Source organism: Erinaceus europaeus, chromosome 5, assembly GCF_950295315.1.
Source record: "Erinaceus europaeus chromosome 5, mEriEur2.1, whole genome shotgun sequence".
NCBI classification, from domain to species: Eukaryota; Metazoa; Chordata; class Mammalia; order Eulipotyphla; family Erinaceidae; genus Erinaceus; species Erinaceus europaeus.
Window position 1 is genome coordinate 8,124,797 of NC_080166.1, and position 288,358 is coordinate 8,413,154.

Here is a 288,358-nt window from a genome sequence, read left to right on the forward strand (position 1 = left end):
GATGCTTTTACTTAAACTCGGGCAACAAATTATGCGTCTGCAGTTTGCATCGCTTCACAGGCGGTGAAGCAGGTCTGCAGGTGTCTATCTTTCTCTCCCCTTCTCTGTCTTCCCCTCCTCTCTCTATTTCTCTCTGTCCTATCCAACAACAAATTGCGTCAACAAGGGCAATAATAATAACCACAACGAAGCTACAACAAGGGCAACAAAAGGGGGAAAATAAATGGCCTCCAGGAGCGGTGGATTCATGGTGCAGGCACCGAGCCCAGCAATAACCCTGGAGGAGGAAAAAAAAAAAAAAAAAAAGAATAAAAAAAAAAACTGACAAGAAAAAAAACAACCATTGACATCTGAAGAGAAAACTTGGAAGAAAAAATTTTAAAGAAAATACTTGACAGGAACACGGGAATCTTTCCACTTTCCACATGGAATTTTTACACCTCATTATAAAAATGACTCTTCAAATTGTAACCAACATCAAAAAGGACATTAGCGTTAGAATCAAAAGGCATACTCGGATTTTTGTGTCAACAGTATGTGCTTTTTCTAGCCTAAAATGATACCGTCATGATAATAGACTAGTAATAAACCTTTAAGATGGACAGTACTTTTGTTCCCTAAGTTCAGTTCATTTCCCCTTCAGCATTATGATCCAAAGACACTCTGTCTGTGAATATATATATTTGAAAAGTAAGATTATAAGGAGGTTGAAATAAAATTGACAGTGTTAGGAGATCTAGGATAAATGTTTTTAATGTAGAATCCATATTTTTCTATGTAGAAAAGAGATTAAGCATATTGTTAAGTGGGGAACACAGCTGACAATAACTGAATGTCACAAGAGTTCTTGTAGGTGTTAATCAATATTTACGTCTAATAATTTTCCAGCTTGCTATTCAAATTTCGAAAGATGGGCTGCAGGGCAGAGTGCCCCTCTGGGTGATTCTGTTGAGTGCTTTTGCTGGACTATTGCTGTTAATGTTGCTTATATTAGCACTGTGGAAGGTAAGCAACAATGTTCCTTTGCCTTTTGACTTGTTATTCAAAGAATTTGGTGAAATGAATAATGGAATACAGTATCTTGCTGCAATGAACAACACTGAAACGATTACCAAGACAAAAGCTATTTTAACGCACACTTTGTGTTCAGCCTGCTTCCATTTTTGTAAGAGAAAAGAAAGGAGACAAGTTGAAAAGTTATCAGGGATAACTCCCTAATAATCTCCCTAGTGGTCAGGATGCTAGGAGGCCTTTACGTGCTTTTAACAGAACTCTTCACTATGTCAAGCCTCCATCTCTTTCGGCTATTTTATAGGGTTATGGGTCCTCTCTTTAATTCCTGGCTTGGCCACACTGTGGTACCCAGACCCTGGCTGAATGGCATAAGGTTGTGCTTGAAATCTAGAAACTGGTTCCTTAACACCTGTAACTGAGAGGTGAATCCCTCTTGCTTTATGTCAGTGTGCTCTTCTGTTGTAAACACTTAACTTACTATCAGGTTTTAGGATATCGTTGACAAGAGAAGAAAGCCAGAGCAAATATTGGTATATGTTCTCTTGGCTGCAAAGTTCTGTTTAGAACAAAGTTTTATCCACCTGGTTTTGTTTTGTTTTGTTTGTTTTTGCTCTCCAATCTAAAAAACATAAGTGCAAAAATTAGTACACTTCTTAATTCTGCAAATGCTTAATGTATGCATAATGATAGCTTATTTTTATTAGTGATTTAATATTGATTTACAAACGTATAAGATAACAGGGGTATAATTCCACACCTTTCCCACCACCAGAGTTCTGTGCCCCCATTCCCTTCACTGGAAACTGGTAGTTCTCCCAGGATCACAGATCTGGGTTGACTATTATTTATATAACTGTCTACCTACATGTATATATAGTTTTCCTTTTTGTCTATGATCCTGCCTTCTCTTTTTTTCTAAGTGACACCTACTACCTCTGAGTCTCCCTCCCCCCCTTCTCTCTCTGGGTCCTAATGGAATTGGAGTTCAGAGCCCCTCTTATACAACTTTTAAAAAAAATAATTATTATTTTATTTTTTAATATTTTACTTATTCATTTATTGGATAGAGACAGAGAGAAACTGAGGTGGAAATATAGAGGGAGAGAGAAAGACACCCAAAGCACTGCTCTACCATTTGTGAAGCTTCTTCTCTGCAGGGAGAGGTGAGGGGCTTGAATCCCAGTCCTTGTGCATGGTGACATCAGCACTCAACCAGGTACACCATCACCTGGCCCCACATCATAAGAGCTTCTAAGATTTTTTTCCCCCTATATATCCAAATAAATGTCATTTAACAAAACAACTTTTGGCATGTCCTGGCTAACAGTTATGTGTGGCTGAGTGGGAGATCTGACAACTAGAACTGGATTCCATGCTGGGAAGGAAGGGAGCTAGCATTTACTGAAATATCTACTATATGCCAGGAACTATTTTTAGCCTTTTTTAAAACTTGAATATTGTCATCAGTTCTATGAGGTAGACACTATAATGAGTTGCATTTTGTAAATGAAGCACTAGACCATAGGCCAAGTTGGTATGTTTCCCAAGGTCACGTGGTTTGTCAGGTTCAGAAAAATGATCTGAACTTTGCCATTTCATTTCAATGCTGTTAGCTCCTCACCCTGTGTTCTCCCTTGCTCTCATGCAGTCTGTCATGATAGCCTTTTCAACTATATGTATTTCATACCGGAAGACACTGAAGCATAGATGAGTTAAATAACTCCCGCAAATGTTGGCTAGTAATCCAACTGACTCCAAACAATGCCTATCCCTTCCCAAAAGATCTAGCCCACTGGGGTTATGGGCCGGGCTCTTCACTCTGAAACTTTGGAAATTCTATATGATTCAAGAACTCTGAAGTAAATAAAAATATTAGGTTTTGTATTAAAAGTGACTGATTGGATTTAAACTTGTAGCAGTTTCACTAAATTGAAAAGATTATTTGCAGGGCCAGGTAGTAGCGCAGCGGGTTAAGTGTACATGTCGAGAATGCAAGGACCTGCTTAAGGATCCCAGTTCAAGCCCCCTGGCTCCCTACCTGCAGGGGCATTGCTTCACAAGCGGTGAAGCAGGTCTACAGGTATCTGTCTTTCTCTCCCCCTCTCTGTCTTCCCCTCCTCTCTCAATTTCTCTCTGTCCTATCCAACAACAACAACAACAATAACAACAAGGGCAACAAAATGGGAAAAAAAAAAATGGCCTTCAAGAGCAGTGGATTCTAGTGCTGACACCAAACCCCAGCAATAACCCTGGAGGCAAAAAAGAAAGAAAAGATGATTTGCTCCCGGTTTAAAGGCACCGTGGAACGTTCCTGAAGCTTGAGCTCAGTCTGCAGTATGTTTGCAAACAATATGCATAACCCCAAGCATTTTTATTTTAAATAATTAGATCTGGAACAGAGCTTCTGGGACAAGTTCTTTGTCCTCTTTATCCCAAGTCCCATGACTCTGGAATTCCATTGGAATTTCTAATCTGACATTTCATAGAGCACAAGTCAGTCTTCTCCTTGTGTGTAATATGTGTGCTCTACTGTGTGTGTCAGTCCAAATGGTACAGGGTATTTTCTAGTGGTTCTTTGTGTCACTCATAAGCAGGTGTACTGTTATTAATTTAAAATTAATCCAAGCAGGCAGATCAGAAATCCCCCACCCTGCATCCACAGTGTACCTACCAGCTTTTCCTTCAGCTCTTGTCACTTTAACTTGTGATCATCGGTTACTTGATGGAACTATTTCTGATACAGAGAACTGGGCGGCAGTGCACCCGCTTAAGCTCACATAATATGAAACACAAGGACCTGCTCAAGGATGTGGGTTTGAGCCCCCACTTCCCGCCTGTGGGGGGTGGGGGGATGACATTTCACAAGTAATGAAGCAGGTCTGCAAATGTCTATCTCCATCCCTCTCTCTCTCCCTTCCCTCTTGGTTTCTCTCTGTTCTACCGAATAAAATGGAAAAAAAAAATGGCCGCCAGGAGCAATGGATTTGGAGTGTAGTCACCAAGCTCCAGTGATAACCCTAGAGAAATATCTATATTTTGATACCTCCCCCAAGAAGAAAATGACAAAGTAGAAACAATGACAAGTAATTGCAGTGCACATGTTGCCTCAAATATTTTCCCAGATTCCTTTCAGATAATCCAACACATGCACTTGTTTTTACTGATAGAAATGATAGATTTAACAATGAAAAGGTTAAAAATGGGACTGGCAAAATAACTCACGGGGTAGAGTGCTTCCTGGGCCATGTTCACAGTGCGTGTTCAAGCTTTGCTCCTGTTGTATTAGAAGCAGCTTCTGTGCTGTGGTGCCTTTCCGTCCCACCGCCTTTCTTCAAAAATGAAATGGCAGGGCTGAGAGCATTAATATACACTGTACAGCGCACATGTCACCATGCCTAAGGACCCAGATTCAGAGCACTGGGCCCTTCCTACAAAGGTATAGCTTCACAAGAGGTGGAGCAATCCTGCCGATACCTCTCCCCTTTCACCTTTTTGCTTTCCCTCTCCCTCCTCTCTTTCTCTCTTCCATATTCCCCCAATCTCTCTCCCTGTCCCCCTCTCCCTCTCCTCCCTTCTCCCCCTCTCTCTTTCTTCCTCTTTCTCGCACACACACATACATACACTCTTTATCAAAGAAAAAAGAGGGAAAAGGCCACTGGGAACAGTGCAGTGGTTAAGCAGTAATCAAGCCCCAGTAATAAAGTTGGTAGCAAGAAAAATAATAATAAAAGAAAATAACTTTTCAATGACATATCAGTTTAATTTCATTATTGATATTCATTATTACCTAGCAAGTCAGTGAAAAATGTCTCAAGTGGGTTAATTATTTGTATTCTCAGAACTGCTAACATTATTTAAATTTTACAGAAGGAGAATAATAGTTGTTACCTATATTTACAAAATTAACTTTAATCTTTGATGTTTTCTCAACAGATTGGATTCTTCAAAAGACCATTAAAAAAGAAAATGGAGAAATGAAATAATTTGCAAGGGAAAAATAACAATCATTCAATAATCTATCCTCAGGTTTGCCTCAAATATGTGACGAAAAGTGTACAAATATAATTCATGACATAGTCACATAGGTCTATGCAATCCAGCAGGGATTAACTACTTGGAAAATTACTGACTGATCAAGCAAGATGCAAAAATAATGCCATAAATATATATTTTATAAAATGATGAAAATGATTTAAATAATTACTCACTTTTGTTGAGTAAGCAAAATTACAAAGTATTTTAAATATAAAAAGCCTATAAAATATGTCTATTGTTAAATCACCATCTAAGTATTTAAGAAATTCATAATCTATTTTATGGTTATCAAAGCATTTACTTTCAAAATGATATGTTAAGTTTTTTTCTGTTTTGATTCCTGATGGATATCCATAGTTAACATAAAAGTCAACATTTATAAATGCCAATAAAAAAAAAATCACTTCTCCCAATTCAAATGAGAAAAAAAAGTTCTTGATAGAGTTTATATTCAATGTGGACTGAAAGTATCATTAAATAACATTCAGAATCTTTGTCTTGGGTTTTGTACTTGGAAAATCTCTCTTTCCAAGGTGTTTGGAAAATGGGCCAAAATTGAGGTGACATTCTATTTCAGATTGAAAATCAAGATAGACTTCTGAGTGCAATGGAAAGATTAATTTAGACTGTTACAGAGTGTGTTTAGTTTTGGTAGGGGCTTCAAGGCTCCAAATGCTTTTGTATTGAAGACATAGTCGTTTTGTGTGGCATAACAGTGGTTTGTGGTAAGGGAGTTTGTTAAAGTGGCTTCTGACTGGAATGTAGCAGTATAAGTGTCACTGACAAGCTGGGAACATCTTTTCTGAAGAGACCTGGAACATTAGGAGGCCCCAGGATATGTCACTCAAAGGCGGTTTCTCAACTCCTTGGTACGTGAGTTATTCAGATCTTCAAGCTGTGAGAGTATGTTTATTTGTACTTTTTAAAAAGTATTTAACTTTCCAAACACAGTTTTTATTTTTATAAAATGACAGTATTCCATTATAGTATTGCATTTATTATGGAGTTACTACATCTTGAGTGTGGCATGTCAGTATTTAAATCAAATTCCAGAATTGTATTTTAAGGATATCCAGGTTTGAAGCCTTGCACCAACAAAAGGATGTCACATCTTTACGTGTGCCTCGTAGTTCCTGAAATAATCATTATGGTGCCCAGAACTCTACTGTAGCATTAACTCCTAGGTTGCTCCACTTCTTAGGAAAATAACGATGAATGAATGTGTCGTAGCTGCGTGTGTGAACTACAGCTGTAAACTTTGCCGATAGTTCCACAACAACTGTTTCTCTCCACTTGATTTCCTGACCATCACAAGACCAAAACCTTGGAATTTTCTGGAAAGTCCCAAGCTCTGATTTGTCTCAATAAACAAAGAATCATTGGAGAAACCAAATACCATGGAGTTAAATTTGGAAATTAATTCCTGAGAAATTATCAGAAGACTCACTTGGCTTACCTCCTGACTTTCCACACCTGTCTTTAAGTCTTGGTGACCATCAGTCAGTCACCAAATACTACTGAGTCTCTGCAAAGACTTGGCCTCTCTGAGGTCACCAGTAGAAGACAGATCAAATCTTTCAAGCAATTCCATAATCCTTTGGGTGACTTGTCATTGCTTGGAAATGTCTGATGTCTTTTCCTTTATTCTCACTGTCTCCCTCCAAAACTCAGAAGTTATTCTTCCCACGTGTATTTTCTCTGCCCAACAATACACAGGTATCTCCTACAGTTGCCACGTTGCGTAACTAGAACACCCTGCTGCTTCAACTGCTTTCCTCCAACACCAACTCAATCTCAGAAGCAAGTCTGACAAATAAAGTTAAATTCACACTTGGCCTCCATGACTATTAGTGAAAGCATTTGCCAGATCAGGAATGTGCAAGTTCAAACAAAATATATTTGTTTGAACCCACAGGGGAAACATAGAGATAATGGCCCTTGGAGAAGAGATGAAGAGATGCTTGGCTATTCCAATCGCTACTTGTAAATCTGCCACAATGTTAAACATAAATCATTCCAAGTTTTGAAGTAGATTATTTAACAAACCAGATGTGCTAGTTCCCTACTGTTACAGTTTGTTGAAATTTCCATGTTTGAATGTATACAGGTGTACATAAGCACATATGCACACAGAGACACAAATAGAATACAAGATAGCGCACTAACAGCAAATAACAGTTTACAAAAAAGCAACCACTCAAAGCTGCAATAGTAAAGTTTGATTCCTTTGCTTTTTACATGTTTTGTTTTTATTGATATTTAAGTTTAGCTTACAGCTTAATAATCATCTAAAAATACAGAGGCTTTCATTAAAAATGTAAGTCAATAAATGTTTAAAGGACAAATAAGGACAACTGATGATTAAGAAGTATGCACAATTCTATCACTTTAAGACACAAGACGTGAATGATACGTAGGGCTAAACTGAACTGCTACAAACTTTACGTTTGGTATTTTTTAATGGATTAATGTTTATGATAGGAGCTGTGTATATATGAAATTACTTTCTTAGCCAAACCTACAAAGATATATTGGTAAATTGTTTAACAACTGGTTCTCCTGGAAAAAAAAAAAATCAACCCCTGGTTTCTATCATTTGCCACTGTCTATGTTCTGAATAGTCTAACCAGTGTAACCTAATAAACTCGCAAAATTCCTTACAAATGTACAAATGTATCGGTCATCTTCCATCAACCAGTATGATCTGGACTTAGCATGTCTCTGAGATAGATGAGATGATAGTGATTCAGGGGGGCCAGGGGGTGGAGTATAATATATATGTGTATATACACAATCTAATAAAAAGTCCAAATCATGCATACGAGCCTTCTCTTGATCCCATGAAACTCAAACCTACATTGCTCTCTGTGTTCTTATTTCAGCTTCTAAAATGATGGCTTTCTTTAACTAGTGATCGAAACTTGGCAGAAGAAGCAGAAATGAGGAAATAAAAAGGGTGCATGATGAAAGTGTCACACTTTGATAAAACCAAACAAAACAAACAACAACAACAAAAAAACTAAACCTTTCTCTCGGAACCCATAGATCTGAACCAACTGAAAAGCCATAGTTTTCGTATACATTTGTAATTTGTATATTCCGATTTGAACTTCAATAATCTAGCTTGTTCATTATTTCCTCTGAACCCTGAATTTGTAGGCAATTTGATCTCTGAATACTCTCTGTCATTAATTGTGTTTGAAAATATTTGTGAGAATTTTTTTTCCCTCCAAGGTTATTGCTGGGGTTCAGTGCCTGCACTACCAATTTGCAGTTCCTGGTGGACATTTTTTCCATTTTATTTTTCTGTTTGGATAGGACAGAAAGAAATTGAGAGGGGGAGAGAAGATAAGGAGAGAGAAAGATAGACACCGGCAGACCTGCTTCACCTTGTGAAGCAATGCCCGCCCCAAACCCCGCCACAGGCGAGAAGCCAGGGTCTTAAACCAGGATCCTTGCACAAGTCCTCAATCTTAATACTATGTGCGCTTAAACTGGTGCACCACTGCCCTGCCCCCAGAAGAGAAGTTTTTATAAAATGTGATGTTTAACATGTATATATGAGCAAACACACACACACACACACACACACACACACACACACACACACCCCTGGGTTCAAGCCTTCAGTCCCCACCTACAGGGGAGAAGCATTACAAGCAGTGAAACATTGCTACAGGTGTCTCTGTCTCCCCTTCCCTTTCAAATTCTGTCTCTATTCAAAATCAATCAATCAATAAAAATATATTCAAAATTATGTAGAATAAAGTCCAGGTGTTTTCTTGAAAGTTCTCTGTTAACGACACCTGTCCCAGCTGCGTAAGTAGAGAGACTGGACAGGGAACGGTGAACGATGTAATATTCCCTTCCCCCAGAGAGTTGCCAAACAAAATGAGGCCACCACACAGGGATGGATCGTGACCATCCGTGAGTCCGTAGTATCATTGGGCTAATGCCAGGTGGCAGCCTTCTCATTAGGCCCTAAGGGCATCTTGCATATTAAGAAACAAAAAAATAATAAGACAATGAGGGAGGAGATAAAGCAATTTAAACATTCTTATTCTTTAGAATACTCTACTGCTCAGAAGTCCTACTGCCTATAATACTAAGACAAGCACTTTACATAGGCAAATTATTGATTGAGAGCAAAAGTATATTCTTAATGACCTGGTAAGACTAATCCTGGCATTTAATACATTTTGGGCTCAAGTGAAAACAATCATTTGAAGTGCACCAACAGTGTAGGACTTCATGGTAGAGCCATTCCACACAGGCCACCCCAATGCTTACTGAGTGATTTCTTTAGTTGGGATGCCTCATTTAGTTCATAACAACCTCCATCTGCATCCTTCACTTGCAAACAGTGTGACCTGTGAGAAGATGGCCTGCTGTGTATTAGAGCTCTGAAGTTGTCAAATTGTTCATTTGTATTTTTCTATATTTAAAAAAAGACAATGAACATAAGAAATACTGCCCTGGAACATGTGTCATTCTCACACCAGTAAACTTTTCTGCATGGTCTAGCATAAGTTATATTACATTATTTGAGTTTGCTAATTTCTCCCAGAATAGCATCACTGAAATGAATTGCTTAAGGGCAAGTGAATTTTTTACTTTTGTTGGACAAACTCATTAGAAGAAAATGTTTTGAGTGTATTCTAAGCCAAGAAAGCTCAACCTTTGTTGATTCTAATAATATAATTAGATGCCTTAATTAACGCTTACAACAAAAAAAAATTAGGTAGCCCTCATTAAACTGGCATAATTAGAAGGAGCTGAGCAAGTTGAAGAGTTTGCCTCAACGTCCTATGAATAGTGCATCCTGTAAAATATTGTGAGGTCAGAAATTTGGTATCTTTTTAATATAATTCAGTCTTATCTTTTTTATCAGCTGTGTGTTTACGTCAAAGTAAATGAGCATCCTGGCTCATCTCCAATTAAAAAATGCTTTTCAAAGAAGAATGTGACTGCTATGATTTTCAGTTTGCTAATTTTAGCCAACATTATTTTTTTTCAAAGCTCTGATATATTTTAGCTCTTCAGTGGGTTTCTATTCTGATACTCTAAAAGGAAAAAAAAAAAGCAAATTAAGCCTGTCTGTAGTGCTTCCTGTACACAATACTGGAATGTGATAAATCATTTGAGAACTTGAGACAGAAACCACAGAGTCCATATTACGACTCCTCTTCTACATAGGCATTTTAATAATGAAATGATCTCAATAGTACTAAATCGAGCTACATAATTTGAAAAAGTATGTCTATCATGAAGTGGAAAGGATAATTTTTTTTTTTATTCAAGCTAGGCCTTGAGGAAATAAAATCACACAATATATAAGAACTAGAAGACCATGAGAGAAGTTTCGGTAATAGTAACATTCTTCTGACAGATTTCATCTGTAAACTGTGCTTAGGATGAGTGCGGGAAATGTTTTTACAGAGAAGATGGAGTCACAAAGATCGGATTTATCAGTCCTGTACCAAATTGTGGTACTATGTATCTCCAGTCTCGTTTCTTTTCCTGTCCTATAAGACAAATAGTTGCAGGGGCTGGGTGGTGGCTCACCCGGTTAAGCACACACATTACAGTGTGCAAGGATCCGAGTTCAAGCCCCTGGTTCCCACCTGTAGGGGAAAAGCTTCACGAGTGGTGAAGCAGGGCTGCCGGTGTCTCTTTGTCTTTCTCCCTATCTCTCTTCTTGCAATTTCTGTCTCTATCCAATAATAAATAAATAAGAATATTTAAGATAAATAGTTCCTTCACTTTAGTCTTCAGCCAGCATGAGTATGCAGGGGAGGAGCTTGACAGAATCTGGATTCATTTGCTAGAAAGTCGGGCATACAGCAGGACTATGTGTTCTCTAGAGCAAAAGCACATTTACGTTTTTACCCTTAGAGATGTCTTCAATTTCTCTTGTTATGAAATTAATGTGGCCACTACAGGTATGTGATAGTCATATATCAGCAAGAATATCAGTGGTAGAAATTGGCCCACTCAGGGGCCAGATGGTGGTGTACCTGGTTAAGTGTGCATGCTACAATGCACAAGGACCTGGGTTCAAGCCCCTGGTCCCCACCTGCAGGTGGAAAGCTTCACAAATGGTGAAGCAGTGTTGCAGGTGTCTCTGTCTCTCTCTCCCTCTCTATCTCCCCCACCACTCTCGGTTTCTGGCTGTCTCCAATAAATAAATAAAGATTAGAAATTGCCCCACTGTCCAAAGGAAGGCTAGGTCAACATAATCTGCCTCTCAAGGAAGACTGGTCCTGAAATAAGTGCAGCCTAGAATGTTCCCAGGTATGACCACGGAATGTGAGCCCAGACTGACAGGAATGCAGAGGTTACACAGGCTCCTGTGCTGAATATGAATAGACACAGGCCCTAGGTCAGATGGATGGAATTTACAGTTGATGGAATTTATGTACTCTTCTCATACTTGGGAACTACTCTCTGCCCTGATCCAGCTTTTTTTTTTTTTTTTTTGACATTTTTTTATTTAATAATGACTGACAAGATTGTAGGATAGGAGGAGTACAATTCCACATAGTTTCCACCACCAGAGTTCCGTATCCCCTCCTCTCCATTGGAAATTTCCCTGTTCTTAATCCCTCTGGAAGTATGGACCCAGGATCATTATGGAGTGCAAAAGGTGAGAGGTCTGGCTTCTGTAATTGCTTCTCCTCTGGACATGGGCATTGACAGGTCAATCCATACTCCCAGCCTGTTTCTGTCTTTCCCTAGTGGGAAAAGGCTCTGAGGAGGTGGGGTTCCAGGACACATTGTTGAGGTTGTCTAGGGAAATCAGGTTGGTGTCATGAAAGCATCTGTAACTTGATGGCTGAAAAGCATTAAGGTATAAAGCAGAACAAATTGTCTAATAATCAGGAACTTAAAGGTAAGAATATAGCAGATGACATTTGGGAGTCTCCATTTTTGAAAAAGCTAAGAAGTCTATTTTAGGTATATTCCAAGGGCCCATGACTTTACTAATTTTTACCTTTACCCGATAGCTAACATACAGGTAGGCTAAAGGTATTTTCTGGGGGAGATGGTGTCAGAATTGGAAATAGGACTAGAAAGCTGTATTGGGCATAGAGTAGCTCCCAAATATGGGAAGCATATATATATATATATATATTCTTTTAATCGTAGACTCCATGGATCTATGGCCCAGGTCCCATATCTATTCATATTTAGCACAGGACCCTGTCTAACCTCTGCATTCCTGTCAGTCTGAGATCACATTCAATGGTCATGGCTAGGAACATTCTAGGCTGCAATAATTTCAGAACCAGTCTTCCTCAAATGGCAGAGTATGTTGACCCAAACTCCTTCAGAGAGTAAAGAAGTTCCTACCGTGTTTCACATTGAGGGCAGGGTCCTGTAGAGGCACACAAGGGGGTTTGTGATGTTGTTCCTGATGGAGATGATCAGTGATGGTGGAGAGAAGGATCTATGTTGAAACTTAACTTGAAAGTGGTTAGGGCTTCGGCGCTTAGGGATTCACAGCATGGATCTGGGAACAGGTTTAAACAATACGAGGTTTATTAGAGCATTGCAAAAGCATGGGACATATATTTAGATACACAAAATAAGCAATTATCTTCAGGGGTTAAGAGTACGCTAGGTCCATAAAGTCTGAGTAGTTATCAAAAGTTCCGTCCCATAAGATAAACAATTATCAGGTGAGGTAAAGATTGCTCATGGCAGGAGGAGTCTTTAAAGAGTTTACTGGCTAGCAGAGTCACATGTGTTCAGTTCTCAGAAGTAGCCATGGCAGATACCTGGAGCATCTCCAGCAACATGCTTCTGACCAGGAGAAGCAGCAGCAGCCAAAGAGAGAGATGTGTTCCAAGTCCATGTTTTTTTTTTTTTTATATTTACTTCCTTTTGTTGCCCTTGTTTTGCTGTTGTAGTTATTATTATTGTTGTTGATGTTTTTGTTGGATAGGACAGAGAGAAATGGAGAGGAGAGGAAGACAGAGAGGGAGAGAGAAAGATAGACACCTGCAGACCTGCTTCACCGCCTGTGAAGCGACTCCCCTGCAGGTGGCGAGCTGGGGGCTTGAACCCGGATACTTACTTCAGTGCTTCCGCTTTGTGCCATGTGAGCTTAACCCTCTGTGCTACCACCTGACTCCCCAAGTCCATGCTTTTATACATTCCCTTCTCTGTGTGTCCCTCCTCAGGGTGACGTCATTCATATGCTAATAGTCCCAAACTTCTGCTAGGGTCACAACAGATCTATTAGAGGTCGAGGCCCATCATATCTATGTGGGAATCCCAGGATTCCCTGACTAGGGCCTCAGATGATGGAATGGCCTGGTAGTGGCCAAAGGGCCATCATTAAAGTGTGCCAGTCTCAGGGGCTGGGCGGTGACACAGCAGGTTAAGCGCACAAGGCAGGAAACATTAGAATGGGTCTGGGTTTGAGTCCCAGCTCCCTACCTGTAGGGGGCTCACTTCACAAGCGGTGAAGCAGGTCAGCAAGTGTCTTTCTCTCCCTTTCTCTGTCTTCCCCTCCTCTCTCCATTTCTCTCTGTCCTATCCAACAACAACGACATCAATAACAACAACAAGAATAACTATAACAGTAAAACAAGGGCAACAAAAGGGAATAAATAAATATGAATGGGAGAAAGAAATGAAGGAAAAATAGAAAGAAAGAAAGGAAGGAAGGAAGGAAGGAAGGAAGAAAGAAAGAAAGAAAGAAAGAAAGAAAGAAAGAAAGAAAGAAAGAAAGAAAGAAAGAAAACAGGAGTCCGGTGATAGCACAGCATGTTAAAGTGTTAAGCGCACGTGGCGCAAAGAGCAAGGACCAGTGTAAGGAGCCAGTTCAAGCCCAGGCTCCCCACCTGCAGAGGAGTCACTTCACAAGTGGTGAAGCACAAGGACCAGTGTAAGGATCCCGGTTCAAACCTCCAGCTCCCCACCTGCAGGGGGGGTCACTTCACAAGAGGTGAAGCAAGTCTGCAGGTGTCTGTCTTTAGTCTCTCTCTTTCTCTGTCATCCCCTCTTCTCTCCATTTCTCTCTGTCCTATCTAACAATTATGACATCAATAACAACAACAATAATAACTATGACAACAAGGGCAACAAAAGGGAAAATAAATAAATAAAAATTTTAAAAAAAGAAAAAGAAAGAAACAGGCTGGGAGAATGGACCAACCTGCCAAAACCCATGTCCAGCAGAGAAGCAGTTATAGAAGCCAGACCTCCCACCTTCCACACCCCATAGAGATCTTTGGTCCATACTCCTAGAAGGATAAAAAAATAGGAAAACTTCTAATGGAAGTAGGGTATGGAATACAGAAGGGACTCTAGTAGTCAGAAACTTAGTGGAATTTTACCCCTCTTATCCCACAATCTTGTTGATCATTATAAAATATTGGTTAAAAAAAAATGGTTACTAGTGTTTACTCTGATACCCTGAAGAATTTCAAGGACTCCTTAGTGTTTGAAATGAAACGTTTATATGAAATAGCACAGAATCAATGGGTGTATCTTACTTTTGAGTCTTAAGTCTTCAGCCAGTGTGTACGATCTCTGACCTGTGCAGATTCCAGTAAAATGTTCTATTTTCTCCCTGGTATCAGAAGTAATAGGACAAGCACTATTGTTTATAGGCCCCCAGGCTGCCAGCCACTTCACAGATGACTGGAATTTGGTCAAATGCCAGGACTCTAGTTATTATTTGGCTGGCAAGAACTAACTTGGGTTAAGACAGGCAATCTACAAAAATGGTCTTTAGCTTGAATCTCTCTCTCTCTCTCTCTCTGTCTCTCTCTCTGCCTCTCTCTCTCTGTGTGTGTGTGTGTGTGTCTGTGTAGTATCTCAGTCCAGTATATGTGGCACAAGTTCATTCAGATACAATAATCCCAAAAAGAATTCCAAAGGCAAGAGTGGAAATTCCTTAGTCGGATAATTAAAGAATAGCACCCAGAATGAGCCGCCAGACTGTAATTAGTGGAGTTGGATATTAGCCATTCTAGGGAGTCTATCTGTCCTTGGTGAAGTGCCCAGGGCTCTTTAGTTTCATAATGGCATCTCTAGTTTTGTAGTTTCTTCCTTTCTTTAGTGTTAGTCTCTTTTCCCTGCACCCAAATACCATCTGTTTCTCTTTTTCCACCCTTCTTTCATTCCTACACATCTCACATACCTCATCATTTCAAAGAAGGGAATTGTGAAATATTCCAATTAGTGTATTGTTGACAGTGCATACGTTTTTCTTCTAGGACAAAGCACGTATTCATGAAATAAGATTAGATTTAAATGGAGAGACAGCACATTCTTCAAGAAGTTTGTTATATCATGATATGAAGCTATCAATAAAACACAGTAAAAGCGTGACTTTGCATGATCCTCATGAGGTTAAGTAAAGTCTAGATTTTCTACAGGTATGAAAATGAAAGGAGCGAGGCTAGCATTTATTGTCTACATCCCGCTTGCCTGGTACTGGGCTTGATGATTTTCTGATATGCTATTTTTATTGCATTAAGCATTTAATTTTATCGTACTTGTTTCATATTAAATAAAATGCTTCACCTGAGAGGGTGAAACAAGGAAACAAGAAGGAAAACAACCAGTCCACTGCATGAAGGATCAGGGATCAGAAGATGAGCCTCAGATATGCCCTTCTACACTCTACCAGCTCAGTTATTCCCGGGCTGGACTTTTTTTTTTTTTTTTTTTTTTTACACATTTTTCTTTTTTTCCTTTTTAGATTTTTAAAATATTTATTCCCTTTTTTTGTCCTTGTTGTTTTATTGTTGTTGTCGTTGGATAGGACAGAGAGAAATGAAGAGAGGAGGGGAAGACAGAGAGGGAGAGAGAAAGATAGACACCTGCAGACCTGCTTCACCATTTGTGAAGTGACTCACCTGCAGGTGGGGAACCAGGGGCTGGGTTGGAACCACGTTCCTTAAGCCGGTCCTTGTGCTTTGTGCCACGTACACTTAACCCGCTGTGCTACCGCCCGCCAGATTCCCTTTTTTTTTTTCTTATATAAATAGATATTCAGACCAGAAAGAATCTCTGAGAGCATTTTTACTTCCCAAACTCTGAAAATGCAAAGGAAAAAAAAATTTTTTTTTCTGGCACATGGCGCAAAGCACAAGGACCAACGTTAAGGATCCCGGTTCACTTCCCTGACTCCCCACCTGCAGGGGAGTTGCTTCACAGACGGTAAACAGGTCTGCAGGTGTCTGTCTTCTCTCCCCCTCCTCTCTCCATTTTTCTCTGTCCTATCCAACAACGATGACATCAATAACAATAACTACAACAATAAAAACAATAAGGGCAACAAAGGTGAATAAATAAATAAACATTAAAAAATTTTTTTCTGGGGCATGATGGTGGCCCCTCTGGTTGATCACACACATTACAGTGTGCATGGACCCAGGTTCAAGCCCCCAGTCCCCACCTGTAGGGGAAGCTTCATAAGTGGCGATGCAGTGTTGCAGGTGTCTCTCTGTCTATATCTCCCCTTCCCTCTCAATTTCTCTCTGTCTCTATCCAAAGTGAATAAAACAGTAACAAATATTTATTTTTTTTATTTTCTTCTGTCGATTCAGCACCTATTCCCTATAATTTATTATAAATATATAGACGATTTGGAAGATTCATTTAACATTTGTCTTTTAAATATTTAACACCATTCATTTATTACAATATTAATTTAACAGATATTTATTATCTACAATATGCAAATAATAACACCTCTGAAAACACAAGGAGAGTTCTCATTCTCTCAAAGTCATCAAAACATGCTTTAAAGAGGCAGGAAGCACTTTTTTTTCTTTATTGAGGGATTAATATTAAACATTCCACAGTGAATACAATAGTGTGCACATGCATAACATTTCTCAGTTTTCCACATAACAATACAGCCCCCACTAGGTCCTCTGTCATCCTGTTCCAGGACCTGTACTCTCCCCCGCTCACCCCAGAGTCTTTTACTTTGGTGCAATACACCAACTCCAGTCCAGGTTCGCAGGAAACATTTTTGACAATCCTTTGGAAAATGGCTTCTGGAGAGTTTTAAGTGTGTGGATTTTTCAGAACTGTCCTATCTCAAGGTTCTTCTTCTTCTAGCGTTTGCCCTTCTTCCGTAGCCAGTCAACAGCATCAGGCTGAGCCTGATGTAAAGTTTCGAGACCTCCTCAAGTGGTGATCCGACTACATGGCACCCAGGAATCGGTCCCTTCTCCAGATTCCTGTAGTAATCATCCTCTGCTCCACAGCATATGGCTGTCCGAGCTGGTTGAATTTCAGAGATATTCTGCCCCCCCAATCTGAGCAGTCTTTATTTTCTCTGTATTTTACCTGATATTTTTCTTTTTTTTATTTATAAAAAGGAAACATTGACTAAACCTTAGGATAAGAGGGGTACAACTCCACACAACTCCCACCACCAGAATTCTGTATCCCATCCCCTCCCCTGATACTCTTTTACCTTCAAGTACTTACTCCAGACCTACCTGAAAATAGAATGAGCGTAACTTAATGGTTATGACCATGCTTGAATGTACCTGCAGGGGTGCAAAGGAAAGTCCCTTACTCCTTTGGGATATTCCTGGGCTGGGCAAATAGCCCAGATAGCATCAAACAGGTCTGTAAAGGAAAAATCAACTTAACATACATGAAGTGTTGACATGACTGTGAATTCTACGGGAGAATAAGGTTACCCTGGGGTAACCTTATTCTTGAATACCCAGTATTCAAGAACCTGGGTGTCCAGGAGAGGGGAGGGAGATGTCACATAACAAGAAATGGTGTTACTGACACAGAAAAGAGACAGTGACAGCAGACAGGGAGAGGGGTCCCAGGCACAACACCAAGAACTCATTGGTCCTTGTGTCATCAGAAGACACCATGCTTGAGATGTTCCAGTGAGTCAAGCATGAAGCTGAGAAATTTGTCACACACCCAGTTGTGCAGAAGACTCCCATGCAGGGACTGCATCAGGAGCTGACTGAGTGAATATGCCCTGAGACAATGCAGCTCTCTATAAGGGTTCTGGCCTTTCCCCAGTGTGACTACCTCACTCGCGGAGCCCCTCAGATTTCTTTGTGGGAACCTCTCTTCTCCTTCCCTCTGATAGGGCTACTCTGCCTCTAATAAGATCCCAACACCTCATCTTGCTGTCTTTCCCTTCACTGACTTTGGTGGCTGCCACCCATTCTTGGGTGCACAGATCACACAAACTAAAGAAGTCGACAACAGCAGGTGGTGGCGCACCTGGTTAAGCGCTCAGCTCATGTTACAGTGCATGAGGTGGAAGGTTCAAGCCCCTGGTCCCTGCCTCCAGGGAGAAAGCTTCACGTGTGGTGAAGCAGGGCTGCAGGCGTCTTTCTGTCTCTTTCCTTCTCTATCTTCCGCCTCCCCTCTCAGTTTCTCTCTGTCTCTAGCTAGTGAATAAATAAATAAATAAAATACTAAAAAGAAAAAGAAGTCGACAACAGTACCTCAGTTTTTACCATAATAGCAAAACAGATTAGTTTCTCAGATTGAGAAGTTATGTTCACTGAGAAGTGTATCCCATTTACATGGTAACTCTCAGACTATACTCTCTCTAGGTTGTTAAGGAAGGCAGACTGATTACAAAGGACTAGGATGGAGAAAGCAGAGAGCTTTGCTCAGCCTCTAGGGATCTTATTGCTGTTACCTTAAAATAACTTTTAGGCCTAAGTAAAGGTAACAGTTTCTCCTGCGGTCCAGAGAGACTTAATTGACCCTCAGTTTCTCATACCATGGTGACATTTTTGGGGACAATATGTCCTGTGGATATACTGAGAAAAGTCTATCTGACCCCATCATGGAAATGGTCTGTGACTTGTGCTCTGCCTAATTCTGGTCACTAAAAATAATTCTCCTCCAACTCTCTTTGGAAATCTCCCAAAAAACTATCTCACAGACATGAATGCAATTCTTGGTTAACTAATGTATCCGCCATTTTCCTCCTTTTACACCTGACCTCCTCAATGCATGGGTATAAATGGCTTCCTCAGTGCTTTGCTAAATTCTGTTCATAAGTTAGGATAGAGACACCACTCCTCATGGCTCCACTTAATAGTAGCTCTTTGGGTCAATATCACACCACCTCATCATCTGGGGCCCTAATTAGGGAATCCTTGGACTCCCACACAACTATAATGGGCCCAGACCTCTAATGTACCCCTCTCTCAGCCACCATTGGTTACTTCCGTTAGGAATGGCATCATAAGCCATCTTGTGGGCCCTTCCAGGACCTTACCTTCACCATTGCCTGTGATGGTAAGGATAGCCCCAGTCTCTGAAGGGAGATTGGGGTATCCTACCCTGCCAGTTGAGGAAACTGGTCCTGGAATGAGTGAAGCCTACAATGTTCCCAACTGTGACCATGGGCTGTGAGCTCAGACCCATAGGGACTCAGCGGTTATATAGGCTCTGGTGCTCAGCATCTATGGGCCCTGGAGCAGGTGGATGGAGATAAACACTTAATTTTATCCATAGAATTTTTTTTAAGAATGGGAGCTCCTCCCTACCCTAATCCAACTTTTTAGCCCTTTTCTCTACTCTGACACCATTTTTGCAGACAACATCCTTATCCAACTTCAGGCTAGCTATCAAACTCAAGCAGAACTAACCGTAATTGTGTGCTCCAGGTATATGCCTAAGATGGACTCTCTAGCTTTCTTCTACCCGAAGATCCCTAATCACATCTGTTCTATTCCTGGATAATACTTTTTGGTTCCTCTTTGTTAACCACTTTGTCTCAATTTATGCCCTGCCACCTCCCAGACACTCAGTTGCAGATGCTACCATGATGCCATCCTGACTTCTCTGGGCAGACGACCTCACCAGTGTGTCCTAGAACCTCACCTCTCCAGAGCTCTGGCCCACTAGGAAGAGACTGAAATAGGCTGGGGGTATGGATCTACCTGCCAATGCCCATGTTCAGTGGAGAATCAATTACAGAAGCCAGAACTCCTACCTTCTGTACCCCCCCCAAAAAAAAAAAAACCTAGATTCATACTCCCAGTGGGGGAGAAGTGTTAGGAGGAAGAAGATAAGAGAGGTCTGAATTCCTGCTCCATCAGCACCTAGAGAGAGAGGAGCAAAAGGAGAGAGACATATGGAGGTAGTAATGTTGTCATGAATAGCCCAGAGGGGAAGAGAGGATTGGATCAGGAAGGAAAATGGGGCAACTATTTATAAATTTAGACAGATAGTTGGAGAGATGATAGTTGGCCCATGTCTACATCCTTAGGGGAACTGTGGTGGCTTGCAGTGGGGAGACTAAAGATTCAGAACCCTGGTAGTGGGAATAGAATGGATTTATAACCCTGTTGACATATAATTTTGTAAATAAATATTAAATCACTAATAAAATTTTAAAAACAATAAAAAAGAAATACTACTCTTCCATATTTATATTTCTTTAAAGTACTTTATTTATTTTTTTACTCGGAGAAAGAGAGAGAGAGAGGGAGGGAGAGGGAAAGGAAGAGGGAGAGGGAGAGGGAGAGGAAGAGGGAGAGGGAGAGGGAGAGGGAGAAGGAGAGGGAGAGGGAGAGGGAGAGTCAAAGAAAGAGTGAGGGAGAGACCAGAACATTAATCAGTTCTGGCTTATTGTGATGTTGGGAACAAAAATCTGAGACCTCCGAGCCTCAGGCATGAAACTCTTGTACAACCATTATGCTGTCTCCTCAGCCTTTTGTATCTAAATGACGCTCAGTTACATTGATAATTTCAGTTCTAAAAATAAATAAATAGAAAACAAAACAAACAAATGTTTTCTGTTTTGAACCAGCTATAGAAGCCACAGCTGAAACTTGTTTGTAAGAAAGTTGCCCTCTGGTCAGATGCTGGGTCATTGCTGTGTCTGTCTCCTCTAATGCAGCTTTAACTCCATTTCTGCACTTCCTGAGTGCTTGCTGCACTTCCTGAGTGCTTGCTGCAAATTGATTCTCAGTGAAATTTCCCACCAGACCTCGATATCAACATGGGCAACATCCAGGCAGGGCCCCTGAATGTCTGAGTCCTTTTTAACCTATAGACTCACTGCCAACTTTTTCTGTCCTTCCACTGCTTTCTGTGGAGTAGTTGGTCACCATAGTGACTCTCTTCTTTTCCCCAGCCCTCGCATGCATAGACTACATTGAATAAGACATGGCTCATTCAGCATGAAGAGAGGATCTTTCCCTCCTCCATAGAATCCTAAAGTTGACTGAAGGCAAACATAAGAATGATTACTAGATTTCCCCAGAAATGTTAAGTGAATTGCATTTGACGGCATTGAAATAGTTGCATCCTTCAACTGATAGAAATAACAAAAGATAGACAGCTCAGACGTCCCAGAGACACTTATCCCTCCAAGAGGCATTTGCTGTATGTTAAGCATTATTTCTGCTGATTATAAAAGGAAACATCCGTCCTTTTTCATCACAAGGAAGCCAAATGGACTTAGGTTGAAAATACTTTTTAAAGACATGATTAAATATGAAGAATTAGTCTCTCTTCTTTCCTTTCCTAGACATTGTGGTATCCATACAGGCATTTTGCTTCTGAAATTGAATACAAAGATGTACTTTCACCATTACTTACTTGTTTGTAACATTTCTTTAACCCAGTTTTTATCCGCACCAGTCTCCCTTCTCTATACCTTTCTATTCCCCTTAAAATTTGTCATATAATGACTGTGACAGTATGTTCTACATACAGCTGAGTTTATTCTTTTCAAATCAGTGGCTTTTGAAAAATATACAAGGGGCCAGGTGGTGTGGTGCACCTGGTTAAACACACATATTACAGTGCACAAGGACCCGAGTTCAAGCCCCTGGTCCCCATCTGCAGGGGAAAAGCTTCATGAGTGGTGAAACAGGGCTGCAGGTGTCTCTCTCTCTCTTTCCCTCTATTTCCCCCACCCCTCTAAATTTCTCTCTGCCGCTATCCAATAATAAATAAATAAATACATTAATTAATTAATTAAAAAAGAGAAATGTACATGGGTAAATAACCACAACCATCATCCAGTTATAAAAAATATAATATTTCTATCACCCGTAAAGTTTCTTCATGCTCCTAGTAGGTTCCTCTCCTCAACCTCAGCCTCTCCAACTGATATTATTTCTATCCCCTGAGGTTTTTTTCTTTACCAGAACATCAATATCAATAGATTATATTTAAAGTATGAAGCCACTTGCGTCTGCCTTTTCTCATTTGATGTAAGATGTTTGCAATACATCAACATCAACTATTCATTTCTTTTTATTGGTGAGTAACATTTCATGGTCTAGATGTATTTGGTGAATAGGTTCCATTCGTTTTTCTTGCCTTTTTTTTTTTTAATCTTCATTTACTTATTGGATAGAAACAGCCAGAAATCGAGAGGGAGTAGAGTGATGGAGAGGGAGACGGAGAAGCACACGCAGCCCTGCTTCACTACTCGCAAAGCTTTCTCCCTGCAGGTGGAGACTGGGGGGTGAACCTGCGTGCTGCGCACTGTGACATGCGCACTCAACCAACACCTGATACCCCCCCTTTGTTATTATCTTGTTTTCTTTGTCTTTGACAGGTGTGCGTGGTTGGTGGAATGAGGATCGTGCTTCTATTAAATTGAAGTTTTTGTTTTTGTTTCATGTCAAGCAATATGACACTGGGAAGAGTTCAGCTTAGGACTGAACGTATTTATTTTCTCTGATTCAAGTCCGATTTGGACTTGAATTTGGATACCTACTAAACCCATATCTGGATCTTTCCGCCTGATCTTTGGGTAGTTATTAGAATACATACATACACACACACACACACACACACACACACACACACACACACACACATATATATATATACAACCAAAGATAATAATTATCACAACACTGTCCTTATCTCACTCATCCTTTTTCTTTGCTCCTCTTACTACCATAATGGTTCCAATTTTCAACCCAGACTATAACTCAATGTGCCAAAGTCACATTTACTGAAGGTGCTATCAACAGACACCAAAGCACCAGTCATAATAAAGAAGCTCATGATGGGGGCTCGGGAGGCAGGAGGCAGCGCAACAGGTTAAGCCCACATGGCGCGAAGCCCAAGGACCAGCGTAAGGATACCAGTTCGATCCCCACTTGGAGGGGTGGGTCGCTTCCTAAGTGGTGAAGGAGGTCTGTAGGTGTCTATCTTTCTCTTCCACTCTCTGTCTCCCCTCCTCTCTCGATTTCACTCTGTCCTATCTGACAACAACAAGAGCAATGACAACAATAATAATAATGACAACAGTATTATTAATGTTATATATTAAGGGTAACAAGGGGAACAAAATGGGAAAAATGGCCTCCAGGAGCAGTGGATTCATAGTGCAGGCACTATACTATAGTCCTTTTACGATAGCAACAAAAACAATAAAATATCTAGGAATAAACCTAACCAAAGAAGTGAAAGACTTGTATACTGCAAATTATGAGTCACTACTCAAGGAAATTGAAAAAGACATAAAGAAATGGAAAGACATTCCATGTTCATGGGTTGCAAGAATTAACATCATCAAAATGAATATACTACCCAGAGCCATCTACAAATTTAATGCATCCCCATTGAGATCCCAACCACATTTTTTAGGAGAATAGAACAAATGCTACAAATGTTTATCTGGAACCAGAAAAGACCTAGAATTGCCAAAACAATCTTGAGAAGGAAGAACAGAACTGGAGGTATCACACTCCCAGATCTCAAATTGTATTATAGGGCCATTGTCATCAAAACTCCTTGGTCCTGGAACATGAATAGACACACTGACCAGTGGAACAGCATTGAGAGCCCACAAGTAAGGCCCCACACCTATGGACATCTAATCTTTGACAAAGGTGCCCAGACTATTAAATGGGGAAAGCAGAGTCTCTTCAACAAATGGTGTTGGAAACAATGGGTTGAAACATGCAGAAGAATGAAACTGAACCACTATATTTCACCAAATACAAAAATAAATTCCAAGTGGATCAAGAACTTGGATGTTAGACCACAAACTATCAGATACTTAGAAGAAAATATTGGCAGAACTCTTTTCCGCATACATTTTAAAGACATCTTCAATGAAACAAACCCAATTACAAAGAAGACTAAGGCAAGCATAAACCTATGAGACTACATCAAATTAAAAAGCTTCTTCACAGCAAAAGAAACCACTACCCAAACCAAGAGACCCCTCACAGAATGGGAGAAGATCTTTACATGCCATATATCAGACAAGTGACTAATAACCAAAATATATAAAGAACTTGCCAAACTCAACCACAAGAAAACAAATAACCCCATCAAAAAATGGGGAGAGGACATGGGCAGAATATTAACCACAGAAGAGATCCAAAAGGCCGAGAAATGCATGAAAAAATGCTCCAAGTCTTTGATTGTCAGAGAAATGCAAATAAAAACAGCAATGAGATACCACCTCACTCCTGTGAGAATGTCTTACATCAGAAAGGGTAGCAGCAGCAAATGCTGGAGAGGTTGTGGGGTCAAAGGAACCCTCCTGCACTGCTGGTGGGAATGTCAATGGGTCCAACCTCTGTGGAGAACAGTCTGGAGAACTCTCAGAAGGCTAGAAATGGACCTACCCTATGATCCTGCAATTCCTCTCCTGGGGATATATCCCAAGGAACCCAACACACCCATCAAAAAAAAATCTGAGTACACACATGTTCTTAGCAGCACAATTTGTAATAGCCAAAACCGGGAAGCAACCCAGGTGTCCAACAACAGATGAGTGGTTGGGCAAGTTGTGGTATATATACACAGTGGAATACTACTCAGCTGTAAAAAATGGTGACTTCACCGTTTTCAGCCGATCTTGAATGGAATTTTAAAAAATCATGTTAAGTGAAATAAGTCAGAAACAGAAGGATGAATATGGGATGATCTCATTCTCAGGCAGAAGTTGAAAAACAAGATCAGAAGAGAAAACACAAGTAGAGCCTGAAATGGAATTGGAGTATTGCACCAACGTAAAAGACTCTAAGGTGGGTGGGTGAGGAGAATACAGGTCCAAGAAGGATGACAAAGGACCTAGTGGGGGTTGTATTGTTATATGGAAAACTGGAAAATGTTATGCATGTACAAACTATTGTATTTACTATCGAATGTAAAGCATTAATTCCCCCAATAAAGAAATTTTAAAAAAAGAAATATAAAAAAGGGGGAGGGGAAATGGCCTCCAGGAACTGTGGATTCATAGTGCAGGCACTGAGCCCCATGGATAACTGTATGGGGAAAAAAAAAAAGTTCTCTGACTGGGGCTGTGGGAATTAGAGAAACAAAGGACAGATCATGCAGAGAAAGAAACAAACAGAAATTTATTAACATTTGCATCCAGGATACATATGGTAAGATTCAGCATAGAGTAACCCAAATGAGATAAAGCTTGGGACTTTATCTCCAGGAAGCGTGTCTACTTTGTTATGCAAGAAATGCAAGTTCCAGCTGGCCCCACCGCTCTGGGGAGACAGGTGTTATTTTATCCTCTATCTATCTATCTCTCTCTCTCTCTCTCTCTCTCTCTCTCTCGTACTCTGTGACTGAAAAAGTTACCTTGAGGGAGTCAGGTGGTAGTGCAGTGGGTTAAGCGCACATGGTGCAAAGCGCAAGGACCGACATAAGGATCCTGGTTCTAGCCCCTGGCTCCCCACCTACAGGGGAGTCACTTCACAGGCGGTGAAGCAGGTCTGCAGGTGTCTGTCTTTCTCTCCTCCTCTCTGTCTTCCCTTCCTCTCTCCATTTCTCTCTGCCCTATCCAACAACATTAACATCAACAATAATTACAACAATAAAACAACAAGGGCAACTAAAGGGAATAAATAAATATTAAAATGAAAGAAAGGAAGGAAGGAAGGAAGGAAGGAAGGAAGGAAGGAAGGAAGGAAGAAAAGTTAGCTTCGAACAGTGAAGCCCTGGCTATGACAAGAAGAAAAAAATAATAATAAAAAGGACTATACTTATGTAGAAAACCGACAAGGCTAAGGAAATGAGGTTTAAGATTTAGGAACAAGACTGGAAAAGTAGTTGTATGGGGAACTCCTGAGCAATGAGTGCTTGTTGATGTCAGCCGTTACTCAGATTTCTCTGCTGTTCTTTTCAGGCTGATAACGAAAGTATATGCTAGAGTTAGAGCTGAGGTTTAGTCACATAAGTCATGTGGAGTTAAGTAACTGGGGAAGGAGAAATCAGAGAATGGAAAAGAACAGAAGCCAACTTGCAAGGAAATATGGTGGAAAAAATTATGAGTCTGACTCAGAAACACAGCCAAGGGTCAGAAGAAAATTCTGAAAATACTGCAGTGACTTACTTGAGGGCTTAGTATCCATTTAGGAGACTGTATGTTACCTGGGGAAGGGGGAGAGGAGGAGATGGTTACAGGTAAATCTCGCTGGATTGTGTGGAACCCCTTGGGGCATAAACTATCCATCTGGAGAACCCCTCAAGAGAATATCCAGTCGAAAGGAAAAATCAGCCTGCTTGTTTTATTTTTTTCAAAGAGTTTGTATATTTACAAGGTAAAGAGAAAGGGAGGGGGGGCGGGAACCAGAATATCTCTCTGGCATGTGGAATGCAGGGATTAAACTTGGAACCTCATGTTTGAGAGTTCAATGCTTTATATGCTATGCCACTGCCTGCACCTTCAGTCTCCTCATTTTCAAGTAGATTCAAAGACAGACGTGGTCTCATGAAGTCTGAAGTTTCATCAATTGTGGATCTAGAAAGATATCTTCAATGGCAGAAGAGAACCTGGGACTCAAATAGCAGGCTGCAACACCTGCCGGGACTGACCTCCAAGCACTTACAAGTCAGACAGCCCACATGCTTAAGAAACAGTTCTGGGACTGAGGGCCCCCATGTGCGTGAACAACAATGATAGCAGCACCTTTGGTATTTGCTTGAATAGAATCTCATGTGAACAGAGACCAGCAAGGTTCACAAAGTATAAATATTACTTGGGCCACGACTTTAAGAACATGACCTGCATTACCAGAACATACCATGTGAAAACTGTGCACTATAAGGGTTTTTAAAAATGTTAGGTCCCCTGAAATTCAAGCCTTGAAACATGTTCATTTACCTTCAGATCTAATCTTAGCTGGCAGAAGTCACTGTCACCTTCTATGTAGCTGAATTTTCATAAACGTTTACACTAAGGAAAATGTGCTTAAATCATCTTTCATTTCACTGAATGATGAAACGAAAGCTGTGTGTCCTTATTTTCTGCTCAGCTAGAGTGAGGTTCTGAAGACAAAACTTGGTAATGAGATTTCAGGCTCATTCAGGCTACGTATTGTCTCACCACAGTGCCTACCTAGCTCAGTGCTTGGCACCATGCTCGGTGTGAAATAAACATGTATTCTGGGGGCCAGGCCATGGCGAACCTGGTTGAGTGTTCACATTACAGTGCACAAGGACCCAGGTTCAAACCCCTGGTCCCTACCTGCAGGGGGAAAGCTTCATGAGTGGTAGAGCAGGGCTGCAAGTATCTCTCTTTCCCTCTCTATCTTCCCTTCCCCTCTCAACTTCTCTGTCTCTATACAATAAAAATAAATTTAAAAAATATTAAAAAAAATAATAAATAAACATATAAGCCCATCAATCTGACCTAGAGCCATATATATTTTTTAAAAAGGGGGATCGGGCGGTAGCGCAGCGGGTTGAGCATGCATGGCACAAATCGCAAAGACCTGCGTAAGGATCCTGGTTCGAGCCTCTGGCTCCCTACCTGCAGGGGAGTCGCTTCCCAGGCGGTGAAGCAGGTCTGCAGGTGTCAATCTTTCTCTCCCCCTCTCTGTCTTCCCCTCCTCTCTCCATTTTTCTCTGTCCTATCCAACAATGACAGCAATAAAAACAATAATAATAACCACAACAATGATTTAAAAAAAAAACAAAGGCAACAAAAGGGGGAAAAATGGCCTCCAGGAACAGTGGATTTGTGGTACAGCACCCTCAGCAATCACCCTGGAGGCAAAACAAAAAAAAAGGTAATCAGTCATTATATTCAAACAGCTTTCCAGTCTTATTCTCAATTCTGATAGCATCTTCCCAGACAATATTTTTAGTCCAACCGCGTGCTACCTATCAGGTTCAGCTAAAATTTACTAAAGTCATAGGTTCCTTGGAACAAACCTAAAAATAGACTTTTTAGATTCTTCCCACACAAAGACCCCCAAGTTCCTCTGTTCTAATCTTACTTATGGGTTCCTGTTTATTGAACAATTTGTTCTGCTTTATATTTTTTTTTCTTTATTGGGAGATTAATGTTTTATATTTGACAGTAAATACAATAGTTTGTACATGCATAACATTTCTCAGTTTTCCATATAACAATACAACCTCCTCTAGGTCCTCTGTCATCCTTTTCCAGGACCTGTATTCTCCCTCACCTCCACCCCCACCCCAAAGTCTTTTACTTTGGTGCAATACACCAGGTTCTGCTTAGTGTTCTGTTCTTATTTTTCAACTTCTGTCTGTGAGTGAGATAACCCCATATTCTTCTTCTCTTTCTTTCTTTTTTTTATTTTTTTATTTAAGAAAGGATTAATTAACAAAACCATAGGGTAGGAGGGGTACAACTCCACACAATTCCCACCGCCCAATCTCCATATCCCACCCCCTCCCCCGATAGCTTGCCCATTCTCTATCCCTCTGGGAGTATGGACCCAGGGTCATTGTGGGTTGCAGAAGGTAGAAGGTCTGGCTTCTGTAATTGCTTCCCCACTGAACATGGGCGTTGACTGGTCGGTCCATACTCCCAGTCTGCCTCTCTCTTTCCCTAGTAGGGTGGGTCTCTGGGGAAGCTGAGCTCCAGGACATATTGGTGGGGTCTTCAATCCAGGGAAGCCTGGCCGGCATCCTGATGACACCTGGAACCTGGTGACTGAAAAGAGAGTTAACATACAAAGCCAAACAAATTGTTGAGCAATCATGGACCCAAAGCTTAGAAAAGTGGAGAGGAAGTATTAGGGAGGTATTCACTGCAAACTCTAGTGTACTTCTGCTTTCTTACTTTGGTGCCATACTCCAAACTCAGTCAATTTCTGCTTTGCGTTTCTACTTCTTTTTTTTTTTTTTTTACATGCATAACATTCCCCAGATTCCCATTTAACAATACAACCCCCACTATTTCATTCATCATTTTTCATGGACCTGTATTCTCCCCACCCACCCCAGAGTCTTTTACTTTGGTGTAATACTCCAATTCCATTTCAGGTTCGACTTGTGTTTTCTTTTCTAATCTTGTTTTTCAACTTCGGCCTGAGAGTGAGATCATCCCGTATTCATCCTTCTGTTTCTGACTTATTTCACTCAACATGATTTTTTCAAGGTCCATCCAAGATCAGCTGAAAACGGTGAAGTCATCATTTTTTACAGCTGAGTAGTATTCCATTGTGTATATATACCACAACTTGCTCAGCCACTCATCTGTTGTTGGACACCTGGGTTGCTTCCAGGTTTTGGCTATTACAAATTGTGCTGCCAAGAACATATGTGTACACAGATCTTTTTGGATGGATGTGTTGGGTTCCTTAGGATATATCCCCAGGAGGGGAATTACAGGGTCATAGGGTAGGTCCATTTCTAGCCTTCTGAGAGTTCTCCTGCTTTATATTTTACTGATTTTCAGTCACCAAATTATAAACACTACCATGACACCGTCCTGACTTCTTTGGGCAGACAGTCTCACCAGTGTGTCCCAGAACCCCAACTTCTCAGAGCCCTACCCGACTACACTAAGATAGAAACAGGCTGGGAGTATGGATCAACCTGCCACTGACCATGACCAGTGGAGAAGCAATTACAGAAGCCAGACCTTCCACTGCTTGCACCCCACAAAGAAATCTGGTCCAGACTCCCAGAGGAATAAAGAAATAGGGAAGCTTCCAATGAAGGGGATGGGGCATGGACTCCTGGTGGAGACTGTGTGGAATTGCACCCCTGTTATCTTAGAATCTTGTTAATCATTATTAAACCACTATTAACTTTTAAATAAATAAATATGTATTAAAGGAATGGATAAATGACAAAAATGAAGTTCATTCCAGGTGCTCAACTTAATCCCAATGGAGGGGTGTGAGAAAACAGTAAATATTTGTGAGGAAAGGGGGCAGAGGGAAAAAGTCATAATGATTCTGCAAGACTTCCATGCCTGGGGCTCAGAGCTCCCAGTTCAGCCCTGCTCACCATTACAAGGCAGAGCTGAGTAGTGCTCTGGTAAATGTAAATGAAAAATAAGTCAATAAAAACATTTTAAAAAATGTGTGTGTGTGTGTGTGTGTGTGTGTGTGTGTGTGTGTGTGAGAGAGAGAGAGAGGGAGAGAGAGAGAGAGGACACAGTCTTTTGGTGGTGGGAATGGTGTTTATGTACAAAAATTATAGATAAAAAACAAACAAAAATGTGAGAAAAAAGAGGAAGAAAAATCTAGAAGAGAATTATTTAGAAAGCTTAAAAGATAAATATCAGAAGAACATAAAGTGAGCCAATACTTGAGAGGCAGGAATGGTACCCCCACTACATTCTCTTATAAGAAGAAGGAATGTGGAAGCAGAAAAGATTGAGATTGTGATTAAAACTGAGACTCCTGGCAAAACATAACGACAACAATTCTTTGAAGTTCTCCCATCTCCACTAATTTCATTCTTTTGATTTGTAAACAAAGCCCACTGACCTGCCAGTCAATTAAATCCTAATGGCAGAATTGGCTCTGTTTGACTTTTTTGATGTTAAATATTTGAAATGTGTTTCCATCTAGAAGGAGGGACTCCAATCCAAATAGTAGGATCTAAACTTCTTCCTAAAAAAATAAGAACTAGCATCACTCGTAGAGTGCATTAACTGTTAAGTTTCAAATGGCTGAGAAATGAAAAAAGGGGCTCAACTTCAAAAGGGAGAATGAAAGTTCCCAGAGAATTGAAAATCGAATGTTCTTAGCAGTGGACTTTCAGGAAAAAAAAAAATATATTTTTTATATATATATATAATCTTATTTCAATTTGTGGTTGTGTGGAACTGAAAAAAAGACCCTATAAAACTAAAGTCACCTGGAAGTTGAAGTTACAGGGCAAATAGCATAATGAGTAATTACAGAGGAAGTTAACCTACAAAGAGAATAAAGCAGGTTCACTGTGGAGGCAAAGTCAGAAATTCACAGGAAGCCTCAAGGCTGCACTTGGTCAGCTGTATTCGGTCTTTCCAGTGTCTACTTTAGGTTCCTGAGACCAAGCCATCATTTAAGTCTTGAGTTTTTCTGAAATTTCCTAATCTCTCTTGAAATAACTGCTTTGACTTGGGTGCTTGAGCTTTTTTTTTTTTTTTTTTTCTAAGAGCACCACTCAGCTCTGGTTGATGGCAGTGCTGGTGACTGAGCCTGAGGCCAGAGAACCTCAGTCAAAGATTTTTGCATAACCATTATGCTATCTTCCCAGCCCTTGGGCGAGTTTAAACATGACTGAATTCTCCCTGTTGAAAAATAACTGATTCCAGGCCAGGTGGTAGGGTTGGGTGCACATGTTACAGTGAGTAAGGACCTGGGTTTGAGCCCTGGCACCCCCACCTGCAGGGGGAAAGCTTTGCGAGTGGAGAAGCAGTGTTGCGGGTGTCTCTCTGTCTCTCTCCCTCTCTATCACTCCCTTCCCTCTCAATTTCTGGCCATCTCTATCCAATACATAAATAAAGATAATTAAATTAAAAAAAATAACTGACTCTAAATTAAACATCCAAGTTGTCCAGAGAAGAAAAGAATACAGTAACAGGTAAGCATACTTAACCCATTAAATAACATGTTTCAAAAAAGGGAAGAAAACCAGGGAGGTGGGCAGTGCTGCACCAGGTTAAGCTCACATAGTAGGAATGCAGGACATGCACAAGAATCCAGGTTGGATGGAAGCAACCCAGGTGCCCAACAACAGATGAGTGGCTGAGAAAGCTGTGGTGTATATACATAATGGAATACTACGCAGCTATCAAGAACAATGAACCCACCTTCTCTGACCCATCTTGGATGGAGCTAGAAGGAATTATGTTAAGTGAGCTAAGTCAGAAAGATAAAGATGAGTATGGGATGATCCCACTCATCAACAGCAGTTGAGAAAGAAGAACAGAAAGGGAAACTAAAAGCAGGATCTGACTAAATCTGGAGTAGGACACCAAAGTAAAAACCCTGTGGTGAGGGAGTGGGTGGACATTTGGTTTCCTGGGGCTGCGGGAGTGGGGGTGGGTAGGTGGGATGGGACACAGTCTCTTGGTGGTGGGAATGGTGTCTATGTACACTCCTATTAAATTGTAGTCATATAAATTTCTATTTAATTAATATGATAGGGGAAAATTGATTTTATGTCTCAAACTTTTTAAAGCACAGACTGAGTCTTTTTAATACATAGGCTGAGTCTTTGATATGTTGACTCTTTCAAAACCCTAGACCAGGGAGAACAGAAGCAACTGGTGGCACAGCTATATACAAGATGTTGGTTACTATACAGCAAATCCTAACAAAGGGACTTCTCAATTAACCCAATTACCAAATAATGTAATAACAAATAATGATGATAACAATAACTATCCATTGTCTTCTTGAGCCCTAAGACAGCAGGAACCTCACATTTCCACTACAGAGCCTATACTTCCCCGAGTCCTGGAACCTTAGGGTGGGGCCCACTTTCCTGCATGCTTCTCTCAATTCATATGAAATAATATTGCATCCACTGATCACAACCTAATCAACGCAACGAGTGCCACCTCAGCATGCTTCACTTCAGACTGTGACCAGAGACTTCAGGTGTGGAATGACAACTCTTCAGCTTCATTACTCGGGTGAGACCTTTCCTTTCTTTTTTTTTTTTTAATTTATTTTATTTTATTTATTCCCTTTTGTTGCCCTTGTTGTTTTATTGTTGTAGTTATTATTGTTGTTGTCATCGTTGTTGGATAGGACAGAGAGAAATGGAGAGAGGAGGGGAAGACAGAGAGGAGGAAAGACAGACACCTGCAGACCTGCTTCACCGCCTGTGAAGCAACTCCCCTGCAGGTGGGGAGCCGGGGTTCGACACGGGATCCTTATGCCGGTCCTTGTGCTTTGCGCCACCTGCGCTTATAGACCTTTCCTTTCATAGTACACTCTAATTCCATCCCAGGTGGATCACTTTCTAACAAAGTCCCAAAACCTAGATATACACCAGGTCCCCTGAAATAGAGCATATGTTCACACGTATCCATAAACTAGGGCAAAATATATACCTAAAAGCAAAAGTACACAATAGTCTGCAGTGAGTACCCCCCAAAACTTCATCTGCACTATTCTAGCCTTCAGGTCCATAATTGTTCAACAATTTGTTTGGCTTTGTATGTTAACTCCCTTTTCAGCCACCAGGTTCCAGATGCCATCAGGATGCCGGCCAGGCTTCTTTGGACAGACAACCCCACCAATGTGTCCTGGAGTTGTGCTTCCCCAGAGACCCACCCCACTAGGGAAAGAGAGAGGCAGACTGGGAGTATGGATCGACCAGTCAACGCCCATGTTCAGCGGGGAAGCAATGACAGAAGCCAGACCTTCCACCTTCTGCAACCCACAATGACCCTGGGTCCATGCTCCCAGAAGGTAAAGAATGGGAAAGCTATCAGGGGAGGGGGTGGGATATAGAGATCTGGTGGTGGGAATTGTGTGGAGTTGTACCCCTCCTACCCTATGAGTTTGTTAATGTCTCACTTTTTTTTAATAAATAAATTTTTAAAAAGAATAATCCAAGTTTGAGCCCATGAAGCAGGTTTGCGGGTGTCTGTCTTTCTCTATCTTCCCCTTCCCCTCTCAATTGCTCTGTCCTGTCCAAAAATTAAAAAAAAAAAACAATCCAAAACATGGTCATAGTAGCAGTGGATTCTTAGTGCAGGCACAGAGTCCAAAGTAATAATAACCCTGGAGGCAAAAAAAAAAAAAAAGAAAAGAAAAGAAGAGAAAAAGAAAAGAGAAGATAAAGTACATGTATAATGTTCCTACTTTTTTGAGCATCCCAAAGTTCTAAGAAACTTTTTTTTTCTTGATTCATCCTAAATTATAAAGCTATTAGTTAGTCCCCTGAACCACCATAAGCCAGAGCTGAGCAGTACTCTGGTCAAAATTTTTTTTTAAAAAAAGGATATTAGTTATTTGGGGCTGGGGCTGGGGCCGGGTGGCAGCGCTCTTGGTTGAGCGCACCTGTTACAGTGCGCAAGGACCAGGGTTTGAGGCCCCAACCCCCACCTGCAGAGGAAAAGCTTTGCAAGTGGTGAGGTAGGATAAAGTAGGTGAAGTACAGATGTCTCTCTCCCTCTCTCCTTTTACCCTGTCAAGTACTGGCTGTCTCTAGCCAATACATAAATATCATGAAAAATTAAAATGAATAAGATGTTAGTTATTGGGCCAAAGTCCACTTGATTAGTGTGTCTTTATTTCAAGTTGTGTGCACTACTCACTACTCCTCTGTCTCCCAAATACTCCCAGTGTCTTTATTTCAAGTTGTGTGCACTACTCACTACTCTGCTTTGCCATGTGTTCAACTCAGCCCCCACTGCCCTGAAGGACAGATACTTAGATGCTGTGGTCTCTTTCATTCTCTCTGTCTCTTGGCCAATCTGTTTGAGAAAGAAAAAAAAAAACTAGTCACTGAACAGTTATGTTTCTCCATTACTAGAACACTTATTGACACTGTCAGTCAATGCTAATATTTCTGGAGGGTAAGTAAAAGAAATTTTTTGAGACCTCCTTACTGTCTTCAAGGACTAGTCGCTGGAGAAACGTGTCTTCCAGGTGGGCAGGTACAAGGAATGGAAACCCATTCTCAACCTATTGGAAGAAAACAGTGGCACCAGAATCAAGGACTCTGGGGTGGGTGGGTGTGGGGGAGTGTTCAGGTCCTGGAGCGTGATGGCAGAGGAGGACCTAGGTGGGGGGTTAGAGTGTTATGTGCAAGACTGGGAAATGTGTCACATGGACCAACTACTGGATTTGACTGTCGACTGTAAACCATTAATCCTCCCAATAAAGGGGGTGGGGGAAACGAGAAAATACTAGGAGGATACCAAAGGGAAATTAAATGTAGAAAAGGAGACCAGGGTCAGGAGGGCAGCATAATGATTGTGCAAACTGAATTTCATGCTGGAGGCATGAGAGGTTCCAGGTTCAATCTCCAGCACTACCATAAACCAGAGCCGAGCAGTGCTCTGAGGTAACAAACACACATCCAGAATTCACAAATAACTGGAAATAGAAAACAGAGATAGAAAACAACCCCTTCATTTGTGCTCTGCTTCAGTGATCTCATCTCTTCACCTCTGTTTTATTAATATATATATATATATATTTGATGTGAAGAGAGAAATTGAGGGGGAAGAATGAGATAGAAAGGGAGAGAGAGACTTGCAGCACTGCTTCCCCACTGATGAAACTCCCTCTGCAGGCAGACTCACTGTCTTCATTTCAGATTGTCCAGGATGAGGCCAGCAGATGGTTCACCGGGAGTGAACCTGCTTTGACAAGTGCAGGACCCAGATTCAAACCTGGTTTCTACCCTCACAGGAGGAAACTTTGGTACTGTTGAACTTTTTCCTCTCTCCTTTTGCCTCTGTCTCCCTTTTTCATATCTGAAAGAAAAAGTTGACTTGGAGTCATAAAGACCTTCCAATAACAAAATTTTCCAGGACTGACACAGGATTTCACATTCACTAGCTTTAACAAGTCTAGAAAGAAGAATATGGACCTCTTAGGAAATTCATTTTAATTTTGTACATTTTTAGGAATTTATTTTTTAGGTACAAGACTAGAGTTTTATGAGATAAAGATTAGACTTTAGATATCCAAAATTTAATTGAGAAAGTATAGGATACACATATAACTAATTCAAGTCATCCGTGTGTGTGTGTGTGTGTGTGTGTGTGTGTGTGTGTGCATTTAACTGAGACAAACAAGTGCCAAAAGAGAAGAGCTAGTGGCTTGGAATAAAAGAAACAGGAAAGACTGGAATGACAATATAAACTTCTATTGCAGCCTGAAATAGAATCTTAAGAACTGAAGGAAAGGGAGAATGTTACTCAGGGCAGAACAATACCTAAGGAATTAGCATACAAATGCAGTAGGTAGGCTAATGACTAGGTGGCATGGCCTGAGTGCATGTCAATGTGGAGCTCTGGGGGTGGTGAGGGGACTACAGAGACAGAGAGGTTCCATAGGAAGCTGAAACACTAAGGTGCTTGAAGGAGAACTGTAGTGGTGGCACAGATGATTCAACATAAGGGAGGAAATAGCACCAGGTCATCATGGAGGAAGATCACACAACGTGAAATAAGACACTGGGAGTATTTGGGAGACAGCAGAGTAGTAAGTAGTGCAAACAACTTGAAATAAAGACACCGGGAGTATTTGGGAGACAGTGGAGTAGTAAGTAGTGCACACAACTTGAAATAAAGACACTGGGAGTATTTGGGAGACAGCGGAGTAGTGAGTAGTGCACACAACTTGAAATAAAGACACTGGGAGTATTTGGGAGACAACGGAGTAGTGAGTAGTGCACACAACTTGAAATAAAGACACTGGGAGTATTTGGGAGACAGCAGAGTAGTGAGTAGTGCACACAACTTGAAATAAAGACACTGGGAGTATTTGGGAGACAGCAGAGTAGTGCACAGAACTTGAAATAAAGACACTGGGAGTATTTGGGAGACAGCAGGGTAGTGAGTAGTGCACACAACTTGAAATAAAGACACTGGGAGTATTTGGGAGACAGAGGAGTAGTGAGTAGTGCACAGAACTTGAAATAAAGACACTGGGAGTATTTGGGAGACAGCAGAGTAGTGCACACAACTTGAAATAAAGACACTGGGAGTATTTGGGAGACAGCAGAGTAGTGAGTAGTGCACAGAACTTGAAATAAAGACACTGGGAGTATTTGGGAGACAGAGGAGTAGTGAGTAGTGCACACAACTTGAAATAAAGACACTGGGAGTATTTGGGAGACAGCAGAGTAGTGAGTAGTGCACAGAACTTGAAATAAAGACACTGGGAGTATTTGGGAGACAGAGGAGTAGTGAGTAGTGCACACAACTTGAAATAAAGACACTGGGAGTATTTGGGAGACAGCAGAGTAGTGCACACAACTTGAAATAAAGACACTGGGAGTATTTGGGAGATAGCGGAGTAGTGAGTAGTGCACAGAACTTGAAATAAAGACACTGGGAGTATTTGGGAGACAGTGGAGTAGTGAGTAGTGCACAGAACTTGAAGGAGGTAGCAAGCAGTCCTTACCAAAAGCCAAAGCTGAGTAGTACTCTGAAAGATGATAGATAGATAGAGAGAGAGATAGACAGATAAATAAAGAAGCACCTGATACAGTAGAACTAAGATGTATAACCATGGCAGGGGCTAAGACCAAGCTTATATGGTATAGTACCTAGAGGTTTTCTAGCTTAGGGGATTATATATTATATATACCTGTGAAGGACACAAGCCAAAAAAGAAGACACAGTCATGTCAAGAGATCTGAATAGGAAGGACACTAAGTCAAACTCCTGTCCATAGATAGCAAAGAGGAGGAAGGTTGAGAAGAAGCACCACACCAACCCTTAGCCACTGTCAAGATGTGGTCTCTGAGTGACTCAACCTTTACATGGTCAGTAAGGCAAGACGATTTTCTTTTAAGATACTGAGATCTTAGGGTCTGGTGGCGGCACACTAGTTAGAGTGAACATATCACTATGTGGAAGGATCCAGGTTCAAGTTCCCTCCTAACCGCATCTGTAGGAGTCAAGTTTGACGAGTGGTGGAGCAATGCTGCAAGAGTCCCTATGGATCTCTCTTTGTCTCTATAAAAAGGGGAAAAAAAGCCATCAAGAAGGGTGGTTTTATCATGAAGGCATCAAGCCTCAGTAATAAATAAATAATAGGAACAAAGAAATAAGTGCTAAAAGACTTTATATTTTTCACTTTGGTCACATTTGTTGTGTGGTGAGGACCAATGATTAATAGAAGTAATAATTGTTTTCTTCATTGGATATTAATGAAGAACAATAAAAATAGTGGGATGGGGGAGAAGGAGAAGAAGGAAGAGAGGGAAAGGAAGACAGTGCAAAAAAGAAGGCAGGATATGAGAGGGATGGAAGTAGAAAGGAAAGGAGAGCTAGATCTGAGAGTGAGCCTAAAGAAATATTTTTAAATATTCACTATGCTGGGTGTTGGGCGGTAGCACAGTGGGTTAAACGTATGTGGTACAAAGCACAAGGACTGGTGTAAGGATCAGGGTTTGAGGCCCCGGCTCCCCACCTGCAGGGGAATCGTTTCACAAGTGGTGAAGCAGGTCTGCAGGTGTCTGTCTTTCTCTCCCCCTCTCTGTCTGCCCCTCCTCTCTCCATTTCTCTCTGTCCTATCCAACAACAAACCACATCAACCACAACAAGGCTACAACAAGGGCAACAAAAGGAAAAAAATAAGGCCTCCAGGAGCAGTGGATTTATGGGGCAGGCACTGAGCCCCAGCAACAACCCTGGAGGCAAAAAAAAAAAAATTCACTATGTTTTATTAACTCCCCCCCCCTTTTTTTTTTTTTTTTTTTACCAGAGTACTGCTCAGCTCTAGTTTATGGTGATGTGGGGGATTAAACCTGGGACTATGGAGCCTCAGCTCTGAGAGTCTGTTTGCATAACCATTGTGCCATATACCCCTGTCCAGATCTCAGCCCTTGAGTGCAAGTCTTAGTTTCCATGAGTACATCCAGGCACTGAAATAGGACTGTCATCTCGGGGTCTGTAAACTGCACTAGACACCATTTTTAGCAAGAACAATGGAGAGATCAACCAAGGCTAGGCAAAATTGGGTATTTGACAGGCATGTCTCCAAATGGAACAAAGTCAGCTTTCCACGTCAACCCAAACAATAGTCAGTATCTGTTAGCAATGATCACATTCTAACTTTCTAGAGAAAATCAGAATTTTGAGAAATGCAAAGTCCTCCAGGTTCATACATGCCATCACAAAGGTCAGAATTTCCTTTTTATGGCTGAATAATATCTAAATGCTATTTTTTTATTCATTTAAATTTTTTTTCTCTTTTGTTGCCCTTGGTGTTTTTTTATTGTTGTTGTAGTTATTATTATTGTTGTTGTTGTTGATGTCGTCATTGCTGGATAAGACAGAGAGAAATGGAGAGAGGAGGGGAAGACAGAGAAGAGAGAAAGACACCTGCAGACCTGCTTCACTGCCTGTGAAGTGACTTCCCTGCAGGTGGGGAGCCGGGGGCTCGAACCGGGATCCTTACGCTGGTCCTTGTGCTTTGCACCATATGCACTTAGCCCGCTGCACTACCACCGGACTCCCGGCTGAATAATACTCCATCATAGATACAGAGATTACTCTTTCAGTTCCCCCATCCCCTTATTTTTTGCCACCCAGGTTGTGTCTGTACAATGGTTCCACCATTCCTGGTGGTCATATTGATTTTTTTTCTTTTTTTTTCTTCTCTATCTTCCTCCCCACCCTCTTCCTCTACCTGCTAGAAGGCAAGAAAGAAAGACACCTGTGACACTGTTCCACCACTCATGAAGGGCCCCTGCCCACACATCCCCACCTCATCTTCCACAAGTTCAGAGGAGCGGTTGAACCTGAGTTCTTGTTCTTGGTAATATGTGCATTTTACCCGGTGCATCACCACCCAGCCCCTTCTCAAACTTCCTTATTCATTTATTTGAGGGCTGCTCAGTAATTTAAGAGTATAAAGGAACCCTGTTACCACAGAGTTTAAGAAGCTTTCCCTTATTCTTTTATCTTTCTACTTCAGAATGTGATATCTACCACAATTACATTTTGGTAGGAATTTGTTGTCTCAGAGACTTTTTTTTTTTTTGCCTCCAGGGTTATCACTGGGGCTTGGTGCCTACACTATAAATCCACTGCTCCTGGATTAAAAAAATTTTTTTTTCATTGAATTGGACAGAGAGAAATTGAGAAAAGAGGGAGACAGAGAGGGAATGAGACAGAGAGACACCTGCAGACTGCTTCACAGCTTGTGAATTAACCTCCCCCCCCACACACACACAGGTGGGGAGGTGGGGAGCTGGGGGCTGGAACCTAGATGCTTGTGCTTTGTACTAAGTGTGCTTAACCAGGTGAGCTATTGCCCAACCTCCCCCCTTCATATTTTTAAAAATTGTCAAAGGAAAAAAACTAAAAAAAAAAAGTATCATAGGACAGGCTCTGACTCCTTGTTTCTTGAAATGTTTGCCTGCTTTAGAGAATGCAGCTACCAAATGAATAACACTAGTTTATCCAAGTCTTAGCCACAACAGCAGACAAAGCTGCATTTCTCCCTCCAATACCTAAAGACAAAGCACAGATCCCTCTCTCAGAAGAGATCTCCGGCCTTCCAAACAAGTCTCTGTTCCAAACACTTACTCACTTCTCAGTGAGTCAGAAGGAAACAGACAGATATTCATCTCTATGAAACCTGGCTGACTTCCTCCAAATAAAAAAGTCTGTGAGGAAAGTCAAGGTTGAGTGTCTGGGTGAGTGAGCGGCCACCTAAGAGTTCTCTGGTGATAGCTGGAGTCTTAGTAAGAGGTGAGCACCACAGGTAGGTCAGGAAAAAACAAATGGCCCCAAGTGTTCATCAGGATGAGTAATCATGGTTTGTAAACCACAGATAAGACACAGGAAATACGTGGGGGCTATAGTTTTGGGTATAAAGCTGTTGAGTATATCTATACTCATGGTTGCAAGCAGTAGTAGCTGATGAAAGCCAATATAATGCTGAAAAAAAAAAACTGAGAGGTTGGGCAGTGACACACTCGGATAAGTGCAAAGTATAAGGATCTGAGTTCCAGGCCCCCCTCATTCCCACCTGCAAGGGGGAAGCTTTACAAGTAGCAAAGCAGGTCTGCAGGTGTCTATTTCTCTCTCTTTTTCTTTCTTTCTTTCTTTTTTTTTTTTTTTTTAAGATTTTATTTATTTATTAATGAGAAACATAGGAGGAGAGAGAAAGAACCAGGGATCACCCTGGTACATGTGCTGCCGGGGATTGTACTCAGGACCTCATGCTTGAGAGTCCAATGCGTTATCCACTGTGCCACCTTCCGGACTACTTCTCCCTCTTTTTCTATCTCCCCACCTCTCTCAATTTCTCTCTGTCCCATCCAATAAATGGAAAAAAAAAAAAAAAAAGGCTGCCAGGAGCAGTGGATTCATAGTGCAGGTGCTGAGCCCCAGTGATAATCCTGGAGGCAAAATCAAACCAAACCAAACCAACAACAAAAACTGAGATTCCAGCCTCAACTAGGGTTAAAAGTACATTAGATTTCTACCAGCCAAGAATTTCCAACCTGGAATGACCTTGTTCCTTAGTACTTACTAGTACTAGTACTTAGTATCCCAGCATCCCAGTCTACTCACAGAACCTGCTCTATAAAGATATGGACTAGTGACAGTAATAGTGATTAGACTAACAACTCCTTAGGTTTAATGTATTAAGACGCATAATTCCTTTACAGAAGTAGTCCAGGCGAAGAATTTTAGTTTGACCACATGTGGTAAAACTTACAAGATAACTTTTGAGGGAAAGCCTCATTTACAGAAATGCGAACACGCTCTTTCTTGGGTTTTCTAAATTCAAATCTCAGCAATGGGGGTGAGGTAGAGAATTTCTTCCTAAATCTAAAATCAAAGTAATGGAAGAAAATGGTCCCGACTTAAGGTAGTTTTAAAAAAAAAAAGAAAAAGAAAAAGAAAAAAAGGAAGTATCACCGAGTTTATGTATGGGCTCTCATTCTTCCCTGTTTTGAAGTAAGTCATTTAGGTTCAAGAATTAAATCATCTTGTTATCTTTTAAGAAAGGGAGTGAAAAGTTCTAACACACACACACACACACACACACACACACAACTCTTGCTGCAGGGTTTACTTAAATATCACCTGGATAATGATAACTTTTGAACACGTCTTCTTTCCTGTTGTTTGTGTTAGTTTCTAACTGGTCATTCTGTGCTTATTTTGGTCTGCTTCTCCGCCCCTGGGGAAAGACTGAGAAGGCACTGCCTTTGCAGCTCTTGCGATCTGGGAATTCAGACTTTTCTCTCTCTCTCTCTCCCCTCTCCCCTCCCCCTCCCCCTCCTCTCCTCTCTCCCCTCCCTCCTCTCTCTCTCCCCTCCCTCTCCTCTCCTCTCTCTCTCCCCTCCCTCTCCTCTCCCTCTCTCCCCTCTCCTCCCTCTCCTCTCTCTCCTCCCTCTCCTCTCTCCCCTCCCTCTCCTCTCTTCTCTCTCTCTCCTCTTCCCTCTCCCCTCCCTCTCCTCTCTTCTCTCTCTCTCCTCTTCCCTCTCTCCTCCCTCTCCTCTCTCTCCCCTCCCTCTCCTCTCTCTCTCTCCTCTCTCTCTCTCCTCTCCCCTCCCTCTCCTCTCCTCTCTCTTTCCTCTCTCTCCCCTCTCCCCTCTCCCCTCTCTCCTCTCCCCTCCCTCTCCTCTCCTCTCTCTTTCCTCTCTCTCTCTCCTCTCTCCCCTTTCCCCTCTCTCCCCTCCCCTCTCCCCTCTCTCCTCTCCCCTCTCTCCTCTCTCCCCAGGCCCTCTCCCCCCTGCAAGGAGCCCTGAGCCACCGGTGAGGTGTTGCAGGTGGGGCGAGGAGCCTGAAGTCTTGTGCGGACAAGCGCCGGGGTGGTGGGTGGTGACACCAGTTCGCTCCGAGGCAGGAAAAGTCCCCAGGCTTTCCCGGATCCCCGTAGGGGCCGGGGCATGTCAGCAGTTAGGGTGAGGCTTCTGAGGCGCGAAGGTGTAGCCTTGGGCTGCAGGATCGGGGCTGGGCCGGGCCGGGCCAGGCGGGGCGGGGCGGGGCCGATCCCCGGTTTGTTTTAGCGGGAGGGGCAGGCCCGGCCGGGGCGGGTCTCGGCCCCTCCTCGGTCCCAGGAGCTGCCCGGTAACTTTTCCTGCTCTCACTCTCACTCTCACTCACCCTGGCCGGGGAGAGAAGCCACGGGACGGCGGAGCCAGCCCAGTCTCCGGGGCGGGTTCAGGATGTGGCTGGGGGCGGCTGGGGGCGCGCTGCTGCGGGGGCTCCTGCTGCTCGGCCCAGGTAAGCGAGCCGGCTGTGCACGACGTGCTGGGCTCCCGGGGGCTGCAGGCAGGGCGAGTCCCCCGGCCAGGCTGCCAGGCTGCCAGGCTGCCAGCAGTTGGCAGCCTGTTGGGGGGAGACTGTCCCCTGCTCAGCTGTCTCCTGGCGCAGCTTCTCAGGCTGATTCCTGAGCACCCTTCACAGGGAGCCCAGGGCGCGCTGGGCTTGGGGGCAGGCTTGCAGGCTCACACACCCTTAGAGGAAGAGAGAGCCGTGTGTCCGCAGAGTCGGACTGACTGAGTCGCAGGTACCACTCTGGACCCAGATCAGCGACTTCGATGGGTGCGGGTTCTAGACAGCAAGCCCTCTTTGCGTGTTGCGGGTGAGAATAAAGGAGCCTGGAGGTGGCGGTGGCGGCGGTGGTGGTGGTGGTGGTGGTACAAACACGCTTAGTTTCCAACCCCAGGTTATGAATTATGCCCCTGTTACTTAGGGACGCTGCACTGATATTTCTTGCTATAGCGGACATAGAAAAACTCAGGGCCTCTTAAATTCTTGGCAGATGGGAAAACTCCCCTTCCTTCTGCCTTCCTCTCATTGTTGTCCAGTCCTCTGTACAGCAGCGGCGAGTGTAAACCCAGGCCAGGAAGAGGGCTTTCCACCTTCTTAATCTCTGCTTCTGCAACAGGGGAGCGAGTTGCACCTGCAAGGTAGTGAGAACTGGGCCTGCCCACAGGCTCACTTAAGTTCTCTAAGTGGTAGGAGTAGGGGTGAGGGTGGCGGTGGGGGTGGGGGAGGGAGTGGGGGGTGGAGGAGAGCAGACCCCCGGGAAGCAGAGTCACTGTATCATCTGTTCAGACCTCACCCAGAGCCTAGAGTGTGCTTCCATTTAAATGTAGTGTATTGGGGGTGGGCAGGTTGAAAGAGTCAAGGTTGTCTTGACTTTTGTTTGTGCCAGGGTTCAGGCAGTTGCTGTTCTTTATAATGGAAGAAGCCTGGTCTAGAATGATCCTGTAGCATTTTATCCAGTTCAAAAGGAGCAGAGAAAGAAATCGTTCTGCCGTTCCCACCCACCAGCAGGAAATGGTTATCATTAGACTTTATGTCTTTTTGTGTCTGGTCCTTCACAGATAGTCTTTCTACTTGGTGGGTGGTGGTGGGGGAGAGATAGCAACCAGTGTCTAGGTAGGCCATTTAGATAAAATTGAGTTCCCCTGGAACACCACAAACTTGTGAGGAGTTGCCACACATTTAGGTCCAAGTTTTTCATCTTTCTTAATTACCCATTCTTAACAGGAACTGTGGAAACATAACATCATTTTCTTATCTTTGAAATGTTGAGGCTTGTTTTTTAAAGAACATTGACAATCTTTTTAGCAGAATGGGTTGAGTTAAGGCTGGAAATCAGTCATGAGATAGTTCAACATGGAGTTAATGAGGTCAACTCATGTGCAGGCAAACATATATAATTTTTTTTTTTTTTTTTTTTTTTTTTTACCTCCAGGGTTATCTCAGGGGCTCGGTGCCTGCACTATGAATCCACTGCTCCTGGCGGCCACTTTTCCCCATTTTGTTGTTGTTGTTATTGTTGTTGGATAGGACAGAGAGAAATTGGAGAGAGGAGGGGAAGACGGAGAGAGAAAAATAGACACCTGCAGACCTGCTTCACCGCTTGTGTAGCGACCCCACTGCAGGTAGGGAGCTGGGGCTCAAACCCAGATTGTTGCCCTGGTCGTTGCGCTTGGTCCTTGCTTAACCTGGTGCACCACTGCCGCGCCCTCAGAGATGATTTTTAATGACACTTGTACAAATACTTTGAAGATTTGTTCTTTTCTCTCTCTTTTTTTTACATTTATTTATTTATTTATTTATTTTCCCTTTTGTTGCCCTTGTTGTTTATCGTTGTTGTTGTTATTGCTGTCATTGTTGTTGGATAGGACAGAGAGAAATGGAGAGAGGAGGGGAAGACAGAGAGGGGAGAGAAAGATAGACACCTGCAGACCTGCTTCACCGCCTGTGAAGCGACTCCCCTGCAGGTGGGGAGCCGGGGGCTCGAACCGGGATCCTTATGCCATCTTTGTGCTTTGCACCACCTGTGCTTAATCCGCTGAGCTACGTCCAACTCCCTGTTCTTTTTTTCTTCTTAATGACTTACATCCTCAAGTTAAAGGACTTCTCTTAACTCAAGATGACAGACTAAAATTTTATCATTTGTAATATTAAACTTAGGGTAGCAGCATAATTTTTGACATCATGGATATTTAAGACTAGCATGCACAGGTAGAAATCTCTAGATTAGTGGCAATCAAGATTTTATTTTTCTATTTTTTTTGCCTCCAGGGTTATCCCTGGGGCTCGGTTCCAGCAATAGGAATCCACCACTCCTGGAGGCCATATTTTCCTCATTTCCATTTTATTCAATAGCACAGAGAGAAATTGAAAGGGGAGAGGGAAATAAATAGAGAGGGGACAAGACAGAGAGACAACTGCAGACCAACTTGTTATGCTTTCCGCCTGCAGGTGGGGGCAGGGGGCTTGAACCTGGGTCCTAGTGCACTGTAACTGTGCGCGCTTACCCAGGTGCGCCACTCCTTGGGCCCCAGTCTGCATTCTCTAGTGTGTGACCTTGCACGGAGTAATGCTACTTCCTGACTTCAAGACTTCATCTTCTCTCACTATCCAGTACCTTAGCCCAGAGTTTGATCTTGAATAAATATCCTCTCCCTGAACCCTGTTTATAGACTAGACATATTTGAATTTATTTCATAGCAACATGTTAATATTTGATTTGGAGGTACTTTCCTCCTGAAACACCCTCCATGGCTGCCTTCAACCTGTTTTTTCCTACTTTCCTGGCTGTTCTTTCTTAGTCTCTTTCCAGGTTCCTTTGCTTGGCCCAGTCTTCACTCGTATTTAAAGAGTTCCATGGTATGCCTTTCCCTTTATTCTACCATTTCTCTTTGGGCCATTTTCGCCACTCCATCTCTTCAGTCAAATCCCTGATCAGTATTTCCATCTGCTACCAAATGGACCCACCTGGATCATGAACGTTAAGCTTGACATGTTCTCAGCTACAGTCAACACCTGCCTTCCAAAGCTTTCCCCTCTGGTGTCAGCTATTTTTTGTGGACACTAAAACCAGGAACTGTTTGCCTTGCTTTCAGTCTCCAAGCTCTTCTTTCTTTCTTTCTTTCTTTCTTTCTTTCTTTCTTTCTTTCTTTCTTTCTTTCTTTCTTTCTTTTCTCCTCCCCAACTTGTACTAACCCATCTACTTCAGGCCCTCGCTTCTTTTTATGAGTGCTGCTATCTTTTTAAAACTGGCTTTCCTGTTTCTGTCTTACTCTTCCAGTCCATTCTATTCACTGTCACCAAGGTTATCTTTCTAATTATGCATACGCTTCCGATCATTCTCTTATTTTAAACAGTGGATGGTTCTCTGTCTCATGCAGAGCGAAGTCCAAATTTCTTTTTTTTTTCTTTTTTATTTATTTATTTATTTATTATTTTAATTTTTTTATTTAAGAAAGGATTAGTGAACAAAAGCATAAGGTAGGAGGGGTATAACTCCACACAATTCCCACCACCCAATCCCCATAACCCACCCCCTCCCATGGTAGCTTTCCCATTCTCTATCCCTCTGGGAGCATGGACCCAGGGTCATTGAGGGTTGCAGAAGGTAGAAGGTCTGGCTTCTGTAATTGCTTCCCCGCTGAACATGGGCGTTGACTGGTGGGTCCATACTCCCAGTCTGCCTCTCTCTTTCCCTAGTAGGGTGTGTCTCTGGGGAAGCTGAGCTCCAGGACATATTGGTGGGGTCTTCAATCCAGGGAAGCCTGGCCAGCATCCTGATGACATCTGGAACCTGGTGATTGAAAAGAGAGTTAACATATGAAGCCAAACAATTTGTTGAGCAATCATGGATCCCAAGCTTGGAATAGTGGAGAGGAAGTGTTAGGGAGGTACTTACTGCAAACTCTAGTGTAATCCTGCTTTCAGGTATATATTTTGCAGTAGTTTATGGATACGTGTGCACATAAGCTCTCTCTCACAGAAACTGGTGTATATCTAGGTTATGGGACTTTGTTAGAAAGTGAACTACCTGAGATGAAATTAGAGTGTACTATTAAAGGAAAGGTCTCACCCGAGTAATGAAGCTGAAGGGTTGTCATTCCACACGTGAAGTCACTGGATACAGTCTGAGGTGAAGCATGTTGAGGTGGCAATCGTTGCGTTGGTTAGGTTGTGATCGGCGGATGCAATATTATTTGGTTTGGATTGGGAGATGCATACGGGAAAGTGGGCCCTATCCAAGGGTTCCAGGACTGGGGGAAGTAGGGGCTCTATAGTGAAGATGTGAGGTTCCTGCTGTCTTAGGGTAAGTCCAAATTTCTTATCTGTTTGTAAAAAAAAAAGCCCTGGGCTACCTGGCCTTAACTGCTTGTCCAGTCTTTTCTCTATCATGTCCACTCCTAGCGCACTCACATACAAGCAAACACACTACAAGTGCATGCAGACACTGATCCTATTACACATATGTTTTATGGGTATGTGTACGATCCGTCGGTGTACCCTGTGTCCTGAATACACTGAACGTTGCCATGTGTTGTTAGAGTACTTCACAAACTACCCCCTTTGCTTTTACTACCTTGATGTTCTTTCCCTCGTTCCTTTACAGTTAACCATTCATTGTACAATGTTAGAAGAGACAAGCTATGCAAAGGACTTTTCACTCTTATCACAAAAAGGAAAGCTTGAGGTGATGCCTTATTTCTGGGACCCAACCTGAAGTGTCTCTGATCTTTCATTCTTAGTCCCTCGACTGCTTAGACACTCTCTCTGTGGCTTTATAACTAGGCCTGAAAAACCACAACTAGGCTTTGTTCTCTTAAGTACTGATCTACCAGCTACTGTTTGATTTAAATGTAGGGCATTGTGGCTCAAGATCCATTATTTAAAAACAATTACTCAAGGAGCCAGGCCGTGGTGCATCTGGTTAAGTGCAGACATTGCAGTGCACAAGGACCCAGGTTTAAGCCCCTCGTCCCTACTTGCAGGAGGAAAGTTTCACAAGTGATGAAGCAGGGCTGTGGGTGTTTCTCTCTCTGTCTCCCTAGCTATCTCCCTGTCCCTTCTTAATTTCTCTCTGTGTCTATCCAATAATAAGTAAATAAAAATACAGTGATAATTTTTTGATATTTAGCCAGGCTTGGGACATGATTAGTTAAATAGTAGGACTGCACCTCATCTTTTCTGACAAATTAAAATTGCAGTGTTGCCTGTGCTGCCTTGTTGTGAGATGGCCATGAGACAGACAGGCAGATCTCCACACAGAGATGTCAGTCTGGATGAATTCCCTTTCAAGTGCATGATGACTGTTGTTGCCTGCTGAATGTGCTGACAGCCCTGGGCATCTAAAAGAGAGAAGCCGGCTAATGTAAAGAAATGAGTTGGGGAGAATACAGGTCCATGAAGGATGATGAATGACATAGTGGGGGTTGTATTGTTAAATGGGAATCTGGGGAATGTTATGCATGTACAAACTATTGTATTTACTGTTGAATGTAAAACATTAATTCCCCAATAAAGAAATAAATTAAAAATAAAAAAAGAAGCAAAAAAAAAAAAAAAGAAATGAGTGTCTGATGATAGAATTGAGATATTCAGCACAATAAGAAAGAGTCCGTTAGCATGCCATAAAGAAAGAATTTCAGATAGGTGGTGGGAGGAATATTTGGGAGTATTGGTGTCATCCTAATGATACATAAATGTTATCACCAAAGTCACAAGCCATTAGCACTGTTTAGCTTGGGATGTTCCTGAAATGTTCAACAGAGCATAAAAGATAAGGAACCATGGATTGTTCTCACTCCTACCAGCAGGTCAAATATGTGGAGGGGTTTTGTTAATGTGATTATGCTGACTGATTATTTACTGGGAAGAATACACAAAAGAATGACTCTCTAGGGAGTCGGGCAGTAGTGCAGTGGGTTAAACACATGCAAAGCGTGAGGATCAGCATAAGGATCCCGGTTCGAACCCCGACTCCCCACCTGCAGGAGAGTCACTTCACAAGCAGTGAAGCAGGTGCAGGTGTCTGTCTTTCTCTCCTCCTCTGTCTTCCCCTGCTCTCTCCATTTCTCTCTGTCCTATCCAACAGCAGCAATGGCAGTAATAATGACAACCATAGGGCAACAAAATGGGGAAAAAAGCCTCCAGAAGCAGTGGATTTGTAGTGCAGGCACCCAGCCCCAGCAATAACCCCTGGAGGAAAAAAAAAAAAAGTCTGTCATGCTTTGATTATCTGGCCAGAAAATGGGTATTTGGTGTTATCTTCATCAAGTACCTGATTAGTGGCAGCCAGCTAAACCCAGTGTGCAGCCAGAGGAACCCAAAGAGCACAGATGCATATGAAAAATCTGTGAAACAAATGGTTCTCAGAGATCACTGCCAATTTGAAAACAGGTCCAAAGGGGAAGGCCATTCGCTCAGTCTCTAGAGGATGCTGAAGCAATTTCCATTTTTGCCATCCTCCTTTCCACAAGGGAACTGAATAGGACCCGTGTTTCATGGGCATGGCCTAGGGGAAAGATGAAAAGAAGACTTCTGGACCTCTGAGTTTCTGAATTATTGAAATTTAGAGTCAGGGGCTGGAGGCTGGTAGAGCACACACACATTGCCCTGCATGAGGTTCAAATTCCTGGTCCCCACCTACAAGGGAGAAGCTTCAAGAGCAGTAGAGGACTTTCTCTTTCCCTTTAATTAAAATAGTCATGATGATAATTAAAAACAAAAACAAACAAACAAAAACCAGCTGCTGCCGGAGTGGTGGTGTCATCGTTGTGCAAACACCAAGTCCCAGTGATGACTGGCGGCAAATAATAGAGAAATGCAGTCGGCATACATTTTGGAGTCCCAGACTTTTCTTTCCTTCTTCCTTCCTTCCTTCCTTTCTTTCTTTTTATTTATTTCTTTATTAAATTTCTTTTTATTTTTTATATTTATTTTTATTTATTCCCTTTTGTTGCCCTTGTTTTATTGTTGTAGTTATTATTCTTGATATCCTCGTTGTTGGATAGAACAGAGAGAAATGGAGAGAGGAAGGGAAGACAGAGAAGGGGAGAGAAAGACAGACACCTGCAGATCTGCTTCACGGCCTGTGAAGCGACTCCACTGCAGGTGTGGAGCCAGGGGCTCAAACTGGGATTCTTACTCTGGTCCTTGCGCTTTGCACCACGTGTGCTTAACCCACTGGGCTACCGCCAGACTCCCTCTTTTTATTTTTTATTGCTACCAGGGGCTGGGGCTCATTGCTTTGCTCCTGGTAGCCTCCTCCCCGCTCATTTTTACTAGAGAAATTGATAGAGGATTGATTGGGAGATAGAGAAGGCAAGATAGAAATCTGCAGACCTGCCTCACTGCTCGTGAAGCGGACTTCCTACAGGTGGGGAGTGGGGGTTGGGACTCAAACCCGGGTTCCTCATGTTTGGTAATATGTGTGTTTAACAGGGTACGTGCCACCACCCACCCCCAGATCTCCTCGTATATGATAAAACATAAGTTGCATTTTTATATTGCTGTCATCTGTTATGACAGAGATATAACAAGTTTCTCTGACATCATTGACTGTGGTCAAACAAAATATTAAAACCTTTCATTTTGGGAAAACTATAGAGGTTTCAAAGCTTCTTTAAGCATTTTTCTTGGGTGGGGGTGGATAGCATAATGGTTATGCAAAGAAACTCTCATGCCTGAGGCTCTGAAGTGGAAGGTTCAATTCCCTGCACCACTATAAGCCAGAGCTGAGCAGTGCTCTTGTAAAAATAAAACAATAATATTAACAACTATTTCTTTAATCATATAAAGTAGAAGAAATGAGTACTCATTCTTAATTTTGGTAGTTATAAATAGTTAAAGTGTTTATATTCAAGTGTTCTTTCCAATCTATGTGTGCTGATTCTTACATCCCCAATTACATTTATTAATTAATATAAATCCAGAGAGCATATTTTGATAATATTTCCAAGTTCATATGTTATTAGGACTGTGGATCCTTTTCAAGTGTATTTCTCCCTTTGAAACAGTTTTATCTTCTGGTCTCTAAGCAGTTCAGAGAAACTATATAGTTTTTTTGTCAGTGAAAATGTCTACATTATGACTCTGGGTCCTTAAAAGGTAACTGAAATTCTTTGATTAGTTTCAAGTGACTGACACAGTTTTTACTTCATAAGCCACAGATACTCTTGAGCACTAAAAATTATCTGCATAAAAGTCAAGCTAGTGTGTAAAGAGGGCAGCAGAATAAGAGCCCTATGGACACTGTATTGTCTGTGTGAGAGATTATCCCATTGTCTTGTGAAAAGCATGAGCTAAGCTGTGTCCCCATGGATGTCTTGGACATTGGCAGTTACCATTCTTCTGGATTCATTTGGAGGTGGCCTTTGTCTGCGTGCAGGCCTGATTCCATCTCCATGGATACCATTAGACATGCAGGCAGAATACAAGTTGGCATCTAGTCAGTTCACTCAGATAACTCCATTCCAAATAGCTTGCCAGGTAGTTTACCTTCAGTCTCTAACCAAGTAACTTTTTGAACATTTGTTAGAATGTAGACACTGAACTATCTGGATTTCTACCACATTTTCTAAGCCACATTCTGAATCTTACTGCATAAAATAGATATTTAGTTAAAAAAAATTAAAAAATATATAATAGTCCCGTGGTATTCTCTTTCTGAAATACTGTCTGGCCTCCAGTTCCTGTTCTGTACGCCACTTAAGCCTAGGTGTCCGTGAGGCTCCTGCACCCTGGAGGTCCGTTCACCTCCCTAATCCAGTTCAGTTTTCTGCTCCAATGAAGCCACTCCCAGCAGCAGACATAATCTATTTTGATAATCTCTTTACTAGGCTATAACTCTGACAGGCTGTCAATGCTGAACAGACAGAGCCCAAGTAATCTTCATTTGTGCTAAGATGAATTTGTGGACTCAACAACGAAGGCCCATGAGCAGGGAATGTCGACATGCATGACAACTTCTGTGACTCAGTTTAAATACACTTTCTGAATTAATGCCAAGCTGGAAACTCTCTATTCTTTCTAATCTGTACACACAGCATTCTTCTGTTTGAAGGCTTTTCTGAATTTGTAAAAATAGTCCTTTAGTAGATAAAAATGATATTTATTGCCACCACGGTTGCTGCTGGGGCTTATTACCTGCAAGATGAATCCACTGCTTCCAGTGGCCATTTCTGCCTCTCCCCTCCCCTCCTTCCTCTTCCTCTCCCCTCCATTCTCCTCCCCTCACTTCCATTCTCCTCCCTTCGTCTCCACTCCCTTTCAATTCTCTCCCCTTCCCTTCTTTTCTTTGATAGAGAGAAATTGAGGAGGGTGGCTGAAGGCAGAGAGGGAGGGAGACTTAAAGACAGAAACCCCCAAAGCCTTTCTTCACCCCTTGTGAAACTTTCCCCTGGAGGTGGGGACTGGAAGATTGAAGCAGGTTCTTTAGCCTGGTAACATGTAATCTACCAGGTGCACCACCACCTGGCTCCTCAACTTAAAGCAAAAAACAAAAAACAAAACCAAAAAAAACGCTGACAGAGTGTGTTTGTGTGGTGACGCTCTATGCCCTGACACAGTGGTGACATCAGCTTTGGTGACAGAAGGCTGACAGAGTGCAGTGATCTGCGCAGGTGCATGGTGGACTGCAGGTGAATCCAGTCTTTGCTGGTGTGCAAAGCATTGTGGGTAGGCTGAATAGACTTAAAAGGACAGCAGCCAGAACTCTGGGGCTTTTGGCTGCGGCTTCTCCTGGTCAGATGCCTTTCGGCGGAGGTACTCCAGGCATCCATCTGCCATGTCTACTTCTCTTGGGAACTGAACACGTGTGACTCTGCTAGCTGGTTAACTTTTAGACCCCTCTACAGCCATGAGCAACCTTTACCAAAGCTGATAATTGTTTATCTTATGGGACTAAACTTTGATAACCATATTCAGACTTTATAGACCTAGCGTATGCTTAACCCTTGATGATAAGTGCTTATTTTGCCTTTTACCTGTTTCACCCTAATAAACCCTGTATTGATTAAACCAGTTCCCAGCTCCTGCAGTGAATCCTTCTATGCGCCGCAAGCAGCCCCAACCCCCATACCTCTTTTTAAGTTAATTTACAACAAATGGTGCCCAATGTGGGGCACAAACCCACGACCCTGAGATTAAGATTCTCATGCTCTACCTACTGATACTCTTAATCTCTCTCTCTCCTCCTCCTTCTCTCTCTCTCTCTCTCTCTCTCTCTCTCTTTCTCTCTCTCCACATGAAAAGCTGGAGCTGCAGAGAGCAAATGAAAGGGCCTACAGCACCAAAGCTTCCTTCAGCATGGCAGGATCCAGACTTGAACCCAGATCATGCTCATGCCAGTGCAAGACACTATCCACATGAGTTAATTCACCTGTCCTAGAAGTTTGTATTTATACCACAGAAGGTTTAGATGTCCTTACAGAAAAATAACACTCACGTAGCCTAGTCCACAGAAAAATATTTCCCTCTTTTGATGTAATAGCTCTCACCATTTGTTTGAAAATGAGCAGTCTACTTTTCCCCTTGCTATCTTCTGTATAAATGCATTTCTAACTTTACATCAAGCATCCTGCCATGCCACAGCTAATTACTGTCCCATTGTTGGATAGTTAGGTTGCTTCCTGTGGGTTTGCCTTCCTCCTGTAAATACTGTGGTTATAAATATCATTGTAAAAGACACTTACCTTTTTCTTCTCCCCTTTGGACTGTTTCCAGAAGGGACATTGCTGGGTCAAAGGTTATATGTACTTTTTAGCTTTTATTTTATATTGTGCAATGTGGTTATCTGCAATGTGTACACTTACCCATTTTACTAACATTAGATTTTAATTTTACTTTAATATAACTTTATAGTTTGATAGATGTACTGTGGTGCTTTATATTTATTTTAATTCTCTTTATACTCATCAGCTGTATACTTTATGTGGTTTTTTTTTTTCAACCAGAGCACTGATTATCCCTGGCTTATGGTGGTTTCAGGGACTGACCTGGGGCTTTGGAGCCTCAGGCATGAGAGTCTCTTTGCATAAACATTATGCTATCTACCCCCTCCCCCTAGTGCGTATGCTATAATGTTACAATGTTTATCTTTTGAAAAATAAGTGTGAGTTACAATATTCTTAAATCTAGCCCTCAAAAGGCCATCCAATTAATCTTTCTCTCTCTTTCTCTCCCTCTCTCTTTTTCTCTCCATATCCCTCTCTCTCTCTTTCTGTCTCACCTACTTTTGAAATGGTTAAAGCCTAGAACTAGCTGACATGTGAGAACAAAGCTGTCATGCTCCCTAATGAACTATCTTGCCTGCTTAATGTCTTGAAATAACAACCGCTGATTTTCAAGATAACTCACCCCATTTCCCATACACACAATGCAGAACTGAGCCCAGCCCCGACCATGCTGATAAAAAGTTTCAGTGGTGTGGTGTCTTTCTTTCTCTCTTCCTGTGGGACCAGCTAGTGGTCTTTTCTGCTTCCTTCTGGTTAGATTGACTCCTTGCAGGGCGACTGGAGCATCCAAACACGTGGAAACTCCAGGATGTTTTCTCACCTAGACTCAGAAAAAATGTAGCTGCATCTATTCATTTCATCAATCACAGAGACCCACCTAGGTCCTGGGAAAGGGATAGAAAAAGTTCCTAGACAGGTTTTGAAACTATCCCTGTCTCTTAGTCAACGTAATGATGAAAGAATATTTACTGCACTGGAACAATTAATCTGATTTTGAATCAACATGTGTATAGTCTGATCATTTTCAGAAGACCTGTAATTTCTAAGTCTGGTTGCTCTGATTTTTCCAAAGGGACAGACTTCTAAATTATTTCTGTATTCTTGTCCTTTTCATCGTTTGAACAATACCACTGAAAATCATTTCCTCTGATTTCACATGTGTTCCATTGGTCTAATGTGACCTATGACTTCTTTCTCTTGCCTTACATATTTTGGACAATGATTAGCTACACTTGAGTGAAAAAAAAAATTCTTAGTTTCAAAGTTAGGATCTGAGTAATCCCACTTCCTGCTTCTGTGGCTTCCTGGTGGGTCCATGTGGACTGATAATGTTTTCTTGGCTTCTGGGGTGGACTTTGAGCATGCCTCAGCAAAAAGCAACAGCCCTCCACTCTATTTCCGATTACGTAGCTTTGCTCAGAAGCTCACACAGAATTCCACTCAGGAGGAGCTGTGTTTGAGTGTACAAGTCACAATGCTCAAGAACCTGAGTGTGAGCCCCTGGTCCACACCTGTAGGGGGCAAGTTTATTTATTTTTTTCCCCTCCCCACTTGAAAGTTTTTCAAGTGGTGAAGCAGTGTTGCAGGTGTCTCTCTGTCTCTCTTCCTCTCTATCACCCCCTTCTCTCTTGATTTCTGGTTGTCTCTAACCAATAAATAAATCAAGATAATAAAAATAAAATTGAAAAAATCTTCAAAAATTTCACTCTGGATATGTTTTTATCATGTTAGAAGTGTAAATAGTGTTATAAATGCTTATACATTTCTAAATTACTAAAGAAGAATGCTCTCATCAATAATACATAGCAAGATTGTGATTAAAGACAGAAACCATCTCTAGGAAGTGCCTGTCATATGCAAGTCTCTCAATTGAAGGTCTTATAGGCACTGACTGATCCCAGCGTGTGATATTTCCAGTGGAGGAAATGGGACACAGAACTCTGGTGGTGGGAATGGGGTGGTACTCAACCTCTTACCACATAGTTTTGTAAATCAGTATTAAGTCATTCATAAAATTAAAAAAAAAACAAAAAGAAATAGGATGCAAATCAGACTATACATGATAGTTTAAATAATAGGTAAAAAAAAACAGGAAAGAAGTATATTCATAAAAACTGAATTTTCACTAGAGTTATATAACTGAATGATTTGTCTTCCTCTACATTCCAAAGCCTCAGTGAAGTATATATGATAACTAGTGAGTCATTGTTTCAACAATGATGCTGAGAAAATTAGGATAAAAAATGAAGACATAAGCTTTCAAGGAATCTAGATTTCAGTAGGCAGAGACAGGCACAAAACAATGCAGATACCTAGCATAATTTCATACCTAGCATAATAGCTGTCTTAGTGGTGTCGTGACCAAGTAGGGTGCTGGCAGTTGGTGGCTTGAGGGTGGGTGGGGTCTACAGTAACAGCAGAGAACAGATTGGTGAGCAAAGAACAGATTGGTGAGTAGCTCCCAAGAAGGCATAACCATCAGCTTGGGAAGGATATTGTAGGCACTTGGTTAAGATGCTAGAAAGGTCACCAGCAGAGCTGAATATGTTTGAGATACAGGGAGGCCCTTGTTACAGCCACACAGGCAGTGGGGAGGGTAGTGGAAAAAGAAGTCACCGGATACTCAAGGCTGTGGAGACTCTTGAGACCATAGTAAGACTCTCAAGACCTTACTTACTTAGTTCTCAGTGCATTGCACCAAATAACTGTGGGGGTATTTTATGTGAAGAGATGAAATGATCTAATTTACATTTTTGAATAAAATATTATGTATGCCTTATATATGAATATGTATATATATCCTGTGTCTATATGTATGAGAAAAATAATTTTAGATGACCACAGTGAGATTATTGCCTTATTTTTAAACTGGTATTAATATCCATATATAAATTTAGCTACTAGATAATAAAATCGGTTCCACCGTGATTTCATGTCATTTTGTGATCTTAGGTTAAGTAGGAGAAAAATGATGTGTGTATGTGTGTGTGTGTGTTTTCCAGCATTAGATATTGTTAAAAGTAGGAGCAAACTCCCTGGAGCCCTATCCCACTAGGGAAAGATAGAAACAGGCTGGAGGTATGGACTGACTTGCCAGTGCCTATATCTAGCAGAGAAGCAATTACGGAAGCCAGACCTCTGATCTTCTGTGTCCCTTAGAGATATTTGGTCCATACTCTCAGAGGGATAAAGAATAGGAACCTTGCAGTGGAGGGAATGGGATATGGCACGCTGGTGGTGGGAACTGTATGAATTGTATCCCTCTTGTCCCACAGTCTTGACTTCTTCTTCTAGCGTTTGCCCTTCTTCCGTAGCCAGTCAACAGTGTCAGGTTGAGCCTGATGTAAAGTTTCGAGACCTCCTTTGAATCTGGAGAAGTGGCAGTCGTTGACTATGTGGGTCATAGTCTGTCTGTAGCCGCAGGGGCAGTTCGGGTCGTCTCTGGCTCCCCAGCGATGGAACATAGCGGCGCACCGGCCATGGCCTGTTCGATAGCGATTGAGGAGGGCCCAATCATAACGTGCTAAGTCAAAGCCGGGTTGACGCTCGCAGGGGTCTGTGATGAGGTGTTTGTTCTTGACCTCAGCTGACTGCCAGCTCTGTTTCCAAGAGACTGGAACAGAGAAGTTCAGTGTAGGCGTAGGGGACCAGGTTGGGTGACGAGACGTCAAGCGTTGGACACGGTGGGCGAAGATATCCACGTATATTGGCAGGTCCGGTCGAGCGTAGACGTGGAAAATGAACTTAGATGATGCCGCATCCCGACGAATATCTGGCGGGGCAATGTTGCTAAGAATTGGCAGCCATGGAACTGGGGTGGAATGGACGGTTCCAGAAATGATCCTCATGGAGGAATATAATTTGGAATCGACCAAGTGGACATGGGGGCTACGGAACCATACTGGGGCACAGTATTCTGCAGTGGAATAGCATAATGCCAGAGATGATGATCGTAGTGTGGAAGTGCTCGTGCCCCATGAGGAGCTGGCCAGTCTTGCAATGATGTTATTCCTCACACCCACCTTTGCTGCAGTTTTTATGAGATGTTCGTGAAATGACAGGGTGCGATCGAGAGAAATGCCAAGATAGACTGGCTGGGCTTCATGCCGGATTCTTGTATCATCAAGCTGCACATTAAGCTCACGCAAGGCCGAGGCATGGTGTAGATGGAAAACAGATGATACCGTTTTTGCAGTGCTAGGGATTAGTCGCCATTTTTTACAGTAATCAGATCTCAGAGACATGTCTTTCGTGAGTGTTTCCTCGAGGATGTCAAACTTTGATGCCTGAGTTGCACAGCAGATGTCATCGGCGTAGATGAACTTCCTTGAAGAAGTTTCTGGAAGGTCATTGATGTAAATATTAAATAGCGTAGGAGCCAGAACAGAACCCTGGGGGAGGCCACTTGAGACTAGTCTCCATCTGCTAGACTTGTCACCCAGATGTACCCGGAATCTTCTGTTTTGGAGAAGAAACGATATAGTGTTGGCCACCCATGGAGGCAGGCATCTTGAGATCTTGACTAGGAGACCACGGTGCCAGACCGTGTCATAGGCTGCTGTGAGATCAACAAAGAAAGCACCCGTCTTTAAATTCTTCTGGAATCCATTTTCAATGTAAGTTGAGAGGGCCAGGACTTGTTTGCAGGTAGATCTTCCTGGGCGGAAACCAGCTTGGGCGGGTGATAGGAATTTCTCTGTAAGAGGAGAAATTCGTGACAGAAGCAGCCTCTCAAGGAGTTTGTAACACACGGAGAGGAGAGAAATTGGTCTATAGCTGGCGGCCAGTGTTGGGTCTTTCTTTGGTTTCAAAACTGCTATTATCTTCGCATGACGCCAAATTTTGGGCATAGATTCAGATTCCAAGATGTGGGACAGGAATGTAGTAAGCCGCTTCTTTGCCACGGGGCCCAAGTTAAGAATGAGTTCTGGGGTGATGTTATCATAGCCAGCAGCCATTCCCGGTTTAACCCTCTTCAAAGCGTCTTCCAGTTCAGACAGCGTAAAGGGAGAGAGTTTTGGAGATGGACAAGATAACCGGAAGTGGGATGACCACTCATGGGAAATTTCTCTTTTCCAGACTGGAAAACTTGAGTTAGGTGACTGGCCACTGAGTTTGGAGATACGGGAGGATGGGAGATGGGAGAGGGTTGGCTACCGGCACCCAGACTATGAAGAAGCTTCCAGGCCTTCCTACCTGAGCGGGTGAAGTTCAGAATTTCCGTGAGTTGTTGCCAGTGGGCTTGGCGTGCTGCATCCAGGGAGGAGATGAGATGGTCGGCCACATCTGGGTTGCCCGACTCATCATACTGCTTTAGTAGTTGCTCACATTCAGCATCAGCAGCCAGTTCTTAGCAACATCGCCCCGCCAGATATTCGTTGGGATGCAGCATCATCTAAGTTCATTTCCCACGTCTACGCTCGACCGGACCTGCCAATATACGCGGATATCTTCGCCCACCCTGTCCAATGCTTGACGTCTCGTCACCCAATCTGGTCCCCTACGCCTACACTGAACTTCTCTGTTCCAGACTCTTGGAAACAGAGTTGGCAGTCAGCTGAGGTCAAGAACAAACACCTCATCACAGACCCCTGCGAGCGTCAACCCGGCTTTGACCTAGCACGTTATGATTGGGCCCTCCTCAATCGCCATTGCACAGGCCATGGCCGGTGCGCCGCTATGTTCCATCGTTGGGGAGCCAGAGACGACCCGAACTGCCCCTGTGGCTACAGACAGACTATGACCCACATAGTCAACGACTGCCACTTCTCCAGATTCAAAGGTCTCGAAACTTTACATCAGGCTCAACCTGACGCTGTTGACTGGCTACGGAAGAAGGGCAAACGCTAGAAGAAGAAGAAGCATCAAGACAAGGCGTATAGTTAGCACGTCTCCCATGAGGAATAGCTTGGGAAGCTGCTTTGAAGATGGCTTGGCGGAAGCGCCTGTAGGAATCTTCAGAGGGGATAGAGTTAATTGGAATTGCAGATCACTGAACAGACACCAGTTGCTTTCCGAAAGTTCCATCTTAGTTTCTCCGAGCACAGAATCAGTGGGAGCTGGAGACCAATGTGGATGATAGCTGGGCGGTGATGACTGTGCGGGAAGTCCTTGAGAACTTCTCTCATAGCGGGAAAGGCTTGGCCGTTGACTGTGCTAATCCAGCACAGGTCGGGTGACGAGTCTTTATTCCATCTAGCACTGTGAAAAGAGCCTGGCTGTTTGGGATCTTATAATAGGGAGAGGTCATTCGCTGAAGCCCAGTCGGCTAAGATAGAGCCGTCAGCACGAGTGGAGGAATATCCCCAGTCTTGGTGATGACTATTAAAGTCTCCAGCGTAAACGGCTGGGTGATTCAGGGTAGGCAGGACCTCATTATCCCATGAGGCACTGGGAGGCTTATACACGTTGACGAGCTGAATAGTTCCAATAGTAATGGAGTCGTAGAAGGTCGAAGAGGCCATGTGGTAAACAGTCTTGTCAATCATTATTAAATCACCAATAATAAAAAAAGAACAAGTTGATTAATAAAGAAAACACTAAGCAGAACTTGGACTGAGTTTGGTGTACTGCACCAAAGTAAAAGACTCTGGGCTTGGAGGGAGGGTTCATGTCCTAGAACATGATGTCAGAAGACCTGAATTGTTATGTGGAAAACTGAGAAATGTTATGCATGTGCAAAGCACTGTATTTTTTATTTTTGTTACTGTATTTTGTTGTTGACTGAAGCCATTAATCCCCCTAGTTAAAAAAAAAATAGGAGCAACTTGGAGTTATCTGCTGAATCTTTCACTGATCTGTTAGATAATTGGCAATATATTTAAATATATTTAAGTATTTAAATATTTAAATAGGACTCATTGCAATTCACACAGTAAGGCAAAGATAAACTGTTGATTGGAACCCCCATTTTTGAGTGTCAGTTTGGCTCTCTGCTCACTTAGCCACATCATTTTCTTTTGCATTTTTATAGTCTCACAAAAGTGAGTGGTGGTACATATGAGACATCAATATATTTTTAAAATATTTATTTATTTATGTATTCCCTTTTGTTGCCCTTGTTGTGTTTTTTTATTGTTGTAGTTATTATTGTTATTGATGCTGTCATTGTTGGATAGGACAGGGAGAAATGGAGAGAAGAGGGGAAGACAGAGAGGGGGAGAGAAAGACAGACACCTGCAGACCTGCTTCACTGATTGTGAAGCGACTCCATTGCAGGTGGGGAGCCGGGACTGGAACTGGGATCCTTACACTGGTCCTTGCGCTTTGTGCCACGTGCGCTTAACCATGAAACATCAATATTATGGAGGAAATTTGCAGTTGCAGATCTTTGTAGATTTTGCCACAGAAGATTTCTAAATTATCCTTTGTCTTGCTCTTCCTGGCAGCATATATTTCTACGAAATAATAAGCTGAACTCTTTTGAGTGAACAGGTCTGTGGTAGAAAGATTTGGCACAAAGAGAGGGACGTTCATTGCTCTACGTTCCTGAAGCTTCTCCCCTGACTTCATTATTGCTTTACTGCACTGAATAGAATCTCCTCCCAGACGTCCACAGGCACAATAGAAGAGCCAACCCTTTTCTTTCATCCTTTCATTGCCTGAAACAACAGACTTGTGAAATAATGTGCACTTTCAATACTACTTAGAAAGTGGGATATTTCTTTGTGAAAGCATGGACTCACAGACCTTTGATGTCAGTTTTTAAGAGTCTACTCCGCCATCAGTGTCTGCAAAGGTAAATGCAGATCTCAAGTAGCCTGAAGCAGATCTCATCTCCCTAGAAAAGCATTATTAGCCTCAGAATTTTTCTCCAGAGTGAAAGATTGCCAGCAGTATCAGAGGGGAATATGTAATCAACGTTACTCTTTCCCCCTCATTCTCTTTCTATCAGAAACAAGGCTTTTCAAAAAGAGTCTGTGAAGGTTTTTTTTTTTTTTATCCGTCTTGGTCTTTGTTGTTTTTGAAAGTGATCATCATCTCTGAGCATTAAGGAAGGAGAATCAGAAAGCAAAGTCACTCTTGACAGTTTCCACTAGGATAAAAGAGATATGACACCTTTCCCTACATTTTCATCTTCTGGAAGAGAATGAGACAATTTTCTAGGAGCTAAGGTTTTTAAATGCCTTTGATACAATCAGCAGTTTTTTTAAATAGACATTTCATATAGACTTCATATCAAGATCTCCAAGGGGATTCAGAAAAAATAGCCGTTAGCCTTCAGACCCCATCCTTGGATGGCTTGGAGTTACTGTACTTTTATGGACAAATAGAATTAAGTTACTTGAGTCCTTAGAGGTAGTATCTGACTTAAAACTGAGCTCTTGAGTCGTTCCTTGCTTTTACCTCTTTCTGCCTGTGGAACATCTTTACCTCTTAGAACCTCAGAAATCTCTGTAAAACAAAGATGATTTTAACAGGGATCTCTTAGTACTACTTTGAGAGCTGGTGCTTGGCCTGGAACTGGGATCCCAAATAAATACTTACAAAAAAACCGGTTGCTGTCATTTCTTAGTAATGCTAATTAGGAGAATAATCCGCATGCAAACAGGACTGTTGGTGTTTGTTTTTAAGTGGAGAATCTAATTTTGGGAATTATATTACAAGTGTTAAATATACATTTTCTCAATTTTTTTTTCTTATAGGCATTTTGAATTGTTGTATGGCATACAATGTTGGACTCCCAAAAGCAAAGATATTTTCTGGTCTTTCCAGTGAACAGTTTGGTTATGCAGTACAGCAGCTCATAAATCCAACAGGCAACTGGTAAGAACGTTCTATGCTTTATGATTTCAATGACAGTACTAAGTGCAATTAATAATGTTCTTAAACTGTACAAATTAATGCATGACTATCCTCTAGTGTGGCCTTCAAACATCTTTGGATGAAAGGTCCTTCTGTAGGAGATGCTGACTTGACCTGGTGGTAGTGGACCTGGTTGAGGATAGACATCTCCATGCACAAGGACCCGGATTCAAGGTCTCCTTCTCCACCTGTAGAAGGGAAGCTTCATGAGCAGTGAAGCAGTGCTGCAGTTGTCTCTCCCTATTATTTATTTATTTATTATTTTTTATTTCCAAAAAGGAAGCATTGACAAAGTGTGGGACTATGTGAAAGTTTGGTAGAGCTTAGGGAAGCTCTCCCATCCTCAGATGGAGGTCTGGAAAGACACCCCACTTGTTAGCCTCTCTCCTCATGGAGATGAACCAAGGGGGAAAAGTCTTCCAGACTCAGTTTCTCCTTGTTAGTCTCTCAAGCTCACAGAAATCCTACAGGCCCCTTACACTTAGTTTCTCCCTGCTGGCAGGGCACATGGCTGCCTGCTTTAAGGTTCACTCAAAGTTTACATAGTCACTCAAAGTTGACACATCCACTTCACCTTTTGATCACAAAGGAGAACACACCTTATCATACACCCCAAACACCAAACAGAGAAAACCCCAAAATCATTTCCTTGTGTTATTTGATATCTATTATTTATATCAAGCCTTGTTTATCTTCTCTCTATCTTACCTTACTGGTTTAACCCCTATGCTTCTCTCAAATGCCTTTGGATAATTAACTTGCCTGCATCATGGAGAAAAGTTGTCTTGACCTTTATGTATCACATCAATTCTTGTCATACCAGCCCCCTACCATAGGGGCAAGCTGACCTTTAAGAAACCTGTAATTTCTGACGTATTTGAAAAATGTTCTTTATTTAAATCTCTATATATACCCAAGCCCACCCCTGAATAAAGCGGGTGTTTGTACCAAAATACTCTCCGGTGTCTCCTTTCTGATCTCTGGGCTCCTTAGAGCCAGAGAGGGAGAATCAGTAAGCTTACCTCCTGGCTGGAGCCATGAAACATGAGCCCCAGCAACAAAGCCATAGGATAAGAGGGGTACAACTCCACACAATTCCCACCACTCCGTAACCCATCCCCTCCCCTGATAGCTTTCCTATTCTTTATCCTCTGGGAGTTTAGACCCAGGGTCATTGTGGGATGCAGAAGGTAGAAGGTCTGGCTTCTGTAATTGCTTCCCCACTGAACATGGGCATTGACTGATTTATCCATACTCTCAGCCTGCCTCTCTCTTTCCATAGTAGCTCTGGGGAATTGGAGCTCCAGGGCACATTGGTGGGGTTGTCTGTCCAGGGAAGACTAGTTGGCATCATGCTAGCACCTGGAACCTGGTGGTTGAAAATAGAGTTAACATACAAAACCAAACAAATTGTTGGCTAATTATGAACCTAAAGGCTGGAATAGGACAGATGAAGAGTTGGGGGTCCTCCATTTTGTAGGTAGCTAGTAGGCATATTTTAGTTATATTCCAAAGGGCCTGTGGCTATATTAGTTGGTTTTTTTTTTCTTTTTTTTTCCCCCTGAGCCTGAAATCAGATATGCAGGTGGATCTAAGTTACTGTCTGGGGAGATGATGTCATGGCTGTAAAAAGGACCAGAAAGCTGGATCAGGGAAAAGAGTAGCTTCCTAATATGGGAACTCCCTCTCTATTCTAACCCTCTTTCTAAATTTCTCTCTGTCTGTATCCAATATAGACACTAAGCGACTTGGGTGGTAGCGCATTGGGTTAAGTGCAGGTGGCTCAAAGCGCAAAGACCACCATAAGGATCCTGGTTCGAGCCCCTGGCTCCCCATCTGCATGGGAGTCACTTAACAAACAGTGAAGCAGGTCTGTAGGTGTCTTTTTCTCCCCCTCTCTGCCTTCCCCTCCTCTCTCCATTTCTCTCTGTCCTATCCAACAATGACATCATCAACAACAATAAAACAACAAGGGCAACAAAAAGGAAATAAAAAATATAATAAAAAAATAAAATATATATATATTAAGGAAAAAAGAGTTGACAACTCTCAGACTGATAATTTAAAGGTTTGTACAATGGTACTTTTAAAACACTTGGATCAATTTTTTTCCCCCTTCAGTTTTGTAAAACAAATGCATGATGCCAGGTTTGACTGGTTTGTAGATTTATTTAAGTGGCTTAGATATAGAGACAGAATAATAAAGGTAGAAAGGGAGACAGGTTTTTTCCCCTGTTATTGGGTATCCTATGTTTATTAAATGTACAACTGCTTAATAGTGACTGCATTTCAATTCTAGATACTAGTATTTTCGCTTAACTTGTTCCCTAAACTTTCTCCTACAACAAAGCTTTGCCTACTCCTTTCATTCTAAGTGGCATGATGAAGGTGTCTTCATAAGTATTTCTACAACATTTACAAATATATCTTTCTTTTTTAAAAAAAATATTAGCTTTATTTAATGGATAGAGACAGAGAGAAATTGAGAGTGGAATGGGAGATAGAGAGGAAGAGAGACAAAGAGACACCTGAGACCCTTTGTCACCACTTGTGAAGCTTCCCCCCTGCAGGTGGGTTTAGGGGGCTTGAAGCTAGGTCTTTGCACACTGTGGTGTGTGCACTCAACCAGGTGCACCAGCACAAGGCCCCACAAATATATCTTTCTTTCATGCATTCAGTACCTTTTATTTTTGCCCCAAAGTGCCCTCATTCTTCTAATTCTTTCTTAGAGTTACATTTATGAATCATGATTGCATTTATATACAACCACATTCATGGATATGGGAATGTATGTCCCCCATTGTTTGTTTCCCATAATGCTAACAATGAAAACCAAGAGAAATCACAGGACTCCAACAATTGTTTTTAAGAAGAACTACAGTTTCCTTCTGCCAGAGTTGATGCCAACTGGTGATGAGGGGTCCTGCCACTGAAATCTCGTCTTCGTATTACAGCAGAAGTCTCCTGATGTGCCCCATTCTTCTGGACCTTCAGATCCTGGGCCTTCTAGATCTCTTTCAAATGATTAAACAGGCTGATGTTAGCTTACAAATAACTATCATTTAACTGGAGACAGAGAGGTGGGAGGGCACTCCATGACCAGAATTTGCTCTGTGGCTGAAACACCTCCCTAGTGGTGCGAGAATAGAAACTAGGGTTCTGACTTGACAATCTGGGCCCCCAACCCAGTGAACTTTTTCTCTGGCCCTATCACTATTATATATATATAGTATTTATTTATTCCCTTTTGGTGCTCTTGTTGTAGTTATTATTGTTGCTATTGATGTCGTTGTTATTGGATATGACAGAGAGAAATGGAGAGAGAAGGGGAAGACAGAGAAGGGGAGAGATAGACACCTGCAGACCTGCTTCACTGCTTGTGAAGCAACTCTCCTGCAGGTAGGGAGCTGGGGCTCGAACCGGGATCCTTATGCCGATCCTTGCACTTTGTGCCATGTGCGCTTAACCCACTGTGCTACTGCCCGACTTCCTCACTCTTTTTTTGTGTGTGAACTTCTATGGGATTCTCTAAACAATTGGATTCAAAGAACATTTAGAGCCGGAATTACTGACCTTTTGGAGCATGTCTGTCTATGGGATATGGAAATGAAATGAAGATGTGAGGATCATTTGTCTCAGAAGGCAGATTGGGGAAAGTGAATCATGAGCTGGGTCTCGTGTGGTGGAGAGAAATAGGCTGGAGATGAACAAGCGTGAGGAAACTTGGAAACCAGTGTTTGCTGTCAGTCAAAGATATGGAAAGATACGGATAACCTGTTTGAAAACCCAGAGAATAGCGAATACTGACATCATATGGAGTCCCAGAGGATGTGTCTTCCATGACTTCTCAGACTAAGTTTTGATGACCATAAACCTTGGTGGGGGGGAGGGTAGATTACTGAGTTGCTATGGTGGCCATATGTTGAGCTTGGAATCTAACTGCTGAAGTTGCTAATGATCCACAATTTAAATTTTCTTTTATTGTTTTTGTTTTTTTTAATTGGATAGAGACAGTCAGAATTTGAGAGGAAAGGAGGAGGTAGAGAGGGAGATAGATAGAGAGACAACTGCAACACTGCTTCACCACTCACAAAGCTTTCCTCCTTCAGATTGAGATTGGGTGTTCAAACACAGGTTATTGCTCATTTAAAAAAAAATTTCTTTATTGGGGGTTAGTGATTTATAGTCAACAGTAAAATGCAGTAGTTTGTACATGCATAACATCTCCACATAACAATACAACCCTCACCAGGTCCTCCTCTGCCATCATGATCTAGGATCTGAACCTTCCCCACCCCACCCCAGAATCTTTTACTTTGATGCAGTGCACCAACTCCAGTCCAAGTTCTGCTTAGAGTTTTCACTTTTGGCCTTGTTTTTCAACTTCTGCCTAACTAACTCCCTACCCAAGAGTCCTTTACTTTGGTGCAATATACCAGATATAGTCCAGGTTCTGCTTTGTGTTTATTGTTCAACTTTTTTTTTTTAAACTGGATTCATTTCATTGAGGGTGCCTTTAAAATTTAGATGGAAAAGAGTATTGCCAATATTTTCCTCTAAGTATTTGATAGTTTCTGGTCTAACATCCCAGGGGTGTTGAAATCCCCTATTAATACTGTGTTGCTGTTAATTTATTGCTGTAGCCCATTCAGTAGATGTTTGATGTATTTAGATGGCTTCTTATTGGGTGCATAGATGTTAATAATCATCAAGACCTCTTGATTGACTGATCCTTTGAGCATTAAATAATGTATCTTTTGAAATTTTACTTCTTTTAAGGTCTATCATGTCAGATTGAGAATAGCTGTTCTTCCCCTTTTTTTGTGGTCCATTGGCTTATATGGTAATTTTCCATCCTGTTACTTTGAGTCTGTGTTTCTCTTGTTGAGTTAGGTAGGATTCCTGCAGACAGTACATGGTTGCATTGTGTTTTCTGATCCATCTTCCTACTCTGTGCCTTTTAATAGGTGAATTCAGGCCATTGACATTTATTGATATTATAGAATGAAGATATTTTAATGCCATTATTCTAAGATTTTAGAGTGTTCTAATATATGGTGTGTTTCTGATGATGTGATTGTTTATAAGAGAACTTTCAGAACATCTTGCAGGGCAGGCTCGGTGATAGTTGATTCCTTCAACTGTTGCTTGTCTGAGAAGCTTTTTATGCCTCCATCTAGTTTGAATGACAGTCTAGAGGATACAGTAGTCTTGGTTGAAAGCCTTTCTCACTGAGCACTCATATATCTTGCCATTCTCTTCTGGCCTTTAGTGTTTATGTGGAGATATCTGCTGCTAATCTTCTGGTTTTTCCTCTGTAAGTGACTCTTTGTTTTTCTCTTGCAGCCTTCAGGATTTTTTCTTTATCCTTATTCCTTTTCAGTCTAAATATGATGTGTCTTGGTGTCTTTAAGTCTGGGTTAATTCTGTTTGGGACCCTCTGAGCTTCTTGAACCTTTATGTCTTTTATGTTGTTTAGAGTAGGGAAGTTCTCAGCTATTATGTCCCGTAGCATGCTTTCTTCTCCTCCCTCTCTTTCTTTCTCTGGCAAGCCAATAATGCATATATTCCTTCTTTTGAAAGCATATATCCCATAGGTCTTTGTTGTTGTCTTCAGTATCTCTTAATCTCTTTTTGAGATCTCTTCTTTCTTAGTTTTCTCTAATTCATCTTGCAAATTCTGTTTTCTGCCTCACTTACTCTAGTCTCTGTTGTGTTACTGTATTAGCTTGTTCAGTTAGCTGTGCTCTCAGCTCAGCTATTAACTATCCAATTACCTCCAGATAGTTAGTGTGTTCTTTCGAAGTCTCATTTGCTGTTTCCACATTTCTGATGATACCATTTTCAAACTCTTTCCTCACTTTTGTGACTAATAATTCAATTAGTGTTTGGACTTTGTCCTCAAAACCCTTTGGGGCATTTTATCTGGACTTTTGTCCTGGCTTATTTACTAATGTGTCTTCTTGGTTTAACCATTGTATATGATGTGTTATGAAGTCCTTCTCTCAGTACCATTCAATCCACTAATCGCACTTACCTGGATTGATTTGTGCCTGACCTGGGAGAAGGAGAGAGACACAGCTGTTGCTACTCTTTTCTGGTTATTGATGCTATTGTGATCTCTAGGTTTCTCTTGTTTGTATGATCTGCAGCTGGTGGGATGGGGTGGTGGTGGGTGGTTGCTTTGTGCTGTCTTGTGGTCACAAATGCTCTGTTTTATGTTGTGTCCTTGCACTAAATTCAGAAGGCTAAATACCCCCTGAGTCAGAGATTGGGAGGTTTTAAGCCCCTTTTTCTTTTCTTTGGACACTAAGAGTAACCTTCATTGCTTGCTGCACTTGAAGTGACATTGCCAGAATGGCGCAGCTCAGTGCTGAGCTGCCTGTAGCTATGATCTGACTTCGCGGTTCCTCAACTGGTGCCCCTTTTTGCCCCAACCATAAGCGGACACACACCTGAGGCTGCAGAACCCTCAGCTGTAGATTGTGACTTCACTTTGGTCTCTTGTTCTATTTATTGGATCATCCTTGCTCATTTTAACATGTGTGCTCAACCAGATGCACCCCCACCGGACCTTCATGACCCATGATTTTATGTATTCTATCCTGACTCTATCCTGAATCATAGACTCTGATTTAAGCAATATGTCAAATATCTCCAATTCAATGATTATAAGCACGCTACTCTAATTGGGAGAAAACAAATAAGTGATTTTTCTTTTTTGTAACAGTTGATGAGGGCAAAGTTCCTGGACATCTCATTCTCTTTTTTCTATTCAGAACTCATTTATCAGTCAGTCCATTTACACCACCACCGCCAAAATACACATTATAGTGGACAGTTTCTTGTCATCTTTCCTGCTGCCACTCGGATTGAACTGAACACTGACCCTTGCTGCTGTTATTATAACAGCTTATCAGTAGCTTATCTGCTACTTTTCTTCCTGTACCATCATTATTCTACTTTACTTCCTACAGCCAGTGTGAGTTTTTCAAATGTGACTCAATGATGGTAATTATAAGACTTGTGTGGCTTTTTACTTCACTGCAAGGAAATGTTAAAAAAAAAAAATTCCATACCTGTAACTGGCCTCTGCATTTGTTCTCAGACTGCCTCTTCTCTGTCACGTTTTTGCTTCCTGTCCGATTCATTAAGCTTGGTGGATTCTGTCATTTGTGTGCTATTGAAGACAACAAACTCACTGTGACTTCTGACTTTCTGCATGTACTTTCTTTCTGGAATGAATGATTTTCCCCAAGTTTTCACTCTGGCAAGTTGGTTCTTATTGTCCAGTCTCACCTCAAATTCCTCATCTTCAAAGACACCTTTCATAGTGAGCCCATCTAAGTTACTATTTTTCCCACACCATCAAGTCACACTCCAATCTTTCCAACTTGTTACCTGAATAGCAGTTACCCCTAGCTGAGACAATCATTGCATATATGCTAATTATCTGTAGTCTGTCCTTTCTCTGTGTATAGAGATATTGTTTTGTCCTCCAGTATGTGTATAGACCCCAGAAGAATACCTGACATTGAGTAGGACATTGTTGAATGACAGAATAAAAGTCCGATTTCCCAATGATTCACCAGAGGTTTTCCACAAAATGAACTGTCAGACTGTCTTGAATATGAGCTGAACAAAACTTTATGGAACATTCTGGTGGTTGACTTCATATTCTGATGTGGTCTTGGTATAGATATCTAGAGTTGAACTTGTAGTTAGATTTCTAATTCAGTTTTCCTTGAGTGGGGTCAGTTTAAGAGAAAGAACCACCATTAATAATAGATATTATTAGAGAAGATAGACAATGAAAGATTGTGAGGAAACTCCACTAGCGGACACACTTCAGACCATTAGTTAAGATCAGAAGGGACAAAAAGTGATGGGAATCTAACAGACACTGTCCTTGGAAAACAAAAGTATGCATATTTATTTTCTGTGATTCCAGATTCCCTTTAGGCATTGAAAATACTACTAAAATGTAAGAATATGGGGATCAGGCGGTAGTGCAGTGGGTTAAGCGCAGGTGGTGCAAAGTGCAAGGACCGGTGGAAGGATCCTGGTTCGAGCTCCCAGCTCCCCAACTGCAGGGGAGTCACTTCACAAGCAGTGAAGCAGGTCTGCAGGTGTCTATCTTTCTCTCCCCCTGTCTTCCTTCCTCTCTCCATTTCTCTCTGTCGTATCCAACAACAACGACATCAATAACAATGATAATAATAACCACAATAATGTAAAAACAACCAGGGAAACAAAAGGGAAAAAATGGCCTCCAGGAGCAGTGGATTCATGGTGCAGGCACCGAGTCCCGACAATAACCCTGGAGGCAAAAAAAAAAAATTAGGAATATTAGCAGTTTATTATGAGTGTCAGACTTTGTCAAACCAGGAACACCAGATACTTTGCAGTCATGTCTTGATCATCTCATGACATCCCTAAAAAATGTGTTAATCCAGGAGAATGGACAGTAGGAACAAGACACTGCCCTGTTGTTGGCAGGACTAATGGGCTTTATCTCCAGTGTAGAACTTCCTGGTAAGGGATAATACTGAATTTTCAAATCCTTCCTTCCTGCACATCTGTGTGTAACCACCAACTTTTCTAAGCAAGTCCTACCGTACACAAGCAAGATAACTGAGAGTAGCTTTCCAGCCTGAGGGGCCAGCCACCTGGAGGTATGAGGTTGGAGGGACAGAGACCAAAGCAGCCCTGATACCAGCCTGTGACCTTTCACTGATCTGGTTTTGAAAGGCAAGAAGCTGACACTGTACATGATCTGTTAGTGCACCCTGGGCTGGGCACTAGGACAGGTGCAGAAAGTACAGAGCACAGGCTTTAGGTTCTGGGAGGTGACTTAATGGCAAAGTGCCTGCAACTGACATATGAGTGTATGTTTCCTGCTATAACCACACAGTAAAAAAAGACAAAGAACAGAATAGAACTTTGTAAATGACAGAGAAGTGCTCCAGCCTCTCAATCTCCCTCCTGGACACACACACACACACACACACACACACACACACACAATTCAGAACATAGGCAGGACTATGGAGTAGAGTCGGTGAGGGAGGTCTACACACACAGAGTTGACAGCCCTGGATAATTCTGGAGACATGACTACATGCTAACCCCTTATGGTTGATACCTTTTCCTTTAGTGTCATGGACTATATTGACTTACTGACTTACTTTTTTTTTTTTTAACCAAGTCATAACCTTGTTCAGGTGCAATTTCACCATTCTGAGGCTGATGTTTTCATTCAGGCAGAGAGACAGAGAGAAGGAGAGACATCACAGCACCATGGCGACCTCTGATGCCACACCACCTCGCCTCCTCGCCTGGTAGCAGGGTTCTAGCCTGATGTGAGTGGGCTCTCCCACTCCATGCCTCATTTGGACCACAGTTAGGACAAGCAGCCTTCACAGCACTGACGTTCAAGGAAAATTGTATGAAGCTTGGAATCCAGAATTGCCTATTTGTTTTGACAATTGGCACTGCGCCCTTCTCCACTCCTGATTTATGACCATCACACAGACATTATGGAAGTAGCAGATGTGGGGAAAGGCTTGTTTAAACATTAACTTTCCTTCTGATACTAGTCAAGTTAACTCTGGGCACAGAAAATGGTATGATTATGCATTCCTTTAATAAACTGTAAACCTTTTTCCCCCTTAGATTTTAGGTGTCACACTCCTAATCGCTCTCTCTTTCTCTATTTCATTTACTCCATTACCGCTTGTTTTAAAACTGCCTTTTGATAGTTCGTCTTTCCTGACAATTTGTTTTACCAAGCCAACCCTTCTCCAACTTCCAGTCCTTTTTTCCTGACTTTTTCTTCTGATAACTCTCTTAAAGTTTTGTGTTTTCTTATACCACACTCTGTGATTTTTAATGAACAAATTGAACAGTTTTATACATCCCACATGTCTAAGAATTCATGGGGTCACTATTAGAATTATACATTACAATCTATAATTACATACTAGAACCAATAAGATTTTAGTAAAGTGGTCTTGAAACTTTTGCTGGTATTATTTATTAGGCCTTTGTTACACCGCGTTCCTTTGCCCTAGAGACAGGAGCAGTATATGCCTTTGGGAATTCCTGAGGCTTCTTAATCCTCACACATGAGCCAGTTAATATTAATTGCCAGGTCACCTCCTGAGCAGAGCACTAGCGCACACTCCTGTCTGTGAGTAAATCTGTGGTCTGTTCTCCCTTCACTGCCCCACTTCAGAACCCTAGTTTATAGACAGGATGTCCAAATGTAGATGATGCAACTCTTATCACAAACAACTATTGAGGATAGAGATGCATTTAAAGTCATTTCCTGAAAGCTGGTTCTGTTTGTCTCTGTGAGGGCCTGTCTCAAGAACAGTATGAGCTCACTGCATGACTCAAAAAACTCGGTAACACTGCAGTCACAATTGTGACTGGGACTGTCTGGGAATTGGGGGTATTTCCAAGTGCAGAAATGTACTTTCTCAGGCTGGGGGTATAGGTTGACCTGCCAATGCCCATGTCCAGAAAGAAGCAATTATAGAAGCTAGAACTCCTACCTTCTGCACCCCTAAAATAACCTGGATCCGTACTCCCAGTGGGGGAGAAGTGATAGGAAGAAGCGGGTAAGAAGGCTCTGAACTCCAGCTCCATTAGGACCCGCAGAAAGAAGAGGAAAAAGGGAGAGACTTTTGGATGCAGCAGTGTTGTCATGAGTGGCTTGGAGGGGAAGAGAGGACTGGACCTGGAAGAAAAAGGGGGAAATTATGTACAAATCTTGACAGATAGTTGTAGAGATTATAATTAACCTTATGTGTGGAGAACCGCAGTGGTTTGCAATGGAGGGATCAGTGATTGAGAACTCTGGTGGTGGAAATCATGTGGAATTAAACGTGTAATTTTGAAATTCAATATTAAATCACTATTAAACAAATATAAAGATGTATTTTCTTGTTCTAGCAGGACTAGTGTACACCTGTTCTCTAACAAAGAGGTAGAATAGGGGCTGGGTGGTGGAGCACCTGCTTAATTAAGCACACAAGCTGCCATGTGCCCGGACCCAGCTTCAAGCTCCCACTCCCCCATCCTGGAGCAAGTACTGTGAGTGCCTTTTTGTCTCTTTCTTTCTCTGTCTCCCCCTTTTCCTCTTAACCTCTCTCTGTCCTATCAGATAAAGGAGGGCGATGGGAAGAAAGGAAAAAAATGGCCACCAGTGATTGCCCTGGTGACAATAAGAAAAAAAAAATACAAAAGAAGAAAAAAGAAAAATGAGGGGGAAGATAATGAACATAGATAACTATCAAAGAATCAAAGTCTATCGATACATACATACAAGCTTGTAGTTTATCATTTTAAATAAAGCTTTATGTGTAGTATAAAAGATGAGTCTATTTAGGAATGCTTCTATAAGAACTTTAAGTGAGGTATAAAAGAGAAATATTTAATTCTATAGAAGACATCAAAGATAGTACCCTGGTAATAACAGCAAGTATTTACTGAGTTCTTTTCATCCCTCTCCCTCCCATCCCCTCTCGCTCGCTCCCTCCCTCCCTCCCTCCCTCCCTCCCTTCCTTTCTCTCTCTTTCTCTCTCTCTCTTTCTTTCTTTCTTTCTTTCTTTCTTTCTTTCTTTCTTTCTTTCTTCTTTTCTCCTTTTTTCTTCCTCTCTTCATGAATAGTGAAGCAGTGCTGCGGGTGTGTCTCTCTTTTCCTCTCTGTCTCCCATCTTAGGTTCCTTCTGTCTCTGTCCAATGAACGAATACATAAATAACGTATTTCTTAAAGCCCCTTAGATAAAAGTCTTGCCTGTGCAGGATGACAGCTACTTTCCATTCTGTCATAAACATGTCACGTAAGACCAGAAACAGAACAACAAAGGGCTTTTCCCCCTCAGCATCCCCACCATTAGCTTAGCTGGATGACTTTGGGGAAGTCACAGACTTCAGAAACACCGAGCAAACACCAGGAGTTCCTGCTCAGGTGATACAATGAAAGCTTGCAAAACCCCAACTATTGTGTCTCTGTGAGGCACTCTCGTTAGCAAGGCATAAGAATACATGGGAGAGAAAAACCAGCACAGAATCTTCAAGAACTAGTGTCTCCCTGTCCGCTTCCGCTCACCATTTCTCGTCTTTCATGGATTAATTTCCATGTCTGTTGGATTAGCTGCACTCCGTTCTTCTTCTTGGCCAAGAATACTAGCTAGCTAGTGCTTTCCCTAAAATGATCATGGTTTTGCCTTTTATCATGGGCTTTAAATGTTATCTTTCATGTCTCTTTTCAAAGATAAATATCTCTTGCCATTAAATGATCCTGGCCGTGTCAATTAATATGACCCCTTTGTTTATTCATGGGATCTGCTTTTACTTGAAATCCATAACATTTCTGTGCCTTTTCATCCTTCTGCTACATTTTATTTGTTTTTACTAGTTCAGTTTTTAAATTTTGTAGAGGCCTGAGACATCTGTATATAACATAGTCTTTATTTTTAAGCATGAAAACTTATTAATGTTTTTATAAATAATAATTATGCTGTTTTCAATTAGGTCATTGCTATTACAAGTGATCTGTGTCATATCAGCAATGGCTTTGTCTTGGCAGTCAGTAAGGGGAGGGTAAATAGGAAACCAAGTCCCTTTTAAAACCCCAGGGATCACCTTTCTACTGATTAAAGGGACACTGCTAGTATCTAGCACTGGAACTGCCATCAGTATTACGTAGGTGAGCACATTTGTTTGCTCCCAGTGCAAAAACTAATTTCCAAGGGTGTTTTTTGAAATAGAACAATAGGCTTAAGATGCTTTAGCGAGAATGAGGTTGGTGAAAGGCCACATTCGGGAACTGGAAGACCTTGAGGGGGGTGTAGCCATCACAGTTTTTGACGAGGTGACCTGACAGTCAAACTAATACAAGGCAGCACGTGAGGCCTCGAGACTAAAACTGCCTCTCAAGACGTGCCCCAAAGCTCAACTGTTATATTTACACGAACACTAGTTCCCGACCAAGAGTTAAAAATGAATTCTTCAGATCATAAAACTGTCAGTTGGGGCTGGGTGGTAGCGCATCGGGTTAAGCGCACATAGTGTGAGGCACAAGCATCACAGTTCAAGTCACCAGTTCCCACCTGCAGGCGCTGGCGTGGGGGTGCTGCTGCACAAGTGCTGAAGCAGGTCTGCAGATGTCTGCCTTTCTCTCCCCCTCTCTATCTTCCCTTCCTGTCTGTTTCTCCCTGTCTTATCCAGTTGAAAAAAAATAAATAAAAGAGGAAAAAAATGGCCTCCAAGAGCAGCGGATTCCTAGTGCAGACACCTAGCCCTAACAATAACCCTGGAGGCAAAATAAACAACCACCACCACCACCAACAACAACAACTGTCAGATCACATTACTACTCTGCTAGAAACCTTATATACCCTCACCCCCATTTTGCTCAGAGGAAAAAGCGAATTCTAAGAATTTTATACATCACCAGTTTGACCTTACCTACCACTACACCCTCATGCAACTTGGCCGCGACACAGACTTTTGCTTTTGTTGATCCCAAGCAAGGATTGTCCCACCCGTCTTAAATCATCTCCTTGAATCATGTCCCCCTTGAGTCCTTTGCCTCAGTGTCACCTTTTCGGTGAAGTTTTTCCTGATAATTCTCAAAGTTTACAGCACTTTTCATTCCACATTCCTTACCCCACTTCATTTAGTAACTGATCACTAGATGTTCCACGTATAGAATTTATTAGCTATCTTCCCCAACACAGTGTAAATTCTAGGGTGTCACAAGTTTTGACTGATTTACTCATGAATTTCTCCCCTGTGTAGAGAGTTGAATCTGGTTGGCATCATGGTAGCATCTGGAACCTGGTGGCTGAACAAGAGTTAAGATAGAAAGCAGAACAAATTGTTGACTAATCATGAACCTAAAGGCAAGAATATTGCAGATGAAGATTCAGGGTCTCTGTTTTGGAAAAAGCTAGTAGGTCTATTTTAGGTCTATTCCATTTTAGGTCAATGGGCCTATGGCTTTACCACTTTTTCCCTGAACCTGATAGCTAACATACAGGTGGACCCAGGTTATTATCTGGGGAGATGGTATCATAATTAGAAAAAGGGCTAGAAAGCTGGATCAGGGAAGAGAGTAGCTCTCAAATATGGGAAAATTGTATAAGTATTGTTGATTGTAAACCCCATCTATTTGATCTGGGGCCCATATTCAGCACAGGAGCCTGTGTGACCTCTGCATCCCTGTAGGTCTGAGCTCACATTCTGTGGTCATGAGTAGGAACATTACAGGTTGCACCAACTTCAGGATCCATCTTCCTCAGGTGGAAGTTAGAGTATGTTGTCCAACCTCTGTTCTTCCCTGGGCAGACGAACCCATGTGTCCTGGAGCCCCGCCTCCCCAAAGCCCTGCCCAACTAGGGAAAGAGAGAGACAGGAAGCGAATATGGATCCACTTGCCAGCACCCATGTTCAGCAGAGAAGCAATTACACAAGCCAGACCTTCCACCTTCTGCATCCCACAATGATCCTGGGCCCGTACTCTCAGAGAAATAAAGAATAGGAAAACTGGGAGTCAGGCGGTAGCGTAGTGGGTTAAAGGCCTGTGGTGCAAAGTGCAAGGACTGGCGTAAGGATCCTGGTTCGAGTCCCCTGGCTCCCCACCTGCAGGGGAGTCGTTTTACAATTGGTGAAGCAGGTCTTCAGATGTCTATTTTTCCTCCTTTCTGTCTTCCCCTCCTTTCTCCATTTCTCTCTGTCCTATCCACAACGATGAAATCAACAACAACTGTAATAACCACAATAATAAATAAATAAATAAATAAATAAATATGAATAAGAATAGGAAAGCTATCAATGGAGGGGATTGGATACAGAATCCTGGGGGTGGGAACTGTGTGCAATTGTACCCCTCTTATCCTATAGTCTTGTCAATATTTCCATTTTATAAATAAAACTATAAAAAAGAATTGAATCTGCCCCATAGCATGCTAGACCACCACGTTGAGTCTCACAAATTGTACACTGCACAAGGTCAGAGCTACTCTTCACATGTGGTACTCGTGTCCCCTGGAACTGTACATCTCAATCCCATCTGGGTCTCAATAAACATTTGTAGAATAAAAGGAAGCTTGCTTTGCCCTGGTTGCTGAAGCACACCTCTATCCATAATTTCTATAAAACAGTCCCTAATGTTGAAGAAACACTAGGGAAGTTTAGATACTCATAGAATAGAGGACGATATTTATAACAGCCTCTGAACTGCGGCTTTAACACTACATACACTACCATAAATACTGCTTACTAACCAAAGTATTTTCAGTTCCACTGGAGGTGGGCAAATTGACTATGTTGGGGACTCTGTGTAATCACTATTTTCTCCCAAGATAATTGAATAGTAAAGTGTTATTTTTAAATAGTCTTGGAAGAATTCCCAGTTTCACTTGTAGAAAGAGAAGTTTCTATCTTGAGGTTTTTGTTTTGTTTTGAGAGTAAGCACACATGACTGTTCACGCAGTTCTTTTAGTTGTTTGTCATCAAATGAAAGGCACTGCTTCAAAGAGATGTTGGCAGACCTCAGCAGGATTTGCCCACTAGCTTATTCTAGTCCCTACTTCTGGAGAACTCTTTCCTGACATGCTTCTTCTTGTTATAGCTGATGAAGTACACGTTTACAGATAAATATACCAGCCTTTTCACCTTCTTGACTCATTCATTTAAGAATGTCATAATTCTCTTGAAGTGGCTCTTGGTGATGTCATAGCATTTCCTTGTGCAGATTATCCATCAGCATTCAGAAATTCATATAAGTCTCTGGGTGTGAATGAAGACTAGAGTCAACTGGAAGCATTGCCAGGAAAGGAGATAGACAGTGGTAGACAATGGTTTTTGAAAAGTTCTTTGTGGTCACCAGCATGGATTGTGGGTGGAGTTTATTAATGTGGTCTACAGTGTTGAAAGAATGAGTCATACATAACAGGAGGACTATCCCCCATGAGTGGTGAAGCAAGTCTGCAGGTGTCTCTCTCTTCACTCTCTCCCTGTATCTCCCCTTCCACCTCTCAATTTCTCTCTTCTATCCAATAAAAAATGGGGGGAAAATGGTTTGCTGGGAACAGTAGATTTGTAGTGCTGATACCGAGCCAGTGATAAACCTGGAAGCAAAAAAAAAAAAAAAAAAAAAAATTGTCCCAAACAGGTCTGGTTTTCACTCTTTGCCATTTGTGAGGATTGTAAATAGTTTCGTATCCTGTCGGGCATTAAGCCAGCAACCCCTGCTCCACCCTGCATTGCTGATAGTATGGCCTATTTACATGATCACTGTTTTGCCTGAAAGATCCCCCCCCCACTCCATTCCTTTGATCTATCTTCTTCGAGACCCGCCCTGCCTGCAGGGTAACATTAATCCCACCAGTTAAAACCCTCGCAACAGTTGCTAAGGAAGTTTCTACCTTCCCAACGTGCTTTTGCCTTTCTCCACCCCCTTTCCGAGCCATTTCCATTTCCGACTTAGCACTTCCGGTTCTATCCTATAAAAGTGTTGTCTCTGATCAGTAAAGACATTGCATTGCCACTCAGCCACGAGTTTGAGTCATCAATCTCCTGCGTCGCTGAGTGAGTAGCAGCCCAGGCTGGCTCCGGTCGAGTTCTCTCCAACCCAGAGAGGACGCGCCTGGGAAGAAGCATCCCCATGCTAGCCCGGCAGTATCCTTCTTGTTAAGTGGTGTCATACTGTACAGCTTCCTGCTGGTCTCTTCATCCTAGCTGATCAGTGCAGGTGAATCAGAGCTGTCACTGTGGCAGTGAAATGGACATAATCCTTCCTGAGCCTCCAGGTGCTTCAAATTCTGAATTCCTAGATGAAATAAGAGAGGTGAGAGGAGTGTCTAAGGAACACAATTGGTAGGAAACACCCCAGAACCAGAAGATAGCTCTGGTACAGCTGTCTTGCTAGAAGTCCTCAGGAATAACTGAAAATCACTTAGTTTTCGTTTCTTGATAGGAACGAAATCACTTAGTTTTCGTGTCTCTCTGGGATATGGTGAGGATACTTCGGACATGTGTACAAGTCATCTCAATTTTGTCACTTAAAAAAATTCTGGATGTACCATTTCTGGACCGGACATATACTGTGTGTCCAGTGTTGTGAAGAGCACAACAGGGCCCTACATGTAGACGTGATCTTACAGATTAGCCCTCTGGTTTATAACACATATTCCCATCACACAGTTTCTAATTTCTATTTACTAATGCTTCTGGCACGAGACCATCTGTTAAGATGGATTTCCCAGCCCATGTCCTATGCTATAACCTTCTTATAAGTAAGGATGAAAAACAGAAGAAAAGGAAGAGCTTGTCCTTCAGGATCATTTACACATGGCTCTCACTGGATGTAGGACATGAGGAAGTTAGTTGTTCATCCATCTTCATCTCAGTGGATCCATCTGTAAAACAGAGATAAAATAATATCAAGGCCAGGAAGTGCAACAATGCACCAAGATTCCAGGTTTGAGTCCCTGCTTCCCTACCTGCAGGGGGGAAGCTTTGCAATTGGTAAAACAAGTCTACAGGTGTCTTTCTCCCTCTTTATCTCCCCATTCCTTCTCAAATTCTCTCTGTCCTATTAAATAAGATAGCGGAAAAAAAAAAAAGGCCAGCCAGGAGCTATTGAAAGAAAAAAAAGGAGATAAAATAATTGCTGGTCTACATCACAGCATATCAAATTAGATAATTTGGAAAGTTTCATATAAAATGTCAGCTGTTACAAGATTTATTCTACTTAACACAAGTTTCCACCATGCCAGCAAAGAGAGTCACACTTCCTGGAATGATTTCTTACTAGAAAACACTGTTCCACTCCTAAGAGATTCCATAGATAGATTTCTATGTTTGATATTTTTAAAATCATTTTTGATGAACCAGTGATCATGTGGAGTGGAGGCTGAATAAGGAACAGCTGACTGAACAAGGTCAGTATAATGTTATACTCTAAGCTTGGCTGAGTTTCCCCAACTCCCCCACCTTTTTTAAAAACTTTAACTTGGATACAAAAAAAAAATGCTCCACATTTAAAAAGGATTTAAAATTTTTTACTGAAGTTTTATTCAACCGGGGGAAACTCTTTTAAATAATAATGTAGAGGGCTGGGGGAGATAGCATAATAGTTATGCAAACAGACTCCCATGCCTGAGAAGCAATAATTAAATTACCTCTTTCTTTTTTTTAAATTGTATCCTATACGTGGAAAGCCAAGGTGGGGGACTAGGTTGAGCGCACAGGTTACAATGTGCAAGGACCCAGGTTCAAGTCCCTGGTCCTCACCTGCAGGGCAGAAGCTTCACTAGTGGTGAAGCAGTGCTGCAGGTGCCTCTCTGTCTCCCTTCCTTTCTACCCCCCCCCTTCCCTCTTGATTTCTGGCTGTCTCTAATAAATAAAGATAGTAAAAAAAAAAAAAAAACCTTTTAAAAACTGTTAAAAAAAAAAAAAGAGCCAAGGCATATTTCCACTAAACAACTAAGACCAGTGACTGTACAGAAAGATAAAATTGGGAGCCGGGCTGAAGCGCAGTGGGTTAAGCACACGTGGCACAAAGAGCAAGGACCGGCGTAAGGATACCAGTTCAAGCCCCCAGCTCCCCACCTGCAGGGGAGTCGCTTCACAGGCGGTGAAGCAGGTCTGCAGGTGTCTTGTCTTTCCCCCTCTCTGTCTTCCCTTCCTCTTTCCATGTTTCTCTGTTCTAACATGACAACATCAATAACAACAACAATAAAAAACAAGGGCAACAAAAGGGAAAATAAAGAAATAAAAATAATAAAAAATAGATAAAATTCAGTACCTGGAAGACAACTGGACAGTGTAAAATCTGGGCTTTCTTTGAGTTTTCATGAATATGAAATGTGTTCATTCTGAATCCTACTACTGGCTCCTTCCCTCTAGTAAGACAAGTATTCGTACTTAGAAATATAGAGCATTTACATTTCTAGCTTTTAAAAAAAGTTTAACTTTTGTGTCTGATGGTTTTGTAGTTCAGTTTATGGATAATGCAATAGGCATATTATGCTAAATTATCTGCTCATAAGAAGATACAATATTTCAAGTCTAGCCTTAATCAGAGTTAATTGAAGTACCCTATGTTACTCTATAAAATGTTCACTTGGAAATGATGATGTGGCATAAACATAAGAAACTTATTACTGGCCCATTAACTGCTGTTCAGCACAATCTCCTTTCTCCAGTTGTTTAAGCTGTTCCTTCTTTCTGCACTGACTGCTGATCGCCAGTTTTCTTGCTTTATTTAGTTGATGTAATGTTTCTCCCAGGAGGAACTCATTCATACCTTTCAGCTCACTTATATTAGTCATTATGCTTGATAGAGAGTGGACAAGACATGCCTTTGCCTTTATGAGTCCTGTGCCATTTAACATGAGGGCACACATATGTTTCCCTTAATGACATTAATACATCTATATGAAAGTTCAAGAAACAATTGAAAATCCAATGACCAGGGAAGTGGCTTAATGGTAAGGTGTAGTACTTGTGCAAGATTGCACCCTCTACAATGCAAATCACAGGCGAACGGTTCTCTTTCTCTCCCTCTCCCTCTCCCTCTCCCTCTCCCTCTCCCTCTCTCTCTCCCTCTCTCTCTCTCTAACTCTCTCTCTCTCTCTCTCTCTCTCTATCTCGGAGTAAATAAATACATTAAATATTTCAATTTCATAGATAGTTTAATCCTTTTCAGTTTTCACACAAGGAAAAAAAACACATAGACTCAAACATACTTCTCTAGTAACTGTATGTTTTTTGTGTCATCAAACTGTTATGGTTTCCAGGGAGGGGAAATAGCATAATAGTTATGCAATGAGACTCATGCCTGAGGCCAGCAAAGTCCCTGGATCAATCCTGCATACCACCATAAACCAGAGCTGAGCTGTGCTCTGGTAAAACAAACAAGCAAAAAAAACTTATAGCTTCAAAAACCCAGACTGTTCAGACTCTTTTTGTGCACTCTTCTGTGGCGAGAAATGTCGGGTGAGTGGTTCTACAGAGAAATGCATAGACTCCAGTTGGTGGTGCTTTGTTGTAAATGAAACTAATGGAAAGAAAGGTGTCTTTCATCTTGTATTCTTTCAATATCCTCGTTACAGAGCAGGAGATCACACAGTGTGCTTACCCTGTATCTTTGCTAAGAATCTCATCACACAGAGAGTAAACATAACGCAATTTAGAAAACTTACCTGTCTCCTACCCTAAATAATTTAGCATATGGAAATGTCTAGGAAATAGAAAGGATGAGTGTTATCTTTTGCTTTTGGCTTTAATAGTGTTTCCTTTTGTAGAGCTATGTTAACCCAAATGTTAACCACTAGCCACATATGGCTACTTGAATGATACTTTGTCCATATTACGTGTGTTGAGAGTATAAAGCCCACACTGAACTTCAAAGACTATATAGAGATAAAAAAGAATGTCAACTATCGCATGAATAATTTTACATTAATTATGTGCTTATTTGTAAATATTGAGTTAAATAGTATGTTAACTTCCTGGTGTTTTTTTTTAAATTAATATCTGTACTAAAATATTTAAGATTGCTTGTGTGATTCATATGCATGTTTGCCATTATGTTTCTACTTGATAGCATGGTTTAGAGGAGGATACCCAGGACATTGCATTGCAAACATTAATCATTGGGGGCCGGGTGGTGGCACACTTGGCTGAGCACACATGTGACAGTGCTCAAGGACCCAGGTTCTAGCCCCCTGTCCTCACCTGCATGGGGGACGCTTCATGTATGGTGAAGCAGGGCTGCGGGTGTCACTCTGTCTCTCTCCCTCCTTCTCTCCCCCTTCCTCTCAATATCTGGCTATCTCTATCTAATAAATAAATAAAGATAAACAAATTCAAAAAATAAGAATCTTGGTCATCTAAGAAGAAAGGAAAAATACAGAATTGTAGCTTAAGAAACATGAACTGTTCACTTAGTCACATTGAAATGAGATGTCTTTGCTATTTGTGGCCAGCTCTCTCTTTAGGAATCTATAGCTAACATTTCCTGTCTAATGAAAACTATGTCTAGGTTACTGGTTGGCTCACCCTGGAGTGGCTTTCCCAAGAACCGAATGGGAGATGTATATAAATGTCCTGTTGATCTATCTACTGCCACCTGTGAAAAATTGAATTTGCAAAGTAAGTTGTGATTAGCAGTGTGATATTTTACAAATAATACAATCTTACTTGCTATATACCCACATAAGACAACAACAAAACCAACCACAGCTTTATTTTATAGAAATATAGGCAACTTCCTCAGCCCCCCCCCCCCATTCGTTTTAGCTACATGGGAACAAATTGTTTTCAAATTTTTAACATTTTGAAGATGTGATTTAAGAAATATGTTTATTTATTTGTTTTAATAAGAGAGATACAGAAAGAAACAGAGAGAGATTAGAGCATGGCTCAGATCTGGCTTTTGATGGTTCATTGAGCCTCAGGTATGGAAGTCTTTTGTATAGCTGTTATGCTATCTTTCCAACTTGGCAGACTTGATTTAATGATGCAGATACTCAATGTGATCATCATCTTTATTCAGATAATCAGGATTGAGAAGTCAGAGTCCTCAATAATTAATGCATCAATTAGCAAAGTACAATGTGATAGAAATCAAGGGAAAAAAGTGACTTGGAAATAGTGATTCTGACTTAGAAACAAGGGCAGGAGCACGGACCACATGTCTCTGTATTCCAAGTTCTGACAAGTTTTGGAACCTATAAGGAGCTCGGTAAGCATTTTCTATGAGCTGGAAGGAGTGTCAGCAGTGTTAAATTTTATAAAGGCTGAAGGGCATGGGTTTGAGTACAGATTGTCACTGTATTTAAGGCTGATATGGACATAGGACAGTGGTCTCCAAAATTTTTGCTTACCATATATATGTATATGACATATACATATACATATAAGACATATATGTACATGAATATACAATTTAAAAAATAATAACATATATGTTTCTATTAATATTCAGAAATTTTATTATAGTCCAAGTGCTTTATTCTGTCATGCCCTAATGTATTAGATCAGCTCTAGCTTTTGAGTGTTTGCTTCCAATGTATTTATTTTTACTATTTTTAAAAAAAATTATCTGAAATGGGGCAGGGGTAGATAGCATAATGGTTATGCTAACAGACTGTCTTGCCTGAGGCTCCAAAGTTCCAGGATCAATCCCCTGCACCACTGTAAGCCAGAGCTGAGAAGCGCTCTGACAGGGGAAAAATCTGAATTTAGTGACTAAAATTCTGCAACATTACATTTAAATGAAAATGAATTTTTTTAAATGCATGCATAGAGGATCTGTAATTTTCTGTCTGCATGTCAGTAAACCCTATTTCTTTTGCGACACTTTTGTCCACTGTTCAGATCTAATAGTATTGAAGGGGAAAAACACAGCTTAAAATATTTCAGGTTGAGCAGTGGGGACAAACACAAAGAAGGAATGAAAGACATCCATTTCCAGAGGAAGTGAAAGCTGGATGGATAGTCCAGTGGGTTCATAATGTTAAGAGATTAAAAAAAAAACAATAAAATGATGATTGTATTTGTAATGAAAGTAGGAACTGATTTAAAGGAGGTAACTGTTAGTCACAGGCAGACCTGACTAGATGAAAGCAAAGCATCTGGTAAGTGGGAAAATGAGTCTTAGAAAAGAACACTCATTCCGTAAGACATAAAGGAAGAAAAGGGGGGCGCAGCTGGGTGCATGATTCCGTGGTAGAGTACAAGATAAACATGCCAGAGGTACTCTGGTTCTCTCATAAATAAATATCTAATAAAAAAAAAGAAAAATAGAAGTTGGAAGAATATGCTTTAGGGAAAGATGTGAGCTAGAAGGAGTGCTACCTTTCTTATGATATATAATATATAATTTAGCATACTATCATATAATATATAAGCATACTATTTGACTCAATATATACAAGTAAGCACATGTAATGTAAAATTATTCATGAGGTAGTTGGCATTCTTTTTATCTATAATAATAATATTGAGAAGTAATAATATTGAGGAGTAGTAATATTGAGAAGAACTGTAATAATGCTCAGAACTTCAAGAATAAACACAACAGATGATGTCCTCGTACCTCCTAAAAGAGATTGTATAGATTCATTCCTGTCACACTGGCTATTCTCATGTTTCTTTTTAAAATTCACTCACTGTTGGGTGAGTGAATTAGCTCACTTAGAACCCAGATTTGAGCCCAACCCCCACTGCATTGATAGTACCTTCAGTGCTGTGGTCTCTTTCATTCTCTCTCTCCCTCTCCCTCTCCCTCTCCCTCTCCCTCTCCCTCTCCCTCTCCCTCTCCCTCTCCCTCTCCCTCTCCCTCTCCCTCTCCCTCTCCCTCTCCCTCTCCCTCTCCCTCTCTCCTCTATGTATCTTTTTACAACAAATATTCTCTCACTGTTGCTTTCAGCTAGGTTCTACTATATAACATTTTTACGTTTCTTGAAGAATGTATGTATTGGGGGCTGGGTGGTGGCACACCTGTTTGTACTAATGTTTGTACACACACATTGTACTAAATGCAAGGACCTGGGTTCAGGCACCTGTTGTCCACCTGCTGTGAGGACCCTTCACAAGCTGTGAAGCAGATCTGCAGATGTCGTGTCTTTTTCTCTCCCTTTCTGTCTTCCTCTACCCTTTCAATTTCCTTCTGTCCTACCAAATAAAATGGAGAAAAAGAAAAAGGAAATGGCTGTCAGGAGCAATAGATTCGTATTGGAGCAGTGCTGACACTGAGCCCCAGTTACTGGAGGTGAGAGAGGGAAAAAAAAGAATGTATTTATAGATTCAGAATAAAGCCTTTATGTCTGGAAGAAGAGGAGCATAAAGAGCACTGGTTGTTTGCCCTGAAAGTGCTCTTAGAATTTGATGGCAGCAGAATTCTAGCTTTCTGTCTCTTTTGCTTTAGGAATATTCAAAATAGTAAGTAAACTTTAAAGTTAAAAAGCATTTTTGTTTTTAATCACTTCCTTGGAAAAAGGGGAGATGGTAAACTGGAGATCAAATTAAGTCCTCAGAGTTGTTTTCTCTTTCTTTCTTTCTTCCTTTTTAAATTAATTAATTAATTAATTAATTTTATTTTTTATAACTAATTTTTACCAGAGCACTGCTCAGTTTTGGCTTATGGTGGTGAGGGGGATTGAACCTGGGACTTTGAAGCCTCAGGCATCAAAGTCACTTTACATAACTATTATGCTATCTCCCCCCACTCTCAGGTGTGTTTTCTATATATTATCAGCACTTAGTTTTTAAAGAATTTAAACTTACATACCTATATGTCTTTACCCTCTCCAGACCTCACCGATGATATCTTACATTCTTCAGTTTCACACATAGAAATCAGTGGGTCATGGGATTTATATATTATTATATTGGATCACTGCAGACAGCAACTCTCTCTCTACTAGATTACAGAATATGAACGCTTAAACACATCAAAATAAATTCAACCTACCTATAAACATACATGTGTGTATTTAATGACTTTAAAATACATGTTGACAGTTTCTCACTTTACAAACTTCTCTCTCCCTTTGAAAGCATCCATCAGCATCCCTAACGTTACTGAAATCAAGACCAACATGAACCTTGGCCTGACACTCACAAGGAACGTGGCAACTGGAGGATTTCTTGTGAGTGTTTCCTTTTCAAGTCGTTCCACTCAAGAAAGTATGGAGTCAATGTCTTTTCACCATTCCCTTTGTCAAATCAGCTCTTGAGTTTGAATAATAGCATTTGCTTTTGGAGAAATCATGCTATGTGGATACCCAAAGTGCAATAAGACTCTACTGATGTGAAGAGCTCTAGTGTTTCATTTTTATAAATAAAAATAATAATAAAAAAGATATTCAGCAAAAACATCACCACAATCTGTTTGGGAAAAAAAAGAGGAGCATAAGGAGCACTGAGTCTTTGCCCTTGAAAAAGCACTTAGTTCGTTGACAGTGGCTGAATCCTAGGCTTCTGTTTCTTTTACTGTAGGAATATTTAAAGTAGTGATAATTCAAAATGTAGACTACAAAGCTAAACAGTGTTTCTTGTTTGTTTTTCATCACTTCCTAAAATGATTGAACAATCTGATATGTAAGGTGTGACTTCGTCACTTGGGTTTTCATCTAACTTTATATTTGTATTGAGTCTTATTTAACTCCTAGATTGAAGAAAGACAAAAATTGGTGAGATAGGCATGTTTGTTCAACAAGTAATCAGCGAGCAATTCAGTAGTTAATAACTTGCATAGCTAGGTATATCCTCAAGCCAGTTAAATGATTAACTGAGAAACTAAATGAAGTGAAAATTTTTGAAAAGAGGAATTTCTGATGCAAAACAGAATTTAACGTAAGAAATTATTGGTAATAATTGCTATATAAAAGTGAAAACTGTTGCATCTTAGAAAAAATTTTAAATCAAATCAAAACCCAATCTCATAGGACATTTCCACTAGTTCATATAGGTATGTAGTGTTTTCCTATTAAAACAGTATCAGAAAGCTTGCTCTAGCTTTGCAGTAATTTTCTCTCTACTACTGATACACTAACTTAATCTGTATACTGAATTATTTTTAAAATGTAGTAAATTTTGAATGCCTCCATTATGCTTTTTAAACATTTTTTATTTATAAAAAGGAAACATTGACAAAACCATAGAATAAAAGAAGTACAACTCCACACAGTTCCTACCATCAGAACTCCATATCCCATCCCCTCCCCTGATAGCTTTCCTAGTCTTTATCTCTTTGGGAGTATGGACCCAAGGTCATTGTGGAGTGCAGAAGGTGGGAGGTTTGGCTTCTGTAACTGCTTTCCTGCTGAACATGGGTGTTGACAGGTGGATCCATACTCCCAGCCTGCCTCTCTCTTTCCTTAGTGGGGCAGAGCTCTGGGGGAGTGGGGCTCCAGGACACACTGGTGGGGTTGTCTGCCCAGGGAGGTCCGGTTGGCATCATGGTAGCATCTGGAACCTGGTGGCTGAAAAGAGAGTTAACATATAAAGTCAAACAAGTTGTTGACTAATCATGAACCTGAAGGCTAGAATAGTGCAGATGAAGAGCTGCGGGGGGAGGGGGGGTCTCCATTTTGTAGATAGCTAGTAGGCTTATTTTAGTTATATTCCAAAGGGCCCATGACTATACTAGTTTTTTTTTTTTTTTTTCCTGAGCCTCAGTTCTGATTTGCAGGTGAATCAAGTTATTGTCTGGGGAAATGATGTCATGGCTAGAAAAAGAACCAGAAAGCTGGATCAGGGAAGAGAGTAGCTCCCTAATATGGGAAAGGTGTGTAAATATTATTGACTGTAAACCCCATCAATTTGATCTGATCTGGAGCCCATATTCACCTTAGGAGCCTATGTGATGTCTGCATCCCCGGAGATCTGAGCTCACATTCTGTGGTCATGAGTAGGAGCGTTCCAAGCTGCCCCAATTTCAGGACCCATCTTCCTCAGGTGGAAGAGAGGATAGAGCATGTTATACATCCTTCCTTTGGAGATAGAACATTCTCTACCATTGTTGATCCAAGTTGAGGGCAAGGTCCTATGGGGGCCCACAAAGGGGTCTATAGTGTTGTTCCTCATAGAGATGGCTGGTAACATTGGGGAGAGGGATTTATTTGAGGTCTAGGCCCATCATTTCTGTTTGGGAATCTCAGGACTCTCTGAATAGGGCCCCAGCTGATGGGGTGGCCTGATAGTGACTAAAGAGTCATCATTAAAGTATGCCAGTCTCTTGCCCTTATTTAGCTTTTGCAGTCCTTGCTTTGATAAGGTTAGCTTTGGAGTGAATGAGGGAAGTGTAATAGGAAGTAGGCGAGGAGGGTATCTAAGTCTAAGTAGACACTATTTCATTAGGAACTTTATACTGATTCACTGCAGACTATTGTATACTTTTGCTTTCAGGTATCTATTTTGCCCTAATTCATGAATACATGTGAACATATGCCTTATTTCATGGGACCTGGTCTATATCTAGGTTTTGGGACTTTGTTAGGAAGTGGACCACCTAAAATGGAATTAGAAAATCCTATGAAAGGAAAGTTCTCACCCGAGTAATGAGGTTGAAGGTTTGACATTCCACGCCTGACATCTCTGGACACAGTCTGAAGTGAAGCATGCTGAGGTGGTACACCTTGTGTTGATTAGGTTGGGATCAGCAGATGCAATATCATTTGGTATGAATTGAGAGAAGCATGCAGGAAAGTAAGCACTACCCTAGAGGTTCCAGGACTGGGGGAAATAGAGGCTCTATAGAGGAAGTGGAAGGTTCCTGCTGTCTTAGGGTCACATTATTTGGCAATTGGATTAACTTTGAAAAATCCCTTTGTTAAGATTTGCTGTATCATACACAGCATCACCATAGTTTATGTCCTTTGACATTATTTGTATATAGCTGTGCAACTCCATTATGCTTTTAACATAAATAGGAATATTCAGAGAATACTGAATATTTAGCATCACCAAATTAATCAGCTATTACTTATAAGGTGTCACCAAGTAAGTAAGAGCGTGTTGTCATGACTTTTTATTGTTTGTGATATTCCAGTGTCTCGTCTTCTTTGCTTGATTGTTGGATTTTAAGGTTGACTACATTCAGAAAGAGGAATATGTGAATATTTGGAAATTAAAAATATGCTTAAAGTTCTTTTAAAAAAATTTTCTTAGTGATTTAATAATGATTAACAAGATTGTAAGATAACAGGGGTATAATTTCAATACAGTTCCCACCACCAGAAATCCATGTCTCTTCTTCTCCATTGGAAACTTCCTTATTCTTTATGTCTCTGGGAGTATGGACCAAAATTATTTTTTGGGGTGCAGAAGGTGGAAGGTCTGGCTTCTGTAATTGCTTCTCTATTGAATGTGGAGCTAAAAGTTGTTAATTTGTACCTTCAGACAAAGTAAAATCAAATTACAAAACAATTTGAGAGATAAACTTCACAGTCAGTGCAACAAGACAGGGAAGCTATTTAGAGAAAGGAGGAGGAGGAGGTAGAGAGGGAAGAAGGGAAAGAGAGGGAGAAAGAAAAGAGAAAAGCTAAAGTTTCCTTTACATACCTAAACGATCAAAATATTGAGACACTGTCAGTGTTATGTAGGAAAAACTAGCAACCATCACATTTTTTAAACCTTCTTCGTTCTGGGCTTAGATCAGGAATGTAGTCCTGGCATTAACAATTGGCATATTCTCATTTCAGCGTCTTAATGCTCTTCCCATCCTTCTTAAAGCAAAATGTCTCCCCATTATAACTCATGAATTATTATTTTTCAAGGTGCTAAGGGGATTAATTTGGCAATAGGGATATAGGGGTCAAAACTGATATCCGTTACTTGGAAAGCCAGCCAAATACATCAATCATAATTATTTTTTTCTAATTAGCAAAATGAACAAGATCTATAGGAGGAAAAACTGTTTTTTTTTTTTTTTTAAGTAAGAAATGATCACATCAGATTCTCCTTTGTGTTACTAACAATTATAAACTGGGTCAAACAAATTCACTTTTATCCTCCCAATTATATTTTGCACGTCCACATTTTTTTCTGTTCGGTTTTGATGGTTGATACATAACTTTATGTAATGTAAAAATTTGTTGATATTTTTTAGATTTATATATTTATTCTTAAATATCAGGATTATTTCGTACGTCAGCAATGCTTGTGATTTTTTCTATTTGTTTTGTTTTTTAAGGTTTTTAAAAATATTTGCTTTTTTATTCCCTTTTGTTGGACTTGTTTTATTGTTGTAGTTATTGTTGTTGTTGTTATTGATGTTGTTGTTGGATAGGACAGAGAGAAATGGAGAGAGGAGAAGACAGAGAGGGGGAGAGAAAGACACCTGCAGACCTGCTTCACCACCTGTGAAGCGACTCCCCTGCAGGTGGGGAACCGGAGGCTCGAAGCGGGATCCTTCCGCCAGTCCTTGTGCTTCGTGCCACATGCGCTTAACCCGCTGCACTACTTTCCGACTCCCTGTTTGTTTTGTTTTTATTGAACCAGAAAGGAATTGAAAGGGAAGGTGGAGATAGAAAGGGAAAGAGACATCTGCAGCACTGCTTCACATCTTGTCCTTGCATATAGGGTCACATGTTAGCTCAGTGGGTTATGCCACTGCGCGGCCCCCTAGATTGATTGATTGATTCATTTATTTATTTTATTTGTCAGAACACAGCTCAGCTCTGGTTTATGGTGATGCAGGGGGTTGAGCTGGGGACTTCTGGTGCCTCAGACATGAGAATCTGTTTGCAAAACTATTATGCTATCTCTCCATCACATTTTTTTCCAAGTCTTGACTAGATTTCTCTTTCCATTTTTTCTCCTTTTTACACCTAACAATTTTGATCCTACTTAATCTCATCCTTACTGAGTGATTTAATCGGGGATTTTTTGCCCTTCAAGGAGAGGTTTGTGATTGGCTTATGGGAATACTAAGAGTTGGGCTATAAATGGTGGGAGAAAGAGAAAATGAAGTTCCAGCTCAGATGACTGAAAGTTTTGAGTGGAAATTGGGGTCTGAATTCCTCAAAGTTATAGTTTCTGGAAAACTATTTAGTATGACAGCGTGTGAACCTCATTTGGGTTTATTTAACATATAAAGTACTTTTTTCCCCCTTAAACTACAAAATTTCACACAAAACTACCTACTGAATCATGTCAAACACCATAAAAAAAAAAAAAATCCAAATGGTGCTAGTATAGTAAAAGCAGGAATGATATGCTATGAAAATTGGGAGGGAACTAGCTTGGCCATGACTTCTCATGTTCAAGGTGGCTCAAAGCAGACTTTCTTCACCTTTTTGTTGTAAAAACAAAAACAACTGGAGCCAGGTGATGGCACACCTGGTTAAGCATTCACAGTGCACAAGGATCTAGGTTCAAGTCCCTGGCCCCCACCTTCAGGGCTGCAGGTGTCTCTCTGTCTCTTTTCCTCTCTATCTCGCCCTTCCCTCTCAATTTGTTGCTATCTCTAACCAATAAGTAAATAAAGATTATAAATAATTAAATTTAAAAATCACCTTCACTTTAGTCCTTTTATTCAAGTGCGGAGTTGAATAATTTACAGTACAGTTGTTGACACATGGGTACAATTAATTTTTCATCTCCCTATGATAGGAGTCTGTGGGACAGTCCCAGCACTAACTTAAGTACATACATACCCCACTATTTTCATGCACCACCAGAGCCCCGCCCACCAAACTCCTTCCAGGACTGCCTCCCCTGAGTGCAAGGCACCAAAGAGCTGGCAGGAATCCTGTTAAGTGAGATAAGCCCTAAAGAGAAGGTTGAGTCCCAGGTGACCTCATTCATATGCAGAATTTAAGAAAGGACTGACAAAGAAAACATTTTGTTTTGTTTGTATTGTCTGTATTTTTCTGTATTAAATATTTATTTAGGCCTTTCATAAAACTGAGGTGGTATGCTACAAACTTGGAAAGGATGTGAGATGCTTGTAGCTTGTAAAAGAAGAGAAGCGATTTCTGAATTATGCGCAGGGACAGGTAGAGGGCTAATGTTCTCATGTTTTGTCTTTGTTCTCATTTCTTTGAAGACATGTGGCCCACTCTGGGCACACCAGTGCGGCAGTCAGTATTATACAACTGGCGTTTGCTCTGATGTCAGTGCCGATTTTCAGCTCTTGGCCAGCTTTTCACCTGCAGTTCAGGGTAAGTGATGACTTTGAGGAAGGTCGAAGCAGTGCCTTCAATCAATGGAGGGGAGACTTTTATCTACAAATTCTACCCAGTCCCTCTCAACTTTTCTTTAAGACTTCTTTTTAGATAGGTGTGAAGCTTAAAGTACCTGTGGAGATCTGTTTCTTTCTTTTCTTTTTTTCTCTTTGTAGCCTGCCCTTCCCGCATCGATGTTGTGGTTGTATGTGATGAATCAAATAGCATTTATCCTTGGGAGGCAGTCAAGAACTTCTTGGAAAAATTTGTGAGTGGCTTGGATATAGGTCCCGGAAAAACACAGGTACGGACATCAGTCATATTTAACAGCAGCCTATGATTTGCTTTCTTAAAAAATATTGTTACACTTGAATTCCTTCTTGCATTTTTTTCAAATCCTGGTACTGAATGTAGTTAATGGTAACCTCGGATGTTAGTTGAAACTGGACTACCCTATCATTTATTCTACTGCTAGATGTGGGCCCTTGGGTTTACTTTTTCCTGGTTTATGCGTTAGATATGGGACGTACCATTTTGCTCCTTTTTAGGTACCGTAATGACAGTCATTTAATAAACTCTTCCTCTTCTGAAGGTGGGGTTGATTCAGTATGGCAATAATCCAAGAGTTGTGTTTAACCTAAACACATTCAAAACCAAAGCCGAAATGATTAAAGCAACATCCCAGACATACCAACATGGTGGGGACCTCACAAATACATTCAAAGCAATCGAATATGCAAGGTAAGTCATGGTGGTAGGAGGTCAATAGTTTGATGAAATTGAGGGGCGGGGTGATGGTGCACTCAGTTGAGTTCAAATGTTATCATGCATAAGACCCAGGTTCAAGCCCTTGGCCCTCACCTACAGAGGGGAAGTTTGATGAGCAGTGAGGCAGGGCTGTGGGGGTCTCTCTTTCTCTTTCCCTGTCTCTCCTTTCCTTCTCAACTTCTCTCTATGTAAAAATAATTAATTGCTTGCTATCTGAAGAAAGTTGAGGAGATGTAGAGTGGGTAGGAAATTGGATTAAAATATTTCAACTGGAGGTAATGGATCAATAGGTAGAGTGTGCACTGTGCCTTGTGCTAGGAGCTGGGTTAGAGCTCAGTTGGTCACATCATAGGAGCAACTGCACAGGGAGAGTTTAGCCAACAGTGGGATAATTATATGGTGTCTCTCCTTCTAGCCGTATTTCCCGCCTCCTCTCTCTCTCTCTCTCTCCTATCTAAAATGAATTACAGAAGAAACAGGCAAAAGAAGAGAGAAGAGTAGTGGAAGAGGAGGAGGCAAGAAATGGTAGCCCAGAAAGAGTAGTGGAGGCATAAAAATAATAACAAGTGATTACTTTTTTGATAAAATTGTACTTTTAGAAGGAAAAAATCTTGAAGGCTTGGATAATGTCTTGCTATGCTATGTGCAAATTCCAGGTCTGAATCTTTCCTTCCATGTGCTGTGGTCTCTTTCATAATGTCTCTCCCCCTCTTTCAAAAGAAGGAAGGATAAGAGGAAATGAAAAACATAAATAGCTGAGCTGCTTGCTCCTTGTAATTTTATTTCTCACATTTCTTCCTTCTATTACGATAATTCCAAGAAAGAAGTCTCCAAAGCCCCCTCCTTTCTCTTCCTTGAAACTGGCTTTGCCACCAGTAAACAGGACCCTTTAAGTCTCTCAGGCACCCAGCAGTCCTGCCTTTAAACCTTGTCTTATTTATCTTTACTGACTATTTGGTAGTTATGGTACAGACTGCTAAACCTTCCACAGCTGTGGACCAGGGAAATAAAATCATATTCATTTACAATGCTTCTCTACCTGAAGATTCGAAGCCTCGGGTTCATGACACCTCTATAAACCTCAGCTGAGCAATGCCTTGGCAGGAAAAAAAAAGGGTGGAGGGTGGGGGGGGGGGTCATAATATAGCTCACACAGTACAATGCATGCATAACTTTTCCCAATTGCAACTTCTAGAATCCTTGTCAACTTTTTGTCAACAACTCTGCTTATTCACTGTCTCCTGTTCTATTTTCCTTTAATGTTACTAAGCTAGGTCCTTTTTTTCTTTAATAGAACCTTCTCTGTTGGGCACTGTATCTACTGCAGTGTCAGTACTATGTGGATTATGACGTCGTTTTATTGTCAGCCCTCAACTCTCTTCTAAAACTCATACAGACATCCAGTTGAAGCCTAAAAGTTTCATTCAGAGTTTTGGCTCACTTCCCAAATTCTTTTTTTTTTTTTTGCCTCCAGAGTTATTGCTGTGGATAAGTGCCTGCACTGGGAATCCACTCCTGGAGGCCCTTGTTGCCCTTGCTTTTATTACTGCTGTTGGATAGGACACAGAGAAATTGAGAGAGGAGGGGAAGACAGAGACAGGGAGAGAAAGACAGACACCTGTAGACCTGCTTCACTACTTGTGAAGCGACCCCCTGCAGGTGGGGAGCCAGGGACTCGAACCCAGTTGCATATGCTGGTCCTTGCACTTCACATCGTGTGCATTTAACCCGCTGTGTTACTGTCTGGCCCCCTCACTTCCCAAATTCAATACTTCTTACGCTGGACATCTCATGACATTCACATTTTAAAGAGATTTTTTAAAAATTATTTTTGTTTATTGGATAGAAACAGCCAGAAATTGAGAAGGTAGGAAGAGATAGAGAAGAAAGAAAGAGACAGAGAGACACCTGCAGCACTGCTACACCACTCACAAAGCTTTCCCTCTGCCGTTGGGGACTGGGGGTTCGAACCCCGGTCCTTGCACATGGTAACATTGTGTGTTCAACCAGGTGCACCACCACCGGCTCCTACATGGATATTTGGATTGAAACTACCTCCCGTTTCCTCTAGTCATGCGGACTAAGAACAAAACAGTCTTCTTTATTCCACCTGCACCTTTTTAGGTGACACACTGGGTCAGTCACCACAACCTGTCTTTCTATTTCTGAATTCCCCATTCTGTCTGTACTTCCCTTTCCGTGGTGCATATTTTAGCTGCTCCTTATATTAACAGATGGCTCTCCCTTCCATATAAGAGAAAACGTGACTGACTTTGTTCAACTTTATTTTCCCTACTATGATGATACTTAGGGATAAGCCATCTTCAGTTGTTGGCCAATGAATAGGTTAACTTCTGCATCTGGGTGGTGGCGCACCTGGTGGAGTGCATGTGTTATAATGCGCAAGGTCCCAGGGTTGAGCCCCCGGTCCCACCTGCAAGGGAAACAGCTTTGTGAGTGGTGAAGCAGGGCTGTAGGTGCCTCTCTGTCTCTCTTCCTCTCTGTCTCCCCCTTCCTTTGTGGTTTCTGGTTGTCTCTACCCAATTAATAAATAAAGATAATACAAAATTAAAAAAGAAATAGGTCAACTTCCTTTAATTGGCTTTCATTCATGGTCCAGTAAACTAAATGTAGTGGAAGGTTCAGTCAGATCAGAAAATGGTCTCCTAGGGGCTGGGGAGACAGCAGAATGGGCATACAACACTCTTTCATGCCTGAGGCTGTGAGGCCCAACATTCAGTCCCAGCGCCACCATAGGCCAGAGCTGATCAGTGCTCTGGTCCTTCTCTTTCTTTACCCTTCTCTCTGTGCTTCTCTCATTAAAAATAAATGAATAAAATTAAAATATATTTTAAAAACTAAAAATGGTATCCCAGGAGTTAAGAGACTCAATTGTCAACTCTTCTCACTTTTCAGTTGGGCATATAGGTGGCATTTAGGGTCGCAGAGATAGCTCACCTGGTTGGTGTGCCTGCTTTGCCATGTGGGCAGGTAACTCAGGCTCCAGCCTGGCCTCCTCTACACCAGAGGAAAAGTTGGTGTTACTCTGTCTTTACCTCATCTTCTCTGTTTCTCTCTTTCTACCTAAAAAAAAAAAAAAAAAAAAAAAAAAATCAGACCAGAGCAGTGAAAGCCCAGTGATGATAGATAAATAAATAAATAAATAAATGGTTCTCTGCTGGAAAAAGCATTGCAAGTATGGTAAGCTTCCCCCCCCCCCCCAGAAGAGTGGCACTATCTCTAAAAATGGCACTTCTGTGGCTTTCTTTCCCTCTCTTTTCCCTTTTTTATTATTGAGCAATTATTTCTTTACAGTAGCAAATAGAATTCTGACATTGAGTAAGTGCTGCCACTTTTTCATTGATATTATTTTATTTTGTGTTTATGATTATAGTTTATTATCCCAAGTCCTACAGGTGATCAAAATTAAATGAAGTATAGTTTCAACACTTAGCAATCTTATAGTTTGCATGAGAACTGTACTGTATCCTAAATAGTATCATTACTCAAAAGGCATATGATGTAAATACTATATTCAAGCAGCTGGCTGAAAATAATAAGACAGTCTTGTGAAAGTCAAATTGGCCTAAATACCCAAGAATGAGGAATTGATTAAATAAACCTTGGTGACTCCAAATACTGAAAAATCATGCAACCACAAAAAATGATAGCTTTGTATGTGCTGATATTACAAACTCACTGTCATAATGAATAACAACTGTATAAAGTATGTTCTTATCAATATAAACATTTCAGAAGCAGGCTATGTACGTACTTCTAGATCTAAGAGTTTCCAGTGTGACATATAAACAGATAGTCATGCTTACCTTGTACCTTTTAAGTTTCTTACCAGAAGATGATTCTAAGGATTCCTGATATAGATACAAACTATATGGAACACATAAAAGTGATATTTAATGCCAAGCAAGATTCAAATACGTTAGTTACAAAATATTTACAAAGTTACAAAAGGTTATGCTCAAAGGTGTTAGTTTCCCATTTATTTTTACAAGGAATTCACAGTTACTTCATTTAATCTACCACAGACAAAATGCTTTTTCAGCTGCTTCTGGTGGGAGAGCAGGTGCCACCAGAGTCATGGTAGTTGTGACGGATGGAGAGTCTCACGATGGTTCAAAGCTGAAAGCTGTGATTGAGCAATGCAACAATGACAACATACTGAGGTTCGGCATAGCAGTAAGTGATTCTTCTTTTGACTTGTTTTTCTTCTTTATAAAAATTATTTATTTGTTTATTCCCTTTTGTTGCCCTTGTTGTTTTATTATTATAGTTATTATTGTTGTCGTTATTGATGTTGTTGTTGTTGGATAGGTCAGAGAGAAATGGAGAGAGGAGGGGAAGACGGGGAGACAAAGACAGACACCTGCAGACCTGCTTCACGGCCTGTGAAGCGACTCCTCTGCAGGTGCAGAGCGGGGGGCTCAAACTGGGATCCTTAGGCCGGTCCTTGTGCTTTGTGCCATGTGTGCTTAACCCGCTGTGCTACCACCACCTGACTCCCAACTTGTTTTTCTTCTGATGGGTAAAATTTCCTTTATAACATCACTTCCCCTGAGACATACATTACTACTGATTACTTCTAACTTGATATGAAATGTCTTTATCTTGGCTTCTTGCTGATTTTACTTTTTTTTTTTTTTAAGTTAGTGATTTAATAATGATAGACAAGATTGTGGGGTACAGGAGCACAATTCCATATACTTCCTACCACCAGAGTTCTGTATCCCATTCCCTCCATTGGAAAGTTCCCTATTTGTTATCCATCTGGGAGCATGGATCAAAATTCTTTATGGGGTGCAAAAGGTGGGAGGTCTGGCTTATGTAATTGCTTCTCCTCTGGACATGGGTTTGGCAGGTCAATCCATACCCTCAGGCTGTTTCGATCTTTCCCTGGGGGGGGGGGGGGCAGGGCTCTGGGGAGGTGGGGTTCCAGGACACATTGTTGAGGTCTCTGCCCAGGGAAGTCAGGTTGGTATCACGGTAGCATCTGCAACTTGATGGCTGAAAAAGCAGTAAGATATAAAGCAGAATAAACTGTTTGATAATCAGGAACGTAAAGGTAAGAGTATAGCAGATGACATTTGGAGTTTACATGTTGGAAGAATCTAGGAAGTCGGGAGTCCCGGTGGTAGCACCACGGGTTAAGCGCACGTGGCACAAAGCAAGGACCAGCAGAACGATCCCGGTTTGAGCCCCCGGCTCCCCACCTGCAGGGGAGTGGCTTCACAGGCAGTGAAGCAGGTCTGCAGGTGTCTGTCTTTCTCTCCCTCTCTCTGTCTTCCCCTCCTCTCTCCATTTCTCTCTGTCCTATCCAACCACAACGACATCAAGAATAACTACAACAATAAACAAAACAACAAGGGCAACAAAAGGGAATAAATAAATAAATATTTAAAAAAAAGAATCTAGGAAGTCTATTTTAAATATATTCTGAGGGGCCCGTGACTTTACTAATTGTTGCCTAAGCCCAACAGCTAGCATGCAGGTGGGATAAAAGTATGTCTGGGAAGATGGTGTCAGAGTTGAGAAGAGGACTAGAAAGCTGGATCAGGGGAGAGAGTAGCTCCCAAATATGGGAAATGTATATAAATACCATTAACTGTAAATCCCATCAATTTGACCTACGCCCATTTTGCTAATTTTCTGTTTCTACGAGTAACGGGGGTTTGGGAGTATTGTTTGATTTACTTCTACAGAGGACCTATTGTGTTATGAAGTAGACCAGAAAACTTTAATACAAAAAATGGAGTACAAAAAACAGTAACCTTTTTTCTTCTTCCTCTATTTTCAAGGTCCTTGGGTATTTAAACAGAAACGCCCTTGATACTAAAAATCTAATAAAAGAAATCAAAGCAATTGCCAGCGTTCCGACAGAAAGGTACTTTTTCAATGTGTCTGATGAAGCAGCCCTGCTAGAAAAGGCTGGGACCATAGGAGAACACATTTTCAGCATTGAAGGTAAAAGAGCTTCCTTCAAGAATTTCCTTTTGGGGCCTAGAGGGATCGCAGCAGGTTAAGCGCACATGGCACCACGAGCAAGGACCGGTGTTAAGGATCCCGGTTCTAGCCCCTATTCCGCACCTGCAAGGGTTCTTTTTCTCCTCCTCTCTGTCTTCCCCATCTCTATCGATTACTCTCTCTTCTATCCAATAACAACAATAACAATAATAATAACAACAACAATAAACAAGAGCCACAAAAGGGAAAAAATGGCTGCCAGGAGCAGTGGATTCATAGCGCAGGCACCGAACTCCAGCAGTAACCCTGGAGACCAAAAAAAAAAAGAAGAAGAAGAAGAAGAAGAAGAAGAAGAAGAAGAAGAAGAAGAAGAAGAAGAAGAAGAATTTCCTTACAAAAATGTTTTCAGTAACTCTAATGTTATTGTCACTGTTCTACACTAGTAGAAAGATTTTATCCATGAGTAACAAAATGTATACAAAGCACATGACTAAGTAATTAAAATAAAATACAAATAACCAAGGACCAAAGGAGAATGCATTCATCTTTGTTATACACAAGACTTAAGCTCCTGAGAGGTGCATGACACCAAGGCAAGGTCTAGTGCTTGGTAATTCTCAATCTGTCTGTGTCTGTCTTTATCTGAGTTAAAATGAATGAAAAAAACCATCCTGTGCATGTGTAATATATAGTGACTATAAGAAAATAACTACAATTTCAATCTTTTAAAAATATAAATCAATGCTATTTTTTGCAACAAAACAAATAATGAATCAATTATGGAGAAACAAAAAAATTTCACACACTGCTGCTACAATTTCAAAAATGTGTGATCTTTATAGCCTTTATAACTGTGAGTGCCTCTTCAGAAATTGTTATAAGATTTCTGAAATGTTAAGTATGTGTCTATTGCAGAATTGTATATGTATTGAGAAATAATTTATGTACTTGTTAATGAGAGAGTAAGAGAAAGCAAAAACTTCATTCTGATATATGAAATTTTAATAATTCATATTTTCTATTATCTTTATTTATTGGATAGAGACAGCCAGAAATTGAGAGAGTAGGGGATATATATATGGAGAGAGAGAGAGAGATCTGCAGCACTGTTTCACCACTTGCAAAGCTTTCCCTCTGCAGATGGAAACCAGGGGCTCAAACCTGGGTCCTTTATCACTGTAACATGTGTGCTTAACCAGGTGTTGAGCACCAACAAGTCCCATAGTTCAGATTTTGTAGAAACATTTTACATATCAGTTCTGTAAGAATTTATATAGGGGCCCGGGTGGAGAGTTCTGACATCTGTGTGCAGTGGTGATGCTCTGGTTCTCACTTTCTCATGTTTATAAAACAAAATGTGTTTAAAAGTAATCTATGTCATCTAGGAAGATATAATCACCATAGAAACATTATATACTTAAGAGCTAATTGTATGGAGTGTATTTTCTAAGTGATCAAAAGTTCACGTGACGCTGGTTGTATTTCCTGATGGCTGTCTAAACTAACATTCAGAAATAAAAAGCATATTTTATTGAGCACCTACTATATATATGAAATATTGCTTTAGAAGCTGGACTCAAAAGGATTGCATGGATTAAATGTTCGTTCCTAGAATCTAATCTTCATCTGATTATCCACCGGAAGACACTACCCAAAAATGTTTTATTGTTTCTTAAGCTTCTTGCAGTGCTTCCAACTTGTTTAAATCACCATCAAATGTTCCCTGAGAGAAAATAAAACTATTAGGGGTCAGGCTGTAGTGCAGTGGGTTATGCGCACAAGGCGCGAAGCTCAAGGACCAGTGTAAGGATCCCAGTTCTAGCCCCAGCTCTGCACCTGTGGGGGCTGGGGGAGGGGTCCGCTTCACAAGCTGTGAAGCAGGTCTGCAGGTGTTTATCTTTCTCTCTCCATTTCTGTCTTCTTTTCCTCTCTCCATTTCTCTCTGTCCTATCCAACAACAATGACATCAATGACAACAGCGATTAAATAAAAACAAGAATAACCACAACAGCGATTAAAAAAAAAACAAGACAAGGATAACAAAAGGGGGAAAAAAAGCCTCCAGGAGCAGTGGATTCGAGATGTAGGCACTGAGCCCTAGAAATAACACTGGAGGCAAAAAGAAAAGAAAACTATTTGGATTCCTGAAGTAGTAACTTGATTTATGGTGACATAAGAGTAACCAGAATAGTCTCAAAGCTCGAAAGAAATGATTTCTATATTTTTTGCTGTTGTGGCCTGTGAGGAGTCTCACTCTGCCTGGTTAAGCGTATCTCGACTCATCTTTCTATATTTCCTAATCAAGTGACTATGTCCTGGTGTATTTATTTTTTCCTTTATTTTTAATTTATATTAAATTGACAGTCCTGGAATTTCGCTTCCTTCTTTGGTGAATATTAGTGAACTATAACCAGTGTCCCAGCCTGTGTGGAAAATAAGCATTCATCAGTTTTATGGTAATACTCTCAGAGGCAAACATGCATGGAATTAGGACAGACTTCCCAGTTGGTAAAATTCCTACACAGCTGTGAACCTTGGTTCCTGAAACCTAACCCAATACAGTCATCAGTACAGACCAGTCACCTAATTCCTCCAATTGCATCTAAGTGAAATGTGCATTTATCAGTATTAATATTCTAAAGCAGAAAATTGGCTAATTTAATAGTTATAGTGACAGAAAGAGAAAGAAAGAAAAAATGAAAGGAAGGAAGACAGAAGAAGGAAGAAACGAAGGAAGGAAGGAAGGAAGGAAGGAAGGAAGGAACCATCATCTCAATTTTCATCTGACTTCATCCTTTCGCTGGCTATTCCTGGACATCAGGAAATCCATAAATATACCAATAGGTGTATTTAACCAAGATTAAACCAAAGATCAGAGAGAGAGAGAGATCATCCTTTAGGGTGCCTTCCTTACTTGCCTTGTTCAAGGTCCAGATCTGAGCGCTGATCCTTTGGATTGGAATAGTACAGCCCTCTAGGGAAGCTCAATGTTATGTTGTTTCTACCTCTTTCAAAGCCTCGATCTGAAGAAGTCAGCCCAGAGTAGTAAAATCATAAATATATGACATCAGAGAAGGAAAAAGTCATATGCTAACTTCAAACACTATCTGAAAGTATTTTGGATTATTTTCCACCAATGATAATGCTTGGTCTCAGGGCCTACATGATGACTTTACCACTCAGGTCATTTAAAAAAACTTTTAAATTTTATTTTCCCTTTTGTTGCCCTTTTTTTAATTGTTGTAGTTATTGTTGTTGTTATTGATGCCATCGTTGTTGGATAGGACAGAGAGAAATGGAGAGAAGAGGGGAAGACCGAGAGGGGGAGAGAAAGACAGACACCTGCAGACCTGCTTCACCGCCTGTGAAGTGACTCCCCTGCAGGTGGGGAGCCCGGGGCTTGAACCGGGATCGTTATGCAGGTCCTTGAGCTTTGGACCATGTGCGCTTAACCCACTGTGCTACCGTCCAACTCCCTCATAGGTCATTTTTATTCTTGTTTTATATATATATATATATTAGAGGCTGAGAAACTTGGAGAGAGAAGGAGAGACAAAAAGTAACACCTGCTGCACTGCTCTACTGCTTGTGAAATTTTTCCCCTGCAGGCAGGGACTGTGGTCTTGAATCCAGGTCCTCAACCACGGTAACACATGCACTGTACTAGGTGACCTCCCTTCCCCAACCCCGCTATTAGGGATTTTTAGAATGCCTCCTTCAGGGAGTTCTACTTCCTGTTATCTGTCAGCTCAACACTTTTAAGTGAACATCAGAACTGTATATATGTATCTCTTTGAAAGTTTGATTCTACAGTTGAGAATGTTATATGTAACTTTTGAAATTACTGTTTCCCAGGCACTCGGCAAGGGGGAGAGAACTTCCAGCTGGAAATGTCACAAGTGGGATTCAGCGCAGATTTTGCTCCTCAAAATGTGTGTATATCAGATAACATCCAGCCATGCTGTCATTTGGCTTGACACTTCTGGGCATGGCAGGCTTGTGGGTAAAACAGCCGTCTAATGATCAACAGGGCTGCTTCCTAGTTCATAGTCACTGAGTTTCTTTGTGCTGCTGGCTTACTGTCTAAAGCTGAAGGTTAACACTGCCTTCCCTTCCCGATTTCACAGGGACTTTATATTGGAAAATAATGATAATATACAAGAAAGCCTTTGAGCACTCCATAGAATAGGCACTAAGTTACTTCACGGCATTATTATTGCAGGAGTTTCCTCTAACTCAGTTAATGAGTAGGAATTTGCTAAAACTGCAGACTCTTGTTATTGCTGTCATTGGTGACTTGTCATAGTACATCTTTTATGAAAGCAGAGGGAGAAAGTGTTGGAAAAAACCAAAAAAACAAAAAACAAGGATGTTAGGGAAAATGTGAACTAGAAAGACCTTTAGTTTGGGGCCGGGCAGTGGGGTACCTGCTTAAGTGCTTAAGTGCGAGGTCCTGAGTTTGAGCCCTTACTCCCCACCTGCAGTGGGGACACTTCACCAGCGGGGAAGCAGGTCTGCAGGTATCTTTCTTTCTCTCTCCCTCTCTGTCTCCCCATCTCTCTCAATTTCTGTCTGTCCTGTCGAATAAAATGGAAAAACTGACAGCCAAGAGCAGTGGATTTATAGTGATGGCACCCACCAAGCCCCAGTGATAATGCTGGAGGCAAAACAACAACAAAGACAGTTCAGAGAGGTGTGTTGTTTATCAGAAATCCCCCTCTCCCAGGCTTGATTCTAATTCTACTCAGAATGCAAAGGGAGTAATAAAAGGGATGAGGAGACGCATGACTCAGAAACATTTAGGAAACAGGAACTCAGAGCATAAGACCTCAGCAACATAAGACCAGGATCAGCTTACATTCTAGAAAAGCAATAACAGTGCTAACTTTTTCTGAATTATCAATCATTAGAGAGTAGTGTTCACTGAAGTTAAGTCTTTGTGCAAAAAAAAAAAAAATCTCCATACAACAAATTAAAAACATTTTTCCCCTTTTGTTGCCCTTGTTGTTTATTATCGTTGTTCTTCTTGTTATTGCTGTTGTTGTTGTCGTTGTTGGATAGGACAGAGAGAAATGGAGAGAGGAGGGGAAGACAGAGAGGGGGAGAGAAAGACAGACACCTGCAGACCTGCTTCACCGCCTGGGAAGCGACTCCCCTGCAGATGGGGAGCCGGGGGTTCGAACCGGGATCCTTACACTGGTTCCTGTGCTTTCTGCCATGTACGCTTAACCCGCTGCGCCACCGCCAGGCTCCCCACAAATTTTGTAACTAGTATCCTGGATTTTCTTTTCCTTTCTTCTTTCCTTCCTTCCTTCCTTCCTTCCTTCCTTCCTTCCTTCCTTCCATCCTTCCTTCCTTCCTTTCTTTTTCTGAAACCTTTTCCTGCAGCCCATACTCAGAGTCCCAGTTTTATAACAATCATTCACATGACTGATTTCATGGTCTCTCTCAGGCTCAAAATGAAATATGTCATCTCCCTATTTGCTGTGTTTTAGTGACTTCACCACTGCAATCCAGAGCTGTATCTTCGGTGTGGTTCCTTAAGAACAAAAACTTTAAAGATAATGAATCCCAACCTTTCCAACCCTACCTTCCTCAATAATTTGTAGCTTTTGTATATTCAGATTGGTTGGAATCCATCTAGCTTAGTTTATGTTCCCTTGTCCCAGGCAAAGGTTACTGACAGATGATTTCCTTCACATAAATTTAAAAAGTCAGACTCCAAATGCCTTTCTTAGCTGGGCTATTTTCAAACAGCTGGGGGGGGGGGGGGCGGTGTAGAGTCGAGATGGTAGGAGAACATTGCGAAGAAGAGGAAGCAAGTTGAAAATAGAATGAGTCCAAATGGCCTCCCAAGACATGCCTAAGATGGCAGAAGTTCCTGTTTTCTTCCTGCCCATGTGCTTCCTGTTGTCAAACGTGCCTCATACACCTCCGTGAGCTTTTCTTCTGAGTCTGTGGGACCGGAGTCTCTCTTCTGATTCTTCTCTAGCAGTTCATAGCTGCTCAGCATTTGCACATGCGTGCCGTTGAATGGGAAATTCAAAATGGCTTTGTTCTCTTTTATAGATAGCACTATAGATTTATCGGTATAAGCCATCACACCCCATAGAGCCTCAGGTAACAGTGCCCATGAAAAGGCTTGTCCTCCAGCAGAAATATGCACAGTGCTTCTGATATAGGTCTGCATATATTCACCTAATTTACTTCATTGTGCTTATGATTAGTTACTGAAATCCAGCTTATTTATCATAGTGTTTTGCCTACCTTGGAGTTGTATTAATTAAAGGCGATTTAATGATTATCATTTTTCAATCATTTCAGGACATTCTGATGCTGGGGGCCGTAGGAGCATATGACTGGAGTGGGACTATTGTCCAACACACATCTCGTGAGAACTTGATATTCCCTAAACAAGCCTTTGACCAGATTCTGCAAGATAGAAATCATAGTTCATACTTAGGTAAACTATGACAGCAAATCATGTAGCTAATTCAAGCTCCTTCCTTCCTTCCTTCCTTCCTTCCTTCCTTCCTTCCTTCCTTCCTTCCTTCCTTCCTTTTTCATCTGTATTTCCAGCCACTTTCTTGGGAGGTTAATAGTTCACAGTACAGTTGTTAACACCTTGGTGCCATTTCTCATTCCCTGTGAGATGTGTTTTCAGAACATTCTCGACCCCAACTGAGGTCATTTCCCACCATTTTGCACCAGGACCTCAAAGTCACTTCTGTCTCCTCCACACCTCTCCTTCCCCAGAGTCCTTTGTGGTGGTTCAATATACTATACACAGCCTGTTTCATTTTGTGTTTTCCCTTACTGTTTTCTCGTGTGCTTGCTTTTTAAGGTCCGCATATGAATAAGATGCTGCTTCTCTTTGTATCAACCTCTCCTTGAATCCCAGGGTCAGTTCAGCGAGCCCTTGAACTCCCACCAAATCACTATACTTACACATATGTATTTGCTTCTTCGCCAATCTAATCTTAGCCCATAACCACTTAATGAAATGCTTCATTATATTTGCTAATTTCTTCTTGCTGTATAAGTGGCTTTTATTCCTGGGATATAATTGTGTTTCTCCATAATGGAGATATTTTAAAATCCAATAGAGTGAGTCATATTATTCTAGTTCTCAGTCTTTTTCTCCCTAAAATAAGCACTTACTGAGTTTGAACACCTACAATGGAATAAGTTCCTGGAACGGCAATTCTAGGTGCATAATTTTTTTTTCCTTTCAAATAACCCTTTGAGGATAGAGTTATTGTCCTTATTGTCTTTTTATCTTACCTTCTGACAACCAGAAAAATGTATAACCTGCCTAATGTAAGTAACTTAGCAAACAGGACAGTTTGAGTTTTCACCTGGGACTGTCTTAATTTCATTGCCTGTCTGCTCTCCATTGAGCCATGATGTCTTTTAAATTCGTTTCAAGGTTGACTCAGAAAATACTGGATGAGTTCCAGGTTTGTAGGTGACTTGTAGGAACAACCCAGAATCTACTATATACCACCCAGCCGAGGCAGTGCTGCGGTGGAATGGCAGGAGCAGTTCATCTTAGTAACAAGAAGCTGTGTGCTCAGTCACAGAGCCAGGAACTGTGGGAAATGTGTATCAGCACTGACCAGTGAGGAACCTCCACTCACCTATAGTCTCTCTTTCACTGAGATATTCCGCAGTGCTTACGCTGTGACTTTTATTCCTAGGTTACTCTGTGGCTGCAATTTCTACTGGAAAAGGCATCCGTTTTGTTGCTGGTGCTCCCCGGGCTAATTACACGGGCCAGATAGTGCTGTACAGTGTAAATGAGAAGGGAAATGTCACAGTTATTCAGTCTCATAGAGGTGATCAGGTAACGTCCATGCTTGGCAGGTGAACTCATTTTAGGGACAACTGGGAGCAGGTGGGGAAAACAGTAGACGTAGAACTGAATGTCTGTCCTATGACTCCTTCTCTGATCTCCATACATTTAAACATTTCTTTTAAAAAGTGTTTTATTACTTTATGTTTAGAGGGAGAGATGCAATTCGAATAACACTTAAATATTCTCAACCTTCATGATTTTTTAGCACTCTTACCACATAGCATTTGGAACTTGCCTTTGTATAACTTAAAATCTATTTTACACACATTACCATGCACAGGGACCCAGGTTCAAGCCCCAGACCCTCACTTGCAGGGGAGAAGCTTTGCCAGTGGTGAAGCAGTGTTGCAGGTGTTTCTGTCTTCTTTCCTCCCTACCTTCCCCTTACCTCTTGATTTCTGGATGTCTCTAATGAATAAATTAAGATAATAAAAAGAATAAAAAAAAGAAAACAGAGGGAGTTGGGTGGTAGCGCAACAGGTTAAGCACATGTGGCACAAAGCAAAAGGACTGGTAAAGATCCCGGTTTGAGCCCCCGGCGCCCCACCTGCAGGGGAGTCGCTTCACCAGCGGTGAAGCAGGTCTGCAGGTGTCTCTTTCTCTCCCCCTCTCTGTCTTCCCTTCCTCTCTCCATTTCTCTGTCCTATCCAACAATGCCAACATCAATAACAACAATAATAACTACAACAACAATAAAAAGACAACAAGGGCAACAAAAGGGAAAATAAATAAATAAAATTAAAAAGATAAAAGGAAAGAAAATAGAAAGGAACATCACTATCCGAAGGCTGGTAATTGTGCACGGACAGTGGGATCGGAAAGGGAGGAAGAGAAGGACTCAAACACTAAACAGCACATGTTGCCAGGGAGCTTCAAACCCACACAGCAGACTTAAAGGGCCCTGGTGGCTTCAAAAGAGCTCGGAACTGCCATTTGAGCGGTAGAAGCCACAGGTCTGAAAAGATTCCAAGGAATCATCTAGAGGAACCGGAGGAGGGAACACAGTATCCTTGTGGCTTCAGTGAAGCCTATCAAATGTTAAGGGGTCCCAGCTGCCACAGAGACCCTCGTAATCAGGGGCAGACTGCCCTGCAGAAGAAAAGTGACTTTGACCTCAAAGCAGAGTTCCTACTTGCAGGAACAAAGGAGAAGCCAGCATCACCTGTGGGCAGGAACAGAAACCGGAACAGATGGGTCATACTAGGAAAACTCTGGTTTTGCAAAACCACCAGAAGCACAAAGACTTAATGATGTAAGCCCAGAGGCACTATCAGAGAAAGAATTTAAAGAATGCATTGCCAGGAAGCTTGAAGAAATGCGAAGCTCTCAATTTAATATGGACAAATGGATTCAGAAAGAAATCAATGACTTCAAAGATTTACTTGATAAGAAAATGAGTAACTTGAAAACAGAGTTACAAGGTGTGAAGGACTGACTCTGAATACATTCCAGCCTCCAATAGTAGTTCAGGCTTCCCCGTGTGGAAGAGGGAACATCAAATATAGAAGACAGTCTGGCCATAGGCTTTGAATTCAAAGTAGGAGAGAGATTTGGGGAAAATGAAGCATTTTTTTGAGAAATAGAAGACATCATCAGAAAAACAAATATCAGAATTATAGGGCTCTCAGAAAGATAAGATAGGAAGAAGGGAACAAAAGCCATATTCAAAGAGATAATAACAGAAATTTTTCCAAAACTAGGTTATAGTAAGGATATAGATGTTCAGGATGCAGGCAAACGTACCCGATTCTTAAATCCAAGTAGACCTACACCAAGACACATCATAGTGAAACTGAAAAGTCAAGGACAAAGAAAAAAAATGTGCAAGCTTCCAGGGAAAAGAAGACAGTGACTAATAAAGACAGCATAGTCAGATTTCCATCCGATTTTTCTACAGGAGCCATGGAGACCAGGAGAGTGTGAAGTGGTATGTTCATGATTTTAAAAGACGACAAATTATCAGCCATGCATAGTCTTGACCCTTCAAGACTATCATTCAAATAGGATGGAGCAATTAAAACAGTACTGGACATAAAAAAAAAACACACTAAATAAGTATGCCATTACAGACTTGTCTTTCAAGAGTTAGTGAAACACATGCCACAAAGAAACAAGGAACATTTCACTCTCAACATGATGACCCGGGAACACAAGCCATAAAAATATGACACAACATGGGAGTCGGGCAATAGTGCAGCAGGTTAAGCACAGGTGGCACAAAGCAAGGACCGGTGTAAGGATCCCGGTTCGAGCCCCCGGCTCCCCACCTGCAGGGGAGTCGCTTCACAGGTGGTGAAGCAGGTGTGCAGGTGTCTGTCTTTCTCTCCCCCCCGTCTGTCTTCACCTCCTCTCTCCATTTCTCTGTCCTACCCAACAACAGTGACATCAATAATAACTACAACAATAAAACAAGGGCAACAAAAAGGAATAAATAAATTAATTAAAAATATATATGACACAACTTGAGAGCATGAAAGGGGAAGAAGAAAGGAATAGAAGATGTTCAAGCAAAGAATTTGGTCATACAAGAACAGTTTAAGAAACTCTATCTTAGATATGTTATACCTAATATATAGATATGTTATCTATTATACTATGTTGCCTAATAGATGTTATCTATTAGATATGAATAATTATATATAATACATTGATATAATACATTCTATATATAATACATTTATATAGAAATTTTATGTAGAACACACTTTCGCGCATACAATCCTCTGTCTTGTTAAATGATGTCATTATTCTCTCTAGTACTTTTTAATATTTCATACAACTCTTCTTTTCATTCTTAAATATAATATCCTGAGGTTTTTTGATTTGGTGTTTGTGCTTAAGTGATATTGCTGCAGACTTTATCTGTTCCTTAATGACCTGCATTTCTCTGAAAGACAACCACATATGGTTTCCTATATGATCTAATTCATAGATACAGTATAAAGAATGGAAACACACGAATTCATTTAAAAATAAGTCAAATAAGCCTTTGTGAAAACTATAGTGGTTATCCTTCACAGGAAGTGGGGAGAACCAGGGTGAGGGTGGGGTAGAGGGCACAGAACTGTGGTGGTGAGAGTGATGTGAAACGGCACCCTGGAAACCTTACAATCGTGTAAACCATGATTGAATCACTAATAAAGTAAATTTAAAAAAGATTCTACCTGCAAGTTGGCAAATAGCATAACGGTTATGCCTGATATTCTGAAGTCCCAGATTCCGCTCCCAACATCACCATAAGCCAGAGATGGGCAGTGTTCTAGTCTCTATTTCTGTGCGTATCTTTCTCTCTTATGTCTCTCATTAAAAATAAAAATAAAAATAAATAAATAAATGATAAAAATAAACCTTATTTAAAAAAAGAAACATAACCTAAAAGAAGAGACTAGGTCATCTATTCTTTTTTTTAATATTTTTTATTATTTATTTATTCCCTTTTGCTGCCCTTGCTGTTTTTTTTTTTTATTGTTGTAGTCATCATTGATGTCATTGTTGTTGGATAGGACAGAGAGAAATGGAGAGAGGAGGGGAAGACAGAGAGGGGGAGAGAAAGACAGACACCTGCACACCTGCGTCACCACTTGTGGAGCGACTCCCCTGCAGGTGGGGAGCCAGGGCTTGAACCGTGATCCTTATACTGGTCCTTGTGCTTTGCACCACCTGCGCTTAACTCGCTGCGCTACAGCCCGACTCCCTAGGTCATTTATTCTTATGTGTCATGCACCTTATAGTTAATAGACAATTTATTTCTTGTTGAATGAATAAATAAAAGTTGAATGGACCCTGAGAATATATGAATCCTAATACTTCTAAAAATTAATATACTTTACCACTCCAGATTGGCTCGTATTTTGGAAGTGTGCTGTGTTCAGTGGATGTGAATAAAGACGGCATTACAGATGTGCTTTTGGTAGGTGCGCCAACATATATGAGTGACCTAAAGAAAGAAGAAGGAAGAGTGTACCTGTTTACTATCACAAAGGTAAAACAATAGATAAATAAATAAGTAAATAAACGGATTTAGTTTCAGATGCTTGAGTATTGGTAAATAAAAATTCATCTATATTTTTAAAAACTAAAGAGACTTTACTATGAGAGTCGGGCGGCAGCGCAGCGGGTTAAGCACAGGTGGCGCAAAACGCAAGGACCAGCGGAAGGATCCGGGTTCGAGCCCCCAGCTTCCTACCTGCAGGCGAGTCGCTTCACAAGTGGTGAAACAGGTCTGCAGGTGTCTTTCTCTCATCCTTGCTGTCTTCCCCTCCTCTCTCCATTTCTCTGTCCTATCCAACAATGACGACATCAATAAAATAGTAACTACAACAATAAAATAACGGGCAACAAAAGGGAATAAATAAATATATTTTTAAAAAGAGACATTAATATTGCATGATAGGTAATTTTCATATGCAGACACCTGAAGACCTGCTGGATTGTGAAGTGATTCCCCCCCCACACACACACACCACAGGTGGTGGATGGGGTCCTCGAACTGGGATCTTTAAGTGAGTCCTTGTGCTTCACGCCACGTGTGCTTAACCCAGAGTGCACCACTGCCAGACCCCCAGCCCTATCAATTTTTAGCAGTTTGCAAATTTGCTGCCAAATGAAATTTTAATTAACAAAAGCTGTGAGGCTTGTTTTAATTGTCGTCTCTTTATCCCTTTACAAGGGCATTTTGAATTGGCATACATTTCTTGAAGGTCCCAGTGGAGTTGAAAATGCTCGGTTTGGTTCAGCAATTGCGGCGCTCTCTGACATCAACATGGACGGCTTTAATGATGTGATCGTTGGCTCACCTTTGGAAAATCAGAACTCTGGAGCTGTGTACATCTATAATGGTCATGGGGACAGCATTCGCTCAAAGTATTCCCAGGTAGTTCATGCTGCTCTGGAGTTAGAGGTCATGGAGTTAGAGCTAGAGTGTTGTGCACATCACCCAGCCCATGCTTTTCATTTTACAGCTGGCTCACTCAGCCAATAGATACTTGTTAAGTTTCTCTTGCGTGTGGCAAGCCTTGTTCAGACTCTAACACACTGCAAAGGACAGGACAGATAAGATGCTGTTGTGTGGAACTTTAAGATAAAGTGTCCCAGGTGGTAATAAATGATAAGGAATTTATTTATTTATTTAATTTGTTCTCTTGGGTTATTGCTGGGGCTCGCTGCCTGCACTATGAATCCACTGTTCCTGAAAGCTATTTTTTTCCTTGTTTTTCATTGCTGTGGCTATTATTATTGTTGTTACTGATGTCATTGTTGTTGGATAGGACAGAGAGAAATGGAGAGAGGAGGGGAAGACAGAGAAGGGGAGAGAATGATAGACACCTGCAGACCTGCTTCACCGCTTGTGAAACGACTCCCCTGCAGGTGGGGAGCTGGAGGCTTGAACTGGGATCCTTATGCCGGTTCCTGCGCTTTGCGCCGTGTGTGCTTAAGCCGCTGTGCTGCTACCCAGCCCCGATAAGGAATTTTTATGAAGAAAAACTGGAATAGGGAACACATACTCAGGGATGGGAGTTTCTGGGGAGGCATTTTATTAAATAAGGAGGAGAAGGACATGAACTGGGGTTGGGGGATCAAGACTGAACGTATATCACCTGTTCAGTTCACTGATTTTTTTTCATTGCTTTGTGTTGAGTTGTGATCTTATGTTAAAATATTTGTTGTTTCTTTGATGGAAATGTGATCTCTGGAATGACCAACAAGTCAGATAAAATGTGACTAAATGCCAATGGAATGTTTTGAGAGGAAAGACAGCCTATAATATGGTTCTGCGGAGGATATCAGCACTGTAGTTGGGACAGTTTTGTCTTTTTCTGTTTTGTTGCTCATAGACTTTAACTTCATGTCAATCTTGCTATTTCAGAAAATTCTGGGGTCTCATGTAGCCCATCTGCAGCTGTTTGGGAGATCCTTGGATGGATACGGAGATCTGAATGGAGATTCCATTACTGATGTGTCTGTGGGTGCCTTTGGTCAAGTGGTTCAGCTTTGGTGAGTGCTAACAGACCAAGTACAACAGACTGTCAGGCGCATACAGCCCATGTCAGGGACATTGGTGTGTGAAGGTTTATAGAAAAGAAAGAATATGTTTGTCTGTGTAGGAGAAAATAATGATTTGATTCACATTAGAATCAAGTTTCTCTTCTCTAAGTGGTGAGCTGAAAAGTGCGCAAGAGAACAAGCTTCTGAAATGCTAACTGGGAGATTTCTGAATGTTATCTTTGGAACAGGCCTTACCTGAGCTGCAGAAAGGAAGCCTCGTGAGAATGACCTAAATATATGGAACACTCAGACCTACAGATAAAGTACAGCTTCTCATGGGGTTATAAGCTCTCTTCTTAAAATAACTGCCTGGGAGTCGGGCGCTAGTGCATTGGGTTAAGCGCATGTGGTGGAAAGCGCAAGGACCAGCAGAAGGATCCCGGTTTGGGCCCCCCTCTCCCTACCTGCAGGGCAGTCAGTTCACAGGTGGTGAAGCAGGTCTGCAGGTGTCTGTCTTTCTCTCCCCCTCTCTGTCTTCCCCATCTGTCTCCATTTCTCTCTGCCCTATCCAACAACTGTAATAACAACATCAGTGAAACAAGGGCAACAAAATAAACAAATAAATATTTTAAAAAGTTACTACCTGTAAACAAACACCTATTATTTAGGTTTAGATGGCCTTTCATTGACACTGGTAGGACTTGGAGCAAAGGGAGAGATGATAAGCATTCCAAGAGTCGTGGGATTTGAGGGCAAGAAATAGATATGTTGGACTGGTGAGGGGAAAAACATAAATCTTATCAAGAGTACCCAAGAAAATGTGATTCACCATTCATCCATCTCTGTCAAGGGGCCAGGCAGTGAGTAGCACACCTGGTTACACACACACTATAGTGTGCAAGGACCGGGTTCAAGGCCCTGAAGTCCCTGGTCCCCACTTGCAGGGGGAAAGCTTCATGAGTCATGAAGTAGAGCTTCAGGTGTTTCTCTGTCTCTCTCTCTCTTCCCCCTTTTCTCTCTCCTCCTTTCCCCCTCTCTTCTTAATTTCTCTCGGTCTCTGTTCAGTAATAAATAAATACATTTCAAAAATATGCTTTTTAAATATGCAAGTACATCAAAAATATTACGTGCTGACATTGTATAGTTTCTGAGGTCAATGCTTTTGAGGTTAGTGATACTATTTACATATATATATATATATATATATATTATGTGTTTATTTTATTTTTAATTTCTTTATTGGGGAATTAATGTTTTATATTCAACATTAAATACAATAGTTTGTACATGCATAATATTCCCCAGTTTCCCATATAACAATACAACCCCCACTAGGTCCTCTGTCATCCTTCTTGGACCTGTATTCTCCACACCCACCCTACCTTTATATTTTTTAATGATGAAGTGCATTGTCTTGATTTTTTCTCCTCTGAGTCACTGCCTCACCTACAATTTCGTCATTCCTTGTTGATTTGCTCATTCAGAGAGATTCAGAAAGAAAGGCCACAGCGCCGGAATTCTCCCTGGTGCCCTGGTGCTGCCCTGTATGTATGTGTGCATGGCAACACATGATTCCTGCCCAGTGACTCATCTCTCTGAACCCATTGTAAATCCTTTATGTGGAAATAATAAAAGTCAAGAATGATTTGTAATAATTTGAAAAAATGGGGGGCTGGATGGTCACGCAGCGGGTTAAATGAACATGGCGCAAAGCGCAAGGACCAACGTAAGGATTCTGGTTTGAGACCCTGCTCCCCATCTGGAGGGGAGTCACTTCATAAGTGGTGAAGCAGGTCAGCAGGTCTGTCTTTCTCTCTACTTCTCTGTCTTCCCCTCCTCTCTCCATTTCTCTCTGTCTTCCAAAAACAACCACAGCAGTAACAATAGTAATAGCAACAATAAACAACAGGGGCAACAAAAGGGAAAAAATAGCCTCCAAGAGCAATGGATTTGTAGTGCAGGCACCAAGCCCCAGCAATAACGCTGGAGGCAAAATAATAATAATAGTAATAATAATAATAATAATTTGAAAAAAATGACTGGAAAAATGAGCTCCATTGGGTAGTGTACTGCTTTGCCATGTGCGTGAAGCCTGGTGGTCCCACTGCACTGAAAGAAGGTTTGGGGATAAGGTTTCTTTCTTTCTCTATTTTTTCTGCCTCTCTGTCTCTAATTGAAAAGTCAGTCTAGAGTGGCAGACACACCCAGCAGTGACCAAAAAATAAAATAAAGAAATAAAGACCCTGACCAGACAGCTGACCTGGACGGTGCTTTATTCTGCCTGCAGCCCAGGTGTAAGCCGAGCCTTCGCCTCACTGGAGGAAGCTTCACTGTTGTGTTAGCTTTCTCATTCTGTTTCCCTTACTTTGCCTTTTACACTCCCTTTCCTTTTTATTTTTATTGTATTTACTTATTTTATCCCTCTAGGGTTATCCTGATGCTTAGTGCTGGCATTATGAATCCACTGCTCCTGGCCACCATTTTTTTTTGCATTTTTATTGTATAGAATAGAGAGATATTGAGAGAGATGGGGAAGATAGAGAGAGAGAGAAAGTAGTGGTGCAGGTGTCTGTCTTCCTCTTCCTCTCTCAGTTTCCCTCTCTCTCTCTCTCTCTCTCTATATATATATATATATATATATATATCAAGTAAGAAAGAAGAAAAAAGAAATGACCACCAGGAGTGGTGGATCGTGCAGGTACTAAGCCGCATCCATAACCCTGGTGGTGAAAGTCAATAAAGAAATAAGTCAATTGCTTTGGTAGAGAGTGGAGAGGATACTTGGGTCATATGAGCCCAGTGTCCACTTTGTAAAGGTTATAATAATGTTCACTGGGCACAGAGGGCCAAATGACGCTCCATTTCTATCTTCCAGGTCACAGAGTATTGCCAATGTGTCTGTAGATGCTTCTTTCACACCAGAAAAGATCACTCTGGTCAACAAGAATGCTGAAATCAATCTCAAACTCTGCTTCAGTGCTCAGTTTAGACCTTCCAAGGGGAACAATCAAGTGGGTGAGTAGACCTGATATCACCAGTAGAAATGGATTTGCTGACTGAGTTTTGGGGTTGACATGCCAAAAGAGATCAGTCTAGTCACAGACATTTAAACTGCCACTCATTTGAGATAGCTGCAGACGACTAAGCTAGAGAGGGAGAGAGAAAGATAGACACGTGCAGACCTGCTCCACTGCTTGTGAAGCGAACCCCCAGCAGGTGGTAGCCCGGGGTTCAAACCTGGATCATTGTGAGGGTCCTTGCACTTAGTACTATGTGTGCCTAACCAGGGGTTCTGTCCACACATTGACTATGCTGGACTCTAGTCCCACTTACTGAGTGCATTGTATGTTGGCTGTGCCGGGATCTCAATACGGTGTATTCAGTCCAAGTGTCACGTATTGTTCCAATTCATGAGAAATCAATAAGCATGAAATAATGAGAGAGAAATAAGGACACTATATAAACTCTGCCTAGTGTCTTCAATTTTCTAGACAAAGTGTGTGCTATTAGCAGAAGAGAGTGAGATAAGCTGTCCGTAGGCATTGTTGCTTTCTCTCTTGGACCAGCCAAGTCATCTGTCTGAGGTTTCACATCCTTTCTGCAGTCTTGTCTCACCACTCTGCCCCGCACCCTCCCCCACTTCTCTTGCTAAAATTGCCTTAGCCACCTCAGTGCATAACAAGTGAATGGACACTAAATTAAATGCTACCTTCTTTCATTTGATACTGTCCTATGGGTCCCCATCTTTCTTCTGTTCGATTTTGGCTCTAAATATTAGATATCTGAAGTTCATATAGATATTTCAATAAGTGGGAAACAAATGAACTCGAAGCGAAAAAATAGCAAGGTGGATTATTTGTCGTGACTGCTAACAAGAAATATGAAGGTTAAGAACACAAAGCATGAGGGGCTGGGAAGAAGGCATAATGGTTACACAAAAGAACACAAAGCATGCAGCTGTGAGACGCTCATCTGGCAGAGCACACTTTCCCATGCACAAGGACCCTGGTGCACTGATTGGGAGCACTGTATGTAGCATGGGCAGGGGAAATGTTTCACAGTGGAGCAGTGCTGTGGTGTCTCTCCTTCCCTTTCTTCCTCTGTCTCTTTCTGCACGAGAGAGAGAGAGAGAGAGAGAGAGAGAGAGAGAAAGAGGAGGGAGGTGGAGGGAGGGAGAGAAAGAGGGAGGGAAGTAGGAGGAAGATTTGATAGAAATATTGAAGAGGGCACAAAACAGAAGTTAGGTTCACATGTTGGTATGCTTTCTATATTTCCCTACTGGTATTTTTTTTTTGTCCTATCAGATTGCAAGTAATGGTCCAACTCTGCGCAGCATATCTCACAGCCTCATAAGACATCTATATGGGTAGCCATGGTAGTTGAGTCAAAGACTATTGAATTAAGTGACTAGATGTGTTTGTTACACAGCGAGGTGACTATTTTGGGCAATGTGCATTATACATTTAAAGTTGCTAAGAGAGTAGATACCTAAAGCTGTCAGCATACACTCAAAGTTATTACACTGTGAGGTTTTAGATACGTTAGCTAAAGCCATTTCAAGAGTCATTTTGCAATGTCTACATATATGAAGTCCTTGTTGTACACCTCCAAGTTGAATAATGTATTGAATAAGTATTTCTCAATAAAGCTAGGAGGAATTTAAGTGGCTAGTCTGCCCAGAAGGTTAATTAAGAAATGATGTTCACTGGCAGAAATGGCAGGCTCTTGGCTCTGCATTTTTAACTGTGTGTCACCTATTCTGTTACTATCCTTCTCTCCAACAGTCTGTCTAACATCTCTGGGCTACTGGGCCTTTGTTTTAGAATCCTTCTTCCTCATGTCTTAGATTCACACAGACTGGATTGTCTTAATAATTGGTTATGAGCTTCCTTTGAGAAGATGTAAAACAAGAATCCCATCATCATATCTTTGGAAAGCAGATGTATAATGCATAGTCTTTATTACTTAAAAAACATTTTGATTGAGGGGGGCCAGGAGGTAATGCATCTGGTTATGTGCACATGGTACCAAGAGCAAGGATACATGCTAGGACCAGGGTTCAAACCCCTACTCCCCACCTGCAGGGAGGACACTTCACAAGTGCTGAAGCAGGTCTGCAGGTGTCTATCTTTCTCCACCTCTCTCCTTTCCTACCCTCTCAATTTCTCTGTGTCCTGTAAAATGAAAAGGGGGGAGAAAGCAGTGGAATTTAGTGCAGGCACAAAGCCCCAGCAACTGGAAGCAAAAAAAAAATTTTTTTTACTTTAATTTTATTTTTATTATTTTGATAGGACAGAGATAAATTAATAGGTGGAGAGAGAGAAAGAGAGAGAGTATATGCTTTTGTTTAAAGTTGATAACATAAAAATTTAACATTTTTGCTGATTTACTTGAAGAAAAAAATAAAGAGGTATTGTCAAGTGTACTGATTCAGTCCTGTCTACAATGACCTCCCCCATCATTGTTCTTCTTTTATGTTACTTCTTCTATTTGTCTTTTTTTCCATTCATCCTTTTTGATTTCATCTATCTTTCTTAATCCCATTAAGCCATGGGGGCAAAAGAAGAATAAGACATAAGATATATTTGAAGGTAATAATAAACATTAATACTTGGGGAATTCTTGTCAGCCTTAATGTGTGAAAAGGAAGATGAGAAGAAGTTGGTACTGGGACTTGAACCACATCTTCTGTGTCAGTTCAGAACATGGGCCTGGCTAAGGTTCTGACAGTTTGAAAACTGCTTCCTGACATCAGTTCTTATCACTTGTTTTCATTCTCATTCCACTGGGCTAGCATTATTAGTACTGTTTAATAAAGGCTCAGAGAAATTAAGCAAACTGCTAAGAATCGTACAACTTGCAAATGGTAGAATGAAGATTCAGGTCAAGTTGGCAGGAAATCCTCACACTGGCCTGGAAGCAGAAATAATTAAGGTCCAAATTTCAAAATTAACCTAAATCTATTTCTGACCATTTCCCAGAACCAATGTGAAGTATTATACCTCTTTGGTATTTTTCTTTGTCTGAAAGACATGATAGCAATATCTACTTCCCAGGATGATTAGAGAGCTTGAATGAGATAACATGTAGAGCATATCATAGTTATCGTAGAAACTCTGAATTTTCCTTCCTTTTATATAGAGTCATGTTCTTGATGAAACCAATCCTTGAAGAGCCAAGTTGATTCAGTGGGTTTCCTGGTGGCAAGTCCACTTTTTCTTTCCGATGCTTCAAGTCACATTAATTTGAATCACGTTTATTTTTGTATTCAAGGTCATCTCCATCAGATCAGAGCTAGAATTAACAAATGGTACAGGCTACACACAGTTCCTAATGCAGACATGTAACGATTTGTAATGCATCCTTTGTTTGTGTTCCGGGGATCAGAGACTTTATCCAATAAGACATACTAAGGCAGGGATGTTTTATACTTACAAGGTGATCGGTAATAATATTTCTTCATGACTCTTATCATAGCCATTACATATAACGTCACACTTGACGCAGACCGGTACTCATCCCGAATCACCTCGAGGGGTTTATTTAAAGAAAACAATGAAAGGTTCCTGCAGAAGAACATGGCGGTCCATGCAGCACAGAGTTGCTCTGAGCATGTCATCCACATACAGGTGAGGTCTCAGAGCCATCCTTTCTCACCTCTGTTCTACAAGACTAATGGAAGATAAAAGTCTTAACATGGAAGCTTATGCATTTGGACATACAATTACTAATTTCTCTGTCTACTTTTATGAATAAGAAGCATATTTCTAATGAATTAATTATTTCTAATTATTTATTTGTCTAATTTTATGAATACGAAACATTTCGGGGGCCAGGTGGTGGCACACATTACAGTGTGCAAGGGGACCTGGGTTCAAGCCCCTACTCCCCACCTGCAGGGGAAAGCTTCATGAGTGGTGAAGCCTGGCTACAGGTGCCTCTCTGTCTCTCTCTATCTCCTCCTCTCCTCTTAATTTCTCTCTGTCTATTCAGTAATAAATAAAGAAGCATATTTCCTTTATGTTAATTGTGTATAGTAAGATTCTACTATTATATAAGTTAGAAGCGCTTGGTTTATTTGGAATTGCAATGAAACTAAAATAACTTTTTTTTTTTTAACAGAGACATAGTGTTTCCTTGTGTGTTTAACAACAACTAATTGCCAGTAACTTTCTTGACATTTTCCTTCCAGGGGAAAATTTTATTCACTTTTAAGTTACTTATGAGGAAAATTCCAATTATATGTCTTTTTCTGGGTTTAAATATAAGATGGTTAAGAGGTAAAAAAAAATATTTGCTCTAATTGTTTGCCATAATTATTATATTTCACATGAATTTTGAAAACCTCCCAAGTAGTAAAAAATGTTTCTCAGCATAAAACTTCCCACAGGAAATTTATTTATAAATTACAAGACTACTTCTCCCTAGAAACCACATAATGGCACTTAAATGTGTAATTTTACCCAGGAAACCAATTTTAAAAGAGCTGTTTAAGAACTTTCCTAGAATACAGGTCTTGGAGTCAGAGGTGCATTAAAATCGTCAAGGGAACTTTTAGAAATACATCTTCTGGGTCTCCACAACCAGAACTAGGATCAAGGCTGTGCATTTATTGATGTTCCTGATTTTTACAAAGTAATCAGATAGTACAGTGCTCACCTCTTAGACATGTTAGGGGCAAGTACTGGAAAAAAGGAAACCATAAAAATAGTAGTTAGATTAAAATTAATGAGCTGTTTATTAAGTTTGAGTTTTCTTGTTTGTGAAGGTATCCACTTTTTTATTTTTATTTTTTTTTAACCTCCAAGGTTATCTCTGGGGCTCAGTGCTAGCCGTACAAATCCATTGTTCCTTGAGGCCATTTTTTTTTTTTCTAGTTTATTGGCTGAGATGGAGAGAAATTGAGAGAGGAGAGGGAGAGATAAAGACAGACACCTACAGACCTGCTTTGCCTCTGTGTGTGTGAGAGAGAGAAAGAGAGGGAGAGGGAGAGGGAGAGGGAGAAGGAGAGGGAGAGGGAGAGGGAGAGGGAGAGGGAGGCTGACTGCATCACAACTTCACCACTTCTGAAGCTACCCCACTGCAAATGAGAACCAGGGGGCTTGAACCCAGATCCTTTTGTCTGGTAATATGCAGACTAAACTGAGTGTGCCACTGCCCCAGCCCCATAGTTTCAGATTCTTCTTTTTTTTATTTAATTTTTTTAATATTTATTTCTTTATTTTCCCTTTTGTTGCCCTTGTTGCTTTTTTTATTGTTGTTGTAGTTATTGTTGGTGTTTTTGATGTCGTCATTGTTAGATAGAACAGAGAGAAATGGAGAGAGATGGGGAAGACAGAGAGGGAGAGAGAAAAATAGACACCTGCAGACCTGCTTCACTGCTTGTGAAGCAACTCCCCTGAAGGTGGGGAGCAGGGAGCTAGAACCGGGATCCTTGCGCTCGCTGGTCCTTGGGGTTCGCGCCACGTGAGCTTAACCTGCTGCGCTACCTCCCAACTCCCTAGTTTCAGATTATTAACCTGGCTTAAATCTCTTCAGGGTTTTTAGTAGCAACGAGGTTAAAAGCAGAATTAAGACAGGAAAGAAATAAGAGTCTTGAAAACTGAAAGCGAGGAGGGATATTCATAATTGAGTTTGAATTGTGTTCTCAGTGATGACCACATTTGTGTTCCTTTTCTTGTTCTGAGGCTGCTGTAGTGCAGTGAGTACAGTGAAGTCACTCTGTGTTTGTGTGATTAGGAGCCCTCTGATGTTGTCAGCTCTTTGGATCTGTGTGTGAACATCAGTCTGGAAAATCCTGGCACCAGTCCTACCCTTGAAGCCTACTCTGAGACAGCCAAGGTCTTCAGTGTGAGTAGGGTACCCTTCTTGGAATTCAACTAGCGAACAAAGCCACACAGTTGAATGTACAACATATCTAGGACATCACCTTGAAATTCTGAATTTTCTAACTGAGACACAGTCGTATACACAGTTCAGCAGGGTATTTCAGTGTTCCCTGTGCCCTGCTCTGTCCCCAGCCCCTTGAAGAGTCTTTGCTGGTCACAGGTGTCCCGTAAGTATTGTGGAGGAAATACATGACAATGAACAGCTTGTGCTCACGACATTCTTAAAATAAATATATATCCTAGTACCTGTGGTTTTCTTTGTATCACTGCTGGCCTCAATCACTCAACTTTCATCTTACTTCCCAAAACAAATCATCCCAAATTTAGGAATTATTAGTGCTCTTTTTTTTTCTTACATAATATGGCAATCTTTATGTTCTTTTTTTGACAGACTATTTTTATTCATGATTTAATAATGATTAACAAGATCGTAGGATAAGTAGGGTACAATTTCATACAGTTCCCACCACCAGACTTCCACATCCCATCCCCTCCACTGGAAGCTTCCCTATTCTTTATCCCTCTGGTAGCATGGACCAAAGACCTTTATGGGGTGTAGAAGGCGGAAGGTCTGGTTTCTGTAATTGCTTCTTTGCTGAGCATGGACATTGACAGGTGAATCCATACTCCCAGCCTGTCTCTATCTTTCCCTAGTGGTACAGGGCTCTGGGCAGGTGGGGTTCCAGGACACATGGGTGAGGTCGTCTGCCCAGGGAAGTCAGGATGGTATCATAGTTCTATATATAGTCTTAAAGATTTGCATGGTTTTGAACTTTATGGATTAGGACAATACTACACATTGTCTCCTACAATTTGGCTCTTTAATCAATTCCTACAATTTGCTTCTTTATTCAATTAGAAGTATATGAGGTTGTATTCCTTTTCTTGTAGATCCCTTTCTATAAGGACTGTGGTGAAGATGGACTTTGTATCTCTGATCTAGTTCTAACTATACAACAGCTGCCAGCGGCTCAGTAAGTTTTGCATTAAATTCAGTAGAAGATACAGAAATAGATGATCTAACAGGTTAGTTCATTCAAAGGAGTGTTTATGGAGAATTTCTTCCTACAGAGTAACTTTTAATAAGTGTTCAAGACCTTTAAGCTACACATTTAATTTCTATTATCCATACAGGAATAAAACAAAAGGAAATTCAAGACTAGGACTGGCAAGATTATTCACCTGGGAGGGTGCCTTTTTGTTATGCTACTCAGGTTCAAGCCTGACACCCACCACACCACACTGGGAGAAGCTTCAGGCTACAGTATCTCCCTTTCCCTCAGTCTGTCTCTTTCTATCTGAAAAAGACCTCCAAGTGGTGAAGTACCACTGAAGACAAAAGAAAAAAGAGAGAGAAGCAATGTAAAGCCATTTGTTTTTAAATGGTTCCTCTCTGGGAGTCAGGCGGTAATGCAGTTAAGTTCACGTGGTGCAAAGGATCCTGGTTCTAGTCCCTGGCTCTAGCCCCCAGCTCCCCACCTGCAGAGGAGTTGCTTCACAGGAAGTGAGGTGAAGCGGGTCTGCAGGAGTCTCTCTTTCTCTCCCCTCTCTGTCTTCCCCTCCTTTCTCCATTTTTTTTTGAAGGTTAAGTTGCTGTTGGTTTGTGCTGCTTTCTTTTTTAATATTTTTTATTTATTATTGGATAGAGACAGACAGAAATTGAGAGGGGAAGGGGAGATAGAAAGGGAGAGAGGGAGAGAGACAGAGAAACATCTTCAGCCCCACTTCACCATTCATGAGGCTTTCCCCCTGCAGATGGGGACCAGGGGCTTGAACGTGGGTCCTTGTGCACTGTGGTGTGTGCGCTTAACCAGGTGAGGCGCCACCTGGCCCCTCCTCTCTCCAGTTCTCTCTGTCCTAATAATGACGACATCAATAACAGCAATAATAACTACAACAACAATAAAAAAGGGGGCAATAAAAGAAAAATTAAATATAAAAAAATTTAAAAATGTTTCCTCTCTGCAGTGTAGCAATATCACCCAATTTTTAATTAAAAATTAAAAATCACCAAAGATGGGATCTCGAGATAACTCTTTCTGTAAAGTCTACATTTTGTCATTCTTGAGGGCCTGGGCTTGAGTCCTTGGAACCACACACATGGAGCACCATTCCCAGCACCAAGGTGGAACAGTGATCTGATATATCTCTCTGATATCTGATATCGTTTCTCTCTTCCTCTTTCTAACTGAAACTGAAAGAAAAGTACTCCACTGGGAACAGTAAAAACAGTCAGGCATGAGGTTTCTGTAGGGAGGGGAAGGTGTGGGGGTGGCATGTAGACAACCCTAGGGGCTTGTGAGACCACTCAGCTAGGAGAGTGCCTACCTTGTCAGGCACACAAACAAGCTAAAGCCTCTGGATACCACACGGGAGTATTAGGATCCTCGGGGAAACACTGGTGCTGGAGCATCTCTTCTCTCTCACTTCCTGTCTGAAAAAGTCAGCTTTTAATAGTACAGCCCCAGTAGTGATTGACAAAATAAAAGAAGAAAATCCAATAGGATTCACTGATTCGCTAACAATATCACTTTACTGGAATGAGTTGATTATTAAAAGATTTTTTTTCAGTATTTTCAAATAAACCTGGAGTTTATATTTTAAGTAAGCAACATCCCTGAAACAGCTCCTTTGTGTATACTGTAATGATTCTTCTCTTTTTCTTTTTCCTTTTTAACAGAGAGCAGCCCTTTATCGTCAGCAACCAAAACAAAAGGTTAACATTTTCAGTGACACTGGAAAACCAAAAGGAGAGTGCTTACAACACGAGAATTGTCATAAATTCTTCAGAAAACTTGTTCTTTGCTTCCTGTTCTATGCCGGTAGGTTTCAACATACTGGGCCCACTGCTGCGGTGTTTCTATTCGTTGTTAAGGACAGGCATGCTTGGACTCCAATCGCCATGTCCTCTCTGTGGCCTGAGAAAAATACCTTAGTCCTCAGTATGATCAAGTCTGACTTCATGGTCCTCAGCTAGTTAAACTATGAGAACACAGCTTGGTTCTGTAGCTAAGCCAGTTCTGCTTCACGTATTGGGTCAGTTTTTCCTTTTCCTTGAGACTTGGCAGAAGGAGCCAGACACTCCCGTAACTCTTCTTCCAAACATCTGTGCGATGAGGTTGCCCTAATGCAGCACAGAGGTTAGAAGCTGCACGTTCTCTGAGGTACCAGAACCTTCAGCTCAGCCCAAGCTTTGCATTCCAGCAAGGTCAGTTCACCAAGCTGACTTGATCACTATAGCAGGCTCACAGTTGACCAGAAATGCCCCTGCCCCTCCTCTGCCATCAAGCAATGAAAAGGAAAAAAAAAAAAAGGGAGAAGGGACAGCTTTCCAACTTTGGTGCTTGATAAAAGGATTAAAAATGGTTTTATGCAGTATAAAGTCAATATGAACATAATACTTTAAAGTCCTAAGTCTATTCTGGCTTCAGTGTTTAAATTTTGTGGGCCAGATTCTTATTTTAAAGAGGAAAAATAACAGAGAAAGCCAAACAGAGACTCATAAATTTTTTAACTTGGGGGTTAGGAGGTGGTACACCGGGTTAAGCAAAAATAGTATGAAGCACAAGGACCCACTTAAGGATCTGGGTTTGAGCCCCCACTTCCCCATGCAGGGGGGTCACCTCACAAGTGATGAAGCAGGTCTGTAGGTGTCTCTCTTTCTCTCTCCCTCACTATTTCCCCTTCCTCTCAATTTCTCTCTGTCTTTTCCACTGAAATGGGAAAAATGGCCTCCAGGAGCAGTGGATTCAGAGGGCTGCCACCAGCCCCAGCAATAACCCTGGAGGAAAAAAATAATAATAACTTGTGGGTTAAAGATCAACATATGATTTGGTTTTCTTTTCTGGAAAATGCAAATGTTAAATATATATTGAGAGAAGTACAGTCATTAAACATGGCATTTCTAAATATTAGAGGAGATTTATATCCATGTTTCTGAAATAGAAAAGTTATGTTTACTTCCGTCAGGAATATTTTTTACCTCTTCTTTGGCTTGTTGAGTGCCCAACTTAGTAGTAAAAATAATATATTAACCAAATGGGAAATACAGTATAAATTACTTGAGTGTGAACCAACCAACCCTTCTGCTAAAATGTGCGTGTGGTTTTGACAGTTTTCAGCATGTGTGTGCACAGGCCCAGACCAGATACCAGTTTGATCATTGTTCCTTTGGTGTCCTTCAGGTTGATGGCACAGAAGTGACATGTCAGGTTGCTTCATCTCAGAGGTCTGTCACCTGTAACGTAGGCTACCCAGCTTTAAAGAAGAAACAACAGGTACAACTTGCACTTCAAACTCATGTCCCCTGGAATCCCTCCTTGGCACGAACGTCATACTGAACTAGATTCCAGCTTGTTCATCAGGTGTCATGACTGAATAGGTGCCAAAAACGGTTGGTTGGCTAGTTACCAGCAGTTTTCAGATAGTTGAATATTTCCTTTAAGGTACTAATAAAATTGGGGTTTCCCACCATGTAGTTTATTTCATAAAGCAAACAATATGGAAAATTTCGTTTTCAAACTGTTTGCTGGTAGATAGAAACATCATTTCTTGGGGCCAGTTAGTTGGTGGCGCACCTGGTTGAGTGTACATGTTAGAGTGTACAGGGACCTGGGTTCGAGACCCCAGTCCTCTCACCCACAGGGAGAAAGATTCTCAAGTGGTGAAGCAGTGTTGCAGGTGTCTTTCTCCCTCTCTATCACCCACTTCCCCCCTGATTTCTGGCTTTCTCTATCCAATAGGTAAGTAAATAAATATATAAAAAAGAAACACCATTTCTTAACCCCAGGTAAATAAATATCACATCAACCCAAAGCTTTCAGATTCAGACAAGTATATGTATTTGTGAAGTAAAGACTTATATGTCAGTTGAAAGTTAAACCCTTCGGGGCTGGATGGTGGAGGACCCAGTAGAGAGCACCTATCATGTGCAACAACCAGGGTCCAAACTCCAGGTCCCCAAATACAGAGACCAGTGCTGCAATTGTCTCTCCCACTCTCTGTCTCTCCGTTCTCCTGGTCATCAGGAGCATGTGCTGAGTCCCAGTGTTAATCTAGGCAGCAATAAACAAACAGGAGGCCAAGTAGTGGTGCACCTGGATGAGTGCATATGCTCTAATGCACAAGGACCCAGGATCAAGCTCCCAGCCCCCACCTGCAGGGGGAAAGCTCATATCTTTCTGTATCTCCCCAGCCCCTTCTAGAGTTCTCTCTTCCTCTACTTAATAAATAATTGAAACATTAAAAACAAACAAACCACTGTAATTAATCTAAAGGTGAGACATCCTCAGGAAAGATGGACAAATAGACATGCTATGAATGTGGACGTTAAAGGCATATGAAATTCAGAATCAATTAAGAAAGAGTTTGCTTTTATGAGAAAGGTGATTTTCCCTATTGGCCCTGAAGATGAGGCATCCCAGACTGATGACTTTTACTTCTTGTGTGTAGGTGACTTTTATGATTATCTTCGATTTCAATCTCCAAAACCTTCAGAATCAGGCATCTGTCACTTTCCAAGCCTTAAGGTAAAACCCAGTGAAGTCACAAGCTGATGATGGATGGCTTTTAGCAAGTTCCCGTTTGTGCTTATTTTCCAATGTTCATTGCCACAGTGAAAGCCAAGAAGAAAATGAGGCAGATAATCTGGTCAGCTTCAGAATTCCCCTGCTCTATGATGCTGAGATTCACATAACAAGGTACGTGGACAACGGGCAGCCAGTGGCACCATCCTCTTCACCTCTTCAGTTTATAACACATTTGTAGTCTGAGGTCAGACTTTGCTTCTTCTTCTTCTAGCGTTTGCCCTTCTTCCATAGCCAGTCAACAGCATCAGGTTGAGCCTGATGTAAAGTTTCGAGACCTCCTTTGAATCTGGAGAGGTGGCAGTCGTGGACTATGTGGGTCATAGTCTGTCTGTAGCTGCAGGGGCAGTTCGGGTTGTCTCTGGCTCCCCAGCGATGGAACATAGCGGCGCACCGGCCATGGCCTGTTCGATAGCGATTGAGGAGAGCCCAGTTATAACGTGCTAGGTCAAAGCCGGGTTGACGCTTGCAGGGGTCTGTGATGAGGTGTTTGTTCTTTACCTCAGCTGACTGCCAGCTCTGTTTCCAAGAGTCTGGAACAGAGAAGTTCAGTGTAGGCATAGGGGACCAGATTGGATGACGAGACGTCAAGCGTTGGACAGGGTGGGCAAAGATATCCGCGTATATTGGCAGGTCCGGTCTAGTGTAGACGTGGGAAATGAACTTAGATGATGCCGCATCCCGACGAATATCTGGCGGGGCGATGTTGCTAAGAACTGGCAGCCATGGGACCGGGGTGGAACGGATGGTTCCAGAAATGATCCTCATGGAGGAATATAATTTGGAATCAACCAAGTGGACGTGGGGGCTATGGAACCATACTGGGGCACAGTATTCTGCAGACACTATTCAGACTTTGCTGAATCTCATGATTATCTCATCACTAAAGAAATTCTCTATGGGCTTGGGAAGTGGCACACCTGGTTGAGCGCACATGTTACGGTGCACAAGAACTCAGGTTTGAGTCCCTGGTCCTCACCTGCAGGGGGAAAGTTTCACAAGTGGCGAAGCAGGGCTGCAGGTGTCTCTCTGTTTCTCTTCCTCTCTTATTTCCTACCTCCTTTCAACTTTGGGCAGTCTCTATCTATAAATAAAGATAATAACAATAATAAAGAAAACAAACCTTAAATTAAAAGAAAAACAAATTATATACTCATGTTTAAGGTATTTTTTTAAGTCACTTCATTGTGAGGGAAATAATCGTGTCCAAGACAGTTGTCACCTGAGTGCAGTTTCTCATCTCCCCACGACTGGTATCTGCACACCACATCCAAAAGCCATCAGCTCCCACCAGCGGAGGCACTGGGATCTCAGCAGCCTCTTGCTTTCTCCATAGTCATGATTATTTTCTTAGCAGTAGCACTACTACGATAACTTCACTCATACTAACAATCAATGCAAGGCCATTAAAATGTCTTTTATTTTCCTACTTTCTTAGCATCCAGTTTCTTTTCCTGTCCCAGGCTCCACTGCAGTAGACCATAGTTAACTTGGCTGTTTGCTTAGAGTGATAGGTATCTTTTTATTTTTTTAAAAAATTTTATTTATAAAAGGAAACACTGACAAAAGCCATAGGATAAGAGGGGTACAACTCCACACAATTCCCCACCATCAGAACTCCGTATCCCATGCCCTCCCCTGATAGCTTTCCTATTCTTTATTCCTCTGGGAATATGGACTTAGGGTCATTATGGGGTACAGAAGGTGGAAGGTCTGGCTTCTGTCATTGCTTCCCTGCTGAACATGGGCACTGACAAGTTGATCCGTAGTCCCAGCCTGTCTCTCTCTCTCTCTCTCCCTAGTGAGGTGGGGTTGTGGGAAAGTGGGGCTCCAGGATACATTGGTGGGGTCATCTGCCCAGGGAGGTCCAGTTGGCATCATGCTAGCATATGGAACCTGGTGGCTGAAAAAAGAGTTAACATATAGAGCCAAACAAATTATTGACTAGTCATGAAACTAAAGGCTGGAACATTGCAGATGAAGATTTGGGGGTCTCCGTTTTGCAGATAGTTAATAGGCCCATTTCAGTTAGATTCCAAAGGGCCCATGACTAGAATAGTTTTTTTTTTTTTTTCCTAAGTCTGCCGTCTGATATGCAGGTGGACCCAAGTTACTGAAGTGATGGGTTTCTTGAGCAAATGGGTAACATGGACACATCATGGGTACTAGTGGATGATATCATCACTTTACCTCCCAGTGAGAAGTGAAACAAGTCCGTGGGCACAAACACTAGGCAGCTCCAAACATGGGCTCCTGGTGATCTTTGCCTGCTGGCCTGGGAATCAGAACTTTGTAGCTGGTGAGATATCAAGGGTAGCCCCCCCCACCCCCCGCACAGACTTGAGAGCCCTGGAACACATACAGCAATGCGTTCCCAAAATATCAGCCTGCAGTTACAACAGATTCCTTTGACACCCATCCTGCTTTTCAGTCCCTGAAAGCCTGGATTTTGTAGACTGTCCCACAGGGAGGTCTGATAGACCAACAGATGGCTGAGCAAAAACAGAAAGGACAATATAAGTCTTAAGATGCACGAGCAGTGCGGAAAAGAATGCTTCTGCTTGGATCGAACTGCAAACAGAAAAAGCAGAGATAAAATATAGCCCAAGCCACCATCCATCCCTGAAAAATTAATAAGTGACTGCAATTTTTAAAGGCTCCGCAGTTGTTCTAGTAGGTGATTGAAGACAAATGCAGTCAGATATTGATATCACTTCATTACCTGGATTCCCTCCCCTTCCTGTCTATATTGATTCTTTCTCTTCCAAAATGCTTTTCTTACAGCTGTTTTATAATTTCACTCTTGTTTAGACGATGGCTAATCTTTTCAGGCATTTTTAACTTAAAACAAATGTAAAATTGAAGTGAGACTTTTACTAGCACCTTAGCTATGTCGTTTTACGAAGACAGCTTGAATTCTAAACGTGACTGCTCTTCTTAAAATATGATTAAAATTAATGTATAGCAAATGAAATGTTCAGTGTCCCTCAGCTAAGTGTGCTGAATAGAAAAACTGGGTAAGCATATTGAGTAGAGATACAGAGCCCAAAGCGAAGGCATCCCTCCTTACTTCCTCTGGTCATCTGGCACTTGATGAACCACTGCTTTCGAGAAGACTTTCCAGAGACAGGGTTTGCCTATTTGCTGGGATGTATTTATGTAAGTTACACAGGCACATTTTACTTATCCCTCAATGGAATAATAAAACTCTTCTGTACCGGGGGCCAGCGGTGGCGCACCTGATTAAGTGTTCACATTACTGTGCACGGGTACCCAGGTTCAAGCCCCTGCTCCCCACATGCAGGGGGGAAAAGCTTCTTGAGTGGTGAAGTAGGGCTGCAGGTGTTCACTTCACTATCTCTCTATCCAGTAATAAAGAAATAATGATATCAAAAAACAAACAAACAAAAATCTCTTCTGTGACTTACTTTATTATATCCTTAGAGTTTTCATATGAGGATCTGCAAACGATCTAGTATGTCGTGTTCTTGACTGGCGCGTCATTTAAGTAACTATCTCTATACTAATGAAATACTTGGTTATTTTGTATTTTTATTTTGTTTTATTATATTTATCACAAGCAATGAAAGAAAAACTATTTTTAACAAAAACCTTAGCAATTTTTGGGCAGATTTTTTGAATGTACCCCTTGGTCATCATTTTAATACTGTATAAATCAACAGTCAATGTCTATAAATATAATAGTTATTAGATAGTAGTAGTCTCATTTCTCAAACAATACCACCCTGAGTATAGTTTGCTGGTTTTATAGGCATTGCTCAGTAGAGGTGACTTAAGGAGCAAGTGGGAAATCTTCTGGAAGGCAGAAAAAAATAATTGTGCATGTACAGTCAAAGTTTCCATTTCAATTCCTACTCAGTCTTTCCACTTCCTATATACAGATGACACATTATTATCTCCTCTCCTACATCCAGCTTTAACAAATACTATGTTGAAGTCTCCCTATAACATACTTTTAAATATTTGAAAGATTTATTTATTTGTTTGTTTACTTATTTATTGTCATCAGGCTCTCAGTGTCTGCATGCTGAATCTATTGCTCTCAGGCTACTTTTTCCCCTTCCCCTCTTCTTTTATCTGATCGGATAGAAATAAATTGAGAGGGGAGGAGCATTTAGAGAGGGATAGAGAGAGAGACACCTGCAACACTGCTTTATTGATTGTGAAGTCTCCCCCTACAGCTGGGGACCCAGAGATTGAAACCCAGTCTTTCTACTTGATAATGCATGTACTCATCCAGGTGCCCCAACACCTGACCCCCAAATGATTTTTTTACATATATATTTTAATTCATTATTGGAGAGAAATTGAGAAGGGTGGGGAGAGGGAAAAGAGACAGAGAGACACCTGCAGCCCTGCTTCACCACTTGTGAAGCTTTCCCCTGCAGGTGGGGACATGGGGGGTTGAACCTGGGTCTTTGTGCTCTGACATGTGAGCGCTTAACCAGGTGTGCCACCACCTGACCCCTCCCAGATGATTTTTAAAGCACACAATGAAGGAGAAGGTGAGCCTTTTAGTAAAAAAAACCTTTTAGTAAAGAAATTTCTGCCAGAAAAACACATTTTTTTAAAGGAAATGGAATCAATATCCTATAATAATACTACATTGACCAATAGTGATAAAAATGGTTTCTCAGATTCCTACCCTTGTTAGCCCAACCCTAATGAAGCTTGCCTGATAGAATCTCAAATGTGAGTGAAGGGAAGAGAGGATATTCAGTTACATTCCAGCCTGAGTGGTCCTGTGGAAGTTTTTCAGAGTAGCTTGTCACTTCTCATGTGAACCCCAGTGGGCACCTCCAAGCCAAGAGATCAAATCAATCCAGTCCCTCTAGGTCTGGGTTGCTGTTTTTACACTGGTGTTAGAAATTGCAGGGCTAGCTTCGCGGGTAGGAAAGATGATCCAGGAACCCAGCTTGTGGCGGTAGCAGTACAAATCTTTATTCATGCGGGAGCCCCAGAGTCGGCCTCAGTCGAGTGCAGAGGGTTAAGGCGTCTGCCTCCCGGTCTTCTAGGTCAGGATGTGAAAGAGAGAGAAACCAGAAACAGAAGTGGCTTTTATAGGATAAAACTGGAAGTGGCAAGTTGGAAACGGAAATGGCTAGGAAAGGGGGTAGACAAAGGAAAAAGGCATGCAGGGAAGGTAGAACTCCCTTAGCAACTGTTGCGATGGTTTTAACTGGTGGGATTAATGTTACTCTGCAGGCAGGGCAGGTCTTGAGGTAGAAAGAAGATAGATCAATGGGATGGGTGGGGATCTTTCAGGCAAAACAATGATTATGTAAATAGGCCATACTATCAGCAATGCAGGATGGAGGGTGGGGGGAGCTAACTTAATGCTCAACAAGAAATAATTTGACCAATCTCAATTCAGATGAAAAGTATGGTAGAGGCAAAGAAAGCTAAGGAGATAGGTAATGAAGGAAATGAATAGCTCCTTTCAGGGGCATCTGACAGTGAATTCTGCAGGAGATAAGACCAAGACTGTATCATTGGATTTCAGCCAAACTAGGTGAGAAATCCTTTGGCTGGAAAATCTACTAATCCATACAGTAAGGAGTAAGTGTCCACTGTCTTAGCAGCCCAGTTAATTTAACAGAAGCTTGAGAAGAATCCCACTGTCCGTTTTAATGTGATAAGTATGTAATTAATTTTGAAACTTTACAACTGTTCATGTGACACAGAATTTCAGTAGAAAGTCCATGTTTTGAAAAGATTGTGGTTTTTGATTCTTAGAAAGATACACTTGAGGAGGGGGGTTGGCAGTGGCATACCTGGTTAAGTGCACATAGTACTAAGTATAAGGACTGCTTAAGGATCTGGGTTCCAGTCCCCGGTTCCCCACCTGTAGGAAGGATGCTTCACAAGAGGCAAAGAAGATCTGCAGGTGTCTATTTTTCTTTCTCCTTCTCTATCTCCCCTCCTCTCTCAATTTCTCTCTGTCCTATTCAATAAAATGGAAAAAATGGTCTCCAGGAGCAGTAGATTCGTAGTGCAGGCACCAAACCCCAGTGATAACCCTAAAGGCAAAAAAAAAAAAAAAAATACACTGGACAGTAAGCATAGCAAGAATTCGATTTCATTTAGTTTTCTTATGGTTAAATGTAAATGATTCTACTTATAAATTAAGCTAAAGAATATTTCAATCAAAGCCGTTAGCAACAAAACTAAAATATTTGATTTTACAAACATCATTCAACAGATTCACCAACAGAAATTTTTATGAAGTCTCCGCAGATAGAACTGTTCCTTCTCTTGTGCACAATTTTGAGGACATTGGTCCAAAATTCATCTTCTCCATTAAGGTTGGTAACCGCGTCATGAAGATGGGAAATCGGAGTGGGAAAGAAAAGCGATAAGGTGAGGGGTGGGATATGGAGCTCTGGTGGTGGAAATTGTGTCCTTCTTATTCTATGATCTTGTCAGTGTTTCCATTTTATAGATAAAATTTTTTTAAAAAAAGAAGCCTCCAGGAGCAGTGGATTTATAATGCAGGCACTGAGTCCCAGCAATAACCCTGGAGGGAAAAAAAAAAATACAGATGCTGAACCAATATAGACCACTGATTATCTTTTGTTGGTTTTTTATTTGCAATTTAATAATGATGAACATGACTTTAAGATAGCAGGATACAGGGGAGTCGGGCTGTAGCACAACGGGTTAAGCGCATGTGGCGCAAAGTGCAAGAACCAGTGTAAGGATCCTGGTTCAAGCACCCGGCTCCCCACTTGCAGGGGAGTTGCTTCACAGATGGTGAAGCAGGTCTGCAGGGGTCTGTCTTTCTCTCCACCTCTCTGTCTTCCCCTCCTCTCTCCATTTCTGTCTGTCCAATCCAATAACAACAACAATAATAGCCACAACAATAAAACAAGGGTAACAAAAGAGCATAAATAAATAAATAAACATTAACAAAAAAGATAGCAGGATACAATTCTATACAGTTTTCGCCACCAGAATTCCCTGTTCCATACCCTCCATTGGAAGCTTCCCTATTCTTTATCCCTCTGGGAGTATAGAACAAAATTCCTTTTTTTTCTTTTATAAAACTTAAAAAAATCTTTATTTATTTGTTGGATAGAGACTGTCAGAAGTCAAGAAGGGAGGGGGAAATAGAGAGGGAGAGAGACAGAGAGAGACACACCTGCAGCACTGTGTCACCACTCACAATGGTTTCCCTTTGCAGTTCCATGAGCATGGTAACAAACCCAGTTCCATGAGCATGGTAACATGTATGCTCAACCAGGAGTGCCACCACCCCGGCCCCTGGGACCAAAATTCTTTATGGGGTGCAGAAGGTGGAAAGTCTGACTTCTGTAATCACTTTTCCACTGGACATGGACGTTGGCAGGTCGATCTATACCCCCAGCCTGTCTCTATCTTTCCCTATGACCATGGATTATCTTTATCTTACAAGTGAGAAAAATAATTCAGATACCCCTTCTTTCATGTGCTTTATTTTTATGAATTAAATAGCATAAATAAACTGATTTATAAATTTAAAAAAATGAGAAAACTGAAGCACAGTGATATCAAGTTCCTTGTCAAAACAAAACTGTCAGCTAAGGTCTGAGTGGGACTTTTTCACCTAGTAATCTAACCCCATAGATGGTAGGTGGTTCTAGCCATCTCTTAAGATATAAGTTATTTATCAAGTAAAATTTAAGGCCCTCAGATTTTTCATGGAGAGGTGAGACACAGAGACTTCAGGATAGCCCTGGAGGTGGTGATGTGGACGGAGGTTCCTAAGTTCCCAGCATCACATGTGCCCGAGTCATGTTTTGTCTTGCTCTTTCTTTCTCTTTCTCTCTCTCTCTCTGCAAGTAAACATTTTTTAAAGACCATAAGGTAAAAAGACTCACTTTCATAGGGACTCAGAGTTAGCACTTCATATTCACCGACAAAAAGGTTCTTGATCACGTTCTTTGCAACACATGTGTGATGTGTTGATAACCAGGCTGATGTCTTCATGCCACATAGATAACAACCGGAACTGTTCCAGTAAGCATGGCATCTGTAACCATCCACATCCCTCAGTACACCAAAGAAAGGAACCCACTAATGTACTTGACTGGCGTGCAGACTGACCAGGTAAGGGTAACTGAATTACCTAGAGGTGTGCTTTCTGTGTGAAAATATCCAGTGAAGTCGGAGTGCAAGTATCTAATATCACATAGATAGGAACTAGAAGGAAATATCTACATTCTGAATAACAGTGGACAAGCGGCTGTTGCATATTAGAAGCAGGATATTGGGAATCGGGAGGTGGTATAGCGGGTTAAGCGTAGGTGGTGCAAAGCCAAGGACAGGTGGAAGGATCCCGGTTCGAGCCCCCGGCTCCCCACCTGCAGGGGAGTCGCTTCACAGGTGATGAAGCAGGTCTGCAGGTGTCTGTCTTTCTCTCCCCCTCTCTGTCTTCCCCTCCTCTCTCCATTTCTCTCTGTCCTATCCAACAATGATGACATCAATAACAACAATAATAATAACTACAACAATAAAACAGCAAGGGTGACAAAAGGGAATAAATAAATAAATAGTTTTTTTTTTAAAGTGGCAGGATATTGTTAAGCTGGGTGATAGCACACCTGATTGAGCACACACATTACACGTGCAAGGACCCAGCTTCAAGCTCTTGGCTCCCCCTGAAGTGGGGAAGCTTCACAAGCAGTGAAGAATTACTGCAGGCATATCTTTCCCTTCCTCTCTCTTCCTTTCCTCTTCTCAATTCTCTGTGCCCTATAAAATAAAAAAAAAAACAATTTTATTTTAAAAAGCAAGATACTGTTAAATGGGGGAAAAAAAAAAAGGTTGCAGGGCTGGAGAAACAGCCAAGGACAGAAAGCAGAGCAAATTGTTGACTAATCATGAACCTAAAGGCAAGAGTACTGTGGATGGAGATTGGGAGTCTCCGTTTTGGAAAAAGCTAGTTGGTCTATTTTAGGTATATGCCAAGGGGCCCATGACCCAACTAGTTTTTACCTGCACCTGACATCCAATATGCAGGTGACCTAAGCTATTGTCTGGGGGGATGGTGTCACAGTTGGAAAAAGGACTAGAAAGCTGGATCAGATGTGGGAAAAGCGTATAAATATTGTTAACTATAAACCCCATTGATTGATCTGGGGCCCATAGTCAGCACAGGAAGCAATTACAGAAGCCAGACCTCCACCTTCTACACTCTATAATGTCCCTGGGTCCATGCTCCCAGAGGGTTAAAGAATAGGAAAGCTATCAGGGGAGGGAATGGGATATGGAGTTCTGCTGGTGGGAATTGTACCCCTCTTATCCTGTGGTCTTGTCAGTATTTCCATTTTATAAATAAAAACTTTAAAGAAAGAAAAAGCAGCCGAGGAGCTCTGCCCTTGCCCTGCACCTGCTGATAAGACTTACTAGCACACTGAACAGAAGATCTTGAAATGGTATTGTTTCCTCGGGCTGACATGCTATCCTTCTTTGTAGGCTGGTGACATCAGCTGTAACGCAGAAATAAACCCACTGAAAATTGGACAAACATCTGCTTCTGCATCATTCAAGAATGAAAATTTCCAGCAGATAAAAGATTTGGTGAGGACAGGTTAACATACTGACAGGTTCCCTTGGTGATTCATCATTACTTGTTTTGTTTTTATTTCGTATTATATTTATTGGATAGAGACAGCCATAAGTTGAGAGGGAAGGGAGAGATACAAAGACACCTGCAGTCCTGCTTCACCACTCACAAATCTTTCCCCTTGCAGGTGGGACCAGGGGTTTGAACCATGGTCGTTGTGCATTTTAACATGTGCACCCAACCAGGTGCGCCACCACCTGGCACCTTCATCACTTGTTTTTGCCAGACAATCAAGGCACTTCTACCACTTCTTATCATAGAACTTTTTAAAATTACATATATTTAGGTATTTTTGTATTTATTGCATTTTTCTTAATATTCTATCAGTCATTCGATATATATGAAGTGGAAATAAATTTTAGTGCATTTGTATTTAATTGGACCTAGTTTTAAAGCCATTCTCCCCCCTCCCTGTATAAAGTCATTTTTTTTTAATGTTTAAAAGTTGAAGTCTCTTTGATTTATAGCTGTGTATAAATTTCACATTTTGGCATTGTGTGTATCTGCGGTACCTGCCACTCAGGGCCTAGTTTCATTGACCAGCCAATCACTGCTCTTTGTCCGTTCCATCTGTCCTCCTCCACCACCCCGGGTCGGGTAACCACTGCTTTGCTGTCAGAAGTCTCTGCGGTTTTGTTTTGTTCAGCCTGTTTGCATGCTTAGTTTCTTATCCTCAGCATGTGATCACTGAGGTCACAGCTTCCATGTGCTTCACTCTTGGTGTTACACAATTTACAGGTTTTGACAAATGTATAATGATAGACACCCATAATTTTGGAGCCATAACAAATAACTTCACCATGCTAAAGGCCCTCTGTGCTCTACCTGTGCTTGCTTCGTACTCTCTAATCTGATTATTTCACTGTCAACTTAAAAAATTTTTTTTTAAAACTTTTATTTATAAAAAGGGAGCACTGACAAAAACCATAGAATTAAGAGAGTTACTTTTTAAACATAAGGAATGCATGTATATCATTAGATTTGATGGTTAAAGTGTACTGAATCTTGTGTATGCCTAGCTGATAACTTAGTAAGGTACAGGTAAAACCATTTTTGTCATCACTGATGCTTCAACTCTCAGGGTGACTTTTTCAAACTATATATATATCACATACATATATGTATATATTTATATAGAGTGGTCCAGGAGGTGGCTGGCACAGTGGATAAAGCATTGGGCTCTCAGCCATGAGGTTCCAAATTCAATCCTTGGCAGCACATGTACCAGAGTGATATCTGCTGTCATCCTCTCTCTCTTTCTCTCTCTTTTTCATGAATAAATAAATCATTTCTCATATACATATATATATATTTATATATATTTTTAGACAGATATAGATATATAGATGGCAGAACTGAAGCTTCTGGTCTCAAGCTCGAGTCTCTGGCATCACAAAGATAGTTAACTACCCCGATCTGCTATATTGCCAACTCAAACCCAACTTTTTTTTTACGTCTCAGAAACAGTAATCAAATAAACAGACTTGGACTAAACCCCATATCTTTATTTAGTAAATTTGTGAAACTATCTTTGCAGACTGGAAAGGACTAGTCAGCCTATATGCATTCGGAAGCATACTGCCAGACTCTCTTGAAAAAGATTTTAACTAGTCATAGTTCATGGAATTGTCCCTTTCCTAGGTCCTTCCCAGTGCTGGGCCCTCCCTCCCTCCTATCTATCTATCTATCTATCTATCTATCTATCTATCTATCTATCTATCTATCTATATTGCCTTCAAGGTTATTGCTGGGACTCAGTGCCTGCACCATGAATCCACTGCTCCTGGAGGCCATTTTTTCCCCTTTTGTTGCCCTTGTTGTTGTAGCCTTGTTGTAGACATTATTGTTGTTGTTGTTTGTTGATGGATAGGACAGAGAGAAATGGAGAGAGGAGGGGAAGACAGAGAGGGGGAGAGAAAGACAGACACCTACAGACCTGCTTCAAACCTGGATCCTTATGCCGGTCCTTGCGCTTTGTGCCACCTGCGCTTAACCCGCTGCGCTACCGCCTGACCCCCCTGTCTCTGTATATTTTTAAAGGCCATGCTAACTCTCTCTCTTTTTTTGTCCTTGACTCCCATCTAAAAGAACTGCAGAACAGCTTCCTGTAGTAATTTTACCTGCTGGCTGAAAGACCTTCATGTGAAGGGAGAATACTTTCTTAATGTGTCTACCAGGATTTGGAATGGGACTTTCGCATCAGTAAGTACCAGCTTGATATATTAGATGTTTTAGTGGCAAGGAAGCATAAAACTTCCTTGTCATGAAGTTCATGTCCTCCGACAAAAGCTAGCTTGTTGGCTAATGCCTGCATCACCCAAGTAACTCAGAAAAATTTTACCTTAGAAGACGATGATAACCACCCTATCCCAAAGCTTTCCTAGAAAGACTGTACCTCAGAAACACGCAGGGTGAAACGCAGAGTGTCTGCTTCCTAGACTCCACAGCAAGTGACTACGTCAGCACTTACGGGATAGTGGGTTCTTAAAATTTTTTTATTTATAAAAAGGAAACATTGACAAAACCATAGGATAAGAGCGGTACAAGCTTTGCACAATTCCCACCACCAGACCTCCGTATCCCACCCCCTCCACTGAGAGCTTTCCTATTCTTTAACCCTCTGGGAGTGTGGACCCAGGGTCATTGTGGATGCAGAAGGAAGGTCTGGCTTGTGTCGTTGCTAGGTCGATCCATACCGGGATCGTTTTAAGATCCCTTCCACTGCCCTTGGATCCAATGTGTCATCTGCCTGGTGTCCTTCCCCAGACTTTCCATAGCTTCCGTCCCCAGCTCTTCTCCGCTCAGCCTTAGTCACAGTGCACGTGTCCCTGTCTGGCTTCTTGAGTTCCCAGCCGATTGGTGGATGTCAACATGTCCAGTCCATGAGTCTAAAGTTAGGAGTCACCTGCCCAGGCGGAGTCACATGACCACTCCCTACTCCTGTTGTGCCCTCGCTCTGATGAAACCCCAGCTGCATACCATTTAACGTTATTTGAAAGTTTGTGAAAAGTCTGAAGAAGGTACCAAAATAATGTCAGGGTGGTTCTCCATTTGGCGGGCGTGATTTTTGTGGTTGTGCCATCTCCTTTCAGCTGAAATGCCGTTCGGCTGAATTTCCTGGCATGAAGACTTTATGGACTAGACAGAACTTCTTCAGTCAGACTACGTGAGTGGTTAGCGACTCCTTTTCCCAGTGATCTCTCTGACGAAGCCTCTAGTGGGCCTGGCCGCTCTTACTGGAGTGGTTTTTTTTTTTTTTTTTTTTTTTTTTTTTGGTGAATAAATCAGTTCTTTTTTCTTGGAACTTCACTTCACATATGTGACATCTCACCACGCTGGGCCACTCTTGATTTTTTTTTTAATTTGAAATAATGTTTACTGTTGATTTAATAGTGATTTACAAACTTCTGTGATCACAGGGTAATAGCTCCACTTTGCACCCCCACCCCACCCCCCGTAGTTCTGAGCTGTCCTCCATAGCTACTATAATCTTCAGAGACAGAGAGAGAGATATCACAGCACTTTACATGTGCTAAGACTCAGACGTGAGCAACAGGCGTGGCAAAGTGCTTGTCCTAACCAGTAAGATATCCCTCTAGTTCTACCAACATTAATATATTCCCTACTTTCTGTTTTTATTTTTTTCATACATTTTTCTTTATTTTATTTATTATTATTACTGCCTCCAGGGTGATCACTGGGGCCCAGTTCTGGCACTATGAATCCACTGTTCTAGTGAAAATTTTTTTCCATTTTATTGGATGCAACCGAGATAAATTGAGAGGGGAGAGGGAGATAGAGAAGGAGAGAGACAGAGAGACACAGACCTGCTTCACTGCTCCTGAAGTGTCCTCCCTGCAGGTGGAGAGTGGGGACTGGAACCTAGATTGTTATGCGGGCCCTTATGCTTAGTACTATGTGCACTTAACCTGGTGTGCCACCACCATATACCTTTTTTTCTACTCCCTTTCTTTTTTTAATAGATTATAAAATCACTTTTAGTTATTTATTGGATAGAGACAGCCAGAAATTGAGAGGGAAGGGAGTGATAGGGAGGGAAAGTCAGAGAGACACCTGCAGCAACTCCTGAAGCTTTCCTCCTACAGGTGGGGACCAGGGGCTCGAACCTGGGTCCTTGTACATTGTAACGTGCGCTCAACCAGGTGCGCCACCACCCAGCCCCTCGATTCCCTACTTCCTAACCATTTCATGATCTCTCTAACAAACCCCATTCCCAACCCTAGAATTTTATATAAGGTTGGAATATGATATTCTTGGACAAAGTTCTTGGATAAAGTCGTAGTAGAAAGAGGACTCATGGATAGCAAGTGGGAAAATAGAGAAGTGATGAGGTAGGAGAGCAAGAGCTGAACTTGTCCTTTGCCTCCTTGTTCGCTGCGTTCACTCCTTGCGATGATGAGCCGAGCGCCATTGGCTGCCCCAGTGCTCCATCTGTGTAGCCGTTCTTTGCTCGGTTCCCATCTGTGTAGCCGTTCTTTGCTCGGTTCCACTTCGTTCTTGGCCCCTTGGACTTGCGGAACAAATACTTTCACCGCTGCCTTTGCCAGTTGAGAAGGAAAACTGACGGTTACAGATCAAAATACAATCACTCTGGCTCTGGAAAAAGCATTAGTTTTTTTTTTTTCCTTGAGTTCATACACAGTGATGTCAGTTTAACTGGAAGACCTTTAAAGTTCCTTCCCAAGGGATTTTCTGATGCGGCAGTTTCATCTCTGGGGGCAAAAATTCAGAAAAGAAGAAGAAAAAAAAGTTGATGATTTGTGTTATTTCATAACTGAGAAGCCACCTGCACTTTTGACTATCAAATTACCATTTATTTATAGCAGTTCTTATATATCAAGTGAGAAACATCTCCCTGCTTGGTCTGAAGTCGATTGTTTGCGCCTGCCTTGACTTCAGCAGCAAGGTGAACGCTTTTAGATCACTGAAGGATCCCTGTCTGAAATACAGGTCTCATTTCCTGTACGAAAGCCTAAGCCTTCCCCTTTTTCCTGGTGTAATGTAAATCAGCTTAACATTTCAAAGAATTTCATCATGAAATGATCACTCAGTCCTCTAAGCTGATGGCATTGCTGGCTGTCACTGCTCACAGGCGTACTAGTTCAGGACTAGTTCGCTCTCCCAGAATCTTCCTGATCTTCTGTCATTGCTAGTTAACTGCAGAATTATGCATGCCTATGTGAAAGACCTGATTTGGAGGTCAGATAGCTTGGTATTTAAAAAAAAAAAACAAAGATTATTTCATCCTCATTGTGTAGAGAATATGAAGCCAGCATTTAAAAAAGTATTAGTGGGTTCAAGCCCCCTGGCTCCCCACCTGCTGAGGAGTCGCTTCACAGGCGGTGAAGCAGGCCTGCAAGTGTCTTTCTCTCCCCCTCTGTCTTCCTCTCCTCTCTCCATTTCTCTCTGTCCTATCTAACAATGATGACGTCACTAACAACAACAATAATAACTACTACAACAATGAAAAACAAGGACAACAAAAGAGAAAATAAATATATATATATTTTTTTAAGAATTAGTGATTTAATAATGGTCAACAAAATTGTATGAACAGGGTTCTGTGTCCCACCCCTCTCCCTCCGTTGAAAGTGTCCCTATTCTTTATCCTTCTGGGAGTATGGACCAATATTCTTTTTTTTTTTTTTTTTTTTTTTAGGGCAACAGAAGGGAATAAATAAACAATTTTTTAAAATAAAAAGACACCACTGAAATATACTCAATGCCTATCCTTAATAAATAGTGTCAAGTCATCTTCCAAATTGTAGTTCCAATTTATTTTCCCACCAGTGGTGATTTGCATGAGTGTTAAGACTTCACACCCTCTCTGGACTCCTCATACTGTTAGTTTTAAACCATGTGCTCCAAGGGTTGGTTTTATAATATAAATCAGGTCATGACTTTTTTGCTCCTCAAATGCCTCCGCTCAGATTCATAATAAATCCTAATTCCTCCAAAATACTTTGTGATTGGTCCTCTTCCTCTCCAATGCCTTCTAGTGGCTTTGTTGTTTGCAGGTTATTTTTCATGCAGCCCTTTGCATTTCTTTTTTACTTTTTTTTTTTTTTTTTACAAATTGTTGAGCAATCATGGACCCAAAGCTTGGAAAAGTGGAGAGGAAGTATTAGGGAGGTACTCACTGCAAACTCTAGTATACTTCTGCTTTCTTACTTTGGTGCCATACTCCAAACTCAGTCAATTTCTGCTTTGCGTTTCTACTTCTTCTTCCTTTTATTTATTTATTTTTTAAATGCATAAGATTCCCCAGATTCCCATTTAGCAATACAACCCCCACTATTTCATTCATCATTTTTCATGGACCTGTATTCTCCCCACCCACCCACCCACCCCAGAGTCTTTTACTTTGGTGTAATACTCCAATTCCATTTTAGGTTCGACTTGTGTTTTCTTTTCTAATCTTGTTTTTCAACTTCGGCCTGAGAGTGAGATCATCCCATATTCATCCTTCTGTTTCTGACTTATTTCACTCAACATGATTTTTTCAAGGTCCATCCAAGATCGGCTGAAAACGGTGAAGTCACCATTTTTTACAGCTGAGTAGTATTCCATTGTGTATATATACCACAACTTGCTCAGTCACTCATCTGTTGTTGGACACCTGGGTTGCTTCCAGGTTTTGGCTATTACAAATTGTGCTGCCAAGAACATATGTGTACACAGATCTTTTTGGATGGATGTGTTGGGTTCCTTAGGATATATCCCCAGGAGGGGAATTGCAGGGTCATAGGGTAGGTCCATTTCTAGCCTTCTGAGAGTTGTCCAGACTGTTCTCCACAGAGGTTGGACCAATTGACATTCCCACCAGCAGTGCAGGAGGGTTCCTTTGACCCCACACCCTCTCCAGCATTTGCTGCTGTTACCTTTTCTGATGTGTGACATTCTCACAGGAGTGAAGTGATATCTCATTGTTGTCTTGATTTGCATTTCTCTGACAATCAGAGACTTGGAGCATTTTTTCATGTGTTTCTCGGCCTTTTGGATCTCTTCTGTGCTGAATATTCTGTCCAATTCCTCCCCCCATTTTTGGATGGGGTTATTTGTTGTCTTGTTGTTGAGTCTGGTAAGCTCTTTATATATGTTGGTTATTAAACTCTTATCTGATATATGGCATGTAAAGATCTTCTCCCATTCTGTGAGGGGTCTCTTGATTTGGGTAGTGGTTTCTTTTGCTGTGAAGAAGCTTTTTAATTTGATGTAGTCCCATAGGTTTATACTTGCCTTAGTCTTCCTTGTAATTGGATTCGTTTCATTGAAAATGTCTTTAAAATTTATGCGGAAAAAAGTTCTTCCAATATTTTCCTCTAAGTATCTGTTAGTTTCTGGTCTAACATCCAAGTCCTTGATCCACTTGGAATTTACTGTTGTATTTGGTGAAATACAGTGATTCAGCTTCATTCTTCTGCATGTTTCAACCCATTGTTTCCAACACCATTTGTTGAAGAGACTCTGCTTTCCCCATGTAATAGTCTGGGCCCCTTTGTCAAAGATTAGATGTCCATAGGTGTGGGGCCTCATTTCTGGGCTCTCAATTCTATTCCACTGGTCAGTGTGTTTGTTCATGTTCCAGTACCAAGCAGTTTTGATGACAATTGCCCTATAATATAGTTTGAGATCTGGCAGTGTGATGCCTCCGGTTCTGTTCTTTCTTCTCAAGATTGTTTTGGCAATTCTAGGTCTTTTCTGGTTCCAGATAAACATTTGTAGCATTTGTTCTATTCTCCTAAAAAATGTGCTTGGGATCTTGATGGGGATAGCATTAAATTTGTAGATGGCTCTGGGTAATATATTCATTTTGATGATGTTAATTCTTCCAACCCATGAGCATGGAATATCTTTCCACTTCTTTGTGTCTTTTTCAATTTCTTTGAGTAGTGACTCATAATTTTCAGTATACAAGTCTTTCACTTCTTTGGTTAGCTTTATTCCTAGATATTTTATTGTTTTTGTTGCTATAGAAAAAGGAACTGATTTCTGGATTTCAATTTCTTCTAACTTAGTGTTTACATAGAGGAATGCCACTGACTTTTGAATGTTAATTTTATAGCCTGACACATTACTGTATTGCCTGATGATTTCCAAAAGCTTCTTGCTAGATTCCTTAGGTTTTTCCATGTATACTATCATGTCATCTGCAAATAAGGAGAGTTTGACTTCTTCTCTTCCAATCTGTATTCCTTTAATTCCTTGCTCCTGCCTGATTGCTATGGCAAGAACTTCCAACACTATGTTGAATAGTAATGGTGATAGTGGGCAGCCCTGTCTAGTACCTGATCTGAGTGGAAATGCTTCCAGTTTTTCACCATTGAGTATGATGTTGGCTGTAGGTTTGCTATATATAGACTCCACTCTCTTCAGGAATTTTCCATCTATTCCCATTTTTTGTAGTGTTTTGATCATAAAGGGATGTTGTATTTTGTCAAAGGCTTTCTCTGCATCTATTGATATGACCATGTGGTTTTTGGTCTTGCTTTTGTTGATGTGGTGGATCACATTGATTGATTTACGTATATTAAACCAACCTTGCATGTCTGGGATAAACCCCACTTGGTCATGATGAACAATCTTTTTGATATACTGCTGTATCCGGTTGGCTAGAATTTTGTTCAATATTTTCGCATCTATGTTCATCAGAGATATTGGTCTGTAGTTTTCTTTTTTGGTTGTGTCCCTGTCTGCTTTTGGTATCAGGGTGATGTTGGCTTCATAGAAGCTGGCAGGGAGTATTCCAGTGTCTTCAATCTTCTGGAAGACTTTTAAAAGTAGAGGTATTAATTCTTCTTTGAAGGTTTTGTAGAATTCATTTGTAAAACCATCTGGTCCAGGACTTTTATTTTTGGGAAGATTTTTGATAACTGTTTCAATTTCATTAGCTGTGATGGGCCTGTTCATGTTATCCACTTCCTCTTTACTTAGTTTTGGAAGTTGGTATCTAGGAAATCATTCATTTCTTGCAGGTTCTCTAGCTTGGTGGCATATAGTTGTTCATAGAAGCCTCGCATGATATGTTGAATTTCTGCAGTGTCTGTTGTGATTTCTCCTCTTTCATTTACTATCCGATTTATTTGGGTCTTCTCCCTTTTTTGTTTTGTGAGTCTGGCTAAAGGTTTGTCGATTTTGTTTACTCTTTCGAAGAACCAACATTTACTTTCATTGATCTTTTGTATGGTTTTCCTATTCTCAATGTTATTTATTTCTGCCTTAACTTTAGTAATTTCTGTCCTTCTGGTTGCTTTAGGATTCCTTTGTTGTTCTTCTTCTAGGTCTTTAAGATGTGCAATCAGGCTGTTTATTTGTGCCTTTTCTTGTTTCCTAATGTGTGCTTGTATAGCTATGAACTTCCCTCTTAGGACTGCTTTAGCTGTGTCCCAAATATTTTGATAGCTTGTGTCTTCATTTTCATTGAACTCTCGAAACATTTTGATTTCTTCCTTGATTTCCTCTTTGACCCAGAAGTTGTTAAGAAGTGTACTGTTGAGCTTCCACATTTTGGCACTGTTTCTAATCTTTTGTTGATTGTTAAGTGTTAGTTTAATTCCACTGTGGTCTGAGAAGATGCTTGGGATGATTTCAGTGCTCTTGAATAGGCTGATGCTGTCTTTGTGGCCTAACATATGGTCTATCCTTGAGAATGATCCATGTGGATTTGAGTAAAATGTGTATTCCAGTTTCTTGGGATGAATGACTCTGAAAATGTCCAATAGTTCTAGTTTATCTATCTCTTCATTTAGCTCCCTTATGTCTTTATTGATTTTCTGCCTGGATGATCTGTCAAGTTGAGATAGTGGGGTGTTGAAGTCCCCTACTATGATTGTGTTACTGTTAATATATTGCTGTAGCTCTTTCAGTAGAAGTTTGATGTATTTAGATGGCTTCTCATTGGGTGCATAGATATTAATAATTGTTAAGTCCTCTTGATTGACTGATCCTCTGAGCAGTAAGTAGTGTCCATTCCTATCTTTTTTAATCTTATCTATTTTAAAGTCTATCATGTCAGATATGAGAATAGCTGTTCCTGCCCTTTTTTGTGGGCCATTGGCTTGAATGATAGTTTTCCATCCTTTCACTTTAAGTCTGTGTTTGTCTTGTTGCGTTAGGTGAGTTTCCTGTAGACAACATATTGTTGGGTTGTGTTTTCTGATCCATCTTCCTACTCTGTGTCTTTTAATAGGTGAATTCAGTCCATTGACATTTATTGATATCAAAGATTGAAGATATTTTTTTTTTTAATTTTTTATTTAAGAAAGGATTAGTGAACAAAAGCATAAGGTATTTTAACGCCATTCTTGTAGAGTTTTAGAGTGTTTTGATATATGTTCTATTTGTGGTGGTCTGGTTGTTTATAGGAGACCTTTCAGAACTTCTTTCAAGGCAGGCTTGGTGATGTTTGCTTCCTTCAACTGTTGCTTGTCTGAGAAGGTTTTGATGCTTCCATCTAGTCTGAATGACAATCTAGCAGGATATAGTATTCTTGGCTGAAAGCCTTTCTCATTGAGCACTCGATAGATATCTTGCCATTCTCTTCTGGCCTGTAGTGTTTGTATGGAGAAGTCTGCTGCTAATCTTATGGGTTTTCCTTTGTAGGTGACTCTTTGTTTTTCTCTTGCAGCCTTGAGGATCCTTTCTTATTCCTTTCCAATCTAAGTATGACATGTCTTGGTGTCTTTAGGTCTGGGTTAATTCTGTTTGGGACCCTCTGGGCTTCTTGAATCTTTATGTCTTTGGTGTTGTCTAGACTAGAGAAATTTTCAGCTATTATGGCCTGGAGAATGCTTTCTTCCTCCCCTTCTCTTTCTTCCTCTGGTAAGCCAATAATGCGTATATTGTTTCTTTTGAAGTCATCCCATAGGACTCTGTTGTTGTTTTCAGCATCTCTTAATCTCTTTTTGAGATCTCTTACTTCTTCTTTAGTTGTCTCTAATTCATCCTCAATCTTGCTAATTCTGTCTTCAGCCTCATAGATTCTATTCTCTCTGCCCTCTACTGCTTTCTGGAGTTCATCTATTTTGTTGCCCTGCTCTGATACTGTTTTAGCTTGTTCAGCGAGTTGCCTTCTTAGCTCAGCGATTTCAGCTTTCAGCTCTCTAATAACCATGAGATAATTAGAATTTTCTTCCATATTCTCATTTGTTGTTCCTGCAGTTCTGATTACAATTTTTTCAAATTCTTTACTCACTCCTGTTATTATTTCCTTAGCTAATGTTTGGATGTTGAACTCGTTGTTTTGTGCTTCACCCTCTGGAGGACTTTTAGCTGGACTCTTGTCCTGGTTTGAGTCTCCAATATTTTTTCTTGTTGTTTTAACCATTTTATATAAGTTAACAGTTTTTTCAATCCCTGAGTTGGAGTTCAGTGGTGTAAAAGCCTTTTTTTTTTTCCCCTGTAGGCTATGGGAGCCTGAGGGCTTTTAAACTATCAATAGGCTTCTTGGCTTAATCACTGACTCCTGACCAAGAGATAAAGCAGGGTGTGGCAGAGATACTCCAGTGGTTATGCAAAGAGACTTTCACAGCCCCTCAGCTATGCCACCGAGAGGCATAGGTCTTCTCCTGAGTTTCCCAGTCAGATCTCTGTACCCTGGTGTCCCTCCCTGTTGCTGCTCCAGACTCTGAGGGCAGCAGCAATGGAGACTCAGAGTTGCACTTGGTGAGTCTCTGGGGAGCCTCCTCCTCCCTTCAGCTGTCCCCTTGTTGTGGAGCAGACTGGAGGTGGTGTCTCCACTGACAAACTGTCGAACTAAGCAGCCACTTAATCTCTCCTTAGGCCCCTCTCTCCTCTCTGTCACCAGCCATGCGTGTTTGTACTCACGGGTGATTTACTGGGTTCCTGTGGTCATTCTAGTCCTGTCCTGTTTTGGTCTGGGTGGTCTCCTCTGGTATTCCTAGTTGATCCGGGAGAGGAGAGGAGAGGAGAGGAGAGAAAGCGATCATGGACCAATATTCTTTATGGGGTACAGAAGGTGGAAGACCTGGAAGCCAGCATTTTTAAAATTAAGTACACAAATTCAATTAACACTCAGTCTTCTTCCAGTAACATATGTTTAGGAGACCAGAGATGAGGGTTAACTGCTTGTGCCGTCTTTCATCTTGAGAATATTTAAAAGAAACCAACGAGAAACTGGGTCAGTAGGGATGAAAGCTAATGTCCTGGTTTTAGACATGCATTCACTCTTTCAGGCTCCCAGATATAGTTCAGCAAATAACCTCATGAGTTGATTGAATCATGTGCCTAGTTACCAGTCAGACTGAGTCCTACCCGCCAGGGTATGTGAAGGGAGTTTTCAAGTTGTTGTGCTGAATTCTGTTTCAAAGAACTAGACTCAATATTTGCATCATAGTGAATATATATATATATATATATATATATATATATATATATATATATATATATATATATACACACACACACACACACACACACACATATAAAACGGTAATGGAAACACTGAAAATTAGATTCTTTTTGTAACTAGCTCCAGGAATGCATGCACAGTTGTTTTATATTTGGAGATTAGTAGCATCAGCACAAAATATATGTCATTCCTAAATGCCTCCTCTGACTACTGTAACAGTAATAAAAAATGGTGAAGTGCGGAATTTATAATATATATGTAGCATGGCAGAAATTTCAGGGTGTCCGTTGCTGACATGCATGGTCAAGTCAAGTGTACTTTCTTTTTTTTTTAATATCTTATTTATTTATTTATTTATTTATCTATTGAGTAAAGAGACAGTAATCAAGAAGGAAGGAGGAGAGACAACTACAACCTGCTTTACCACTCATGAAGCTACCCCCTGCAGGTGGGGACTTGAGGCTTGAACCTGTGTCCTTGTGCACCATGACATGTGTATTCAAGCAGGTGCACTACCACCAAACCACAAGTATACTTACTTTCTAAGGATTCATTTGATTTCACAAGCGACATTAGGAATCATCTCTGTCTGGCATGTGACTTGCCAGGGATTCAATTCAAGACCTCATGCTTGGAATTCCAGAGGCCCACCAGTACACCAATTCCTGAGCCAATCAAGTGTACTTTGAATATATTATTATTAGTATTACCTTATTATTATGACCACTAGACTTGCTGCTGGGGCTCAGTGCCTACATGACAAATCCACTACTACTAGTGGCCATATTTTTCTTTCTTGATAGAGACAGAGATAAATTGGAAGGAAAAGAGGTGGCAGAGAGGGAGAAAGAGAGAGAGAGAGAGAGAGAGAGAGAAGAGAGAGAGAGACCTGCAGCACTGCTTCATCACTCAGAAAGCTTCCTCTACTTCAGGGGCAGGCCCGGGACTTGAGCCTTGTGCATGGTAACATGTGGATTCTTCTGGGTGCACTACCACCCAACCTCCTTCAGATGTGTTTTTAAACACTACATATGTGTGGACACAGAAGGAAACTCATCTTTTCCTTTAAATCTGATTTCTCATTTCATTAGGGACTTATTTGGATAAGTATACAAAAGTATCAAATTTGGGGCTGGGAGATAGCTTTGAAGGCAGAGCTCATGCCTCACCACGGACGAGAGCTCAGGATCAAGGCCCTAGAACACACAGAAACGCCATGGATGGCAGGAGGTGTGGGGGAGACTCATAGTAGGGGACACAGAGCTGTGGTCTCTCTCCTCTTTCTGACTCACTCGCTCCCTTTGTAACTGAAATTTTCGGAAATTAAGTCTGTCTTAGCCCTTATGTTATGGCCTTTGCTAGATTTTTAGAAGTCTAAGCCATGATATTTCCTAATTAAAAACTTCACCAAAACCTGCTTCTCCCAAATTAAAATTCCTCAGGGAAGTCTTCTAAGTTGATGATGTCCAGACTTGACCCACCAGCAATTCAGTGGTTTGCTATGACAGAGCTGAGTCATCCTGAGGTTCTAACAATTTCCCAGACACTTCTCCTGTGTGTTTGTTGAGTTCTCACAGTTCCTGTTTGCTGTATCCCTCTGAACCGGAAATAAGTACTAAAGTTGGCGAGTCTTGTGCTTTCATTCCTACTGTGATAAAATAGTCTTCTTATGTTTCAGTCCGCTTTTCAGGCAGTCCGGCTGACAGCAGCTGCTGAGATCGACACCTATAACCCTGAAATATATGTGATAGAAGAAAACTCCATCACGGTGAGTGTACCCCAACTGGCCCCAGGAGTCTGGCATAGGCTGGCATTTCCACATCTGAAAATTGAGATTCTAAAATTCGAAAATTTAAAATTCTAAAATCATTCTTCTGACTGTCTATCATTGGTGTAGAGCGATTTCACCAAACACTCCAAAAAGCTGATGTTTGTTGCTTTGTGCTTTTGGAAAGGGTGTTTACTACTCAGAAAAGTCACTTGATATACCTGCCCTTCTACCCTCCTAACCCTCCACCCCCAAGCCCTTTCATGTTGCAGAGCTGAATGAGAAGCAGGAGAGAGCTGCATATTCTCATGACTCAAGGCCCTTCTCTGTGTCTGAGCAAGGACCACCCACTTTCCCCTTGGACTTACACAGAACAGTCACTATCTTAGGCCATAAAAGACTAAGAATGCTGATTATTGCAACTATATATCGCGTTTTGGAGGTTTTTTTTTCCTTTTTCTTTTTTTTTAAAGGAAGTGCTGAAGTGTGCCTTAAAATTGGGCATTTACTTGAGGCCTTTTTTTTCTTTTTTTGTAAGTACTACCCCTTATATCTAGACACTGACATTGTGTTAAATGTCCATTCATTAGAAAACTATAAATGCTTCTATTTTGCAAAGAGATGTACTTTTCACAGGAAACAAAAGCTCGCTGTTCCTACAGCTGGCATGGGAGGACTTTCCTTTGGGCTGAAGCTCCGGTTAGAATATGCCATATTTAGATAGAGTGGGAATTCCATGCCCAGCCAATCTGCTGGCAGAGCACTGGACATTTTCCTCCTGGTGCTTTTGTTAGGAACTGGAAGCCAGTTCATGATTCTATCCCCCAGGCCAAGTTGGCAATGGTCCTCGGTCCTCTGCTGCTGTCGAAGGACTTGGTTACAAAGCAATGGGGCTGTGGACTTCAGACCTCTCGGTGCCTCACAGCTGAGCTCACAGTACTGCTATCCCCTCTGGTTCCCAGAAAAAGGCTTCCACATAACAGAGGATGCTTTTTTGTCTCTGTTTCAGGATCCCCAGTAGAGGCCCACAGTCTCTCTTTGGGCTTGGGTGTGGGAAAATCAGAAACGGAGCCAAAGGAAATATGTACAGGCTTCGAATTCAAAAGTTTTGAGCTTAGCCTAGAAGGGAGAGAACTTTAGATAGTTTGAAAGTTCATTTTAGCAGATGTAAAGTCCAGACAACACCTGAACTCCCGAACTCCTTTTTTCTGTTAAAAAGTAATGTTAAATATGTTAACTGAAAATTTAAATGAGCCATTTTAACAAACCCTTTATGAGACTTTTGTTTTTCTTGTTTTTTTATGACTAATAGTGATAACTGAGACCAGCTATTACTTAATTGTCTATTACAATAAGAATTTGGAAATATTTTGAATACAGTTTGGAATTCAGATAGTAAACTGAAGTACTGGGGAGATAGCATAATTCAGTGTTAAAGACTTGCATGCCGGAGGTTCCAAGGTCCCAGGTTCAATCCTCAGCACAGCCATGCACCAGAGCTGAGTAGTGCTGGATTAAATAGACACATACACACTCTAAGTTGACAAATTCCTCTATCTAGATGCGTTTGAATCTCAAACTCATTTTTAAAATACAAAAGTTTCATACTCATGGAGTCCCATGGTATGGACCGCAGATTTAGAAAACTCCAGAATAAAGAAAAGTAAACTATATCAATTTACAGTTGCTCTCTTCTGAAGTTTATGAAGCATTATGTTAGCACTTAAAGATATAGATAATAGGGGGCTGGGCGGTGACACACCTGGTTAAGTGCATACAGTACTATGTGCAAGGGCCCGAGATCAAGCCCCTGGTCCCCACCTGTAGGGGAAAAAGCTTTCAGGGCTGTAGGTATCTCTCTCTTGCCCTCCCCTCTCAATTTCTGTCTGTCTCTATCCAATAATAAATACATACATAAAAATAAATTTTAGGGGAAAAAAAAAGAGAGAAATGGAACCATAAGCAAATCTATGTCACTGTCTTGGCCTCAGGAAGAAAATCAGATATATTGTATCCATAGCAGCACAGGTTGTAAGAGTCCAAACCTGGAAGCAGCCCAGATGCCCAGTGACAGGCAAGTGGTTGAGAAAGTTCTGGTCTGTGTACACAATGGAATATTGCAACTACTCAGCTCTAAGAAATGGTGAAGTCTCCTTTTCTGTGTCTTGGGGAGAACTTGAAGGAGTCAGGAGAAGAAGAAGAAGAAGAAGAAGAAGAAGAAGGAGAAGGAGAAGGAGAAGGAGAAGGAGAAGGAGAAGGAGAAGAAGAAGAAGAAGAAGAAGAAGAAGAAGAAGAAGAAGAAGAAGAAGAAGAAGAAGAAGAAGAAAGAAAGAAAGAAGGAGAAGAATGAATACCAGATGGTCTTACTTATAGGTGGTACTTAAGGAAGAAGGAAAGGAAAGGGAGACACAGGGTGAGGCCTGGGATGGACTAGGTGGCATATTGTAGCAAAGAGAAGGACTCTGGACTAGGGAGAAAGATGGGAGTGGCAGGAGGGATGATGGTACCTGGGTTAGTGGTGGCAGTGGTGTGCAGACACCTATCACAAAAAGATAAGACATTGTAGTCGTGTGTCAGCAACTGTCCTTTAGCCATTATTTCCCCCCAGTAAAACAATTTGAAAAAAAATTTAATTTGGGGGCCAGGTGGTGGCACACCTGGTTCAGTGCACATGTTACAGTGTGCAAGGACCTAGGTTCAAGCCCCCAGTCCCCACCTGCAGGGGGAAAGTTTCACAAGTGGTGAAACAGATCTTCAGGTGTCTTTATCTCTCTCTCTCTCTCTCTCTCTCTCCCTCTCTCTCTCCATCTCTCTCTCTCTCTTTTCAAGAAAGCATCTCTTTTTTCTTTTTCTTTTAAAGATTTTATTTATTTATGAGAAAGCTAGGAGGAGAGAGAGAGAGAAAGAACCAGACACCACTCTGGCACATGTGCTACTGGGGATCAAACTCAAGACCTCAAGCTTGAGAGTCCGATGCTTTATCCATTGTGCCACCTCTCAAACCACTGTCTCTCTTTCTCTCTATTGCCCCTTTCCCTCTGATTTCATTTCCCTCTGATCCATTAAATAAAAATAAAAATAATAAAAAATTAAAATTTTAAGTTAACTTAAAATAAAAATTTGAGGGGCCGGGTGGTGGCACGCCTAGTTGAGCACACATGTTACAATGCTCCAGGACTTAGGTTCAAGCCTCTGGCCACTACCTGCAGGGAGAAAGCTTTGTGAGTGATGAAGCAGGGCTGCAGGTGTCTCTCTTTTTCTCTCCTTCTCTTCTACCCCCTTCCCTCTCAATTTCTGACCATCTCTATCCAACAAAAAAAGATAGTAATTTTTTTTTAATTAGAGACATTTACCCTCTAGTCATATTTCCTTTGGGTGTTAAAATCAGATCCTTTGGGGCCAGGCAGTGGCACATCTGGTTGAGCACACACATCACAGTGCGCAAGGACCCAGGTTCAATTCCCTGCTCCCTAACTGCAGGGGGAAAACTTCATGAGTGGTGAAGCAGGGCTGCAGGTGTCTCTCTGTCTTTCTCCCTCTCTCTCCCCCACTCCTCTCAATTTCTCTCCATTTCTATCCAATAATGAATAAATAAAAATATTTTTTTAAAAATTAGACCCCTTAGTTTTCACATTTTTGTCTTTTCAGATTCCCCTTATAATTATGGAGCCCTCTGAGAAAGCTGAAGTACCAACGGGAGTTATAATAGGCAGTGTAATTGCCGGACTCCTTTTGCTGTTAGCGCTGGTTGCAGTTTTGTGGAAGGTAAGAAAAACAGTCCTATATCAAAGTACAAGGTGTGGTCCGGGAGGTAGTGCAGTGGATAAAGCCTTCGATTCTCAAGCATGAGGTCCTGAGTTCAATCCCCGGCAGCACATGTACCGGAGTGATGTCTGGTTCTCTCTCTCTGTCCTCCTATGTTTTTCATGAATATGTAAAATCTTTTAAAAAATTGTAAAGTTCAAGGCTCCTGAAGACGTCTGTCTTAAATGTCCTTATCAAACAGAAGCTTTACAGAGCACTTGCACCACCATAAAAGAAAGGGTAATGCAAATCTGTTTGTAAGTTCTGCTCATGCTTTTGAAAGGAATCAGTAAAGGCTTCATCTTCCTGGCCTTGACTCTACACTATTTTTTAAAATATTTATTTTATTTATTTTTTCCCTTTTGTTGCCCTTGTTGTTTTATTATTGTAGTTATTATTGTTGTTGGATAGGACAGAGAGAAATGGAGAGAGGGAGGGGAAGACAGAGAGGAGGAGAGAAAGATAGACACCTGCAGACCTGCTTCACCGCCTGTGAAGCGACTCCCCTGCAGGTGGGGAGCCGGGGTTCGAACCGGGATCCTTATGCCCGTCTTTGTGCTTTGCGCCACCTGCGCTTAGCCCGCTGCGCTACAGCCCGACTCCCTACACTATTTTTTTTAAAAAAACAAAAAACTTTCTTTTTATCTAGATTCCTGGATGTTTCATTCTGCATCGAATATGTAGACATGGAAATGTCTCGCTTCATGCAGTTCAGCTGAAAGCTCTAGGTATCAGCTTCCTTGCTGAAGGGCTGGGCAACATACCAGAAATCTCCAGAGCCCCAGGGATAGGAGACGCTTCAGAGAAAAGCGCATCTGAGGTCACACTACTAAATAGGCTATAGGTGGTAACAGTTTGGCCTCTTCATTTTTGCAGCTTGGCTTCTTCAAAAGAAAATATGAAAAAATGACCAAGAATCCAGATGAGACGGACGAGCTGACAGAACTCAACAGCTGAACTCACCCAGCTACCACTGCAGTGAGCAAGGGTGCTTCACAGCCAGGGGTTACTAGTTGCTTGAATGGATTTTTTTTGTTAATTCCAGTTTTATTTTTCTAATGTAATAAGTAAACTAACCTGATATTTTATTTGAGGAGAACTGCAGGTCAGTTTGCAAAGAAGACATTTGGGGTGGGTGGGGGACTATCAAGGGTTAAAAAAAAAAAAAAAGGTCTTATTTTCTATGGAGAAAAAGTACTCAGTGCTGGCTGGCCCAGAGCTTTCTTTTTTTTTCTTTTGCCTCTAGGGTTATTGCTGGGGCTCAGAGCCTGCACTGTGAATCCACTGCTCCTGGAGGCCATTTTTTCCCCCTTTTGTTGCCCTTGTTGTTGTAGCCTTGTTGTGGATATTATTGTTTTTGTTGATGTCATTTGTTATTGGATAGGAACGAGAGAAATCAAGAGAGAAGGGGAAGACAGGGGGAGAGAAAGACAGACACCCGCAGACCTGCTTCACCACCTGTGAAGCGACTTCCCTGCAGGTGGGGAGCTGGGGGCTAGAACCGGGATCCTTATGCCGGTCCTTGTGCTTTACGCCACGTGCACCTGACCCACTGCGCTACCGCCCGACTCCCTCAGAGCTTTCTTAATAATGTGCATTATGTCAGGAGCATATAGTGCTTTTAAACAGAACAAATGTTCAAAAAAGTATATAACTTTCTTGGATCTTTGGAATGGGGGGGGATCCAGTTGTTTAAGAATAATTGCTATAGCTTTTGAACAGCAACAACCAAAGTGTAAGTACTTGACATACACAGCTAACTAACTAGGACCTTGATGTTAATGACAAAGAAACTTCTACTTAGGCTGCTCACCCAAAGCTGGCAGGATGTTTTCAGTGATTTTGAGTTTGTTTATGAAATAGGTAAAAAAATCTACTGTTGTTGGTCCACACTGCCTCCCCTGAGCCCCTTCTTGCTAGACTTCACTCTTTACACCATGTACAAATAACAAATGAGAGAGTCTAGAGGTAGCCTCTTGCAGAAGAAAACACCAGTTATACTGAGGAAAGGGAGTCATTTGGAAGTCAAGACACAACATTTTGTTAAAAATTGAACATAAAATAATTTATCATCTCTAACAATAGTATTTATGGAAAATCCTGGAGGTCTAAATGCTAGAGACCTTGTTCCATTGTCTTCTAGCAAGTACCTAATTACTTTTTTTTTTTTTTTTGAGCCCTACTCAGCTCTGGCTTGTGGTGGTATTAGGGATTGAACCTGGGTTCTTGGAGCCTCAGACACAAGAGTCTTTTGCATAATCATTATAGTATCTCCCTTCCCCACCAAGCAGAATTTTTGAAAAGCTAGTAATATCTTCAGCACCCTGGCTGCTTAAGTACTAAGCCAGCTGTTCCCCTGCCTCCTGGTTTCCCAGCTTCTTAGAGGCCACTCTGCCTTCCAGATGCATCCGCCCTTAACCACTCACCCAGCCTCCCTTCCCCTCCGGGTAGCTACTCTTTATCAGGTGTAGAAGGAGAATGATATCTGCTTAATTTCCATGCTTGTAAGAATGACTGTATAATCTCCTTAACTAGGAGCAGTTATTTTTATTTATTACTAAACAAGTAAGAAAAATAATAGTGCATTTGTAATGACTGGAATTTCAGGCATATTGTAGACAAAGTACAATAAAACGACCACTCAGGAATTTGCATGAAAGTACAGGGAAACACAGAGAACCACTGAAGAGCAGCTGTGCCCTGTGGGCCTGCCTGTTTTCAGAATGCTTACATCTTTTTAAATGTTTTTATTGTCTTTATTTATTCGATAGAGACAGCTAGAAATCGAGAGGGTAGGATAGAGAGAGAGGGAGAGAGAAGGAGAGACACCTACAGCCCTGTTTCACCACTTGCAAAGCTTTCCCTCTGCAGGTGGGGACTCGGGGCTTGAACCCGGGTCCTTGAGCACTGTAACATGTGCACTCAACCAGGTATGCCACCACCTGGTCCCAGAATGCTAAATCTTCCAGAAGAATATATTGCACTGGGGCAAGTCTGTACACAAGATGGAGTCTTAGGCCCCAAGCACAGAGCCTTCTACTGGTCTGAGTAGGAGGCAGCCCAGGACTGTAGCCAGCATCCCAGCCACCATGATGCAAACAAACCATAGTGTGGGCAACACCCCCCAGTTCTGATTCTGTACATGTTTTTCTGTTTCTGATTCCACACATCCTCTTGGAGAGAGTGGGGGGTTGGGTGGGAAGGGCAGAGACAGAGGTGGTGGGGACTGTCAGAGGGCTCTGGTCAAGTCACTATACCTCTACACTTGAGTGTCCTTATTATGAAATGGGAAGGCTGGATTGGAGCTCAGCAGTGTGCCATTTTAACTTTAAAAGCAAAGGAGGAAAGGAGGGTGTGGGTGGTGGTGCACCTGGTTGAGTGCAAAGGTTACAATGCTCTAGGACCTGGGTTCGAGTCCCTGGTCCCCACCTGCAAGGGGAAAGCTTCACGAGTTGTGAAGCAGGGCTACAGGTGCCTCTCTGTCTCTCTCCTTCTGTCACCCCTTTCCATCTATGTCTGACTGTCCCTATCGAATAAATAAAGATAATTAAAAAATACAGGCAGGAAAAAAAAATCTAAGAATAGGAGAGACAAACAAGTGTTTTTCCTTGTACATCCACTCCTTGAAAGGTATCTGCATGGCTGACAATTTAGTTTACTTTTGACAAGACAGATAAGAATGGTTATAAAAAGTTAGGGCTTATGTGGCACACCTGGTTAAGTGCACATATTACCAAGCACAAGGACCCAGATTCAAGCCTCTGGTCCCCACCTGCAGGGGCAAAACTTCACAAGCAGTGAAGCAGGGCTGTAGCTGTCTGTCTTTCTTTCCTCTTTTACCTGCTCTTCTCTCTTAATTTATCTCTGTTCTATCAAATAGAATAAAGTTGGGGGGGAAAGTCATGGCTTTATATCAAAAACAGAGTGGCAACTCTAGTCAGATGTGCTAGAACTTGATCCTAATAATAGCTGTGTATAAAACTGTCATTTTTAGAAGAGTAGAAACTGGTCATAGATCAAAGCATATTTAATGAACCAAGTACCTACTGGGCATGCCAGTCCTAGGTTTCTAGTGAACTGTACAGAGCCTGCCGTTCTTTTTATTTTATTCTGCCTCTCAGATAAGCACAAAAATGAGCTTACATGCACACAGTGAGCTCGAGAAATTTGGCAAGAAGCAATTCAGTTCCTCTGCCTTGATGATGCTGTTTTCATATCTCTGAATAAGCTAAACAGATAGCCAATTTTCTTAAACTAGGATGGGGCCTCTCAACCTTGGCCAGATAATTTTTTTTCAATATTTTATTTATTTATTTATTTATTGGCTAGAGACAGAGAAATTGAGAGAGGATGGGGAGAGAGACAGAGAGACACCTGCAGCACTGCTTCACCACTCATGAAGTTTTCCCTGCAGGTGGGGACCAGGGGCTTGAACCTGGGTCCTTGTGCACTGTGATGTGTGCACTCAACCAGGTGCACCAGCCTGGCCCTGCACAGATAATTTTAATGGAAGACTGTCCCATGCATTGCAAAAGGTTCAGCGATAGCCTTGGCTTCTACCTACCATGTCCCAGGGGGCACTGTCCCCCTTGCCATAACCATTGAAAGCGTCTGCAGATGTTGTACTTGCTTCCTGGGAGGCAAAATCATCCAGCCTGAGAACTAGTGCACCACGAGCCAGTGGCCCACATAGATAACTTGTGCTCCCAGAGCACACATGTGAGCCGGAGACTCCAGTGGTGACTATTTTCAAGCTCTGTTAAGCAAAGGTGACTGCAGGCTCTCGAATAATAAAGTTGTGTCATTCAGTGGCATATCTGCTAGGATACTAATGAGGAGAAATCTCAGATGACACAGAATGAAAAATGCTTACTGGAGAGCCTGGCTTTATTTTTTTTCTAAGTTTTAATTTTACTTACGTTTTTTATATAACAAAACACGGGGCAATTTTGTGAAAACCCGTTAACAAGACAGATACATATAAATCAAGGACAATGACCTAAGGAGGGGAGAAGGGTGCTGCAAACTCCTGACCTCACACTTCTAGCCTCCCCCCAAAAAATGTGATAAAGTGATCTGTTGTTTAAGCCACTCAATCTATGACACATTGCTATGCAAGCAGTTAGATATGAAATATATTTTTTAAAAAAAATACAATAATTTATACATGTATATAACATTTCTCAATTTTCCACAGAACAATTCAAACCCCTCTAGGTCCTCCGACATTATGTTCCAGAGCTGAACCCCCCTCAGCCTGGTTTTATAATATAGCATCTTTGTTTATAGCACCAGCTAGCAAGACACCATGCATGATTTAAATGATCACTTACTGTATTCATCTAAGAACTTAAAGAGAAAAACATTGTTTTTCTCTTAATAGAATAGAAATAGGATGCATTTCTATTCAGCCATGTTTTTGTTTAAACAGGATAGAGGATACAGGGTTTAAAAGTTTCCGTTTCACAACTGGGTCTTAGACTGTTTATACAATGTGATAAAACTGAGTGGCTGGCTCTGGCTATGGACACCACAGAGTAACTTTAGGATTGCATGTGGAGAGATGGTATTGATATTTGAGACCATGCATTGTTTGCTTTAGCGGCAAAATGAGAACCTCTAAATCAGTAGATTTTTTTTTTTTTTTGCAGCTGGCAGTGTTATTTTTATACAGTAAAGGAAGTTATTCACTGTGAAAAGTAAACTGAAGTCACTGTATCAGAACTACACAAGTGATTACATTTAAAACTGTTAGAAATGTAGAATTTTACCGTGTGCTGATTTTGATAGGAAGCTGAAACTATTTGTGAAAATCTCGTAAATCATTAGGCCGAAAGCAGGACTTCTCGATCTGAGTTGCCTGGTTCATTCTTAGCATTTCAAGTTACTCATGGCAAATAACTGTGTGCAAAACCTTTGAGGACGGCTTCTTCACTGTAAGTGGAAGCATATTCATTTATTCAAACTGACAGACGAAAAGACCTAGAAATAAAAGAAAAACATGAGGATAAAATGTGAAATAAGTAAAAAAACGCTAACTAATTTAAATCTTAAAGAGTGAAAATGGGGTGAGGGTAGATAGCATAATGATTATGCAAACAGAGTCATGCCTGAGGCTCCAAAGTCCTAGGTTCAATCCCCCACACCACCATAAGCCAGAGCTGAGCGGTGCTCTAGTTAAAAAAAAAAAAAAGAAAAAAGAAAAAAAAAAAACCTGAAAATGTAGCAAATGTGTAAATATAAAATGATGGTTTCATATGGGCCTGATTTATTTTGACAGATAAACTGTAAATGTATATATTGCACAACTATTAGAATTGTATAGTTTTAAACAGAACTGAATGGATTATTTTCCTTTATTCAAAATGAATACATGGGGGGGGTGTAACTCAGTGTAAACCATTTGACTGCAAAGTGAACACATTTTTATAAAGCTGTAGTAAGTATATTTACTTTTTTAAAATTAACTGGTTTGTCTTTTATTTCGGCACTAAGAGTATAAAAGTAAATGTATACATGTTCGTATTTCTTGTTGAACAATTAATTTGATTTCTGAGAAGCAAAAGTCCCATCAGAGCAGTAACAAACAGGTTTAGGGATTTGGGTTTTTTTTTTTTTTTTTTTTTGGTGAAAAATATGAATCCACAGTATTATTTAATTATAAACTACTCTTTTCACATGTTACTTAATATGTACAAATTGTTCTGAAAATAAATCTATTTGCTGCTTTGGGTTTTTAAGTTCATGGCTTCTAATTTTCCAGTGTTGACCTTACTCAGTTTGCTTCAGAAAATATTCAAGATTCATTATGTGGAGAGAATATTGGATCTCTGACATGACCAGTAGACACTTTATAGAAACCTTACATCACTTCCCCAGTTTAGGGACAAGGTGTAAATCTTTGCGCCTCCAAATGGATTCCCTAGATGGGCACAGAGAGGCAGTGGTGTACTCTCAGGCTGTGAGCAACTGCAGAATAAGGTGCCACCCAAGACTATTAATTCAAATAGAAAGTCCTAACAAGCTCTCCCCATGATTCACATTACTGTTAGAGGCCAAGAAGCACTGCTTGGAAGCAGGATTTACCACCTGAAATAGAAGTGCGCAGAGCTGAACAAGGTAGCTCACCGGGCAGGGTGTCTGACAAACCACAGGGGAGTGTCACAGCGCCAGAGAGAGCTCTCTCCTGCTCGACAAATTCTGCCCAGAGTGGTGATGTCATGCCTGTGTAAGGTATCGGTGATACTAGAAAGGAAAAAGTCAGCTAGCCTGCTGCAACATGCAGAAGGAACCACCTGTGTATTGTTATTATTATTTTAGTAGTAAGCAGGAGGACTCACGTTTTAAGGGGACAACTTGCTGAAATGCAGGAGCTGAAATCATCAAGTTGGCTACATGTTGGGATCACAGAGGCACAGAGGGCATAGTGGATGCAGGCCAGGCACTGCCATTGACATTAACCCCACAGACATTTCATGTACCTCCCTCGGGTCTCCCCAGTTCATTTCTGATGCATGTCACGAGGGCAGCTTACTGCCACCAGGACTTGTTTTTAGTACATACTGTGTATTAAAATACAACATGTCCAGAGGACCCATGTCCAGAGGAGAAGTAATTACAGAAGCCAGAACCCCTACCTCCTGCACCCCCAAAACAATTTTGATCCACACTCCCAGTGGGGGAGAAGTGATAGGAGGAAGAGGATAAGAGGGCTCTGAACTCCAGCTCCATCAGGACCCAGAGAGGAGTAAAAAGGGAGAGACATTGGGATGTAGGATAGGGTCATGAGTGGCTGGGAGGGGAAGAGAGGACAGGACCTGGAAGGGAAAGGGGGCAGTTATGCACAAATCCAGACAGATAGTGTCGAGATGATAGTTAACCTATGTCTGCAGCCTTAGGAGAACCACAGTAGTTTGCAAAGGAGGGATTGGGGGTTCAGAACTCAGGTGGTGAGAATGGTGTGAAATTATACCACTGTTGTCATGTAATTTTGTAAATCAATATTAAATCACTAATAAAAAAAAGAACAGTGGAGTGGTATTTTGTTGTCTTTCTCTCCATTTATTTTCTTATCAATTTATTGGGGGTGGGGTTAGCAGTTTATAGTACAATTATTGACACATGGATACCATTTTTCATCTCCCTGTGATAGGTGTCTTCACAACCCCCCCAGCCTAAATCCTTTTCTGTGCATGAGGACCCCAAGCCCACACTTCTCCCAGCATCGTCCCTTCTCTCTTTCCCTAGCCTCCTTTAGTGCAAAAACACCAAACACAGTCCAAGTTTGTGTTTTCCAGTTCTGTTCTTTCTTTTTTTTTTTTTTTTTCCTGAGGTCCTGTGCAGAAGTGAGATCTCTCTACACGCCGTGAAGCTAGTTGGCCCGGCAAGAGCCTTCTGAAAATTTTAACAACAAAGTATGACTCAGGAGGAAAAGACCATTAATTGGCTTTGTTGCAGAGTTATCTGAGAAAGTGCTGCTAAGACCTGTTTTAAAGTCACCATTTTGTCATACATTGGAAATTAACTTCATATTTACTCATTTTAAAAAGGTGATTCTTTTTTTAATTTTTATTTATTCATGAAGATAGAAGAAAGGGAGGGAGGGGAGAGAGCAAGCGAGAGAGAGAGAGAGAGAGAGAGAGAGAGAACCTGACATCACTCTGGTACATGTACTGCCAGGGATTAAACTTTGGACTTCATGCTTCAGAGTCCAATGTATATCCACTGCGCCACCTCCTGGACCACAAAAAAGGTGATTCTTGTTAACTTAAAATTAGAACTTAATTTTAAAACTACAAAAAGCATTGAATGATTCAAATTCTCTCATCCTGTCGCAAGTCCTTAACCATTTTAAACTAAGCTACCAATTAAAGATTGGAGGTCCTCTTATACAAAATCAGGAGTATTTTACTTTTAAAGACCATCTCGGCCTAACAGCATGTAAAGAATATGGCTACTAACTAAACTGAATTTCTTGGTACTGTGCAAATGAAAGCGCTGTGACTAAAGAATGAACACCATTGCTCTTACTATAACCCTGGCTTTACCGCCCTCTGCTGGGAATGCTCTCTAATTACACCGCAGAAATCAGCCCTGCAGAGATAATTCAAGTTCTGAAACTTGGTGTGTCAGGATGCAAGTTTGGGAGAAAAGTTGTACTCACCCAGTGATTCGTTTAGATACTTTTGTGCATCTCTAAGCACTTCAATCACATAAAGTGTAGAATTGCTTGATTTGGGGCATGATACTTAGTATCAGTAGCACTTAATGAGTATTTATGCTAATACACACTAGTGAGATCTGACTCAGGAAGTTTATAGTCCAGTGATGGAGATAAAGTAACAGAAATAATCTATAAGGAATATTTCAGGTGTAAAGTAATAGAGGTAGTACAACAGGTGGTGTGTAAGCCCCAGTTAAAATCGAGCCATCAGAGACTGGAATCAAGTGAGGAGCGTAAATATGGCAGCATACAGAAGACAACTGTAGACAGAGGGCTCAAAGCAGAACAACCTGGTATATAACTAGCCACAGAAAGACCCACAGCAGAGACATGAGGGGCAGGCAGGACTCTGGGCCATCGTGAGGGTCTTTTTTTTTTTTTTTTTACATTTTTATTAGAGATTTAATAATGATTAACAAAATTGTAACATAGCAGGGGTACAATTCCACACAGTTCCCACCACCAGAGTTCTGTGTCCCATCCCCTCCATTGGAAGCTTCCCTATTCTTTATCCTCTGGGAGTATGGACCCAAATTCCTTATAGGTGCAGAAAGTGGAAGGTCTGGCTTCTGTAACTGCTTCTCTACTGGACACAGATGTTGACAGGTTGAATCATACCCCTAGCCTGTTTTTATCTTTCCCTAATGGGGCAAGGCTCACGGTGGGAATTTTAAGATATCAGAAGGTTCCAAGGTAGGTGATGTAGTGACCTGCGTGGGAGACGGAAGGCTGGCAGCAGGTGACAGCAATTGTGCAGGAGAACTAAGAGGTGGCTGCCACAGGTATAGCAGTGAAACAAGAAAGTGGCTTGAGGAGATGAGCAGTGGCACACCCAGTTGAGTGCACACAGTACTAAGCGCATGGCCTGGGTTCAAGCCGCTCCCCCACTCCCCACCTGCAGGGGGAAAGCTGCACAAACAGCGAAGCAAGTCTGTCAGGTGTCTGTCATTCTCTCACCTTCTCTATCTCCTCCTCTCTCTCAATTTCTCTGTCCTGTTCAATAAAATGGGGATAAAATGGCTGCCAGGAACAGTGGATTCATAGTGCCAGCACTGTGGCGGGGGGAGAGAAGAGAAGAGAAGAGGGAGTGAGAGAAACGAGGTAGAGAGAGAATGGTTTGATAGAAGACAGATCCATCACCTATGTGTGAACAGAGCCATTCAGGGATCTGAGATCAGTAATCAAACTACAAGCTTCCTAATTCTTGTTTATCATAATCCTGAAAATACAGGGCAACTCTAAACATCACAACCGATGAGTCCACCAAATCCCCAATACACCTCACACCTCTCCATCTGCTGCTACTTTTACCAAAGACCAAAGTGCTACCTGCTGAAAGACAACTTAAAAGCATAAGTAACTTGAGCCACCTGCTGCTTGAATGAATTTACTCATCATTCACTAAAAAAACTTTCAAAACATTTTATTCCAACTTCAGAATGTCCCAAATTAACTCCAACCTTCTCTGTCAAAGACTTAACAGTACAACTGCCTCAGAACTAGAATAGATTCTACTTAACAAAGGCAAGATTCTTTAAATTCATATTTAAAGAAGTTTATTATCTTTAAAATATAAATACCGGGGCCAGACAGTGGCACACCTGGTTGAGAACACTTTACAATGTGTAAGGACCTGGGTTCAACCCTGGGGCCCCACCTGCAAGAAAGCTTCATGAGTGGTGAAGCAGAGCTGCGGAAGTCTCTGTCTCTCTCCCCTTTTATTTACTCTTGCCCCAATTATCCAATAAACAAATCATATATATATATATAGTGGGGCCAGGCAGTGGCACAACTGGTTAAAAGCACACAGTCTTTAGGTTCATGATCAGTCAGCAATTTGTTTGGCTTTATATGTTAACACTTTTTTCAGCCACCAGGTTCCAGATGCTACCATGATGCCAAGCAGACCTCCCTGGGCAGATGACTCCACCAATGTGTCCTGGAGCTCCACATCCCCAGAGCCCCACCCTACTAGGGAAAGAGAGAGACATGCTGGGAGTATCAATTGAACTGTCAATGCCCATGCTCAGCGGGGAAGCAATTACAGAAGCCAGACCTTCCACCTTCTGCACCCCATAATGTCCCTGGGTCCATACTCCCAGAGGGATAAAGAATAGGAAAACTATCAGGGGAGGGGACGGGATATGGAGTTCTAGGGGTGGGGACTGTGTGGAGTTGTACCCTTCTTATCCTATGGTTTTATCAGTGTTTCCTTTTTAAATAAATTTTTTAAAAAGTATTTAGGGGGCCAGGCAGTGGTGCAACTGTTTAAGTGCACACATTACAGTGCACAAGGACCCAGGTTCAAGCTCCTGGTGCCCACCTACAGGGAAGAAAAGCTTCACGAGTGCTGAAGCAGGGCTGCCAGTGTCTCTTTCCCTCTCTATCTCCCTCTCCCCTCTAAATTTCTTTGTTTCTAATAATAATTAAAGACTACCCATGCTAGTAGTATTCCAGGTTTGAGAACTGCATATTCACTAATAATGCACTATAATACACATTACAGTAAGATCATAGGTTATAAAACCTCAAAGTCTCATTTTATAGAAATTTTGATATTACCACTAAGTTTTTAAAAACAGAAAACCAGTTTCTAAACTTTATAAATCATGTTTATTTACATACACACATTAAAAATATATGAAATTAAAAGGATTTGATAAAGACATTATTATGAGACAGAGAATGAGCGAGGAGAGAATCAGAATATTACTCAGCTCAGCTACAAAGTGCAGTATTTCAGGCCTTGGGAATGCAAGCTGGTGCACTGAGAGACCTGACCTACCTCCCTGGCCTGAGGATAGAGGATAACTTTTTATACTTTCCAGTTCTGCTAACATCCCCGTAACATATCCGGGTAACAGTGACATCACTGGATGTGGGACGGGAAACCGGACGTAGGCTCTCTGATACAACTAAAGTCAGTGAGGACAGGCCCAGACTTCAGTATGAGGCGACTTCCATTTACAGCTCAGTCAGGGAATACGATGAGTACACAGGGCTCCAGAGGCAGGGCTACAGACTAGCCACAGCTGCCCAGTCTCCCTCTCCCTCATCAACTAGGAATAGCAAAGAGGATCACCTGAGAAGAAAGTGCAAACGTGTGTGACTCATGGGCAAAGAGGAATTTAAGGAGAGATTCCTGGGGCTGAAAGCCTGCATCTACTTCAGAGCAGCTGCTAACAGTCCGGCAGTTAGCCAGATGAGGCACCGCCTCCAGTCCAGGTTTTATTAACAAAAAGACTGCTGTTGGGAGGGGAAGGCAGGGGAGGGGAGGATCCCCTCAGGCTCACCAAAAGCAACTGTGAGTCCCCATTGCTACTGTCCCCGGAGGCTGGAGCAGCAGCAGGGAGGTCCTGTTATCAGGGGGGCAGAGACCTGATCCGGCAACCCAGGAGAAGACACACACATCCTGGTGGTCTGCAAGTGGCATCCTTTCCACGGTATTATCCTGATGAACTGGGAGACATGGTGAGTAATTGCCTCAGCACCCTCGGAGTACAAACAGGAGTTGTTTAGAAACTCACAGGGCCGAAGAGTGCTGCTTGGTTCAGCTCGGGCTGCTTGGCCCTGGGGCTTTGGACCCTCTGGGCATGGGAGTCTCTTTGCATAACCACTGTGCTCTCCCCCATCCCGTTTTATCTCTAGGTCAGGAATGAGTGACTAAGCTAAAAATGAAATGTCTCCACAGACATCTCTCTTCATGTTTCAATTATTCGTTCATTTCTTTCCTAAAGTTGGTGTGTGTTTAAGTCCCAACCATTTATTTCCCCTTTTGTCCTTCCTTTCGTCCCACTGGTATAGCTTAAGAGACTGTGTTTCAGGCAGGGGTAGATAGCATAATGGTTATGCAAACAGATTTCCATGCCTGAGGCTCCAAAGTCTCAGGTTCAAACCCCGGCACCACCATAAACCAGAGCTAAGCAGTGCTCTGGTAAAAACAAACAAACAAACAACAACAACAAAAGAGATTATGTTTCATCTTAATTTCTGGAGAAGACTAAAGTTAGAATGTGATCAAAGATGCCGGTTAACTAATTTAAATTTCGAGCGCCATGTAACAGAAGCAACTCAATCACTGGTTGCCCAAAAGCATTCTTTGTTTCTTTTCCAAGATGATGATGATTCTTCATAGATTTCCTAAAACACAGAACACAGAGCATTTTAGTAAGTGCAAAATATATGTGAAAAGATCAAGCCAGTGGCTAGCTCAACGACTGAAATCTGCTCTTCCTCCTAACAATCCTCCAAGCATTTGTACAGGGCAATAAAAGCTGAAAAATGAGTACATGTGTTTTCTGCACTTCAAGGCTCCCAACAAAGTAGGGAATAAGACAGGAAGGCCTTATTCAAGGTGCAGGACCACTGTGGAGTCTTGTCAGTTCTCCTGTGATTCCTGAGCAGATCTGCTCACAGGGAGAAAATTCCTGTTATGTAGGTCTTTAGCCCTGGATAGTTACACATGTAGACATTCTTTTCTTGTCATGACCCCAGAATAATGTAGCAAGAGTTGTCTACCTAGCCATTTATACTATACTAGGTAGTGTAAGTAACCTAGAAATTGTTAAAATGTGGGGGATGACTGCAGAGAATAAAAACAAATTTAACAAATGGAAAATGATGCCACTTAATCTAGAGTACCTTAATATCTATGGGCTTTGGGACTGACGGGCTAATAACACCAGCCCTCCCTGGGTGCTAGGTAATGGATATAAACAATACTTCCATCTGGGGCCATGGCAGGATACCTTCTGGGTAAGATTATATAGGGAAATAGAAGATCTCTCGATTGAAATACTTTCTTCTTTCTAAGCACATCATACTTCAACATTTCTACATGTATGTATGTATGTGTGTATGCATGCATGTATGCATACGCAGGAATATCTCTATGAACAGTGAAATTAGTGACTGCACACAGATCTTTGGAAAGGAGTTATTCCATAAACATCTTATTTCACAGAAGATGAAAATAAGATTCTCCAAGTTAGGGAAAGTCCATGTATACAAATTCTCTATGCATTCATGCCTTTTCCTTTAAAATTCCTGAGAAAGGGCCAGAGAGAGAGCTCAGCCAGTTGGGTTTCTGACTTGCCATGTATGTGGTCCAGGCTGAGTTCTAGCACAAGTGACCACTATGATATTGGAGGAAGCTTTAGTGATATGATGTGTCTCTCTCCTTTTCTCTGAAAATGTCATCCAGAGGAGTGAAATCACATATATCAAAGGCCCTGGCAACATCAGAAACCATTTCTGAGAAAAATGATGCCCAAATAGCAAAGTTAGAGATTTGCTTCTCCCACCTTTTTCCATATGGGCACCTTGGCTTTTAAAGTATCAATGGCGTAATTCACAGCTTCAAGCGATGCAGCCCTGTGGGCTGAGGACACAGCAATAATTACACTGGCTTCTGATACTGGAACTAAGCTTTAAGAAAATGAGAAAAAGAAAACTTAGTATCTTGTGAATTTATGCATGAAAGAGCCTAGGAGATCAATGAAAATGTATTTCCAGAGAAACATGCTGAAAAGTAAACATTCAGTTCTGCTCGGCTTTACGTATCAGTCTGGTTAGGAAACAGTAATTCAACACACTTGGATTTAGCACAGGGACTACTGAGGTTATGGTAAATTTGTTAGCATCTGTCAAGTGTTTCCCAAACAAGCGTGTGTGTGTGTGTGTGTGTGTGTGTGTGTGTGTGTGTTTCCTGTCACTATGATCCATGGTCACCCAGAATAATACACAAACTTTACTCTCATGATCATAGGATTCCCGTAAAACATTCCTGAATTAGATTGGCACAAAGATGAACTAACAGCCACACCTAACTGCTAAATTAAATAGGAAGACCATACCCAAGTCTGTGGAACACTGCTATATGTTTGACCGGCCATTTTTGTCTAATGTCACTGCAAATTTTTTTGACTTCATTTTCAGCCATTGGCACATATGCTTCATATTCTAAAGTAATGACTTTTTTCCCTTCAAAGTTGTTTCTTGTTGTCCCTAGAAAATAAAATAAAACAGATTTCTCTCTTAATAGAAATAGCATATACTTTATACATACAGATTTATACATACTTTATACATATACTATATACATACAGATTTATCTAAAAACTCCTTTGAAAATTTCTAAGTGAATGAAACTTTTGACAAATGAATGTGATCAGAAAAATAAGATAATTAGGATAAAGAGAAGGAAACAAAAATGACATTAGGCCAATATACTGAAAATACTCATGACAAATGAAGATATGTATGGGGGGGCAGGCACGGCACACCTGACTGAGAACACACATTACCACTCCCCACCTGCAGGGGGTAGACTTCATGAACAGTAAAAGGCCTGCAGGCATCTCTCTTTCTCTTTCCCTCTCTGTCTCCCCTTCCCCTCTCAATGCCTACCTCTCCCATATAATAAAAAAAATAAGTAAGTTTTTAAAAAGAGGAGAAAAATGGCCTCTGTGAGTGATAGATTCATAGTGCCAGCAATGAGCCCCAGCAATAACCCTCATGGCAATAAAAATTTTTTTAAAGTAAAATAAAATAAAAAATATATATTTCTTTTCTAATAGCTAGTATTTGAAACACAAAAAGGAAGCATTGTACTCATTAAGTTATAATTGCCATTTTTTTCTTCACTATCTAGAAAAGCATAGTATTCACTCTTTTTTCATGCTTTTAAAATAGGCTGATTTGAAGGCTATTAAAAACAAAATATAAACTATAAAAACTGCTGCTGCTCACAAAGAATCATCGTGACTTACTACTCAACCTCTTGTAATCCTGATTATCAACACTGGATGTGGAAACATTTGCCAGCATCTATTGCTGGGTATAGTCGAGATTCTGTGAAAGTGACAACTCACCTACAAACAGGGTAACGGCACCACAGAGTGGAGAAATCACCAGCTGTGAGGCTTCCTCTACCGATAACTTATCAGCAGTAAACGTTATACTATCTTTACCTTCTTCTCCCACATCATTCGCATCATTCCTAGAACGAAGACATTATTAAGTCTGACCATTGGGACTAGAAGCAAAACACTCAGCTCATAGGCTGCATTTTGATTTCTATTTTTTCTACCTTAGATGTATCAGCAGGTATGATTTGATCTCATACGGGCGAGCACGTTTAAAATCATAAGGTCTCCATATATTTATAAATACATCTAATGATTCGAGCATGAAACAAAATGGGATGGACCAATAGCAGCATCACTCAGGATGTAAGTTATCTCACAGACTACACAGGCAGCATAAAGATCTGTCTAAAGATCACTTTGAAAATCTCGAAGTCAATGAAACTTCTGATGAATGAGTGTGATCAGAAATGTGCTGAGACCACCGCTCTCCCGTGTCCCACCCAGCTGTGCTTGTCACAACACTCCCTTTGTCCATATGCTCCTCCCCGCCAGCCAATCACCACATCACCGCTGCCACCCCACACCTGCCTCTTCCCTTTAACCACAAAGGAGAGAGAAACACTAGAGCTGGGTTCACAACCAGGCACCACCTCAGCTGCATAACAGAGGAAATAAGGGAGTCAGCTGCCTGCCTGCTGGCCAAGGGCTGTGCTAAGTCCCCTGCCCTCCAGCTCTCCTTACATTCATCCAATGCTTGGTACACACTCACCAAGGCCCAAGCACTATCCCACCAGACAACTGGTTATAGACATGGGAACAAAAGACACTGGCTCTAGCACTCCAGATGCTTAAGTTGCAATGGGAGAGAGCAATAAGTAAGAATTACAAACATGGAGGGCCAGGTGGGAGCACAGCTGGTTAAGCGCACATGGCGCGAAGTGCAAGGACAGCTTATGGATCCCGGTTTAAGCCCCCAGCGCCCCACCTGCAGGGGAGTCACTTCACAATCGGTGAAGCAGGTCTGCAGGTGTCTTTCTCTCCTCTTCTCTATCTTCCCCTCCTCTCTCTTGATTTCTCTCTGTCCTGCCCAACAACAATAGCTATAATAACAATAACAATAATAACCACAAGGGCAACAAAATGGGAAAAATAGCCTCCAGGAGCAGTGGATTCATAGTGCTGGCACCAAGCCCCAGTGATAACCCTGAAGGCAAAAAAAAAAAAAAAAGAATTACAAACATGGATAAAATAAAAGTAACAGGCTGCTCAGACAGAGCAAGGAAACTGAGGAAAGAATTATTTGAGATTAGAAGATCCTGGAAGGTCTCTCTCAAGTGGTAATATTTAAAGGTTGCAAAATAAGAAAACAGTTTTGTAGAAAAAGAGGGAGTCAGGCCCCTGGGTAGACATGGGAAGTAACATTTGCCAAGGCTTATGGGACAGGGAAGAGCTTGGATGCTCCAGAATCTGAGGTAAGGACTAGTGGCCAGGAGCAAGGGAGAGAAGGCTGGGCTAAGGCTGCAAGGAAGAGTGCACCTTGCAGGTCATGAGGACTCTGGGTTTCATGACAAATCCTGTAGCGTTTCATCCAAATTGCAAGAGCTGAGAGGACAAAGCAGAGCTGAGGACTCAAGTTGATTCCAACCACAGACTGTTCCTAAAGCCTATGGTCATTGCCACTTACTGACAAGGAAAGCACAGTTATCCTGACTTCCAGATGCTCCATCCAGCACATGTGCCTGGATTTCCTCTTTTTAGTTTTTAATTTTTTTTTTATTTTTATTGCTACCAGGGTTATCACTGAAGCTCAGTGCCAGCACTATGAATCCACTGTTCCTGATGGCCATTTATTTTATTATTATCATTATTATTTTCTACTTTATTGGGTAGGACAGAGAGAAGTTGAGAGGGGAAGGAGAGACAGAAAGGTAAAGACAGACACTTGCAGACCTAGTTCGCCACTTGTGAAGTGTCCCCCCTGCAGGTGCGGAGTGGGGCTTGAACCCAGGTCCTTATGCATGGTAATGTGTGAGCTCAACCAGGCGCACCACTGTCTGGCCCCCACCCACCTGGATTTCATGTATCTCCTTTTCTGCAATAGGACATAGCCAATGCAAACATTGTATTTGAGTGTCAAGTTGTATCAATTCCCACAGCTTGACTGCATAAGGATATAAACAGCTTCTAAAATCACGTGACAGAGCCTGAGAGATACCGCCATGTGTTCGATCACAGGACCATTCAAATCCTTCAGTGTCAGGCCCTAGATGCAAGATTCAGTTCCCAGTAGCACTACAAATCAAAGCTGAGAAGTGTTCTGCTCTCTCGACTAGACTGAAAAGTAGTCTTGTACAACATCCTACTCAAATGCACACACTCAAACGTGGTGGTGTTTGAAAGCTAAACTGAGTCATGAAACTACCTGCAGTACAACTGCAGCAAGGCACTTCTCTTTACCTGCAAAATGATACCTTTTTGTTCCCCCCAGGCATAATGATTGCTTTGCTTTGGGCTACAATGGGTTTTCTACATTTCACTGTGCCTAGGGGAGTTATTGCTCAGTTGTATTCAGTGTGGTTACTTAAATTAGCAGAGAGTGCAATGATCTGAATTCAAAGATCAGGCTTCCCACAATATGTGTCAACTGTGAATTCCAGTTTGAATTTTTCCTCCTTCAACAACAGAGATATTCATACTCCAATGCCCAGCACTGTGCTGAAGGCATAGCCAGATCATATTAATCTCTTCCTGTAATAAGTGAATATAGATGAACATATTCAGCCAACATTAACTTAAACTGCTTGCAACAGAATTGGTAGAATGATAGGTAGGTATTTTTGTGTCTGCTTGCATCTATAAGCTTTAATAGGAAGAATAAACAGAATCATTAAACCACAGACACACACACACACACACACACAGAGAGAGAGAGCGAGAGAGAGCGAGAGAGAAGGGAGAAATTATCTTCTGTAAGGCACATCTCCACTAGGCTGGCTAAAGACACATATTTTACGTACCCAGGTGGTTCATAAGTCCTGCTACCCTCCACTAATGGGAGGGATAATGGCAATTTCGTCTCCTGGTTGAAGGAGGAGGAGTTGATCTCCAAGCTCGACATATTCTTGACGGACAGCAAATATCACCTGATTCTTCACATCAGCCAATCTGAAGGTTAAAAAAAAAAATCATTTCAGCATTAGAGAAATAGATGGTGTATTAGGCCTCAAAGTCCTTCATTGGCAATGAGAACTCTTACATAAATATACTTTAAAATTTTTTTTCTTTATTTATTTTACTTACAAACTTTTTTTCATTTTATTTTTTATTTGTATTTAGTTGTTATTGGATAGAGACAGAGAAACTGAGAGGGGAGAGGGAGATAGAATGGGAGAGAGAAAGAGAGACACCTGCAGCTCTACTTCACCATTCGTGAAGCTTTCTCCCTGAAGGTATGGCTCAGGGGCTTGAACCTGGATCCTTGCGTACTGTAGTGTGTCTGTTTAATCAGGTGCGCCACCGCCTGGCCTCCCCCCACCCCATTTTTTGTTTTTTAGAGAGTGAAACACCATAACAGCAAAGTTGTTCTTATTTTTTTCAATATAGTGGGGGGCCAGGCTTAAACATAATGTATTTCTGAAGGGCCAGGTGATAAATTATTAATCTGCCTCATCTTGTGTAAAGAAAGAACATGTACTTTGAAAAACACACCACAGAGAACACAGTAAATTATGAAAGGCTTTCTACTGCGTATTGTGCGTCTTGGGGAACTAAGCAACTTATTCAAAACACACAAGGCCAGGAAGATATCTCACTTGGCCAGGTGTCTGTCTAGCCACATGGGGTCCAGGCCGCAGCACCCCATATAGGACTGCCACAGCCTGGAAGGAAGTTTTGAGCAAAGTGTCTTCCTCTTTCTTTCTCATCTGAATGAAGAGGAAGAAGAAGAATGGCCAGGGAGAGAAACAATTGTATATGTGTGAGGCCTTGACTTCATAAAATAAACAAGTAAATGAATGAATGAATACAGTCTAGACAGTAGACACCATTCAGGTCAAAAGAAAAGGAAAAACATGCATAATCAGCAGGTGTCTTTCCCAGAAGCCTTCGAAGTGTACTAGTATTACAGAGCACAATCAGGCACGATTAGCCCAGTGTCTCCAACCGGAAGAAGGTAAAGGTAAATCAACTAGCATACAGGTGTCACAATATTGCACTGTCAGGGAACTTTCAGAGCAACACAAGGGCGGAGGAGAGAGTGGAGTGCTTATAGAAGATTTGCTACAACGTCCCAGTTTCATCAGCCAGAGCTAAGCAATACTCTCTGGTCATTGATACCTACATTCAACTTACAGACAGGAAATCAAATAGGAGATTTTTTTTTTTTTTTAGTAGATAATGTGGACTACTTTTTCTTCTTCTTCTTTTAACCACAGCACTGCTCAATTCTGATTTATGGTAATGCTGAGGTCTGAACCTGGGACTTTGGAGCCTCAGGTTTGAAAGTCTTTTTTGCATAACCTTTATACTATCTCTTCTGCCCACAGTGGAATACTTTTTACAGAACACAAAGGTTTCCAAGTTACATATCCGTAGCAACTTAGCTTTAAATAAGTGACTTTGATACTTTGCTACAAAAAGGACCTAATATAAGAACAATGCAAGCAAAATGAGAGATTTACAAAAGCCAGAGGGGGAAAAAAAAACAAACGCTGCAAAAACTCAAATTCAACAACAACTAGGGCTTATCTTTCTTTTTCACCTAATCTTAGAAATTTCTATGTGGAGTTCTAAAAGAAAGGGCTGGGCATTAAAGTTTAAAGCACACATTTTTAACAATTTGTCTCCATTTCATTTAATGTTAAGGAACAAAAACTATTTTTCAATACTGAGTAAATTATAAAAGTTAATACACCAAAAAATTAGATTAAAAAAGTTAATACACCCAAGTTCCTTTAGGAGTATTCCAGCTCATGTACTTCTTAGTTAGCTCTCATTAACCTTAAGATTTTAGACATCTGGGGGCTGGGTGGTGTTGCACCTGGCTAAGCACACACATTATAGTACACAGGGACCCAGGTTCAAGTCCCTGGTTCCTACCTGCAAGGAGAAGCTTCACTAGTGAAGCAGGACTGCAGGTGTCTTTCTGTCTCTCTCTGTCCCTATCGTCCTCTTCTCTCTGTCCTATCAAATAAAATAAAGTTAAAAATACATTAAAAAAAATTAGACATCTGTCCACTACAGGAATCTAAGCTTTTGGGAGTAGTTTCAGGGGAAAAAAAAAATACAACTAATGACCTTTTTGATGTTAAGTGTAGAAATAACTTCATTTATTTACACTTTTGTACATTTTGATATGTTAAAAAAGTGTTAACCATATGCATCACATTCATATTTAACTACCCCGGATGTCGAGTTTCTATCTCATTCCACAGCTGCAAGGCTTTTATTTCTTGGGGCACAGAAATGGTCTCTGAACGAGCTCCTACTATTTCAGCACTTCTTGCAAAATACAACACTTCAACCTGAAAGGAAAGAAAGAAAAAATTATAATAAAACAAGTCTTTAACAATAACTCACGCTGGTCAGAAGATACCTCACCTGGTAAGGGATGAGGCCTGCTAAGCTACAGGTCCGCACCTGAGTGTGGGGTGTCCATGCACCGGGGCTAAGAGCTCGCTACTGTGGTCCCCGCCCCTCGGGATGAAAAGGTCAGCTGGGTGGTGAAATCACGCACCGAATACAAACACACACACACAAACAACAAAACCACTTAGAATGCTTTTCTGATTAGCCCTAGTTCCCCGTCTCTCAAATTAATCTTCAATAAAAGCCAAACCTCGGAAGTTAAAGAAAATCAAATGCCCCCTTCCTCCCCCCCACAAAAAAAAAAAAGTTCAATAGGTCTACAAATTTCAAATTTTGACAGGTTTTTCTACAGCACAATTTCTAGACATTTCTTAGTTTCATAAATGGAAATACACCACAATTAAAATCCTAAAAACACCTTCTCAGAAACCCCGGATTAAGTCGCTACTTGATGTTAACACCCTACCACTTTTTATCAACCGTCCCCTTCACAAGTGCGTCAACGGTCTGAGTCAAAAACAAAAACAAGAACAAACCAAAAAAAAAAAAACAAAAAAAAAAAACCCCAAAATGGCACCAACGACCCACGAAGTGCAAGGCGACCAGGGTTCAGGGCTGTCCCCTGACCTTCAGCTCCTGTCGCCATTTCACCGAGCGCAGCGGCCCCGGGATTAAGTTACACAACATGCAAAGGCGGAGAGCGACATACTGGAGGAACCGGTGCGTCCCGGGGCAGAGCAGAGCTGTTGCCCGGGCACCTGGGGCAGCCCGGCGAGCACCTGTCACGGGTGCCAGTTCTCTTGGGGGGGGTGGTGGTGGTGGTATAAAATCGGAGCCTGGCAAGCAATCGGGGCTTTGCAGATGCACAGATGGGATCGACTCCTTGGCAGAAATGCCCGGTGAGTGCTTTTCTCTTTGCACCGAAACAGTGTCTCCACCAAACCTTAAAGCGACCTGAGAAGCAGCAGGCAAAGGTCCGGGGTGCCCCGTCTGCTAGTGCTGTCACTCGAACCCCGTGATCGAGGGCCAAGGTGTGTGTCGAGGTGGCTCTGTGCACCTGAGGGTGCCCGCCACCCTTACCTGGCAGCGTGGGACCATTCCGCCCCGGAGGCCGAGCACCTGTGCCCACCGCGTTGGCAGAGGCGGCGGCCGACTCGGCGCGCAGGCCCAGAGGGCTGGTTTCTTCCGCCCGCAGAGAGCATGCGCGGTGCCGGCTCCGCCCAGGCCGACTGGGGGGCGTGGTCTCCCTGAGCTCCGCCTTCAGTTCAGTTGTGATTGACAGCCCGAACTGCGGGCGTCCTTGGCTATGAGGTTGAGAGAGGCTTCTCCAGAGGGGAAGCTGGACTGTGGGGTTGCATTCTCCTGTACTCTGGACACTTTAATGGCTCTCAAGTTCTGCTTTTCCTCTTGCTGACCTGTTGCTTTTTTTTTTTTTCCAGGACTTTTAAAAAAAATATTTTTTAATTTTATTTATTATTGGCTAGGGACAGATAAATTGAGAAGAATGGGATACAGAGAGCGAAAGAGACAGAGTGAGACACCCGAAGCCTTGCTTTAACACTCATTGAGCTCCCCACCCCAACACCCTACAGGTGGAGATCAGAGGCTTGAACCTGGGTTGTTGGGCACTGTAATGTGTGCACCACCACCTGCCCCCCACTTATTTTATTTTGTTTACTTATTTATTGGACAGAGACAGAAATTGAGAGGGTAGGGTGATAGAAAGGGAGAGAGACAGAGAGACACCTGCAGCCCTGCTTCACCACTTGCGAAGCTTTCTCCCTGCAGGTGGGGGCCAGGGGCTCAAACCTGGGTCCTTGTGCATTGTAAATGTGCTTTTAACCAGGTGCACCACCACCTGGCCCTATCCTTGTTCATTGTCATGTGAGTGTTTAATCAGGTGTGTCCCTGCCTGACCCCTTTCCTGGACTGTTCCAAACAAACAAACAAAACACTTCAAGCATTCAATTTATCAGGGTATAGTAACAAGATTTGCACTTGTTTACAATTGGTTCAGATTTGTCAGCTTACAGTCCATCTAAAAAGAAAAACAGGGGAGACAGAGCACCTGGTTAACCGCAGAAGTTGCCAAGAGCTGCAGAGTCTCTCTTTCTCTCCCTGTCTCCCATGCCCTTCTCAGATTCTCTCTGCCCTATTACAAAAAGGGGGCGATGACCTCTAGAAGTGGTGGATTCTTCGTACAAGACTGAGCCTCAGCGAGAACAATGGTAGCAATTAAAAAAAATAAATAAATTCACCTCCTTCACCTCATCTTGGATAGAGCTTGAAGGAATCATGTGAAGTGAGATCAGCCAGAAGGAGAAGGATGAAGATGGGATGATCTCACTCATGGACAGAAGCTGAAAAATAAGAACAGAAGGGAAAACACAAAGCAGAACTTGAACAGGAACTGGTGTATTGCACCAAAGTAAAGGACTCTGGGGGTGAGGGTGTATTCAGGACCTGAAGCAAGATGGTGGAGGAGGACCTAGGTGGTGGGCTAGAATGTTATGAGGAAAACTGAGAAGCATGTGCTAACTGGTGTATTTTACTGTGGACTGAAAACCATGAATCCCCCCAATAAAGAAAAGAAAAGAAAGAAATCCCTTTTTTTGTTTTTTTTCAACAGAAAGTTTTGTTCCAAGGCTTTGTTTGAAATTGTCTGAGTAGCATAGAAACATAATCACAATGCCCTCTCCCTGGAGCTCATAGGCTCGGATGTGAAAATAGCCGTTAACAGGAACTCAGCACATTACGATTAATGCTGGGGACATGTGTCACACTCCTCCTGTGTTGGAGGGCAAGTGGCTGGTCACTCAAGGCATGTAAAAGCTCTAAAGTATCTCTCTGTAGAAGAGATACATGGGCTAAATCTTCTACAATGAGTGGTAGAAAATGAATGAGTGAGATAAGAGTGAGTTAATGTTCTTAACATGTGCCAAGTCAGAAGAGTCCCCGGACAGCATAACGAGGTCGTAGAAAGGCAACTAGTTGGCAAGTCTGACATGCCACCAGGAGGACGTGTGGGAATGAGACCAAGTAGCAGGTGCTTGGCAGGAAAACCTGATGGGAGCAGTTGACCCCTAGCGACACATATCCTGATAAGGTTGCTAAGCAACAAGGTTCAAGATTTATCGGGCCGGGTGGCGGTGCACCCGGTAGAGTGCGCATGCACAAGGACCAGGGTTTGAGGCTGCGGTCCCCACCTGCAGGGGGAAAGGTTTGCCAGTGCTGAAGCAGGGCTGCAGGTGTCTCTTTGTCTCCCTGTCTCTCTCCTTTATCACTCCCTTCCCTCTCAATTTCTGGCTGTCTCTATCCAATAAATAAATAAAGATAATAATGGCAGAAGGAAGCCATGTGTCAAAATACCATTTCTGAGAAATATAAGATATGCACACCAAATAGGTTTTTTTAAAAAAATGGGGCTAGGCACCCAGATGAGCATAGAGGTTGTCATGCTCAAGGACCCAGGGTCAACCCCCCAGTATCCACCAGCAGGGGGAAAGTTTTGTGAGTTATAAATCAGTATTGCAGGTATCTCTCTGTCTCTCTCCCTATCTATAAATAATGAGACACCCTATGCTTGAAGAAGTCAACCTGAGTCAAAGACATTAATATGAAACCAAACCACCCACCCAAAAAAAAAATCTGTGTACACCTATGTTCATAGCAGCACAATTTGTAATAGCCAAAACCTGGAAGCAACCCAAGTGTCCAACAACAGATGAGTGGCTGACAAAGTTGTGGTCTATATACATAGTGGAATACTACTCAGCTATTAACAATGGTGAATTCACCTTCACCCCATCCTGGATGGAACTTGAAGGAATCATATTCAGAGAGATCAGTCAGAAAGAGAGGGATGAATATGGGATGATCTCACTCATACACAGAAGTTGAACAACAAGAATAGAAGGAAAAACACAAAGCGGAACTTGAACTGGAGTTGGCATACTTCACCAAAGTCAAAGACTCTGGGGGTGGGGGAGGTTCAGGTCCTGGAACATGATGGCAGAGGAGGACCTAGTGGGGGATGAATTGTTATGTGGAAAACTGAGAAACGGTACACATGTACAAACTATTGTATTTTACTGTCGACTATAAACCATGAATTCCTAATAAATTTTTTTTTTAAAAAAAGACATTAATTGAATCACAAAAGACAGAACACACAGAGCCTGGCTTGACTAGTGGCACATAAATTGGGGAATATCTTCTAACACTATTCTTTCTTTTTCTTTTTTTATTTTCTCTTTTTCTTTTTTAATTAATTAATTTATTTTTAAAAAGGAGACATTAACAAAACCATAGGACAAGAGGGGTACAACTCCACACAGTTCCCACCACCAGATCTCCATATCCCCATCCCCTCCCCTGATAGCTTTCCTATTTTTTATCCCTCTGGGAGTATGGACCCAAGGTCATTATGGGGTGAAGAAGGTAGAAGGTCTGGCTTCTGTAATTGCTTCCCTGCTGAATATGGGTATTGGCAGGTCAATCCATACTCCCAGCCTGTCTCTCTCTTTCCCTAGTGGGGCAGGGCTCTGGGGAAGCAGAGCTCCAGGACACATTGGTGGGGTCCTCTTTCTAGGGAAATCTGGTCAGCATCATGCTGGCATCTGGAACCTGGTGGCTGCAAAGAGAGTTAACATACAAAGCCAAACAAATTGTTGAACAATCATGGACCTAAAGGCTGGAATAGTACAGATGAAGTATTGGGGGGTACTCACTGCAAACTCTAGTGTACTGCTGCTTTCAGATATATATTTTGTCCTAGTTTATAGATACGTGTGAACATATGCTCTATCTCATGGGACTGGTCTATATCTAGGTTTTGAGACTTTGTTAGTAAGTGAACCGCCTGGAATGAAATTAGAGAATACTATGAAAGGAAAGGTCTCACCTGAGTAATGAAGCTGAAGGGTTATCATTCCACACCTAAAGTTTCTGGACACAGTCTGAAGCGAAGCATGCCGAGGTGGTACTCATTGTGTTTTCTTTTTCTTTTTCTTTTTTTTTCTTTTATATTTATTTATTCCCTTTTGCTGCCCTTGTTTTATTGTTATAATAGTAGTTGTTGGATAAGACAGAGAAAAATGGAGAGAGGAGGGGAAGACAGAGAGGGGGAGAGAAAGCAGACCTGCTTCACTGCTTGTGAATCGATTCCCCTGCAGGTGGGGAGCCAGGGGCTCACACTGGGATCCTTCTGCCTGTACTTGTGCTTTGCACCACGTGCGCTTAACCCACTGTGTGCTACCGCCCAGTTCCCAACACTATTCTCTCTCTCTCTCTCTCTCTCTCTCTCTCTCTCTCTCTCTCTCTTTCTCCCTTTCTTTGCTTTCAGGGTTACTGCTGGGGCTCATTGCCAGCACTATGAATCCACTGTCCCTGGCAGCCATTTTTTTCAGTCCTATTGGATAGGACAGAGAGAAATTGAGAGAGGTGGGGAGATAGAAGAGGGAGAGAGAAAGAGAGAGACCTGCAGACCTGCTTCACCGCTGGTGAAGCATCCCTCCTGCAGGTGGGGAGTCGAGGGGCTCGCCACCGACCACCCCAGTCTTCTAACACTGTTCTCTGTCCTTCACATGCCCTTTTCTGTACCTCACTGCTGAGCAAACATTTCCTGTAAAGGGACAGCTAGTAAATATTTCAACATCCGACGCCATGTGACTGACCAGTCAGTGACAATATGGAAATGGGTACAGGTGGCTCTGTCGCTCTGTTTCAATAAGATTATTTATAAAAATAGGAGTTTGTTGGGCAAGGTGCCCTGCAGGTCATATTTGCAGACCCTTGAAATGGAACTCATAAAATAAGGAAGAAAGACAGGAATGTGGTCCCTGAGAACAGGGCCACATTATAACCAATGTAAAGAGGTCTGAGCAAAGCTATACAGAGAGAAACAAAATACCATCAGACTTTAGGGGAAAATGCATGTTATCAAAAAGCAAGTAAATTAATGTGGAAAAAATGTAGCATGTACGTAATGAAAAAATATATAATATATAAAGCAAACACTGTTCTCTAAGGAAAAATTGACTTTACACAATGGGAGAATAAGGATACACATGTGTGTAAAACTTACAAAATAAAATCTCAAAATAGAAGTGAGATAAAAATATTTATTTCTAGTGTATATAAATGCATATTTACCTTCTGGTCTACATATATATATACATATATATAATCTATTTTTGGTGCTTTACAGTAACAAATATTTCCTGATAACAGTAAAAGTTTTAATTTTTTATATCAGTGTGATTGTTTATAAAATGAAAAAAAACAAGTGTAAATAAGCATGGAGATCACAGTTATTAAATGTAAATGTATTTTAACTGAAAATTGAATATTGCAACCAGCAAACTAGCTTAGCAGCATACAGTACTTTGTCATGCTTTTTTTTTTAAAGATTTTTTATTTATGTGTTAATGAGGAAGATAGGAGGAGAGAGAAAGAACCAGACATCAGTCTGGCACATGTGCTGTCAGGGATCGAACTCAGGACCTCATGCTTGAGAGTCCAAAGCTTTATCACTGCGCCACCTCCCGGACCGCTTTGTCATGCTTTTGACTCAGTTCCAGCCTGGCTCCACCATTCTGGAGGAAGCACTGTGATATCTTTCACTCTCTCCCTCTCTCTCTATCCAACAACAACAACAGAAGTTGACCCATAGCTGTAAAGTCTCAGTGGAAAAAAAAAAAAAAAAGAAGTAAATACCACAGCAAGATAAATAATCCTGGGGGGAGGTCTTGGTGGTGGCACATCTGGTTAAGCACACTTATCACCAAGCCCAATGACCTGGACGTGGGTTTGAGCCCACCTACAGGGGAAACATTTCACAAGCTGTGAAGCAGTTCTGCAGGTGTCCTTCTCTCCCCCTCTCTATTGAGGATCCCCCCCTCTTCTCTCAATTTCTCTCTGTGTCCTATGTAATAAAAAATAGAAAGGGAAAATAAATAAATGAATTACCCTAGGCCTGGCAGCCTGTGACAATAATCCACATACAAGTAGAACTGTGAAAGAAATTCTCCAAGAGAAGATTCGAGGGTGAGTGGAAATAGAGAGCTGGGGATAGGACAAAAACTGCAGAAGAAATTTAATTCCAGGCAAAAACTACACCTGACTGGTGGGAATTTATGATCGACCATGGCAGACAGAAAGCTTGTGTTTACTTATCTCTTCTCCCTCTGAAAAATGATGATAACAAGTGAAGAAAGTCAGACTCACAAGGAAGAAGAGAATAAGAGTGATGATAATAGAAAAATGTTAGATGCTAGATTGCTTGATAGTGGGTGGGCCAATTGCAATTGGTTATGATAAAATAGTTGGGCTCAGGGTTACACACACACACACACACACACACACACACACACACACACACACACCACCCTGGAAAGGTATATTAAGCAACTGTCTATAGGAACTGAAAAGGCCAAAGGTCCTTGGAAGACAGGAGACACCGATGGGGAGCCTCAGATTCTGGCCACCTTTGTGTTTGAGAGCATTTTGCAAACCCTGGCACAGGCAAACAGAACTCAACAAGAGTGCAAGCATATCAAAAAGAAAAGATGGAAAAAGATACACTATGTAAACTCCCCTCACCCCCAAGGGAAAACAAATACCAGTGTGATAAGTTCAAATACAACAACATGCATGTTAAGTTAGGCCAAGGAGCATTAACTAGGGAAGACAAGCATAAGGGAACGGCCAGTTCATGGAGAAATTTCAACCTCCTGGATTAATATATGCTGCGTAGCAGAGCTTCAAAATACACAGGGACAGAAGGAAAAGCGAGGATAGTCCCACAATGATAAACGTAGATTCTGACATGTGTCTGTCTGTCAACAATTAATAGGAAAGAAGCAGACAAAAAATTGTGGGCACATGGAAGGTTTGAATTCAGTGATCGATCAACTTAATGTGATATGTAGAACACTGTCCAACAACTATGGATACAGGATTTTAGGTTGGCAGTTTTTTTTTCTTTCTTAAGGAACTTTAAGGATTTTTTTAAAAACTTTTTTTTTTATTGGATAGAGACAGCCAGAAATCTAGAGGGAAGGGTGTCAGAGAGAGAGAGAGAGAGCGGGAGAGAGAGAAACACCTGCAGCATTGCTTCACCACTCGCAAAGCTTTCCCCCTGCAGGTGGGGACTAGGGGCTTGAACCTGGGACCTTGTGCAGTGTAACATGTGTTCTCAACCAGGTATGCCACCACCTAACCCAGACTTTAAGGACTTACCTCCATTGCTATCTCAGTTTTCCCCTCCTGTGTGGGTCCATCACCTTCAAACAAAACACTTCACTTCTGACATTTCAGGTCAGTTACTGAATGGATTTGCCTCTAACACTGAGCAATTCTCTGTCACGTCAGATAATGTCCTTCACTTTAATTCAATTCAGACACCTAGAAATAGTTCTAGATTATACAAGTGAAGGGTTCAGTCCCATAAGACCTGCACTAATATACACAAACAAGCTCACTCAAGTGAACTCATTTCAGAGAGGTACCTTCCAATTTATTTCTTGGGACAGGAGTCTGTCTGAAATTCTGTATGTGCGCAGAGGGTAGTGCTTGATCAGATTTTCTGTGTGCATTTAAATTTATTTTCTTGTTATGGTTTTCTTTTTTTAATACTTTATTTTATTATACAGATAGATAGACACAGAGCAAAAGACCATAGTACTGCTCAGCTCTGGCTTATGGTGGTGCTGGGAATTGAACCTGGGACCTCAGAGCCTCAGGCAGGAGAGTCTTTTGCAGAAACATGATGCTGCCTCCCCAGCCCTGTTGTAACCTTAAAACACAGTAACAAGAAATAGACCAAGAAATTAAAAAAAAACAACATAGTAACATAAGTCCCCATTACCAAGTTTTAACAGCTGCCAACATTTTGTTAACTTTGTTCTCCTCCATCTCCCTCTTTTCTTATTGTATATGTCTAACGTAGCAAACATTAAAGATATAATCACATCCCTAAATTCTTAAGTTTACTTTTATTATTTATTAACTTTCCTATAGCTATTTTTTTCTTGCCACCAGAGTTATCACTGGGATTCAGCATTTGCATTATGAATTCACTGTTCCAGGCAGCCATTTCCTACTTTTAACTTCTTTCTTTTCTCTCTCTCTCTTTTTGTCTTTAACTTTATTATTGTTTTTAATTATAAAAAGGAAACATTGACAAAACCATAGGATAAGAGGGGTAAAGCTTCACACAATTCCCACCACCAGACCTCAGTATACCAACCCCTCTCCTGATAGCTTTCCTATTCTTTATCCCTCAGGGAGTATGGACCCAGGGTCATTGTGGGATGCAGGAGGTGGAAGGTCTGGCTTCTGTAACTGCTTCCCCGCTGAACATGGGTGTTGACAGGTCGATCCATACTCCCAGCCTGCCTCTCTCTATCCCTAGTGGGGAAGAGCTCTAGGGTCTTTTTCTTTCTTTTTTTCTTTCTTTCTTTCTTTCTTTCTTTCTTTCTTTCTTTCTTTCTTTCTTTCTTCTCCAGGGTTATCGCTGGGGCTCGGTGCCTGTACAACAAATCCACTGCTCCTGGAGGCTATTTTTTCCCCTTTTGTTGCCCTTGTTGTTTATCGTCGTTGTTGTGCTTATTATTGTTGTCGTCATTGATGTCGTTGTTGGATAGGATAGAGAGAAATTGAGAGAGGAGGGTAAGACAGAGAGGAGGAGAGAATGACAGACACCTGCAGACCTGCTTCACCGCCTATGAAGCGACTCCCCTGCAGGTGGGGAGCCAGCGGCTCCAACTGGGATCTGTAAGCCAGTCCTTGAACTCCGCACCATGTGCACTCAACTGACTGCGCCACTGCCCAGCCCCCTCTTTTCATTTCTATTTTATTTGATAGAACAGTGAAAAATTGAGAGAGAAGAAGGAGTGAGAAAGATAGACACCGGAGGAGGCCTGCTTCACTGCTGATGATGACCCCTGTCCACCGCAGGTGGGGAACAAGGGTCCTTTGGTGCGCTCAACAGGGCCACTAGCGCCTGACTCCATTTAAGTACTGATTTTAATGTGAAACTCCTGTGTTTTGCTCTCTCTCCTCACTTCCACTGACTATTGTTTTCCCTGTAGCTATAGGTTTGAGATCTCACTAACCTTTTTCATCTTTCTCTTTAAAGCTCTATCTGGGCTGCTACAGCTCCCTCCCTCGTCTTAACTTTTATCAAGTGCTTTGGGCAGGAGCTTTGCTTCTTCTAGGAATTCACTGAGACCACAGCTACTCATGTTCTCAGTCCTCCCTCCCTCTCTGGGCCTCTCCTTTCTCCCCCTCCTCTCCCCTCCTCTCCCTTCCTCTCCCTTCCTCTCCCTTCCTCTCCCTTCCTCTCCCTTCCTCTCCCTTCCTCTCCCTTCCCCTTTAGCTGTCATGCTGTATCTTGAGCCTATGAAATTGCTTCCCTTTACATTTGTGTTTAAATTTGCTTTTAGCCAGCCATACTGACTGAAGAGCCTTTTGCCTTTGCATTTTTTCAAGGGTATGGTTTTGCTGAGAGGTTTTTTTTTTTTAAATATACATTTTATTTTTTATTTTAGGGGGGGCAACTAAAGCACTGTTTAGCTCTGGTGAATGACAATGCAGAGAATGAACTTGGGACTTAGGAGCCTCAGGCATGAAACCACTTTTGCATAATCATTATGCTGCCCCCCCCACACACACACTGCTTTGTATTTTTAATGCTTGCCATTTCTTGAAATGCCTCCTATCTTTGTTTTCACTCAGGGAATCAATCAGATTATTTTCTTGTGGTCTAAGCAAAGCAAAGCAATCTAGTTCTGATTTCACATGGTCCAAATCCAACGTCCTCACATTTCGTTTCGCTCAAACAGTTCATTTTATCATTAGTTCTTTATGAGACTGATCTCAGAAATTATGTTATAGATTTTTTGCATTTTATGTACTTGCGAATATTATGCATTTGAAATAAATTGTCTTAAAATTGCAGTAAATCCTCATTTGGTATATATATAATATTTCAAATATTATAAACTGAACTTTGAATAAATTAACATCAGTTAATCCTGTTCTGGCTCCTACGCTATTTAATATTTACATCAATGACCTCCCAGAAACTTCTTCAAGGAAGTTCATCTACACCGATGACATCTGCTGTGCAACTCAGGCATCAAAGTTCGACATCCTCGAGGAAACACTCACGAAAGATGTCTCTGAGATCTGATTACTGTAAAAAATGGCAACTAATCCCTAGCACTGCAAAAACGGTATCATCTGTTTTCCATCTACACCATGCATCGGCCTCACGTGAGCTTAATGTGCAGCTTGGCGATACGAGAATCCGGCACGAAGCCCAGCCAGTCTATCTTGGCGTTACTCTCGATCACACCCTGTCATTTCACGAACATCTCATAAAAACTGCAGCAAAGGTGGGTGCGAGGAATCACATCATTGCAAGACTGGCCAGCTCCTCATGGGGTGCGAGCGCTTCCACACTACAATCATCATCTCTGGCATTATGCTATTCCACTGCAGAAAACTGTGCCCCAGGATGGTTCCGTAGCCCCCATGTCCACTTGGTCGATTCCAAATTATATTCCTCCATGAGGATAATTTCTGGAACCATCCATTCCACCCCGGTTCCATGGCTGCCAGTTCTTAGCAACATCGCCCCGCCAGATATTCGTCGGGATGCGGCATCATCTAAGTTCATTTCCCGCGTCTACGCTCGACCAGACCTGCCAACATACGCGGATATCTTCGCCCACCCTGTCCAACGCTTGACATCTCGTCACCCAATCTGGTCCCCTACACCTACACTGAACTTCTCTGTTCCAGACTCTTGGAAACAGAGTTGGCAGTCAGCTGAGGTCAAGAACAAACACCTCATCACAGACCCCTGCAAGCGTCAACCCGGCTTTGGCCTAGCACGTTATGATTGGGCCCTCCTCAATCGCTGTCGAACAGGCCATGGCCGGTGCGCCGCTATGTTCCATCGCTGGGGAGCCAGAGACGACCCGAACTGCCCCTGCAGCTCCAGACAGACTATGTCCCACATAGTCAACGACTGCCACCTCTCCAGATTCAAAGGAGGTCTCGAAACTTTACATCAGGCTCAACCTGATGCTGTTGACTGGCTGCGGAAGAAGGGCAAACGCTAGAAGAAGAAGAAGTTAGTCCTGTACAAGTTTACCTGGGGATACTCCAGTGATCCAGTGGCTCTCCCTCTCTAACCTCTCCCTCTCTAACTTCCTGTCTCTCTTCCAGGGCCCTGGCCCCACTAAAAAAAAAAAAGTTACCAAAAATTACTTAGATTTAGTCAAAGACTAAATTACAGAATTCTGTGACCATGCTATTCTTGCTCTTGTCACAAGATGGCGCCACTGTAATTACAAATCCCATTCTCCACTAGAATTTAAGATCCTGTACCCTTTGAAAACTTCAAAAGTTCTCCTCCTGCATAAAAGATGATGACATAGTTTGTAGACCTAACTCATTCGTATAACTTGACACTGAAAAAGAGAAGTCTCTCCACTAGTTCTTGAAGCTGTTAATTCCTCAAACTTTTTGTCCTGAAGTTTCAGGGCTGTGGCTAACTTGACAAGCTAAAGGAAATACAAATTCCAGGGCTCTGAGCATACAGACACATACTTCCCAGTCAGATAAGACCACTCGCCCTGTGTGAACCCAGATGCTCAAAGATGGGAGTGTGTCTCAGTCAATAATCAAATTTAGACTATAAGGGGAAGAAAAAAAAAGCAAAGGAAAAGAAAGATAATCCTATTGGAGATAATAAATGAGCCCAATTTGGTTATATTAGAAAAAGAAAAACGGGTGGTAGCGCAGCGTGTTAAGCACACGTGGCACAAAGCGCAAGGACCAGAGTAAGGATCCCGGTTCGAGCCCCCGGGTCCCCACCTGCAGGGGCGTCGCTTCACAAGCGGTGAAGCAGGTCTGCAGGTGTCTGTCTTTCTCCCCCCCTCTGTCTTCCTCTCCTTTCTCCATTTCTCTCTGTCCTATCCAACAACGACAACATCAAGAACAACAACAACAATAATAACTACAACAATAAAACAATAAGGGCAACAAAAGGGAATAAATAAATAAAATAAATATATATTTTTTAAAATCCTATTTTTCCTTGTTGCTCATTAAGGCCTTAAGCACTAAGAAATGTTTTCCCAGCTTTTGCATTACTTCCTCTTCTTAGTGAAAATAGATGGCTGGACCTGGCGACTCGCTCACTTGGTAGGTAGGCTGGGCACCTGGCGATAGGATAGGGCGGACTTGCATGGGAGTCTCTGACACTGTGTGAGAACAGCCCCACACAGGAAGCTCCGTGCGGTGATCTCCTTCCCATCTTGCTTCCTCTGTTTTTATTTGTGGCTCTGGCATAGCAGTGTGTGTGTGTGTGTGTGTGTGTGTGTGTGTGTATTCTGCCAATTCTTACCACGCTCCAGTGAGATACGTATAGCCATTCTTATTCTACTGTTCTTATTCTACTGACAGAGACAACTCAGATTTTAACCTCGGGTCATTCCATACTCAGTGAGAAGAGCCAGGGTTCGGCTCCAGGTTCCTTGTACACCTAATCCCACACATTTTCCCTTCCCTCTGGAATGTGGTCCATTTCCTTTGTACCTGTGCATCTATACTGTCAGATTGCCTAATTCCCTAATTTTAATCCTGCATCCGATACCCCACTCTGCTCGATGATTTTCTACGAGAGATATCTTGTACACTCACTGGTTATTATTAATTTTTATATTTATTTTCCCTTTTGTTGCCCTTGCTTTTTTATTGTTGTAGTAGTTATTATTATTGTTGTTGTTATTGATGTTGTCATTGGTAGATAAGACAGAGAGAAATGGAGAGAGGAGGGAAAGACAGACAGGGGGAGAGAAAGATAGACACCTGCAGACCTGTTTCACCGCCTGTGAAGCGACTCCTCTGCTGGTGGGGAGCCAGGGGCTGGAACCCGGGTCCTTATGCCTGTCCTTAGGCTTCGCATCACGTGCGCTTAACCTGCTGGGTTACCGCCTGACTCTCCACTCACTGGTTATTTACAACTGCTTAAAAATAACGATGAAAGAATCTACTATCTCTTTTACACTGCTCCTGTGCTCTGATTGAAATGTATTCCTGAAGCATCCTTTGAAGCTTCTGGGGATTGACTTGATAAGCATAATTCCAGAGGACTGTGCAGATCAGGGTTTTAAAACAGGCCTTACATATGCAGAAAAATTTGGGAACTAAAATAGGTTAACTAAAGTGATCGGAGCAGGGCTTTCCCTGACTCTGCCACCAAGTTCATTCTCCGACTGGGGCTATACATCAGATTAAACCGAAGGGCTTCAGGCCCTTGTGGAGCTGGAAGGAACCTCGGAGATCACTGAGACTGTCTCAATACGTTTGAACGCATCCTGCTCTTTGCCAACCAAGCATGTACCCAGCCTCTCCTTGAATACTTTGGATACCAGAAAACTTACCAGCCCACGAACATCTGCCTGTATGAGATCTGCAGGACTGCTGGTTACATTCTGACTTAAGACTGGAAGATCAGACTCAAAGGAGGTGGAAGAGATAGAGGGTTTCTCTCTTGGCCAGAATTAGTGCAAGATCAGGATCTATCTTCAGAGAAGAGCTGCCAGGAGAACTCTTTACAGGAGGAGAAGAAACAACAGTAGAAGTATCAGAGGTATAAAGTTTGTGGTGTGGTGGTGAGGGAAATATTTTATTTTATTCACACTTAAGTGTGTTTATTAAGTTCAACTTTTTTTCCCCCAGAGCTGGGACCTCACACATTAATGATTTCACTGCTCCTGGGCCAACAATTTCCACTTAAAAAAAAAAAAATTTCAGATAGAGAGACATACATGGAGTCACTGAAGGGTCTGAGCGCCATTAGGTTTCTGAGGCATTGTCCATGGGATGCTGGGGTTGACGCCTGGCTGTTTGCGTGAGAAAGCACATGCCCTCACACACAGAGTCACCCACAGCTCTGGTTCATCTGGAACCACAACAGGCTTTGATGAAAAATTTCAGAACTTTCATTTGAATCAGGTGGCAGTTCTTTTTACTTGAGAAAACTTTTTAAAAATGTAAATCTGTGAAGACTGTGATTATGCTACATGCCAAAATATTCTCTCAGACTTTGTGCATAAACAAAACTTCATGATTAGTTTGAAATCTTCGAAATGTCTTTTTTTTTGTAAATGTTATTTTTCCAATGTATTTGGAAAATACATTGACAAACGGTATATACCACATGATTATCTAGATTTCTCTTTCCAACTGAAAATAGTCACTTCCACAAGAGGGCGCCAGTTGATATATAATGGAATTAAAGTGACGCTCAATTCTGAAATAATGGACTGTTAAAGAGTCTATGATGTATGTAGTTAGACTAGCTACTAAACATAGTTTACATAGCATACTAGAGGAACTTACACTAAATGTTTCTGTCTCCTAATAAAACAATCTTTTTGTTTCAGAAAGGTGCAAATACATTTTTTACATTTATGTCTAGTATTCTTATATATATATAATTTTAAACAAATATTTTAAATGAATTTTAAAAACATGAATTCCTTCTATCAACATTTCCACAATTTATCTAGAATATGAAATTTGGCCCAGATTATACTCAGGCTCTAGGGTGTGTCTAGTGCATTTGGACAAGGCTGGACCTGGGACATCTGTCTACTTCGACAGATGTCACCATGGGTCAAAGTAATGAACAGATATTATCTCCAACCCTTAACTGGATCTTTGAGGGGCATCAAGCATCTCCAAATGTCGAATCAAAAATTGGTTCATAACTCAAGTCACACTCCACAATTTTCCTTTGAGTAACTGAGAAGTCAGACTTCTTTCTGCTCCGTGTAAGGATGTGACCCCTGGGTGGGTCCCCACAAAGGCCCTTCCACCTGCCATTTACCACACAGCGAAAACAGAGCTAGCGGCCTGCCAATGCCGTCTTGAGCAGGAATCATTACAAATTGACTGAGTCAGAAATCAGATCTTCCCGCTTGGCCTTTTTCTAGTGAAGTTGGATAATATGCTTCCTTACTAGTCGAGCCATTTTGGGTCAAGTTCTCTGTCACTCCTGACTGGAAGTGGCCCAGCTGACTCAGCCAGCTCACATACAAGTGTGTCAGGATACTGAACAGGGCTCTCCCAGGCTTGGCACCAAGTTCAGAACAAACACATGTGAAATTGTCAATTCTGTGCAGGCTGACAGAGGCCAACAACAGATCAGACACCCCCCCCCCGAGGGGGGAGGGCTTACAGCTAGTTCTCAGAGCTGCCCCCTCCCCAAAATGACTTGCCCTTCTCCCCCAGCCTTAATTCCTTGTCCTCCACGAAGCTTCAGGGTTTAGATAAGAGACAATCCACACCCTCTCCCCCCACCATTTCCTGAGGAGAAAATGTAGGTACTGTTGACTAGTAAATTTATCCTGGTATCTCTCTGAGCAGTGCAGAAAAGTAGCTAAAAAAGGGTGGTGCACCTGGCTGAGAATTCACATTATAGTGCACAAGGACCCAGGTTCAAGCTCCCAGTCCCCATCTGCAGGAGGAAAGCTTCATGAGTGATGAAGCAGGACTGTGGGTATCCTCGGTCTCACTCCTTCTCCATCCCCTCCCCTTTCCCTTTCAGTTTCTCACTGTTTCTGCTGAATAACAAATACATAAAAGTATATTTTTAAAAATAAAAGAAAGACACCCAAAGAGAGACAGCAGAAGACAGTGGGCTGGCTCCTTCTGTTTGGTGAATTGATGGTAGGTAGGATGGCTACCCCAGAAAAAGCAGCCAGATTCTAAGTATCATCCTGTCCCCAGACGATGAGTCTGGTAAGATGAGTCCTGTAAGGAGAAGCTGTGGGGAGGTGGGACTAGCACATGGAGGTGAATCGTGAGCTGGTCTAGGCCGTGGAATATGCACAGGGCCTCCAGGGTCCTCTGGGAGACTCATACATGGACCACACAAGAAAGATCACAAAGGAGGGAAGGGATTTAAATCAAATTTGAGAGTGATACTTTAAAATAACTGAGTTTTAATGACTCAAAGTGCCTGGGAATTTATGGGATCTATCCCAGATGGTATTATGTGACAAGAAATAGGGAATGGGCGAGGCGTGGTTGAAGGCAGTGACTGGAAGAAATAAAACCTTTATATATTTCTACCCCACTGAGTTGCGACTGCTTGGTAATTTGAGTGGAATATTGAAGAATTCCTCACTCCTCATACACATGTCTGAAAATGGAGCCAAAGGCAGCAGGAGCTTTGGTTCCTGAAGTTGGAAGTGGCGATGTTGTTTGGGACGGTTGTTTTTTCTATACATCCTTTTACTAGGTTTTGCCAGAACTGACTGGGTATGGGGAAGACGTGACCAGATATCAGGCCGGGGTCACATGCCCACTGACTGCCTAGATGACATGAAGCTGACATGTCACCAAGATCAACCTAGACGACTTAGAGAAGGTGTATGTGAAAATTATACCTCTTGATTTCAAAACTGTCCTTAGTGACTCATGCTTATACAATGCCACATATTATCATCCTCCTGGGCCAGTTTCCTTCCTTCCTTCCTTCCTTCCTTCCTTCCTTCCTTCCTTCCTTCCTTCCTTCCTTTTTTAAACCAAATCTGAACACTGCTCTGATTTTTTTTATTATTTTTTAAATCTTTATTTATTGAATGAAACAGCCAGAAATCAAGAGGAAAGGGGGAGATGGAGAGACACTTGCAGCCCTGCTTCACCACTTGTGAAGCTGTCCCCGTGCAGGTTGAGACTGGGGGCTGGAACCTGGGTCCTTGTGCACTGTAACATGTGTGCTCAACCAGGTGCGCCACTGCCTGGCTCCTCCAGTTTTCTTCTCTCTCTCTCTCTCTCTCTCTCTCTCTCTCTTAAGGTAAAGAGGACACACACACACACACACACACACACACACACACACACACACAGTGGGGGAAATACACCGCACACAGCTGCGCCATCCACAAAGCTCCCTGAGCACGACTCATGGTGATCCCATATGGAATCAGGGCTTCAGCTGGAGCAAGACATTTGCGCTGCACTGGGTGAGCTATTTGCTGAGCCACTTATTCTTTTCCATGTATTTGGAAGTGCAGGTGGTTTACTTTAAGGAATAGTTTTAAAAGATAATTCTGCTTCTATAAAATTCTCCAGGACATAACGGTGGAGGAGGACTTAGTGGGGTGACCCCCACCTAGTTTTATGTAAAAAACAGAAATGCTACTCATGTACCGACTACTATATATATTTTTCTAATTTGTTTATTGGGAGATTACTGTTTTATAGTCAGTAATTACAATCGTTTGTACATACAACTACTATATTTCACTGTCAACTGCAAACCTTTAATTCCTCCAGGAGTAGTGAAGAGTTCTGGAATGGTTCTAAAAATGGGAGTGAGAGGTGGGTGAATGAGGTTTTGCATTCAAATAACTTAAGGGGCTCAGCTGGCAGGGAACAGGAGGAATGAGATGGACTGGGGGGCTGGGGGGCGTAGAGACTGGCAACATGCATGTCTCATCCCACGACATGACTCCTCAACTCCTGTTTCCTATGGCTATTTATGCATGCGTATCCAAGTGAGCCAAATCCTCCAGTCATTCAAGATATATGAAAAATTCATATATCTTCAGTTGATTCTTGTTTATATTATTTACAAATCTCATTATTTTTAAGTGTTGACAATTACTCACCTATTGAAGACAGCACCTTCTGGGCCAAATGAGACGTGATTTGCTGCTATCTTCTGGCATAGGTAGTGGGAGATAGTGCTCAGAAATTAAAAAAAAAAAAAAAGTAGAAAAAGGGTCCAGGTCCTATCAGTGATGATGGCTCTAAAATGAACTCTGATTTGGTCACAGATGTCTTATCAAGTCATGTCCTCCATCCATGCACCCCTTACCCATCTGGCTAAGCCACACTGTCTTGGGAGCCTCTCCCTGAACACACCAACAGACTCCGGAGCTATGCACTTCCGGTTTCTCTCCCCAAAGGATTCCGCAGGACAAACTTTCCCCCTTACTTTCTGCTCTGTGCACACTGTCATATCTGCCTTCACTGCTGGTCCAGTGCAAAATAGCAGTCTCCATCACCCACTCCCCAGCCCGTAACTCTGCTTATTTCTCTCATGTCACTTACCACATATGACCTACATTGTTGTTTTGTTTGTTTATAAGCATCTCTTCCCACTATATTGCGAACTCCATTAGGATTTTTGTCCACTGATGTATCCCAAGAGTCCAGACTGGTGTCTGGCACACAGTCAATGCTTCATAAATACTTGTTGAATGAAAAAAAAAGAATGAACAAAATAAGGAAAGTTCTAATAACATCTGATATTATCGATTATGATAGAGTAGGGAACTACTTAGACAAATTGGAAAAAAAACTGAATCTGAGGTGAATTTCCAAAATTAAAAATAATATAACTACTTCTGTCTCTTCTTCCACTATGGTGAGTAATGTTAGTGACATGAAGTTGAAAGAATGGTGGTTACTTTCTGGCAAGAAGGAAGACTGAATCCTTGAAAACTGTTGAAAGATCAGAAAGGAGTAGATAGGACTCCAGGCTTGCATGAAGAAATTGACTCTGAACTTGGCCAGCGAATGACCCATATGTGGGTTTACAATCACAAAGCCGTTATGTTTAAAAATTGTTACTGAAATTCTGCCAAAATCTGCAATCAGGAACCTATGACTTTTCTAGCTTTCCTAACTTAACAAAAAAAGCTTTAGATTATATTTATTCAGAATGCTGGCTATCATCAAGAGCTCATAATGACAGCAGCTTTTTTGAGAGTGACTTTAGGCTTTCCTCATTTATTTTTCTCTAACCCAGATTTGTAGACGCACGATTAGGATAAAGAAGTAAATATTTGAAGTTTATTTTCCCAAAGTTCACATATATATATATATATATATATATATATATATATATATATGCATATATAAATAATTATTCATGAGTAGAACAGAGTGAGAGAGAACCAGGGCATCATTATTACATATGCAGTGCTGAGGACTGAACTGAGACCATTATGATTGTGAGTTCATAATGGTGCAATACACCAGCCATCTCTCTGTGTAAATTCATGAATATGCCTGTCTGTACATCTGTGTATGTCCTTTCTTTAACACAGTTTCTTATCTTAATTAACCTTTGCTGCTCAAAGCAGGTTGGAAGGAGCTAGGCACTAGATGAGTAACTTAACTCATTATCTTATGAAAGGCATTCAATATCATATTAATAAAACTCTCTCAACTAGGAATGGACTAGGAAGACAAAAATGATGTCCATGCTGCTGTCATAAATGCCTGCCTGCAGCTGATATGGGCAGAGCCTCAGCAACTGTGAGACTTATAGTTGCTTAATGCTTTGCATTTTAATTTTATTTAGTTTCAAAGGCTTTTTTAGGATTCCAGTGTAGAAAGCAGAACTTTGTTTTTAGAATAATTTATTTTAATTCAAGTTTAATAAACTCAAGATGGGGAAATGACTCGAAAACAATGAAATGTGTTTTTTCTCAGCAGGCATATTAGGCTATAATACAAAGAAAACAGGCAAATACAGCCACAAATACAATTTTAATTAGAATATTTATAGATTCATCTTTCCTTGATAGAACATATAGAAATAAGAGCTTCATTCCTAGTCAATGTAATGAAAACAGTCCTCAAAAATCACAACCCTTCAGTCTAACTAAGACCTAAAATAAGAATCACTTTTTTTTTTTTTTGCAATTGATAAGAAACTCATTTAAGCTGTATTGCAATTGACGTAGCTTGCCATGACCTCTATACAGGGAATACTCAGCTATTTTGCTCTATAAAGTTGACTCTCTCTCATGAACTTTTCCACCCTTCTTAGTTCTGTTGTTCCTAATCTTCTTTGTGTTTTAAATCCTTAGAATTCATTTGTTTTATTCATCTACTCACTTCGAAAACAAATACAGCACTTAAGTTCACTTCCTCCCTAAGGAGAAATTAGGACGTATCCATCAAATTTCAAGCAAAGATTACAATTCAGAACTCGAGATGATATGCACATCAATAATTATGTTCTGGGACTTCATGTGATCTTTGTCCCACTACTCTTCATCCCTCTGGGAGTATGGACCAAGGGACATTATGGGGTGCAGAAGGTAGGAGGTCTGGCTTCTGTAATTGCTTCCTTGCTGGACATGGGCGTTGACAGGTGGATCCATACTCCCAGCCTGCCTCTCTCTTTCCCTAGTGGGGCGGGATTCTAGAGAATTGGAGTTCCAGGATACATTGGTGGGGTTGTCTGCCCAGGGAAGTCAGGTTGGCATTATGGTAGCATCTGGAACCTGGTGGCTAAAAGAAGAATTAACATATAAAGCCAAACAAATTGTTGACTAATCATAAACCTAAAGGCTAGAATATTGCAGATGAAGAGTTGGGGGGGGGTTTCCATTTTGTACATAGTAGTACTATTTTTGTTATATTCCAAAGGGCCCATGACTATATTAGTTTTTTTTTGTTTCTCTGAGACTGACATCTGATATGCAGATAGACCCAAGCTAATATGAGAGGGGAAACATTGATTGAATGTCTCAAACTTTTTTTTTTTTTTTTTGCACAGACCATAGGTTGTCTTGGAAATGCTGACTCTCCTAAAAGCTTAGACCAGGGAGAACAGAAGCAACCAGTGGTGTTACTCTATAAGACACAGCTATATACAAATAATGTCAAAGGACATAAATTATGGTGATGTTGTGTATGATACAGCAAATCCTAACAAAGGGATATTTCAAAGTTAACCCAAATAATGTGATTACAGTAATAACTATCTATTGCCTTCTTAAGCCCTAAGACAGCAGGAACCTCCCACTTCCTCCTTAGAGCCTGTATTTCCCCCAGTTCCTGGAACCTCTAGGGTGAGGCTCACTTTCTTGCATGCTTCTCTCAATTCATACCAAATGATATTGTATCTGCTGATCCCAACCTAATCAACATAATGAGTACCAGCTCAGCATGCTTCACTTCAGACTGCGTCCAGAGACGTCAGGTGTGGAATGACAACCCTTCAGCCTCATTACTCGGGTGAGACCTTTCCTTTCATAAGATTCTCTATTTTCATTCCAGTTGGTCCACTTCCTAACAAGTCCCAAAACCAAGATATAGACTAGGTCCCGTGAGATAGGGCATATGTACAGATGTATCCATAAGTTAGGGCAAAATATAGACCTGAGAGCAAAAGTGCACAATACTCTGCAGTGAGTCACTATATGCAGCAAGCAAGTAGAAAGACCTAAAAAGACCATAAAGTTCCTAATGAAATAGTGTCTACTTAGACACTCCTCACCTACTTCCTATTACACTTCCCTCACTCACTCCAAAGCTAATCTTATTAAAGTAAGGAATAAAAACACTGAATAAGGGCAAGAGACTGGCATACTTTAATGATGACTCTTTAGTCACTATCAGGCCACCCCATCAGTTGGGGCCCTAGTCCTCAGATTCCTAGACATGATGGGCCTAGACCTCGAATAAAACCCTCTCTCCAAGTCAACACAATAGACTTCTTTGTGGGCCCCCATAGGTCCTTGTCCTCAACATGGATCATCAATGGTCAAGAATGTTCCATCCTCCAAAGGGAGACTGGACAACATACTCTATCTTCCACCTGAGGAAGATGGGTTTTGAAATTGGGCAACTTGGAATGTTCCTACTCATGACCACAGAATGTGAGCTCAGATCTATAGAGATGCAGAGGTTACATAGGCTCCTAAGGTGAATATGGGCCCCAGATCAGATCAAATCAATGGAGTTTACAGTCAACAATATTTATACACCTTTCCCATATTTGGGAGCTACTCTTTTTCCTGATCCAGCTTTCTGGTCCTTTTTTCATCCATGACATCATCTCTCCATACAACAACTTGATGATTTTTTTTTTTTAACTCTTCAGAAACAGGATGTTGGTATGGACTGGGCTCTCAGAGTCTCAGGAACAGACTGTTGGGCATTATGCTGTTTTTTTCCCCAGGAACTGAACAGAATTCTGAGAGAGACCACACCTCACCCCAATGATATTCTCTTCAGTTCCTGGGAGAGACCTCAAGTTAAACTAGACATTCCATTCTTTTCCTGAGAAGACGCCAGCACATCCTCATAGAGTCACTGTCTGATTCCTTGAATGCAAAATAGTGTTAAGACACACTACTTTCCAGGACTTGTTATCTTTATTCTGAATCATGACTCTTGGCAGAGTGTGACACTCTGTAAGTTAAAATAGTTACTTCAGGCCCTTTGGACCTCTTTTGGTGAAGACTCTGTCCATTCTCTCAGTTTTGGATGGAGCTGTTTGTTGTTTTATTGCTGAGTTTGGTGAGCTCTTCATATATTTAGGATATTAACCTTTTGCCTGATGTATGAAATGCAAAGATCTCTTCCCATCCCATAAAGAGTTTCTCTGTTTGAGTGGCTATTTATTTTGCTGTGCAGAAGATTTTCAGTTTGATGGTGTCCCACTGGCTTATTTTTGTTTTTGTTTTCCTTGTGAATGGACTTGAGTCATTGAAGGTGTCTTTAAAACTTAGAGCAAAAGAGATGCAAAGAGCAAACACACACATAAAAAAAATTCTCAAAATCACTGATCATCAGGGAAATGCAAATAAAGACAATGAGAAAACACTTTACTCTAAGTGAGAATGACATACATTAGAAAGGACAGTAGCAACAAATGTTGGAGAGATTGCAAGGGTGAGAGAACACTTATGCACTGCTGTTGGGAATTCAAGGTGGTTTAATCCGTATGGAGAGAAGACTGAAAAATTCTCAGAAGGCTAGAAATGGATTTACCATATGACCTGGCAATTCATCTCCCAGGGATATATCCAAAGGAAGCAAATATACCCTATTAAAACTAAAATTTCAAAGGGGGCTTTGGCTGTAGTGCATAATAGATTGACTGCAGGATGCTGGGAACAGATTCAAATAATTAAAGGCTTTATTAGGGTGATATGGGTAAAAGGCAAATATCTAGGTACTTCAAAAATAAGCACCTTCATTTAAGGTTAAGCAAGAGAGGTTTATTCATAAAATCACTGAGAATGTGAGGGGAAAAGTCCAATGTGTGAAAACTGTTACCCAGGATCACCATGTGAGAAGACCAGGATCAATTTGGAGGCACACCAAATGGAGACTCCATGGTGAAGGTAATCGAATCAAGACAGAGAGAGCTGCTGCAAGTCTGTGCTTATATTCATCTGCTTGTCAGTCTGCTCCACCTCAGGCTGATGTCACTGGTATGTTAATTGTCCCAACACCCAAATCCAAAGTGATCTATGCACACTTATACTCACAGCAGCACAGTTGTTAATATCTCACATTTTGAAACAATCTGGTACCCAACAACAGATGAGTAGCTAAGAAATGTGTGGTCTATATAAATAATGGATTAATACTTGGGTATTAAAAATGATGAATCCATCTCCTTTTCCTCATTTTGGATGGAACCTGAAGGAGTCATGTTAAGTGAGGCAAGTCAAAAAGAGAAGGCTGAAAACCAGATGATCTCACTCATAGGCAGAGCTTAAGAAAAGACGGCAAGGGCAAACACAAAGTAAAATCTGAACGGTGGTGTATTTCAACAAAGGGAAGGCCTCTGGCAGGGGAGGACAGGCTTTGGGGTCCTGGTACATAATGATGGAGGGGTCCCTAAGTTAGGGTTGAAAGTGGTTTGCAGACATTTGTTATGGGGAGATTAGAAACTGTGTTAATGTGTCAACAACGGTACTGTAAATCATTAACACTGCCTCGCCTCAATAAAATGATAAATAAACTGCAGTTTTTTTTTTTAGGAAGGTGGCTATGTTAATTACCTTACAGGTGAAAAAAATTGAAGTAGTTTTTTAAAAAATATTTACTTATTTATTATTATATAGAGACACAAATTGAGAGGGCAGGGGGAGATAGAGAGGGAGAGACAGAAAGACCCCTGCAGTCCTGCTTCACCACTCATGAAGTTTTCTCCCTGCAGGTGGAGTCCAGGGGCTTGAACCTAGGTCCTTGAGCAATGTAATATGAGCACTTAACCAGATGCACCACTGCCTGGCCCCGAGGTGGTTTTTACTTAAACATTTTCTTTCACTGCGTTAAAGGAGCAGAGGGCTAAGAAGGAACTAGAGAATCCTTTCTTGACAATAATAGGAGCACTGGGAAATCTACCTCTCTGTCTGAACTGCATCAGCTGGGAAAAGATAACTTGCATCTTTATCATAAAAGGAGATGTGCCAGGACCTGAACCCTCACCCCCCACACCCAACCCACCCCAAAGTCTTTTAATTTGGTGCAGTACACCAATTATAGTCCAAGTTCTGCTTAGAGTTTTCCCTTCTGATCTTGTTTTTCAACTTCTGCCTATGAGTGAGATCATTCCATACTCATCCTTAGCATGATAACTTCAAGCTCCATCCAAGATGGGGTAAAGAAGGTGAATTCACCATGAACCTGAAACTTTGGAGCCTCAGGAATAAGAGTCTCTTTGTATAACCATTATGCCATCTACTTTTGTTCACATTTCTCAGTTTTCCACATAACAATTCAACTCCCTTTTGGTCCTCCTGTGCCATCATGTTCCAGGACCTAACCCCCCCCCCCCCAACCCAGAGTCCTTTACTTTGGTGCAACATACCAGACCCCATTCAAGTTCTGCTTTGTGTTTATTGTTCAACTTTCTCTCTTTTTTTTTTTTGTAATTGGATTTGTTTCATTAAAATTTAGATGGAAAAGAGTTCTGCCAATATTTTCCTCTAAGTATTTGATAATTTCTGGTCTAACATCCAAGAGGTGTTGGAATCTCCTATTATTACTGTGTTGCTGTTAAAATATTGCTGTAGCCCTTTCAGTAGATGTTTGATGTATTTAGATGGCCTCTCATTGGGTGCATAGATGTTAATAATCATTAAGACTTCCTGACTGACTAATTATCTGAGCATTAAATAATGTCCATCCCTATCTTTTTAAATTTTATTTATTTTAAAGTCTGTAGTGTCAGATATAGAATAGCTGTTTATACCCTTTTTTTGTGGTCCAGTGGCATGTATGATAGTTTTTCCATCCTTTCACTTTGAGTCTGTGTTTATCTTGTTGAGTTAGGTGGAATTCCTGCAGACAGCATATGGTTGGGTTGTGTTTTCTGATTCATCTACCTACTCTGTGCCTTTTAATAGGTGAATTCAGGCCATTGACATCTACTGATATTATAGGTAGAAGATATTTTAATGCCATTATTCTAAAATTTTACAATGTTCTGATATATGGCATGTTTATGATGATGTGATTATTTATAAGAGAACTTTCAGAACTTCTTGCAGTTGGCTTAGTGATAGTTGATTCCTTCAACTGTTGCTTGTCTGAGAAGACTTTTATGCCTCCATCTAGTCTGCATGACAGTTTAGCAGGAGACAGTAGTCTTGATTGAAAGCCTTTCTCATTAAGAGCTCAATATAAATCTTGCTATTCTCTTCTGGTGTTCAGTGTTTGTGTGGCGAAATCTGCTGCTAGTCTTAAGAGTTTTCCTCTGTAGGTGACTCTTTGTTTTTCTGTTGCAGTGTTCAAGATCTTTTACCTATACTTATTCCTTTCCATTCTAAATATGATGTGTCTTGGTGTCTTTAAGTCTGGGTTAATTCTGTTTGGGACCCTCTGTGCTTCTTGAACCTTTATGTCTTTTATGTTGTTTAGAGTAGAGCAGTTCTCAGCCATTATGTCCTGTAGAATGCTTTCTTGCCCCCCACCCTCTCTTTCTTCCTCTGGCAAGTCAATAATGTGAATATTACTTCTTTTAAAGTCATCCCATATGTCTCTGTTGCTGTTTTTAGTATCTCTTAATCTCTTTTTGAGGTCTCTTACTTCTTTCTTAGTTTTCTCTAATTTGTCCTCAATCTTGCTAATTCTGTTTTCTGTCTCACTTATTCTCTCCCTCTTCTGTTGTTTTCTGTAGCTCAGCTATTTTGTTACCCTGTTGTGATGTTATATTAGCTTGTTCAGCTAGTTGTGCTCTTGGCTCAGCTATTTCAGCTTTCCAATCTCCAATTATCTCGAGATAGTGTTTTCTTTTGGAGTCTCATTTGCTGTTTTCCCATTTCTGATGATACTATTTTCAAACTCTTTCCTCACTCCTGTGACTAATGCTTCAATGAGTGTTTGGCTCATGTCCTCATTCTTATGTGCTTCTACCTTTGGGGTGGTTTATCTGAGCTTTTGTCCTAGTTCATTTCTCTAGTTTAATCATTATATATGGTGTGTTATGAGGTCCCTCTCTCAGTACTATTCAATTCACTAGTCACACTTGCCTGAATTGACTTGTGTCTAAGTAAGGTACTTGATGAATTCACAGTTATGGAGATTACTAGTTATTTCAATATTGTGTCAATCCTTGAGATGAAATAAGGCAGCTGTTAATCCCTCTTTTGTTCTTTATCTTCCCTGTAGGTTATGAGAGCCTGCAGATTTTTTAAGTATAAGTAGATTTCTTTAGCTTAATTACTCATTCCTAACCTAGACATGAGACAGGGTGGGTGAGAGATATCACAGTGGTTATGCAAAGAGACTCCCATGCTTCAAGGATCCAAAGCCCCAGGCTCAATTCGGCTTCTCTGACAATAGCCAAGGCCAAGTTGGGCAGCAATCCTCAGCCCTATAGTTTCTAAACAAATCTTGTTTGTACTCTGTGGGTTCTGAGGCAATTATTCACCATGTCTCTGAATTCATTAGGAGGACAATATGGAAATACTGACACTATACAGCTCCACTTCCAGACCAATGGGAGTATGTGTCTTTACCTGAGTTGTCTGATCAGGTCTCTGACCCCATGTCAGCACAGAGCCTCCCCACTGTTGCTCTAGCCTCCAAGGGACAGTAGCAGTGGAGACTCCCAGTTGCATCTGGTGAGCTTTAGGGGATCCTCACCTCCCATCAGCAGTTTCTTTGTTGATAAAACTCAGAGCAGAGGTGGTGTCTCAACTGGCAAACTGCTGGGACTATTACCAGCTGCTTCTGAGTAGATAAGGACTTTTAGCCACAAGAATCTCTCCGTAGACCCCTCTCTGACCATGAGCTACACGTGCTTGCACTCACTTGTGACTTGGTGGGTTCCTAAAGTATTCTGAGTCTTGTTTTGTCATGTTCTCAGGTGACCTTCTTTGTTATTCTTAGTTGACTGGGGAGAGGAGAGAGATGCAGCTGCTTCTGCTACTATGTAGCCCCGCCTCCAGAAGTCTCATCATTTGTTTTTATTTTTACCAGACTGCTGGTCTGTTGGGACATAAACATAATTAGCATATGGCTGACATTAGCCTGCTGAACATTCAAGGGCCTTACACAAACCCACAAGGGATTGTGGGTGGATGGGAGGTTATTTGAGTGTCTGCCGGAAATTGGTGTTCTGTTAGCGTTGATCTTCACTTGTTCTCCTTCTCCTTGGGACCTGCCATGCTGCTTCTCCTGGGACCTGAACATGTGTATTCAAGCTTCCACCCATCAGGACTAGCTGATTTTTGTCCTTTTGTCTATTTTGCTGTACCTAAAAACTGCTATGTAATAATCCTCCTGTTTCTTTAAACCACAGCCAAGACCCATGAAGTTTTAATTTTTTAAATTACAATACTGCTCAACTCTGACTTATGGTGACACTGGGGATTGAACTTAGGGCTTGTAGTGCCTCAGGCATGAATGAGTTTTTGCATAACCATTACACTGTCTCCTGAGCCAGAGAACAATAATTTCAATGAAGTCTTGTAAACCAATGTTACCACAATTTATAAAAACTGGAATGAAGTTTAAAATGAAGTTATTAGATAAGCAAGAATGGTTATAAGATCAGGAGCTTGACTTTTATAATAAAGTATCATTGAATCTGGTGACCAAAGGGTACACTTTTTTTTTTTTTTTTGCCTCTAAGGTTATTACTGGGGCTCAGTGCCTGCACTACAAATCCACTGCTCCTGGCAGCCATCATTTTTCATTGTTGTTGCTGTTGTTACTGTTATTGTTGCTACTGTTGTTGCTGGATAGAACAGAGAGAAATCAAGAGAGGAGGGGAAGACAGAGAGGGGGAGAAAAAGAGACATCTGCAGAACTGCTTCACCACCTGTGAAGTGACCCCTCTGCAGGTGGAGAACCGGGTCTCAAACCAGGATCCTTCTGCTTTGTCCTGTGTGCACTTAACTCAATGTGGTATACCCCCACCCAAGGGTACTCCTGTAGTCCATTGTAGTCACACCACTAAAAAGGCCATTGTTCCTACTTCCTGAGTATCTGCAGAACTATGAGAGGGGAGGAAAGAGCTTATGGAATCAGAACAGTTGGGAATGAATTCTGAATCCATTGTTTATTGGCTGCATGTCTCTGGGAAACACAGCTGTTTCTGTAATTCATTTTCCTCATCCATACTGAAAAGGGAGTACTGTGAGGGCTGAAGGAGAATGAAGCCTGTACAACATGCTGTAATAGCTATCACTGTACTACCAACATAACTCTGCCTCTTCCCCCTTTTCTTCCTCCTCCTCTTGTACTACATCACTCCAATGACAACCAAGGTAGAATGTAGAATTCCATTTTTTTTTCCTCCCAGAGCACTGCTCAACTCTAGTTTATGGTAATGTGAGGGATTAAACCTGGGGCCTGGAATCTCAGGTATGAGACATTTTGCATAACCATTATGCTATAACCTCCACACTGGAATTCATTTTTTGTGGATCCAGCCTAGTACTTCATGCAGACAAAGAAGCATACACTCTACCATTCTGTGATACCCAATCCAGAAATATTTTCTTAACAGGAAAAAAAAAAATCTCAGTGCTTGTTTTTGCAAAAGTTCTCAAATGATTTAGCTGCTGGTGATGTCAGGTGACTTGCTGGCAGCATTTTTCTGTAGTTAATCATGGCCTGTGCATTGATTCACCAGCATTCACTGGTTTCTTTAACTTCTGATTCACTTGTTTGGTCAAGAACTCCATCATTCTTTTGTTTTTTCCCCATATCATTGATTGTTTCTTCTAAGGCTCCATTTTTAGTTCTTCTTTTTCTTGCTAAACTCCTAGTACAGTACACAATTAGAATTAGTATTCATGTGTTAGTTTTCAGCTCAGTTCTTGGCCCCTTTCTTTCCTTGCCTTTTTTTTTTTTTGTGATTGGTAGTGGGTTACAAGACTGTAAGGTTAGTGTCTAGCTCCACACTATATGCACCACCAAAGTTCAAAGATAAACACCCTTTCAAAAATAACCACTATAGTTATCACAAATATCTTAGAAATAGTTATGTATATCTGATCTCTAGATTCCACATATGAGTGAGACCATCTGATATTTCTCTTTCATCTCTTTATTTTGCTAAGCATAATCACTTCCAGTTCCATCTATTTTGTACCAAAGAATACAATGTCATTTTTTTGGATGGCCGAGTAGAGTAGTATTCCATGGCATGTATACCCCAGAGTTCCTTTTATACAGTCATCTATCAACGGCCATTTAGGCTGCTTTCACTCTTTGGCTATTGTGAATAATGCAGCTGTGTACATAGGAGTGCGTATGTCACTTTGAATTAGTGTTGCATGTCCTTTTGATAAAGCGTAAAAATATTTCTGGATCACAAGGTAACTCCATTTTTCTTTATTTGAGGACTCTTCATACAGTCTTCCAAATGGAGCTGTACCATTTTGCATTCCCATCAGTAATGTGACAGACATTTCATAGGATGTAGTCAAAATACAACTCCTAATTTTCTCTCAAGAATATGTTCCGCAACTGCCTCTCAATTTCTGTGCATGGAAACTCCATCACCCCAGCTGTTCACCAAATGGTCTTAAAGTCATACTTGACCCTTTTACTTCTCTCCTTTCTACCTACTCTTATTCTGTAAGAAATTCTCTCATCTCAATTTTGAAAATAATTATAGCTCTGATCAAGTCACATCAATTTCTTGCTACCATCTCTTGACACCTAAACATACAAAGTAGCTTCTCTTATGTATTAGCCTCTATAAGACCACTAGAGCTGCCCACTTGAACGCAGTCTAATTTTTCAATCCACATAAATAAGAACTAAATGACAGTTCCTGTTCTCACCAGCCAAGCATAGATTGGCCTGCTACTCAGAAATAGTTGATAGATAACTTCTTAACATTTCTCTTTCACACTGGCCTTGACCTTTGTTGTTTCAGGATATCAGACAGAAATCTTTCTTTACCCCCTCCCCCACCCCTTTACCAAAGCACTGTTTAGCTCTGGCTTATGCTTGTACCAGAAATTGAACATGAGACCTCAAAATCTCAGGCATGAAAGTCTATTGTGTACCAGAAAGGACATTAACAAGTGTTACTGAGAGTAAGGGTGAAAGAAGAAACCCTTCTTTCTACATTGCTGGTGGGAATTTAAATTGGTTCAACTCCTGTGGGAAATTCCTCAGAACTCTAGAAAACTCCTCAGAACACTAGAAATAGCCCTGGCCTATGATCAGACAATTCTTTTCCTAGGAATTTACCTAAAGGAAACAAAAACATCAAAGATATCAGTGTATACCTGTGTTCATAACTGCACAATTGTAACAGCCCAAACCTAGAAGTAGTCCAGATTTTCTTTTATTTTTTTTGCCTCCAGGGTTATCGCTGGGGCTCGGTGCTTGCACTACAAATCCACTGCTTCTGGAGGCCATTTGTTCCCATTTTTGTTGCTCTCGTTACCCTTGCTGTTGTTGTTACTGTGTTGTTGTTGGACAGGACAGGGAAAAATCTAGAGAGGAGGGGAAGACAGAGAGGGAGAAGAGAAAGACACCTGCAGACCTGCTTCACCAACTGTGAAGCAACCCCCTGCAGGTGGGCAGCTGGGGGCTTGGACCCAGATCCCCGAGTAAGTCCCTGTGCTTCATGCCACATGTGCTTAACCCGCTGTGCTATCACCCGGCCCCCTCAGCCCAGATTTCTAAGGCAGATGAGTAACTAAGAAAGTTATGGTATATATACACAATGGAACAGTACTTAGCTAGGAGAAATGATGAAATAACTTTTCCATATCATGGCTAGAACTTGAAGAAATCATGTTAAGTCAGATAAACCAGAAGGAGAAAAACAAATACTGGGTCATCTCACTTATAGCTGGTACTTAACAAGCAAGACAAGAAAAGGAAACCAGAGCAAAACTGGGGCTGGCTGGGGCGTATTGCAACAAAATAAAGGACTCTGGACTAAGGGGAGGTGGCAGAGGTGGCTGACCAGTGTGCTGTGGTGAAAAAGGGCTTGGGATCCTGGTAGGAGTGATGTATAGACGCCTGACACAGGGAGATAAGACACTGCACCCAAGCCTGAACGAATGACCTGTAAACCATTATTTTCCCACAGAGTGATAAGACATAAGTCAAGTAAATATGTGAAGTTCCATGAGAGGATTAGAACTTTATTTTGTTTACTAAGAATATCTCAGGTGACTCAAACAAAGCCTACTACCGCATTGGTGCATTATGTTGCAAGAACAAGCAAATTAATGATTGAGTCTTAAACACACACGCGCACACACACACACACACACACACACACAACAAAACAGGAACTTTGTGAGCAACTAGAGGTTGGTGATATCAATCCAGAAAACTCCCTGAAGGATGTGTGTTTTACGCATAGTTTTGAAAGAAGACTGGGATACAGTCTGGCAAAAGGAAGAGTGAAGAAACTCCAGAAAATCAGAGTGATGTGTATGTTGGCTCACAAGAGGAAGAAAGCAAACACATTGTGCCCTAGAAGATAACCACATCTTATGTAAACAAGAGGGATGTTTTTCAATTATCCCTGAAAAACTAAACACTTTCTTATTGTCCCTTGAAGTTTCAGAACATCATTTGTCTGTCTATAATAGTCAAAACTTGTGGTCTCTTGAACATTTGAACTTTTTCCAAGTGAAATAAACCATTTATACAAAGCAGATGCAGGCAGCAGCCTTTTCAGTTGTGATTTTCCTATAATCACAAGAAGATCACTACAGATGGAAGAAGCCGGGCCTTAGATTAAAGCAGCGCTTAAAAGTTAAGTCCCATTTGATGATGGCGTTACAGGTTCCAACCAAACTGGAGCAGCTTTCTGGAGAGACAAGCAGAGTTCCTGCAGTATTCTTGCTGTTGACTTCACTCAGGAGGACATTGCAAAATCCCAGGCACCTATTTCTGCTAAAGGTCATAAAGTGTAGATTGTCTGGAGAAGGTGTTTTGTAAATCAATTTATTGGAGGGGGGCATGAAAGCTTACAGTACAGTTGTTGGCACATAGATACAAGTTCTCATTTTCCTGTGATAGGTGTTTGCAGAACAGCCCACCCCCAGTCCCAGAATCCTTTGTTTTGGTGAAATACACACCACACCCAGTCCAAGTTTAATTTTGTGTTTCCCTTTTCTGTTCTTGTTTCTGATATTCTGCTTATATGTGAGATCATCTGGTATTCTTTCTCTCTTTTTGGTTTATCTCACTTAACATGATTAAAGAAGGTTTTTTTGTTGTTGTTACTATTATTGTTTGTTTTTGATGAGCTGGGGCCATATATGGTTCTGTGGCTCCCAGGTTACTTCTTATTCAAGTGGAGATAGAGAAAGACAGGCAGAAAGACAGAGAGAGAGAGAGAGAGAGAGAGACTCTAGCACCACAGTGGTGCTGTGATTCTCCTATGTGGTGCTGGGGTTTTTGAATTTGGGTTGTGAACGTGGTAAAATAGGTGTCCTACCCAGTGGGATATTCTGCTAGTTGGAGAAGGTATATATGTGTTTTAATAGTTATTTTTTGTTGTAGTTAGGCTGGTCAGTATCACAAAACTAATCTGTCTATCTCAACATATCTCTGAATACATCTTTCTTTCTTCAATCCACCAAGTCCCAATGTTCTAGAGAATGACCCACTGGCATCCAAATCCTAAGGAAATGCACATGGCTCTACTGCTCTCTGGATGGAGGCCAGAATGGGCAGTTAGATTCAGGGAAGGGTGAAGCTGCTGATCGATTTTAAGTCAACTCAAACTACCCTCCACTCACAAGAACACATCTGTCTGACAACAGCTTGGAACTAGGTATTTATTTATTTACTTTGAGCCATAGCAAAGGTTTTAACCTTTTGCTGAATAAACAGCCAGAATTATATATAACCTTTGTAAACAAAATCTTATGTAAGTCACACTATCCAAAGAAGATAGTGATATCTTCCACTATTCTTCGGCCTCTGATAGTAGTAGCAGATAATATTGAGCAAAAGATGGGGAGCAATGACTCAGTCACTCATGAGATTTTAATAATAATTATTATTACCATCAGCAAAGCACTGCTCAACTCTGGCTTATGGTGGTGCAGAGAACTCAATCTGCCACCTTGGAACCTCAGGCATGAGAGTCTCTTTGCATAACCATTATGCTGAACAGACGCCAGTTTGCTTTCCAAAAGTTCCATCTGAGTTTCTCCGAGCACAGAATCAGTGGGAGCTGGAGACCAATGTGGATGATAGCTGGGTGGTGATGACTGTGCAGGAAGATCTTGAGAACTTGTCTCGTAGTGGGAAAGGCTTGGCCGTTGACGAGTCTTTATTCCATCTGGCACTGTGAAAAGAGCCTGGCTGTTTGGGATCGTATAATAGGGAGAGGTCATTCGCTGAAGCCCAGTCGGCTAAGATAGAGCCATCAGCACGAGCGGAGGAATATCCCCAGTCTTGATGATGACTATTAAAGTCTCCAACGTAAACGGCTGGGTGATTCGGGCTAGGCAGGACCTCATTATCCCATGAGGCACTGGGAGGCTTATATACATTGACGAGCTGAATAGTTCTAATAGTAATGGAGTTGTAGAAGGTCGAAGAGGCCGTATGGTAAACGTCTGCAAGATACGATTTGGCATAGATGGCTCGGCCGTGTTTAGGATGGAGATTATAGCATATTTTGGCATGTTCAGTGATCTTACCAACAAATCTATTCCTGCAATTCCAATTAACTCTATCCCCTCTGAAGATTCCTACAGGTGCTTCCGCCAAGCCATCTTCAAAGCAGCTTCCCACACTATTCCTCATGGGAGACGTGCTAACTATATGCCTGGTCTTGATGCTGAATGCGAGCAACTACTAAAGCAGTATGATGAGTCGTGCAACCCAGATGTGGCCGACCATCTCATCGCCTCCCTGGATGCAGCACGCCAAGCCCGCTGGCAACAACTCACGGAGAGTCTGAACTTCACCCACTCAAGTAGGAAGGCCTGGAAGCTTCTTCATAGTCTGGGTGCCGGTAGCCAACCTTCTCCCGTCTCCCATCCTCCCGTATCTCCAAACTCAGTGACCATTCACCTAACTCAAGTTGGACGTGCTAAGATCGACCCAGTCTGGAAAAGAGAAATTTCCCATGAGTGGTCATCCCACTTCCGGTTATCTTGTCCATCTCCAAAACTCTCTCCCTTTACACTGTCTGAACTGGAAGACACTTTGAAGAGGGTTAAACCGGGAACGGCTGCTGGCTATGATAACATCACCCCAGAACTCATTCTTAACTTGGGCCCCATGGCAAAGAAGTGGCTCACTACATTCCTGTCCCACATCTTGGAATCCGAATCTATGCCCAAAATTTGGTGATAATAGCAGTTTTGAAACCAAAGAAAGACCCAACACTGGCCGCCAGCTATAGACCAATTTCTCTCCTCTCCGTGTGTTACAATCTCCTTGAGAGGCTGCTTCTGTCATGAATTTCTCCTCTTACAGAGAAATTCCTATCACCCGCCCAAGCTGGTTTCCGCCCAGGAAGATCTACCTGCAAACAAGTCCTGGCCCTCTCAACTTACATTGAAAATGGATTCCAGAAGAATTTAAAGACGGGTGCTGTCTTTGTTGATCTCACAGCAGCCTATGACATGGTCTAGCACCGTGGTCTCCTAGTCAAGATCTCAAGATGCCTGCCTCCATGGGTGGCCAACACTATATCGTTTCTTCTCCAAAACAGAAGATTCCGGGTGCGTCTGGGTGACAAGTCTAGCAGATGGAGACTTGTCTCAAGTGGCCTCCCCCAGGGCTCTGTTCTGGCTCCTACGCTATTTAATATTTACATCAATGACCTTCCAGAAACTTCTTCAAGGAAGTTCATCTACGCCGATGACATCTGCTGTGCAACTCAGGCATCCAAGTTCGACATCCTCGAGGAAACACTCACGAAAGACATGTCTCTGAGATCTGATTACTGTAAAAAATGGTGACTAACCCCTAGCACTGCAAAAATGGTATCATCTGTTTTCCATCTACACCATGCCTCGGCCTCGCGTGAGCTTAATGTGCAGCTTGACGATACGAGAATCCGGCATGAAGCCCAGCCAGTCTATCTTGGCGTTACTCTCGATCGCACCCTATCATTTCACGAACATCTCATAAAAACTGCAGCAAAGGTGGGTGCGAGGAATCACATCATTGCAAGACTGGCCAGCTCCTCATGGGGCGCGAGCGCTTCCACACTACAATCATCATCTCTGGCATTATGCTATTCCACTGCAGAATACTGTGCCCCAGGATGGTTCCGTAGCCCCCATGTCCACTTGGTCGATTCCAAATTATATTCCTCCATGAGGATAATTTCTGGAACCATCCATTCCACCCCGGTTCCATGGCTGCCAGTTCCTAGCAACATCGCCCCACCAGATATTCGTCGGGATGCAGCATCATCTAAGTTCATTTCCCATGTCTACACTCGTCCGGACCTGCCAATATACGCGGATATCTTCGCCCACCCTGTCCAACGCTTGACATCTCGTCACCCAATCTGGTCCCCTACACCTACACTGAACTTCTCTGTTCCAGACTCTTGGAAACAGAGTTGGCAGTCAGCTGAGGTCAAGAACAAACACCTCATTACAGACCCCTGCAAGTGTCAACCCGGCTTTGACCTAGCACGTTATGATTGGGCCCTCCTCAATCGCTATCGAACAGGCCATGGCCAGTGCGCCGCTATGGTCCATCGCTGGGGAGCCAGAGACGACCCGAACTGCCCCTGTGGCTCCAGACAGACTATGTCCCACATAGTCAATGACTGCCACCTCTCCAGATTCAAAGGAGGTCTCGAAACTTTACATCAGGCTCAACCTGATGCTGTTGACTGGCTACGGAAGAAGGGCAAACGCTAGAAGAAGAAGAACCATTATGCTATCACCTCCACCCACTCATGAGACATTTTTATTCAAATGATCTGTGACATTCTCTTTGCAAATCGAAATGTCAACACACAGGTACACATTTAAGCATTCATTCCAAATTTGAGTACTTAATGCTTTTAATAAAAGGGACCAACTCAGGACCTAAATGATTTTCTTTAACTATCAGATTTAAAAACATTTTACAAGGTTCAGGAAATGGTCCACCCTGGAGAGCCCCTGCTTCACCATAAATTGGAGTCTAAATTTGAATTCCCTTCACTCACCACATGGGAGCATCATGGGCAAAAGCATCATTAACACGGGAGCAGTGCTGTGGTGTTCTCTCTTCTTCCCTCCCTTCCTTCCTTCCTTCCTTCCTTCCTTCCTTCCTTCCTTCCTTCCTTTCTTCCTTCTTTCCTCTATCTGGTAGATTAAAAAAAGGGGGGGAGGGTAAGTTCAGCATTCACAAAGGCCCAGTGAAACTCTGGGGACCAAATAAATAAGTACATCACAAAGTCAATTAATGTGATCTACCAGTGATTATCAACTTTTTTTTATGATCAACTACTTATATTGTTAACTTTTTTTTGTGGGGGGGTCAACAGTACATATTCTAAAGCAAGCAACTGTGAGAGGCTGTATGTAGACATTTCTGTAACTCAGTAAAGCTATCGGTGCACATTCCCCTCACAGTGTACACTAAATGCTAATTTCCCATTTCTAGCAGTACAGTCCAAATTTATTTCAGTATCCCTAGAAACCCAAGATAGATTTTCTGATTCTCTGGAGTACTCTGACCTTTTAAAATAAATTCCTGTCTGACTTGTGCAATTCAGCTCCATCTTTGGAGCACATTACATTGTTGATCACATGTCACTAGCATCAGAAAAATGAAACCCAGGAGAAAAAGCAAAAAAAAAATCACATCAATGTTTATTCATTTTATTAAATCTGGGGAGATTGTCCAGCAGGTAGGACACTGGACTGGCATGTGTGAACCTCCCACAGAAGAAAGAAAGAGTCACACTTTAGACTCTCTCTCTCTCTTTCCTTCCCCACTAAATAAACTTTTTCTATACTAATGATTTAATATTGGTTTACAAAATTATAAGGTAATAAGGGTATTGTCACTGTTCCCAACACCAGAGTTCTGTGTCCTCATCCCCTCCATTGGAAACTGCAGTAGTTCTCCCAAAGTCAAAGGTATTGGATGCCTTTATAGCTAAAGCTAGACATCTATACTTATTTATTTTTTGACTTTTTTTCCCTACTGTCTTGCCTTTACCTCCTTTTTACTTCCTAGTGTCCTACGTTTTCTTCTCTTCTGTCTCAGCTAAGAGAAACAGTGCCTGACTTCCTCTGATGTTTTCCAGATTCACCTCCCTTTAGGTGATGGGATAAAAACAAGATTCCTGGTAACAAATGTTTTGGGTCCTGGTGGAATAGTGCTTATTAGAGATTGGGGGGTGAGAAACATGTGAAAATGCTGATTTAAAAGGTTTAAGGTTATAAGAGGCAGGCACGTCAAGGAGTTAAAACCCTGGGCTCTGTTTCATGTATCAATGATTTTGTGGCTTATTATTTGTTGTCTACTCTCAGTCTCCACTATTCTGCATTCTATACATGAGTTGACTTTCCTTCCTTCCTTCCTTCCTTCCTTCCTTCCTTCCTTCCTTCCTTCCTTCCTTCCTCTCTTTCTTTCTTTCTTTCTTTCTTTCTTTCTTTCTTTCTTTCTTTTCTTTTTAAAAAGATTTTATTTATTAGGAAGAAAGGAGGAGAGAAAGAATCAGACCTCACTCTGGTACATGTGCTGCCAGGGATCGAACTCAGGACTTCATGCTTGAGAGACTGATGCTTTAACTAGGCCACCTCCAGGACCACATGCATTGACTTTTCCAGACCCTCTATGTAAATGAGTCACAGTGTTAAATTTTCTGTGTCTTCTATCACTTTGCATAATGCCCTTCAGGATCATATACATTGCTGTAAAAGGAAGGGTTTACTTTTCATTCATGACTGATTCACAGTCATCCATTAAATAAATATCCTTTCATTACATATTTTTGTCCATTCATCTACAGAAACTTAATTTGTTTCTTGTTGCAGGTATGATGCAATGAACATTAGAAAGTAGATATTTTTTTAAGATACTGGTTGTATTTCCTCTGGGTAGCTACCTAGAAGGAAAATTTGTGGATTATATGCTAGTTCTATTTTTAAAAATATTTTAATTGAGGGGGAATTTTTGTTTTACAGTAAATAGTAAATACAGTCATTGGCACATGTGTCAAACTATTGTTTTCTGCAAAATATTCTAACCCCCATCCTGGGTCCTTCTCCACCATGTACTAGAATCTGAACCTCCCCCTACCTACCCTCCCCCAGCACCCTTTACTTTGGTGCAATACATCAAACCCAGTCCAAGTTCTGATTTGCTTCTCCCCTTCTGTTCTCATTTTTTTTTTTTTGCTTCTATCAGTGAGTGAGGTAATCCTATATTCAGCTTTCTCTTTCTGGATTATCTCACAGAACATGATTCCTTCAGGTTCCATCCAAGATGAGATTTAAAAAAAAAAAAAAAAGGTGAACTCATCATTTTAACAGCTAATTAGAATTCCACTGTGTATGTAGACCACAACTTTCTCAGCCACTCATCTATTGCTGAATACCTGGGTTGCTTCCAGGTTTTGGCTCTTACAACTTGTACTGCTATGAACAGAGGTATACACAGATCTGTTTGGATGGATGTGTTTGGTTCCTTAGGATCTATCCCCAAGAGAGGAATTGCAGGGTCATAGAGTAGGTCTACTTCTAGCCTTGTGAGAGTTCTCCAGACTGCTCCTCACAGGGATTGGACTGACTTACATCCCCATAGCAATGTAGAGGGTTCTTTTGCCCTCAAAACCTCTCCAGCATTTGTTGTTATCACTTCTGCTGTATGACGTTCTCATAGGAATGAAGTAGTATCTCATTGTTATTTTTATTTGCATTTCTCTGACAATCAAAACCTAACAAAAGAAGTGAAAGTTTTGTATACTGACTACTCTGAGTCACTATTCAAGGAAGTAGAAAAAGATACAAAGAAGTGGAAAGATATTCCATGTTCACGGATTGGAAGAATTAATATCACCAAAATGAATATTCTACCCAGAGTCATATACAAACTTAATGCAATCCTCATAAAGGTCCCACAGATTTTTAAAGAGAATCTAACAAAAGCTACAAATGTTTATATGGAACAAGGAAATATTTAGAATCATGAAAGCAATCTTGAGAAAAAAGAACAGAACTGGAGGCATCACATCCCCAGATCTCAAACTATATCATAGGGCCATTGTAATCACAACTTCCTAGTACTAGATAAAAAATAGACACATTAACCAGTGGATTAGAACTGAGAGCCCAGAAATAAACCCACACACTCATGGTCATCTAATATTTTGACAAGGGGTCCCAAACTGTTAAATGGGGAAAGGAGAGTCTCTTTAATAAATGCTGTTGGGAAAATTGGGTTGAATGTGTAGAGAAATGAAGCTGAACATCTCACCACACACAAAAGTAAACTCCAAATAGATCAAGGAATTTGATGTTGGACAAGAAACTATCAGATACTTAGAGGAAAATATTGGCAGAGGGGCCAGGTGGTGGCATACTTGGTTGAGTGCACAGATCACACTGTGCAAGGACCTGGGTTCATGGCCCCAGTCTCTGCCTGCAGGGGGAAAGCTTGACAAGCGGTGAAGGATGGCTGCAGGTATCTCTCTGTCTCTCTCCCTCCCCTCTTGATTTCTGACTGTCTGTATACAATAAATAAAGATAATAAAAAAAATAAAAAAAATATTGGCAGAACTCTTTTCTAGCTAAATTTTATAGGCATCTTCAGTGATACAAATCCAATTGTAAAGAAGACTAAAACAAAAATAAACCAAAGGGATTACATCAAACTGAATAGTTTTTTGCATGGAAAGAGAAATCACCATCCAAACAAAGAGGCTCCTTACAGAATAGGAGAAGCTCCCTACATACTGTGCATCAGACAAAAAGCTAACAACCAAAATACACAAAGAGCTCACCAACTCAGCAACAACAACAACAACAAAAAATGAGCAAGGACTGGCGTAAGGATCCCAGTTCAAGCCCCCGGCTCCTCACATGCAGGAGAGTCACTTCACAAAAGGTGAAGCAGGTCTGCAGGTGTCTATCTTTCTTTCCCCCTCTCTGTCTTCCCCTCCTCTCTCCATTTCTCTCTGTCCTATCCAATCAATAACAACAACAATAACTACATCAACAAAAAACAACAAGGGCAACAAAAGGGAATAAATAAATAAATATAATTTTTTAAAAATCCCCCCCAAACAAATGACCCCACCCCAAAATGGGGAGAGGATATGAACAGAATATTAACCAAAGAAGAGATCACAAAGGCCAAGAGACATATGAAAAGATGTCCCAAGTCAGTGATTATTAGTTTGCCTTTTAATGTCTCTCGAGTCCTTCATCTCATTATCCATAGTAGCTAGTGATTTCACATTCCTCTCATCAGAAAATCAGAGTTGCCTTCCCCCCACATCTTTAACCATTCTTATCATATTTTAGTCTTTGGTCAATAGCCACCATAAGGAATGAGGTGATGTCACATTGAGATTGTGACTTACCTGTCCCTGGTGATTAGCATCTTTCCCTTTGGATGTTGAGCATCTGTTAGTATATTTGTGTCTCTTTTAGAAAAACAGAAACTGTGTATGCAGGTGCCTTGCCCATTTGGGGATTAGGTTGTCTGTCTGTCTTCTAGTTGTTGAGTTATGTGTTTCCTCTCATTCCACAGCTTTTTTCCCTTTTTAAAAAATTTTTGTTAGAGATTTCCACCACTATTATTGAATGTCTTGTTTGTCATCTTCTCCTGTTTTCCTATCACCTGGATTTATTTTCTTTATTTTTTTCTCCCATCCCCTTTTTCTGATAGACCTTTCAGTAGCACATATCAGTAACCGTAAATATTTCCCCTCCTATTCACTTGGGACTAAAATTATGCTTACTGTAGGAGAAATCTCAGACTCTTCCGAGTGTATAGCAAAAACCATTGTCTATGACATTCAGAAGTAGTAACAGGTGTTGGTGACTTAGAAAGGCAGAGGAGGCAAGACTATAAGGTGGGGGAAAGGCAAATATATATAAATTCGGACAGATAGTCATAAAATAATAGTCACCTCACATCTGTGACCTTAGGAAAACTACTGCAGCTTCTAATGGAGGGATTGGGGACACAGAACTCTGTAATGGGAATGGTGTGGAATTATACTCCTGTTATCTCAGACTTTTGTAAATCAATATTAAATCACTAATAAAAAACAAACAAACAAACAAAATACTTGTATATTACGTTGGCCACTTATTATAGAGCAGGGTTATCATTTACCCGTAGTTATTTCTGATCCCCTTTGCTTACTTTCCAGGCTCAGAGGAAGCCATCCTTAGGAAGCACTAAAAGTTGGATGAGGCCATTCCAAGGAAGACAGAGAACACTATGACCTTTCCATAAATCTTATGTTTGTCTTAAGTCATAGAACTGGCTAAGTGCAAATAGCGCTATGCTGCAAGGGTCCATGTGAAGCCAGGTTCCAGTCCTGCTCCCCACCCACAGCAAGGGTGCTTCACAAGTGCTGAAGCAGGTCTGCAGGTCTCTCTCTTTCTCTCACTATCGCTATCTCCTCTTCTTCTCTCAATCCTATTAAATGAGGAAGAAGAGGAGGAGGAGGAGAAAGGAGAAAGGAGAAGAAGGAAAAGGAGGAGGAGAAGGAGAAGAAGAAGAAGAAGAAAAAGGAGGAGGAGGGGAAGGGGAAGGGGAAGGGGAAGGGGAAGAAGAATGGCCTCCTGGTAAGACTGCTGGCCTGGAGGAGGTGTGTTGTGGTGAGCATTATTCAGGTTCAAGTCCCTGGCCCCTATCACACTGGGGAAGACTTCGGTGCTGTGGTGGTGTCTCTCTAGGCGTAGATCACAGTATGTATCTGGAAAGAAACATAGTCTGCATGGAGTGGTGAAGCTCCAGCAATGTAAAAGAGGAAAAATAAACTGAAATAAAGCCTACTTGGTTTGTCTCCATGAGATCCACAAGAACCTCAGCGATGATAGGTCCCAGCCTTTCTATCTCAGACTTGCAAGAAGAGCTCAGCTCCTGTCCTCTCACATAGCATGTGCTGCAACACTCTGGCACAGATACCCCAAGATCCACTTGAAGTAAGAGATACCCATCTTTAATTCTTCTCCAAACTGGCTTTCACGACACTTTAATGTCATCCTTGTGCTTTTATACGAATTAAAGTTTATAAATCCGAAGGCTCATTTATGAGGCCCTTTGTTTTCCTATCAGCTGGAAGAGAGGATCTGAGTAATTTAAGAAGGAGAGGTTTGTTTAGCTGGAATAAGATGGGAAATGGTCAAAGCTGAAATTGCTTAATTCTTTCTCGCAGAACTAACTGCAGAACTACAGATGTCTCTTGAATGCAATAAATTAATTTCAGTCATGCTTGTTTATTTGTACACATGCTCCCAAAGTAAAGATCTAATCCAAAAATTAATGATTTGAGAATCCTTTGAGTATTATTCCAGACTAAGTTCCATCATTTTTCACGTGAACACATGGACAAGCTCTCCTGAGTGCAATGTGTAGCTGGCTGAGTGGGTTATTAGGCAGAAAGCACATAGTAAGGCACAGCTAAACTCTGCTTCAAGCTAAGGCAATGTCACCTTTAAATGTAATTAAGCGTAGTGGGCTCCAGCTATGTTGAAGCAGAAACTAGAAAAGTTGGGTTGTTCAATGGAAATAACAAATGGTTACAATCCACAGACAAAAGTAATGAAAGTATTCAAGGGAAGAAACGTTCTGTTAAAAAGAATCAGATGTTGTGTTATTGACTTAAAAAAAATGTAACAAACTGTTTCATAATTTGCCAAATAGTACCCACCTACGCAAGCTAATGAAAGTACCACTGATTACTTGGGGGGAGGGGATTTGAACCTGATTAGCACAAGAGTTGAAAGTCAAATGTACTTGGCTCATAGGTGGGAGTTTTCCCCTTCATCACATCTTTTATATGCTTATTCACCCCAGTAGAGAAGAAGAACTTTAAGGACAGCATACCATTCTGCAAACTGTGTCAGTGTTGTTGTAATATGTGCCACTTGAGATCAATCTTCTTACAGAACTGTAAGAATCAAGACATGACCACTTATTTATCACTTGCCAGTTTCTTTGGTGATCACAATGATCATCATGTAGAGAAGTATGTATGCAGTTCTCTTGCCCCTGTAACAATTGTCTTACTATGCCAACACACAGCGTCCTCAACCTGCCCTTTTCCACTTATTCAGTCTATTTGGGAGAATAATGAGGGCGACTAGCATGTAAATTGCACTGCAGAAACAAAGTACTTTGGTGTAATACACCACATCCACTCCAAGTTTCACCTCATATTTTCCCTTACTGTCCTTTCTTCTGAATTTCCGTTGATGAGTGAGATCATCCAGAAGCCATACTTGTCTTTTTGGCTTAACATGTTAAAGGAAAAAAATAAATAATAAATAAAAGGAAAAAGAATGAAAGAAAAGAAGAGAATGAAAAAAAAATAAGAGAAAAAAGACAGAAGATGTTATTTGTTTCTACAATAAAAAAGTACCGAATTCTTTATTGCAGAGTAAGTCCCGGTTTGCATTATGTTATCAAAGAAAATAAAGACAACATAGAATATGTTTAGGGCCATGATGCCGTTTTACAGTTTAGAAACACGAAGTTTCAAAGTTGATGAAGTGAGACTTAGCTTAGGCTATGTGTGACTTTTTCTCTTTGAAGGACTTTGCTACATGCTACCTCTTTGTTTTCCATTCATTAAATGATGTAGGCTATAAGTTTTGACTACTTAGAAAGACTGGCTAGATGAGAAAAACTGTGGTTGCTTTAAGAATGAAAACTGAAGGAAGGTTTATATTCCACTTCACAGCAAAAGCTGTGTACCAATAAAGGTCGTGAGTGAGAATCTAAGAGTTGGGGGTGGAGTAGGAAACAGGAACCTCCTGTGGAATTAGCACTCTGGGGAAGATTTTGAATTTCCACAAACCACAGAATATGAAAGGGTCAAGAAGCAAGAAGCTTCTGATACCTGAGTCAAATGATTTTGCCATCCCATCTGTCTAGTTCTACTCCTGTTCTTCTGTAACCTAGAGAAAAATGGGAATTTTTCTGTTGGACTAGTTTGAACCCATCAGTTTACTCCATGTTGCTGGCTGTAGTGGGGGTGTTTTATGCTGATTTGATCTGTTACAGAACTTAGGTATTGCTCCTGGAGTGATGTCATCACCTACATTTAAATCCTACTTTAAGTTGCCCACCAAATACATTCTTCCTAGAATTCAGCATATTGTTAGATCAAAATGATGGTTTAACAGAATACGTACTGGGATAATTAATTATGATCATTCTTCTGGGCATCATCATCACCTATGTTCAAAGAATTATTCAATTTCTGTTGTCATGGCTATACCACTATGAACATACCAATCTTGTCTCAAATTCTGTTGACATTTTTACCTCTAATCATTTTTCCCCTTTTGTTGCCCTTGTTGTAGCCTCGTTGTGGTTATTATTATTGCCATTGTTGCTGTTGGCCGTTGTTGGATAGGACAGAGAGAAATGGAGAAAGGAGGGGAAGACAGAGAGGGGGAGAGAAAGATAGACACCTGCAGACCTGCTTCACCGCATGTGAAGCGACTCTCCTGCAGGTGGGGAGCTGGGGGGCTCGAACCGGGATCCTTATGCCAGTTCTTGCGCTTTGCGCCACATGTGCTTAACCCGCTGCGCTACCGCCTGACGCCCCTCTAATCATTTTTTAATCTGCTGCATTTCAACCACTGTCTATCCAGGTTGGTGATCCACCAGACTCTACTTCACTGGATCCTACTGCCTCTAGGTAGACATCACCATCAGTTGAAATTGAGTAACGTACGAAGATCAGTTCCAGTATACCAACATTCACTCTTAACCTCTTAACTCTCCATCTCTTTCATTCTCTTGATTTCAGAACTACTAGTCTTAGACATTTGGGTCCTCTCTCTTCTTCCAGAATATGACTGTATGGACTCTCTATCCACCCACTATGATGAATCCCTTTATAGTCTCACTTATTCTGGCCTCACTTTTCCTACTAATTGTGAGAAAACCTTTAACTTTAGATCAGTTCTTGGACCAAACAACCATGTGTATTCTGGACCCCTACTTCCCGGAAGCTAAGTAGCACCAGAGAAAAAACATATAACTCAGATCGATTGGTGCTGGTGCAAGTATGGGAATTTCAATGGTGGTTTGGCTTCAGCACTGTTTGGTGATCTTTATATGTGCCCATGCTCAGCTGTCTTTCTCATTAAAAGCCACAGCTACATTCGTGTTTGTGTATTATCTTGTTTATTCCTTTTTCCACATTATTAAGATGCTTTTAGTGCCAACCAACACTCATTATAGTCCCTTCTTTAACTCCCAACCTCACTTTAAGTCCCCATATACTCTACTTTACATTAAAATTTCTCCCACCAAAAATTTTAAGGCCCTTTTGTTTCTAAATAAATGAATATTTTCTAATGTCCACCTTACTTGGCCTGTTGTGCCTTGACTTTTGACTTCTTCCTTCTGTCTCTTCCCAGCCATGCTTTAAGTAATTCTGACTTTGCCCACTACTATTATTTCGAAAGGCTTTTCTATATTGTTCCTCTGTCTTCACAGTCGCTATAGTAAACTATGCTATAGTAATATGTACCAAATCTGTACCAATGATGTGTCCATTTGTGTGTGATCATTCATGCTTAATTTCTCCTGTAATTAAAGACACCATGTTATTCAAGCCATATATCCCTCTTTGTGAGTTATCACATTCCCTTTATATCTTTTCCACTCATTACAGTTGTTCCATTCACTTAGATTCTTTTGGTAAAGTGGGGCCTCCTGTTGTGATGCGGTATACTGGCTGACTATAGCAAATTGGAACCAGCACATGGCTGACGTCAGCCTCCTGACAGAGCACACAACAATCTGTGCAAACACATAGGGACTGGGGTGGATTGAATGGGCTTCAGCACAACCAGCCGGAAGTCTGGCTCATTTTGACCCCTGACCCCTGCTTCTTCTCCTGCTCAGACAAATCCCAGCTGAGGGTGCTTGAGGTGCCGCCCATGGCTGCCTCTCCTGAAAACTGATCACGTGTGACTCTGCTTGCCGGTAAACTCTTAAGACTCTCCTCAACAGCTCTAATATCTCTGCCAATAATTGGTTATTTTGTCACACCTACAATATAACGTCTTGTACTACTGTATTGTCACAATAAAGCTTTGATTGCTTGAACCCACTCTCAGCTGCATCACAGTCAAGTCCTTTATAGGCCTCAGCAAAGTCTTTTTTTAAAATTTTAATTAAAACACAGTCCTGTCTTCTACATTTTTAAAACCAGTTTTGTAACAAAATAGACTGTTATCCTTTTACCTACAGAGGAATACCCATTCATGGAACTTCTGAGTGAAACTATGCCCTCACCAGAAGGCATCTTACTGTTTCAAGAAGTGGTATGTCATCTGGTGAAAAATTATCCTGTTGGATTCTTTTGCTTTATGGTACGTGGACTCCAGCATGCCTGCTTTCATAAGCCTTTTGATCCCTTCTTTCCTCATGAGCCAGGGCATTTTGACACTTCTACCTCAATTTGAGTATACCATAAATATTTCCATGGTTTATGGCTTGTTCTGGTGCATACCATCTTTCTCCGGGGTGTTAAATGATGTTTTCTAGGAAGATGACCTCAAATTGATAATCACTCCCATTTCTAACTGTGTGGTTTTCTACCCTCAATCAGTGCCCTCTGCAAGCGTCCACCTGGCTTTGACCTAGCACGTTATGACTGGGCCCTCCTCAATCGCCATCGAACAGGCCATGGCCAGTGCGCCGCTATGTTCCATCGCTGGGGAGCCAGAGATGACCCGAACTGCCCCTGCGGCTCCAGACAGACTATGACCCACATAGTCAACGACTGCCACCTCTCCAGATTCAAAGGAGGTCTCGAAACTTGACATCAGGCTCAACCTGACGCTGTTGACTGGCTACGGAAGAAGGGCAAACGCTAGAAGAAGAAGTGCCCTCTGAATACAGTCTAACTTATATTCTCCCAGGGGAGGACCATGACTAGTAACTCAGCTCCAATGTCATCAGCTTTCTCAAAGCACTCCTGTCATAAAAATGTATGATTTTGCCTGCAGTGATGCACCCGGTTAAGCACACACATTATAGTGCACAGGATCCAGGTTCAAGTCCCTGCCTGGTCAGTCCCCACCTGCAGGGGGAAAGCTTCACAAGTGGTGGAGCAGGCCTGCAGGTGTCTCTCTGTCTCTTCCTTCTCTACCTCCTTCCCCCTCTCAATTTATGTCTCAATCCAATAAAATAAAAAACATATAATTGAAAATAAATAAAATATAAATATTTTAAAAGCTTATAATCTTTAGTAAGTAGACTCTGAGGTCTATATAAATAAGGTGTTAGTAACAATACTCTTTCTTTTTTTTTAAATTTTTATTTAATTTATTTATTCCCTTTTGTTGCCCTTGTTGTTTTATTGTTGTAGTTATTATTGTTGTTGTTGTTGTTGGATAGGACAGAGAGAAATGGAGAGAGGAGGGGAAGACAGAGAGGAGGAGAGAAAGACAGACACCTGCAGACCTGCTTCACCGCCTGTGAAGCGACTCCCCTGCAGGTGGGGAGCCGGGGTTCGAACCGGGATCCTTATTCCTTGCGCCACCTGCGCTTAACCCGCTGCGCTTCAGCCCGACTCCCACAATACTCTTTCTTTCTCTCTTTCTTTCTTTCTTTCTCTTTCTTTCTTTCTTTCTTTCTTTCTTTCTTTCTTTCTTTCTTTCTTTCTTTCTAAAAAGGAAACACTGACAAAACCATAGGATAAGAGGGGTACACCTCCACACAATTCCCACCATCAGAACTCCATATCCCATCCCCTCCCCTGATAGCTTTCCTATTTAACCCTCTGGGAGCACGGACCCAGGGTCATTGTGGGATGCAGAAGATGGAAGGTCTGGCTTCTGTAATTGCTTCCCTGCTGAACATGGACATTGACAGGTAGTAACAATATTCTTGATGTCAATTTTGTGGAGAGGAATGAAAGGAACAAGATCGATAAGAGGAAGATGACCTGGAATACAGTCTCAGTAGATACCTCCGAGGGTTTTCTAAAATTTCTGAAGGTGGGATTATCCTTTAGAGACCCCGAACTTGGATAAAAGGAACAAGACCTCTATAACTTCCACACAATGAGTACTCACCTCCCCGAAAAGGTAGAATGACTATGGGGCTAATCCTTAGACTAGAGTAAGCCTTGGAGGAGACTGACAGTCAAGACTGATATTGATAGCTCAACCAGCAGCTAGAGTAGTGGGGTCTTCATTGCTAAGGTGTTTCTGAGGGGGACACCATGACCTCCACTGCACAACATGCTAGAGTGCGTTCGTACTAGACAAGGAGTGACTGTAAGGCCCAAAGTAGAAGAGGTAAGACGAATTCTGTGGACAGCATTCCAAAATCTGATCCCCAAACTGAGGAACCAGGAAAATGGAAACCTGGCTGAAAGAATATGATGATGTTTAGGTTGTGGTGTGCTTCATAAACTTTATTTCCACAGCAAAGATTACCATGTCACTTACAATCATATTTGAAGGTCCAGTGAAATTTCATCTTAGATTTTTATTGAAGCACTTGCAAAACCTAAAAGAGGATACCCAGAAGAGACTGCATAACTTCTTGCCTTAAAGTGAACAACAGCAGGTCAATCACACAGTTTGAATCATGACAGAAAGAAAGGAAAAGAAACTAGCACTCAGGGACATGCTTTATCTGAAGTGTTCATTCAGGATCCATGGGACAGGGTTTGTTTGTGACTGTGTAGAAGAACCCAAAGAATAGAATAACTGAAGGAAAAGAAGGTACTCTACATTAAAATAAAAAAGCTTTCTGAGAAGCTGGTACTTGGTACATGTATGATTTCACTGATCCTGGACTACTTTTGCATTCAGATAAATTAAGGGACCACAGCATGGACGCCATCTTCCTCTCCCTCTCCTTCCCCTGTTCCTCTCCCTCTCCCTCTCCCTCTCTATCTCAGTCTTTAAAAAAAAAAAAAAAGTTGCACTCACTAGCATCTAGCCAGGGAGATTAAAACTGAAGTATGATGTAATAAGCGCATGTTTAATGGTCTTTGCATCTCACTATCTTCCCCATTCTCTCCTCGGTAGGTGAGGTTTTCAGGTCATAAACACACACACACAAATAGTGAAGATGATTCTTTTATATTTCAAATGTTAGAAATTTAAAGTAGATGGTAGAGTCTACCCTGCAAGTCAAAGAGTAGCCCATGTTTATGAGTCCATCATTGACTAAACCCTAGCAGCAACCCCACGCCTCTCAGAAAACCACTCACTTCTTAATTTTCCCTATAGAGAGCGGAGGTCTAGCATGAAGAGAATGGATTTTAGATATAAAATGTGGAAGGAGAAGAGAGGGGTGTTGACCTGAATTATCCACATCAAGGCATCTTCATCACCTTGGTAGGAATAATACAGGAGGTAAATAACAGTCCTTCTGTCAGTGTCATATGGAATCTCAAGGCAGCCTACCATACTATAGAAGTAAGACTTTTAGAGCTTTATTATGCATTTATTACATGGAATTGTCCTAAGACTTTTCTGAGCAGTGATCACATTGCTAGACTTGGGCAAAGAAACTGAACTCTACAATATAGCTGGGAGTTGGTGTCCACAGAACCTTCCGTTACATAATTCATGGAGTCAGTGGATGATCATTTTGGTGCGCTTTACCAAGCACAAGTCCAAGATAGCTCCTGGTGCCTAGAAGCCCAGGATTTGTTACATCCTGAAATAACTGCACACACAAGAGTAGGAACAGAACATTCTTCGGGTCACTATAATCCCTCTAAAATTGAGAGTAGCAAAAAGCAAGATTTGATGAGGCTAACTACAGGAGTATTACAATGGATGGTAGTTTTTCCCCCTAGATTTAATCTATACCACCATCAAATTCAATTTCAAAGTCAGAGATTGGACTGATTTTTTCCTGCCAATATTATGGGGCCAAGGAGGAAAAGGAATTTTTATGTCCTATCTACCTCTGTACTCTTGGGTATAGAGAGAAAGTTAAGGGTTCTGAATAGATGAAATCAACCTTCCTCTTAAAATTTCCCTCAAGTCCCACCTTCTATGGTAGTAGTTCATTTTCCTATTTTTAGAATAAAGACACTTTGCAATGTTTTTCAATCACTATGCTGAAATAAGATTTATAAATAACTAGGACCTTTCTATGTGAATTGAAAACAAAGGCGATGTCTGTTATCTGTGTTGTAGGGGGGCAGGCATAAAGAAAGACACAGCAAAATATCATTCGATAATAAATGCCTAGAAGTCAAAACACTATTGGGGCATATTAACTAGACAGATGCTTAAACTTCGATGTCGAGTCATCACTCATGTGAATGATACAAGGAGACACACTGGAAAAGCACAAATACTGAGAATGGTCTTTCTGTGGCAATATCATTTTCTGAAATTGTGAATAATGTCTGGGCATTAACAATTTTTTTTCTCATTCTACAGGGTAGTGACATTCTTAAAACATTTAGCATATGTTCATCTATATAAAACATTTGGTGTTTTTTATGTAAAATAGAGACTGGTTCTGGACGCAGATAATGATAAACAGGTTTTTTCACCTACACAAATGTCTGGTGGGGGGAGGGACGCGCCTCCATTGCATGGAAATCCTCTGTGAAACAGGCCATCTAGCACTCTCAGCCTCTCCCTGGCAAATCCCAGTAGCACCTGGCAATCATTGTGTGTGGGGGGGTGGGGGGTGGGAGGGGAATCCTCTTTCAAATTTCCAAAATGCCACTGGCAACAGTTCTGTGAAACCCCCCTGCTCAGAAGCATCTAGTCAAGTCTCTCTTGCTGCTGAATTCAGTCAGCTCAGGATGCCGTAACAGTATAGCAGAGTCTGGGTGGCTTCAGCGACGGGATTCTCTCTTCTCACAGTTACAGACGCTGGAAGTCTGAGATGAGGGAGATAATCACTCTGTCTGGTTCTGATGAGGATCCTTTTTCCTGCGTCAGATTGCCTTCTCACTAAAGTATGTTCTCACAAGATGAAGAGAGAGCTCGCTGTTATGCTTTTCCAAAGACCACCAATCCCATCAGATCAGGGCAGTTTTTTTAATACTTCCTATAACCATAATTAATTCCATAAAGGCTTTATCTCCAAATACAGTCACTTTTTATGACTTCAACATTTGACTTTGGAGAGACATAATTCAGTCTAAAGTACTAGTGTGTCACTGAAAGCTCTCTGTGGGCAACCTTACCCTGCCGGTCCATCAACACTAGGCTGTTCATAACACCTGTCTACCACGTGTTGTCTTGTCTTTGTCTCTGGGCCTTTGCTTGTGTTGTGTTCTGAGCCTGAAATGACTAGCTGTTTCCTTTGTCATGTCATACCTAGTGGTGAACCAAGGACCTCACACATGTATAATACTGCTAAGCTGCTTCCTGGGCCCAATATTTATTCCTTAATTGCTTGAGAAAAAGAGGAGAGACATTAAAACACTGCATTACCATTCATGCAGTTAGTTTCCTTGGTGTCGGCCATGATGCTCTCACATGAGACTAGGGATGAAAGCCAGGGTCTCATCCACGCTAAGTCACTCCACTTACCTACTGAATTGCCTCTTGGTCCCTGACTACTCTTTAAGGAAATTTGTCCTCTTTTTCCAGACTATGTAAAGAGCTTTCTTTCTTACATTTCTGGATCTACCTATATAGAGACAACAATCTATATAATTTCATGGTACTCCCCCCCCTTTTTTTTTTTAGTGAATTCCTTTAAGATGCTGTGTAGTCTCTGACTGAATCCCCAGCACATGCCACATTGTCTGGCATCCAGTGATTCCCACTCTCCATACCATACAATTCAATCTTGAGTGATTATATTCTTGAAAGGTGAAGATTCAGAGTGAGGAAAGAGAGGAGAAAGGCTGCAGTTCAGAGATAGCACAGAGAAAGAATATCCACATAGACAGCAAGAAAGGAGAGCATTTTAGTGTCACTGGAAATTATGGGAAAAGATATTCAAAGAGTACATAGCCAGCGGATTTCTAAACTATGAGAAATTCAGAAAATTAAGATACATAAAATGACATGTGTTTGCTTGCTTATTTTTTTGGGTTGTTGAAAAAGTTATAACATATTTTCCTATGCAAAAATGTGTCATGACTTCTCCCAGAACCCAACAGAAAAGGACCATTACTGGTAATATTCAAAAAGTATTGCTTCCATAAAAATGAGGGGTGGAGAAGATAGCATAATGGTTATGCCAGAAAACATTCATGTCTGAGACTCTGAGGTCCCAGGATCAATCACTAGCACCAACATAAACCAGAGCTGAGCAGTATTCTGGTTACTCTTTCTTTCTACTTCTCTCTGCCTTTCTGTCTCCCTTCCTTTGTGTTTCTCATTCTCTCTGCCCACCTCATTTAAATGAAATATACATAAAAAGAATGGAGTTGAAGAGAAACAGACAGTGTGTATGTAAGGAGAGACTGGATACATGAAAAATGGAAATATCATGAACTATAAGCTTGAGAATTCATAGGTATGTGAAATCTAGCTCTAAGCTAATATTTCTCAAAATACAACATGTTTTGGGGGCCAGGCATAGGCACATCTGGTTGAGCACATACAGTTACCATGCTGGGTTTGAGCTGCCATCCCCCAACTGCAGGAAAGAAGCTTCTTCTGAAGTGGTGAAGTAGATCTACAGGTACCTATCTTTCTTTCTTCCTCTCTATTTCCTCAATTTTCTTTCCTCTCAATTTCTTTCTGTCATATCAAGTAAAATATAGAAGGAGGAGGAGGAGGAGGAGGAGGAGGAGGAGGAGGAGGAGGAGAAGAAGAAGAAGAAGAAGAAGAAGAAGAAGAAGAAGAAGAAGAAGAAGAAGGAGAAGAAGAAAGACAGCAAGCCTTGTCTTTTTTTTTTTTTATCTCCCAAAGGTTTAATTCATACAGGAGAAGCTTAAAAAAAAAATAAAAATCATCCAAAGTTTTACAACCTGAAAGGAGCACTTCATATTTTACTAAACATCCTCCCAGTTACATTTTCATATAGTTGTACAATATTTATGAAAATGAGAGATTATGTTTTCAGTTAGTGCATTTGATAAGTTGTGGAATTGTTTTTAAGATCTAGTGATTGCATGGTATTTTTATGACTTTCAGTGTCCCTTTGGTTCATGTGTTACAGATGACTTAATTAAAGCATCCAGATATTTCACTGGTAATAAAAATGGACATAATTTACTCTGGGAAACTTGGCTTCCAGATGACATGCATTTAATTAAATAAAGGGCAGATTTTCCTTTGGTTTTAGTGCTTGTGAATAAACAACATTGCAGTTGCTTTTGGGGGAGGCATGTACCCACAATGTCTGCCTCACCTTTATTTTCATGGAACTCTTGAGTTCAGAGAGACAGTTCAGAGCATGACTTCATGATCACTTGTCTTGCCTTTATATCATGAATTAAGACCTGGGGGAATCTGAGCTCAATGTATTCTCTTGGTTTTGGAGACAGGTGTCGCCCTGGATACTGCCAATGTCTAAGTGATCTCTGAGCCTTCTGCTCACCCAGCTGTGGATGGCAGCTCCTGGATTCTTCCTCCATGTGGAATCTGAAGGTAGGACCAATGCTGTGGTATGAACTCTTGACTCCTTGCCTTTTATACAAATGAAAGTGTCTTACATTGGGAGGTAAGGAAACGTGGGTCTGATAAAATGAGGGACTGGATCGGTGAGCTTTCAATACCCTTCCAGGCTCTATGAGTCTCTAAGGCAGACATTCTACAAAAACAAAACTTCCATTTTATTTCCAGCAATCATTAGGAGCAAAGCTAAGGATGGTTTTTTCCAACCTAGGGAATATAATACAGCTTCCCTGCTCTATAAATAATGATACTGGTATCTCCCCCCACCCTCCTTTCTATTTTCTTGTTAGTCTCTAGAATCAACTATTTTCTACTTATGTAACCAAGGAAACTTCCAACTCCTACTCTAGTACAGCAAAACAAGATACAGAGTTAAATGTAATATATGAGTTTACCCAGACTGTCTCGAAGGGATGTTGCTTGTTTCGGTGAAGCTTTTACTGAAGATTTGAAAGAGGCATGAATAAATTTATATCTAGATGCCACTCTGAACATAAACAACAGTTTTGACTCACCTAGACATTTTGTACATGAAGAAATCTACAAAACAAGTTGTTTTCAACCGGGCCCAGTAGTTTTACAGTGTTAGGACCTAGAGTAGATGATATCACTCATTAGTAGGATTTAAGAAACAAAGCAAGGGAAAATGCAGAGTGAAGTAGTAATAAGCTGTGGTCTATATCAGAAGATTCAAGGATTCAAAAGGGACAGGGAGAGAAAATTAAAAGAAAGTTGGAGATCCAGTGACTAGTCTGCTGAGACCTATTTGAGGGAGATAAGAGTGTACCACTGTGTAACAATGGTCTGGTAAGACAACATTTTCTCAAGAAAAAGAAATTAAAAAAAAAAGTTCTCTGGACAACATGTTCAGTACTTGCTGTTAAGGTTCTGCACCACAGACTTGGTAATGTGCTTTTTCAGACAGAACATATATATCCACATATATGAATATGCATGTCCATCCAGTACAGATATTAACACATGTATACTCATGGCCATAAACTACTTCCAGTGTTTATGCACATAATGGGGTGGCTGGGGCTATTTTACTTTTCTGCTCCCAAGTACCCCATAGATGCTTATTCTGAACATCTGGAATAATGGAACTCTAAACAAAATACAGTGTGCATAATGCCAGGCACACTTAATCCCTCTTTTGAATGAATTACCAAAATTAGTGTGAAGGAAAGAATTCAGTAGGCCTAACAGGACCAGTCTTTAATATCACAGCTAATACACTGCAACACACACACACAAAAAAAAAACTCCCTTGAAGCACATTTATTTGTAAGGAAGCCCTGTCACATGAACTGAAACTAAGCCAGAGTAGCAATCCAAAAACAGAGATACATAGCCAGCCAGCCATAGACAGGGGAGAGAGTCTACTAATGTCTCTATGATATTGGAGGAGAACCAGATTAATTTAATATCTTTATCCATGGTCTCGTAGAGGGTGCATGTGCATGTGCTAGTTTGATCTATGTTTTTCACTTGGCAATGGTTTGAAATTGTAACGGTAGACGATAGAACGGACCATGGAAAAGGAAGGGTAGAAATATGGCAAAACACTATGAAATGAAATTCAACTTGGAAATAGAAATACTGATACAATTGGGAATTATAATACAAAATGGGGAAATTCTCCAAAATCTGCTCTGAAGGGAGACAAAAAGAGCAAGTAACAAAAATCACAGTACTTTTCATTCCCAAATAGGACTTGTCACTTCCAAGAAGGGAGATTAAAACTTTGCATATTTAAAGATGATTTTATGCAAGCCAGAGTGTTTAACTGAGGGAACTGGAACAAGAGCATAGGAAGGGCGCCTCAGGTCAGTCAGCACGTAAGGCTACCCTAATAACACCACAGACAAAGCTGGTGGCACTTTCAGAAAAGCAAGCAGAATTGCCTTAGCACATCTGTGACTGGAAGCCATTCACAGTAAAAGGTTCTTGGATTCTAGAAAGATCGAGTAGGTGGCAGATAACAGTCACTTTAATGGCCTGCTTAAGCAGTCAACCTGTGTGCAATTAAAAGTCAAAACATTAAGATGGATAATGTAACCCCTCAAGCAGAAGGTAGAAATGTTAATGCTACGACTAGTTAACTATGAGGAGTAGGTAGAATCCAGTCCAATACTTTTTATTTATTTTTTAACATATAACTGAAACACTACCTCTTCCAAACAGTGTTTCTGATGAATGGAAGGGTTGTGGAGGCCTCAAGTGAAACCTGAGATGAATGGACTTGCTCGGAGAATGAAGGAAGGGCATAATTACATACTCATCTTCAGGAATTTCTAAAGTTACTTTTGAAGTGTTATTTATTTATTCAGATTGTTTCCCAGAAGCGTCAACTTGGATTCGATCACATCTAGGTTGAAATTCCCATTCTAGGGAGTTGGCCGTAGCGCAGCGGGTTAAGCGCAAAGGTGGCGCAAAGCACAAGGACCGGCATAAGGATCCCGGTTCGAGTCCCCGGCTCCCCACCTGCAGGGAAGTCGCTTCACAGGCGGTGAAGCAGGTCTGCAGGTGTCTGTCTTTCTCTCCTCCTCTCTGTCTTCCCCTCCTCTCTCCATTTCTCTCTGTCCTATTCAACAACGACGACAATAGTAACTACAACAATAAAACAACAAAGGCAACAAAAGGGAATGAATAAATAAAGAAATTCCCATTCTACATCTTATCATGGCCTCTAATCCTTGATTTCTCCTTCGGTACAAAGTGGGTGAGAGTCCTGTCTCTTCAACTTGCTAGGAGGACTTGTGCAGAGTGTGTAAACAAATCTTTGTGCGATAGCTATGTATAGAAGCACTTACTTAGGAAGCTGTCAGATTCTTTCAGAAGTGGATAAGCTCAGTGGGTGAGCCGTTCTTCCCATAGCACTGCACCTATGCCTTCAGTTTTTTTCTATGTAGGCAACAGCAGACTCTGTCTGTTTTATGTGAAACTGATGAAAATATGTATAAAGCACTAAAACCCAGTACATTACTCAAATATACCACCTATTTTAAAAGATAATTGGTGACCAGGGGCTTAAGCCTAGATCCTCCCACATGGTGACAGTTGTGCTCTGCCAGGTATGCCATCAGTCAGCCACCAAAATACTAGTTATTATAAAAGTATGTGCTCACTTCAGAAACTCAAAGCTCCAAATAGAGTAAATAGAAGAGAACTGATTCTATCATTTGACTTGTGTTTCATTTACCATAACTGCTGTACCTGACAGTCAGGGACACTGTTTACATTTTAGAGTGACTGGAGTCAGTGACCTGGAGTGATTAGAAAGGCGTGACCCCTATGGTCAGTTACACCTTGGCTCAGATGGTGACTCTGCCTGTGCTGCTATGCACATGTAATTTAACCTTTTGAAATTTAGGTTTCCTTCTTTCTTTCTTTCTTTTCTAAAAAATATTTATTTATTCTCTTTTGTTGCCCTTTTTTTAATTTTTGTTGTCGTTGTTAGATAGGACATAGAGAAATGGAGAGAGGAGGGGAGACAGAGAGGAGGAGAGAAAGACAGACACCTGCAGACCTGCTTCACTGCCTGTGAAGCGACTCCTCTGCAGGTGGGGAGCCGGGGGCTGGAACCAGGATCCTTATGGCGGTCCTTGTACTTTGCGCCACCTATGCTTAACTCGCTACCCAATTCCCAATAGAAAATATTTTTAAAGTTTAAAAAGAAATAAGGAAGGGAGCGCAGTCAGGACCGCTGTAAGGATCCCAGTTCCAGCCCCCAGCTCCCCACCTGCAGGGGAGTCACTTCACAGGCAGTGAAGCAGGTCTGCAGGTGTCTATCTTTCTCTCCTCCTCTCTGTCTTCCCTCCTCTCTCCATTTCTCTATGTCCTATCTAACAACGACAACAATAATAATATAACTACAACAATAAAACAACAAGGGCAACAAAAGGAAATAAATAAAATATTTTCTATTTATTTATTTGATAGAGAAATCGAGAGGGAAAGATGATAGATAGATATGATAGACAGACACCTGTAGTACTCTCTACCTCTTGCAAAATGTCTCTGCATATATACAACATGTGTACTTAACCAGCTGCACTGCCACCTACCCCTTGGTCTTACTTGTAAGTTATTATCTACTTTCTAGGGTTGTTGTGAAGATTTGAGGGACAGATGCCCACAATGAGCGTGAAACGACAGTGCCAGATGTTGATGTGCCACACTGTCTACCATGACCACTTCTTGCATCGTCAAAGCTTGGAGTGAACCGAGGAGACCTCTCTTTTATTTCTGTCATCTGCGGGTCAGCTTCTTCTAGCTAGTTCCTGAAACTGGGAATAGTTCCAGGGACAAGCTGCAGCTGAGGACACAGAGAACAGAACTGAGAGCAGAAATCAGGGACAGTTGGGAGACATAACTGTGGGCAAACTCAGATCCTTGTGGATGGAAGTTGGCTGGACCTGGCGTCATTGGGCAATGACCATTGGAAGGAACAAAACAACAGGAAATGTGGCCTGGCCTTAAAAATACAGAAAGGGGTCTCAGAATCAGAAGACAGAGCAAGGTGGCTCCTTTGAAGAGGGTTGTGGCGGAGTGGAAGGTGAGGTACCTGGCTGTGGAGAAAGCTCAGATAACTCAAAATGTTATTTTCACTTATTTTTTTTTTACTGAGTATATATGAAGTATTACATGATTTTGAAGTCATTGCTGTCCCTTCATTAACACATTATGGGTTTTTCTCATTCATAAAGTACTGATTTAATATAAAATAAATTGATGCAAAATATAAATTCTTCCTTATCCTCTCAAGCTGTCAGATTACATTGCAAACTGTCCAAATTAGAAAGTCCAAATGAGGTCATAGAGTAGAAATGCTTTCACATTAAATATATTTCTCTCTTCCCCACTCCCAGAACACTTTGTTTTCTCAGTTCATTAAAAGGAAGAAGAACAGATATAAATTTTGTCAAAAGGAAACAAAATATCTCCCTTAAAAGGGACTAGAATTCTAGAAGGGAGACAAAAGGTTCTATAAAGAGTGCAGTTGATGTTATTAATGATAGATGACAAAATTAGAGATAATGGGATAAAGTTAGGCAGATTGAAGTTAACTTTAATCCTGTAAATCAGGATCCAATGTGTCTGGAGATATTGATTAAGTCACTGGCCTCCTGATCTCCAGATTGGGTTCCCACACAGACCCAAACCAGTGAGTTCATAAATTACTCCCTGGGAGTTAGCTGGGCAATTTTAGTAAGGTTTCAACTCTAAGGTCATTTGAGAGTTATTAATGTAAGAGTGAATTTGTTAACGAGTACTCCAAGTAGCTTGTAAGAAATAAAATGGAAATGACTTCTGTATTTACAGGTCACTCTGCATTTGACCAAGAGTAAGACAAATAGGGGCAAGAGAGATCCCTTTGTGATGCAGACAAGTCCATAAACCAAGGTCAAGATTGATTGATTATTTTACCTTCAGGGTTACTGCTGAGGCTTGGTGCTGGCACTATGAATCCACTCTTGGTGACCCTTTTTTCCTTTTTTTTTTTTTCCTTTTCCTATTCAACAGGAAAGAGAGAAATTGAGAGGAAGAAAGGGAGAGGGAGAGGGAGAGGGAGAGGGAGAGGGAGAGAGAGAGAGAGAGAGAGAGAGAGAGACACCTGCAGACCCACTTTGCCACTGGGTGCACCTCCATCTGCCCCCCAAGCAAGATCAAGATTTCTAGAGACTTCTCTAGTAATTCTCAAACCCAGTAACTTGCATTTAAAACAAAGAATCCTTGACAGGATCAGTAACTAGATGCTTCAGTGGCTTATGAACAAATGAAAACTCAGAAAAGCACTCCCTTGTGCTTACTCTGTCTTTAGAGTTGACACTGTGCATCTCACACTCAAACACTTTGAACTTTTTTTTAATGTACTTTATCACTACTAAACAGAGTTGATCAAGACATTATTTTCATAATTATAACATGCTATCTTTAATGAAATTTTGTTAAAAATATATATTCTTAAATAATTTTATTGGGGTTGGGGGATAATGGTTTTACATTACAGTCATTGACACAAGGGCACAATTTCTCATCTCTTCGTGATGAAAACATTTTGACCCCCTAACCTGGGTCTTTGTCCATCATTCTGCACTTAAGGAAAAGTTAGTTCTAGTAAGTTAGTACAGTAACGATATACTCATTTAATTGATAGTCAACTGATGTCAGTAACTTACTGCTGATCCTATCACTTTGTTTGTTTGTTTTAATGAACAGAGCTCTGGGTTCTGGTGGTACTGAGGGTTGAATCTGGGACCTTGGAGACTCAGGTCTTTTGCATAATTATTATGCTATTTCCCCAGCCCAACCCCATCACTGTTACACCCACTATAGTAGATTAATATTTAAACCCTTTGCTGAGTATTCCTCCCTCTGCAGACAGATGTTATCTTATTATTTGTGCAGAAAGATATGGACACAGAGCACACATAGTAAGTGCACAACAGATGTTTGTTAAATGACTTTATCATTTCTGACACTTGAATAAACAGAAAAAGTTTGGAAAACCTACACAAAGCTTGGCTTTAATCACTTGTTTAAGAAATCAATACAAGAAATTTACCATAACATTTTACATTAAACCAACTTAATCTTCCTTGTCACATTTAATAATAGATTTTGAATTGCCAGATGATATCTTACTAGATAATTATTCCTTTTGGAAACCAAGATATTAAGGTAATCAAGTGATAAACTGTGTTAATGCAAAATTGCTGTCTTGGAGAACTTTCCAGCATTGCATGAAGGGTATTAGTAAGCTCAGGCCTTTGAACCTTCTTTAAGAAGCTCTGGTTTCTGCATATTGTAGTTCCACCTAGTACCCCAGTTTTTCTGTTCCTTTTATCTATGTAACAAGTGGACTCCATTTTGACCAAACAAACAAAGAAGGGACTCCCATAGCATTCTCTATGAACTGGATATTATTGAGTCTTTCCCTGAATGATAACTTTTCTATACAAAACAAGCTTTGATATCAAGATAGCCTTTTTCACTTAAATATATGTCACAAGGAAAATATAATGGCCATCTCAGGTTTTCAGCAAAAGTGTCAACCTGTTAGTTCAACCTTTTCTTAGGTCCTGGAACATGATGGCAAAGGAAAACCTGGTCAGGGTTGAATTGTTATGTGAACAATGGAGAAACATAACAAATGGACAAACTACTGTATTTTACTATTGATTGTAGACCATCAATCCCCCCAACAAAGATAAAAAAAATATTATTTATTTAATATTTTTCACATCATCTAAAATTATTTTGTTATAATTTGTTAATCCAATGATTTTGGTTATTTATATTCCAAATAGGAGAGAAGCCACCCACAAATCATTTTTCACTTTCTGAATTGCTTCAAAAAGCATTTGTATTTACTGTCATTAAAGGCAAGACTTCAGCTTTTTTCTTTTTAATAGCTGAGTAGCGTCCCACTGAGTGTTCATACCACAGTCTCTTTAAACAGTACTGTGGATGAGCTTTTATGTGGTTTCAACATTTCTACTACTGTAACAGGGCTCCTATGAAATAGAGATGAAACTGTCTTTTTTGAATTAGTGTTTTCCTATTCAGATAAATATCTCAGAGTGACATTATTTGGGCCATATGATATTTTTTTTTAGCTTTCGAAGAATTCTCCTTTTTCTTTTTTCTTATAGAGGATGCACACATTTGTATTCTTACAATGTATGAGAATTCTCTCAATTCAGTGTCCTAGGTGTCAACATTTTTCAGTCTTTTAAAAACATTTATTTATTTATTTAATAGAGACAGAGAAATCAAAAGGGAAGGGGAAGATAGAGAAGTGGAGAGACCTGCAGCACTGCTTCACCACTTGCAAAGCATTCCCCCTGCTGCTGGAGACCTGGGGCTTGAACCCTGGTCCTTGTACATTATAACACGCTCAACCAGGTATGCTTCCACCTGGCCCCTGTAGGTGAGGACCAGAGGCTAGAACTTGCGTCTTTGAGCACTGTCGTACCTATGCTCTACCAGCCACCACTACTTGGCCCCTAAAGTTTCATATATATATATATATATATATATATATATATATATATATATCTTTATAATTTTATAGGTGTAAGATGCTGTTTCATTGTGGTTTTGATATATTTTAATAATAATTAGAGTTGAGTATTTATTGTGAGTGTGTGTTGAGCACCTGTATCTTTTCTGTGGATTCTCTATTTTTTCTGGATTTAAATCTTCTGCCCATTATTTTTTTGAGTCAGTTGTTTGTTTGATTTTGTTGCTGTTGTCACGTTGTGCGACTTCTTTATATATTTTGGATATTAACTCCTTGTCTGTAGTATGGTTTTTAATTTTTTTTTTCCTTTTTTTTTTCCCCTACCCGAGTACTGCTCAGCTCTGGCTTATGGTGGAACAAGGGATTGAACCTGGGACTTTGGAGCCTCAGTCATGAGAGTCTGTTTGCATAACCATTACGCTATCTATCCCTGGCCCTTGTCTGTAGTATGGCGCATCAGTATCTCCTCCTAGTCAAAAGGTTGTCGTTTCACATTGGAAATGACTTCTTTTGCTGAACAAAACCTTTTTTAGTTTGGTGTCTTAGTCACAGGTTTTTTTTTTCTTACTTTCCTTTTTTGTAAGAGTGGTACCCCCAAGGGAATCCTTGCACTCAGTTGTATAACTTACTTTTCTTTCCTCTCTTTTCTGGTGTCAGATACTATATTCAAGTTTTTAATTTTTTTAAGTTCATTTTTGTATATGGTGTTAAACAATCTAGCATCTGTCCCTTTTTCCTGCTTTACTCTCCTGTCTCCTTCTTGGCCCTCCTCTTCCTCCTTCTTTTCCTCTTCCTCCTCCTCCTCTTCTTCCTCTTCCTTTTTGGTATATGAATGCTTATGTTTCTCAATGCCACTTGCTGAAGGGGCTTTCCTTTATCTACCATATGGTCTCGGCTCTTGTCATAAATTAACTGTCCATATACATACGGATTTATTTTTGAGCTCTAGCTTCTGTTCCATTTGCCTTTGCGTCTGTATTTGTCCCGCCACCACTGGATTGTGTTGATCACTGTCAAAACAACTACATAGTGCTGTTTGAAGTTAGAGAACATGATGCTTCTATTGCTTTTTGGTCAGGTTTATATCTTGAGTCTAACAAAATTAAAAAAATGAATAAATAACCAGGCATACAGTCTTGTAAACCACTGTTTCTTCAATAAAAAAACTGGATAAAATTCATAAAAGTGTACATAAAAGTAAACATTTTTCCTTTTGCAACTTATACCTTGAAAAGTCTGATTTTCAAAATAATTGGGGGGGGAACCCATCTTAATAGGTAGAATGCTCAATTTACAGGGAATACGGCCCTGGGTTCCGTCACTGATAGCACATGGGAACACCATGGACAGCACCAATGGAACGCCATGCTTTGGTAAATTCTCTCGAATACTTACCTATGTACATATTTACCTACACACATGTACATGCATGAGTGCCTGGCTTGGTGACCTGCAGACCAGGAGAATTGTGGTCTATTCCGTTGCTTTCCTTCCAGCTCTAGTTCTTTATAATTCAACTTCCACAGACCATGGAAGAGTCCTCATTAGTCAGCTGACCAAGTTTCTATCAAATGCTCATTTAAACAAAGATGTTTAAAGGTGACTTTACTAAAACCAACCAACATTTGAATTTGAACGTAATTTCTGCCTGTTTTTAGAGAAGAAAGTATAATCTCCCCCTACCCTCACACTCTTTAGGGTAACTCAGTTCACTTTGGACCACAAAACAAAAACAAACTACCACACCACATGCCTTGCACAAAGGTATTACTTTCTTTCTTTTTTTTTATATTTTATTTTATTTATTTATTCCCTTTTGTTGCCCTTGTTTTTTTTTTTTTTTTTTGTAGTTATTATTGTTGTTGTCATCGTTGTTGGATAGGACAGAGAGAAATGGAGAGAGGAGGGGAAGACAGAGAGGAGGAGAGAAAGATAGACACCTGCAGACCTGCTTCACCGCCTGTGAAGCGACTCCCCTGCAGGTGGGGAGCCGGGGTTCGAACCGGGACCCTTATGCCGGTCCTTGTGCTTTGCGCCACCTGCGCTTAACCCGCTGCGCTACAGCCCGACTCCCAAGGTATTACTTTCTTTAAAGGCTGTGTGCTTTCCAAACTTGTGCCATGGGATCACCTCTCCATTGGGTGGCAGTACATGTTCAGAACAACCCAGCAGGGAAACTAGAAAACCTTATTTTTGAAATGGAACTTGGATTCCATTTTCTTAACTTCTGATAGCAACTTTTCTTTAAAAGGCAACTGGCCACATAATTGATAGAAGAAACTGTCTTTCAGATAGGGAGGTGTGCTCATTAGTGACAGTGGAGATCAAAATTTTGTTCATGAGTACATCGCTGCCAGTAGTTCAGTGTCTGAGAAATACAGTAGACTTTAGGTAGCTTTTAAAAATAACTGATGGAAATATAAAAATCTGAAGATAGATTCTGAGTTCAGAAAAAAAAAAAATCCTTTCTATCTCCACAATCAGCTCACCAGATTTTAGCCTAAGCTATTCCATACTTGGTCAACTAAACTGTATTGAGTTAAATAATCATTTCTATCTGACACAGTCTGGAGAGATGTGTAAGATCCTGTTTTTAACACAGTACAGGTGGCAGCCATTCAAGTGATCATGTTCCATTAACTCGTGCATATACTCACGCAATCAACATCCTATTTCTTACAGATTTGTATTCATGATTAAATTAAAAAAAAAAAAAAAGCCCTACTCCTAGTGAGGTGAAAACAGCCAGTTGTGATGCTTTTAGTGGTTTTGATTCTTGTTGATCTCTATTTTGACTGCTTATTTTTACTGAAGATGTTTTTAAACTAGTTTATTGAGCTGGGGTGCATTTTGGAAAGTGTTTTTGGCTATAGACAAATACCATCTGTAATAAAGTAAACTTGGAATTATTTTCAAGAAAAAAGATTTTTATTACAAACCAAAAACAGAGAAAGAGCCCAAGATTGGTCTTTGGAGAAAACCAAGGAGAATATACAGAATTAAAAAAAAAAATCACAGCAAGTATATTATTCACCTCAGTGATTCTCACTTACACTCGATCAGTCTGCAGTAGTTGCTTAAGGTCTCTGTCTCATTAAGCAATTTTAAGTAAATTTTAATGATTTTCACAATATAGAAAAATTACAATTCATTAAAAAGAATCGGAGTTGAAATAAATACATGTATCTCACACTTTAAAGTTCATTTTCATGTGTAAGTAGGTAATTTTACATATCACAAGATGGAAATGGAAACATGATTCTACTTGATTACAAATACTATAACCTAATAGATTTTCAGGGTTATTTAAAAAAATCTTTTCTGACTTTCCTTTGTTAATATCAAATGGAGCCACAGAGAACCAGATAAGCAACATAGTTCCTTTCTATTTAACATTTATGTGAGTGTAGTCAGCAGAGATTACCACGTAAAGAAAGTTAAATTTTAGTCTTCCTTGATAATTACTTGAGGAATCCAACTAATAGTACAGTTTTACAGAAGAGAGTGAAATAGAATTCTTCAAACAAGATCACAATTTAACCATTGGTCACAGAACAGACAATATGTATTATTTATATACCTTTCCATATGGAAGAATATTTCTAAATAGATGATTCTTGGTCAGATGACTGCTGAAAGCTAACACCAGACTACTTTAGGAAGAGTCTGAGTGAATTACCTTAAGTCCTCAATCCTTAATGGCCTGTCATGAAAGGATCATTTCCTTGGCCTTGAAGGTGCTGGTTTACAACACCTTGAAGCTGTTGATAATTAGAAGGTCTAAGGGGGAAAGAGTGAATCAAGCACAAATCATGCCCATTGTTGTAATTAGTTCCTGTTCACCTCCCTGCTCAGAGAAAATGAGGTGTGGCTGAATAAATATGGAAGGAATCCAGTTCTTCACAGTCCCTATTCCTGCTTTGGAGCGTACCTCAACCTACTGTAGAGCTTCTGCTTGAGTAAACAGTGGAAAGGTACAGGGGCAATCTACCCTGCAGTTCTTCAAGTCTTTGCTGACTCGTGATGTGAAATACCTTTCAGTTGACTTAGACTAAGATTAAGGATGGCCATGAGTATCAGCCAATGAGACCTTTCGGATTTTCAGAGGTATTTTCTTTCCTTCATGTTGGGATTGGGTAATGCTTTTAATCACCATCAATGGAGCAGGCACGGAGCCACAGGAGGCTTAATGAGATGTCCTAAGACAACTTTTAAGTGAACTGGTTTCAGTGATTAGTGTTAGCTTTGGACTGAAAAGAAAGCTACCATTCCGACCTGTCAGTAGTCTCTTCTCTTTGTCTTTTTTTCTTACCTTGTCCAAATGCCAGTTTCAAATGCCATTGAAATATTGTTTGTTTTTTTTCTCAAATAAAAATCTGAAGATGGCAGATCTTATTTAAAGTTTTAACTCTGGCAAGACTAGAAAAAGCTGCACTTCTTTTTCTTCTGATAACCCCAAGCCCCCAACACTTGAAAGTGTCCTGTGCACACAGCACTCTCAGGTCCTCAGATGCCTCTTCTAGAGTGTTCTCCCCAATGTCCTTATTATGAGTTAAAACATACTCCTTCCCAGCCCATTTTCGTATATTGAAACATTAACTTCCAGTGTACCTTTACTCGCCAGTAGGGCCGGTAAAGAGATGATTACTGTGAAATGGTCAGAATGTAGGTGGCCTTAATGTATTTCTAAGAAAAGAAAAGCTATGAATTCTTTTGGCTTTATATATGGCCACAGAAGAAAGGTCATTTGAGGAAACCGCAAGATAAAGAAAGAAAGAACACAGCTATCCACAAATCTGGTTGAGAGAGACCTTGGACGTACAGTCTCTAAAACTGTGATAGAGATTCATTTTTATACTGTTCAAGCCATGCAGTCTGTGGTATTTTGTTATGATAGCCCAAGGAGACTGATACATTCTCCATCTTCGGGAAGCTTGTGACGGCCTCTTTATCACATGTCAGTGACCTTCACACACTTATCAAGACTAGTGGTTGTTTTATTTATTTACTTATGTGTTTATTTTCTGTCCTCATTAAAACAGTTTCATGAAGATAACTTCGACTATTTTGTAGAATGCTTATAAGGTGAGGAGAGGGAGCAAAGAAGTCAGGAAGTCATCATTGCATAGAAATGAAGGGCCAGGTGGTGGCGCACCTGGTTAAGAGCACACAGAATGCACAAGGACCGGGGTTCAAGCCCCTGGGCCCCACCAGGAGAAAGCTTCACCATAGGTGAGGCAGGGCTGCAGGTGTCTCTGTCTCTTTCCCTCTCTCTGTCCCCTCCTCTCGCTCAATTTCTCTCTGTCACTACGCAACAGTAAGTAAATAAAATATTTACAAAACCAAAGAAATGAAAATGGTAAATTGAGAGTGGATGGACAAGAATAGTTTGATACCTGTTTGTGAGTTATGAACCAACAGAGTAACTGCTGATGGATTTGATCATGGAGGCAAGGGTCAGTAGAAGAGAATAATCAAGAATAATACCGAAGTTGAACTTGAGGATCTAGTGAATGACTGTCGCTTTAAGAGACATTAACTAAATGAGATTACTTTTATTATAAATTAATGCTACTAGTGCTTTTGACTCAGGTCTACTAAGTCTCATAACTGAATGTATGGAAACGTGTTTAAAAATGTCGATTCTAATTTTGTAAATCTGGATTCTCTATTATGTTCACTTGATTTACTTGTCTGTTTTTATTTATTTTTTTTTATTACTGAGACTTTATAATGAATCTTAAAATCAAGCAGTATGCTTCTTCCTTTCCCAAATTATGTATTTTCATTTACTTTCCCAAAATTATGTCTTTTTCATAAATTCTTTATGATTTTCTAAATAGACAATTAGGTAATGGTTACATAGAAACTTTTCTTGCTGATCCATGTACTCTCTGGACATCCTGGTCTTATTTTCTTCTTAGAGAGAAAACACTAGTTCCTTCATAGCTAAATGTGATTTTATCTGTTATAGGTTATAAACTTCCTTTCTTTGTTGTGGAAGTTTTCATATATATAGTCATCTTTCCATATTCATGAGAGAATTTCAGGATTTCCCTGCATATAACAGAACCCAAAGGTACTCAAGTTTCTCTATAAAATCATCTCTACAGGTTATTTATACAACTGAATACAGTGTGATTGTTACCTACACTGTTGTTAGGCTGTGTCAGATAGCAAGTAATTTTCATAGGGAAAAGGTGTCCATCCTCAGTAGAGATGCAGTCACAGTAGTTCTAACTGTGCAGTACATGTTTTCTGTCTGTAGTTGGTCGAATTCACAATATAGATCTTGTACATACTAAGGACCAACTGCAATCCTAGTTATAGAGACTTATCGCCGATAGATATTCAATTTGGTCAAATGATTTTTTTTGCACCTGCAGAAGTGTATGCCTGTTTTTTTCTTATTAGAATATGATTATAGTGAATTAAGTTGATTTATATTTAAATTTGAACCACACTTACATTCCTGGAATAAACCCCACTTCATCATGCTGCCTATCATAATGTATACCAGGGTTTGGTTTACCAATATTTTACTGTTTTTTTTTTTTTAATTTCTATGTGCATGAGGAATATTAGTCTATGGTTTTAATGTCCTAATAATACTGGTCTCATATAATATATTAGAAAAGGTTTAATCTTCTCCCATGTTCTAGAAGTTATTCTGTAAGTTAGTATTCTTCCTTAAAATATTTAGTAGGGAGGCCAGGTGATGACGCACCTGATTGATGTTACAGGGCACAAGGACCCAAGTTCAAGCCCCTGGTCCCCACCTGCAGGGGGAAAACTTTGTGAGTGGTGAAGCAGGTCTGCAGGTGTCTCTCTGTCTCTCTTCCTCCTCTCAGTTTCTGGCTGTCGCTATCCAATAAATAAATAAAGATAATAAAATAATTAAAAAAGAAACTTTAAAAAGATAAAAATATATTTAGTAGGATATACCAAAAATGGAAGAGTTTTTCAAAAATGAATCAAATTTACTTCAGCAGTACAAGGTGATTCAGATTTTTTTTTCTTGAAAGACCCTGTGAATTCATGCCTCTTAGTGAATTTTTTCTTTTTATCTAACCTGTCAAATTTGTGTATGTGAAGCTGTAGAAATGAAGAAGATGGAAAATAGTTTCTTGTCCTCTTAATGTCTGTAAAATCTATACTAATGGCTTTTTAGTTCTCATATTTATAATTTATAAAGTATAAATACTTGCCATTAATGCTTCTAAAATTCCTTATACTTCATTCTCAGTTTGCCTGATAAGACTCCACTTGCAAGATTTAGCCCTCTTTGTAGCAGGCAATAGCTCTTTGATCCGATGTCCTACTTTTTGCTATTTATTTTTCAATTTGAATAATTTCTATTGACTATTCATGATTTTTTCCCCAGTTGTGTCTGGTCTGCTAATTAACCCATCAATTGAATTATTCAGCTCCGGTAGTGTAATTATTCCTTAGGATTCCTATTTGACTTTTTAAAAATAGTTTCTATCTCCCTGCTACAGCTTTTCTGCATGTTCATACATTTATCTTTTCCACAAGGCCTTTAGCAGGTCAATTAATGGTACAATTATTTTAAAGTTTTATTTAACAGGTCTAACACATACACCATTTCTTCATCTGATTCTTCCCACTACTTTTTTCTCTTGACAGCAGTTTTTTTTTCCCTTCTACTTCTCACATGTCACTCCTACTCCTCCCTCAGAAGTCCTAGACTTTTTGTCACCTAGCAGGTGAGAGCATTTCCTGGCATTGCCCAATGGTTTTCAACTTTTGCTTCACATAAGAGAAAGTTTGGAGGAAGATGAGTCAATTTTGCAGTATCACCGAAAGGAAAGACTCTCTTGGCAATCCTGCCCTGCCCCACCTTTTCTCACGAGAATGATGTAAAGGTCTGTGGAAAGGAGCTGGCCGGAAAGTGTAGCGTTCCTGTGTCTTGGACACACAGTGCATTAAAACATAGGTCAGAAAAGGTTTTGTGGGGAGGTCGGTGGGTTGTACACGCCTTACCAAGAACAAGGACTAGGGCTCGAGATCGAGCTCCACCCCACCTCACCACCTTCAGGTGAGGAGCAATTCAGTGGTGGTGAAGCGGGTTTCCAGGTGTCTATATCTCTCCCTCCCCTCTCAGTTTTTTCCTGTCCTATCAGTTCTAATGGAGGGAGGGAAAATAATGACCACCTGGAGAGGTGGATTTATAGTGCTGACACTAAGCCCTGCCAGCAATACTCTGGTACCAATAGAAATAAACAGACAGGGACTGGGTAGTGGCACACCTGATTAAGCCTACACTATGAAGTTCAAAGACCAGGGTTTGAGCCTCCGGTCCCCACCTGCAGGGGGAAAGCTTTGAGAGTGGTGAAGTGGGGCTGCAGGTTATCTTTCTGTCTCTCTCCCTCTCTATCACCTCTTTCCCTCTCAATTTGTCTCCATCAAATAAAGATTAAAAATTTTAAAAAAATTACAGAAGCCAGACCCTCTACCTTCTGCACCCCCATAAGACCCTGGGTCCATAATTCTCAGAGGGATAAAGAATAGGAAATCTTCCAGTGGAGGGAATGGGATGCGTAACTCTGGTGGCTAGGAATGGCGTGGACTTGTACCCCTCTTTTTTTTTTTTAACTGGAGCACTGCTCAGCTCTGGCTTATGGTGGTGTGGGGGATTGAACCTAGGACTTGAGAGCCTCAGGCATGAAAGTCTCTTTGCATAACCATTATGCTATACCCCCACCCAGTACCCCTCTTATAGTACAATCTTGCCAATCATTAAAATAAATAAATAAACCCAAGATCAGCAATTGTCTCCAGTTCACTTTTCCCTCTCTCTCAGTTTACCAGGAGACTAAAACAAAATGCCGCTGACTGGATGGCCTACATAACAGGAGTGCATTTTTCCATAAGGCTTGAGGCTGGAAGTCCAAAATCAATGGGTTTGCTGGTTTGCTTTCTCCTGAAAATGCTCCCACTGACTTGCTACTTCCTCACTCTGTTCTCTGTGGGCAACTTCACAACCCTAGTTATCTCTAATTCTGGTACCTTCCACCAGAAACAGTACCAGAATCACAGAAACTACAAGCAGTCAGAAAGTTTAGAGATCACTTTTTGCAGACAGTGAATCTCAGAGATTAGGCAATCTGTCCGCAGTAGTTACCATCAGACATATATACTGTGTTGATGCTACTATCCCTTTGTTACTCCAGTTATTTATTGACTCTTATTTTAATGAGAGCGCGCGGGGGGGGGGGGGGGGGGGGGCAGGGTGGAGGGGGTTAAGAGCACTGCTCAGCTCTGGCTTATGGTGGTGCGAGGGATGAACCTGTGACCTCAGGGCCCCGGGACATGGAAGTCTTTTGCAAAACCATTATGCTGTCTCCTCACACTCCAGTTTTAGAACCAAGTAAAAAAAAACTGAACAATTTGTTTTATATTATGCTGCCTTTCAGCCATCAAATTGCACATGCTACTGTGATGCACTCTGACCTCCCTGGACAGATAACCACACCAATGTGTCCCAGAACCTCCCCTCTCTAGAGCCCTGCGCCACTAGGGAAAGATCGAAACAGGCTGGGGGTTATGGATCCACTTGCCAATGTCCATGTCTAGTGGAGAAACAATTACAGAAGCCAGACCTTCCACCCTCTGCACCTCATAAAGACATTTGGTCCATATTCCCACAGGGATAAATAATAGGGATGATTCCAAGATGGAAGGGATGGGACACAGAACTCTGATGTTGTCAGCGATGTGGAATTGTACCCGTGTTATCTTAACAATACTGTTAATCACTATTAAATCACTACTAAAATACGTTTAAAAAAGAAAATGAATTTAGGGGATGGGTGATGGTATATCATGGGCAAGACTTGAGTTCAAGCTCCCAGTCCCCCCTGTAAAGAGTAAGTTTTACTAACAAGTGAAACAGTGCTGTAGGTGTCTCTCTTTCTCACTGGTGGCTCACCCTAAACAGCATGCATGAAGCCCTGGTTCAAGTCCCAGGCCCCCACTTGGGAAAGCTTCATGAATAGTACATTAATGTTGACATTCTCTCTCTCTTGTCTCTCTCTCTTCTCTCTCTCCCTCCCTCTCTCTCTCTCTCTTTCTCCCCTCCTTCTCCTTCTCCTTCTCCCTCCCCCTCTCTCTTTATTTCTCTCATTGTTTATTTTAAAATGACTATCAGGGACAGTGGGGTCATATAGCCACTGAACCCCAACAATAACCTTGATGGCAAAAAGAAAATCTAGAAAAAACTACCAATGCAAAAAAAATTAATATCTGTTTTAAAATTAAAAAGCTATATCCCATATAACTATCATAAAAATCAACCGAAACTATTTATTTGGTATAAATAAATATATTATCATTCAGGCACTCCTATGTTGTTTCCCTATAAAATAGATCAAGAATATATGTCAGTATCTCACACTCATCTTTTTTTTTAAATTTAAGAAACTCCTCTTTGAAAGATGATAACTCTTGGTGTGGAGGATTAGGGATTGAAGAAATATAGAGAAGAGTACTTCTTTAAAGGAGGAAATACCTCCAATTTTAATGAGCAAATTGGATCATCTATACCAAAGTACTTTGCTTTGCTAGAAAGATAAGTTTTATTACTTCAGTCAAAATAGAAATAGTCTTACTTGACATGTGAAGGTCAAATTGTACTGTGGTATTTGTTTTATATACCACTGCCACCAAGGTGAAACCACAGGGGTAGGAAAGCTAGTGGGAGTTATTTTAATGATGTACGAGGCTGAGCAGAGAAAACAGGTCATTTTTATCTGGGCTGCAAGGCTAACAGAAATGCAACTTGTTCTTGGAGTCAACGTGCTCTGACAGAACAGAGACACCACCTTCATTGATGTCGCGTGTGAGTGAGTGAATGAGGACGTGGGCTGGACCTCACTTAGTAAACAGATGCAGTCCAGAGACACATGGAGGAATAATAGATACGGTTCACTAGGAAGGTGACATCTTTTACAAAGTCACTTTTCTGACTCTAATCATGCTCTCAGGTTAATATGGCTAAACACAGGATTTAGGAGTTTAACACAATCAAGCTTGTCTCAGATGTAGCGAAATCTCCCATCAGAGGGGATTAAAGTCACTTGGTAAGCAATTTTAAATGCCCAAATCATCTTCAGAAGTGATTCCCTGGGTTAACATGGCATTTCTGGGAACCTAAAACAAGCCAAAATGAGCCTAAATATTCGTATTTAACCAAGCCACCTCTTCATCAGCTCAGAGGAAGGGTTCTTTGCTCTGTTAGAGGGATCCATGCTATTCTATTCCGTGACCTTAATCTGCTTTGTCTTTAAAATTCTGTTTTCCATGGTATAGCTTGCTCCTCCACCCTAGTTCTTTCTTCCTTCTTTATTTTTTACCAGAATACTGCTCAACTCTGTCTTTGGCTTACGGTGGTATGGGGGACTGAACCTGGGACCTGGGAGAGGCAGGCAGGAGATTTTGTTCACAGAACCACTATAGTCTCTCCCCCACCCATTATTCTGCTTTAATTTCAAATATTAAATTGTGTTCCCTTTTTCAAAAATAAAATTATCATTAAAACTAGACCAAGGAATTGACTCTGTCAAATTACATACCTCTTATGCAGGCAACCCTGGATTCAGTCCAGATAGATAGGTAGATAGATAGATAGATAGATAGATAGATAGATAGATAGATAGATAGATATGGGAGCCATCAAAATAGCTCACTTGGGCAATGTACCTGTTTTGCCATGCACACAACCCAGGTTCAAGCCTTGCATCCACGGCACTAGAGAAAACTTTGGTGTTGTGGTCTATTTTCCTCTCTCTATTTCTGTCTCTCTCTTTGTCTCTGTCTGAAAAAGTTGATCCATAGCAGTGAAGCCCTGGCAATGACTACATATGTGTATATGTGGGGTTGGGTGGTGGTGCATTTGGTAGAATGCACACATAAGCATGCATGAGGACCACGTTTCAAGCCTGTAGTCCTCATCTGCTGGGATAAGCTTCACTTGAGAAATATGTATTGAATTTTAACTATGTACAAAGACCTGAGATGGGTAAGGTAAATATGGATAGAAATTGGTTTGGACAATTTAAACTCTGAAGCCAGATAGTTCCAAGATCGTGTATCCAAGATAATAACTTCAATTTTCTAATTTAACACTGTAGATAAATAAATATTATATCTCTGCTTCTAATATAACTCCAGGCAGAAATAATGACCATTCAATGTGTGTTTTGCATAGGACAGAGGCTATAAATGTGATCAGCACAAATGGTTATTCAAGTGGTTTCAGTCATTCGTAACATATTAAGAGCAAAGTCTGTTATATAGGCCAAAGGCCGGGGGTTGTATAGACTGGCCATGGCTTATTAAATGTTAAGGCAACATTGATGAAAATATGATGTCTGAATACAAAAGTAGCAGCGTTTCCAGTTCAAACTAAGAGTCTGCAATTATAGGGAAGGTGGAGTTGATGGAGCTGCCTTACCCCGAGCAGCATAAATCGGCATTGCCACTGACAGTTTCCTTCCTGAGCCCTCTGAATCTGCTTTGTTTTACTTGAAATGTGGGTTGAATCCTGAGTTTACTGTCTTATGTTTCCTGTAGACTGTGAGCTATAAAGTCAGGCATGTCCCTTCAGCCTCTGAGTTTGCTGATGCACAACTGTACCTAGAAGCTCATAAGTGTCGGGCAGATCCAGTAAATATGATAGACAAGCAAGTAAGCCATTTGTCTTGTAGATGTTCCTGGCATCAAAGTTAAAATACTATTCCTGAAAATTCATCAAAGTTAAAATACTATTCCTGAAAATTCATCAGGTCTTGTGTCCTGCTTGAGGTTATTCTTTGGAGACACTCTGCTTTAGGATCTTGATTGATAATATAACTGTCACAGTTTTCATATCAAGTCAACAACAAATTTAGTAGGTCAGTGAGGTGATATGGTGAAAGATAATAAATAGTATCATACTATGCTTCTCATTTATATAGTAAAATTACAGGACACACACACACACCTGACATAAGTACATGACCAAATTTTCAACTCACACTTTTTCTTCCTTTTTTAAAATGTATTTATTTTCCCTTTTGTTGTCCTTGTTGTTTTACTGTTGTTGTTGCTAATGTCATCATTGTTAGATAGGACAGAGAGAAATGGAGGGAGGAGAGGAAGACAGAGAGGGGGAGAGAAAGACAGACCCCTGCAGACCTGCTTCACTGCTTGTGAAGTGACTCCCCTGCTGGTGGGAAGACGGGGCCTGGGGTATTCGAACCGGGATCCTTAAGCCTGTCCTTGTGCTTTGTGCCACGTGTGCTTAACCCATTACTCTACCGCCCGACTCCCTAAACTCATACTTTTCTAATTTTTAAAGTAAATTAAAATACATTTTCTATTGGATAGAGCCAGAGAGAAACTGAGATGGGAGAGGGAGACAGATTGGGAAAGAGACAGAGAGACACCTGTAGCCCTATTTCACCACTCATGAAGTTTTCCCCCTGCAGGTGTGGACCAGGAGCTTGAATCTGGGCCTTTGTACACTGTTATGTGTGCTCTTAATTAGGTGTGCAACAACCTAGCCCCTCAAATCACTTTCTAAATCTCTGTCCCATTCTTTTTAAATTTAATTTCAGGTAAAAAAAAGTTAATAAAGGGAACACTAAGATCACTACAAGTATAAAAACTGAATAAATTACGAAGAAAGTAAAAGTGCTTAAAATTTACCCAAGATGATGATAATAATGATTTTGCCTCTAGATAGTTATTACTGGGGCTTGCTTGGTGCCTTCACAACTCCTCTGTTCCAGTGGCCATTTTTTTTTAATAGGGTGAGAGACAGAGGGGGAGAGAGAGAAGTAAAGACCTCTATAGCACTGTCTATGAAGTTCTGTCCCTCACAGTAAGAACTGGGGACTTGAACCTAAGTCCTCACACACGGTAACATATGTGTTCTACTAATTGCACCACCACCATTCCCTAAATTACCCGTTTTAAGATTCATTACAGTTGTTTTTTTTTGTTTGTTTGTTTTTGTTTTTGCTGCTGTTGGAAACAATTGAAAACTCATCCAAAATTGGCATAGTGGGGAAAAAAGAAATCCTGGGCTCATAGATATGAAATGCCCAGGGGAACTTTTGGTTACTGGGACTTCTTGATGTAGGGACTCAAGTGTCATCTCTGGGTCTGAGTTTTTCTCTCTCCATTAACTTCTCTCTGACTCCCGGGGTAGCTTCACCCTTTGAAGACACCGGATAACTTTGACAAGTCTCCTTTATACATTCTTTGATTTCATTCTGGCTGATCACAGCAAGTCTCTTGTCACAGGACAATGAAAGTCCGATTTTATGACAGCGACTCCCATGGTGGGTAAATGCCAGTCCCAGTGATCACAGGGTTCCATGCTCCAGCTTTCATTGACTCATGATACAGGTTCTGAAGCAAAATAAAGTTAATGGAGTGGTTCAGGAGGAGGAGGGGTGTCTTGACTTGGCTGCAAGAAGAACAAGTGAGAGCTGAGTGGTAAGCCCATGTCCACTACAATAATTTCTCAAGTTCTAGACTGACACCTATTCTATCTAGTTAAGCGTGTCTGCAGTCCCGATCTGTAGAATTCTACAGTGAAATCCCAGGCCCTCTGTGAGCCTTCAGCAGTCACTTCTGCACAGCACAACATACTGTGTTCCTAGTCGTCTTCAGCTTCATAGTTTTCCAGATGAGTATTGGGTACTGTCTCCAGCCCTGCATTTTCACGAACTGTCGTTTTCAGTTCAGACGCTGCTGAGGCCACCAGCAATAACCACTGTAAACTGACAGCACCTCATCCATCTCAACTTTGTGGGATAACTTTGACTTTCTGCCCTAATGATTTTGTCAGCATCACTTGGTATTTCTGCTATAGGGACCTGTTCAGTTGTTTTGATATATAAAATAACCCTGAAGTGCAATGAATTCTGAACTAACAATAGGCAAAACTCAATGGTTAAGGGGTAGGGAGTAGGCAGGTAAATGTCATACCTGGTAGAGCACACAGGTCACACGTTTCCTTGCCCTATGATTTGGTTCAATGTCCAGTTCCCACCTGCAGTGTGTGTGTGTGTGTGTGTGTGTGTGTGTGTGTGTGTAGGGGGCGCTTCAGAAGTGGTGATGTCATAATTGTGGTATCTTTCTCTCTCAGTCTTTTTCACCCTCTCTTGTTCTATTTCTCTTGGCATCTATTTGAAAAAAAAGAAAAGGAATAAAACAAAACCAATCAATCAAACAAAAAAGATCTGAGTTGCTGTGCAGGCACCCAACCCCAGTAACGATCTTGGTGGCAAATAAATCTTTTTGCTGTCTCCCAAGTAAAAATGTCCAAGCACATTTGCATAAATAATCAGCAGTTGCCAAGAAGGACAGAGTCCAATAGCCCATAGCAGTCATCAGCTTGATCCTGACTCCACACCCGCCCCCCCTTTTGGCACCAAGATTATTACTGGGGCTCAGTGCTTGCACAATGAATCCACCACTCTCCTTTTATTTATTATCCTCTCTCTTTCTTTCTATTTATTTATTTATTCATTCATTCATTTGTTTGTTTGTTTATTTATTTATTTATTTTTTGTTTGCCTTCTGGGGCTAGGTGCCAGCACTATGAATCCACTGCTCCTGGAGGTGAATTTTTTTCCATTTTATTGGATATGACAGAAATAAATTGAGAGAGAATGTTGGAGAGACAGAAAGCTAGACACTGGTCGACCTGTTTTGCCACTTGTGAAGCAGACGTTCTGAAGGTGGGGTGAGAGTACCCGGATCCTTGCGTGGGTATTTGCACTTAGTATTATGGATACTTAACCCAGTGCACTACAGCCCCTGGTCCCCTTATTATTTTATTTTTGACAGGACAGAGACAAATGGAGAGGGAAGAGGGATAGAGAAGGAGAAGTAGAGAGACAGCTGCAGTGCAGTTTCCCCTGGGTTCTCACACATCATGATGTGTACAACTGCCTGGATTTGCAATAGCTCTTGTCTTGGCTTTCCCTTACTGTCCATATTCACTTCCTAGTGCTTCACTCCTTGTGGCCAAGTGCTCAATTTCTTGCTTCTGAAAGGAGACATTTGGGCTAAAACAGACTTCAAATTCTTTGGGGGTGGGGGGATTTTAACGCCTTTACTTCATTCAGGTACCCAATATAAATTTATTGATACAATATAAGTAAAAGAATAATGAGAGCAATAAAGATGATTACTGTAGTAAGCCATGTATACTAAAGGACAAATGTATTAGTTGACACAGATTTCAGGCAATAGATGACAGCTCAACTACTCATTGTAGAAAGTTAGATTCAGTGGGTAAAGAGAACAGCAAATCAGCAAGTCATTTGAACCTAAAGTGGATCATATTATTTATTTTATTTTAATTATTTGCCTCCAGGGTTAGCCCTGAAGCTCAGTGCCTGCACTATGAATCCATTGCTTCTGACAGCCATTTTTTACATTTTACTGGATAAAAGAAAAATTGAGAGAGGAGGGGGAGATAGAGAGGGAAAGAGAAAGAGAGACACCTCCAGCACTGCTTCACCACTGGCAAAAGCTTTCCCCCTTTAGGTGGGGACCAGGGGCTCGAACCCTGATCCTTGGATGGGTCCTTGCATAACTGGGTGTCACCACACAGCCCTCAATCATATTCTTCCTATCATATATCCCCTGAGCCATTATCCAGTCCAGATAACAAGTACTCAAATGCTTACTATTCTATTAACAGTGATTTTGTAAATAAATTCAAATCATTGCTTTTTGTTTTCAGAACAGTAAATATTTTATCTCAGATACTTGCAACTGGCCTCTTGCTTGAGGGTTAGTGAGTGGTGAAAATATTTGCTTCTTTGTCAAAATAAATATAAAGGTTGATAAATCTATAAAGTTGAGCAATATCTCAATGTTTGTAGCCAAGTGCTTTGACTTTTAAATTACTCCTAAGTGCTACTTGACCTCCACAGTGCTTATACACTCACTGACGGACAAAAGAGAATGAGTAAGTCTTAGAGAAAAAAAAAAAAGATCAATATATGACTCCTCTAAAATGTGCACAAAGCCATTGTCATGCCTGAAAAAATGAAATGTGGAAGTCAATGCTCCTCTGAAATATCCCACTGGGCCCTCAACACGATAATCTTAATGGTTTCAGCTGCATTAGCAAACTCAACAAAAATTATTTCCTGCATTAACACAAATCTATTCATTCATCTCTGTGTTCATGTTGCTTTGAAGTGACAGGTGAGGATGCAGAACTCAAGCCATCTCACCCTCTTTCAGGAACAAAAAGCCAGTAGTTACACAACTCGAACATGTGATGAATAGTTTAGTTAAAGCATAAGATAAGGAGAGTAGAAATAGAGAAGGCCCTGGCCTATGGCACACGTGGTTGAGAACTCACATTACCATGACCAAGGACCTAGGTTGAAGCCTCTGGTTCCCACCTGCAGAAGGAAAATTTCAGGAGTGATGGAGCTGTGCTGCAGGTGTTCCTCTTTGTCTCCTTCCCCCCAATTTATCTGTGTCCTATGAAAGAAAGAAAGAAAGAAAGAAAGAAAGAAAGAAAGAAAGAAAGGGAAAGAAAGAGGGAAAGAAAGAGATAGAAAGATAGGAAGGAAGGAAGGAAGGAAGGAAGGAAGGAAGGAAGGAAGAAAGAAAGATAGAAAGATAGAAAGAAAGGAAAATGGCTACCCAGAGTGATGGTTTGTCCTGTGGGCACTGATCTCCAGTGATAACCCTGGTGGCAAAAAGAAAAGAGAGAAAAAGCAATAAAAGAGGAAGGGAGGGAGGGAGGGAGGAACGAAGGAAGGAAGGAAGGAAAGAAGGAAGGGAGGGAGAATATCATGGGCTATTGATGTGGCAATATCCTATACATATTGATTCAGGCAGGGTCAGGTATTGGCACACATGGTTGAGTGCATATGTTACAGTGTGCAAGGACACAGGTTCAAACCCCCGGTCCCCACCTGCAGGGGGAAAGCTTTACAAGTGGTGAAGCAGGGCTGCAGGTGTCTCTCTGTCTCTCTCCCTCTCTATCTCCCCCTTTCCTCTTGATTTCTGGCTGTCTCTATCCAATAAATAAAGATTTAAAAAAATTCATATTGAGTAGGGCAAATAATGGGTCCATAATGATATTAGGACCTAAGTCCTGGATGTCCAAATGTTATGTCTATGAAAAGGGAGTCTTCAGAGACATCAAGGGGACTGAGGGTGAGAGGGAGAGAGAAAGCACTGTTTCATTGCTCTGGAACCTTCCACCCTGATGGGAAGGACCAGGGTCTCGAACCCAGATTCTTAGGCCTAGCAACATGTCTGCTTAACTGGGTCTACCACTGTCCAGACCCATAACATCTTGCTTTTTTAAAATTATCTTTATTTATTGGGTAGAGATAGCCCGAAATCAAGAGGGAAGGGGGTGATAGAGAGAGAGAGAGAGAGACATCAGCAGCCCTGCTTCACCACTCGCAAAGATTTCCCCCTGCAGGTGGGGACCCGGGGGCTTGAACCCGGATACTTGTGCACTGTAATACATGCACTCAACCAGGTGTGCCACCACCTGGCCCCAACATGTTGCTTTAAGCTACCATATGTGTTATATTTTTTTTCTTACAGCTGGCAAAGGAAACAGATGTGCATGTACTACCTCATTACAACTCAGGATTTGGGGCATGAGGTAACTGAATATCAGAGTAAGTTTCTTAAATCACCCAGAAAACAGTGAGAACTAAATGTCAAGTTCAGTGTGACACCCTCACACCCAATACTAAAGTCCAGACTTATCCAGAAGTGTTTTCTCCCTGTCTTCTACATTCAGCTATCTGTGCCAAATGTCACCTCATGGTTGACCTGAAAGACAGAGGTCACTCACGTCACCTCTTCTGATCTTCACCTCTGACTTGAAGGCCCCATTCCCATGCTCTTGCACTCTGACTCCCTCATGCAAGTATCTTCTGACTCATGTTTTTCGTAACGACCTCTGATTTCTCCTATGGAAGAATGTGGATGTATCTTTGTTTTCCGGGTCTACCTAGTGTCTGGTACAATCTGTGCTTTAAGATATTTGTGGAATGAGTGAACAATGGTGTCACACCATCTCCTAAGTAAACACAAGGATAAATAATGTCTGCACAAAGAAGAGTGGAAGCTTTAGAATCTTATGTTGAAATAATGTGAAATTTAAAATAGGGATTCATTATCTTTCCATTACGTCATGCAGCCTTAGTTTCCTCATTGGCAAATGGGTAAAACAAAGGTGTTTATAGAGCTAGTGCGACTACTAAATATGTTAGCATTTTAGGTCAATATCTGGCACAAAGTCAGGGCTACATACACCTTCCATTTTTAAAATTTATCACCCTTCCCTTTTTTTGTTTGCTGAGAGTGAAGACTTTTACTGAAAGTATAAGTAAAAGGACTAAGGAGTTATATAGTCATAACTGTTTTTTTCTTTTTTTTTTTTTACTTAGGTAGAAAGCACAACCAACCTCAAGATGACAAATTTAACTTTAAAATGAGCACTAAACAATATTAGCAGTAAAACAAAACTGTAAACATTAGTGCCTATAGAGTTTTTTCACTCAAATAAGAAATAAGAGAACTAGCATTTCAGCAATGCTGATTTATACCGTTGTGGAAAATACTGGGGGGTTGAGTAAGATAACGTAATGATTATGTAAAGGGACTGATGCCTAAGGCTCTGAGGTCCCAGGTTCAATCCTCCACACCACCAAAAAACAGAGCTGAGCAATGCTCTGGTAAAAAAAAAAAAAAAAAAAGTGTTGAGTGAAATTCCCAAAAAAGAAACGTATTGAATGAGTCTTCCTGTTGTATTAATCTTTCATTATTTTGATATGTCTACATTAATCACTGGCAGGAATGCAGTCTACTATTTTATTCTTCACTGATGAATAAAATGAATGAATTTGAAACACCTGGAGAAGAAAGAACTACTCATGACTGCATGAGTGAGACTTAACATTGCTTTCAATTGATTCACAAGTTTTTATATCTGATATGAAAATTGAAGTTTTCAGAAGATACTGATAAAAGAATAAGCACACTAAAAAGCTTTGAAGCTACTTTTTGTTTTATCTGCATTAGTTTCTGGTCTTACAAAATAAACACAAGACATTTTTCAAATAAACATCTAATTTCAGACTACAAAAGATGCTTGATATGATATGCAGAGTGGAGAGAACCATGATGTAAACTTAAGGAACAAAATAAAACTCATAATTTAAGGGCATTAGAACCTTGGAGGCAAGTGACAACAAGTGTAATTTTTTATCTTTGCTTCTATCCAGTAACTGTCTTTGCTTCAGGAGGATGTTGATGGTGTAAAAGGAAATGTACCAACCCATATCTTTTCTTATTTGGTTGGTTTTAGACCAAATCCTCTTAGCCATAGCCTTGAATAGATGCCTCTGTATTTTACTTAAAGGAATATTTGTGTTTGCTTGGCCGAAATGTATCAGTATTACAGACTCTGAGGCACTTGCTCACATGAGAAAGGACTGAAATACCTGGCCTATCTTAGAACTTACAGGTTGTAACTATAGTAATTGCCAATATAACATCTGTTTATCCTCTTCCACGATGCACCTTTATTAGTATAGAGCTAATAGCTATTGATAGACTCACAGAAGAAAATAAACATGATCAGAATCTGAGCAGGGCTGAAAACTGATAGCAGTAGGAGTGTGATGGTGAATGAATTTAGTAACAGGAAAAGTCAGAAATATTTGCAAAATGAATGAAATAAGTATGAATGTTCAGTTAAGGGATGAGTTAGAAATGAACACAGACTCCTAGTTGAGAATAATATGTAGAGGGTGATGCCACGGACTAACAGAAGAAATACAAGAGGAAGAGGGCAAGGAAAAGAAAAATACATTGGGAAGGAGAATTAGAAATTTTCTTTAAAAAGTTGTGTTTGAAGTACCTAGGAGACAGCTACATGGAGATAAATGTACATCAAGCAGGTAGAAATTCAGAATTGGTACTGAGGAGAGTAGGCATGGATGGAGCTCTAGGTTTGATTCCCATGGTAATTTTAGAGTGAAATTTATAATAGACAGGTACATTGAATAAAACATGTTCTCCCTATTTTCATTTTTTTTACCTGAACTTCAGCTCTGCAGGTATAAGTAGAGAAAAATTAAATTTTATGGAAGAGGAAACCATTATGGGAGATAATCTTAATGCTGGAACCAGATTTGGACATTCTAAAATAGATGTTGACATTTCCTGGACACAGTAGTGGAAAACCATGTTTATTGCAGCAAATATAAATTTCCTCTATTACAAAAGGGTTATACAAAACATGAGAGCTGACAAATTTCCCATGAGGACATGGGAAATTCAATGGACAGCTGGAGGAAAAGGTGTTAAAGAAAGAGAGAGAAAAAAATGGTTAGATAGATATAATAGGAACCATAAATGAGGAAAGTCACAGAGAGAGAGAGAGGGAGAGGGAGAGGAAGAAATTTAAATATCAAGGGAATAAAGGGTTGTCAACAGCAATTCAAATAACTATTCTTTTCCAGGTCTCTTTCATTTCCCATGCCAGTCCTGTTCAAAATGGGCATAGACAAGATCTTCTCACAGTAAGGTCCATCAGAGAAGTCCTGCTCTTCATGTGTAATACCTGTGCAATGTGTAAAACATATGCATTTCTGACTTCAGGTCTTTGTCCACTATCTCAAAGATGCACCTTGAGGTTGAATTGAATGAATTTTACTCTACCTCCCTGGGATAAAGTGATCTGTAAATTTCACAAGATTCCATGTGTAACCTGGAGTCATACATCAATATGTAACAACATGCTTTTAAATGTAGATCAAATTGAAAAAGTCATGTGTACACAACAACAAACAGATGTTTTGGCAAAGAGTAGAATCTCCACGTGTTTATGAGTGGCTATATGTCTTCATGAGAACTAATTACTGTCCTTTCTCCATCTTTGTTTTCAGTCCTATTTTAAAACATTTGTTTCTGATATACCATAGTATGATTCCTAGACATAAGCCTTACTTTCAGAAAGTCAGGTCTCCTCTTTAAGTAGACCATATATATTCAAAAGGAAAGGAAAAATGGGTCAAGTCAAACGATTCAACAAATTCAACCTGATGGACATCAAATGAGTTTGTTCTATAGTTAGAGCACTGTTTGATACTGTGGGGAGATAAACAGGCACAAATTTAGCCCTCCAATATCTTTACCTCTGACAGAGATAGTGGTGCCCCCTAAGCATTTAATCTTCTATTCTGCATTTTGCAGCCTCTTTGAAGTTAGGCAAAACCAACCAGGTGGCTAGTCTTGCTAATAGTCTGAGTGGAAGAAAGGTCAAAGTTTATAATGACTCATTGCTATTCTTGTTTGTCTCCCTTGACAATCAAGATTTCTGTTCTAGAGCACAGTGCTATGATGGTAGAATGTATATCTATAGGAATTCTGAGCAGCCATGTAGATTTCAAAAACACAAAAAGGAAGGACACTCAGAAATAGTAGGTGTGACTTAGAAAGGAAGAGAAAGTAGGAGCATAGAAAAATGGGCATATATATAGTTATATAAATAGTAGTCAACCCATATCTGTGATTTTGGGAGAACTAATGCAGTTTCTGATAGAAGGAATGAGGACATAGAACTCTGGTGGTGGGAAAGGTGTGGAATTATCTGTTATCTTGTGATTTTTGTAAATAAATATTAAATTACTAATAAAAATTAAAAACAATGATTTTAGACATCTTGGGATGGGTAGAGAACCAAAATAAGGAAATAAAATACATAATTATTGAAGAGAAAAGAAATTTCCTTTACAGAACCCTCCTATATTACTGGTGGGAGTGTGAATTGGTCTAACCCCTGTAGGAAGCAACCTGGAGAACTCTCACAAGGCTAGAAATGGACTTACATTATGACCCTGCAATTCCTCTCCTGGGAATATATTCTAAGGAACCAAACACAATTATCCAAAAAGATCTGTGTATACCTCTGTTCACAGCAGCACAATTTGTAATAACCAAAACCTGGAAGCAACCCAGGTGCCCAACAATATAATGAGTAGCTGAGCAAGTTGTGGTCTATACACACAATGTAATACTACTCAGCTATTTTTTTTAAAGATTTTATCTATTTATTCACGAAGAAGATAGGAGATGAGTAGTGGCGTACCTGGTTAAGCACACATTTTCCAATAAAGTAGAAACTTGACTACCAGGAGCAGTGGATTTGTAGTGCTGTTTCTGAGCCCCAGTGATAACCCTGAAGAGAAAAGAGAGAGAGAGAGGGGGGGGGGGAGAGAAAGGAAGAAGAAAGGAAAACAAAATCAAACTTGGAATGAGTTTGCTCTATTGCACCAAAGCAAAGAACTCTGAGGCGAGGAAGGACTTTCAGGTCCTGGTACACAGTGATGGAGGAGGACATAGGCTGGGGGTGAGAATGTTCCCCAGGAAACTGAAATTTTTTTACACGTGTACCAACAATTATATTTACTGTAAACCACAGATTCTCTCACACCCCCCTCTAAAAGAAGTTCTTAAAGTTGACTCCTTCTCCCCCTTCCATTGTGCCTTTTCCTTCTCTATCTCACTCTCTTTTCCTTTCCTTTCCTTTCTTCTTTTTCTTTCTTTTCTTTCTTTTTTTTTTTTTTTTTTTTTGTCTCCAATGTTATTGCTGAGGCCTGGTACCTACCCTACAAATCCACTGCTCCTGGTGGACATCTTCTTCATTTTAGTCGATAGGATAGAGAGAAATTGAGAGAAGAGGGGGAGATAGAAAGGGAGAGAGAAAGATAGACACCTTCAGACCAGCTTTGCTGCTTGTGAAGCATCCTCCCTGCAGGTGGGGAGCCAGGGGTATGAACCTGGATCCTTGAGTGGGTCTTTGCACTTAGTACTATTATGTGTTCTTACCCCGGTGTGCCACTGTCCCACCCATTCTTTTTCTTCTCCAGGTTTGTATTCTTCCTTTGTATCATGTATTCCCTCAGTAATCTACACACTCCATAATCAGTGCTCTGGTTGCTTCTTATCTAGAGTTCTCTAATTTAGTGAAGACTCCTGAAAGAAAGATGGACCCCAAAAGTTAGTGCCGTACTGGTCAGAACATGCCACACAAGGGGCCCAGATGAGAATGGAGACTCAAATCCGGGTTATTCTCTGCCCTCCAGCCCTGGGCACCAATGCAGTGCTATGGTTGCCAGGGGAAAGGATGCCTTTTAGAAATGTGCAGTCTTTATAGGCTACAGGCAGTTCCAATAGGAAACATATGTCTCAGTTCTATTATATTTTCCGCACATCTAACAGAGTTCCAGATGCAAACTGAAGGGGAGGGGCATCTCTAGACATTACTACCTCAAAAAAAAAAATGACAATCACAATTGTTTGAAATGTTTTGGTCATCAGTTTATAAAATAGGAGCAGTGGGTGTAAGCAAATCTCGTTTTACATCTTATAGAATAAATGTTATATGCTACTAACTAAATTGTTGTGCCCACCACCACCCCAGCCCTTTCTTATATGAAGACCTAATTCTCAGTGGTATCTGAAGTGTCTTTGAAAGATAGCTTAGAGAGTTGGGACTGTCAAGAATGAGAACAGTGCACTTATTAGAGAGACCTGTGCCTCCCTTGTGGAAATAGAACAGGAGATAGCTGTTTATGTATCAGCAAGTAGGCACTTGACAAAGAAGAAATCGATTGGGATCTGAAACTTCTTCACCTTCAGAACTGTGAGAAACCAACGTTTACTGTTTAAGACACTGAGTTTATGGTGTATTTATTACAGCAGCCAAAAAAGACCACCACAGAGACCAGAAACAGAAAACTGTAAAAGTAATTGATACTGTTCATTCATCTCTAATGTACACAAGACAGAGTTAATTTTTTTTCTGGTTTTACAAAAAAAAAAAAAAAAACTCAAAATATTATATGGTAGCTTAGGAAGTGGCTCAGTGGCAAAGCACAGGACTTGAGAGCACAAGTTTCACGTTTGTTCCAACATGCTACATGTGCCAGACTGATGTTTTTTGTCTTCTCTTTCATCAGTAAATAAATCTTTCAAACATGCTATGTGATAACATAAAATGTTCTTTCTTCATGCATCTTACATCTGCAGTTTACAAGCTGACCACTGGATTAGAAATCATTAAGAGTAATTAAGTGATTTGCCACCTAGCATGACGTTGCCATATGATTCACGGTTAGAAAATGACTTTGGAGGCTTCCTTGACAAAACTGAGTCACCAGTGATATATGAGGTTGTACTTGGTGCTTGTCACTGTGCCTGGAATTGAAATATTTTCTTGGTGATTTGGTAGTGAAGTTATAGTAATCAGTAAACTTTTTATTTCCTTTCCATTTCTCCTCTCCATGAACATTGATTGATTGGGGGAGCAGGAAGGTTTAAGACTCATTTCCCTCAGATTATCTGACATTCCCCTGCCCGATAAAAGTTGAATGACACAGATGATGTTGAGACATTGGGTGGAGAAAGAAATGATTTTCTCTTAGCCTATGTAAAGGAAGTCACATGTTTTTAAAGATTTCCTTGTAGATGTAAGTGAATGATTTCTGTCATTCAATTTTTTTTAATTTTTATAATTACTTTATTTATTCCCTTTTGTTTTATTGTTGTAGTTATTATTGTTGATGTTGTTGGATACAACAGAGAGAAATGGAGAGAGGGAGGGGAAGACAGAGAGGAGGAGAGAAAGATAGACACCTGCAGACCTGCTTCACCACCTGTGACGCGACTCCCCTGCAGGCGGGGAGCCGGGGTTCGAACTGGATCCTTATGCTGGTCCTTGTGCTTTGCGCCACCTGCACTTAGCCTGCTGCACTACAGCCCGACTCCCTCTGTCATTCAGTTTATCCATTCCCAAACTACTCTCTAATAACCTTGTCAAGACTTGTTTCACACTTGCAAAGTGACCCCCCCGCTTCTGCCCCTGCAGGTGGGGAGCCAAGGTCTTGAAACTAGATCCTTGCTCCAGTCCTTCAACTTTACGCTATATGTGCTTAAGTCAGTGAGCTTCTGCTTGGCCCCTATCATGTGATTTTTTAATTCATGCATACAAATTTAGTATTTAATAAAATAAGAAAAAATATTACATAAAAACTTGACATAGAGACAATAAGGATAGTTATAATGACATTTGTTAACACAATTTGAAGAACAGAGTATGTCAGTCTTTGAGGCATAAGATTATTATTGAAAAAAAACCCTTTGTAAATAATTTCAATTAAGGCCCAGAGAGAGGAATCATCCAGTATAGAATTCCCTAGTATTTCTCTTTAAAATAAAGATATTTTTGAAATTACATAAATAAGAATTATGAGTTACTGTAAGGACTGTTCAAATGTAACAAGAATATTAGGACATATTTATTGCTAGGAGGGTGACAAGGAATAAGAAGAGGGAGAAAGAAGAAGAGTAAGGAGAAGGAGAAGAAGAAGAAAGAGATGAAGAAGCAGAAGAAGAAGCAGAAGAAGAAGTAGAAGCAGAAGCAGAAGAAGAAGAAGAAGAAGAGGAAGAGGAAGAGGAAGAAGAAGAAGAAGAGGAAGAGGAAGAGGAAGAAGGAGGAGGAAGAGGAGGAGGAGAAGGAGACATAAGTGGTTCTCCCTCAGCCAACTCACCAAGCCTTTTGTACATCAATGAGTACTTGATCAAGAAAAGCTGTTGCTTGTAAAAGGCACCCCCCCCCCATCATGGGGATTCAGAACTAAAGATCTAAAGAGAAAGTATTAGGCTCAAGACTTGTCCAGAAGAATTCATGCTGCCTTTTGGGATCAGGGGTGTTCCCAGAGTAGTTTGTTCTGACTTCATTTGCTTTTCTTCCCATTTCTAATAAGGGTGTTGGTATTTAGGTGAGGAATTTCCAGCACCAGCTAATTGTGATTTCAAAAGAAATGACGTATATGCTGCTGGAATTCCAGTTTCCACGGGTCTGTACATTCCATTCTCAGCTTAAAAATGAGTTAGAGACAGAGAAAGAGACAGAGAGAGAGAGAGACAGAGAGAGAGAGAGAGAAGACAGAAACTTGAAATTTAGCTACAGTCACTAGGAAAGAATTGTTCTGTGTGTATGTGTTTGATAAGCAAGGGTGGGGAAGCTGTGGGTGGAAGGTTTAAAACAGACAAGAGACAAGGATGACATCTCTGATGCCCAACATGAAGACTCCCCCAGACATAAGCCTTGCACAATGACATTATCTTGAATTTGTTTTTTAACAGCTTAGCAGGCCAGGCTGAATGCATTGACCTCTGCTGTCAAAGAGATGAACTGTCTATAGGCTCTCTCCCCCCTCACCAACATAACACCCCTTTCCAAAGCTGCCCCTCCTTTTTCTTTTTCTATATTATCATTAAGTCCCAGTCTGACAGCAAGTGGCTTGTGGAGATGAGTCTACCATCTTCTTAAGCACCTCAAAATAATCATGGTTTCCTCTCATCAACACTTTTCTCTCAAACACCAAATGTTGGCATTTGGTAATAGGTAAACTCCACAAAAATGAGGTTTCCAGAGACTTCTCTCTTAGTGTGAGTACCTCCTCCATCATGTCTCTATTCTGTGAAGGTTTCTAGGTGGGAAAGGGAGTTTTATTTACAAAAGAAAAGGATATGCTAGATTTTTTCTCAACATAAACTACTGTTATATTTACACATGGGCTTCCTACTGAGGCAGACCAATGCATGTCCTTGTCATTTCTTTTTCGCCAAAAGGAAATACTGCTGTCTTGTCATTGATATGGGTGCTGTCAGTATGGCTGCTCATACAGTGACAACCTCAGAACATGGGATTTTATGGAAAATGCCTTTGCCCTTGGCCCTTCCTATTCAATTTTCTCATCCCTAGGCTCTTCTTGAAAATCTATCTAAAAAAAAAAAACTAAAATAAAAAGAATACACTGTGTTCTAGGATTATATTTCTTTCAGTTTGGCTGACATCCTAACACCTCAAGCCATGGGCTATTCAAAATGCATCAACTATGAAAGGTCAATTTTAGACAACACTTAAATGGGACATATCCAACTATAACAGAAATGTGGTTAAGTTCTGCCTGGGGAACTTCGCAGGCTCTCTTTCACACAGGAGAGTTTGGGGGTACTGAGCTATGGAAGGTGCTATCTTTCCAGTGAGAATAAAAGACAAAGTCATGATCACCAGGGGACATTAAACGACATCACAATGATTCTATTCAGAGTCATTTACGGACTTAATGCAATCCCCATCAAGGTCCCACCAAATTTCTTTAAGAGAACAGAACAAAGGCTATAATTGTTTATCTAGAATCAGCTAATACTTAGGAATGCCAAAACAATCTTGCGATAAAAAGAAAAAAGAAAGCAAAACAAGAATGGAGGCATCACGCTTGTTGATGACAAAACATGTTACAGGGTGTTGTAATCAAAACTGCCTTGTACTAGAATAGGAATGGACACACAGACCTGTAGAATCGAATTGAGAGTCCAGAAATAAGCCAATATATCTATGGACATCTAAGTTTTGACAAAGTGACCCAAAACATTAGATGGATAAAAGAGAATCTCTTCAACAAATGGTTTTGGGAAAATTGGGTTGAAATATGGAGAAGAATTAAACTGGACCACCATAGTTCACCACATAAAAACATAAAATCTAAATGGATCAGACATTAATGTTAGACCAGAAACCATCAAATATCTAGAAGAAAATATTGGCAGAACTCTTTTTCAATGTAAACTTTCAAAAGATCTTCAACAAGTCAAGTTCAACTGCAAGGAAAACAAAAATAAAAAATAGTAAATCAACAGGACTACATCACACTGAAAAACTTCTGCATAGCAAACAATGAACAACCTTCAGGACAGAAAGTTTCCCGATGGGGTGGAATATTATCTTTCCATGCCATACAGCAGACAAAGAGATAATAACCAGAATTTATAAAGAACTCACAAAACTCAGCAACATTGAAAATAAGCAACCTCACTTTAAAATGAGGATAGAACATGAATAGAATCTTCTCCTAAGAAGAGATTCAAAGAGCCAACAGACATATAAAATTTTTCCAAACCACTGATGATCAGACAAATGCAAATACAAAAAAGGAGATGCCATGTCATGTCTGTACGTACATTATACACTAGAGAAGACACTAATGTCAACTGTTGCCAAGGATGTGGGGGAAAGGTACTTTGCTACACTGCTGATGGGAATATAGACTGTTTCAACTTCTGTGGAAAATAGTCTGCAGACTTCTCAGAAAGCTGGCATAACCCAGCAATTTCTCTTCTGAGGATATATCCAAAGGAAACAAATACATCTATCTAAGAACATCTATGTACATTTCTTTTCATAGCAGTGCAACTTTTAATAGTCCAATATTGAAAGCGACCAGATGTCCAATGGCAGATGAGTGGTTAACAAAGTTGCAGAATATACATACACACAATAGAATACTATGTCACTGTTAAGAATGATGTTACCTCCTTTGTTTCATTTTGGATGGAACTTGAAGGAGTCATGTTAAGTGAGGTAAGTCAAAAAGAGGTCAGTTACCAGATGATATCACTCAGAGCTGGAACTTAAGAAAAGATGGAAAGAGGGAGTTGGGCAGTAGCACAGAGGGTTAAGTGCAGGTGGCGCAGAGTGCAAGGACCAGCGGATCCCTGTTTGAGTCCCCGGCTCCCCACCTGCAGGGGAGTCGCTTCACAGACGGTGAAGCAGGTCTGCAGGTGTCTGTCTTTCTCTCCCCCTCTCTGTCTTCCTCTTCTCTCTCCATTTCTCTCTGTCCTATCTAACAATGGTGACATCAATAACAACAACAATAGTAACTACAACATCAATGAAAAACAACAAGGGCAACAAAAGGGAAAATAAGTAAATAAATATAAAAAAAGAAAAAGAAAAAAAGAAAAGATGGAAGGAAGGGGAAACACAGGGTGCAACTTGACTGGGCGTGGTGTATTGCACTAAAGCAAAGGATGCTGGGGAAGAGAGAGGAAGGATCGGCTTTGAGTTCCTGGGGCACAGCAGTGGAAAAAGGCCTAAGTTGGAGGTGAGCATGCTTGGCAGACACTCATTACAAAAAGGTGAAAAGTTGTCTCCATGTGTCAACAACTAAACTTTAAACCATTAACCCCAAATAAAAGAATAATAATAAACTTTTAAAAGTTACAAACATCTTTTCTCAAAAGGATATAAGTTCTCAATATTTGTAAGTGATGATGCTCTTTTATGTTTGTCAGATAAGATCTCATATCAATATTTTCTGAACTGAAAGTTTAGATGTCCTTATTTGGTATTGGTTTGGGAAGGCTTTCCCTTATATTCCTTCTAAAAACATAATGCAACAACTTCACAGTTTCATTGGAAATGATATTCAAACAACCCAAGAAAAGGAGTAAAATATAATTATCAACATACTAATAGAAAGAGTCTATATTTTTCTGAGATTCTCAGCTCTTTTTTTTTAATTTAAGAAAGGAGACATTAATAAGATCATAGGATGGGGGGGTACAACTCCACACAATTCCCACCACCCAATCTCTATATCCCGTCTCCTCCCCACTAACTTTCCCACTCTCTATCCCTCTGGGAGTATGGACCCAGGGTCGTTGTGGGTTGCAGAAGGTGGAAGGTCTGGCTTCTGTAATTGCTTCCCTACTGAACACGGGCGTTGACTGGTCGGTCCATACTCCCAGTCTGCCTCTCTTTCCCTAGTAGGGTGGGTCTCTGGGGAAGCGGAGCTCCAGGATGCATTGGTGGGGTCTTCAGTCCAGGGAAGCCTGGCTGGCATCCTGATGGTATCTGGAACCTGGGGGCTGAAAAGAGAGTTAACATACTGTTAACAAACAAACTGTTGAAGAATCATGGACCCAAAGGATGGAATAGTGGAGATAAAGTGTTGGGGGGTACTCACTGCAAACTCTAGTGTACTACTGCTTTCAGTTATATATTTTCCCTGGTTTATGGATACGTGTGGACATATTCTCTATCTTCTGGAACCTGGTCTATATCTAGGTTTTGGGACTTTGTTAGGAAGTGAACCAACTGGGATGGAGTTAGAGAATACTATGAAAGGAAAGGTCTCATTTGAGTGATGAAGCTGAAGGGTTGTCATTCCACACCTTGTTGCTGAGGAGTTATTCTGATGCAATCTCTGCCCCCGGGTGAAACCCTAGCATTGCCCCCTTCAACCAATCCTGGCCCTACACGTCACCCCTGGTTGTCGCCCTATAAAAAGTCCCGTCACCCCCCCCCTCTCTGGGCTCTCAGCTCTCCCTCTCTGAGGTCTCACTCCCTGCTCTCCCCCCGTGGTTGGCCATTGCCGGCTGGCTCCACGTGGTCTGAACCAAACCCCCCCCCCCCATCCTATAATAAAGATTTGTTTACCCCTTTGCTCTGGACGTCCGCTCTCTTCTCTGCGGTGCAGCCCGACACCAGACCACCACCACAACAATACCTGAAGTCTCTGGACACAGTCTGAAGTGAAGCATGCTGGGGTGGCAATTGTTGTGCTGATTAGGTTGTGATTGGCAGATGCAATATTATTTGCTAAGAATTGGGAGAAGCATACGAGAAAGTGGGCCCTACCCTAGGGTCCCAGGACTGGGGGAAGTTTAGGCTCTACAGTGGAAATGTAAGGTTCCTGCTGTCTTAGGGTTCAAGAAGACAATGGATAGTTATTGTTAACATCACATTATTTGGTAATTGGGTTAACTTTGAAAAGTCCCTTTGTTAGACATACAATCAAGTTTCCCCCCTCTCATATTAATTAAATAGTGATTTATATGACTACAATTTAATAGGTGTGTACATAAACACCATTCCCACCACCAAAAGTTGTGTCCCATCCCACTCACCCCACCCCACCCCCAACTGGCCCAGGAAGCCGAATGTCCACCCTCCCCCTCACCACAAGGTTGTTGGTGCCCTACTTTCAATTTAGTCAGATCCTGCTTTTAGTTTCCCTTTCTGATCTTCTTTCTCAACTTCTGTTGATGAGTGGGATCATCCCATACTCATCTTTATCTTTCTAACTTAGTTCACTTAACATAATTCCTTCTAGCTCTGTCCAAGATGGGTCAGAGAAGGTGGGTTCATTGTTCTTGATAGCTGTATAGTATTCCATTGTGTATATATATATATTCAGGAATTCTTTAGCTTTTGAAAAATATTGAGGGTCTTTCACAAGAGATCTATCGATAATTTGTATAATTGCTCTGATGTTTTAAGTTAAAGTTATCTATATATCTGTTTGATGCAATAGAGAGAAATTTAAAGTGGAAATGGAGAGAGAGGGAGAAAGAGAGAGAGGGAACTGAAGTACTGTTTCACCGCTAGTGAGGGGAGTAGGGCCTTGAATCTGGGTCCATGAAAACTGTAATATATTTATTCATCCAGGTACACCACTGTCACCCTCCACCTGATCTGACTCTATTCTTGATTCACATTGCTCTCTGGGCCTCAATTTCTTGCTCAATAGAGCACCTCAAGTTATTGTTTCTCTGGCTTCATATGCAAAAGCTTTGGTCATTCCCGGGCCCCTGGGTAAGAAATGAATTATTGGTACTACCTTCAGTTAACATGCTATATTAGTACCCAGTACAAGTATGATTCAGTCACACCAAATCCATAGTGAATGCTTCCTTCTCCCATAACTTACAAACTCGGGTAACAAGAGTGAGATCTTCCCATAAAGACCAGAGACCTTAATATGGAAAGTTTAAAACTTGACCACTGGGAGTCAGAAAATGGAAAGGAAACTTTAGATTAAACCTTGTGTCTTGATTTCTTTAACTTATTGTCCTAGTTGTGGTATGGACAAGAAGATATACCCTAAATATATATGTAACCAGGTTGTGTGTGTGTGTGTGTGTGTGTGTGTGTATGCACTCGCACAGAAATGTACAATCTAGTATTTTTTCTTCTTCCCTGCTTCATTTCCCTATAAATATTTGCCTACTCTTGTTGTTCTGTGATTTCAACTCCTAATAAAGCAACAGAAGTTAATCTTTGCCTCCAGCTCTATTTTCAAGAAAATCCAGGCTATAAATCCTCATAAAACAATAGCTGCATTTTAAATTTCTGTGCTATGAGAAAATACTTTAGACTTAATTATGTTTTAATGAATGAGTACTTCATTTAATTTAATATGTAAACTAATATAGTTGAATCATTAAGTTAATAATATTTGTATATACTTGATCAAACAAATATTATTAAACTATGGTTTGATCTACTATTTGCACTAGAAGTGATGGAGAATGGGAATATTATGAACGCCTATTTTTTTTTTTTGCCTCCAGTTGCTGGGGCTTGGTGCTGGCACTATGAATCCACTGCTTCTGGAAACCACCCCCCTTTTTTTGTTTATTACAGAGCAAAATTCAGAGAGGATGCAGAGACAGAGAGGAAAACACCTGCAGACCACTTCGTGAAGATCAGTGGAACAGAATCTTGAGCCCAGAAATTAACCCACACATATGCAACTGCCTAATATATGACAAAGGACCAAAACCATTCAGTGGGATAGAGAAGTTCTCTACTACAAATGGTGCTGGTATAGTTGGATGGCCACATGTAGAAATGTGAAACTAGACCGCCAGCTAACACCATACACCAAAATCAAGTCAAGATGGATCAGACTTGGGTATTACCAGCAACTCTGCAGGTTCTTCACATTTGGAAATTCAACCCTATGAGCATGGGAAATGAAAACAAGTGTTGTTAAAATTCGGTGGCTCTGGCCGGGCTGGCTTGCTTCACGGGCGGGTAACAGAGACGCGGAGACAACGGCTGGGCAGGGAAGCTGTATTTCTTTATTCAGGAACAACGATTCATAAGCTAAGCAAACTAATCACCAAACAGAACTCTGATGTCTCTTTGCGGAGGCACAAACACTCTCTCTCTTACTCTGGAACTCAGGAACCCTCTCCCTTACTCTCGAACTCAGGAACTCTCCAACTCTGGAACTCTGGAACTCTCGTACTGGGGAACCCTCTGAAACTCTGGCACACTGGAACTCTCTCTTACTCTGTAACCCTGAAACTCTCGAACTCAGGAACTCTTTCCCTTACTCTGGAACTCTCGTACTCGGGAACCCCCTGAAACTCTGGCACTCTGGAACTCAGGAACCTTCTCCCGGGGTTCCTTGGGGTGGGGCCAAGCAGCCCGCGAAATTAACTGGACTGATCCAATTCTCTTGGCGGGGGAGGGCTAGAACAAACCAATGTAAAGCATACGACAAACAAGAGTAAGTAAATGGGACTCCATGAAACTAAAAAGGTTCTACACATAGAAATAGAACTAACAAGGATAACCAGACAGCCCAGTAAATTAGAGAAGATAATTGCACATCACAATCCAACAAGCAAGTGATATAAAACATCTATAAAGAGTCAGTATAGCTCAGGAGTCCTGGTTACTTCCATCAGGAACACCATCATACATATGAAGAGAAAGGAAAGAAGAAAGGGAACAAAATGAGACTTTTTCCAATAATAATCCAAGATAATTTTACATAGTTTAATATGGCTCAGAAAGTCTCCCACATATTTTTATTTGATTTTCAGAGAAAATCTATAGGAGCTTAGTTAATCTTTCAGTATCGAATACCAGACACTACGTTCACATTTCAGGGAAATAAGACTTTTTATCATCTGTCATCATCTAAAGATACAAACAAGTATGCAATATGTATTCATGTAACATACATATAACATAGAAGTTAGTCAAACTCTTTAGATAGTCAATGTTAAAACAAGGGTTTTGTTCTACGTTAATGACAAGTAGTTGGTTTAATCATGAGCATGAACTGTCCTCAAACAAGGAAAAAAGATCACTTTCTTCCTTATCTTCAGATTTCATTCAGAAAGATCTTGTGATCCCTTCCTTTCTTTCTCTCTCTCTCTCTCTCTCTGCTTCTTTCTCTCTTTCTTTCTTCTTTCACTCTCTCTCTCTCTCTTTTTTTTTTTACCAGAGCATTGCTCGGCTCTGGCTTATAGTGGTATAGGGGATTGAACCTGGAACTGTGGAGCCTCAGACAAGATAGTCTTTTTGCATAACCATTATGCTATCTACCCCCATGGATCTTACGATGATCTCTACATAAGAGTAAAAGAAAAGTACGCCAGGCTAGTGGATAGAAAAATTGTATAAATTATGAGAACAAGCTGCTTTTTTGAATATGTGTTTAAAATAGAATACATATTAAAAGAAGGTAATCGAGTGAAATAACCACTCTGGCAGCGAAATACTCATTGATAGTCTTGCCTTTGAATTCAGTACTTAAGTATTCGTGGTGACATTTAAAAGAAGGTATTTTTTTTTTTATCCTTCCAATTTACTTTGTGCTTCAAAAAAGACTTGGTGTAAAACAAATGGGACCATTCATGTATGGTACATGATGACACATTTATTATTGTTTGTTTATTTATTTTGGCCTCCAGGGTTATTGCTGGGGCTTGGTGCCTGCATCATGAATCCACAGCCCCTGGAGGCAAGTTTTTTTCCTTTAATTGCCCTTGTTGTTTTTTCCTTGTGGTTGTTATTATTATTGTTGCTATCAATGTCATTGTTGTTGGATAGGACAGAGAGAAATTTAGAAAGGAGGGAAGGACAGAGAGGGGGAAAGACAGACACCTGCAGACCTGCTTCACCGCCTGTGAAGAGACTCCCCTGCAAATGGGGAGCTGGGGGCTCGAACCAGGATCCTTATGCCGGTCCTTGCGCTTAATGTGTGCTTAACCCGCTGCGCTACCACCCAACTCCCTATTAGTGTTTATTTTTATAAACAGTAGTTAATAGTTGTATGCTTGTTTATGTTGCATATAGTTATTTCACAGTTTATGATTTAGTTTGAATGACAAGATAAGTGTGTCTGTAATGTTGCACAGCCGAACTTACTAGTAACTTCATGTACAACCTTTGCTTTTAGAATTTCCTGTTAATCATTGCCGGGATAGCCTGAGGGTACTTCTTCCCGAGCTAGTGCTCTCTGGGTTGGAGAGAACTCAACTGGAGCTGATCTAGGCTGCTGTGTGGGAGAGGGATCAGGAACGCGTGCTACACCAACTTCCGCAGGAGATACACTCTGGAACTCTCGGAGCCGGAAAGCAATTTCCAAGTGTCTTTAATCAGAAGAGCAGCTGTTTTTATACTCTCCAAGTAGGGTGGAAACAGGATGTGATATAGAGAGGGTGGAGAGAAAAGTGACTGGTGAAAATCAGAGTGTGACAAGGAGGGGGCGGAACAGGCGAGAATCCTATAACTGAACCACCAATGCCCTGGAGTGCTTTATGTAAAAGTGATTTATGTAAATAGACCAAACCTTTGGATCAGTAAATCCCTATATAGCCATATGGATAAGAAGAAGCCAGGGGGAGATGGCAACTACCCAACATCTCCCCCTTTCTTTTTAACTTTTTGCCATAGTATCAGGAGTGTGGGGCACTTTGTGAGGCAGGGAGACTGATAAGAGGCACACCTTTTTTGGGGTTCTACTGTCCCTCCTTGCTCAACCTCTCCGTGGAGAGAGAGACTAACAGGATTGACACACCCCTCAGGCTCAAGCCCTTCCAAGCTCAACCATATCCTCACAATTCCCCAACATCTTCCTCTTACTTAATGGCCATATATAACTGGGTCAATGTCTGTAAAAGGCTTCATCTCTGTCAGGGGAATAGCAGTGTAGGGGTGAACGGAAACCTGTTGGGAAGAAAGCAGAATGATAGTGTGTAAGTGTCTTCAAAAATAACTAGCACAAGACAGGGAGGGATAAGTAAGAGTAGCAAGAGACAGAGTGAGCCTGATGGGTGGAGGAGTGGGGGCCTGATAAGCCGAGGGGCTAGAGGGGTGATCTGGCATTGCAAAATCCCGAGTCAGCCTGCTACAGTCATTCTTCAAGAAGTCCAGGAGTATAAAAGGAGTGTCCAGCAAGTTCTATAGAAGCATCAGTCCAATGTCAACGGCCAGGAAATAAATGCCACGCGTCTATCTTGATGGAGGAGGATGGCCACCGGAACTTTTCTTCTCTGTAGAGAGTGACCTGGAACCGCCAAAACATGATGGGCGAAACAGAAGCAGGAAGAGCAGACACCGATGGTTGAGAGAAAGGCAGTAGGAAAGTCTTGTCCTTCGGAGTCTGTGAATCAGGTTCTCCAGATCGTGTCAGGTCACATCATGGGTTTCTGGGGATGGCTGTAATTGTGGGTGATGTCAGAGGTCAGGGGTCCAAGATGGATTTCTGGGGATTCTATATGAGCAGATGCTTCTTTATGCGAAGGCTTGTCATAGCTGTAGTCAATTACTTATGAAAAAACTTTGTAACAAATTAGAAGTTTACTACAATTGATAACTCAATGATTATAACTGGTTTAGGTATCTTTATAATTTTGTGTAAAGGTCATCTTACGTGACCTCATGTAGCAGTCTTTATATAGCAAAGTTTTCATACCGAGTTTAAGTTACATATATTGATTCTTGACTATTTTTACATTGGGTTTTTAAGCAAACTCAGGTTACTAGAGTTAACACATTTTAGTGACATTTTTTTTTTTTTGGTACATTTACAATATCAGATTGATGCCAAATTTGTTGTGGATTAATTTCCACAAGATAGCTTACAGGACATTTTTGGGGGCCCTCCAAAAATGTCCTGTATAGAGAATTTGTATTTTAACTTAGGAGATGATGAATTGTCACATTGAATATTTAGAGTTTTACCTTAAACACTCAGTTACTTAAATGAATTGATTTTACCTCTTCTCGTAAAAATGTAACTTCGAAGTTACGATTTAACTGTCAAGTTAATGTTTACCAAACTTGAAACACGCATATTAAACATATAGTTTATAACACACAGGAGGAGAAAAACTTGTAAATAAGATATATCATTTCAAATGTGAATTTAGAACTACTGTCATAGTTGAACCATCTTTACTCACACAGTTTAAGACTAAACATTTCATATTGATATCAAGACTTAAAAAAGAAATCAAAAGGGGGAATGAACAATTTTTGGACTGTTTCTGGACGTCTCCAGAAACCATGGCTGCGTCCAGCCGTTTGATATAAAGTCAGTTAACTTTCAGAGTACTCTGAGCACAATGGGTCATACAAAAATTTTGGTCACTCAACTCACTCAATTTTTTTTTTTTTTCACTCACTCACTCACAAAACACAACTGGCCAGTCATAGCATAAGACATTCATTCGGGGGGGGGGGAGAGTTCTGTGAATCAGATTTTTTTTTTTTTTTGATTCTGCCATGCTGTATTATGGATCCTGGGGTGCATCCTGTAGCCAGTCCTCTTGCAGCCAGTCTTCTTGCAGTGTTTCTTGTTCTTCAGGGATATCAGCACCATCATGTGGGTATTGCCGGACATGGCGGGCAGGAACCCAAACAGGCTTGGAGTAATTTTGTGGAAAAATACATGCGAAACCCCTCCCCATAGTCAACAGGGGGTCAGGTCCTTTCCAAATTTTATCAAGTGGGTCTTTCCATTTGACTTTAATAGCTGGGAGGGTGGGTGGTGTTTGCCAATGAAGAATTATAGGAGGTTGGTCGGAGTTTTTGTAAATATTAAAGAGATTTAATGTAGTTAAGGCTTTTGCCAGCTGGATATTAGGGGGGTACATTTCCCCTTTTTCTTTATTTAATTGAGCCTTAAGAGTTTGATGGGCCCTCTCAACAATGCCTTGTCCCTGTGGATTATACGGAATGCCTGTAGTATGAGTAATGTTCCAGAGGGAACAAAAATCTTTAAATTGTTTGCTGGTAAAAGCAGGTCCATTATCCGTTTTAAGTTGAAGAGGTAAGCCCATTACAGCAAAACAGGAGAGCATATGGCTTATAAGCTTTTTTGAGTTTTCTCCAGTTTGAGCTGTAGCCCACATAAACTTAGAGAAGGTATCAATTGAGACAAACACATATTTTTGTTTGCCAAAGTTAGGTATGTGGGTAACATCAATTTGCCAAAGAGCGTTGGCTTTTAAACCTCGAGGATTAACCCCTAGAGTCTGAATAGCAGGTGTTTTGATTAGACCTGCACAGGAGGAACATGTAGCAAGAATACGTTTTAACTGTGGCAGAGGAATATCAGGAAATCGAGCTCGAAGACCTTTAAGATTAACATGGGTTAGGGAATGAAAGTCAGCAGGATTAGAGACAGAGGCTAGGAGAATTCCTGTGGAGGCAAGGCGGTCAGCTGCAGCATTCCCTTCGGACAGGGGACCAGGAAGAGGGCTGTGGGAACGTAGGTGCTGAACATACAGTGGATGGGTTCGAGAACAGAGCATAGAGGCAATTTGAATTAAAAGAGGAGAAAGTGGGTTGTCATCAATTCTTACATAAGATCGAGCAAGCCATGGAAGTAAGTTAACAGTATACACACTGTCAGAAAAAAGGTTGAAGGATTCTGGTACAGCTTTTAATGCAAGGAAAACAGCATAAAGTTCTTTGTACTGAGGGGAATTATCAGGAAGTTCAGTAAAGAGAGGTTTGGGGTATTGCTGGTCTGGATAATATATAAGGGCAGCAGCTCCCTTTTTTCCACCATCAGTGAACACTGTAGGAGCAGAGGGGATGGGATCTCGAGAGAAAAGTTTAGGTACTAGTAGAGGCAACAGAGGTAAAGAAGCTATCAAATTATTAGAGGGAAAATGATTATCTAATTGTCCTGGAAAACCCATTAAACTTATGGCAAAACGAGAATGGTGGCGTATGAGCCATTCTGTATCAGTGAGAGAAAAGGGAAGAATGATTGAATCTGGTTCCCTTCCTAAGACCTGAACCGATCTGTTTCTTCCTTGGCGAACCATAAATGCTAAGGCATCAATCTCGGTAAGGAGTCTTGGAGCTCCGCCTACTGGCGTATGAAGCCATTCGAGAACGCCATGTTTCTGCCACAATGCCCCCACTACCGTGGGGGTGGAGTTAAAGATTAGAAGATTTACTGGAGAGGAGGGGGAGAATCGAACGAGGTGCATGTCCTGGAGAGCCTGGTTAACTTTTTCCAGAGCCAAGGATGCTTCGGGGGTTAACATACGCTTTGAGGAGGGCTGTTTGTTTCCTTTTAACAGATCGAACAGTGGTTGCAGGCAGCTCGTAGGCAGATAAAGATACTGCCTAAGCCAATTCAAATTTCCAAGAAAACTTTGTAAAGAAGCAAGAGTGAGATTAGAAGGAAAAGTAACACAAGGTTTTAAAGGACGAATCTGCGTTAGGGAAATCTCTGAGCCTAAGAAAGATATTGGAGGGATTAGCTGTATCTTCTCAGGAGCTACATTAAGTCCACTTCTCTTTAAGGCAGGGATTAGAAAATCACGTAGGGCGGAGAGATCTGTATCTAATTCTCCCCATATTAACACGTCATCCATATAATGAAAAACCTTAAGGCCCTTATGAATATATGGAAAAAGGGCAGATTTAACAACCTCTTGACAAATAGTAGGACTATTAGCCATGCCCTGGGGCAGTACCACCCATTCAAATCTATCGGCAGGGCTGGCATTATTAATAGAAGGAACAGAGAAAGCAAAACGTTTACAATCTTGTGGGTGTAAGGGAATAGAGAAAAAACAATCCTGTATATCAATAGCTATGATTGGAATTCCTGTGGGAATTGCGGAAGCAAGAGGCAAACCCCTTTGGGGGGAGCCCCAAACCTGCATGGTTTTATTAACTGCACGAAGATCTTGGAGGAGGCGCCATTTTCCTGAGCGCTTTTTAATTACAAAGACTGGAGTATTCCATGGGCTCTGAGAATGACGAATGTGTCCCAACGATAACTGCTCTTGGACGAGTTTTTTTAAAATTTCTAGCTTCTCCCTAGGCAAAGGCCACTGTTCCACCCAGACAGGCTCATTAGAAAGCCAATCTAAGCGGGGAGTTCTGTTACGAACAGTGGCAGTTAGTATTGGGGGTGCTGGTTGGGTCTAGCAGTCTCATAGGAGTGAGTGTGGTGTCCTGCAGAGGTGTCTGAGGATATCACTACATCTAAAGATTCCAGCAAGTCTCTTCCCAATAAATTGGTGCTTATATCAGCTATTAAAGGCTGAAAGCGTCCGGTAGTCCCTTCTGTATCTTCCCACACAAGGGAATCTCGTGTGCGGAATGCCTGAGTCAATCCTCCAACACCATGTAAGCGTGGTCCTGGGAGGAGTTCCCAACTCTGGGGAACCTCTGCTTGTCTTAATATTGTCTTATCTGCTCCCGTGTCAATCAAACACTTAAAAGGAATATTACCAATCTTTACTGTCATAGTTGGGTGACCCCTTTCTAAAACAGGGGTGGTCCATAAAATCTCAGGCTCTGAATTCGAGCTGTTCTCTTGCTCCAGCCGGTTATTTCTATGCTGGAAGTTCCCACATACCACGGGTTCCTCCTTCTGCTCACCCTCTGTTATTGTTACTTGGCGTGGTGGGTATAGCGACGGATTGGGTCCCAAGCTGGGCTTCTGTTTGTGGAAGAAGGGCACAGCACCAAGCGGGCGACCTGCTTCCTTCCCTCTTGGGGGCGGGGCTAAGGGAAGCCCCATACCTAGTTTAAATCCCTGTTTACATTTGGCAGAGGCGTGCCATTCCTATGGAACCTTGACCAACAATCTCTCCTCCAGTGAAATCCTTTCTGGCATCTGGGACAAGGCATTCGTGGTCTCTGATTCCCTGTCTGGAGGCAGGGTTGCCCTGATTGGAGGCGGGGTTGCCCTGACTGGAGGTGGGGTCGCCCTGACTGGAGGCGGGGTCGCGGTCTATTTTCTGGACATTGGTTACGCCAATGCCCTTGGCGACCGCACTGAAAGCAAGCTCCTTTTTGCTTATGTAAGGTAGCTGCATAGGCCTGTAACATAGGTCCTTGAAAAGAGCTTGATCTGAGATCCTGTGTAGCTAGAATCCAAGTATCTGGGTGTTCATTTTTAAGAGTGATACAGGCCTGTCGAAAATGCGGAAGCATTCCATCCCAGATTATGGATCGCAGAAGGAGAAAACGAGCATCAGGATTATAAATCTTCCTTTCCAAACTCGACTGGACCCTGGCAATGAATTTAGCGAGGGATTCATCAGGTTCTTGTTGCAGGGAGAGAATGGGGGCTGAGGCTGCTCCCATGGGTGGTGTTAATCACTCCCATGCTTTTAATGCACACAGGCGTACTTGATCAAAATACCCCGCTGGAAACTTGGCTTCCGCCTGTTGAATCCCTGTTTCTAATTGGCCTGTTCCAAACAATGCATCAAAATTACCCTCTGGCTGATTTTGAATATTTTTCCGCGATTGTTGTAAACATTCATCGCGAAAGAATGCCTCCCATTGCAGGAAGAGGGGGCCTGGGAGCGTAGCACGAGTCACATCTCTCCAATCTTGAGGGGTATTAAGGTTCTGAAGCAGGCCTTGTAAAATGGACCTGGTCCATGGGGCATGAACACCGTCATCTTTGATAGCCTGGCGTAGTTCCTTCAGGTCTGTGGCGGAATATGGATACCAGGCCTGAGGTTTTTGTCTATTGGGGGCAACATTGACCGGAAATGTGTGGACTTCCTCTGATAAGTGTGTAGTGGTAGGAGGAGTCACTGAAGTGGAAGCTTCTGGACAAGTGGCCGAAGAAGTGGTTTTGGAGGCTACAGGAGAATTCGGACATGTGTCTATCAAAACAGGGTGGGGTGAAGAAGCAGCCGTGGAGGCAGCAGGAGGTTCCGGACACGTTTCTGCCAAAATGGGGGTGGCCGAAGAAGTGGCTGTGGAGTCCAAAGGAGAATTCGGACACGTGTCTGCCAAAATAGGGGCCTCAGGGCAAGATGCAGAGGAATTAGGGTGGGTCAAGATCACAACAGGCCTTTGCTTCTTCTTGTTTTTAAGGTGCTGGTTAAGTTCTATGATTACTTCCTTTATCTCTTGGACCTCAGCCTCTAGTTTCTTAAGCCTTTTGAGAGGTTGCCCTATATATCCCTTAAAAGCTGCTATGATGATCAACAGGATATAAGGTGAAGCCCCGAGAAAAATGTCCCAGATATATAAAAATTGTATACTGGAAAAAGAATGCAGGATTTGGAAAAGATTTTCCATGGTGGAAAGATCTCCGGAAAACAATAAAAAAGAAAAAAAAATCACAGTGCCTTAACACAATATTGCAGATACCCAAAAGGTGTGTACTTATCTAAGATGTCTTCTTGTAAATCTGCTGCTTATGGGTCCCTGTTCCGGGCGCCAGATGCCGGGATAGCCTGAGGGTACTTCTTCCCGAGCTAGTGCTCTCTGGGTTGGAGAGAACTCAACTGGAGCTGATCTAGGCTGCTGTGTGGGAGAGGGATCAGGAACGCGTGCTACACCAACTTCCGCAGGAGATACACTCTGGAACTCTCGGAGCCGGAAAGCAATTTCCAAGTGTCTTTAATCAGAAGAGCAGCTGTTTTTATACTCTCCAAGTAGGGTGGAAACAGGATGTGATATAGAGAGGGTGGAGAGAAAAGTGACTGGTGAAAATCAGAGTGTGACAAGGAGGGGGCGGAACAGGCAAGAATCCTATAACTGAACCACCAATGCCCTGGAGTGCTTTATGTAAAAGTGATTTATGTAAATAGACCAAACCTTTGGATCAGTAAATCCCTATATAGCCATATGGATAAGAAGAAGCCAGGGGGAGATGGCAACTACCCAACAAATCATATGAGTGGAGAAAACTGCACATAGACAACACTGTGTAAGTTATGAGTTAAAAAGAAAATGTTTTTCATTTAAACTGTTCCTTTTCAGAGTGTTTGACAAAACTCATAAACAATAGAAGTCCCCTGACTTCTATCTCAAAGTACAATCATCACTTAACATCTGTTTTCTGGGCAGTTGAAAATGTCCTGATGATGGGAGTCAGGTGGTAGCACAGTGGGTTAAGCACAGGTGGCACAAAGCGCAAGGACCAGCCTATGGATCCCGGTTCAAGCCTCTCCCCCCCACCCCCCCGCAGGGGAGTCACTTCACAAGCGGTGAAGCAGATCTGCAGGTGTCTGTGTTTCTCTCTCCCTCTCCGTCTCCCTCTGTCCTATCCACCAACAATGACATCAATAACAACAACAATAACTACAACAATAAAACGACAAAGGCAACAAAAGGGAATAAATAAATAGATATTTAAAAAAAGAAAAGAAATTGTCTTGATGACTGTATGGCTTCAGATGAAGGTTCAAAAAAACATGTAGCAATGTGTGATTTCATTTGAGACAGGTGCCATCATGTCAGTTTGAAGTGCGGTGAATAGTCCTTCCTAAATATCTCTAATGCCATTTGATAGGTGTCATTGACTTTTACGAAGATTACTGAGTCACTTCCTTTTTTTTTTTTTTAAACCATGTTTGGAATTATGGCACAGATCTCTTTCCTGGCCTCTGGCAGAAACTTGTGATGTAAATAAGTTCATATAGCTGGCTGGGAAGGAAGAAGGTGTGTATTACTAGACCCAGGACATCAAAGGGGTGTGCATGGTTTCAACAAAAATTAACAACAGGAGTGTCTTACAGAGATACCCCTGGAATATTTCTGCAGATCATGGCCTGCCTTGAAGACTGCTTTCTTGTTCTCTTAATACTCTTCTTTCCTGTCTCTCCTCCATCCCATTCCAAGAATGTAGTAAGACTCATTTTACTATACAAATAGTTGTGAGAAAATTGGAAGAACCAGGAAAGGGGATTTAAGATCTGTCCACATCACAAATGCAGTCCTCACATTTTATTTATAACACTTCTTTCATGCCACTACTTTCTATAAATGCCTCACCTAAACAGCCTTACAACTTTGCTTTTGACTGCTTCCTCGGCTAAAGGATAAAAGAGATCTTAAGAATCCTTCGTTCCATCAATATCTTGCATAACTAACGTGGTGTGTGGTCTGATTCAGGTTTCTGTGGCTGAGTTCAGGTTTGGTGCTTAGAGAAGCAGCTCTAAACTTTCAGGTTCCCATGATGACCAAAATGCACAGCATGGAAGAGGAACTAGTGTGTGTGTGTATGTGTGTGTGTGGGGGGGTGTTTAAAAAAAAAAGATAAACTTCCTAATCCTTCCTGCAAAGAAGCAGCATCCTCAACAAAGCCACTGCTCCTGTGGCCATTTTTTTTTTTCTGGTTTTTTTTTTTGGCAAGGCCAGAGAGAAATTGAAAGGGGAGGGGAAGATAGGGAGAGAGAAAGACAACTGCTGACCTGCTTTACCGCTTGTGAAGTGGAACCCCCTCCCACCCCTTGCAGGTGGAGAGCTGCTGGGGGCTAGAACCAGGATCCTTGTACTTCATACTATGTGTGCTTAACCTGGTGCACTTATGCTAACATATATTTTCTATTCTCTTTCTACAAAAGTATCCTCTGACCAAGATTTTTACCCAAAATGCAGACACAAAGATTAGTTTTGAGAGCTGGGCAGTAGTGCAGCAGGTTAAGCACACATGGCGCAAAGCTCAAGGACCAACATAAGGATCCTGGTTCGAGCCCCCCAGCTCCCCACCTGTAGGGGGTCGCTTCTCAAGCAGTGAAGCAGGTCTGCAGGTGTCTTTCCTCCTCTCTGTCTTCCCCTCCTCTCTCGATTTCTCTCTGTCCTATCCAACAACAACAGCTAAGACAACAATAACAGCTACAACAAGCACAACAATAAGGGCAATAAAATGGGGGAAATGTCCTCCAGGAGCAGTGGATTCATGGTGCAGGCACTGAGCCCAGCGATAACCCTGGAGGAAAAAAACAAAAAGATTAGTTTCACTCTTCCCCATTCTGTTTTCAGAGAAAGCTTCCACATTCCTTCTCTCCTGCTGTTCTTCTTTCTTGATCTGACTCCTTGGTTTGATGGAACAAGGGTCTTTGGTGGTGAATTTCACAAAATCTTTGACATTCTTCATGAATGCCATTCATTACTATAGATTCATGACTGGCATTTCTTTATGGGAGTTTTGATGAGTATGTTCTAACAAAGTTTGCTGTAAAGAACACTGTTGGTAAGTGAATCTAGCTCTGTCCTAATTTTCATGGAAAATTACACAAGTATGGTAAAATCTCTCTCTCTTTCTCTTCCTCTCTATTTCTTGTTTACTTTACTTTAGTAATTTAGTAATGATTTGTACTATTGTAAGTTATTTTCTTTAAAGATTGTTTTCAGGACTGAGTGGTGGTTGGGAACATATGTCACAACGCACTGAGACCCAGGTTGGACCCTGCCACCTGCAGGGGGAAGCTTTACAAGTAGTGAAGCAGTGTTACAGGTGTGTCTCTATGTGTCTCCCTCTCTATCTTCCTCTCTTCTTTTGATGTCTGTCTCTATCCAATGAATAATGATAATTAAAAAAATAAAAATATATATTTTTCCCAGAATACTACTCAGCTCTGGAATATGGTGGTGACAAGGATTAAACTTGGAGCCTCTGAACTCCAGACATGAAAATCTGTTGTAACTGCTAAGCTGTTTTGCCAGTATGGTATAGATTATATTTTTAAAGATACTGAAAATAAGAGAGTTAGTCTATTAGAAATTCATTGGTATAGAAGCAAAAAGCAATGGCACCTAGATGAATCCTTCAGTTTGAGTGTTCTGTTTCCTCTCTGATATAAACTGTGGTTCGTGCTGTTAATCTGGAAGGCTGAGAAATCTACTTTGTCTCAGTTCAATAGAGTAACGACTTCATTATAGTCTAACCAGTAACATTCACTGATCTTCTATGTGTTAAAGAAGAGGATGGGTGCACTGGGTAATCTCTCCTTAGAATAGATGCTGGAGTCTTAAGGGTTCATTAAGCATTTTTTTTAATTGCAATGAGATGTCTTCATAACAAGATGTCTTCACTTCTCTCTGTTGCCTAATTACATCATTTTGATCAACAATTTGACTCTTAAATATATTGGTCCCAGGAGACAAGACACAGTCCCCAAAAGTGGAATATACAAAACTAATGACCATTGAGAATGAAAGTGCCCAGTCACAAATTAAAATTATATTCTGGATTAAATATCAGCCTGATTAGTATAAGTGATTAATGAAACACCGATTGTTGCAAAATGTAAAATCATATAAGCTGTTTTCTTGTTTAACTGAAATGGTCAGTATCTCCAACTTCCATACAATATATGTAAAATAAAGTAAATAAAATCTGCTTATTGGATTTATGAAAAATAATAATAAAGAGATAGTCTACATTAATGTCTTGAGAAGAAATCTGACCTTAATGATTCCTTAAAGAAAGGGACTTTTTTTGGTATGAATTGAGTCTTCTATATATTCTCTAATTTGCACAGAATTATGCCATTTGTTATGTGGAGTTTATTATCATTAAGACTTCAAGTTTCATTTGTTTCTAAAAGGAAGGCAAAATATTCCATGTCCTGTATTCTAACCAGGAAGAAGAAATCTTGTCTGAGGCACTGTTCAAGTTAGAAGAAAAACATGACATTTCAGGACTCTGCTCATTTTTTCTTTATTGTTGAAACTTAGACACTCATGGGAAAAATCTTTTAGGTTAATGGAACTACTTAAAACTTTTGTACAGTGAATCCATAGTCATCTACTTTAAAAAGTCTTCCATATTAAAGCATATGCAAAGATATTTCTAACTCAAATCCTATTGCATGAGGAATCACAGGAACCTTAGG

At 41.1% G+C, this 288,358-nt stretch overlaps 3 protein-coding genes across 4 annotated transcripts in view; 2 read left to right on the forward strand and 1 right to left on the reverse strand.

Moving 5' to 3' along the window:
• ITGA1 (integrin subunit alpha 1) overlaps positions 1–8,806 on the forward strand; it is a 171,665-nt gene extending 162,859 nt beyond the window's left edge. Inside the window, exons 31-32 of the mRNA XM_060191921.1 lie at positions 889–1,005; positions 4,948–8,806. Coding sequence (XP_060047904.1) covers positions 889–1,005; positions 4,948–4,992 — 162 coding nt within the window. The 3' untranslated portion in view covers positions 4,993–8,806. The remainder of the gene's footprint in view (positions 1–888; positions 1,006–4,947) is intronic.
• A 34,147-nt stretch (positions 8,807–42,953) lies between these two features.
• ITGA2 (integrin subunit alpha 2) lies at positions 42,954–162,789 on the forward strand. Of its 2 annotated transcripts, XM_060191024.1 has the most exons (30): positions 42,954–43,120; positions 62,544–62,664; positions 83,771–83,880; positions 87,292–87,383; positions 93,287–93,401; positions 93,581–93,708; positions 93,997–94,145; positions 98,219–98,369; positions 99,986–100,151; positions 104,007–104,083; positions 106,476–106,614; positions 107,852–107,997; positions 111,848–111,991; positions 112,679–112,882; positions 113,876–114,003; positions 116,870–117,009; positions 120,472–120,623; positions 122,734–122,844; positions 123,774–123,856; positions 125,563–125,704; positions 127,067–127,159; positions 128,334–128,410; positions 128,498–128,581; positions 134,691–134,793; positions 136,466–136,576; positions 137,945–138,049; positions 140,184–140,297; positions 152,165–152,254; positions 155,903–156,019; positions 156,935–162,789. In XM_060191024.1, the coding sequence occupies exons 1-30, from the start codon at positions 43,063–43,065 to the stop codon at positions 157,013–157,015; spliced, it is 3,531 nt and encodes a 1,176-aa protein (XP_060047007.1). In that variant the 5' UTR covers positions 42,954–43,062; the 3' UTR covers positions 157,016–162,789. The 2 variants fall into 2 exon arrangements, with proteins under 2 accessions (XP_060047007.1, XP_060047008.1); XM_060191025.1 differs by lacking the exons at positions 152,165–152,254; positions 155,903–156,019; positions 156,935–162,789 and adding an exon at positions 141,188–141,551.
• A 5,082-nt stretch (positions 162,790–167,871) lies between these two features.
• On the reverse strand, positions 167,872–178,410 carry MOCS2 (molybdenum cofactor synthesis 2). The gene is made up of 7 exons (XM_007518902.3): positions 178,325–178,410; positions 177,551–177,672; positions 175,168–175,315; positions 172,154–172,281; positions 171,137–171,287; positions 170,585–170,708; positions 167,872–169,421 (listed from the first exon to the last, which is right to left on the reverse strand). Exons 3-7 carry the CDS (start codon positions 175,266–175,268, stop codon positions 169,353–169,355), a joined length of 573 nt encoding a protein of 190 aa, XP_007518964.1. The 5' UTR covers positions 175,269–175,315; positions 177,551–177,672; positions 178,325–178,410; the 3' UTR covers positions 167,872–169,352.
• Between the last annotated feature and the right edge of the window lie 109,948 nt (positions 178,411–288,358).

What these genes read in the sequence shown, in the direction of transcription:
- ITGA2 (XM_060191024.1), top strand. Translation starts at nt 43,063, where the DNA reads ATGTGGCTGGGGGCGGCTGGGGGCGCGCTGCTGCGGGGGCTCCTGCTG. An exon ending in ATAAATCCAACAGGCAACTG is followed by an intron (nt 62,665 to 83,770) that starts GTAAGAACGTTC and finishes AACTATGTCTAG; the next exon opens with GTTACTGGTTGGCTCACCCT. An exon ending in CAACAGCTGCCAGCGGCTCA is followed by an intron (nt 123,857 to 125,562) that starts GTAAGTTTTGCA and finishes CCTTTTTAACAG; the next exon opens with AGAGCAGCCCTTTATCGTCA.
- MOCS2 (XM_007518902.3), bottom strand. Translation starts at nt 175,268, where the DNA reads ATGTCGAGCTTGGAGATCAACTCCTCCTCCTTCAACCAGGAGACGAAA. An exon ending in AGGACTTATGAACCACCTGG is followed by an intron (nt 172,282 to 175,167) that starts GTACGTAAAATA and finishes TCTTCGTTCTAG; the next exon opens with GAATGATGCGAATGATGTGG. An exon ending in TGCCGTTACCCTGTTTGTAG is followed by an intron (nt 171,288 to 172,153) that starts GTGAGTTGTCAC and finishes TTTATTTTCTAG; the next exon opens with GGACAACAAGAAACAACTTT.